Source organism: Mastacembelus armatus, chromosome 4 (assembly GCF_900324485.2).
Source record: "Mastacembelus armatus chromosome 4, fMasArm1.2, whole genome shotgun sequence".
Classification (NCBI taxonomy): domain Eukaryota; kingdom Metazoa; phylum Chordata; class Actinopteri; order Synbranchiformes; family Mastacembelidae; genus Mastacembelus; species Mastacembelus armatus.
The window spans coordinates 2044881-2329710 of record NC_046636.1 but is presented as its reverse complement, the minus strand read 5'-3'; the positions used below and the strand labels follow the sequence as shown (position 1 = coordinate 2329710).

The window sequence follows — 284830 nt, the reverse complement described above, 5'->3', positions numbered from 1 at the left end:
GCTGTGGTGCACAGGCTTACTACACACCTGTTTCCACGATCAGCCGTTCATGGCTATCGCTTGCCATGTCACTCATATCCACTGTGTGTGTGTGTGTGTGTGTGTTCATGTGGTTTACGTAACATCAAGATCAAAAGCATGTGCTGCATTTTCCTCGATGCACATGATGAGTCACAGAGGTTTTCAAATTAAAAGTACAAGGCTGCGTATCAGGAGATGAAAGGGGAAGAGTTTAGTGAACAAGCCTCCCGACTGCAATGAGCCCTCCTCCTCCAATAAGGCGGCAGGCCTCGGTAACGACGTCCACAGGAACCGAGAGATTTGCTTCGTTTAGATGCACAGCTTGTCCTGGAAGAAGACACAATGGTGCTTGACTGAAGTGCAGAGGCTCAAACCGACGAGGAAGAGCTCCTCATCTGAAGTGTGTCACAGGTTTCATCCTCTGCTGATGATCCACCTTATTCAGCGTCTGCCTGCTTCTTCTAATGAGACACAGATGTGAGATTAGAGCAGCGGTGGTGTGAGGCTGATCGATGAATTCATGGAGTCGGACTCTTACGCACAAACTGAGCCCGACGGGCATGAATCCCATTGTCCAGAAGTGAAACAGCAGGCCGCAGGTTGATCAACACTTACAGCTTCATGGCAGGACCAATGTGTTTTTCGGCTTGTGGTGTTGATCAGTGTTGGAGCTGCTTTACTGCTTCCTGGATAACTCTCCATCATCAAGGGGAAAACAAAACATATGGCATCTTGTAGAATTTGGGTGATGACCCTTAACACTGTAAATCTACTACAGAGTTCAAGGAAAAGCTGCTTTTCTAAAACACAAGCCAGGAGAGATGCTGTGGAATGAGCTCAAGAGAGAACTGAAGCAGGTAAATCCAAAGGGATCACGCAGGTTTTCTATACAATGACTAAACTGCAGTGTGTTAAAAAGTACATGTTTTTAAATGTAGTGAAGTTGAAGCGTAAAGCAACAGAAAATTGAGTACACTACTTCAACAGTCTTTAAACAAAGTGTTACTAAAGAGCAGATAATGGGCTGCATTTATACAGCGCTTTTATCTAAAGAGCTGCACAATCTATCCACACACACACACACACACACACACACTCACACACACACACACTCAAATACACACACACACACATACACACACACTCAAACACTCACACACTCACACACACACTCCATTCAATTAACCTGACCCAGTGTTTCGTCATAATCTTAACTCTCTTTCAGACCAACTGGTCCAGACCAATACCAGTTCCTTTAGGACCACAATGAGGAGCATGGAGTTATTTACTCAGACCCTATTTCTCCCTGTCACACCAGCTTCCCCTCACTGTTTAATCTCACTCCACCTTCAGTCCTGATGTAACCGTGTCTGACCGTGATCCTTCTGCCGGTGTTCTCGAACCAATCGCTCACTGGGTCCAGTTCTTTGTCTTTCAGACCTACGACTGCACAAGCCGCCTCCTCCCTCTCACCACCATAACCTCCATGACATCCAAGGACACTGTCCAAGGTGTCCATCTATTGCTGTACCTGCACCTGTTCACTTCCATTTGATCTCCCCCTATTTATCCACAGTGGCTTTAGTTCCTTCTTTGACAGATTACAGTTCAGTCAATCATCAGATTAGAGCAGTTTCATGCTCATGCTACTGTGTGTCAGTGTGAATCACTAAGAGGTTTGAGGTAACGAGGTCATGTCCAGCTTTTTTTACCTGAAACCAGAAGAAATCAATTCACCAGCGTTTTGGGCTGCAACCTTTTTAAGAATAAAATACCCATGAAGGCTTTTTTATTCTTTGTTGTCATATACAGAACCAGTCAAAAGTCTGGACACACTTTCTCCTTCACTTCAATGGTAAAGCGTGTCCAAACTGTGGACTGGTACTGTATACAACAATCTACATGTGATGATCTTAAATAAAAGATTCAAGGATTTAAACGAATCAGACAAAACGAGGATTTGGTGGGTGGAATTAATTCTGTTTTAGGCCTCAGACGTGCTTCATGCACCCTGCACACGAGGGGCTCAGTGGTTTGGCAGGTTCCAAGCTCAGTGTGGACTAATGGACTTTATGTCTCAGTGTGTCTCTGACACAAGCCAGGGAACCTTCTGGTAGGCAACAAGCTCTGAAACATACCACCACACTCAAACACACAAGCACAGACAGAAATACAGGTGAGTGTGCGCACATACACACGCACGCACGCACACACACACACACACACACACACACACCTGCTTCAACCACAGGTGCCTTGTGTCAGCTGGTCTCACCTTGACCTGTCTGGGCTGTGATTCACATCTTCCAGGTGCTGAGTCCACCTGACAACTCTAACAAGCCTTTGACTGAAGTTTAACTAACACCAACGTTAGAAACATGTACAACAAAAGCAAAACACAGAGTTTCTGAACTTCCCTACTGAACAGAATCAGCATGTTCCACTCAGCACGGCTCTGTAAGCTGCCTGTTTTTATTGGTGATCACAGCTGCTTCCTTTATAAGTGGATTCTGCTGCTGTTGATCATTTTCAACAGTTTGAGTGTCAAAGGCCAAATCTGTGCACATCTTATAACACAAACACCTTTAACCCATTTCATTTTTAATTTTCACCTTGATTTGACTGTTGTACAGTAAAAATCTATCACCTTCTCTGTTTTTATCTTCTGTTTTCTGTTTTTCCTAACTACTATTTTAAAAATACACCACAATTAACAATAACATAATGAACAATTAAACCAGTTATTGATCAGGGTGCAGAGGTCATGTGTGTGGTTCTGTGTGTGGTTCTCTGCAGCTCTGTAGTAACTGTTAAATGGAAATCCCATGATCAATAGCAGCACTGTTGCTGATGCCCTGTTGTTCATGGGTCAAACTGGCTCTTAAACTGCACCTTCAAGCTAAATACTGGCTTTACAATCACTAACACTGTGGCTGCCCTGCTGGAGGAAGTGTTTAGAAAGTGTAGAGGAGAACACAAAAATCACACAGAACATATTGTTTACTCAACTCTATTGGTTTGGTTTGGTTTGGTTTGCTGAGGTTTTGGGAGATGCTCTGCATGAATCGGGGGATTAAATGTTTAATTTCAAGTTGCAGAAAAGCTGCAGTTTCACTAAAAGCGATTCATTCATCTGACTGCTTTGGCTATCTCAGTGTCACAGGGAGCATCAACCTCATTTCCAGCGGCAGCAGACAGATGTTTTCATCAATAAGCTCTAAGAAACCTGCTCAGACCAAACAATCAACCAGCTGGTGAAGAAGGTGAAACATGTAGGAACTAAAAGAAAAACCAAACAAAAAACAAAACAAACATATTTCTCTCAGGACTTGGTGAAGGCCAAGAGGAAGAGAGCACTGGACTCCTAGTTAAAAACATGACTCAAAATTATAGGATGAGTCTGATCATTTTCTATATTAACAGTATTTCTCCCCACTCAGAGTACTCTCACGGTTTATGTCTTGTTCATCTCGTTTGTAGACTTCTGCTGTTGTTCAGAAACACATCAGTGACACAAAACACCACACTGGGAGACATGTTTCTTCATTATGAAACCCCAGACCCCAATGTTTCTTAAAAAACATTACCCAAAAGGCTCAGGGCAGTCTCCCGGCCTATCTTTTGACATGAGCATTGTTTCATTTCTCCCATATGTGTAAACTGGCAGCTGTTTACAGTTTATTGCTGTACTGCTCTCATCAGTTCAATCAGTGTACTGTGCAGTGGTTTGTTGTTCACTACATTTTAATTCTCTCTCTACATGGCAACTGTACTGGAAAGTACCAGTTGAATCCACAGACGCCACTGTGGACTGACCTATCAGACCAGCAGACCTTATGAACCCTGCCCACAGGTCTGTGGACAGACATCGACATCTTCAACTCACCGAGTCAAGCAGATGATTGTGACAGAAGTTTTAGGAGCAGACAACACCTCAGAAAACAAACCCAAACTATTTTGCATAGTTAGAAACCAATTCTGCCAAGTACTAAGATGTGTTTTTATCCTCTGGGCGAGCTGACCCTTTAATTGAGCCACTCATTAATGTCTATATGATTAATCTCTCATTCCTGGACAACCACAGAACCTTCCCTCTTGTCCACCGTCCCTACTGACCATCCATTATGCCGCATATTTCCTTCTCATCCCATCTGGGCTCCTGTCTCCATCACACAGAAACATTCATCATCCTGCGGCTTTTGATGATGCTGCTGCTAATTTGGGCCCTGAACTGAGACAGAGACTTAGCATGCAAAATTAAAGCACCACGCCACCACTGAGAAAGAAAGACCTGCTGTTTCTGTCTAAAACTGACTCCCTCAGCCAATTATCCACCCTCACTCTGCTCCTTTTATCTCCATTTTCTAACCAGGTCATGTGTCCATCTGATTAAGATGCTGACAGCTGCAGCATCACTGAGGACTCACTTTGTCAAGTCTGAAAGCCTCAGAGCTGCAGGTGTTCCTGGGTGACACGAGTTAATTGTTTTTATTTGGGAGCAACCTGAGCAGAGTAAACAGAAAAGGCAAAACAAGCAGTGTTTCATAGATAATTAGCTGCACAGCAGTGACGCTGCCCAATTCACTACTCGCCTCAACTTCACACCATCGCTCATCCACTCTGGCTTCCAGTGGATACACCACGCACAAGTTGTCAAGGTTAGCATCACAGCAGGACAGGTCAGAGATTTCCAAACACCCGTAAAGAATAAAGCTGGTCTTATCTACTGTGTATATTCTACTTCCCATCCACAAATCACATGGAAAACCCAAAATGTGTTCTCCTGTCAATACTTTCCACATCTGTAGCACTCAGCTCCAACTAAAAACCAGCATCTTTAAAAACAGCCCACAAACAGCCTGAAGTTCTTAGCAACCGTTACTCAAACGGTAAAACATTGACAATCTTCAATACTTTAGCACCATGGACAGAAACATTTACCATGATATTAACTCAAACTTGCACCACCACAAACAAGAGTTCAATTATTTCTGAAGATGAAATATTGTAAAATAAACAACATGACTGATGGCTAAAAGTATAAAAACAATCAGACACGAGCTCTAATATCCCTCTGATGGAAGCACAATAGCAAAAAATGACTAAAGCGTATGAGTGAAAACGGTGTCTGAGCTTTTCTGAAACAAACCCCCAGACTGGAGTTATTTGTTCAAGGCTTTCTCATGACTGCATGTGCAAGTTTATTCACTTCAGTCTCCTGTATTTTCTCCATCTGTCTAGACATGTGTTGACAACCACACAGCAGCAAACGGGGGAGCGGCGCTAAAAATGTGTGATGTGATGAGGAAGGACAAAGCAAGTCTGCAAGTTCAAAGGCAACACAGAGTTCACAGTCTTCTCCGTCTCGCTGCCAGTCACTGTTCAGAACCAGAAACACCAGCGCCTCCCTGGACCCACTATGTGCTGCATTACCACAAAGTGAACAGCAGAGCCTATAGGACAGTGTGTGTGTGTGTGTGTGTGTGTCCAAAACACTGTTAAACACACAGACACTGGTTCTGGCTGCGTTTTGTGGTGGAAATAAATATCAGGGATGGACGAAAAAACATGGGGGAGACTCTCGGAGGACCAACATGCAAAAGGCAGAGTCCCCTGACCTGATGAAGTTAAAGCTAGCACTTTACAGATAGTAACCTACTCTCAGTTGTCTCTAATGCTTATGATGGATTAGTATTAGATTATAAATCAGCATCTACTCAGGTGTGACTCAGGTGGATACATGTTCAATGAGACTGAAAAATCCAAGATAATTATCAGGACTGAAGTGTCAAACTAACTTTCCTGAAAGCACCTAAACAATTAACTCTTAATCAAGAGTTCCTTTTATTAGTAAAATGGTTAATAAAACTTAGCACACTTGTTTTAAATATACATTCAAGTTAAAAAAATATATATTAAAAAGGGGCATAAATTATCAATTAAATATCAATAATTTTTTCCAGCTAATTATCAATGAATAGGTTCAGTTCTCCTCCAGTCCTGACACCAAAAAAAAAGCACTTGGCATTATCACGATAACCCTGTAGAGACCGTCACACAATATGATCATGTGTTTTCTCTGAAGCTTGTTTTTGCTCATGTACTGTACCCAGCCCAGAGACTCTTCCCTCTCAGCCCGTCCCTCCGGTCGGCCTGTTTGGATGGACTGGATGGACCTACGTGCCAGCGGAGGAAGAGTGAGGTGTTAAGATCCTCCCTGGGCCCTGTATTCTGCTCAGGTAGTTCTGGCTCTGTGCTGCATCCAGTTAGCAGTGTCGCTGACGCATGAGACAGAACAAATGAGAGAGACAAAGTGGTATTACTCAGAGACTGGGGGTAGTTTGTGTGTGCACCGTTCCCACCATATTCTATGGACGACAGCCAACTCAGTTTCTTTTTCACGGTGCCAGAGTTTATTTAATGGTGCTGGGATTTTAAAAGGCTCCATCCTACCATCCTGTCCTCATCATCCTCCTCCACCTCCTCTCAACTAAGCCCTCTGTGTCTCAGGATTTCATTCAGTCTTTGAATGAGAGTGTGGTAATGTCCACATCTTGGTCTTTGTGAGAAGGCCTGAACTGGATTTACATTGCCGGAGCAGAGCTGAGCAGACTGGGATCTGGACTGACTTAAGACGTGAGAAACACTGGCTTTGAAATTCTGGTCTGATAAAGCAAAAAAAAAAAAAAAAGGATGAAATAAAAATTGACTTATGGTTTGCGTTTGGGTCCATGTTAAATCCACGGTATTATGTATGTTTTATTATGCCAGAGACAGTTTACACCAACAGACCCACAGAGAATCATCACTCACTGTGCAGCTCTTCAGACCAGAACAGTCTCTGGTTTTACACCACATTTGCTGTTTTGGTTCAGTCTCTGTGCTTTAATCAATGTGGGTCAGCAGCAGCATCCACAAATGAACTCTCTCCACAACAAAAGGACAACTAGCTGTTTACTACAGCAAGTGTTTTCTGTCCTTCTACCATCTTTACACATGACCTCTTCAAAATTTGCTCATTAGCCTGTGATACAAAAACAATGAGCTATATGTCAGCCCTGTGAGAGACCCTGCCTCTCACCCAGTGTCAGCTGGGATTGACTCCAGCCCTGCCCAACCCTCTGCAGGATAAATGGTGTGGATAATGGATGGAGCTCTAATGAAGTGTTGAAACAAGCAGATAACAAATGTAAATCCCTATAGCGTGGAAAAAAAAAAAAAGCTTATTTAACTTCAGGAGAAAATCCAGGTGCAAGAGCTTAACTGAAACAACAGCATCTCTTCTGCAGATCCGATTCAGCACACTTCAAATTGCCATCAATCCCCCAAAATAGCTCTGATCCATACAAATGGCCTAGAGAACCACAACTTCAATAATTTGCTCTGACAGCAGCAGACAGAAGAAATAAGCCCTGACATCATGTCATCTGAAGAGGGTCAGGCTCAGAAAAGCCTTGGTGGTAAACTCCTGTTTACTAAAGCCAGAGCTCATACACGCCCAAACTCCCACACACACACACATATGAACACCAAGAAGTGCACATAAATACACGTGCACACTGAAGCTGGCATGGATATCTGTCACATGTGAATGGTGACACACATCAAAGAAGTGAGTGGGCTGGATTTATGCAAAACAACAGCAGCTAAACACACAAACATGAAGTAAATGGGGATCGAGGGAGTGGGTGGGCAGATGGCTTCAGTGGTGACAGGAAGAAAAAAAATTAGATTAGACCAAAGTGATTTTTCCGGGGGGAGAGAAAATGCAGGAAAGAAAACAGCAAGGCTTCATGGGTCAAGATAGGTGAGAAGGATGAAACCCTCTCCTGGTGTAGCTGGCAGTGGCTGCTGGGTACTGGATGATGCCACTCCAGCCGCTGCAGCCTGCCCGCTAATAGCCAGGAGCAGCAGACACAGATCAGTCCCCTCCTCCTTCAGACTCAGGCCTGATGGAAAACCTGCCACTAAGCTCCAAGACAAGTGCTACTCATATCAGGGGGAGCTGAGAGGAGATGCTGAGTTTAATAGAAAACAAAATGGAGAGGAAGACTGCTGAGGGCCACAGAGAGGGCAGCTGAGGGAGATTAGGTGGGTCTGAACACCATGAGTCATGAAGGTCTCTGCAGAGAGGGGGGCATCTGAGTAATTCCTGATCTCATTAAGATTTATATAAGCCTGGACGTTCACATACATTTCTCACCTTAGTCTGAGGCAACAGTGACAGGAAAGACAAAAGAGGACAATAACCAGGCAGGGGAATTGTCTAGAGTTGGCATCTGTCCGAAATGGGAAACATGGACTTGAGTCTAGCACAGACCACCAAGCTGAACACACCATGTGACTGGGATTTGTCAAACCGGGAAATTCTGGGGGAGGGTCAGGCACAAGCCTTTTTTTAAAACAAAAAAAAGAAGGGGGGGGGGGCATCTCACATGTACCGTGAGCGACGATCAGTGGGGGGTAATGCCGATTCCGCGCAGGTCCGTGTTCGCCCGGTCGGCCCGGTGGCATTTCCAGCACCGCGGGCAGTGAACAGCTCCGCGTTGGTGCGCTATGAAAGCAGCCTCCTCCCGGGGATGTGGGAGCGACATCCACAGGAGAAAGTGCTTATTTCAAAGAGAAACACGGCGACAAAGCGAGTGAAGATCTGTTTTAAACCCCACATCGAGATGCTGGGATGCAGGGATGCAAGGCGTGGTGACCATGGCAACAACGGAAACAATAAGTAAGACAAGCTGGGATCAAGCCCCAACAGTTGCAGATGCTTTCACATGCCGGAGCATCCATCCCTCACCCTTCTCCAAACCCAACAGCAGCAGCTGCGTTTAAAATAAGCAGCCAAGTTCACACAGCGTTTCACTGCAGCCACAGTCAAGGCGGAGTCTGGCTGCACAAACAGCAATCAATCATCTTACAGGGGCAATTCGGTTTTCCCGTTCCTACCCGCAAACCACATGGATAGTAGTGCGAGTCCCTCCGTGCTTACCATCCACCGAGGTGCAGCCGAGCAACCATCAGGCGTGCACAATGAAAGCACAAAGTCATGCTGATGCGGGGAACTGTCACCAAACCCTGAAGCCTTTTCTCCCAATACCGAGTCCCCGGCGCAGGCTCCTAATACGCCCAGACACGCCGCGCAGAGCCGCCGTGTCCCCGGCTGGCTGCCTACCTGTCTCCAGGTGCAGGGAGATCCTCGCCTCGTTGATGTAAGGCGTGTCACTCTTGGACCGGACCCTCCGGATCGGTCTGCGGTCTACCTCCTCCTCCGGGGCCGCCGCCATGTTCGGCCAGCCGGGCAGCGTCCACTGGAGACCGGCGGGACTGAGAGAGATTCGGCGCCGCAGCAGTAGCAGCAACAGCAGCCAGTCGTGCACCCGCCCGGGCAGACGATGCAGGAGGGGGGCGGGCTATTGTGATGGCGATGGAGGGGGTTGAGATGAGAGGGGGAGAGATGGGAGGCTCGATGAGCTACTGTTCCTCTCTTTTCCTGTAAGTCAGCTCCACCTGCTCGAGTTCCAGCTGTACGTCTGGCCAATGAAAAGCACCAGACCACAATCGCATCATTCCAGCTCTCCTGTGCGGCTCAGGTCCACTGATGCAGAGCTGCCATGATTCAGCCACTGAACGACGACTCGCACTGTTCAGCAGCAGTTCTGCTGGTTGACCCCTAAACTGTACCGAGCAAAAACCCCCGACATGTTCTGACTGCAGCTTCAAACGTGCTGCTGCTGCTCTGAATGATGTTATTGAAGATGTAAAATATTCAGACTTAATTCAACAATATCAGACATTTCTGGGCTCTAGGAACCTGTGATACATTTTGAACAGTTCAAGAGTATTTTACAAATACACAACATAGAAAACAACCAAGTGAATGTAGAGCAATGATGGATCAGTCAAACTACAGAAAGTTAATTGGAACCTATATAAATCATTAAAAAAGCACTTTTAAAAGAAACAACTGTGGTTCTAACCTCTTAAATAGGCAGATTTTCTGATTTTCATTGTCTTTCATCACTGCAGACTGAAGATGTTTAGGTTTTGACCTGCTGATCAGACAAAAGACAAAGATGTTACATTAGATTTTTGGAAATTTCACAATTTACAAACCAAATAATCATTAAACCAGACAGAAACAGGTGAACTACCAGGTTACAATCCTCAGCTGCAGCCCTGCAATAACACAAATACTCAACTACTGCCATTATACAGTAATTTGCAGGCTCACAGGACTAAAATGTCAAGCACATCATTGGGAAAAACAATCAGAGGCACAGTCCTGGCAAGACACTTTTTTAATACTGTAAGAAAAACAAAGTTAGTCCCCGTCATAGACCAACTACAGCTCTCAGGCTAAAAAAGGTAAGACATAAACACATTGTTTTGAATCTTATTTGTGAGAAACTTGGCTGCTCTAACACTGAAATATCACATATTCATTTAGGATTAATAAAGTTCCCCCCCTCTCTCAATCTGTCTCCATCAGGATTATTATTTAAAACACCACAGTTTACACTTGTGCTGTGCTTTATGTTCAGATAATCCAATGCTGGCCTCTAGTGGACAAGACGGAACCAAACACAAGACACCATCAGAGGGTGAGGCAGTGACAGAAAACCCTATAGTTTCATCTCACCAACAAGCTAAACACACAAACCTGCACCATGTTTCAGATCCAGATGTTTCAGAAGTGTGTTTATTAGGCAAATAAAACACACTCAAACCACTTTAACGAGTGGTATCACCACCTCTGTGCTGGGAGGAAAATATTTCAGTAACTGGATCTTTAACATGTGACCAAGCTCAGTGATATTACATTTACATCTTATCACTAATGCTGCTCTGCCTCCATCAGAAGAGGTTCTGATCAGCGTCGTTGAGCTGTGTTTTGTGGCTCTGCCCTGCGGGCTTGTACCAAATAGCAGTGGTAGAAAGTAACTCAAGTACTGTGCTTAAGTACAAATACAAGGTTCTTGTACTTCACTGCAGCACCTGTATTTTATGCATCTTCTACTCTGTTCCATCCCCAGAGGTTAATATACTGTGGTTCTTTTTATTCCACTACATCTGTCAGACAGCTGGAGTTACTTTTCAAATTTCCATTTTCATCCACGTCATGTCCATACTTTCAGTAGTAGTAGTACATTTTGCCAGTAAAAGTTTAACTTAGGTAGCATTTGAATGCAGGACCTGTCGTTGTAGTGCAGTATTTTCACAGGGTGGCTGTGGTACTCCTACTTCCACTTAAATACTTAAACACACAAACAAACAGTGAGCAGGAGTGTTTTCTGCAGGACTGACACTCTGTGAAAAGACCAGTGCAAAACAAACGCTCCCTCTGCTGACCATCCAACGTGTAGGACGTTTGTTTTTTTCACCGCGCTGTGCCTCCGGATAGGCTCCTGTCCTCAGAGCCCAACCCGCCCAGCTCCTGCAGGAGCACAGTGCCTGGATCCTCCCTGCAGCTGATCGTCCTGCTGGTTCGGTCTGACAGGTAGTTAGCATTAGCATTAACAACCCGCAGGTCCGACAGGGGACCCGGCTCACGCCTGGAGGGGAAGAACCGCGGGCTCGACCCGCAGCCTTCACACCGGAACGTGACGCCGGAGACGCCGCTGTTTCTCTGGATAGCGGCGCTAGCATTAGCTCGTTAGCTTAGCGTTAGCATACCCAACCGGGAGCTAACGCCAGGCTGTGGTACCTGCGCCAGAGGTCGGTCCACATTTAGCCCGGTGTGCGCAGAAAACCACCGTGACGCTATTATTTCACCAAGGGAATCGAACATAAACCCTTTGCTGATGTTTAAAGTAGAAAACAAGCTAACGAGCAGGCTAACGTTAGCTCTGTGTCGTGACCTTCCTGGAGTAAACATCAGTGAAGCTCCACGTGGTTTCCTCAAATCACCTTTTACCTTTTAGCAGCTGCTTGGTAAAACTAATACAGACTCCTGGTGACGTCGTTTGACGACACTCACCTCAGTTTTGAAGCCATTTCAAAGAGACTCCATTTCAAAGAGTCCCCTGTCAAACATGTTCAGGGGTCTGCACGAAAACACACATTTTTCTGCGTTTCCCAAGTTGCAACTACTTTCTTGTTCGTCCAATCAATGATGGCAGCCGGAAGTGACTCCATCAGGGCCGAAATCCATGCTGCAGCACAAAAACAGGCCCAGGGTCCTCCAGCCTGAAGAGGAAGAGTCAGTCTGGGATTAGAAACCAAAGACTGAGCCTGGATCCGCATTAAATCTGGGGCAGCCTCTACAGGAACCACCTGTGTTAAAGGGTCCAAAATGTGTTTTAATCAGGTTTTGTTCTGTTTACTTCAGTCACTTCATCCTCTCTCTCCTTGTAAACACAGAGACAGTCTCATTTCTAGTGCCAGTATGAACAACACTGACACAGAACCGGTTCAGACTGTTGTGTTTTCAAGCATTAAGTTTTTATCCTGCCAAATAACAAGTTTCTACTCATCTGGACTTTTTGGTTACGAAGGTTGTGAGTGGAATCAGAACAGCTGACGAACAAAAACTTTGAGAGCTTCTGCACAAAAGTTGGTGGTGTGTGGTTGGTTAAAATACAACTATTCATTACATTATTATTTGAAAAGCGTCCGCAATTTAATTTTAAATTAATTTTAAACTTTAATTTTATACTTTGAGACGTTTTTCTAAAACGTCTCAAAGTTTGAGATTCTTTGAAGAAGACAGATTTGTGTGCAATCTCTCAAGTGTAAAACCAGAAGGCCCAGACTGAGTTGGAAATCAGGTGCTTATCTTCTGAGTAATGTCTTTATATTTATTTTGCAGTGGCCAAAACCCGATGATTGTCCGACAGTTCACCTGCAGAGCCACAGTAAACTCACACCTGTATGCTCATCTGAGAAAACCCCTGGGCTTCCGAGACATGGCCAGACCCAGTTCGGGTAGAATCTTTTGCTTTTATGCTTCAAATCGTCCTGAATAAGAATTGATCAGAATCTGACCCATGTTTTGAGCGTTTGAGCTTTTATTGTTGTTATTTTATGTATGTGGGTGATTTCATGTCCAGACCTGGCTGCATTCAGGGAGATTTTCTCCAAAGCCAAGAATATCGCCATCATCACCGGAGCAGGGGTGAGTGCTGAGAGTGGAGTCCCCACGTTCAGAGGACCAGGAGGCTTCTGGAGAAAATGGCAAGCACAGGTACCTGAACCTCTAACCAGGTGACCAAACTGAATGCAGCATATTTTTGTTTCCTTGGATTAGTCAGTTTACTCGCTGTCTCCTGAACTTGGAGTTCCTGCATTTAAAAGGAGCTTTGTTGGCGTTACTTCTGATGGAAGCTTTGGTATTTCCCACTCTGTTAGGAACTGGCTACCCCAGAGGCCTTCTCCAGGAATCCCTCTCGTGTCTGGGAGTTTTATCACTACCGCCGTGAGGTCATGCTCACAAAGAATCCCAACCCAGCTCACCTGGCCATCGCCGAGTGTGAGGAGCGGCTCCGCAAACAGGGTCGCAAGGTCACGGTCATCACTCAGAACATCGACGATCTCCATCGCCGCGCCGGATCCAAAAACATCCTGGAACTCCATGGTGAGCTAAAAAACTGTGAAGACAGAAATGCCAACATGGACTGAATAAAAACAGGAATCTGCTCTTGAGTTTCACTGTGGTCAGCTAAGAATCAACAATCTGGCTGATTTGTCAAGCAACAATGCCAAAGGTTCTCTGTTTACAGCTTCTCCATCTTGAGAATTAGCTTCTTGTCTTTGATTTACCTGAGAATAATCCGTCGGTAAAACAGTCTGATGATATTCGGTTTCTCTTGTGTCCTTCTTTGTAAATGCAGGTAGCCTGTTTAAAACGCGCTGTATGAGCTGTGGCCATGAAGCAGCAAATTACAAGAGCCCCATTTGTGCCGCTCTGGAGGGCAAAGGGTAAACGCATCATCTGGTGTTGTTTGGTGAATTCAAACGTTTTCTTCAACAGTATAAAAAATTCTCACATGAAACTTCCATTCATCTCCATTTGAACTCCAAATGTCTCAGCCTGTCAGATGCCGGGAGCTAAATATCACAGCGAAAACAGTGACTCAAATAAAATGTCACTTGAACAGCCCATTTATCAGTTATCTGACATTTAAAATGGATGTTTTTGATTCGAGACACATGTTCCACTATTAAACCTCAGCTGCAAGAATAAAAGAAAGAAGTCATAAGCTGAATTTCCAAATTAACATCAGAACCGTCATGTTTACATGTGTCAGTAACTCCTCATTAAATTCCTATTGTTTTTATTAAACGCCACTGCTCTCCAGTCATAGTCAGTGTATCTACCTGTCTGATCACCACAGTAGGAAGAATACAGTGAGTTTCTGCAAATATCTGGTGCCGAACATTCAGAAGACAAGAAAAATATCTCAAAAAAGTGCATTAATGAACAGACTCACTGACGAGGTATTTAGAAGTGTCACTGTGAATGTTACTTTTCAGGCTGATCATCAGTATTTATGTTTGAAGTGGCTTAATTATGATGTTTTTAACAGCATATTTTAGTTTCTTATTGTGGCAGAAATATATATTAAATGATTTAAAGACAGCTGTTAAACTGGGAATGTTCTTGTAATGAACATCCTGCTGCTCTTCTTTTAACACTGTTTGGTAATGTAGCATGAATTTGGGTGGAACTGCCCTTTTTAGTGATACTTAACCTCCGTTTTTGGATTGTTCCCTCAGAGCGCCAGACCCAGACACACAAGACGCCCAGATCCCTGTTCAGCAACTGCCCAGGTAGAAACACTCATGCTGTCATTAGTGCCCTGCTCTTTTCAAATGAGGTTATATGTTCTGACACTGTGTGTGTGTGTGTGTGTGTGTGTGTTTCAGGTGTGAGCAGACAGGCTGTCACGGTCTCCTGAGACCAGCTGTGGTTTGGTTTGGAGAAACTCTGGACTCTGACATCCTCACCCACTCAGAGAAAGTGTTGGACTGCTGTGACCTCTGCCTTGTGGTATGTGTGTGTGTGTGTGTGTGTGTGTGGACCACAACCAAATTAAGGGATTGTGAACACTGTCCATATAAAGGAACTTTCTCTCTTGATATTTTGTTTTTCTTATCAGTTGTCTTTATCTTTACATAAATAATTCTATAAAATAAATAACTAATAATTAAATAATTCTTCATCCTCTGCAGGTGGGCACATCGTCGGTCGTGTATCCAGCAGCCATGTTTGCTCCTCAGGTGGCAGCCCGAGGTGTCCCTGTGGCCGAATTCAACATGGAAAACACACCGGCCACCATGCGCTTCAAGTAGTTTTCATTTGCTATGACACATTCACACATTAAGATGTTTCTGTCACATTCGCAGCACAGGCAACGTTTCATTCTGTGTTTCAGGTTCCACTTCCCTGGCCCCTGTGGGACCACGTTACCCTCCGCACTGAAACGCCATGAGACCGAACAGAACTGAAAGCGGGTCAGATTGTGCGAGGAACAACCGGAGGACTTGGTACATGGTGCCGGACCACAGATCATGAATAATGGGTTGAATGAGACTGACGCGGACACAGGTTTTATAAAAAATAACAAAGACACTTTGGGCAGTTCCATGTTGATGCGTTAGCTTGTAGATTTCCAGTAGTAGTGCTTTTAGTATTTATCCCTTCAGGAAAAAGCATCGACTATTGATAAAGTCCCACCACAGGACGACCAGCTGCATCACCGCTTTTGCTTTGAATGAATATTGATTGTCTGACAGTAGGGGGCAGTGTTTAGCTGCTGGTGAGGAGGAATAAGACTCAGGGAAGGGTCTGTGGGCTCTGCCTGGGATATGTGGTGCATTTGTGTCAGTTCACTGTCGATGCCTTCCTGTGGCCACGAGTCAGCTCCAGCTAAACCAGGGAAACCAGTGATGGTGCATTATCTCAGCCGTCCAGAGGAAAGATTTTCCACGTGTATCCACCTGCAGGGTGTGTTGTATGAATGTAACATTACGGTTTGGACATGAGCTGATCTGCTTACTGACGTGTCCAGGGGAATAAAAATCTAAAGTTATAAACTCAAGAGTGTGTGTGTGTGTGTGTGTGTGTGGTGGGAAAATCCTGCAGAAGTTGCAAATGATGCAAAGGTCTGAACCAGAAATAAAGAGTGTGTTACTGCAGTGATGGTAGCACAGTGTGTATTTACTGTTGTGTTACAGGTGATGTTCTGTGCAGACTGTACTCGACACCTCCTGCTTTGTCGTACTCCCCCAATCCCCTTAATCTCTGCATAAACACACACTGTGCACCAACCAGGTCCAGCACTGTATTTGCAGTCACACTGTTGATGCATAGTCTGATGCATAGAGACAGTGGGCATGTGAGCATTTGGCTTAATTAGCGAGTTAGTTGGACAAAGTCTGAAACACAGTTATGAAATTACACACTGTAGATATGTGAATTGAAAGAGTGCAGAAGAGGAGACTCATTGTACTGCTATTTAGTTCTTTTTTATATATGTTATAAGAAGATTGTTGTTATGACAAAAAAATAACTTACCCATCACAGAGCTCCACACGGTGGGATCTGGATCTGGATCTACTTCCAGGAAGAGCTTCAAAGATCTCTGCTACTGTGAAAAAACACAGTTATAAGTATTTTATAGGATAAGACACAAGGAATTAAACAGATAGGACTATACATTGGTATTTTCATTGTCACAAGTATCCACCAATACAAAGAGCCAGCTGTTGAAACTGAAGTACTGATAAACTGAGTTAATGCAAACTTGACCCAACCAAGCCTTAAAGGAACAACAGTGAATCTCAGAGGTCAGAGGGAACATGAGTCTGCACCTATCTGAACTTGCCAAGTTAAATTAGTGCAGTATTTCTCATTTGTGTTGTCATCCCTTCAGGTAACTTGATTTCCCTCAGGGGAAGTCAGATTGCTGAGTTATCTTACACTGGACTTCTCCATATTTTTGTCCTCCGTTGTTCAATGTGACCAGGAGGAATAAATACAGAGATGAATTACTCTGCTAAGGCAGACCTGTAAACTGCTCCTTTAATTTCTGCACCATGTCTTGTATGACACAGTTATTATAGTAACGTTCAGTTTTACAGTGCATAATGAAGAGATTTTCTATTATAGGTGATGTTCTGCTCTGGCCAAAGACAGGATGGTGCCTGACATTTCCCTGCTTAGCCACATTCAGCCAACCCCCCCGACATCCATCATCTCAGCATAAACACACAGTGTGCACAGGCCAAGTCCAGCCCTGCTAACAGTCATTTGCAGGGGTGGACGGTGTCGAGAGTTATTAATATTTGGCTGATCTGATGAGGATATTCATATTAGCTAAAAGAAATCTTATCACATCTCCTCATTCAATCTCTCGCCGCCTTCCCCTGCTCCCTCTCTGCTCTCATCTCTGCTCTCATCTCTACATCTGCCCTGTGTGCGGTGCAGGAGATGCCATCCCTCCCTCCCGAGCTACGCCTCCATCACCTGCTCATTAGAGAGAGGATGATGGTCCGACGGTCCCCCATGACTCTGCTCCAAAAATAACAGAGCCAATTTCCCGCCTGTTAGGCGGCGATTTCACACCAATCTGAGTGGTACTGCCCAGCTAGGCCTGTCAGAGAGACAGAGGCTGTGAGAGGGACAAAAATAAGGTGGAAGAGAAAAGCAAAGCAAGGAAAGGGAAAATGTTGGTCACAGTGTAATGTGCCTGAAAATACAAGTTCTTTATCGCGTAAACACAACGCCCTCGACCAGCAGCAGACGTAGAAGGCAAGTGTACTCAACCACGTTAAGCCAATTTGAGACCACACAGGTAAATATACAGCAGTGCTACAGCCAAAGGACAGAAAACAGGAGGAAAACACCAGCCTGACCACGACCAAAGTCCATGAAACTATCACAGCTCCAAAGCTCTAAACCTTCCAGTCTTTATGCTGAGCTAAGCTAACTGGCTTTAGTTTCATATTCAGCACACTGACAGAAGACTGATAACTTCTCATTAAATCCTTGTGTTTCCCAAATTGTTCCTTTCATGCAAATTTCTACTGCTCTGCCAAGTCTGGCTTGTCAGACAAGCAAAGACCCCGCTCCTCCCTCCCCCAACAGAAATCACTTGACTTTAATTAATTTGATTAATTATGCACTTCTTAGGGAACTTAATTCAGTTTGTATGGGGCACAATTGCTGTATACAATTATTCTATTTTCTTTAAAGGCCTGATGCATTGGCATCCCTGTTTCTTTATGCATGTGCATGTGCTGGTAAAATAGAAAAATGGGGTGTGTGAGGAATAAATGAGTGGAGGATCAGAAATGAAGACAAAGGACCACACATTTTGAAATGCTAGGGCCACAAATACTGACGTCTCTTCAAGGTTCGACTTTTTCTGTCATACAATGTGACTGTGTCATCCAGCAATCGGGTCTTCCTGGTCGACTGCTTTGTACCACGAACGCTGTATTTCTGCTGTTTACAAGATAAAACAGTTGCTGCCGTGATAACTTTTGTCCAATCCTGTCTGTGAGGATTACAAACCCCTGGGCTGTGTTCTTGCACCTAATGAGCTTTCAACACATAAATCCGTTCGTCCAACCGGACTTGTCTCACTGGTGCAGGAAACAACACACGGGGCAAAATGTCTGTGTGAGTCAACAATGAACTCTGATAAATATTTCTCAAATTACTGTATTCTACTTTTTCTTGAGGCCTTTATCTGAAGGATGTAGTAGTAATATGAAAAACACACTATGGCAGAACAGGCGTCCCTTGATCCAACATGAAAGTTTGCACCAGTTTTCACCAAAACACTCAGATTCTTCTATAAACACAAGCTTATTTACTTATGATGTAGGGCAGGACTGTACACGACGTAGCCTTTCCTCCCTGAAATTAGTTCTGTGACTTTTATACAATGAAAGGCATCATTTAAGTCCGATGCTGCTTCTTTGACATTCACACACATGCAAGAAAGACAGCAGCAAGAGCGGTTTGCTGGGATGTGAACTCTGAAACCAAACATGCTGAAAAAACTCCTGCGCCAAGAATCGCACATTTTGTTCTGTGGCAGATTTGTGAGTTGGCCCTCTGTGACAAATCCCAGCTGACGCGGGGTGAGAGGTGGGGTCCTGGACAGATCGCCAATCTATCGCTCAAGCATCTGTCACCACAACTCTTCCCCCCGTGTCAGTGTCGGAAATCAACTTCTTTTATAAAATGACGGGGGGCGGGCACTCGGAATACAACAAGTGCAGCAATGAAGAGAAGAATTACAGCATCGTCTGCTGAGCCAAGGCTGCCCCAAGGTTACGGTAAATGTCTCCATCAGTGTCACTGTGCCACCACAGCAACCACGTCAGTACGGTTACACCCCCCCCCCACTGCAGCCCCTCTCACCACCACGTTTATGAGCCCACATGTGACCTCTAACAGTCAGGGCCTTGTGTTTGTCTCTCTGTCTGCGTGACTTGGACGACTGAAGCAGTGTAGCTGCTGTTTGTAAAGTTTGTCAGCTTTGTTTTGTGCAAACATTTGAAAATATTTCATAAGTGTTTGTTGAGAATTATCACGTTGAGCCACATGTTTGCCTTTCTGCATTTCTGTAGCTGTTAGGGTCATTGAAAGAAGAGAAAATAAGATGGAAAGTAAAAGCGGATCATGAGTAAAGTTTTAGAAATCAGCACAAAGAGTAATATTTGAGAAGCTCCTGGCTGCACAGAGCATTCTTGTCCAACACTGATCAATGCAGATGTTCATATTCCCCCTTCTCTCAGGACCTACTGCAGCTTGTGCCAACAGTTTGGACCGGCACGATTAAAAGTACAGGACGTGAGTGCATCTATATGAATAATTTGCCTCCCCATGACAGCAGAGTCTCCCTCGCTCTTTTTTACAAACTGGAGCATCATATTTTATTCATTCATTTGGCAAACTGTGAAAGTGAATTAACTCTGATTCCACAGACGCCCACTGCTCCATCCACCAACATACCTGCAACTCTCAGAGCTATCGATTTTTAATTCACACTCAGGAAAACTTATAGTTTATTCAGAGGATCTGCAGGATGAGTGTGTAGGATATGCAGTCAAGTGGCTTCGATGTGATGACGTCGTACTGCAGGATTAGTCATTTTGTCCGCACACACCAAGCAGCCATAACATTATGACAGGTAAAGTCAATAACACTGATTAGTGCAGTGGTTAGCAGTTAGTAGTGTTAGGCCGGTGCTCATAAGGCGATGGCTGATCAGTGTATTAGTACCATAAACTTCACTGACTCCCTAACCTGAACAATCCTTAGCCCCCAGACAGCACTTAGTCCTCATCATCATGCTCCCAAATTCGGCACTATTCAAATTTTTCTTCCAAAAATGTCCCCACTTTGCACAATGTTCTGCAAAAACGTCCCTACACACCACACCTGATGTCAATTATCCAAAACGTCCTTACAGTCCAGCACTGCTCTACCTTTCTAAGCAGCCCTCATTAAAAACGTCTTCATGTTCCAAACTGTCCTCGATGTCGGTGTGTAATAATGAAAGTGGTGTCCATGAAGATTGAGGTTCGTGAGCACAGATTTTATTTGCTGCTCCACATTGAGAACTAATGTGTTGCTGTGGGAACTAAGTGTAACGCCTGAGCAGAAGGAAGCCTGCAGCTCTGCTACTGTACACACACTTCCCACATCATTTCTCACACACTGCTGAGCTCTAAAGGGCTGCATGGGCCTCTGCACGTACACACACAGCTACAGCATCTCCAAAACGTCAGCGTTTCATGTCCTGAGAAAAGACGTCTCTAATCCAAAGGGCATTGGGAGGGTTTATTTATAAGCAACATAAAAAAAACAACATTTTTACTCTGTAGCTCTAACAAGCATTTTAGTCTCTTTCATCTCACAGTTTTCATTTTATGACATATTTACACTTTCAGTCCAGTCTCAGTTTTCTCATCTGCTCCATTTTACAGCATCAGCAGGAAGCTGTTCTCAGCAGGCAAGCCTGAAAAAGCCACTGTGCACCACTTGTCCAGCACTCAACAGACAGACACTGTTAACAGACGAGCTGGTGCCCGCAGTGAAACATTTAGCAGCTAAAGGACCAGAGCCGACACAGACCAAAGCAGAGTTAAAAAAGAAGGAGTTAGATTAGATTTTAATTAGATTTCCATTCATCAGCCTGTCCCTCAGCTCGATGTCTGTGTGGTGACCTGACTGTTACTGCACATGAACAATAACAGCAGTGCAGTGGCAACGGTGACTGGTCAGATGACAGAATTATTTGCCAACACACTGAAGTACTTTGTTTTTTATATTACGTTGTACAGACTGCAGTGAATGCAGCACGTGAGCAGAGCAGCAACAGGAGTCGTTCATGATGTGTTCAGGTACAGTAGCGATTGTAGGTCACCTGCCCTCTTGGTGTCGCTCAAAACACACAATCACTGTGGTTCTTTGAGTAAAACAGAAAAAATGAAGCTTGAACTATAACAGTGGGCTTTGATATTTGATTGTAAGTGAAAAGTGTGACCATTATTCCTTCGTCACTTCACGAGTTGTGTAGATGTTGTCAAACGTGGTGAGCGCGCGTCAGTTTGTCATGATGTGATGAGGTATCGTAGGTTGTTGTCAGCTATTAGACCCTTCACAGGATGAAACACACAATTCTCACACACGACATTCATTTTTGGTCAGCGTACCTGTTATCTACTGGGTAAGCTAATATACCTAAAGGTAACTGAAAGGTCAAGGTCAGATTTATTTCTAAAGCTAATATTATCAAATAACTAACATGAATTTTAGGAACACAAATGTTTTCCAGGGAGGACCATCCTAACAAACCCTCACCTGAGCTCCCTTCTATTGTTCACCTAACGAGTCTATTCAGACCAGGTGTGAAGTGAAACTACCTCAGGAGTGTGGGTCTAATGACTCTCACCTGATTTACACAGTTCACCTAGTGATCCTATGGGACCAAACTGAAGGATATATTGGAGGTTCCCATAGCAGTTTTCTCTCAGACTGAAGAAGCTACTTGGATGAATAGTGAAACGTTTCAACCTAAAAACTAGAAGTCCAGTTTCCATGACTCAGCCTCTAGTTAACTTCACCTGGACGACTGAGAATATCCACAGACATAAATAACTAACTAACTAACTAACTAACTAGTGGTGCTTCAACTTGTTTTGATGTTTTCCTGCCCCCTAGTGGCCAAAAATCTGTCAACACAGCTTTAAAAATGTTTTACATGTTAAGACACTTTTTCTTTTGCACAGTGACAATATCCAAACGTCTGCCTGAGTGCAGATCAGTGGAGGCGTTTCCAGTGTTTTGTTTTGTATGACAGCAGTTATTCTTAGCACCTCACTCCCAGTGTGTGTGTGTGTGTGTGCGCTGCAGAACAGTGTTGTTTAACAAGCTTAGCAGGATCAGGTGCTGAGTAATCTGCTGGTAATGAGGCTCACAGCAGTGTGTGTGTGTGTGTGTGTGTGTGTGTGTGTGTGTGTGTGTGTGTGTGTGTGTGTGTGGATGCTTCTGACCATACAAAACACACGGCCCTACATCTGTACTATCTCACTTAGCAACTTATCTGCATCACTTTCAATTTCCTCTTATATAAATAATTTTTCTCCAAACAGACACTCACTCTGCCTCTGCTGCAGTGTGTGTGTGTGTTAGTACTCTGTGTGTGTGTGTGTGTGTGTGTGTCTGCATGTATTTGCATGGAAACATCTATGTTTTCTATCTGTGTTGGGCAGGGTTTAACTGAATTATGATGACTGAGGCTGGTTCTCTTCCCAATCGCCCCAGATTGGGCTTTTGGAGTGAAAATCCTCCAGGGAAGCACTAATCCCTGACTGTCGGGAGCAATTTTTATTCCGTAAGCAAAGCTTTCTGGCTCTATCTCTCTCTTACTGCCCCTCTTGCTCTATCACTCTATTTATAGCTCCCTTAAGCTGCTCTGTGTTCCACTGTTTACATTTAGAGCCCCCACTCTTTAGATTCAGAGCCCCCCTTCACTTGCTCTCAGTCGTCCCTTGGTTCCTCCAAATTAAAAGCAGGAAATCTCCACTGACTAGCACGCTCATATGAAGCAGGGGACAAGATGGACAGACATTGTGAGACAGACAGAGGTACAGAGAAGAGGAGGAAAGACAAAGACGAGGGAGATGTGAAGTGACAAGCAGATCCGAACGTGTGTTCCAGGCGGTTGGGCGAGCTGTCCGTGTTTGAAAAGACAGACTGTGATAGAAGAGGCTGAGACAGAGAGAGAATTTGTGTTCTGTTCAGTGAGAAATGAAGATGCAGATTTTGTCTCATGAGAAAACACTGAGGACACGTCTTGTCCTGTGTATTTTTCTGGACCTTTCAGGGGTTTTAATTGAACAGTCTCACATTTTGTGAAACATTATTTGTTTTCTTGCCAAGAGTTTAATGAGACGATCAATCATGGCTGTACGGAGACAGCAGCTGGTTCCAGCTTAGCTTATATCTCATTTGTTAAATCTGTACAAGAGCAACATCCCTGCAAGAGACAGTGGCACATGTAGAACTGCAGATTAGGATTTCTATACTTTATGCTGGTGGGAAGGTGGAGCAACAGGTAGCCTTGTTGTCCCTGGTCTTCTCTGTTTATGCTAAGCTAAGCTAAGCGGCAGCTTCATATTTACTGTATATTCATGAGAATAGTATAACAAGGATCCACATTTTATCTAAAATAGTCCAAAGCAAAGTGGTAAAGTGTCAGAGGGAAAAGCAGAAAGAGATGTAGTAATGGCTTCCTTCCATCTTCTCTGCAGCAGCAGAAAGAAATTAACAAACAGTTTCCTCCAGGTGTCCCAACTATGTCCTGCCAACAAACTGTGTGTGTATAAAGGCAGAGCTGGAAAAGACTGTGGTCCATTATTTGGACAGTCCAGCCGGTCTTGCACGAAGCATATGGTGAGGAAAAGCCAATGAACAAAGGGAGCCAGGATAATGAGGCAATAAACTCCTTCCAGGCTGTGGAAGGAAAGAACAAGATGGTCGACTTCAAATACTGGAACAGAGGCACAGTTTCCAGACTCTCCAGGTGAAGAGGGGAAGCAAAGACACCTACAGGTGCAACACATTGGTGGGAACAACAGTGCTGTCTATCCCAACAATATTTGATTTCAGCTGGAGAAAGAAAGACTGGTGACCTGTCCAGGGTGTACCCCTGCCCTTCACCCAAAGAGAGCTGGGATAGGCTCCAGCAGATCCCTGGGACCCTAAATATGAACAAGCAGGTATAGATAATAGATGGATGGATGGAGAAAGAAAGCCAGTGTGTTGGGCTGCTGGATGACTCTAACATTTAAATTCACTTTAAGCAAAATCTTCTATTCTTTTCTTCAGTACTGTCTCACTCCACCTCTCGTTGTCTCAGCCCCTTCCCGAGCCCTCCTGCAGGTTTCTGTGGAGGTCAGCGTGCCCCCTACCACTGAGAAGTGGCAGTTTAGGGCAGCAGCTAACATTTAGCTCATTATGTAAATGCTAATCATCGGTTGCAGCACAGACCCTATTAAGAGATGCTCAGACATGAATAAGGCTGGCAAACCAGTGCGCTGCATTAGAGATTCTACAACATAAGGAAGTGATTTATGGATCTCAAGGCTTCACTGTGCTAATCTGTCAGTTCTGTTCCCCACGCGCAGCAGAGCAGCAGTGATGCAAACTAGTTATGTCATTTAATGTGATGGAGTATCATCGTCCTCTGTGTATTTTCCACTCAGATGAGGCAGGCTTCCACTTGTGCTTCCTGCCCAGTGTCAATAACATAATCAGATGTGGGGCTCGCAGCTGCTCTACCTGAGAGTGAGTCAGTGTGTGAGAGAATCAGTGTTTTCAGCAGACAGAGGAAAACAACGCAGTGTGTGTGAAACTGCTGACTTTCAGGGTTTTTTGTTCAGACAAAAGAGTAAACAATGTAGAAGTTTGTTCCTCAGTTCCAGGACTGACATTTCCTTCCTTCAATTTCCACATAAAAGTCAACATCAGACGCTTGAAACTCGGTGAGTGTTTGTATTCCACAACATCTTGATCAATTTTAATGAGGTAATACAGTGTGAGGCTTTTCAAATCAGTCTGCAAAGCAGGTTTTGATTTCCAAAGAAGAAACTTAAGGTGATTATTAAACTTCAACCCTGAAGCTTGACAGCAGGCATTAACAAACTGTCAGCATTTTGCACTATTTCAGTGGGTAAATGTGGCTGCTTTGTTGAAACAGCTCTGTAGATTTCCAGTCAGGACGTTTTGTGCCTGAACCTCATCTATAAAACGTCTTCACAGCCTCACATTACGTTGTGTTGTGCTGCCAGCAGGTTACAGCAACCAAACGGTTAGTTTTTGGTAATAAATCAGAGATGGTTCAGTGTTGGAAATTTGAAAATGGGTTAACAGCAAAAGCTAGTTGGCAGCTATAAATAGCCTGGGAAATAAAGGAACAGAACAGTCACAAAAGTGTTTGTTAAGACTGAGGCTTGATTTGAATTTGGTTTTGACTCACAAACAGGTTCTAGGTGCATTAGCTCAGCTGCAATTATTTCATGTGGTCCGAGCGTTTTTGTGGAAACATACGTGAAGTAAATCTGTGCCGTCTCAATCATCGAGCTTAGATGTTCCAGCGCCTGTGTGCAGCCGCAGTTTATCTGCGCCTCCATTAAGCCCCGACTGCTGTGCCAGCTGAGAGCTCTGATCTACAGACATTGATTGGGATCAATAATTCACACCAGCGCTTTAATATTTGATGTGTGTAGCTATAATCTGTTGGGGATAAGTGCCAATGTTAGGTATAAAACACACACACAGACACACACACACGGCTCCTGGTGATAATGAGTATTTGTGATTGTGTGCCTGGTTTTCCTGCTCTCTGTCTCTGAGCTGCTGCTGCTGAATATTTGATGTGTCAGGTTGATTGTGAAGTCGACCCCAGACCGCGGTCACCGTGGGTTTCTCTGTCTATTGGCCCGGATCCTGCATTGATCAGACCAGTCACCTTCTACTGCCTCATCTGAAAATAATGAAACTACTGAACCACACACAGGTAGTACAAGAGAAAATACTTTCCAGTCATGTTCACGTCGGGACTGTGAGAGCTGGGACTTTCATTACAATCTTCTCTGTTCCAGTCATTTCTCCTCTTTTGTCTGTGGGAACATATTCAGTGCAGGAATGATTTAAAGTGCAACATGCAGGGTAGTGTGTGGGAAAATGATGCAGGAAGTAGATTTTTAGAAGTGCACACACTGCAGCAACATTTCGAATGAGACAGGAAATGTTGTAAGTCAACTGAGTTTTCTTTGTCTCTCTAAACATTTCTGTGTCTAGCTGCCAACTAGGCTTCACTTTCCAGCCTGTTCTCACGTTTTCAGTGATAAAACGTTTATATACACAATATAAAAATAATAAAATCAATCATTTTGGTCAGAATATGACGGGCACTAAAACTCCTTAGATGAGGAGACTTTGAAAGACCACATCAGTCCATACGCTCACACAGGAATATAAGTGTTTAACAGAAGAATGATTGCTGCCATTTACCTACTGAAGACAGACTCAAAACAAATGAGCGTCAGTAGTTTAACCTCACTGTTTCTACTTTATTTAATACGTGTTGACTGCAATGTTATTTTTAGCGTAATCTGCATCCCAGCAGCCTCGAGGATATATTTAGGATCTCAGTCAGCAGTCAGTACATTCAGATACTACATTTGTACAGAATGATTTGAGGAAACGTTTTAATCTTCCTGTGAGTCACCTCGGGCAAACGTCCCAAGTGTTTAACAGCTACAGTACGACTCTGTGCTGATAATATGGTGGTGCATCAAGCGACGGGCGAAAACCTATTTATCTGTAGAGACGTGTTTCAGGTGAACTGCAGAGCTCTCAGTCAAACAGAAGCAGAAAAACTGAGCTCATGCACTCAGGGTCAAATCACTACACCTCTGATACATCCAGCATCCATCCTGCTGTGTCACATGTTGTTGAGACAATTGTGTTTTTTCCACTGAGAACAGGAGAGTGAATAAAATCCATTTACCTTTCACTTAAGAGCCATCCAGCGCTACACTTCACCAGGATGAGCCTAATCCCACTCTGCAGTCCACAGCGACTTTACACGCTCCTCCTAAAAGCCGTGGCATGGAAGATGATCATTAGGTCTATGATGGCTACACCACAGGGAATTATTATTGTCATCATCTGCCACATGGAGAAGTATTATTTAGCAGCTTGGAGGTGTCAGGAGAATTAAAACCATCCTTTTTCTTTCAAACTACACACCAGAAACTGCTGATTTCTCTTCATAAGTTGCAAAGAACAGTTACTGTGTTAGTCTTTTTTAGCACCATCTGTGTCAGAAGTGTTTTTTTGTGGTTTGTCAGCAGATTTTTATTTATCTATTAGATTTTTTTTGTTGGGCTTCATCTGGAATTGTATCCATTCAGGATCATGTTCACATTTCAATCATGTTCATGTAAAATTCCCTCACAAACGCTCCGAAGGAAATTCATAAAAAACAGAGATAATCTGGCAGGCTTTTTTTTTTTTTTTTAAAAACTTTCAAAGACGCAACTGGTGCCATATGAAAGAACTCAGAAACTGTACGCGTCTGCATGAGTGTGTATGTGCGTGTGTATTTAAATGATTGTTGCATTGGAAATGTTTTTCAGCTTCCCTCCAACGTCTCTTGCTGAGGGAGATGAGAGGAGCTGACACACAGAATTAAAAATATCTCTCAATAACACTCCCACACACACACTGAAACCCAAGAGGCCACACACACACACACACACACACACACACATCTACACACACTTTAACACACAGCCTACTACTGAACACTCTTTTTGTGTCTCTTATCTCTTTTCATTTCCCCTCTTGTGCATACGTACAATCTCCTGGCTGTGTTGCAATTTCAGAACATGTTAAAGCAGCAGCAGAGAAGTGCCAATGATAGTGTGTGATAGTTTAACTCAGTGTGACCTTTACAAAATTCAAGTATGTTTACATCATATAAAAGTGTAAGCATATGTCCGTTTATTGTTGCAGAGCGATTATGGGGTCGTTCAGTGGTTGTATAAATATCAGCATTTATGCATGACAGCTGGTTTCTGTGTTCATCTATTCCTGTCTCCCACATGAGAAGCATGTAGCTAATTGTGTTTGTATGAATGGCAGCAAGCAGGTTTATTCATGAATGCAAACAACACTGCAGCAGCTGCTGCTTCCTCAGCCCTGGTGGAGGGCTCCTATTCATGCATGTGCCGAGGAGCCCGGTGTGCTCAGCTCGCATTTATCTGTCTCTGTGTCTCCCTGCCAACTGGCTCCCATCACCAACACACACACGCACACACACGCACACGCGCGCACACACACACACACACACACACACACACACACACACACACACACCTGGTCCACGAACAAAAAAAAATTCACCTAGCTGTGATTGTGGGGCGCCTGACAAATCAAAGCTGCAATCTCAGGGTCCCCTGGTTTGAGGTGACACTAGACTAGCTCTGACATTTTCAAAGTTTATTATAAATTTATGAATTTACTCATGCCACACACACACACACACACACACACACACTTCCTTGTACCATTCACAGCTTGCACTGTGTGTCTACAGCCTCCTCCACCCTCCCTTATATGTGTTTTTGCAGTGTCTGGTGGGAAGGTTTGTGTGCTTCGGTCACCTCCGTAGCTTTCATCTGCAGCACCTCGTCCTGCATGTCAGAGCCTCAGTTTGGAGAAATGTCAGTGAGCACAATGAACCGGCAGGGCAGGGCGGCATGTGTGTCGCCACGGCACAGACGGATACAAACACATCAGCTGCACTCCTCATCTCAAACCACCTGAAAGAGAGTCAGCGAGAGAAGAGACAGACAGCAACATGAGAGAAACAAAGAGGGAGAGAGGGAGCCGGGGTGTCAGATTGGGAAACACCTCGGCAGCATATCAGTCACAACTGCTGGGCTTACTGCCTCTGTTGCCATAGCAACGGGGGACTGTCAGGCATCCAGGAGGGAGGAACGGTCCAAAAATCTGCAGTTGTCACTTACTTGAGGAGAGAGAGAAATGGAGCCTGTGTGTGTGTGTGTGTGTGCTGCCTGTATCGCTTCACGGCTCTAAGTTGCTAAACAGGAAAGGTGTGAGGTACTTTGTGTGAATGAGCCAGTGGGGACATGGAGATGGAAAATAATGCTGCGGTTTATGTTCCAACACAACTTAAAGCACTTTAAGTGCTGCACCATGGACAGGTTTATTTATACAGCATGGTGAATGCACCTCAGAGTGTTTTACATTAGGAGAAAAATAATTAAAAAGAGAAAGCAGACCACTTAAAAAGCAGTTACAATAAATCTAGAGGAGGAAGAGCTGCTGTAAAATTTGTACAAGTGATGAGGCAGGTAACATTCAGGCTAAAATGGTGTTTTTCCAGTAAGTGTGTAAAAGTATCAATTGCTGTTTCTGTCCTAAAGTTAATAAGTATATCTTAAGTTAAACTGTTCGATATGATGCATGATTAATAGCACATGCATTTAAAATTACATAGATATTTTTTCTTTAGGTTCATATTTTTTTAGGATGTAAATGCTATTAAATTATTAAAAATTATTAATATGACAGAAAACTCTCTTTTTTTTTGGTGAGTGTGCAGTTTAACACAGAATGAAGCTGTTAAAACAGGTGCAGATGGTTTCCAGTGTTGACCTGCAGTAGAAGTCATTTCTCTAACGCTTGTAAAGCTGAATCAGTTGATGTAGGAAAAACAGATGGCTTACAACACATTTACAAGATACAGAGAGCTGCTTTGACACATGAACTTCCAGGTTTTTGCTCCAGAAGCAAGAAAACCTCCCTCAAAATCTCAGAGAAAAGTAAAAGTTCAGCCTTGGAGCTGAACCGACGAGCTGTTCTCAACAGTGGCTTGTTTCTTGTGTTTAGATAAAAGCATTTGTCCTTTAAAAAAAACTGAATAATCTTGTAATATTTCTATTTTAAGCAGCTTTTTAATGGTTTGAGGAATGAACAAGTGTTTATTCACAAATGCTAAGCAGTGGGCTTAAAATAAAAGTCTGTCTCACTGATAACATTTATCTCAGATGCTTATTCAAATTTATTTACAACCAGTGCAAATTAACATTTCCTCACTTGTGAACTCTACTTTAAATCTTAAGGCTGAATATGAGATAGTGTGTGTACTCACAGACAGGAGTGTGTGGACCAAATCCTCTCCCCTCAGACTGTCTCTCTCCTCACTGCTGTGATCTTGACTCTGCAGGATATTGATTCAAATCACGCTGGATGATTGTGGATATTGACCACATGGTAATTGACTGTGCACATGCAGAGGCTTTTTGTGAGGATGGTCCAAAGTGCTTCACATTGACTTCTTCATTGATGACTCAGTCTGAGGTGCATGTGCAAACAAAAAGCAAGGTCATCACTCAGGCCAGTGACACACATGAATCTGCGAGGGAGCTATTTTAGATATTTAAATCCTGGTGTGATCAGACAGATGAGATTATAAGGTGGAGGTATCAGTCTGCTGAGAAAGCATTTAAAGTAAGAACAGGCACTGTTATGCTTATTGGACTGTTTCAATCCAAATGACAAATCTGTCTTTGCTTCATCAATTTCTGGATAATGAAGTGGAGAACTGTCCTAACGCTGCAGACCCTCAGGGGCTCCGATCTCCACACACTCTCTGCTGTAATCTGATTAACTGTAATTTTGTTTGGGAACATCAGATTACATACTACTCATTTCACTAAACCCCCCATTAGCTTCAGCCATAGCTGCTGCTAAACTTCCTGCGGCCCACACGTTAAAAATGTGCAAACAAAACATTCAGGATAAGAGCAAAGTCCAAGCCAACCCAAAACATCATGTCTGGCTCTTCATTACCTGAGCTTGGGTTTGTGTTTTAGCTGACACCAGTGAAAATTACTGACATGCACATAAACAATTTCCATTTTAATGTATATCTGGACCCTCCTCTGCTGTAAACAACTTCTGCATATTTAATCATTCAAATCCTGCTGTTTCTCCATCATTCGCTGTATATTGGTGGTGGTTTTAATTTGACATGAAACTCATTTTATAACCTAACAACATAATACAAATAAATGCACAGAGTGTGCGCAAATGCACGCGCAAAATATGCAAACGTGCGCACAACATGGCCTCAGCCATAACACTGGTGCATCACATTTTAAGATGCACGTCATGAATTTTTCAATTTTTCATTGTTAACATGGGGAAATTGTCCTGTTTTCATTTAGCGTTGTTTTCTGTTAACTGTCAGTGTCAATTGCGCATTTGACTCTGCAGTAAAACATATGAGGGAAAGAGATGCGGGAAAGACCAAATTGTTGCTATATTGGACCATCCACCGGTGCGGCTGATCTATTTTTAGCTGGGAACTACATCAGCTCTAACTGCAGACACTGAGGGGAAATCACCAGCGCTGTTTTGCTGCTGTCTTCACCCAACCAGTGACAATTCACGGACGCAAATTAAAACGGGAGCAGCACGAACATCAGAAAATATATTTACTAAATGTGTGTGTGTGTGTCTGTGTGTGAGCTGTGCGTCTGGGAGTCGACAGAGAGGGCACAGGGAAAGGACAATAAAATGATTCTTGCGCTAAAGGCTGCTTGCTGAGCCTCGTGGTGAGATGTTTTGATTATTGATATGCGCAAGCGTGATCATCCCAATGAGCGGCTCCCGTTGGAGCGCCGGATCACCGGTAACGCTGGCTGAGGCACCGCAGGTGGTCCGACAGGGGGAGGGAGAGAGAGAAGAGGGAGTGAGTGAGGACGGGGGGCGGGGGGCGTGCAGCACATTGGTCGGGCCACTTTTCTGACGACACACCAACAATCGTCAACCTGTGGATAGAGTGCGCGCGGTGCTCTGTTGTCTCCTCCGCTGTCACTCTCGCCGAGCCCGACCCTTGGACATCCAGGACGCATGAACTGGGAGAGGGCGCCGGTTCGCTTCCCGAACGGAGGAGAGGAACCGAAAAGTTGAGGGGTCGTGCGCCATGCCCGCTTCATGAATGGCCGGAAAATGGAGGAGGTGCCATTCGAAAGAGTCAAGACCCGGCGGCGGAAGGGTCACTGCCCGGCCGGTGCACCCTTGGGCGCCATCGCCTGCGAGGACGAGTTCAACAGCCAGGAGCTGGAGGTTCTGTTCCAGAGCTACAACCTGAAGCTGGAGCAGACCGCCACCCTCAAAGCGCTGGCGGTCCTCATCGTGGCCGCGTCGTCGCTGTCTTTGATGGAGCTGCTGTCCAGCTCGCGCCTCACCTTATCCAAGGGCTCCTACCCGGTGCACTGCGTGGTGTTCCTGTCTCTGTTTATCGTCACCAACGTCAAATACCTGCAGGTGACGCAGCTGCAACAGATCGCGAAGCTGGCCCTGCTGTTCAGCTTCACCTTTGCGCTGCTCTGCTGCCCGTTCCCGCTGGCGCTCGGCACGTCGGACCTGGTGAGCGCCGCTGCCCCTGAGCAAGGCGTGTGGCAGCTCATGCTGGTCACCCTCGTGGCGTACGTGCTGCTGCCGGTGCGGACGCTGCTGGCTGTGCTGTTCGGGGTGATGCTGGCTGCATCGCACTTCATTGTCATAGCGACTTCGGTCACGGGAAGAAGACAGAAGCTGTGGAGACCGGTAAGTGCTGCACCCGTACCCCGGTCTCTGCTGGTACCGGTACCCCAAAGATACTGCCTGTCTTAGACAACAGCCTTCTCTCCGCCATCATATCAAATAGCGTGAGGTTGTAAGTTGAGTCGCTCTTTCACTCAGCTACAGTCCAGGTACGTTTGAGAAACCGGTCCTGGGCAGACTGGAGTTGTAGTGGGGAAGTCCCAGCTGAGCTCTGAAGCACCTGTGAATGTGTGAAGAGCCAGTGTGCTTACTCACCGACGTTCTCTGGGGAAGAAAAGGTTAAAACAGTGATCGATTTTGGCTCCAGACTGTTGTAGCTTGTAAACTGGAAACGTGCAGCAAGTTTCACTTTTGCGCACCAGTGTGAAGCAGAGGAGCTGTCCAGCCGCCGGTGCTGAAGCAGCTGCTGAGGATTTCTGCACAGTCTCATTCAGAACTATTGATTTTTATATTTAAGATGTATTTGTTCAGTCTGGTCACTGGTGTTGAGCAGGCCTACCATGTCCTTCTCTGATTTGACTTTTAGGGTCTCACTGTAGTTCTGTAAGCCACTTTAAATAAAGCAGCGTCACACACAGCAGTCCTTTCATGAATCTCCCTTTAGAGGGAGAAGGTTAAACTACTCAGCAATTAGGAGAAAATATCAAAGTCAAGAGCAAAGTCTTAAATAAAGAAAACAACATTGTACACATGGAGTTTTTTCTGGTCTCATCCTGTAGATTAGGAACAACTGCAATGAACCTAGAAGTGTTTTATTCAGCATGAACTGGAGTGAAGTCCTGTTTTGCATTCTGCTCATTACAATACTGGAGTGTTTCTCTGTGCCATTGATTCCAGGAAGGCCAGAGGTCAGAGTTCAGAGTAGCCACAGTTCATCCTCCAAATTAAATATCTGGCTGGATCAACAGTTTCCGATCAGTAATCAATAAAGTAATTTGTCTGTCAGCCATTCCACTGTACTGCCTTTGTTCTGCGAGCCAGACCTGTATATCATGTGTTGACCTTGATATCTGCTATGGATGAATCAAAGACTGTTATGTCTAATATAACCAGGACGTAGGACTACACATGCACGAGCACGTGTGCGTCTTCAGGCTCATGTGCACGAACAGCGTGAAGCTCCTGCCTGCTCTGTTTGGCATGTCTGTTCTTGTTTGTGTGCAGCTGGTGGCCAATGCGGTGCTGTTCACCAGCGTCAACTTGTCGGGGGTGTTTGTGAGGATTCTCACGGAGCGCACCCAGAGGAAAGTCTTCCTGCAAGCCCGCAACTGCATCGAGGAGAGGCTGAGGCTGGAGGATGAGAATGAGAAGCAGGTGAGGTGTGAATTTGTGCACGCACACAAACAGAAGCACGGACAGATGGGAAAAAAAAAAAAAAAAGCTCCCCTCACCTGGATGCTCATGTGTGTTCGTGAAACCTTCGCAGTCTCGAGAAGTTTGTGTGTGTGTTTTTTAAAGGTTTCAGGTGCCAGTATAATCTAACAACCTGCCCACAGTAACTATGACAGCAGCTATTTAAGGAAAGAACAATTACTGTGGCACATGCACCAGCGCCACACATTCCACCCCCTCCGCACACACCTACATGGAGCAGTTTAACTAAAGCACAATCAGGCAACTTTACCACACAGAAACACGTCGTTGTGCACTGCACCCTGCTCGCCCAGCGTGCATCAAACCCACCTACACCAGTGGTTAAACAGAGAATTAATCACCCCATGCATTGTGTATGTTATTTCTCTACGTCACACCATATGTACAACACTGGTGAATGCACGTGCACATTTAGCACCTGTGCTTTGTAGATTACATGACGATACTGCTGGGAAAACGCAGCAGTAACAGGCTCACTTCTGACAGGTAATTACACAAGCAGATTGCTTTCATGGCCTCCGTACTACAGTAAAGGTCACAGTTTATCTGGGTGAGAGAAACACACACAGACCCCTGATTGGGATCTATCAAACAGCCAGTAAGCTGCCTGCAACCAGACGGCTGCCACGAACAAATGTCTTAGATTTGAATTTCATCCATCAAACAGGTTTGTGGCTATCAGTCAGGTTTATGGTCACGTTTTTGCTCTGGGCTCAATCAACCAGAGGCTCTATTGATTCCCTAACATGTGATGGCCATGTGCAGTATGTCTGGGCAGTAAATTAACTACTCAATTCAATAGCGAACACAGAAGCAATGTGTACTTTCCTCTTGACTCGTGAAGGTTTACGAGGCAAAAATACGATATAATACACACTCAGTTCCATCGTGACTTCACAGGCGATTCCTTAAACAACTCCTCACATCCCCGTGACACAATAAGACACACTTTTTACTCTTAATGAGAGTTTAACAAAATAATCCAAGCTCCAAGTCCCCTGACCGGCCTTTATCACTGGCTTTCAGCAGATACTAATATGCAACATCTCAAAGACAAGTGAACAACCGGAAGGTCATGTGATATGGCTGGGAATGGGAAAAGGTAGTTACAAAGGGAGTTAGCACTGACACAAGTCTATTTGCTAAGTCAAGAATGACAAAAAAGTATAGTCCGATACTGATCTGGTGACTAAAAGTACTTGGGGTTAAGGATTAGGGGAAGTTCAAAGGTCATGAATGTCGTCTTCTCTAAAGGTTTGTGGACACCTTGTGCAAACAACAAACTGGACTCCTGCAGTTTCAAATTGTTAAGTTTTTGTTTTTGTTCATCTGCAGGACTGAAAACATTGTGTTAAATGAGAAGCCAATGCTTCATTTATAAACCAGTACAATTAGAGCTGCAGTCAAACAGGGCACACAGCGTATGAGCCTGGGACACATCAGAGAAATGGGAATCATTATTATGTGATTATAACACATTCAGGGAACAGCAACGGAAGATATTAATAAAGCTGACACACGAATTATCTCATTAAAACCCGACACATGTGCAGAAGAGTGCAGAAACTGAAGCAGCGGCTCATATGGCCACGCACACGCCAACACTCCTTCCTTCGGTTAAGTGTGATGGGCTGTTTGTAAAAGCTGCTCTTCAGTTTAGTTTTTTATTCGCAGGTGAGCAGCCGCTGTATGAATGGATGTGTAATATGAAACTGTGTTGGAGGGAGACACAGGAGAGTCCCGGCTGCTTTTATAACCTTGTCTCTCCACAACCATTCAGCAGAGTCGCCTGATGATTCACTGTGCATTCACAACCGACTGACATCCTGCTAGAGATACTTCTGCTGCTGCAAGTGACATTATTCTCACACAAAAACAAATATGCTGCCCTCTGAAGATAAATGTTAGGTCAATGAGCAGTGAAAAGCTCAGGTGATTAAGGTATTTGACAGAAAAGCAGTTACAGTAGGTTTTCATGGTTGTAAAACGCTTCGGCATCTCACGGTTCATGTCCACTGCAGGAAGTGTGTTTTAGCTTCCTAATCCTTATTAACTATAACTAAAGGTTATTTGCCACAACCACTGGCCTTCCTTAACCCAACGCTTACCTTAGTTTTCTTGCACAGATACTGTCAAATTGAGACTTAATGTAAATGAATCATTAAATTAATATTTTTAACAATTTAAGATTCAACTTTGGAATTTGATTAATAAATAATTAATGAATAATCACAGATCAATTTTCTAAAGTGGAGCCCTAACTGTTTGTGGTCTTTGTGGGTTAAAGCATGGCTGTAAATTCTGTGTATTTACATTATTGATTATTTATAGTCCATTCCCTAAAAATGTCACATGATCAATATCTGTTCTGAGAGGTCAATGTGGCAGCTGTCATGTTTTGACAGGACAACATCAAAATCTTCGGTTTAAGGGCTGCAACAGGACTTTTACCACCGATTCGTTTTTGTTAAATTGTGCAACTCAATTTCCTAAAATGTCGCGTCTGCAAGTTACTTATTTTGCCCAGCAAGCAGCTAAATTCCCAAGTAAATTAAGTTTTTTTATCGTGTATCATTTAAAGGAGGGCACAGAGCGTATCTGTTTGCATATGGCTGAATGAACACGAGCACAGAGTACATATATTTGTGTCCAGTATAAACTTTGACCCTCTCCCTCTTCAGGAGCGTCTGCTAATGAGCCTACTGCCCAGGAATGTTGCCATGGAGATGAAGGAGGACTTCCTGAAGCCGCCTGAGAGGATCTTTCACAAGATCTACATCCAACGTCATGACAATGTCAGGTACGGGGAGGGGGGGGGTGTTTTGATCCATGTGTCATCTGTGCTGACGTCAAGGTCAAGAATAGATGGAGTAATTAAGAGTCGCCATTAACGCAGATGAAAAACACTACGGAAAGGTCAGCAAACGAAAAGGGTTAGAGCAGATTTAAAAACGACCTCGTCCTCTTGTGATAGATGTTTACATTAGTGTGAGAAATATATTAAACAAAGCAGTGACTGTGATATTACGTGTCAAATATTAAACCCTTGAGAATGTTGGTTTATTAGAAGGTCAGCTGCAGCCAGAAGGAGGTACTGTCTTTTTCTGTACAGGGGGTGGATAAGTCTTGACATCCTGTACTGCAGTAACAGTCAAACTCCTCTGTTCCAAGTAAAAGTCCTGCTTTCCAAATGTTACTGCAGTAAAAGTACAAAAGTATCAACATCCAAATCTACTTGAAGTATCCAAAAGAAAAAGTAGTCATTGAGCAGAATGGCACATGAATGTATCTGATATTATTGGATTCTAATTATTGATGGATTATTGTGTTGATCACTTTAATGTTGGCGCTGATGTTAACTACCTTATATACTTCTAATATGAAGTACTTTATGTACCGCTGGGTAGCTGATGTTAACTACCTTATATACTTCTAATCTGAAGTACTTTATATACTGCTGGGTAGCTGACGTTAACTACCTTATATACTTCTAATATGAAGTACTTTATGTACCGCTGGGTAGCTGATGTTAACTACCTTATATACTTCTAATCTGAAGTACTTTATATACTGCTGGGTAGCTGATGTTAACTACCTTATATACTTCTAATTTGAAGTACTTTATGTACCGCTGGGTAGCTGATGTTAACTACCTTATATACTTCTAATTTGAAGTACTTTATATACTGCTGGGTAGCTGATGTTAACTACCTTATATACTTCTAATCTGAAGTACTTTATATACTGCTGGGTAGCTGATGTTAACTACCTTATATACTTCTAATTTGAAGTACTTTATATACTGCTGGGTAGCTGATGTTAACTACCTTATATACTTCTAATCTGAAGTACTTTATATACTGCTGGGTAGCTGATGTTAACTACCTTATATACTTCTAATTTGAAGTACTTTATATAACGCTGGGTAGCTGACGTTAACTACCTTATATACTTCTAATATGAAGTACTTTATGTACCGCTGGGTAGCTGATGTTAACTACCTTATATACTTCTAATCTGAAGTACTTTATATACTGCTGGGTAGCTGATGTTAACTACCTTATATACTTCTAATATGAAGTACTTTATGTACCGCTGGGTAGCTGATGTTAACTACCTTATATACTTCTAATCTGAAGTACTTTATATGCTGCTGGGTAGCTGACGTTAACTACCTTATATACTTCTAATATGAAGTACTTTATGTACCGCTGGGTAGCTGATGTTAACTACCTTATATACTTCTAATCTGAAGTACTTTATATACTGCTGGGTAGCTGATGTTAACTACCTTATATACTTCTAATTTGAAGTACTTTATATACTGCTGGGTAGCTGATGTTAACTACCTTATATACTTCTAATCTGAAGTACTTTATATACTGCTGGGTAGCTGATGTTAACTACCTTATATACTTCTAATTTGAAGTACTTTATATAACGCTGGGTAGCTGACGTTAACTACCTTATATACTTCTAATATGAAGTACTTTATGTACCGCTGGGTAGCTGATGTTAACTACCTTATATACTTCTAATCTGAAGTACTTTATATACTGCTGGGTAGCTGATGTTAACTACCTTATATACTTCTAATATGAAGTACTTTATGTACCGCTGGGTAGCTGATGTTAACTACCTTATATACTTCTAATCTGAAGTACTTTATATGCTGCTGGGTAGCTGACGTTAACTACCTTATATACTTCTAATATGAAGTACTTTATGTACCGCTGGGTAGCTGATGTTAACTACCTTATATACTTCTAATCTGAAGTACTTTATATACTGCTGGGTAGCTGATGTTAACTACCTTATATACTTCTAATATGAAGTACTTTATGTACCGCTGGGTAGCTGATGTTAACTACCTTACATACTTCTAATATGAAGTACTTTATATACCGCTGGGTAGCTGACGTTAACTACCTTATATACTTCTAATCTGAAGTACTTTATATACCGCTGGGTAGCTGATGTTAACTACCTTATATACTTCTAATCTGAAGTACTTTATATACTGCTGGGTAGCTGACGTTAACTACCTTATATACTTCTAATCTGAAGTACTTTATATACTGCTGGGTAGCTGATGTTAACTACCTTATATACTTCTAATATGAAGTACTTTATATACTGCTGGGTAGCTGATGTTAACTACCTTATATACTTCTAATATGAAGTACTTTATGTACCGCTGGGTAGCTGATGTTAACTACCTTATATACTTCTAATTTGAAGTACTTTATATACCACTGGGTAGCAAATATTAACTACCTTATATACTTCTAATTTGAAGTACTTTATATACCGCTGGGTAGCTGATGTTAACTACCTTATATACTTCTAATTTGAAGTACTTTATGTACCGCTGGGTAGCTGATGTTAACTACCTTATATACTTCTAATTTGAAGTACTTTATGTACCGCTGGGTAGCTGATGTTAACTACCTTATATACTTCTAATTTGAAGTACTTTATGTACCGCTGGGTAGCTGATGTTAACTACCTTATATACTTCTAATTTGAAGTACTTTATATACCACTGGGTAGCAAATATTAACTACCTTATATACTTCTAATTTGAAGTACTTTATATACCGCTGGGTAGCTGATATTAACTACCTTATATACTTCTAATTTGAAGTACTTTATATACCGCTGGGTAGCTGATGTTAACTACCTTATATACTTCTAATTTGAAGTACTTTATGTACCACTGGGTAGCAAATATTAACTACCTTATATACTTCTAATTTGAAGTACTTTATATACCGCTGGGTAGCTGACGTTAACTACCTTATATACTTCTAATTTGAAGTACTTTATATACCACTGGGTAGCAAATATTAACTACCTTATATACTTCTAATTTGAAGTACTTTATATACCGCTGGGTAGCTGACGTTAACTACCTTATATACTTCTAATTTGAAGTACTTTATATACCACTGGGTAGCAAATATTAACTACCTTATATACTTCTAATTTGAAGTACTTTATATACCGCTGGGTAGCTGATATTAACTACCTTATATACTTCTAATTTGAAGTACTTTATATACCGCTGGGTAGCTGATGTTAACTACCTTATATACTTCTAATTTGAAGTACTTTATATACCACTGGGTAGCAAATATTAACTACCTTATATACTTCTAATTTGAAGTACTTTATATACCACTGGGTAGCAAATATTAACTACCTTATATACTTCTAATTTGAAGTACTTTATGTACCGCTGGGTAGCTGATGTTAACTACCTTATATACTTCTAATTTGAAGTACTTTATGTACCGCTGGGTAGCTGATGTTAACTACCTTATATACTTCTAATTTGAAGTACTTTATATACCACTGGGTAGCAAATATTAACTACCTTATATACTTCTAATTTGAAGTACTTTATATACCGCTGGGTAGCTGACGTTAACTACCTTATATACTTCTAATTTGAAGTACTTTATATACCGCTGGGTAGCTGACGTTAACTACCTTATATACTTTAGTCACATGTTGCGTCTAGAGTATTTTTATATAATTATGTAAAATGATATAAAAGTCATATATCAGGGTTAAAGGAACCTCTGCCAATGCAAAGCCTATAGAGAATTATCAACTGAATCAGGTCCCCTCAGCTTTACAGAGCTTCGTAGTGAGTTACAGCTCAGTTTAGTGTTCAGACTAGAGCCCGACCGATATATTGTTTTGCCGATTTTATCGGCCGGTATGAGTCTATTACTGATATATCGATATCGGTGAATATGCCGCAGATATTAACATTTTATAATGTGCGTTTATGTTTATATATTCTGTTTATGTATACTGTATTCTATATACAGTACCAGTCAAAAGTTTGGACACTGCATTGAAATGCCATTACCTGTGCAAGTGTATCCAAACCTTTGACTGGTACTGTACTATAATATACACATAAATAGTATCAGCCGATATATCGATATCTGATTTTTATTAAACTTCATAATATCGGTAATCAGCCCCAAAAAACCCATATCGGTCGGGATCTAGTTCAGACCAAATTTTAAATGTTCTAGTTTGCTCTCGTAGAATCATTGTTGGCAAAAAAGTCTCTAAAAAGCCACTGTACTTTTCCAGCTCAGCAGCAAACAGCAGAGAAACACGGAGATGAGCTGGGAAGAGTTAATTTTGGACTTACTGTAGATGGACTACATGGACACAGGCATGGCTCCAAATGAACCACGATGTTTCTCTGTTTCTCAGCAACAACATTTCATTTTCTGGATAAGAATAAATATCCAGCCAATTTGTAGGTTTCTATTGCAGCTGTGGCCTCTAGAAACTAACACCAGATTAAAGAGAACAGTTACTATGGAGAATCAAAGATTCACAGCTACTAAGTTTCTGTCAAGAGAGGCTCGTGTTAAAAATAAACTGAAGCATATTCATGTTACTGGGAGCTTTGTGTTAAGGACTGGCACTGTCTGAAAGTGGATCCTAATTCACTTTGTAAATTTAATCTTAATCTTAATCTGGAGTCTGCATGTTGTCCCTGTGTCTGTGTGGGTTTTCTCCTCCCACAGTCCAAACTCATGCAGGTCAGGATTAGGGTCTGGACCCAGGTGGACCTGGGGCCTTTCTGTGTGGAGTCTGCATGTTGTCCCTGTGTCTGTGTGGGTTTTCTCCTCCCACAGTCCAAACTCATGCAGGTCAGGATTAGGGTCTGAACCCAGGTGGACCCGGGGCCTTTCTGTGTGGAGTCTGCATGTTGTCCCTGTGTCTGTGTGGGTTTTCTCCTCCCACAGTCCAAACACATGCAGGTCAGGATTAGGGTCTGAACCCAGGTGGACCCGGGGCCTTTCTGTGTGGAGTCTGCATGTTGTCCCTGTGTCTGTGTGGGTTTTCTCCTCCCACAGTCCAAACACATGCAGGTCAGGATTAGGGTCTGAACCCAGGTGGACCTGGGGCCTTTCTGTGTGGAGTCTGCATGTTGTCCCTGTGTCTGTGTGGGTTTTCTCCTCCCACAGTCCAAACACATGCAGGTCAGGATTAGGGTCTGAACCCAGGTGGACCCGGGGCCTTTCTGTGTGGAGTCTGCATGTTGTCCCTGTGTCTGTGTGGGTTTTCTCCTCCCACAGTCCAAACTCATGCAGGTCAGGATTAGGGTCTGAACCCAGGTGGACCAGGGGCCTTTCTGTGTGGAGTCTGCATGTTGTCCACCTGTCTGTGTGGGTTTTCTCCTCCCACAGTCCAAACACATGCAGGTTAGGATGGTTGGTGACTCTACATTGTGGGTGTGTGTCTGTCTGTGTGATTGGCTGCTGATCTGTCCAGGGGGGACCTGCCTCTCACCCTAGATGAGCACCCCACTACAGAATAAGCAGTATAGAAAATGTATGTTTATGATCTAAGAATAGCACCAATAACACACAGTCTATGGCAGGCGGTGCAAATCAGTCTTACTGACACTGTGGATTAAACTATCTGTAACCAACTTGTCTAGTGATGCACTTTTTAAATTTTAAATAAATCTGATCCTTTAAGTCATTTATCAGGGTCTAGAGTCAAACTCATATACAAGGACTGTTGTGTTTTCTGTCACTGTAAGCTTTTTTTTTTTGTGATCAATATTTTTTACTATTTTCTCACAGTTCCTCATTTGAAATTAAACCAATTAATCATAAAGTTGTTTCATATTCAGCTGTTAACTACAGTTAATTATTTATTGATTAAAATAATTGATCAACCATAAACGCCAAACTCTCAGTTCTAAATTGTTGAGAAATTTTCCTGTTTTGTACAAGTTTTACATCAATGCTGGTTGAATAGCTTTTTGGTTTTTGGGTGCTGTGACTGGGCTCTCCGTCTGGTTCTCATCCTGCAATGGACATTTTAAAAAGGATTAATTAAACAACACAGTAGTTAAAAAAAAAAAAGAAAAAGAAATGATCAGCAATCGGTGATGAATACAATAATTATTTGGAGACCTGTCCTTGTGAATTTTATCAGCCCATTCAGCAGCCACCTCTATTGCATTTGTAATGAAGAACATAGAGAGCGTGAGAACCTGGCCTGACTTTGAGCTGATTACATTCCAGCGCAGCAGTAAAGAGAGAGGGAGAGCTGTATCAGTGCTGAGTGTGGGAGTAGAGGGCTAGGTAGCATGTCAACAGCACTCCTGTCAAGAGACAATCCTCTCCACTCCGTCTGTCTCTATGTGCTCGGCTCCCACACTCACCCACAGCTTGGGAACATCACCGCCCGTTCACCGGCATGGCTGCTGCACTGACACTCAGGCAAGCCTCATGCTGCTGCGCCCAGCGAGCCAGCTCCCGCTCGTCTCCAGGGAGCTGCTACGAGCGCACACAAATTTACAGGTGGTTAAAGATAAATAAATAAAAACACATCAGCTTTATGTTGCTGAGTAGGCACATGACAGCCCCCTGATGTGGACCCCCTTTGATGCGGCCCTGTGAACATTTAATCGCACACCTATTTAGCACCGCCACCACTCTGCTCTCCCTCTCTCCCACCTCCTTTGTCCTCTGTCCTCCTCTTGCCCTCTCCTTCTCACCCAGCACCAGCACGACCTGCAGCGCAGCACCATTCAGAGACAAATCACACAACAGAGCTCTTCTGTTGAGCTGCAGTCGTGATCCCAGCTTTGCATACATCAGGCTCCCGAGCAACTATACAGTGCTGCAAAAAAGAGCACAGCAACTCAGTCACGAAGCAGCGGATGAGCTCTCTTCATGTAACTGGAGCGAGGGATTGAACCTCAATACTTTTCGGATACCAACCAAAATGTGTTCCTAGCCACAAGCATCAGAAACACAGAGATCTGGGGTTGAAGGTCTGGTCTGATTCATCTTCTTTACTTATTCTCTGATGAAGGAGCTACAGAGTTCAATCAAAATTTGAGATTTATGGAAGCAAACATTGTGCATGGCCCCATGTGAATTAGGGCGTCACCATTACAGCTACTAAAGCTCACAATAAAGTATGAGGAAAAAAAAAAAAACAACAGAAGTCAAAGGGGTCATCAAACATTTAGCATGCATCCTCTGGGGACCACAAACACCTGTACAAACAGAAACACCAATCCGTTAAACAACCGGTGAGACATTTCTCACAAATCTACCGACCACCAGTCACATGTTTATGCTTGACCTTGAAAACAGTAGCTTGAGCTTTCAACAACATCTCATGGTCTTCCTCAACTGTCACTCACCTGAAACAGCTGGTCCAACTAAGAAAGACCATTAGCTGTAAATGAAAGCTTCAGAAAACACCAGTAAGTGGCTCTTTGGTTAAGTTCTCTTGCCTGTTTGTTGGTTATTTTTTACAGCTGTGTTCCTGCTGATTAGAAACGGCATCAAAACATGTTGCAGTAAAATGTAGGGTATCAGAAAAAAATTAGTATTTTGGTAACAGCACTCAAACTCAGGTATTATATTGGCACTAGTATCAAAGTATTTCAATTATTACCCAGCTCTACTCACAACCCTGGCTCGGATGCCTTTACTCCACAGGGAAGAGTAATGTTTTTGGACTGAGAATCAATAAGATCCATAACACCTTGTTTTGCTGCCATCTGGCCTGCCTCTGAGAAAATGAATGAGGGGCTAAGTAGCTTTCAACGCCTTTCTCAGCCTCAGTACAGCAGCTAGCCAGCAGCAGGCAATTTAGATCTGTAATTGATTTAGTGGTAGCCCTAAAAGATGCTTTCATTTATCAGGGATTGGATTATGAAACTCGCTGCTTGCTTCTCCTTTGATCGCCATTAACCAGTTTCTCTGCATATTTTCAGTCAGGAAACCTGTTACAGTAAAAACAGTTAACCTGTTTTTGTAGAATTAATTTTTTATTGCATTAAAAAGTGCAGAGTGATTGGTTCATGGGGAAAACAAGAAGAGAAAAGAATCTGTTGACATGACTTTGCCTCTTTAGATTAAAATCTCACTTTCTCTCCTGACAGCATCCTGTTTGCAGACATTGTGGGTTTCACCAGCTTGGCTTCTCAGTGCACTGCTCAGGAACTGGTCAAACTGCTCAACGAACTCTTTGGGAAGTTTGATGAACTCGCCACAGTAAGTCCCCCCACCCCCCACCCCCTCTCTCCCACTCCTGCTACACCATAATGAAAATGATCAAATAAACCATCCACACTCTCCCACAGACAAAATGATTAGAGAAATCTTTCACCTGTCAAGTCTCATCCCAACGGACATAATAGACTGAGATTCCCAGACCCTCATTCCAAGCTCTTAAGTTTTATTCTACACTCTCATGTTTGGTGCAATATTCTTAGTGAAGGTAGCAGAAAAAGCTGTAAAAACATTTAACACCGACTGCTTACACAATCAGCAGAGCCTGTGATATTAACATTAATTTGGACTTGTGTTTCTGCCAATATTTACTCCCCTTTAAGCTCTGTTTTGGTCGCCACCAACTTCTGAGAAAAACACCTAGGTCTTTAGCTGTTAGATCCTCCAGCATGTTGTCTCCAAGTTTGTCTGTTGCTGTTTAGTGCTGGGCAGCTACAGTGCAGCTTTTTAAAATCTTTTTTGCTGCCTGCAGCTACTGGAATCAACGTTTTAGACAGCTGGGAAACTGTACCAAAGCAATGTAACTGTAAAACACTGCTTATTTGGGTGAGACAAGAGAGTAAAATTGAAAAGTAAAAGTTTCTGTTATGAAATAATGTCACTGAGCCATCACAGTCAGCCTACAGTGAGGGAGGCAGATTGGCTGCAAGTGACACCAAACAGTTGGTGAGCTCCTGTTTCAGCCTGTTGTTCCTGTGCAGCACAAAAAGCCTCCAAGAAAACCAATGCATTATTTAGGCCTGGAGCTCATTTATTATGCCAAACCATATATTGATCCAAACAGTGAAAGTAAAGCTGAAGTAACTGACTGAAGTGGAGGAGGAGGAGGAGATGAAGGTCAAGAAGGATAGGGAACTGGAAAGGTGAGAGAGGGAGAGATAAGTGAACGGATTTTTAGACAGAGGGAAGACAGGGGCTGGGTTGTTTCTCTAAGTGTGTGTGTGTGTGTGTGCGAACTATTGGGACTACTGCAATAAATAAGAGAGAGACTGTATACTGTAGCATAAACTAAAGCAGAAAGCCTGTGTAGTGTTGTTTTCTGGGAAAGAAGATTAGGTGAGTGATAGGTTATCTGCCGCCAGACTACTGTGATCATATTAATACTACATAAGCCACGCACACACGCACACACACGCACGCACACGCACGCACGCACACACGCACACACACACACACACACACACACACACACACACACACACACACACACACCTTTACTGGTAGTTTTAAATATTTGTGTAAATTATATTATTTTTATAATAATGTATTTTTTATCTCAAGGAGGAAATCCTTCCTTAATTTTAAAGTCATATTTAACTGACCACTGAAATAAATGATATTAAATGTATAGGGTCAAATACTTTACATGAAATATTTAGTATTAGTGCACAAAGGGCCTATTTTGCTCTGTGCATACATGAATGTGCTTAGTGAACATCAAAAAGAGGTACTTAATAGCTTTCCAAAGATTGCCCAAAGTGACAGCTACACCACATTCACACTGAAACCTCAGTGTGCCATGTGCCTGATCTCTTCTTCTACCAGGCCCAGAGATCTCTTCACACAGTGTACTCTTACTCTCTTTCCACACACACACACACACACACACACACACACACACACACAAGTCACATGAACAGCAGGATTATCCCTCTTGAGTTCATTCTGCAGCTCAGCAATCAGTCATGGCTCAACGCAGAGAGCGAGACAGAGGGAAGAGAACGTGCAAGATACAAGGTGATATGTGTCTTGCTATCAGTGCTGCAGTGCTCAGTGAGCCTTTATATGGAAATCTTGTGATGACGATATATTGTGTGTGTGTGTGTGTGTGTGTGTGTGTGTGTGTGTGAAGCTGCATCCTAATTGAGATTTATACCCTGTCGTGTTAGCGGAAAGAGAAATTCACTTTCAAACCAGCTCTGTCACAGCTGCTGAGCCTGTCTGACTGCTGTATGCTACACAACACATGTATTCCCCAGAGGCTCAGTCTAAACATAACTGTAACAGACACACGCCTAACTTAACCTTAACCATAATGAAAACAGGACTCAATCAAGCCAAATTAGATAAACCATCCCCAATCAGCTGGTCTAAATTCTCTCTCCAAAAGCAAACACATACCTTCCTCGTGGGACAGTGCTTTCTGCTAGCTGATAACTCTTCTTTCATTTATGTTCTCACACACACACACACACACGCACACACACCCTCAGATTCTGTTACTAGTGTTGGGATAATCATCCACGTTCTGAATTCTCATATCCTCCCACGCCAGAATCTTTCTGCACCCGTGAGCAGAAAACCAGAGCACCCCATCCCCTCTCTTCTCATCTCCGCCTCTTACCCTGCAGTTGTCATGAATCCTCTGTATGTGTGTGTGTGTGTGTGTGTGTGTGTGTGTGTGTGTGGCTGTGCATGTATGTGTTTGTCACTCACAGGCTGCCTGCAGGCTAAGCTTTGTAGGGTCTACTGTTATGATTTTCTGATGACTGTGTGATACAGTGCCAAATGGAAACCCTGTGTGTGCTAAACTAAACCAAAGTGCCTTTACAGTACGTGTGCATGCAGTCATGCAGCTGTTTGGGCTTTTTTGCAGGTGTGTGTGTGTGTGTGTGTGTGTGTGTGTGTGTGTTTAAGATTGTTTGTGTGTCTTCATAACGGGTCTGTCTGGGAATGTGTGGGCGGGATTCTACTTCAAGAGCATGTCGGAGCAATTAGAGTTTGCCTCAACTACAAACACACACATGGCTGCACATGCACACACATCTGATCTCCATGAGAAGTGACATACAGTAACTGTAGGATCCATGTATTTTCTCTACAGTCCAATCTCATGTAACAGGAGTTAAAGTGTATCTTCTCTTCATGTAAAGTGTGAATGTAAAATGTAGAAATAGTCCACGGACGTATGCTATGATTTAGTTCCCTAACTGTTTTCAGTGTTCTTCATCAGACACCACTAAACATTTGCTTATTTGACAAGAGGAAATATTTTTTAAAATCTTTTTAAATGGTGTTTCAGCATTTGAGAAATTGATTATATACATATCAGGTAAAGGATATTATACAAGGTGAGTTGTCCTCAGCACAGTATGAGTAGAGCGTCTGTATCAGGACACCTTTGACTCCATTACAAACAGAACATAAAATGTAAAAAAGCAAAGCTGTGTTCATGTTGTAATCTATGTAATAGTTTGTTTTTAGTATTTCTAGCCGTGGTTATAAGTTAAATACAGCAGATTTATTGTTGCTATGGCTACCAGCAGTTTAATATCCCTTACGAACAGATTTAGCTTACTAATAATTGGTCCTTCAACTTTACTCTGTGACACTGAAGAAACAAGTGTCTCCAGCATTATTTTAGGAAAACAGCACCAACAAATTTATTGGGTTTGTCTAAGTTTAGTAGTTCACTGATTGTTTAGTATAATTATCTCACCGTCTCTGTGTTTGTGTAGGAGAATCACTGCAGGAGGATAAAGATACTGGGGGACTGTTACTACTGTGTGTCAGGACTGACACAGCCCAAAGCAGATCATGCCCACTGCTGTGTGGAGATGGGCCTGGACATGATTGACACGATCGCGTGAGTCTAACACATGCAATCGCTCATCTACATCTCAAAAACAAGCATCTGCACATTTGTACAGGCCAATTTTATCGTCACGGATTGAGGATTTGTGATGAGACTCGTTTCAAGTCAAGGGATTAGTTGTTTATTAAAATTGGACATCTTTCAAATATTATTGATTAATAATATCTGTCTTGCTACAGCTGCCTAAAAATGTCCATATGGGCGTGCTATAATGGCTCACATGGTAACAGCACTGTTTCCAATCAGTGTAATAACCAGTCATGCCATACTCACCACTGTGCTGCTCTGAAGGTCTGTTTTCATCCAGCAATTATTTGAGTTTTGCATGCACTTTGCTGTTTTTTTAGTTTATAATTTAAATGAAGATCAACACTTCTCACATAAAAAAAGTCTACCACCAACAGGAGGAAATATGCCTCTGAGCCACTGGAAGACTTTTAATGTAAACATTAAAGCTTTGGGTTTCTTTCACAGTAGAGTAACATCCGTCTAAAACAGCAATGTGGCCTTAAAGGGAAACGATAAAAAACAGACTTCGTACCTCACATAAATGAACAAGTCAGCAGGCAAACATGCGGAGGTTTGACTTTGATTAAACAGAATTGATAATTAAAGCCTGCCTCTAATATATCTATCTAATATATACCTTTGGATATAATCCATCCAAAGTAAAGGCCTGGTTCTCTCTGACACCCAGGTAAACAAAAGGCACTATGTGAGAATTCACAGTGACGATCACTAAGTGTGTCTTCAGTTTTTAAGAGATTTGGGTCAGCTTAAACTAAACTCAGCATTCATTAGTGCCTTGATAAATCCTTTCTCACAGATTTCTCTCACAGTCACATAGCTGGCTGTCAAACATTTAGGCTTGCTTAACATGAATGTAAAACCTGTGCAATGGTCAGATATGATGTAGGAAGAGTACAGCAGCAAAAACACTTTGTTTTTGATGTCAGTGTGGGCAACAGATACATTTTGTAGTCAAGACTGATTCAACTTGTGGGAAATCAGAAACATTTGGTGGCACACATGCATGCCACCCACTCCTTCCCACCAGCATGCTGACACATACGCAAAGCGACTTTACGTCATTTACTTGTGTGAGCACTTGCCTGTCATGTTCTTTTCTTGCTGCTCTGTCTGAGTGGACGGATGCTGCTGTAGGGCTCCTTTATCTCAGGGGACAGGTGCTGCCATACACACTCATCCCTGTGTGCGCGCGACTTCCCTCCTTCAGCCTGATGGGCAGACCGCATTTTGGTTCTCACCGCTCTGTAAACAGACACACACACACACACACACACACAGACTTCGTCAACCCTCCACCACTCTGTTCCCCTCCTCTGCTCCATCAGTGACTGCATCCTCGTCTGAAGTGACTGACCTGCCACTGGTGACAAGGAGCTTTGTGTAGTGATTTACTGAAGAGGAAAGGCTTTGGAAAGTCCTGTACATGTGAAGGTTGTTTGCACATGTACATGCATAAATATACACATGTGAATTCAATTTGAGTTTACATTACAGCCTCAAAATAAGCATGGTGATACACACATCTTTGGATAGCAGTGCTAGAAATTTTGTTTAGTGCATTAGCATTTGCTAATTGGCACTAAACACAAAGTACAGCTGAGGATGATGGGAATATCAAGAGTTTGCAGTAATTTGATCGTGAACCAAATGATGAATAAAAAACATTCCAGTAAGTCTTTGCTGTGTATTTTGGCATGAAGGTATCCACATGCGAAGCATCGTAACATGTGCTCCACCTCTCCTTTTCCCATTATCCTCTGGTACCAAAGAGCACCCAGGACAAGGTCATAGTGAGTCTCTGGAATAACAAATTCCATAGACTTATCTGAGACACTGAATCACTGGACAGTATGACGTCAAACATTATGACCCTTATGAGTTATTCCACCCATTAGCTGCTTATCCTTGAGGGTTGTGGGGGGCTGGAGTCAACCCCAGCTGACACTGGGTGTGAGGCAGGGAATGCATGGACAGTCTATTACAGGGCTGACAGAGAGAGATAACAATGCTCACATTCACACCTACAGGCAAATTTGAGCCACCAATTAACCTAGCCTGCATGTGTTTGGACTGTGGGAGGAAGGCACAGTATCTGGAAACAAAACGGGAACATCATGCAAATTCCACACAGAAAGGCTGAAGCCAGAACCCTTCTTGGTATGAGGCAACAGTCCTAATGCATCCTTCCATTAGCTAGACTGGTAATGCTGTAAAGGGTCACTGGGTAAAAGAAAGATGTTGACCTGTCTAATGGCACTGTATGAAAACTAAGGCTTCATCAAGGTTATCAGAATTGATCCTGGTGGAGACATGAACGTGTACCACATTTCACACCAATCCCTCAAATGGTTGTGAAGACATCTTGCTCTAAATCAAAAATATGAACCTCATGGTGACGCTAGAGGAAAAGTCAGGAGCTCAGAAACATCCTTATATTCACTATGTAGTCAGCATCAAAATGTTGTTCCCACCAGTAGATGTTGGGATAATAAAATTCTTGACCAAAGTGCTGAACTGGCTGAGACATCAACACTGCCATCTCTGCGCCAAGCACCTAAAGTCCTGGACACACACCTGGATCTAGTCCTGCACCCTGAAACTAATCGCATGTGCTTTGCTCTCTGGCCGACGTAACTTGTCCAAGCAATTTAAAGTCCAAGCTGTTTTTGAGACACCCTTCTAATTATAACCTCCTAGATGGATGTTACATTTTCTTGGCTTCGTTTCATGAGGTAGAGATTAATTTTGTACGCCTCTCTCCTCTCCTGCAGGTCGGTAGTGGAGGCGACTGAGGTAGACCTGAATATGCGTGTTGGCCTGCACACAGGACGGGTGCTGTGTGGCGTGCTGGGCCTCAGGAAATGGCAGTATGACGTCTGGTCAAACGATGTCACGCTGGCAAATGTGATGGAGGCTGGAGGGCTGCCTGGGTCAGTGCTGACTGTTACACCCACTGAAAGCGACTCTGAGCGGTCACAGTACAAACACAACACAACACACACACATTTAGTCATACACACAGTTTCCCGGCAACAGAGACAGAGCAAGATTTTATCATGTATGCATCCAAAACCAGTATTAACAGATGGGGAAACACAGCAGTTAAATTACATATATTTTCACAGACTTGTGTCAACATTTCATGAGAAAAAAAAAAAAAAAAAAAACAGCTCTTTGTGATAGTCATATAATTTCATTTAATTTTATACGGTTAATTAGTTAAAGTAGAAGAATGTTCTCAGTCCTTATAAGAACACCTAATTATCCAGTGTGAAAATAAATTAATTTACATTTAAAACATTTAGATATACATGCATTTCAACTTCACTGAAAAATATACACCCAATCATGTGAAAAGACTAGACTTTATTGAATTTCATCAACTGACAAATTGTCTTATTGAAGAGAGAGCCTGAAAACAATTAAAAACTACAGAAGCACATTGGATTCATAATTACGACTTTGAGAATTATGAGAAAATATCTCATAAGTGCTACAACCATGATATGGGTATCTCATAATTATGTGGTGATTTTCTTAATTATGAGCCTGTTTTACAAATACAGATTTTTATTATGACAGGACTTAAACATGATTATTAAAGATGTTGTAAAAACTGTTGTAATCACATGCATTTTTTTCATTATGATATAGATCTTCTTACTATACGATCTTTTCATGTGATTATGGGATGAAAAAAACAAGACGCGATGTGCTTCAGAGTTGGTATTGGTGCCTGTATAGAGTCTGTGGACTAACACGGCTACAAGAGAACACTGACTGCAGAGTTTGTCCAGATTTAGTAAACTGAAAACAACTTAGAAAAGGACTGTAAATTTCACCTAATCTAAATGTCAAAACATTGTTGACCATACCCATGAACATTTACTCAACCCGACACAGCACTTTCCACAGGCTGCAAACACTGTGGCTGTTATTAATTTATGGTGTTGTTTCAGAATACGTAGCACTTGTTATGCTCATTATAATAAATAAAATATCACTTGAATGCAGGGCCATTGGTTTTTTTTTTAATCTTATTGTTCAACAACAAAGTTGGCACAGAGGGAAAAGCTGCATGAGGTTTTGTCTACCAGGCGATACTACAAGCATCAGCTCATTTGTTGGTTTTCCCCTAATTTGTTAATAGTAAAAGGATTAAATAATGTTAGCCTTGAAGATGTCGTGTTATCTTATTTTCAAAAAGTTACTGGGGTGAAAGGATTTTGCTCTGATGTGGTTTCATGACTTCCTAAAATGGACAGTAACTGAAGCTAAACATAAGGCAGAGCACTAGTATTAATGCCACTTCATTCATGTAGAGTAACAAGCTGATTTGCATTTAAAAAGCAGTAAAATCAGGCCACTCATTGGCTCAATTTGGGGTTGTTTCAAGTGAAGTAATAAGACTTTAGGTCTCGTCCTCAGATTAAATGAGTCGTTAGGATGAACATTTCTCTGCTGAGAAGAATTTTGAGCAAGCTGAGGGGTTATTAGGCTGATAAAAATAATGAGTGGAATAATGACTGGAGACTTTAGCATGTGACTGTTACCACTAACCGTTTGTCGTCCTCTGCTGTGCTTGTGCTCTCAGCAAGGTGCACATCACAAGGACCACCCTGGAGTGTTTGAATGGAGACTATGAGGTGGAACCAGGCTTTGGGCATGAGAGACATGCCTTTCTTCAAAAACATCACATAGAGACCTTTTTCATCGTGCCATCACACAGACGTAAAGTACGTCAGGATGAAGCATTTTCTCTTCTTGCTTTGTCTCTCCAGCATACAGCTCCAGAGGTGCCACATCCGTCAGCGTTGTAAAAGTTAATCCTCTGGTGCAGACAGGGAGGCAGCCCATGTGTTAAGCTGGCATACACATGGCTTGTATCACTCTCTCACACCAAATGCACATGTGCACCAGAGCTGAGTGTGTGTGTGGATACTCGTAGCACATGAAACCCTCTGATAAATGCAAATAAACAGCTGATTCATCCAGGTTTTCTAAAACCGTACACTGTAGAAATCTCACTCATAAGTCTAGTTTACTTCCATGAATGAGGTGATTCTTAAAACCAAATTAAAATTCATCTTCTCATGTTTTGAGGACGTCACCGCTCGTTTTAATTCTCCAATCTGTTCATGGGTAATCCAAGTTCTCGTCAGGTTTCATTAATAAAGAAAGTGGATTTAGTTTTCAAAATAATAAACTGCAGGCAGGTTGGAAATGATTTTTAGAGTTAAATTTTAGTAGCTATGAAACAGAAAGAAAATCTGCATATACTGACATATCTGGATGGTTTCAGAGGGTGGACATTAATACACACATTAACACCCTGACTCTTAGGTTTTAGCCTTGGAACAGATATTAATGGATTTACCTGATTTTGCATCATAAAGACATCAAGTTCTACTTGTTCAGCTCATTGGTTCAAAGTTCAAGCACTTTTACCACAAACCAATGAATTTCCCTTAGTCTTGCTAAATGGAGGCCAACAGATGCTAATGTTTGCATTCTAGCGCGACAAACTACAGAAGACAAATAGATTTATCTCCTTTAAATATGCATCTTGTCTCCAAATGTGTTTCCATTTCCAACATTTTATCACATTTTTTTGGTTTTCCAGTTGTCTGATTTTTTCAGGCGTAAGTCCTTGCAGTTACTGTTGGATTTTTTTGTGCACGTTTTATGCATTTGACATTGAGTTAAGAGTATTTAAGATCATATATGAGCCCAGGAGCTAAATCAAGACTAAAAAATGTTCACTTGTTCACTCACTAAACTCTGGTTCTTCCTTTCTTTCCTGTTCATCTCATTACCTTTGTCTTCATTTCCAGATCTTTCCGGGTCTGATTCTATCGGACATCAAACCGGCCAAGAGGATGAAGTTTAAGACGGTGTGCTACTTGCTGGTGCAGCTGATGCACTGCAGGAAGATGTTCAAGGCCGAGATCCCCTTCTCCAATGTCATGACCTGCGAGGATGACGACAAAGTATGGGACAACTGTTTATCTCTCTGCAAGCTCATGTTTTGAGCCAAATCAATCGCTTTTTATGTTTCAGTGTGTACAAACACTGCACAGAATGGATATAAACATTTCTAGGTTACATCCTAAAAAAAAAAAATATTTAATGGGTTTACGGGCCCATTTGTGATGGAGTGAAATCCTGCTTGGACTCCTAATCTGCTACACACACACACAGACACGCACACACACAAACCGTAATCCAGGCTACTTGATTTCACTGCAACGTAAATACTACGTTATACCTGCATTACAGCTTTTCTTTGAAAAGTAAGCCAGTGAATTAGATCTCATCAGGTTGATAAACTCACTGATCTTAAACTCGAGTGTGTGTAGATATTGTGTGTGCTGGTGTGGGTTTATGTGACAAATAACGTTTGCATGTACACAATGCATGACTTGATGCTTGTTTGTGAGTTACTCATTGTGTCTCAAGCTATATTTACTTTTAAGGCACTGTAACGCAGCAGTGGGTCAGTCAGACTGCAGCTGGTTTGTTCCTCGGCCGCCAGTTTGTGTTTGGCGATTGCTGTCATGCCATCACAGGGTCTGGCTGTCAGAAATAGCCTGCTAGCAGTAATCCGCCAAACACTGTGAGCTCGGCCAGGCATTAGTACTTCATGATTTTTATGATGTTGCATTATGACTGCTGGTAATCACCCACAGCTTGCTATCATCTCCTTTAATAGCATTAGCACATTGTTACATGATTATCCAAAATCCCAGCATTGTGACAGAGTGGGCTTCTATAATGAAATTATGGAACCTCAAAATTGTTTGGGCCTAAAAACATTAAACTGCATGACCAACTATAAATTTAAACATCTGATTGGCAACCCACTGTAAGTGTACACCTTTAATTACTCCACAGTGCCAATGATCGTAGATTCTGTTGGCTTACTCTGATTCTGAAGAGAAACTACAGTTATCAGATAAATGTAGTGTAGGAAAAAGTACAATATTTGTCTCCAACTATGAAGTAGCACAAAATGAAAATACCCAAGTAAAGTACAAATACCTGGAAACTGCACTGACTGTGGGACTGATTGTGTTGTCTTTTTGTGCGTGACAGCGGAGGGCCCTGCGGACTGCATCGGAGAAGCTGAGGAGTCGGACGTCTTTTTCAGCCACTGCCGTGCAGCACTCGCCAGGAACACGAGTCAACCGCTACATCGGTCGGCTCATCGAAGCGCGACAGACCGAGTCTGAGACATCAGACCTCAACTACATCACCTTGTTTTACAGGAGCAGAGACCGAGAGCGCAGGGTGAGGACACACACATGAACATCTGCACAGACACCCGCAACTTGGATTAGGTTTTTAAAAATAAAAATGGCATAAATTTATACTTTCCTCATTGCACACCAGGTAGGATGCTTCGTGACTGCATCTTGTCCCCCCTCTGTGTCTTTTTCTCTCATGAACACACTCTGCACAGTTTCCAGTTCTCTTTCTCCCCTTTCTCCTCTCCCACGCCTGTTGTCTATAATGTCTGCGCGTACATGTGCGTGCGCATGTATGAGGAATCCACCCACCCTCTCAGGAGGGGGTGCAGATAATGATTTGGGAACGTCTGAGCAGCACACTTGATATCTTTCTCCTATGTGTGCGTGGGTAGAGCCATAAAGGAGACACAGAACAGGGATGAGATGCAAGTGCAATATAGACATTCATACTGATAACACAGAATTAAAACACAGCACTAACTAGTTAACTGGGTCTCATTTTAACATATTTTCAATGTCTGATCTTTTAACAACCAGCAGAAAAAAAATGAAAACACAAATTAGCGTGAAGTGTTTATTTACGCCCACACAACTACAGTGAAACGCTTTCTTTCATACGGTGCTAGAGTCACTGCTGCACAAATTCAGCTTTAAATGCAAACCAGATCTTTAGAAGTTATTCTTATTTCTGAATGAGAAAGATGTATTTTTGGAGCAAATGTTCAAGTTTTTTTTCAGTACTGTACATCCAGATTCACTAGGATTAGTAAACCTGAAAAGCCTGGATGCAGAACACATCATTAGCTCTGGAAAAACTCTCTTATCTCCTGCAGAAATTAAAAATAACTTCCATGGCTGTGTGTTTAAGGCTGGTTATCACCTGCACCAACTCCAATGGCCATAGAAGCCCTCGGTTAAATGTTTAACTGTATTTTGTACTTTGATCACTTACAGTATTATTCTCACATGGTGCTTTTTGTCGATAAAGTTGTGCTTCATCAAATTACAGTAAACCTGTGTCAACGTAGTACTTCAGTATAGAAGAACTGGGTCTATGTGCAAAATATAATGAAGCTGCGATCTGTAGTGCACTGTGTCCACTGTCCTGATGGAAACTTGGAGGCAACTGGTCTCCAGAAAGGTTAACCTGGTAGTGATTGTGGTGTGTGGTGAAATCTGTCCTTAAACAACATGAAGACACCAACTAAATGCTACATAAAGTCAGCTCTCATTTTCTCTGCAAATGGCTAAAGGATGTCAGCTGGTTTGGGTTCATGACCAAATTTTGAGGTTAAGCTGTAGAGTGAGATTAAAGCTAACATGTTATGTCACCACACTATGGAGAAGTAGCAGTTTTTGCATCACTGAATGTGTCACCATCAGAAAAAATATGAACATAAAAGTATTCATTAAGGTCTGAGAGCAACACAGGTGGAGGAGCAGTGTCTCAATGTCCTTCCTGGCACAGCTGTCCTAACTGCAATTAGCAGTCGTCTTAATCTGGGGGGTGTTTTTCAGGAAAATCTACATTCACAATGTGTATGAATAGAAGAGCCCTAAGCAGCCACGCAACCATTTCCTAAATATCTCCATGCACAGTACAGTCTTGTAAAGCTCAACCAAACTTTACACTGATAATGGTGTAATAGTCTTATGAGATGTCATAAGCGTGCATTTAGTGCACATGTGGGGTGGGGATGTTTGATCGACTCTCCACAGACACAGCCCCAGACAAACACCTGGAAAGATGGAGAAATTCTTCTTCTGTTAATGTGATCTCTCTGTTCTGTCTTTGTCTTAGTATCACCAGGTGTATGACGACCATTTCATCAGTGCAGTGGTTCTCTCCCTGATCCTCGCTGCTCTGTTTGGCCTTATCTATCTGCTAATGATCCCACAGTAAGTACAAAAGCACACGCAAACCTTTCTAATTTGCAGTTTCTCCGCCCATATAATGTAATTGGACTGATCTTGCCAGTCGTGTAGTGAGATAATTAGAAAGGAAGGTGTTTTCACTGCAGTCAGCGGAAAACTGGGAAAAGCCCTTCTCACTCTGATTTCTTCTCTCTCAGGGGGATGCTGGTGCTGCTGCTGCTTGTACTGTGTGTTTGTTTCCATGTGGCCTGTGTCATGTACCTGCATCTCACCAGTGTTCAGGTAGGACTCCCCCACCTCTCCCAGCAGGCCTCTGCTCTGAAACAGACCTCGAAGCAGGGTACGCCACTTTATACACGACACAGCTTAGTAGCAAAACTAAGGAATATGTGGTTTCCCTGAACAACATAGAGCTGGAAAAGACTGACATAACAAAGATCTGTCCAAATTACCAGTCTAGACCAGTTTCACAGTCTATGGTCAATGGACAGTAGCTAGAAAGGAGGCTTCCTAATAAAGTTATTAACTGATTGGTTTTTGAATCTATATCTTGTGAAAAGCTGCCCCATGACCCATCCAAAACATAAACTTACAATGATTAAGTAGCCAGAACAATGTGTCTTTGACATTTGGCTTGATAAATTACTTTAAAGATCACACAGTTATCAAAACTGAGGTTAATTTGTTTTCTGTGGATTGATTCATTACATGACTAATCTTCTTGGTCCTATATTACTCTAACAAATATTTGAGGGCTTGTGGATGCTTGGTCATATTTTTAAGGATATTCTGGGTTTATGTGCTTATATGTGAGTTAGATGAGAAGACAGGTAAATCTGTGATATTGGGATATACATATAACATCTGACTTATCTGTGCCTTCGTTGTGAAGCCACAGCGAGAGCAGGTTAGCTTACCTTAGCATAAAGACATTATTTAATGTTTTAATGAAAGAAATGACTGTTAACTTGCTTCTGATATTTATGCTAAGCTAAGTGAAGTTTCATCTTTAGCAGACAGAAATGACTAATTACACTATGAAAGGTCCCTATTTACAGTTTTTTTTGTTTTAGGTTATTATTATTTTTGAGGACCAGTGTTGAAAGAGTGTCTGTGGAGAGATATAATGCTGGTCTTCAGATTATAGTATTAGATTATATTATTATTATTACTTAGATTCTTTCCATCTGCTCATTGTTGGGAGTTGGTGTTGCTTCACCTTTGGCTTTAAAATATTGCAAAACCGTTCAGTTGGACTCTAGTCAGGGTCAGGTCAAGTTTTTTTTTCCACTTTTTTCAACTTTAAAAACAGAAATATTTGCAGTGTTTGGGTAATTATGTTGAAAAGGTGGTCCGAGGGCTAAAATGTAAATAAAGTACAACTGCTGGACAGTGCGCTGGATATTTTGGTTCTTTCATAACACAGGTGTTGATATAAAGCTTTCTCTGTATATACAAGGCTGCAGGTGCTGATTGTGGACATCATGTTCAAACCCCCTAAAGGACACTGTGGTATCATGCTACATTGGGACTGTCATATCTTTTAAGCGACTCCTCTAACAGACTTGCACATAATGAGCCACGCCACTAAATGCACTCATTCCCATTTCCACTCCTGGCTAATGATGTGTCCAAAATGCTATTGAGGTAGATAAACAGGTGCTTCATTTACTCACTGGTTCTGTTCTCCAACCCCTCCTCCTCTTCTCTTGTCTTTTCTCTGGTTTTAGTGCCAACCAGGCTGCCTCACAATCCAGATCCGGACAGTGCTGTGTGTCTTCCTCGTTCTGCTCACCTACTCCATCACCCAGGCCTGTGTGGTGAGTTTCTCTCTCTGCATGTGTAGAACCTAATTTAACACAACATCGGACAGATGAAATAATATCATTGAAAGTGATAAGAATATAATTGAGTGTGAAAACTTAGTTTTGTCCTTGGAAACAATTGACAAGAAAATCTTTTAAGTTTGTTTTCCAGAGTGCTCAACTCCATGTTCAATGGTCTTCCTCAGCAGATGGAGTTTGCACAGCTGTGAAGGAAACAGCTCATGACAAACATCAGTCATCCTCTGAGAAAGACCAAGAGAGGGACTTGAAAAGCTTAGCAAAATGCTAACACTTGAAGTTTTTTGGGTCAGGTGATATATATTTGCCTTATAATAAAGTATTCAATACTGCATTACTCTGTGATTATATTTATCAAAAGAAGAATCAAAACTGAGATACTAGTGTGCATATAAACACACTGTTATGGTTTTAACACGGTTAGTACCTCTTTATATTCTGGTTTTAAATGCCCAGAAGAACAGTTAAAAGTTTTTTCGGTACTTTAGATTATTGCAGATGTCCCGTACATATACTGTGTGGGCACACAATGGCTTAAAGGCCTGCATAAAAACAATAATAAAGAAGAGAATACACAATGCAGAAAAAAAAAAAAACTTGATTGAGATGAGTTTGAAACAGTTTCATCACTTCATTGTTCACCCAGTAGATTACACTGTTTACAAGTCTCTGCAGTACAAGCTGGCAGAGTAACGCATCAGAGCCGAGCAGATGGTGCCGCAGGGTCTCAGAAGAATAAAACATTTATTGTTTAAGTGTAAAATACCCATTAAAATATTTTAAACCCAAATTGGTTGGTGTCAGCATCGGCCCCAGAACTCAAGTCAGGATAAATTGTGTGTGTAGGTGTGTGATTGTGTAAAACAGAATGAAGCACAGGTGTTTATTCAGCAGGGATGTAGTGACGGGAAGACCTTGTTGGCTAGAGCCTTTAATGATGTTTATCAATCTAGTCACTGTTTTCAATTAAGTGTTGAAGCTAAACCAGAGGGATAAGCGATTCCTAAAACTGATTATTTGGTAAAACAGCAGCCAAAAGAGTCTACGGCTATGGCAGCAGCTCTGTGTCTGTACTTACAGTAGACAGAGCTGTACTCTGAGCTACATGTAATATTTACAACAGTCACCATCTTAGTTTGTTAGAATATGTACTAAACACAAAATTTCATTAAAATCCTTCTAGTAGTTTCTGGGACATTTGACTGAAACCCACAGGTTTGGTTCACCACTTTGGTCCAGACTGAAGATATAATATGGGGAATTATTGGACATTATTGGATAGACATTCATGTTTCCCTTGGGATGGAATGTATGATCCCTCATCTATTTACCAACGGCATCACCAGGCCAAAATTTTACCCACCGCTTTGGTGTGTGACTACCTGCTAATGATTCTTATAATCACTTCTTCAGTTGTTCTTTGTGTTTACATCTAACTGGGAAATGTTAAATGCCGACATGCTACACTAAAATGGTGAAAATGGTAAACATTACAACTGATCATTATCACCATGTCAGCATTGTCATCATGAGTGTGTTAGCATTTAGCTCAATGTGTGACTGACTCCACACATCCTGTAGATTTGTCACATTAAAAGGCTAAATGAGAAGTTGAACATTTTAGGAAATTTGCTTATCCACATTCTTGTTGAGTTAGCTACAAGGATCGACACCACTGTCACACGTCTGTTAAATATAAATCTACAGGAGGAAAAAAACGACTCTAAACACCTCTAAATCTCATTAATATAGATTTTAAATCTTTTTACTCATTAAATTACATAACTTGCTGCCTCAGCCCTACACCATTCTAGTTTCACTTTTCCAGCACCTATCCAACCGATACAAACGCACACACATTAGTGGGCGGTTGTTTTTTGTCCACTTATTTGAATTTATACATCACTCCCTCCAGGTGGGCTGTGTTCCCTGGGGGAGAGCTGGGGCCAACTCCAGCCGCTCTGTGGAGGAGGTCCCTGCAGATGCTCTTGGCGTCAGACACTCAAACAGCACGACGGCAGACAGATCTTGTACCAACATGGCGTATGCCCTGCTGTCCTGTGTGGCCGGCACGCTCACCATCGTCCCCTACCTCCGAGTCTCCTCGCTCCCCAAGATCCTCCTGCTCCTCCTCCTCTCTGTCACCTACACTGTTGTCATGGAGACCAGCGGCTATCGCCAAGCTGTGGGGTAAACCTGAGCTGCATGTGTGGTGTTGTTTAATATGGTAAAGATGCCCGTTTACAGTCCAGTTGTGTTAATGTATGTGTGTGTACATGCATGGGTTAGTGAGCACGTCTACTGGACACTGACCCAGGGGCCCAAGTCATCAGGGGGTCACAGACCAAGTGGCTTGAATGAAAGACACAAAGCACTGAAACAATATGGGGGTGGTGGGCTCCCTTCTACCTGTGTCCAGGGGGCCAGTTCTTCACAATCAAGCCATAAAAACTAGAGTTCTGATTTTTTTGTACTTGTTTTTATAACAAAGTTAATAAAATGAAAACATCCACTCTGTCTCCCAGTGGTGGTTTTCTCCACACTCGTGGTTATGATCCTGTGTTGGCAGTCCTGTTGTTTTCTGGAGCTCTGGCTCTTCATTCAAGACAGCTGGACCTGAAGCTGCGGCTCGACTATCTCTGGGCTACTCAGGTATGAGTGTATATTTAGCTGACTCTCTTCTGCTTATTGTATCTCAGCACAGGGGTTTATATTTCTACATTAAGTACTGAAACATATCTTCTTATTTTTTCTGTAATTGAAATCTATAGCACCCATAATTACTCCTGATGTGAACTAGAAAGTTACTGTGGAAAAAAAAAAAAAAATCTTTGCTAAATGAAAGAAATGTGATGTGCTTGAGAGGCTGGCTATTAAATCTAGAGATGGTGGTTCAATTCCCCATCTCTCATCCATGTGCTGAAGTATCCTTGAACAAGATGCTGAGCCTCTGTGCGTACAGTACAAGGAAACAGACAGAAGATGCTTTAGAATTAAACAGGCAAATTAAATACTTTAATCACTGCACTTAAGAACTATCTCTGTCAGACTTGCTTGTGATTTTTGCAATTAAGTTCTATTAGTATATTCATCTCGCTCTGCTTTATGTATTTATGGAAAATTACTGCCACAAATAAAGACACAGACACTAAATTCTAATACATTCATCAAAGACATTGATTTCTGAAGGGTGAACTATTCTTGCTGAACAGAGAGATACTTTCATCCTTTAGAACAAATTACTTTTTTCAGGTTCAGTATGTGTTGGAGTTTTAATTTGTGTTTGCATGCACAGTCTTGTACAGTCTCAGTGGATCAGTGTTCATGCTTCTATTTTTGACAGCGAGCATTTGTCTTGTTTGCAAATCATTATCTCCCTCTAGTGATAAGGACAAGAAATTACACCTCCACTTTGAGCTCCAATAAAGGTTCATTGTGTTTAGACAACGAGGCCTCCCATTCACTTTGGCTCTCTAAGAACCCTCCTTGTCCTCTCCACCCCTGTGTTGTGTGATTGTTGACGGTGCCCAGGCAGAGGAGGAGAGAGGTGACATGGAGAAGGTGAAGCTGGACAACAAGAGAATCCTGTTCAACCTGCTGCCAGCTCACGTGGCTCAGCACTTCCTAATGTCAAACCCCAGGAACATGGTGAGCATCCACAGACATGTTCAGGCCCATCCCACAAGGATCTAAAGAACGTTAACACCTCTGAAAGAGCATTAAAGGACTCAAAACACACTGAGCTTCACGAAACACCCCGGAGGCCCTGGTTTGGTGGTTTATAGTTCAAACAATGTTTAGACCACTTTACTTAAATCAGCGGTAAAACATGTGCTCCATGTAATAATGTACAGTACAGTAATTAATGTAAGCTTAATTTAGGGTACTTACAGAGAAGAAGAGTAATTCCACATTCACTTGATGCCTGAAGAGTTTATGAGAATGAAGAGAGCTGAAAAAAAACAAAAAAACAAAATTAGCTTTTTCTTGTTTCTTTGAAATCATTTTACAGCCCCTTTGATCAATCAACTGACCTGTGCTAAATGTCTAACATAGTTTCAACAACTACAATACCATTATAACACAGTAAGCCAGAATTTAGCTGATTTAGCATATTAGCTCAAAACATGTTCTACCTGTAGCATGGGGGTGGTATTCAATAAAAATTTAGTGTTGTTCTTTCATAAAGGCTGAGAAATAACAATAGTAAAATCTAAGATGCAGAGTCAAACATATTCAGTTTAAAGCTCCAAAAATGCAGGATGTTAAACAACCTCTTTACAGTAAACCCTGTCTGTCTGGTAAAGGCCAAGATCTGCCAAGACTGTGCACTGCCTGTTTGTAACTTCTGTAAAATTTAAAATATGCAATCCCAAATCAAAATAACATCCTAACAAATCTGCCACAGAACTCCATTATTATTAAAAACGGATAAACTTTTGCACTTGGTCACATGTTGCAATGAAGACGGTCATTGCAGCTCATTTTAAGACTTTTACAGGCCTACATCATGCATCCTCTCAGTCATGGTTCACACTGATTTGCTAGTTTGAGCTGAAAGCAGCAAGCTACACTGCATTTTTTATTGTCGTGAATGAATATGTTCCCCGGCTGCAGCAGTATGTGTTGTTTGTGTTTTCTGGACAACAGTGGGGCTGTAAGATACATGGACTTAGGCTTTGGCCACACCAACTGTACATTAGGAGGTTAAAATTACAGTTGTTTTTGTCTTGTTGTGGACTTTGTTACTAAAAATGAAAAGATAAAGTGAAGATCTTATCCTTTAACAATCAGACGGTGCACGGATTATCTGAGGCTGAGGCTAGTAAACACTGGAGGCAGGAAGCATGTTTCCGGCACAATGGTGACCACTCGGGAATACAGTGTATAGAAAGGCTTCCTCTCCTCACTCTGTGCTAAAGTTCACCCATACACTGTATTCATAACACAGCACGGTGGGACTCCACTGCGCGGAATTCAAAGTTTTACTGCACCGCTAATTTTAGACAGCAAGCGTTCTGCTCTTGTCTGTCCTCAACTAGATTTGGTTGTATTTGTCTTTGCAGCCACTTCAATTAATACTTAAGCTAGAACCAAAAATGTCCCAGTAAACTTGAATCCTTCTTCATCACTAATTGAAATATCTGCAGGGACTTCCACCTGATTGTTGATGCAACTGTAATTGAATTGTATGAATCTGAATCAGCTGCTGAAATATATATTGTTTATATGCTCAAGTGCATGTCTAACTATTATATTGTCTCTTCCTGTATGAAAATACAAATAAATTTATGAGGAGCAACCAGTATGTGCAAGTAAATACAATAAATACCTGAAGGATGCATGTTTTTGTGTATCCAGCGTACACAAGCATAATTTCCCAAGTAGGTGTCAACAAAACCAATGGAAAATACATAATTTGTTGGCCTCAAGAGAAATTCCAATAGGGTTTAAATGTAATGCAAGAATTTTTTGAACTCATTTCCATCAATGAAGGAAAATGAAATGTCTGACAGTTTGTCCTGTGGATTAAGAAGAGTAACAGACACACGCTATTTCTAGAAATAAATGTTTCTGTTGAATTGTTAAAAAACTTCAAATCTCCATCATACTGGCAACAGAAACAACAACAGATACATCAAAACCAGAGACACTAAGACCAAAACTGTCTCCATATATAGACACCACCAATGCCATGAGAAAAACATGGCTTTTTCCCCCAACATCTAAGCTCAATGGTACACCTTACTAACATTTTGGATCTTTCAACCACATTTAATTGGTTGTGTTCATCAGTTAGCTCTGGCTCAGGTGTCCTTATATGATCAGTGACAGTGTAAAAAGATCAAAGACCTCAAAGTTGCCCACTGACACTGAGTCACTGAAAAAGACGGTGACATCTGGTTGAGATCTGCTCCAAAAAACCTTTTCTATATTGCCTATACTTCTGTTCCACTTTATATCTAACAGATTTCTAACAAAAAGCATTAAAAAAAATAATAATATAACCAATTAAGACAAAACAAAGATACAACACAGTTAAAATACAAATAAAATACAAAGCTATAGTGCAGTGGTTCTCAGTAAACCTCTATGCTTAAATATTTATTTGTACTTTGGTAGGACTGGGCCTTTGATGCTGTTTTTTTCTTCAATAAGAAGCATTTTGCATGATCAGGTCATTTTTGATTAACGTGAACTTGCTTCCCTTCAGGACCTGTACTACCAGTCCTACGCTCAGGTTGGAGTGTTGTTCGCCTCCATCGCCAACTTCAACGATTTCTACATTGAGCTGGACGGGAACAACATGGGAGTCGAGTGTCTGAGGCTGCTCAATGAGATAATCGCTGACTTTGATGAGGTAAGTAAAATACCTCATAAATCTGAAGTTTTTATATATGTTTTGGCATATTTAATGCCATTGGAGAATCTGGAGGGAAACCCCCGGTGCAATATGACCTTCATAATATCAGTCTCAAAGATGACATTGCGGCCACGACTGAGGCTTTAAAAAATACTGTTGATGCAATGTAATAAGCAATGGTCGCGGTTGGGAAAGTTCTTCAAAATAAGGAATTACTTACAGATGACATTTGGCCTGCTTGAAGCTATAATCAAAAACAAAAAGCATTAATTTACTCAAACATGCTAAAATTATTCCATCTTAAATTGCATCTAAATTTGTTTGCCAGCACAACCTCTGGTGTACCATACATGCCCTTAAATTGACACTTCACTCCAATTTAATGTGAAATTTGTGATGTTAGTATGTTTTCCTCCTGTTTTCACTCATTTGTCCCTTCCAGCTCATGGATAAAGAATGCTACAGGCATATTGAGAAAATCAAGACCATTGGCAGTACATATATGGCCGCAGTAGGGCTGGTTCCTACAACTGCTTCCAAGGTACACATGCATTCGCTTTATTTAGATCATGTATGTGCTTCTGTGTGCTTGCAGCATATTAGCACGTTCTGAAAGTGTTTAGGCCTTGTATTTCCAGATTTCCAGTATTTTCTGGGTGTTGATATTTAGAACGCTGTCACGTTTCTCTCCACAAATCCTCTGTAAGGGATTACCGGCCTTGGTGGCGTCAGCATATTCTGCATTCATAAAGTTTCTTTAAATCCTGCAAAGCTGGCAAACAAAAGAACCCATTCTGCGTCTTCTGCAGACCGCAAATTTAACAGTCGGACGAGGCAAGACTCTGGGGAAAACCCTAGTCAGTGCTTTTCGATACTCACAGATAATAATTTATTTAGCCACATCAGGGAAATAGAAATAGAGGTTAGTATTAGAGGTTAACTGATATGTGCTTTTCTATGGCCAATGCCAATTTTTTAAAATCCAGACAGTCAATGACCGATGTGTTCGGTCAATTTTCTTTTATTGGGTATTCGCATTCGTCAGGGGCTACTCTAGGATCAGACTTTTAAGGGTGCTCAGCCCCTTTGTAGAGTGTGGCATTTACTGTATACAATACCTCGCACTGCACTTTCTGCTAGTCTAATAAAATGTAGAGATTGATCCCGACTGATTAATTATATTTTTCTAATTGAATATTGGGTTTCTATGGGCAATGCACTCAGGTAATGACATTTTGAACTCCACCCTAAAATCCACCACTACCTCCTTCTTCTTCCAACCTGTTTCTTTTGCGTGTGTGGCAGATTACAAGACAAAGTCACAAAATTAATAGGTTTGCAAAATTAAACATCAGTCAATGATAGGCCTAATAATTAATCATTATTATTTTTTAGGGGTGCTAAGACAAAATTTAGCTGCTCAAAGTAAAATTTCATATCTAAGTAATTACACACATACGGCTTTGAAAAATAAAAATTTAAGCCATGTTGTTTTCTCCCAAGACATTCTTTTTATACTCTTCCAAAACCCTCGGTCGGCCACATCCACAGAGGTCTGGTATAGAAAGATAATTTACACAAAGGACCACTGTCTTACAACAACGCAGGGCTAAACGCAGATGCACCTGCCTGTTAGTAATCTTAATATGCTGATCTATCGGCCGAAAAATAGCAAAAAAATTATCCAGAATAATCAGTTTATCATTATTTAGTATCGCTTCCTGCCTTAAATGCAAGAATGCTTGTTGGTGCATAAATGTGTTTGTTTGATTTTTAGGCGAAGAAGTCCATCACCTCACATTTGTGCACAGTCTCAGATTTTGCCATCGAGATGTTTGACGTCCTGGATGCAATCAACTACCAATCTTACAATGACTTTGTCCTTAGAGTAGGTGAGCGCAAAGACACACATGTAAACACACACTGGTCTACATAAACATTGGTGTCAGAGCTTCTGACCTATTGAACTAGACACGATGGATGCTCAGTGCTGGTAAGTACCAATAGGAAATGCATCACAGAAAGAGCATTCCCTTCCAGGAAGCACGTCACAGCGAGACCTGGAGTTCTGGGCTCCATTGTGTTGGGTATCCTGTGGGGAGCCTGCGACAGGAGCCCTTGTTTAATCCAAGCACAGCCTGGTGTACACAGTGCCATCCTGTCTGCAGACTCAGGGGCTTCATGTACAAAAACTATGCGTTTGTGTGTTCGGCTGAACCCACGAAACACAACTTTTGGTAATTTCCACAAAGTGCAGGAAAGCTATGTTTGGCCAGGTCTGGTCTATATCTGCCATCCTCTGGAACATTTGCACATCTGCACATTTTTTTATGTATTCTGCCATCCTAAAACAACAACAGCCACTAAGGTGGCAGTAGCTGCTCATACCGGTGCTAGTATTGATATGACTTTTAGCATCAAAAAGATCAATACCAAAAAGAGGTTGATTTGGACTTGACTCCTGTGGGGCCTACGTTATTTGAGCCTTGATTCAATATAGACTTGGAGTCACATAAAACCAAAATATTCAAATCTCAGTTTTGGACCTGATAAAATCCCAGAACAAAACAAAAAAGAGATTGTTACGGACACAGCCACACACAAATTTTTTAGTAGTGAGTTTAAATATATATTTATACATGCAATTTATGAATACTTGAGACTATACTTAATAAACTTGAAATTTTTATTATTTTACAAGAGGCTTGACTTGGACTTGACTGAAGAGAGACTTGACCAGAACCTGAGCCTAAAGACTTAAAACCAAGTTCTAGTGACCAATGAATGTCACCAGCTTTCAACAGAATTCCCATGTGAATGTTCATGCCCATCAAAAGAAATATTGATATTTTTCATTAAAAAGGATAAGCTTCACATGTGCTTTATGATAACCCAGATATCTCTGCTTATGGCCACACCAGGTATCAATGTGGGACCAGTGGTAGCAGGAGTGATTGGAGCCAGGAGGCCTCAGTATGATATCTGGGGCAACACAGTGAATGTAGCCAGCAGGATGGACAGTACTGGAGTACAAGGAAAGATACAGGTACAGTCCCGCAGTCACTCCTTGTCATCATCTTTTCCTGCTTTTTGTAACCATGTAAATGAAGAACTGACCTATTACATGTATTTTAATGCACGACGTTACACACTTTTCAGGTAATACTCATCACGTATAGACATGCATCATGCCTAACAAAATATTTGTTTCCTCTCTAGGTGACAGAAGATGTTTATCGTCTCATCACAGACTACTACAACTTCATTTGCCGTGGCCAGGTCAGCGTTAAGGGCAAAGGTCAGATGCTCACATACTTCCTTGAAGGGCGTAGACAAGGTAGCAGACAGTCTCAGCCTGGAAACTCAGAGCGCCGTGCGAGCGCCTTCACCCACGGCAGTGTTTGCACCAGGTTGAGCCCTGCCCCGACCATCACCACCTATGCTACCATCAGGACCCCAAGTCCAAGCATGGCCAAGCCAACCACCTCCACCAGCACCACCAGGTACCTGCCCTCCGCCCCCACAGCAATGGTGTGACGGATCCTGTCTCCATGGTGACCATGGAAAACAAGAGAGTGAGAGTTGAGGAGAAGGAATAGCAACAACATGTAGCAGAGAGTGTGGAAAGGTTGTTCTCCGTGCTTCTTCTACCCTCTGTGAGACAAAGAGGCTGAGACCCTGATCATCCAATGGGAGACCTGGACTCGGACCTAGATTTGATTTAGGACCTAACACAGGAGTCGGAGGCACCCCCGATCAGACTCTCCCTGCAAACTCAAGCCCTGTTTGTTGTTTCTTACTGCGGCCTGTTATGAACAGGATACAGGATGCCACGTTGCTCTGTAACCAATCAAAGACCAAGGATGTCTCCAGGGTTTCATCAGAATCAACTCCCTAAACCATATCCACAATCTTATAAATGAAATCTGCATCAAAATAAAAACCTATTGCAAATACACATTTGGTAGGGTAGCATGCAAGACTCTCACAACAGCCACATCCAGAAATACAACTTTAGCTTACTCATTTCTCTCAGTTTACAAACCAGATCAGTGCTGCTGCCTTAGCAATATGTCCTCACAATGAGTTTCTTGCCTTGTAGTTCTTTCGGTGATTGACTGGACACCAATTCAAATGAATTATAAGGCGCTTTCAAACCAAACAGTTCTCGGGAATTAGTTCTACGAACTACCCCACTGAGGAATGGACCCAAGAACTACAGACCTTAAAGGCCTTTTGTTCTGTTCACATTCACACCGTCAATAAGAAGGTTGAAGTAACATAAGCCGGCTGATGGCTGTTATAATGACGTCACTTCTGCACAACATTCAAAAACTAGGCTAGTGAAAATTTTCACTTTTCTCCAAGATCTCGCAGAATTTCCTCCATCACATAGGCAACCCTGACTTCGGTCCATTTGCGTGGGTTTCCTCGTCCAAAGCTGCTGTTTACACTTCTGAAATTAACTTTTAAAAATGGCCGTTGTCAGTGCTGCTTCGGCTTACTTACTTAGTTACAAATCAAAATAAACGTGCATCATGGATGGTTCCTACTGCACTGGAAAATACCTACATCTAAGTAGGCACTAAAAGGGTCCCCCAAAAACAAACCAAAAAAAGGGGGAGATCATTTTCTTAAAGTTGAAAGAAAAAGTATGAAGACACTCCTCCGGTCTGAAAGCGCCTAGTTAGAGAGGCATTGTTCTCCAAGAGCACATGGACAAAGCAAAATCTATAATTGTAAATGGCAATTAATGGTACAAACTTGCCAAAGTATGAAAGGGCATTGCCTTCAAACATTTCTGGTCGGTGATACGGTACATTTCTGCCCCTTCACTGAAACCCTCTAACAGCACATGAGGTGAACTCTTGATTCCCTGAGCCGAGTTGCTCAGTGTCTTTAAGTGCATGATGCCACTGCTGCATTTCAGTCATGTTTGCTGTCTGTTTCCCTGTGATGCTTGACTTCCAGATTCTTCCTCGTCAAAGTGTAGCAATAAAGCAGTTTGTCTCCTATCTCAGCCTATTTACCCCCCTGCATGCTGTAGCCAGCTGGATCCTATATTGACCTGATAGTGTATGTAGCCTATAGAGTGTGCACACACCAGTCTGTATCTCTGTGGAGTTGAAGCATGACTTAGAAAACATATTTTCTGTATTGTGCGAGTGCGATTCCTTTCTTATGGGATAATATTTAAAAAACAAAACTTTTTTTCTGTGAGCTTGTTTATTATGAAATATTTTCTATTGTTAAAACATTCAGTTCGACTATTTTTATGAGCTAAAAGCTGCTTCGGTAGAAAAGAAAACTGCAGTTTATGAGGAGACACCAAAACCTCACTGTCTGGCTTACTCTTACAAATCCAGATGATTTATTTTACAGTATAGCATGCTATTCACAGTACAGCTTACCACAGCCATTAACTCTCCTCTAATGTGTTCTAGCATGCACTGCCTGCAAGCCTGTGGCTCTTACATGCATGCTTTGATGAAAGATTACTACAGGCCGAGCAGTGGACACAAAGTGACTCTGTTTTAATGTAGTCCTCATGCATGCGCTAAAGGTAGCGGTCCTCTTGAATGTAAGGTGCTTTTTGACCCGTGTCTTCTTCATGAGCTTGGTGTGCGAAACTTTTTGAGGACATATTTCAGGATAGTCTGACATCAGGCCGGGGGTTTCTCCTCCTCCCCGCTCCTGCTGTAGTCAACAGGTAGCTGGTTTTCAAATGTGCCAACCTATTTTCATAAACATATCAAACTTTTCACGTTGAGCTGTAGCACAACTGAATGTGTGGCTACAGTTATAGTGGATTTCCTTTTGTTGGATGCCTGTATTTTTACTGTTTGAGCTGTTCCTTAACAGTTTTTTTTTAAACTTACAATGACGGCAAGTGTTGATTTTGGAGTTTTATTTGGACACCATAACCTGTCTAAAATGATGTACTTTAAATTTCTATGAGGTGAAACAGGATTTTTATACACTTGCATTAAACAGTCAGTGGAAGGTTGAAGGAAAAAGAATCATGTACAATATTTTTCCTGTAAATTGCATATTTTGATACTGTATGATACGGGTTTCAATTGTTATATGTAGGTATTAATAGCTATTACTGTACATTGTAGAGTCTTTTTCAGAGATCTACCATGAACGAGCCAATATTTGTCAAGTTCTTTTGTTGAAGATGTATTTATTGAGATGTTTTATGTGAATGTAAATTTTGTTAAAGATGATATTTTATACTAAATGTTTGCACTGCGATGATATTGACGTATTATGATTATAAAAATAAAGCCAGTGGGGACGTGTCTCCTGGAGTAAGAGAGCTTTTCCTGTGTTCATTTTTAATCAACACACACACCCATAAAAACACACACAAGGTGCATATGGAGAGGCCATCATTGGTGTGTATGCAGAGAAAGCAGACACTGCACAATAGCAATAATAAGAAACAAAATAAGTGTGGCAACCACCCATTTCTGGAACTTAGTGTTCATAATGTTTCTCTTTTGTTGTTTTTACCAAACACACACGTACCATGACAAACTCCAAAAGAATACAGGTAATCAATGCAATGTCAATAATTTTGTGATAATTTTCAATTGATCAATGCAGTAAGAAAGTTTATAAAAATACACTACCCTCCAAAATAAAAAATCTACAGTTTATCTTCATTCAGGTTTAGTGATGTATGACACTATTTGGAACTTTATTTTATAGAACAAGAAGGTAAAACAACATCAGTTTTAATGTTACTGTCATTATATCTTTGACTTCTAACAATATCTATTTTTGGCTTTGCAAACTCTGACCATTCAGGCTGTGAGCTGTTCTAGGTATCATGCAGGGATCTCTCCCCACATGATACTGACATCTAGATGATATCTACAGACATTGTCAGAGCTGCTGTGCATTTGTTGGCTGTATCCTTCAAACCCTACAGTCCAATTTGACTCAGAGAAATTCTATAGGATTGAGGCTATATCCCGATTGATAGCACACCATCCTTATCTTTCTAATTAATTTATGCACAACCTGGATTTGTGTCTGGGGTTGTTTTCTTGATGCAGGACAAAAATTAGTGTCACTGAATGCCAGAAAAGGGTGGATATCCTAAATGTGAATCATTGGAATCACGAGTGAAAGAGCACCTAATACGAACCTTTTGTTGTCAGGTGAAGAGTCAGACTTCATTGCGTCATTGCACATAGAGCAACAGGATGACAGCTACTCTGCTTCAAACATTTATGGATAATAAACCAAACTAATAAAAAAGTAAGAAAGGTAACTTTATAAAAAAAAGGACAGAACAGCTGTAAAATTTTCAACCTCACCAATATTGTACAAATTGACTGGAATATCACATCACTTGGGAAATTCTCATTTAAATGCATTAATTTTCTCATGTCTTCAAAACTCAGAGCAGGACTATGCTACACCTTGGACAAGGATAGAAAACACTGAAATATTAAATTTAACTACAGGGCAGAAATAACAAGGGGATACATCATTTATCAGTGCCAGAGGCAAAGGCAGAAAAATAGCATTTGGGCAGTCCTATGAAACAACGGATGGGCCTTGGTACTTATCTACTTTTTGCATCATGAACATCTTGCTATCCCAGATCTACTCAGATGATATCAAACAAATGTACTCTATTTTTTATCAATATAAATCAGTATAATCAGATCATAAACAGACTTGATATGACAGACTGAAACTGAGGAAAAGTAGAGATGAACAGACTCACTAACAAAGACGAAGACAATGAAGACAAAACAAATCTCACACCATCAAGCAGCTTTCAATCTCTCGCCCTCATTGAGAAGGTTTCATTAAACCGCCCCAAATATAAGGTCAAAAACTGGATACACAAATTATTTTTAGAAAGGCACAGTAACAAACAAATAAATTAGTCTCAATAATTATAGGGCCATTAAAGCAGAATTTACCTGACGATTTGTAGACGATGCCAGTTTACATCACAAGGCCCGGGTCTGTGGCTTGGGAGTTGAATGTGGAGATGGTTTCAATACATCCCCTGAAACTTGCAGCTCATGATGTCCCAGTGATAGTTAGGTCCAGTTCAGAGGATGTTCCAGTGATAGTCAAGTCCAGTTCAGAGGATGTCCCAGTGATAGTCAAGTCCAGTTCAGAGGATGTCCCAGTGATAGTCAAGTCCAGTTCAGAGGATGTCCCAGTGATAGTCAAGTCCAGTTCAGAGGATGTCCCAGTGATAGTCAAGTCCAGTTCAGAGGATGTCCCAGTGATAGTCAAGTCCAGTTCAGAGGATGTCCCAGTGATAGTCAAGTCCAGTTCAGAGGATGTCCCAGTGATAGTCAAGTCCAGTTCAGAGGATGTTCCAGTGATTGTCAAGTCCAGTTCAGAGGATGTTCCAGTGATAGTCAAGTCCAGTGATATTTAACCCTTCTGTTGTCTTTGGGTCAATTTGACCCATTTTCAAAAGTTAATATGTGACTTACTTACTTTGGTTTTCTTCCATATAATTAACTACAAATGACATGGATGGTTCCCTACTATAAGTGTAAAATATATGTTAATATGTTGGAAACAAGTTCACTAAAAAGGTGAAACTAAAAAAACTGGTGATCATTTTATATCTCAAAATATAGTTAATGGGTAAATATGACCCAGGAGGACAAAAGCCGTGTAGTAAATTTGAAAACCATACTAGGTTTAAGTCCAGTAGTTAGCTAGCTAACGTTAGTGAAGTCCAGTGATAGTTAGGTTAAGTCGAGTAGTCAAGTCCAGTGATATTTCAGCCCAGTGATAGTCAAGTCCAATTTAGAGGCTGTTCCAGTGATAGTTTAGTCCAGTTTAAAGGATGTTCCGGTCACTAAATTAACGGAAACGGAAAAGTTTTCCTGTAACGTTTTAGCATTTAACATTTAAGCTAACCTTAGCCGCGTCCTCAACTGTTTCGTACACTTTGTCCGCCTCCAGTCGCTGTTTCTTTAAATATCTGCTCCAAAGTGTTAGTTATGAAGCTGAATAGCTCACACATTTATTTTATTCTTCTGTATTAACCTTTAAGGTAGCTAGTTAGCGTTAGCTAGTTAGCGTTAGCTAGTGACTTCAGAACCGCGACCGCACAGTGCACACAAACTTGTCACAGGTCAGCCCCGCCCATCGAATATTCCAAACATTTGATTGGTCGTGACATAATTGTGACGTCTCCGGCAAACATATCACATTCACAAACGTTAAAAAATAAAAATTGTCGAAAACAAATATTCTGATATGATTGGATGCGCCTGTGGTCAATCTGACGAGACCTGAGCCCGTCCAGGACTGGTTTTATTTGTTTATTTAATTTACCAACTCCGAAGTTACAAATGAGGGTAACACTGTTTAACATGCCAAGGGGAAATCCATGTGTATAGATATCATAACATAGAGAAAACAGAAGAAGAGAAAATAAAACAGTACACAGTCAAACTGCTTTGTGTCTGGTGTAGTGGTCCAGGTGTTTCATATGGTGGTCAGGGAGCTCAAAGGCTCCAGGTTCAATCCTTTCTGTTTACAGACTGGATGATCTCTCTTTAGCTATGTGGGTTTTTTCCTCCTGCAGTCCGAACACGTGCAGGTTACGTTGGTTGGTGACTCTATATTGTCTGTAGGCGTGAATGTTTGTCTTTACCTGTCAGCTCTGCAATAGACTCACAATCTACCCCACCTGTCACCCAGCGTCAGCTGGGATTGGCCCCTGCTCCCATTCATTATATATTTTAAAGTTCTAAATGGAAACAAAAACAGGGTTGCTTCTGTACGTTTGAATTTACAGTATGTAATAAGTTCAGCCAGGAATTAAACCTTTAAATCTTACGGAGGTTTGTGGGGATAATGGGAAATAAGTAATGCTTTGGTACAATCACATTTCAGATGCTGTTTGGTCATCTATGAATAAACATATATACCAGACGTCTTCACCTTGTTGTAATACTGTTGTGATTCAATTTGTTTCTGAAAACATGAACCAATACTCTTGGTGTTTGCTGGGGAAAGATCAGTCTTAGCAGCTGAAGTATCCAGTAAATGCTGCCTCTACAACACACAAGGTGTTGGTCACATAATCAACAAAGACATTGATCATGCAGCCATTCTACATAAGCTAAAAAGTGTGGCAGTAGTACTGGATCATGATGTTATGCTGTTCTTTCACAGACAACCAGGCAGTCTGTTTGTGTGTGACACTGTCCAACGCTGGATGAGACACTGAATAAGACTCAGACATCTGGTGGGTGAGAAAGATGCCAGGGTCTTTTAGGGTTAAACATGTTTGTGCCCCCTCTCCAAACCCAACCACTTTACCCTCCAACAGAAGAATCTGACAGAAAAGGAAACAAAACAAACACGGGCCCTTATCGTTGTGTCTGTTTGTGTGCAGAGCTGAGTGCGAAGGGATGTTTCAAGTCCTGTCACAGGAAGAACCAACTTCCATACATTCATCAGTGATGTGAAAATGTCTTTGCATGTGTGTGCTTGTGTGTGCTTGTGTGTGTGTGTGTGTGTGTGTGTGTGTGTGTTGTAAAACAGCTGAAAGTGCAATGGCATGTGGAGCATCCCGAATGACAGGTTGTCGTGGCAACACAACAAAACCCTGATGCCCTGGGATGAAACCATCAAGGTTGTGTTTTTTAAAGAGTAAATTATAAACCAGTCCCCCCCCCCCCCCCCTCTCTAAAGCCTTTCTGTGTTAGCTTTGTGATTCATGCTGATTGTGTGCAATCACTACAGAGGATGTCAATACTCCACTTTTAGTTGATAGCAGAGAAATGTACAAAACTGTGTGTGTGTGTTTACCACCTGCTGGTCTCTCTGATATGATCAAACACAGCACTCTTATCTCCCCCTGAGATAAGCCGGGGGAAATGGGCCTTTTTAGGCCTCGTTTACAGATGTGGTGCAGCTGAACGGCCATCTATCAGCAGCCTGAGTCAGGCGCTACCAAACAGAAATCTGGAAGTGATGCATCTGAACAGGACACTCTGCAGGGTCAGCAGTAGTTTTACTGCCCCCTCCCTCCCTCATGCTGCTTACCCAGTGACGCAGTATGTGATAACATCCCTTACTGTAAACGCTGCTGGAACCTGGACACTTCAACAAGTGGTGAACTTGCACCTCAACATCAAACTATTCTGTTACGTCTGCAGCATGTACCCGAGAACAAATTGAGGTCATGATAATAAAGAACCTGTGTTCTCCTTCACCTGAGGTTCCCAAACTGGGAGATCAGTGTTACAGGTGGTAAGATGGTTAATTTAGAAATTAACAGGATTCAAATCAAAAAAGGACATTTGTGCCACACAAAACAATCTTTTTGGTACTACTACATCAAACTTTATACTGAGTTAATACGTAACTAAAGACTTGATTAATGATTAATCATTTACTGTAGCTCAGGAGGTAGAAAGACTTAGTTAACAGTATATTGCCACCATATTTACAATATTTAAAGTCTTTTTTGACAGAAGTTGAATGTATGAATTTGGACATTTACAAAAATACAGTAGAAATGTAGGGAATTAAGCACCATAGGGACATTTTAAAACTTGGTTTAGGTGGAAAATGTGCTGTATTGATAAAGGCAAAACACAACAAAGTGCAATGGAAACTGACTTAGTGAATCATGTCAAGTGCTACATGACAAAAACATGTTGATAGTCTAATAGTCATATATAAACACTTTTTATTTAGTGTTAAGATTGTAGGAGATTGTGACATGTTTTGATTTTAGTTTCCTCTTTTCATTTTGTCATCTTCTTGAACCTTTTAGTCTACAGAGGTTTACTGGCACCAGTTGTTTAGCTTGGACCAACTTCTAGTTTTGCACAATAACAGCAGAAGGAAAGCCACAGTTGTTTGTATATTTTCTTGTGCAGATTTTCGGAATATTCTGATCAAATTTGCAGTTCAAACCCATCTGGTATGTTTTTCTCTCTCTTTCTCTAGAGAGCTGCAGCTGTTCCTTGGTTTCTTGGTCGTGCACACACTTACAGTTCAGGCAGTGAAGATGCTGCACAGATGTGCTGAGTGTGTACACACAGTATTGTCCATCAGAAAATAGTTCCAGTACATAATTCCCTCTAAAACCACAGCAGCTGTGCTATTTATGCACGGATTAAACAAACAGGATATAACATGTTAATCCTGATCTTTAGAGCTGCCTGTAAGCATACTGTTGAACTTTGGACAGAACCAAGCTAACTGTTTCCCTGTTTCTATACTTTTCATTGTTTTTAGGCTAAGCTAGGCTAATCACCTCCTGACTTTAGCTCCACATTGAATCCAGACACATGAGACTGGTATTGATCTTCTCCTTTAACTCTCCTCTAAATCAAATGTATTTCTGAAAAATGTTGAATGATTCATTTAATGTCTTCTTATCACTGCCCAGCTGATAACAAGGTCAGAACATTTGTAATGTTTTATTTGCTGATCTTTAAAGCCTTAGAAAAGAATAATAGTCACCACTAAAGCCACTTGTCTTGCTGGGTTTATAAGGTAACATGCAGAATCCTAATGCACACAGACAGGCAGGCAATGGAAGTGAAAACAGGTGGATCTGGCAAGTTTAAATACGGGGTGATGACGAAGCTGGGAACTGGGGCTTCGGTGGTTGGGGAAGGTCAGGTGACAGCAATTGGTGGGAAAGTCCCGGGGGCATCTGGTGGCTGGATGAGGAAATTCCAGTAATTTGTAACACATACACATCCAGGAAGGATGTGGATGAAAGGTAGGAATCATGGCATCATTGCATAAAACTTCTTTATGACTTTTTAGAAAGTAAATCATTTTTTCTTGTTTTCCAAATTTCCTAGAGGGTTTTATTTCTTCAGGCGTCAAAGAACTATTGAAAGAAAAAGTCACAATATTGAAAACACTGGGAATCAGTGGAAACTGGGATTCCTGGAAGTAGGCAATCCAAGAAAAAAGTAAAGCTGAGCTTATTTGCTCCACTTTTCATCTCCCAGGGTCGTCAAACTGTCAGAAGCAGATTTAAAGCACATGATTCATCCTGAAAGATTTTTTTTTTTTTACATTTTATCAAATCCATATGCATGGATTAAGCCATGAAATGTGCTTCCAAGAAATATAGTTTCACAACTGAGCCCCTGCAAAGCAGTGAAAGAAAACATTTCCTAGAGGTCTCCAGCAAGAGCCAAAAACACAAATTCTTTTTTCTGATTAGTCGAGAAAAAAACATCCTCCCTCTAGATTGTTTCCTGACAAGGATTTAGAGTGTTATTCTTTGTGCTGTACATTATGTTTTCCCTACAGGCTCAAAGGCACAAATACACAGAAGGTCAATGAACTGCATATTGTGCAAGAACAGCAGTGGCCATCCCTAACCTTCTACCGCTCCTGCATGTTTGGCCTCTTCTCGACATCCACACAGATGGAATGTGACGAGCTGAGAGAAAACACCTTAAAAACATCTGCAAAATGTCATAATAACCTCCAAAGCGGAGCAGACCATGGTGACCTGAGGTAACCTGATTAAACAACCTGTGAAAAACAGACCTGGATAACAATTTTTTGACCTGCAGCCATTACACCCACAAGCACACACACACATGTGGTCATCATCATCAACACTGCAGAACTACACAGGTTTCTGCTCATCTGTGTAGCTGGGACTTTAATTAAGCTGAACTTCCACCGCTTTCTGTGTATAGAGCAATAGATAGATAAATGCATTAATCCCAGAGGGGAAATTCAATGCAACACTATGAAATGTTTTCATGACTGATTCTCTGAAAATGTGCCACATTTGTTCATCTCCAGCATAAACCTGCCAACATAACTTCTGAATCTCTGGACTTTCATGTACACTGAGGTGCTGAAGAACAAATCTGTTTTATTGGAGTTATCAACACTCAGGGCAGAACTGTACTGTTTGGAGTAAAAATGCTTGTACGCTACAGTTACAAACCATCTCAGCAACCTGTAAACAAACTTGGCATTGTGTGTTTGCCCAGCTGTTTCAAAATTTTAGACCAGTATACATTAATATTATACTTGTTTTAAGTGTATTTATCATCATTTGTACCTCGTACAAAACAATTAGGCACCTGCAGTGAACAAGATGTACTTGGTTTGGTATGTGCATATAATTATTAGGTCATATAATGAAAGTAGTTTGCTCCCACACTAGGACATGTTATTTTAAGGTGGAATCGGTACGAATGACCCAAACATCAGTTCACCCAGTCACAAAATCTATGCAGTAACTGTTTTCTGCTCAAAAATGGGACCTGCTGCTTTTGCATTTGAATAACCAGAAACAAAATTCCACTCAGCTCCAAGATTAAATATGCATTGTGTAAAATGTGAAAGATTTAGTGGCATCTAGTGGTGAGGTTGCAATATGCAGCCTTCGTAGCACTCCTCATACTCCACTGCCCAGTTTCCAGGCATGAGGGAAGGTACAGTGACCTTTAAAACAAAATGTGATTCCCTGTCTACAGCCACTTTTTGTTTTGTCTGTTCTGGGCTACTGTAGAAACATGGTGGTACAACATGGCTGCTGACATGAAAGGAGACCCGCTCCCTATGCAGATTGAAAAGGCTCACTCTAATAAAATGCGTTGGTTGGTATTTTCCGGTGATGACACCTTAATGACAACATCTTTATGAATACTCTCACTCTGAATACAACACATTGAACCTTTAAAGTATGGGTTCATAAAATCAAAACTAACCAAGCATTGTGGGATAGGATGTCGTTTTGTAATTTGGGTGAAGTGGCCCTTTATATGGCTTAACCTAAAAGTCCCAGTGAGGTTTAAATAGCAAATTCATACAAAATAATACTAAAACATAATATTAAGAAGGTAATAATAAGCTGAGAATATAGAGATAAACTTTTCAACTTAAACTCCATGACGTTTGAGTGGCTGAAGCAACATACAGGTTTGTTTTTGCCACCTCTGTCCACACCTTAGAGGGAGAGAGCAGATGCACTGCAGCGCGCTGTCCTGTGATCTGGGATAATGATTGCAACATGTGAAATATGTTTGCAGATATATGACAGATGTTTACCAGACCAAACCTCTGAGGTGTTTTTAAACACCCACTCGAGATGCATTACATAGTAATGATTGTGAAAAATACATTTCAGTACAAGTATGCACTCATCTCCATTTTGGTAAGATGCACTAACTGTGCCAGTGTTGTTTTCGCGGTGCACAATAATCCAGTAAAGCTGAAAGTGAATTGGAGCCAGTGCAGTCCATTAGAAAGAGCGGCGACTGCGACTGTAGCTCTTCCTCGCTGCACAGTATATGACCTTTATTTACTGCTGTGAAATCTTTGATGTGCATGTTGTGCACAGACTGTTCCATTGTGACTGAAGGAAGGATCTTAGGGGAGGAGGGTCTCTGAAGTAACAGTGAGTTTGCAGGGAAAACTCCATTTTCTTGCACAGGGACATAATATCAGCAAATCCAACATAGCTCCTCTGACCCATTCATGAAAGTGTTTCCAGTCATCTTTGCCAAGTGCAATCCTCTGGCTCGGACTTCCTCCTACTTCTCATTAGAGCCACAGCGACGAGATGGAAACACTGCAGCTAAACACACACACACACACACACACACACACACACACACACACACACAGTCACTCAGAGCGAGAGAGGAGGAAACTAAACACAATGGATGCTGGCGCATGGGAGCCTGGATTTCCTGGGTTTCCCACACACAAGTGTACAATCACAAGCTCACAAACATATACACTCATTTCGGAAACACATCGGCACACACTGTTCACGCACACACACTTTTGAACCGTTGTACAGTATGCCAAGACACCAGGGTCTAACAAATAAATCCATTTTCTCATGCACAGCATTAAAACAGTGAGTGGCCCAAGACTCCTGCACCACATATGGTCCCAGTTCTGTTTTCCTCCCAGACCTCAGTGTGTGATCTGGTCACACAGACATGGATTATCTGATTAAAGGTTCTTGAGAAAAAGAACAGCTTTGCAGACTAGACAGACAAACACTATGCCAACTCTGACCACATTCTGCTGATTCTGAGCCCTGGGACAGGACACTGGTTAATCAGGCCTCACCATCAGTGGGTCCTGGGACCAGAGACAACACTGGTTCCCTCACAGAGACCAGAGCTCCCACCTGCACCGGTAACTCAGCTTTAAATATCCAACTCAGATCACTGGAAAGAATCACAGGTGCACAGATGACACACAATAGCACACAAGTGTAAAATAAACCTGTTGCCCATTTTTCCATTTCCAACCCTAAAACATCTCATAAAGCATAATCTATGTTTATACTGTAAATAGAGCAGAACCTATTCATCAATAAATTGGTTTATTGACAGAAAACATACAACCATGCTGATAGGGCTTAAATGCATTGGTTGTAGTTTTGACTATTTGCAATTTTTGCATAAGGAAGTAAAGGTCTCACACCTGAAATTACATTTAATCAATGATGAAAATGTTTAGCTAATTATTAAATCTGAAGCTGTCATTCAGCAGTGCCTTGTAAATTAAAACCAAACCATTAAAAGGGAATATTTTTTTTGTGTTGCCATGTTGTGAAAGTCCCTGTGCAGGGTGTTTTTCTTGCTCTAACACAACTGGCTTTGTCTCATAGCTCTTTAATGCATCAGTAACACTCCTATAATGAGCTGCTGAGTCAATTACCTGCAGAAGAAGTCTGTTTAGTGCTGCAGCAGTCTTCAAGCCAAGTCTAAAGAAAGAAATTAACATTTTTGATTTGGCGATTGTGGTCTTTTATTCTTTCCAAGTTGTTGCCAGTGTTTTCTGACAGAACAGGGACCGAGGGCTGATAGTGACATATTCAGTCTTTGCTGCTTTAGAGCCTCACACCTTCTTTGTTGTGGTTTTCTACTTCATCACTAAGACAAATCTTCTTTGCTTTACTAAGAGTCATGTTTTGCTCACTTGATATCGAGCCATCAGGTCTGAATCATTAACGAAGGATTCTTTCACCAGTAATCAGTCAAGTGCGCAGTTATAAACATAAGGTTGTTAATAAATGGATGCAGTCTTTCTCTTCAGTAGCTGTTCTGGAGACAATCAACAAATGATGAGAAGGTTTTGTCAACCGCTGTTTTCTACATCAGCAGTTAACTTTCGATTTCAAGCTTTACGACTCAAAATCAAAATTTCCATGATAACTGAGCAGGAGCTAATGACTGGAGCGAAGTGTGTTTTGTTAACAATGATGAATGCTTTCCGTATGAAGCAACAGTGAGTCATAACAGTAATTAGAGAGTTGTACCCCCACTTGTAGTAAAGCACGCCATGTATCATCTGGTTTAACTACCTCTGTTGAATTACACCTGAGGTGGCCATACATCACCCTCAGAGAACCTCTGGGTGTCGGCCTGTGGAGCATTCACGCAGGTTTACATTCTTTCCATGGGCGTGAGTTCAAACAATCCTGTTTTTCTGAGATCATCTGTCATGGTTGCCCCTCTTTTAATGCCCTGGAAAGGGTAAGGTTTAATCCACCATAGATGTCTCCTGGAGGGTGTGTGTTTTTGTGTGCGTGTGCTTACGTAGGTCTGTGTGGGTGTGAGCAGCCCCTGACACAACAGGACTGTTTTTCCTCGTGCGCTTGTCAAAGGTAAACATTCCAGGGTTGGGATGTTCAATGCCAAGTGCTGTTTGATCTCCATCATGTGACATCAGATAGAGATGGAAGCCACCCCCATTATCACTCACCTAAACACAAACCCTGCAGCAGCTGTATGGAGGCTTTGCAGGTTTCTGACTGGGGTCTTGGGCTCTGGTGGTCTGTCCCTGACCTGAGATAACACTGTTTGACCATTCTGCTTCTGTGATCTGAAAAACCTCAGCTAACACTCTCACCCATGAGAATACTTCATGTTTTAATCCCTCATGTCGTTCCCACTTTACTTCAACGTGATAATTATGTAGATGATCTCATGCTTTGCTGTACCTCAGCAGCCAGTCAGCTGTGTGAAGCCATATCACGTCAGGCTCTCCATTCCAGTGGAGGTCTCCACAAGCAATGTTTTTGAGTTTTAGGATTAAGAAGTCTATTAAAAAAAAAAAAAAAAAAAAAACTGGAGATGAACATTTGAAATGACCAAGTCCACGTTCCAGCTCCCAGTGGCCCTGAAGTCCACATTCCCTCTGAAGCACGCAGACTGCTGGCGTCATCCTCAAATCACAGTTCAGCTGAGGACACGCTGAGCCAAATATACTGCATGTTCTGTACATCAGGAAACGTGACTGTTTATGAAACTGAAAACTGAATTAGTTGTGGAAGAGCTACACACTTGTTTTTCTTCAGTAGAAGTCAGGTCATCACGGTGTCAAAGTAGAATCATGCAGCAATCCTGCATTATTTTACTTACACGTACTTTTATTTTCCCCAGTTTATGCTTTGGGTACTGTGAGTACTAGTACACAGTCTGCAGAGTACAGTGGTGATATTTATGAAATGTACTTCTCATGAAATTTTCCTTTCTTGCCCTTTATGCAACGTTATATTTCAACAAGGGAAAGGAAAATAGTTTTTACACCACAATATTTTTCTAAGAGCTAAAGTTAGTTTGCTGTTGAAAATGTCATACTGTCTAAGTCTATCAGTAATAATACTCTAAAAATATAATAACACTCACTATTCTGTAGTGTTGTGTGTACTGGTACTTTTCTTTATGTACATTTTCCTGATAAAACCTCCTTACATGAGGAATATTTACAATAATTTACCATCTTTAATAAAAGATGTTCACTGTTGTGTTACTACTGAAGTCGGCTGAATGATATAAATACTTCCTCTACTACAGTCAGTGTCATCCTTATAAACAATTTATTTATGAACATGTTTGAAAATGGTTTTCACATATAAACAGCTTGATGAGAGACACATGCACCTGTTTTCACCTTCAACTGGAGTCCAGTTCTTGGGTCATGTGACCACTTTCTATTCAGTGAATAAGGCTGTGACTTAGAGTTGAAAGCTGCAGAAACAGCGAAGTAAGTAGATGTTGTGTTGGAAATATTTACCAGGAAGATGTAAGCAGCATTTCAGTGTTATAGCTGGTCAAGATGGACCAGAGGGACCAAAACTAATTCACCCCAATGTTTAACAAGATATATTCTCAGAAAATAAATGATTTTTAAACAATCTGCTTAATCCAGCTGTCAAATAAATGCAGGGAAGGACAAACTACAATGTTCCATCTGTTTTGAAATGTCACAGACGTACTGAGATACTTGTACTTCAAAAATGTACAGTATTTGTGTGAATGGCTTCCCTCCACTGTAAACCTGTGTTTTCATGACAGGAATGGGCCGTTCGGCTGTGCATTAAAGAACTTCCTGTTCAGTGAGAGTGAGAAAAAACAAACATTCGGACGTCCTGCAGGACACACTGTATAAGCTGCACATGAACACACATCACATGCTTCATTGATGCAAAGGATGAAAAACCCCTGCAACCCACAGTCACAGCCAGCTCAAAACTTTTCTGTACGTCCTGGTGGAGACTGCAAATAAATGAGGCTGAATTATGGAGAAATGTGTAAAACGATGCACAGGGGACTGAGAATATGATGGTGCAGACATTAAAACATGTTAATAGGTTATTTTACTAAGTGTGAACATTATAACGCCTCATTAAAGAGCCGGAACAAGATGATCCAGAATATACTGTATATGATAATGTCATTGATGCATCTATCCATTACCGACAGCTTATCCTTGCAGGGCCAATCCCAGCATGCAGTGGGTGAGAGGCGGGTCCCCCCTGGAGACACCCACCCATACAGACACAGGAGACAACATGAAGACTCCACACAGAAAGGTTCAAATCCTTCTTACTGTGAGGGGACAGTGCCAACCACCACCCCACCGTGCCGCTATATTCATTTTTGAATCATGTTTACGTGGAAATAACAGGGAGGAAATTAACTTAAACACATGAAGACACAACCTGAGTAACCAGATATTTGTACTTGAGTATTTTCATTCAGTGCTACTTCATACTTGGACTTCACTACATGTCACAGCCAAATCTTACTGAAATACTTTTTACTGCTCTACATATACTGTATGTAGTGAAATACTTCAAATTAGAAGTGTATAAGGTAGTTAACATCAGCTACCCAGCAGTATATAAAGTACTTCAAATTAGAAGGGCCGTTCTGCACAATGACTACTTTTATATTCAGTACTACAAGTATATTTTGATGCAGCTACTTTTGTATATGAGTAAAATTTGAATGCAGGGCCTCCACTTAGAGTGTTTCTACACTGTGGTATTTTCACTGTTACTAAAGGATTTCAGTACTTCTACCACTGGTGTTGTATACAGTACCTCTACTTCCTACTGTACTACATCTATCTCACAGCTATGGACAATAGTTACTCACTGAAGTGACAATCAAAGTACTTTTGTTGCAATACAACACATTTGAGGGTGTCACATTACTAAGATATTATCAATATGAATCTTCTTCATATCTTCTCATTAACACTGAAGCACTAAGTGTTGCAGCTGATCAATACAGAGCTAATTTGAGTATGATCGTCTTGGTATGTTACTTTTGAGTAAATGTATTTGTTACTTTCACAGTCTGGCTGAGTGCTGGACTGACCTGGGCCCGGTTTAGAGATGAGGATGTCATGGGGGGCAGTAGGTTTAGAAAAGGTTCTCCTGCCACATCAGATTACACTAAACGCTTTATTTTGCCCGGGGCTTTGACGAATACAAATCTGAACATCACGTGAGTGTTGAACGCCAGTTGACAGATGATGCAACTCTATAAAGCGGTTGCACACAAAGCAGCCTCTTGCATCAGAAAGGTCCACATGAGGAGGTGATTCATTGTCATCTGAAAACAGACGCAGCAAGCGGGGGCTCATGTGGACCCACGCACTTTCTAGTCCTTTTGCAAATGGGGGATATCATCACATGCCCGTCTGGGGTCAGCAGTGACAAGACGGCAAATGTCTTGCAGCAAACTATGAAGACGTGCACGTTGTGCACCGTGGGACCACCACAGTCCCCAGAGAGTGGCGAGGAGAGGGACGTGTCTGTGGTCATGTCGGCGCAGCCCCCATTCAAAGCGTTGGTCTATTATTATCCCAGGAAATGGGTAATTACACCGGGACATCTCCTGGACTAAGTCCAAAGCACAAAATAAAGTTTCAGTGCGCGCCAGAGGAACAGAGGGGGATCACACACCACAGAGTCCCCAACTCCTGACTCACTGGCGTAAACGGTGACCTTCATTTGCGCAGCTATTTCTGAATGTCGGCTTTATTGCCGCTCTGCGCCGCGCGGACGCTTTCTCACGTCAAATTAGAGCCGCCGCTTCGCTCTCTGTGGCATGAGCGTGCGTAATTTGTGCTCATTACTAGTTTTTCCCAAAGTTGTGTAAGAAGTTTGGACAAGACACCGAATGAAAAACCCTCCCGGACAGACCCTTTTGTGTCCAAACAGAGAACAAGGAGCTGCTGAGACCGATTCAGTCAGCCCCGGGTGGCACCGTGTGAACTTATTCTCGTTTTAACTCACGAAAACAATCAGAAGACTCCAACTCTGTGCGCTGATACTGTGGGCTGATCTGTAGGTTATAATGTGGTGCAGCACCCGGGTGAGAAAAGGGTCCTTGATTGCAACATCAAACACCGGTGTCGTCACTCGTCACCGATACGTGCAAGCACCGCCTGATCCAAAATAAATATTGACGTTATTGTTGTATTCAAATGAACCTCCTGGCCGGACATTTTCGGGCCAATCAGAGCCCATCGTATCATTACACCTTCTTTTCAGAAATCATTCATAACGCCGATGCGTCAAACACTCACAGAGGACCCGGCTATAAATACGGCTGCGCGCAGCGCACACTGAGACATTTTCCCAAAATCAAACGAAAGACACAACTGAGCCAAAACCGTGGGAATCCGGCTTTTCTTTCATTTTTCTCTCTACCTTGCTCTACATTTTGTAATCTGTACTTTCTATCCAGCTCACTGTTTTGGCCATGGGTGGATTGTATTTGAAGCACGTCGTGTTGGCAGCGGTGTGCTCCGTGCTGGCCACAGGGACGCTGGGGTCCCCGGTGGTGGGGCCAGAGCCGATTCGATGCGCACCGTGTACTCCGGAGAAGCTGAGCCAGTGTCCAGCGGTGGCGCCCGGATGCGCCGAGGTGCTGCGAGAGCCGGGCTGTGGATGCTGCCTCGCCTGCGCCCTGAAGGTTGGGGAGCTGTGCGGGATCTACACGGCGCCGTGCGGCTCGGGACTGAGGTGCACCCCGAGACCTGACGACCCCCGGCCACTGCACTCCCTCACCCGGGGACAAGCCGTGTGCACGCAGAACACCATGCCCGAGCCAGCCCCCGAACCACACACCCAAGGTAGGCCGATTTCCTCCACATGTAACCTCTACATCTGTGAATGACAAATTCATGGAAATCATCCCAGAACACCTGACCTGTCTGTTCGGAAGCATCCACATCCAGTCAGTCCACCTTCACATTCATTCAATTTCCTTCCCCAGATCAGGGAGAGCCAGAGCCTGAGATGGAGAACGGAGCCACCGTCTCGGACCCCGGCTCCAACCACTACCTCCCCGGCCACAGTAAGCCCTACGACCCGAGGGCTGCTGCTGACGCTCAGGAGAGCATGAAAGCCAAACTCATCGCCCTGCGAAAGAAAGTGGTAGAGCAGGTAAGACCCAGTCTCACTAAATCATTGTGGGAATTCTATCAAATCCTCACTGTGCAATATGTTGCTAAAAGTTTTTGGGGACGCTCGGGGCAGAGAACCGGTGCGCCACAAGGGGGAGCTGGTGCGCTGTTTGAAATAGGGGGAAACAAAAAAAAGAGCGAATGATGCTTGCTATTACAAGTTTTATATGCACTTTGATGCCAGCCCAACATGTTTGTGGATAATAAAGCAGTGCTGATTATTATTAATCTGTGCTGGCAGAGCCCAGTTAACCCTTCAATCACCTGTCTCCTCTCTGCAGGGGCCCTGTCACGTGGAGCTGCAGAGAGCCCTGGAGAAGATTACCAAATCCCAGCAGAAACTAGGAGACAAGTTAACCAGATTCTACCTCCCCAACTGTGACAAACATGGCCTTTACAAACCCAAACAGGTTGGTATGTGTAGAAAGTCTTCCCTCAGAGTGTGCGTGTGTGTGTGTGTGTGTGTGTGTGTGTGTGTTGCCTTCTCGGGGATGGATTCATGGCTTCACTCAGCATGAAAGAATCTCAGCAAGTTGTGTGTTAGAGTGTTTAGCCAAGATTATGTCAACCACAGCTTTATAATTATTGTGTGTGTGTGTGTGTTGCAGGCAGGGATTGGTTCATTTGTTGCACCTCAGAGTGTGTTTTTGTTGGTGCATGACCTTACATGTGTGCATCACCCATGCGAGGAAAAGGAGAGCAGTGAAGTGAACTGATTTCTGTTTCCCTGCAGTGTGAGTCGTCTCTGGATGGACAGAGGGGTCGATGCTGGTGTGTGAACTCCTGGAACGGCAAGAAGATTTTAGGGTCGATCGACCTGCCTGCAGACGAGGAGTGCCCTTAAAGAGGTCAACCGCTGATGCAGATCTCACAAAACCATGAAAAAGAAGAAGCAAGCCACTGTTTTTTTTTCCTTTTGATAGATGTTTATTTATTGATCGTATCCATGGTGGTGTTTAAATTCAGGTACACTGTCATTGCAGGACTGTGGGTCCCAAACCCCTCCTCCCTCTTCAAACACCCGTCCCAAAGAGAAAAAAATCTATTTTTGTTTTTCTGAAAAGGAGATTTTAATATTGATGCATTTACGTCTACTCTTCAGCCTTATTTATTTCAATGTCATTGCATTTTATTTGTTAACTGTAATTATTTCATAAGTATTTATATCATTTTTGCCTTATTGTTATTATATTATTTTTATTGGTGTATAAAGTGTATATATGAATCTTGGCCCTGAGTAACTCCACTGCTGAGTTGAGCTCGCCCTCCTCTTAAGGAGTTGTCTGGAGGAGAACGAAAGCACTGAGTGACCAAATGTCATTTAGAAGTATTTCTATATGTTGTTTTTATGATTCGTTTTCATTGTTTCACATTTTTTTGTTGTCTTTTTATTTTCTGATGTGACACGTGATCAGCTCTTGTCAGTGAATGCAAAACTGTCAGCTGGGAAAACAGACTCAGCAAACATTTCCCATGGTTCCATGGGGCTGCAGATAGCATGACAGGCGGCGCCTCCCTGCGTCGCCTCTCAGACGGGTATTTCTACATTTACCTACCTCCAATATTTATGTCTGCTGTCAGTTGTGTTGATGTATCTGTCAGAAATCTTGCTATTTTACTTTAAATGTTGCTGTTCTCTCTGACCAAGAACACATGACCACAAAGAGAGAGTCCCACAGTGAACCAAGACATGCTCTGCTCTATCTACATGCTGCTGTTGGAGAGAGAATTATCGTTTATGAGTCTATTCCAAAGTGACTAACTGCTCACACGTCTGTATTTAGACTTTTGTAATGAGATGTAATGTAAGAAACAAAGGTGATATATTTAATAAAAACATTAACCTTGGCCGTGTGATTGTGCGTGTGATGCACACCTGGACCACACTTTCCATATTCAGTGTGTTTGTGTGCAGTGTTATCACGGTGCTCCAAAGTGGAGGTCTTTGTCTAACTTTAGATGCTTCGCTGCCTTTTGACCTGCCCTCTGTTTGCTTGGTTGGGCACAGGAATTCATGTCAACCTCCTGTGCCCACTGCCAGCCTGCCTGGCACCACCACATTTATTTTTATTCTTTTCAAATTGAACCTTTGCTTTATCCTTTTTGACACATCGCAAAACTGAGGCGACTGCATTCAGGGACTTGTGTCCTGGCTGCAGAAACCGAATCAGATGATTGATCGACCTATTAGCTGCTGATAACAACACAAGCCTGTTCGTACAACATAAACAGTATATGTATTCAGTAAACATCAGAGACGGCATCTTAACATGTGTTCACTTTTTATTTAAAAAAAAAAAAGAAGGCATTAAATACAAATTATATTTTTAACCAAAATCAATTCTCAGAGAAAATAATAGCTGTGTGATTTCTAGTTTAGTGTCATGACAAGCTCAAATCAAAACTCTTTGATGGATAAACTAGAAATGAAAAACAGAATACATTTACCCGTGAACAACGAGATTCTTAACGTGACCGGCCAGGAAAAATAAAAAATAAGTGACATCGCAGACATGCACCGCTCGCCCTGCACTAACAGACGGAGGCGGGATGGCCCGGTGTGCATGGAGCGACTTGCTGAGAGGTGAGAGGGTCACTGGCCTTAACAAGCACTGAGTTAAAATGACCAGAGCCCCGAGCACCCGAGACTGAAACTCACCTGCTGGGCACAAACGACACTGCTGAGAAACTGAAGGAAAAAGTTGAATAAAAAACATTCAATAGTGATTATATTCCCCAAAATACACTGAATCATATAGACTTTGCTGTGCAATCGGTGAGTCACTGAACTGTTCTTAAGAAAACCTAGTTTGGATCAGCTTATAATTCTTTCTTAGATAAATAATTTTTATTTTTAAGTACTGTACATGATGTCTAGTCAGACACAAAGCTGGCCAGGTAATAACAACAACAACAACAATAATAATAATAATATTAATAATATAAAAAGACACAAATATTTGGGAGGGAATAGCTTCAACATATTTTTAAGTATGTTCCTCCCCTTGCATCAAGTCTTTGACTAGATGGGCTATAGCACCAACAGGTTGGTTGTGAGTTGCTGCTGTCTATTATAGGATGTGTACAGCTGATTTCATGCTACCAAGCTACTGGGCAAGCATTCCCTGTCAGCACGCTCTCCACTTTTCAAGTCTTTACACAGGATGTGGGAGAGCATCGGGCAGGAAGCTCCTCGGGGAGGACCACGCCTCCACCCTCAGACCCCCTACCACTTGTGTGAATGCATATTTGGTGCCGTGTCCACCTTGTGGAGATTTGTTGGCATATGATCATACAGGCATTTTTCAAAGAAACAAAAACAACAACAAAAAAGAAAATAGTTGCATTGAATGGAAATTTTCTGAGGGGTGTTCGCTAAGTTCGCTGTCAGAAGTCCTGGTGTAGCTTGGGCTTTTTTTTTTTCTGTGTTTTTTATCCTCCCTATGTTATTATTGTTTTCTTACCATATCACACTGTGTCATCTGACATTACCTCTAAGGGAAGGTATGCAGATAGAGATAGGTCCAATTGTCATTAACTGCATGCACTGACGAGTAGCGGCGCAGCTAAAGTGCTTTAAGTGCTTGTGCTTGAAGCGTAGGGGCAGCTGGCACCTGCGGCATGGCGAGCCGGTCACACCGGGCTCCATACAAACAAGCCTACACCAGGTTGCACCGCTGACAGAAAGAGGACCAGAGCCGGGCATAGAGCTGGAGTGGTGAAAACTGCTCACATGAGAGGGCTGGAGGCAGGGACGGGATTAGGCACCGGGATCAGGACAGGGGATGAAGACATTGAGGACTGGATGCTGGACAAGGACATGGGAGAGCGGGACGGAGCTGTCATGTGCTTGGACAGACAGGAGCAGGGACGTGGATTTGGACAGCAGGGGGTGGGAATGAGACAGAGGAGACTAATCAAACTAAACGGATCCCTAACACTGTGAGGTGGCATGGGGGTGCCTCGAAATAATACTCCAGACATTTATCTCTGTTTAGAAATGTTCGACACTCGTCTCCTGTCACTAACCTGCTCGTTCACTGTGTGAACTGTATGTAGCTTGGAGTCACAGCAGTTACACAGGATGAAACGACAACCCAGAGTCAGGCGTGCTAGAGACAACAAATACTGGACACGCTCACTTCATTGCTCACACTGAGATTTTGGTGTTTTAGGTTCTGGCTGTTTTCTGTTTGTCAGAGATGGTGTCACTCTCTTACACTTCATTGTGGTTGCAGTAGCTGGGAGCTGTTGAATTGGTGCCTCAGCTGAAGAAGTGGGGTGTTGTCGGACTTAAGTCAGAAGTAGTGGTGTCACTCTCAGCCATGCTGTGCTCCATTTTTGCGGCATCAAGCCGATGTCCCGATTCCTCAACCTCATTGGTTGTTAATGGGGTTGGAAAGTGAGAAACAGCTACTGAGCAAATCTGAAATGTTTGTAGTGATTCAGTGTCCTGATAACTGGGCACATTTTTTTGGCACATTTTTGCAGCTTAATTACTTTCTCTGCTATTGATATCGACTTATAGTGAGATACACAACACCTGGCACCCTCACAGAAGTAGCAGATTTAGCATTTTTTTTAATGCCAGTATAAAATAACAGCAAACCATTTTGCTGCAGAAGTAGTTACAGAAGTCTCCATGCCTGGGATTCTGTATTGGGACTGGTGTCCACTGTGACTGCTGTGGATCCAAACAAACCGCAGGCACCGTCCCCCGTGAACTTTCCAGATGTCAGAGGGTGAAGGTGATGGGAAGCTTGGGAAGGTTGGCTTAAGGCACTGCTAACTGTTTGCCTGCACTCCCTCCCCAGCAGCAGGATGAGGAACAATTTAGAGGCAGTATGGAGGATCCTTGTTGGCCATCGTGCTGGATAAGAAGTCAAAAAATCAGATCCTGAGCCGAGTGTTTTTTTCCTGCGTTGTTCAATATAGCGGGGTCTGGGGTGTGACATCTCTAAACTGACCTTTGTGACATACAGTAATTTTGCTAATTAACACTTTGGGAAAGCTCACGGTCACTCACCATACAACACCGAGATGTAGGTGTATGTTAGGCAGGTGCTCACACATGAAGGCAGACACACATAAAATTAATGGTGTTTGGATTTGGGATCATAGTCACAAATAAGTGAGTGGAAAAGTCCCTGCTTCCTCCCTCTCTAAAAAAAATAGTGCAGATGACAGATTTCTCTCTTTCTCCCCCTTCTCTCTCAGCTTAATCTTTTTTAAAGAAAGGACAGAGGACAGATAACTGTGATGGACAGGAGGCTGTGCTCCAACCCTTCCCCCTCCCAAATCCTTGTTCTCTCCCTCCCTTTCCGACAGAAATGGGACCTGAAGTCAAAAGGTCCAGAGCTCCTTCAAATGTTTACATAAAACTACATGCAAGAGCAAAGTAAGCTCTCTTTCTTTCTCTCTTGTCTTGCTCCATTCTTCCTCGCTTATCCGCTGTCTTCCTCTCTTCGTCCACTTCTCTCCAGGTTGTAGCACTGGATCTTGCCCTGCTCTACGCCGTCGAAGCCAGGCAGAGGCTGCCCGTACTTGTCCACGCACCAGCAGTAGCCCCGGTTTCGGCCTTTAGATGCACGGCACTGCAGAGAGAGGTGAAGGATGACATTAAGTGGTGCACAGCTGCTTGTTTGGTTTTACCAAAAAGGTTTGCCAGGCAGAGATTAACGTGTGCAGCCTTCAGCAAGAAGGCGAGGACAAACACAGTAACATCTCTCAGCCTGCTCTGACTTCCATCTTTAGCTCAAAGTCTGTAGGAAAACACTGAAAAGCAGAGGAGGACTTACCACTTTGAGACACACAGTGAAAACAGATTAGTGTTTCCAAGGTGAGGAATTATTCTCCTGACACAGCTTCTACACCACCTTCAATGTGCATGTGTGTGTTATAATAACACTCAATCTCTCCAGGCTTTTAGATAGTAGATGCTTGTCAGGAGGCCAAGTCATGCCCCAGCAGGACTCTCATAAGACAAACACGGATCGTGGAGAGGAATGCCCTGCTGCCTGTAATTGTCCCCGGGTTTTTATGTGCAGAAACTATCAGAGATCAACAGGGCAGATGCTCGTCTGGCAATAAAAGTTTCTACTCAGTCCATTGTTGAATTTGAGTCATCTACTCGTCAGGTCTATGTGCTCCTGCTAGTGCGGTCAAACAATAAAAAAGCTGAATATTTTTAATAGAAAGGTGCAGGAAATGAGGAACGCTCTGAACGAGTGAGAGTGGAGGAGTGTGAAGGTAAACACGGAGTTGCTAAAATATTTACCAAGGCCAGTTGGAGGGCTGCAGGGAAACCAGCACTGCTATTCTGGGAAGCTGGCAGACGCTCAAATCATCTGGGACTGATTATGGTCTGCAGGCGCACAGGCACGCGTGCATGTGTGCACATAAGCACACACCAACATCAACATGTAGGCACACACACAAACAAGAGTTGTATGTACATACCCCCCACCTGCTAACACACATATGCTCGCAGATATAGAGCTGATGTCCCACAGGGGGCCCGGCTTCGCAGAGTGGCAACTTTATAAGCTCCATTTGGGATTCACATGAAATGACACAATCAGCTGGACCAGACTAAACTCTGGCTCAGAATAATCCTTCTCTTTCCCGCCCTGGTGACAGATCGGCAAGGTGAGCAGCCATGCCTGTCTGTCTCTCTGCCTGTCTCACTGCCAGTGCAGTCGATAAACAGTGGAAAGTATCGCCCAATATGTGATGGTTACACACATCAGGCAATTCTCCTAAGCATGCCTCACTGCACGCTTCTGCACAAAAACAAATGAAAACCAAAGGTAAAAATCTGAGAGTAAAAACCTTCGTGTCCACGATTTGTCGTTAAGGAGCTGAAACTGTATGTATGGTCTGATTTAAGAATCTTTACATCTGTTTTGAGACTGTTGTTGTGGAAATGATCACTGTGGTCCTTCAGTGTCACACTCAAGCAAACTGACCTGTGGTCTGTCAGAGCAGAGAACCAAACCACCAACCAGTTCTCTCGGTGACAGAGACTACAGACTGCACAGGCAGTTTTGCCTCTAGCACCTGCAGCAGAGCCCACACAACCTGGACATGCTGAGCTGAGAAGCTACTCTGATAAAGTTTGTGCTGATACACGTTGCACCAATAAGAGGTGACTGATATGTATCTTACTCTGCTGTTGTGTGCTGGCATTCACAGTAGGAGGTCTGGGTGGATGCTTTTTCATTTTCTTTACAAAAGTCGGATAAAAGGATCAAGAACTCTTGTTTCTGCAGCCAGGAGCTGATTAGTCTAGATCAGGATAAAAACTGGAACCAAGGGGGAAATTATTTTGTTATTTGGTGAAGGCCGACCTGTCCAGGGTGGACCCCTGCCTTTCACCCAAAGAGAGCTGGGATAGACTCCAGCAGATCCCTGGGACCCTAAATAGGAATAAGTGGGTATAGATGATGGCTGGATGGGAGAAGGTGATGAGAAGCTTCAAACAGCTCTAAAACACCTCTAAAATCCATTCATTTAGCTGAAAATTTGTATTTTGTTCGCCTAATCTAAATTTAAATAGAGAAATTAAATGTTTTCACAGGCCGAAACCTTTTAGTCTCTCTATGGAATTCGTAGAAAACAATGAAAAAATAGAAAATCACTGGTCATATCCTTTTACCAACTGGTTTTAGTTGTTTAGATTAGACCTTGGCATGTCACAAAATGTTTGTATTCTTTGAGCTGGTGTCTATTACGTGGCACAACTGAACAACATCTTTTACTGTTAAGAAATGAAACCTGTTTATTTTAGTTAACCAGTGTAGGATTCATAGAATTTTTTCCCTCAGACGACTCATAGAAGGAAATTAAAGCTGAAAATCAGCACTTTAATCTCACAGTCACTGATGCACAGAAATTCCAACACCCAGCAGTGCAGAGCCAAAACAAAACTCTCCTTGTACTTACGGACTGTATTGTAGTCAGCTGTGCAGCGACACATAGGCACACACACACACACAGGCTTTAGAGTGTGACCAGGTGTCTATTTCCGGCATAGTTGACATCCACATGCAGCCTGAGTGCATGATCAAAGGCAGCTTTATAGAGACAGAGGCCCATTAAAATACCTCGCCAATAACTACTGCGGGAGACTGGGGGCAAGTACGCAGCCCAGCATGTCCTGATCACACACACTAACATCTTCCTACATCATCATTCTTTTTGATAAACTTGCTTTTCCTTCTACCTACTTCTCCTCTTCCTCCTCCTCCATGTCTCTCTCTCTCTCTCTCTCTCCTCCCTCCATTCCCCTTCACGGTGCCATCGTCTGCGGGCAGCTTCTATTTTAGCCCTGACCCAGCGGACGAGACTGTGGAGAAGAGCTTAACATTGTGTTCCTCTGCGTTGGTTAATGATGATAGAGTCCTGCATGTGCCTGCTGTGTGTGTGTGTGTGTGTGTGTGTGTGTGTGTGTGTGTGTGTGTGTGTGTGTGTGGAAGGGTTGAAAAGCCAAACAAGAGGCGGAAAGGAGAGGAAGAGCAACATGTGCATGTGTGCATTCCCCTGTTGCTTGGCTACCTTTGAATTTCCACTCAGTCTTTCTTTCATCTGTGAACTATTAGCAGTCTTCTCAAGCAATCCTTCCTTTATTGCTCCAATCTCCACACACACACACACACACACACAGAGTAAATAACTGATCCACATCCCCTGAGAACTAAATTTTACGTTAGAGAATCACTTTGTTTTTACACTTTTTCGATTTCCTTTTAATAATGTGGAATCAAGACAGTTTCCTCTACTGAGTAGGCCTAAATTTCAGCCAGAAAAGCCACAATTTTCATCCTGTGCAATGACTTTTAAAATCCAGCTAAAGCCAGTATGGATCTTCAGCAGTCTGAATTAGACAAACCAAGTGGGTACCTAGCAGGATATACCAGGATGTATCCCTATCCATAGCTTAAGGACCATAATTATGGAAGGAAGCCACAAGATTTGGCTTATTCAAACTGCTGAAGCCTCACATTAACTTTGACTGAACTTAAGTCATTTTTGCATAAAGTGAAGGGTGTGCCGTTTGTCCCCCATGTTTTACTGTTGGTCTCCCTTTAGGGAAGGGATTGGCACTGAGAGCATGAGTGGCTCCCATTACCCATTGATTCTTTCAACGTACATGCAATGTGTGATGATCTTGTGCTTATTCAACTTCCCCTTTATCCATTTGTGTGTTCCCTGTATTCAAAACATCCATTAGTGTTATTTTATTTTTCGTTGCCGTGTTACAGGAACAAACGGGAGCTGTGTATTTCTCCACACTGGCACTATTTTGGTGAAATGGTCCAAATACGGCTGAACACTGAACACACAGCTTTCATTTATCACTGACATTATCTTTTTAAATGTGTTATTCCTGACCAGTGTAAGCAAACATGCAAACAGCTAACGGGGTTAGCAAAACGCAGAAAATAGTTGAATTTTGTTAGAAACCTCAATTTATGAAGCTTTTTTTTTTTTTTTTTTTTTTTTTTACTAAAAAATTCAACAATCATATATAATTTTTTATATAAACCCAAACTGGCTATTTACGCTTCCTGGTCAATGGCCAATGAGAGCGAGCCCCCTGGAAGACGTCACCAACCGGATGTCGTGTACCTGTACGTCACATAAACGTGATCAAAACAAAACCAGTGCCAAAAGGAGAATCGATAAGACGCGCTTGTTGAAGTATGTCAACAACACGAGTGTGTTTTTAACGTAATGTGCGAGACGTAACGTTAACACAACAGACCGACAATAAAAAGGCGTCTGTAACGAAGTCACGTTTAATCCCGCGAGTGTCTGTGAAATCTCGTGTCCGTGCAGTCGCCATACTACAATCGGCAGGTGTGTGTGGTCTGGATGAATGCTCTAATATGTGTGTGTGTGTGTGTGTGTGTGTTCAGGGGATTATAATGTTAAAGAACTCTTTATATCTGTGGTCTGCAACGTTTTTAAAAAGGGAAGACTGTAAAGTGGTCTAGTGTGTCCCCAGCCTTAGTAACTTAGTAGACCTCAGTAGCCGTCGGTGGGACACTACAGTTCAAAATCAACTTTGCATTTACCCTCAGAACAAATCTCAAGAACACATAAGGTGAGTATGTGATGGTCAAAACATACTGCACTGTAGGTTTTTGAGGCGCACTCCTGGAGGGTGTTCACTGTTCCCAGCATCCAGCATCCAGAACCACAAACTCTAAACCCTCGATCTGCTCAGACCTCATGCCCTATATTCTGTACCTCACAGCCCCGCCAAAGGCCCTGCGTGGCCCACATGGCTGTCACTAAAAAAAGCACATTTCATCCACCCTGTGCATTCATAATGCTACCTTTATGGGGCGTGTATGCGTATGTGTTGTGTGTATGAATGCGTTCTCTTGTGATGCTGGTCTTTATAGCTAATAGCAGCGCCGCTGGGCTTCACGGACATTAAAAAGCGCCTGGTCTGACCACAGGACAAACACAAGCTCATAAAATGCAGTGTGTGTGTGTTTGTGTTTATAGGGGTGCATGTATATGTGAGGGTGCATCTGTGTGTGTGTGTTTCCAATCGCATTGAGAGGATATTGCTTTTCTAAAAAAATGGTTTAATAAGTCTGCATGAATTCAACTCCAGAATAATTTGTTTGATTTAGAAGAATTGAGCCACACAGACTTTAAAATAGGGGCCTAAGTATTGCTTTACTCAGTCTGCAGAGAGCAGGGCCTGACTGGAGGTCAGATCAATGACTGGAGGTGAAGGCGGACTGTGGATGAGGAGTCAAAGAGGACAAGGTTTTGATTGGGACACCGGTCTCTTGAGTGATGTGTGCTGTGAGGTGCTGTTTCTTAGCTGTGCAGAAGACAAAGAAATACCAGTGTCCGCTTTGCTAACTGGTGATGGGCATTACTTTGATAGCACATACAATCAGTTCTCCAACCAGTATCACCAGTCCCTCTAGTGAGCATCAGGCTGAGCAGCCATAAATCTCCTGGGCCTCACAACAGAAGCACCATTCTCCGTCCTTAACCTATAGCAGCCCTGAACCGGTGTAACATATGTTAAAGCTGCTTTTAACTCCCACCCTCAACTAAGTAAAGACTCGGCAGCCTGACCTGCCTAATATCTGCATTGTATCTGCTTAGGCTATGCTGATCCTAAGCTGGACAGGCCTCAAGTTTCCAACCTGCTAGCATGGCTGCCAGCTCTGTGTATCTCTGTATAGCCTCTTCCTCTTATAACACAAGATCAACACAAGATCTGATCTTAGATTAGTGGTAGTTCTCTCCTGAGGAACTATGAGCTGCTTCCCTGTTCAAAGCTGTTTGCTCACTGATTAGTTCACCCTCACAAACAAAATCCCATCTTGTTTCCTTTTTGCACCCAGAGAGTTTACCTGTAAGCACTAACTCTGTGTAGTCTCCATGTGTATCACAGTGAGACAGGCTTGTTCTACACCCTGCCAAAGTGAAGCTTTACCTCAACACAAAGGACATGTTGGGTCCTGTCCATTTACTTAGAAGCTGGGGGAGATTGAAGCACATGATAAATTGCTCCTAGCATGAATCTAATCCTACCTGACATGCACGTGCAAAGTTCCTTCTTTTCTCCACCTTTCGGGCTCGTCCCCTGACCCTGCTTTTGCTTCAAAGACCGTTCCTGCACATCCAGCAGCCTGTTCTTGCCTCTGAATCTCCTCTACAACCAGTTTTCTCCTGCTGCTGCTTTGCTCCCTGTAGGCTTTGCAATGCTTAGACCAAATCCACTCCACCCATGCTGTACCTGCTCAACACTGTCCCCATGTATAAATGCTGCATCCCTTGGTTTCCACTTCCTCCCTGCTGAGACTGTTGCTGTTCACATATATCAGTCTCATGTTATATTTTACTTGCTGTCAATCTGCACGTGTTCACACCTGTTTCTCGTCACACGATTAGCACACGGTTATTTGGCAGATAATGAAATTATGTCGTAAAGTTTAAACTGTTAAAGCCGCATTCATCCATCCATTACATCCAGAGTTGTGGGTGGCTGGGGCCGATCTCAGCTGACACCGGGCGAGAGGCGGGGTCCACCCCGTACAGACTGCCAGGCCACACGGATGTGCAAAGTATAATATAGGCTTAAACAATTTCCAAATAAAACATCAATCAATAAATTAATAATGAAAATGACTTAGTTGGAGCCTTAAACTTATCATTATGATGGGGTCGTTATTTTAACATACAGTGAAATATGTCCGTATGAACAAGCATGGATCAGTACTGAAGGCTGGAACTGAACGCTTGGCCACACAGATGCCCTAAACTAGCTAATGAGAAATGGGGTTTTTAGAAACCATCTTTATAATCTGAACGTGTGGTATCAGTTACCAATACTCAGGGATCATATTGACACTGGAAAAATATCACTCTGCCCTACATATTATGCAACAGTCCTGGCAAAAAAATGACACCATATCCCCCAGCAAGTAGGAAGAACGGGTGGATTAGAGATCCAGGGAGGGAGCAGAATGAGGGATAGAGACAGAGTGAAAATAGCTGTCTGGGTCCCCGAAGGTTGGCCAGTTATTATAAAGCCATTGTGGTCGGTGTGTACGTTTCCACAGATCCTTCTGAGTCACGCTCAATAAGTCAGCCCTTATGGGCCTGGCACTGTCAGCACCCAGTGAGGGAGGAGGGACGGATAAGGGTACGCAGGCACCTGGCTCATATCCTTAACCCACTACCTCTTCCTCCTCTTCTTCCACTAAACCCTGAATGAGTAACAGACAGTAACAGACACTGTCGGCCCATTCACAGCTGTCTGCAGGGTGATTCCTGGCCAAGCAAGGAAGAGCCAGGTGGGTGGGAGGATGGACAGAATAATGGAGGGGGCAGGCAGAACAAAAGACGAGTGGATGACTATAGGCAGGGAACAATGGGGGTATTAATGGGTGGGTGAAAGATGAATAAGATAGAGTGTGTGTGTGTGCTAGTGACAGTGAGAGAGAGTGAGACTGTGAGGGGCGTAATGAGAGGGTCAGTGTTGGGCATGCATGGCCTGAACTGGGATACTGAGCCAATTCATATAACTGCTGCTAAAAATAGGTTTCTCTGGAGCCAAGGTAGGCCAACACTGCTCCGGCTACTGCTACAGGCTCAGAGCACTCAAATTACCAGCAACATGTACAGAAAACCGCACACAAAGGGTTGTGTGTGTTCATCCTGATAATAGTTGATATTCTATCCCAGCAAAACCTTCACCTACTATTGGCTTAAAGATTTAATGTTGTGATTAATTGTGAACAGAAGTTCACTTAGGAGACTATGGATTGAAGTAGTACTGGTAAACATCAAAACATCCACAGAAGCAATTCTTGCAGGTAGTTCTTTAAATGCAAGCTCTTCTTTTAATTCTCCTCAGTTGCTTTAGTCACAAATGAGTCCAAAACCATCAATTCCTCTGAGGAAAGATGTTTGCAGACCCATTAATGTGAATCTGATCTGACCACACTGGCTGACCTCTATGAGCCATTTTCAATTTCAGAAACCTTTTTAGGAACTCTGAACCTTTTCCTGCATTTTAACCCACCACTGCCAATTAAAAAGTCCCTGCTCTGGAAACTACTAGAGGATCTTCTGGTGGTAAAACTATCGGGGAACAGTCTGCAGGACTTAACATCGTTCACTGATTAAACATCAACTTCAAAACTGAATAGGAATTCTTTTCATGTTGTGGTCATTTAAACAGCAATTGTGCAGTTGAATTACTGACTAGTCAAAAATGACAAATAGATTTAACCAGCAAGCAAAACAAAACTGGAAGTTAATTTTTGCCAACTGAGGTGTTCCACTGCCATTGGTATCCAGCCTTTCTGACAGACTTTAGCAGCGCTGCACCCATCCCTGACTGCTTCATAAACTCTAAAAACAACAGATCTTAAACTAACTTTATGCTTTTTAAGTTGGCATTGCATGCAATTACATATACTAATGGGACTTTTCCACTTCTGTATGTGTCACACAATGACTCTTTGTGAGTGAAAACCCTTATCGTTACCTGCTGTTATCTAATCTCTTATTGGTCTTATTTGCCTAATCCTCCAACTTCTTTAGATGTAGTGAAAACCCATAGAAGCCATGCACAACAGGGACTTATCTAGGGTTCTTATTTTAGTTCCTGAGTTAAGTTTTCGTTGATCCTGTTTGGTCAAAAAGGCGTCGCTTCCTGTTTTAATTGTTGATTTAATTATTGATATTGAGATGGTTCATGTGAAAGATGAAACTGGCAGCTTTCAACAGTTTGTGACTATTTGATATTAAAAGATGTTGCCTGGAGTCTCACTTTAATATTTGGCTGTGTATCATGTGTATGGTTATGCCCCTTTCTTCTTCTGCTCAGTCCTTCACCCCCTTCACCTCCTCACCCCTCCCTCCCACCTCCTGCACCCTCCCCACTCCCTTCTTCCCACAGTATTGTCACCCTAGATGGTTCACACGGTCTCCTCTTCGCTGTGTTTCCGGTCATAAATCTCTGCAACGCACCGTGAAGGCACATCCCCTCGGATGGATTTAACACAACACCCCACTGGCCCTCTGAGAAAAAGGGGACAATGGCTGGCACGCTGCTGTGCACACACACACACACACACGCACGCACACAAAATGAGAGCAGCACTGACACTTTCCTGGTAGGTATTTGTTGATGAAATCCAGGAAACGAACAAGGAAGAGTCTGATTTTAATAAAACAAACAATGAAACCACACTTTGGAGAGTGGGGAAAGAGTGAGGTAAGAATCTAAGGGGATGATTTTATTCTGTGTGTGTGTGTTTGTGTCTGTTATGCCTCAGTTGGTCTCTGACTCATGGTCTGGTGGGGGGGTTTTTGGGTGACTCATGCATTTCTCATAATGGGCTCCAACTTAGTGAAATCCCTGTGATAAGGATCCCAACCTTGTGATGGTGGTATTTATTTGACACGCTGTGTGTCTCAGCAATGCTGCACCACCCATCCCATCCATCCGCCACCTTCCCTCAGGTCAGCACGTCACCCAATTCCAACGAATTTCACCTTCCTCGTTTTCCCCCTCGTCTTACAAATGAGCAGGATATGGGTGGCCTGAGTCTGCTGCACCACGGACAAGAAAAACTAAACCAGTGACAGCCTGTTTGTTTTTTTTACCTCACCAACAGCACCCCACACCTACACACCCTCACCAAAACTACCGCCATCAAACAAGCGCCATACATACACTCCCCTGCCGCCACATCTACTGTACCACACACACTCCCAGACCACATTCTTACATCCCTACCCCCCACACTCTCCCACACCACACACCCACAAACACACCTGACCGACTTCATTTCCTGTGAGGCATGAGTCAGACAGCTGCAGTGCATTTACTGGAGTAATACATGGTTATTAGCCATTCTGATAATACAGTGTTGATGTGGCTGTCAAGGCAACCTGAGCTGGAAAAGAAAAAGGGGATTGTCCATGTGTGGGTGGGTGGGTGGGTGGGATGAGACAGGGAGGATTCTTTGGAAGTGTTCAGGCATGCGGTGGGTCTATTTGTCCACAGGTGTGAGAGATAGTGTGTAGAAGAAGAAAAACAGCAGGGAGAGCTATTCACCTGTTTTTTCTTGTAGAAGCCCTTTCTGTCACAGTTGGGTATGTAGAGGTCTCTCACGTTGAGCGCACTCCTCATTTTATGATGTTTCAGAAAGCTCTCCAGCTCCCGCCGACACGGCCCCTAGGAGCACAGCAAACACACCGTAATGACGCCAGTACTACACACTCATCCTTACTCAGTTACAAGTATAGGGAACGTGAGGCATGTTCAAGAAATTCTACCAGACACAACTGTTAAAAAAAAAGTTAACCTCTGTTCCAACTTAACATTCAGGAAATCATTTTTCCACATTGTACGACCAGATATATTCAGTATCTGCTTGTTTAAACAGGGTAAAACTGAGGAGCTGAATATTTTATGGCTCCAACGTCACATTAAAATAATGTTTGTGAATTATTTTATATCCCCAAACTTCACTCTCATATTTTTGGAAACTTTGCAATTTGGACAAAAATTCAAATGACAATTTGTATATTTGAGCATTTGTACTTGTCTGAAGAACACTGGGCTGCAGTGACAAACTCTTTGTTAGGTCCAGATTGAAGAAGTTAAGTCCCATGATGAGATGTCAGCTTTCTGAAAAACGTGAACGAAGAATAACATGTAATTTAAAAGAATGATGTTGGTAAAATCACAGCAGATTGCTTACAGGGACCCTGTGGAGCGTTTGACCACAAATTGTGCTTTGATGAGAGATTCCCCATATTGTTTGTATCCTGTGTTTTTCCTGCACGTGCACAGAGCCACACATGCACACCACCTACGAGCTGACAGGAATCTCTATTTTTGCCAACAATTGAGTGCAGGGGTGGCCCTCCATGTGTGACAGACAGACAGTAGTTAGAAAACAAGGAGACCAGCGACTGTCCAATGAAAATTTATAATTAAAGCTGATAAAGGAGAAATAAATGTAACAGTAGAAGTCACTGAGGAAAGAGAACCACCAACTACTGCAGTACTCAGACCTGTCGTTGTCCACTCGTCATTTCAAAAACAATGGATGGGTGATTATTGATCGGTAGAAAACCTGCAAAGCTAATGCTGACAGTTTGCAGCCATGTTGTGTTCATGATTTGTGTTTTCAAAATGCTCAGTTTTTAATTTGGCCTGTTCCAAAACTAAACAGTTTGCACAAAACGTGAGGCAGCAAGAGAAGAAAACAGCTAGCAAGCTAATGATCTTCTGCTCCTCAGTGAGAGGCTCTTTCCTTCTTCCCTGATATCATGTTTGTATCCTTTGTTTTTTTTAAAAAGGCCAACGCTGCCAGCTACAAATCAGAATTTGTCAAGTTATAAATAAATATTGTGTAAAAAGCTCCAGAGCTAACTAGCATGTTAACCATTTTCAGCCATTAGCTGACAGACTTTACACTCCCTCGTCAGCAAAACAACAACCAAGCTAAAAACTTTCAACCACTTAAAAACAGGTTTTTTTCAACATGATCAAATTCAAGCTTGTCCAAATGTAAACATCAGTTATGTCCCAGCGAAGAGGCCACATCCATCGAAGGCTGCATTTGACGCCGACTGTGTCACAATGTCGCAACAGGGCCCAGAAAGTGGATTCGAATATTTATGAATATATCCATGTGCTGACTCAGCGAATCTGACCTGAGTTTGCGTTTTTACAAAGGTTTAATTAACGGCGGTGGGAGGATGGACAACTCATTTGAATAACTACCGAAACAAACGTTTAAAAATAAGGGCTCTTAATAATCTCGTGGTGAAGCGTTTTCCTCCAACAGAAAACAGAACATTTTGCCAACAAACACTTTGGCTCCATCAATAGCGACATATGGACACATTTTTCCCAGTGCTCCAACTGCAACTGTGAAGGTGGTTGGGTGACAGTGAATCAGCGTCAGGTGCAGGAACATTTGGTGAAGTCCTCTGCAGACTAGGCAGTCTCAGTTTGGCTCAGCCCATAGTGCGGCCAATGTGGTCTACAATGGAAATAAGGGCTGCCCTTGTAGACCTTGTGGAGTCTCTAAAGATCTTATTTAGGATCAAATAAACTCTGTTCTCTCTATGTCAGTCATGACAGTCAAAAATGCAGTTTCATCTTTACAGTAGAATGAAAGCAGATTTTTACATAAAGCTCTATGGGCCTGGCTGTGACTTACATACTCAGTCTCCCTCTTGCTGTCCAGGGAGAAGTGGTACGTGTCCACATTGGCTCCTCCTGAGGCTGGTTCCACCTTGTAGCTCTGCGTCTTCCTGTTCTGGTCCTTCTGGATCAGTTTGTTGTGCAGCGTTGGCCTGGTGTCCATCGACCCCCGACTGTATCCACCGTTTACAGTTGCCACGCTGGGCAATGCCGTCACCGTTTGGGTCATGGCGACGCTGCCTTCTTCTACCTGATTTCCAGCGTTCTCTGAAAGGTAAGTCATCAGTTTCCAAATGGTTCATAAACAACAGACCAGTGATGAAATTAGGGTACGAGGAAAAATAAATGATGATCTTTACCAGTTTTCCACTATTTAGAAACTGCTAAAAATGATATACAAAGTATTTGAAGCTTCCAGGCTGTTTAAAAAAAAAAAAACACTTCCAGATTTTATTTTAAACCAAAAAACAAAAAAGGAAACCAAGTCTAGAACGATAAGTACTACACCTCTCAAATCTGGACTACATTAACAAGTAGTAAAACTCTGCAGAAATTGCTGTAAAGTTGCATGTTTTGTGTTTTCAAATCTGTCAGTGTGTTTAAACAGTCTCTGGAGTCTACTTGGTAATTTGGTCCAGTCTTTTGTAAGCCTGATGCTGAAACAGCTGGTACATCACCAGTTTTTCAGTTTTCACAAATCATAAAAAGGGGGTGTTTAAACATCCATGAAACAGGCTTTTTATTATCATAATGCACATTCATGCTTTTCAAAGCTAAAGTATACCGCAGGTGTTGCTAGACCACATAAATACCCCTTTTTTATTTTTTCTCCTAACTTTTCCCTAAACATCTGAACTGGAAGTTACAAATTAGAAGCCAACTTCAGCATCAGAGAGCACTTAATCCAGCAGAGCATTCTTGACACTTAAGAGAAGCCTGTTTAAAACAGACAAAATAGCATTAGCTCATCGCCTTGTGGGCCGTTTGGAACCAGACATGAAGCCAGTAATAAACAGAAACATGACGATTTCATATCCACAAATTTCCACAGAATGCAGACCAGGAGATAGAGCCACAAAGGGGATCTGAGTGTAAACGAGGGTTTTTAAGGCCACAGAAAATGTTGTATGATGTATTTTTATGTGTAGGGGAGTTGGGCCTAAAAAGAGGTGGAGGTTAGGGCAGTAAGAGGTAAAGTGAAAGATCAGGGAGCTGATATATTAATAGTCTATGGTGCTGGCAAAGATTACTGTCAAATCAAAAGACAGAGCAGAGCAGGGAGGCAGGAGGTGGCTCCAAACACTCCTCCTTAGTATGGGAGAGGACCAAACTACCCGCCATGTGCCACCCGGTTGGTCACAACGCCACACCACCATCCTGAGCTTGGAGACGACATCCCGAGGAGGACTATGGGAACACACATGCAGCAGCTCACACACACCCAAACAGTTTTAAACCGTTAACTCAAAGCAGATTTTGTGTTCGAGGGCTGTGGTGAGAGCGGCGGGCGGGCGAGCAGGGGTGTAGCTCGTGTGGGCAGGCAGGCTGGCAGCCCACCCTTTCTCCCTGACCACCTGATCAATTAGTGACGTGTGGGGACTCCACAGTCTCCCAGGCTCACCAGAACTTAGAATAACAACATGGATGTCAACAACAGTATCGAATGCAGCACCAGTCAGGAGGCAACAGATGCTCTTCAACCTGATACAACCTCCCCACGGTTTTCCCAAACTCTTCAAAAATTATAATTGGCTGTAGCCAAGGACCAAAATATCGAGCCACATTTACGATTTGTGCAAGTCTTAATTTTTATTGTCAATAAAATGTTTATTTAACCTGAGGAAGCATAGGCTGTTTTAGGTAAACACATTACGCAATTTGTTTGCATAATGGCGCTGGGGTAAACAGCACAAACTGCGGTGAGGAGAGCTTGTTAATGTCTGGGAAGAGAAGCTGCTCTGGAGCTGGGGACTGATGGTGGTAGAAACCACTGCACTGCACTTACGCTGACGACCAACAGGGGTGCTGGGGATCATTTCTCACCTTTTTCCAACTCCCCCAGTGGAGACACTGTACATAAGCGTGTGTGAAGCCTGTCTCCCTGCTGCAACTGATTGTGTGTTGCCTCACAGGCCTGACAAGTGCAGAGAGTTGAATTTGTCTTTGTTCCAGAATTGGAGACAGAGTTTGTTTGTTCTCGAATAGTGAGAAACACGTAAAATGGCACAGAAAGACTGACAGGATGGGGAAACAGCTCAGGCACACCCATGACGGTCTGCAAGTGTGTGTGTGTACACGCTATAGGATGTATGAGTTTATATGTGTATGACAATGTGACTGCTGAGTGCTTGCACACCACACATTACTGTGGCCAAACCAAATAACCAGGAAGAAGAAAACACACAGACACACACACACACACACACAGGCTCCTGGAGGCCTGACGTCAGCAGTGCCCAAACACACAATAGTGTGTATTCACACGGAGGTGGCATGTGTGCCATTTCACCACTGTGAGCAGCACGCATCCATTCACACAACGCCATGCAAGTGAGATCTCTCAATGTTTTACTAGCAGGCACTGAAGAAATCTGCAGTTGTTGCTCATTGATAATGGGCCGAGGTTGCGTGATTGAGTGTGTGTTGGATGATCCTGCCCTCTGACACACACTTGAGATGTTTTGGCCCAGAACCTGGAGCGGGGAAGAGTCACATATTTTCATGCTGTGTACCAAAATCCATGTGCTTTATTGGAAGGAAAATTAGGACATTACAGAAAACATGGACATGGTCTGCGCTCAGCCTCAGCTAAATACTGTATACTTACAGTATGTATGTGGCATTCCTTAACTATTGGTTTGACTGAGCCAGGCTGTGAGTGCGTGTGCGTGCATGTGCTTAAGGGTATGTGTTAGGGAGAGCGAGCAGCGTTACCCCTGCTTGAAACAATCTGCAAACCCCAAACGAGAACCTTTAGATTTATTGCATTTTACGCACAGTGGTCCACAGCACAAAAAGCTATTCGTGCGTAAAGCTCCAACCCAGTGCTGCCTTTATTTACTCAAACTTTCAGGACCTTATGTGATTTTTTTTAGCCCGGGCGAACACATCACTGTGCAATGTCAAACCTCCCCTCTAAAACCCTACGGTCATGATTGGTGTTTTACATGTTGCCAGGCTGTAAAACAGCCCGCAGACAACTTACATTTTGCACATGTTTCTTTGTGCGTTAAGTAGATCGGCCTAAGCATCTTTATCTCAGTCACTATCAAAACAACGCACTTAATCGGTGTTTCCATGAGCAGAGAACTCCCCAGATATGATCGGCACCGTGCGCCACCTCCTGAAGAGAGCGCCTGTCAAAGCCGCTAAAATGTTAACACACCCACACGTATTTTTTCATCCCTCGGGGTGACATTAATTTGACTCACATTTATTTTCTGAAGACTTATCTGACATTTAACCATATTCTCACCCTTAACCCTAACCCTGAACTTCAGCCAAGTCGTCTGTCTAAAATTCAGTTATTTCCCTGGTGGGGACCAGCGGGAAGGCGAATCCCCAGAATGTGAGTGATACCACCCGCACAAAGCATCAGTGTCTACAAACCACAAAAAGCGCAAAAAAGCGTCTTACCCTGTTTTTGCGACGGGATGAGAACGCTGTTGAGTTTTTTGGATGCGGCGCTGGAGCACACCCCCCGGCCCTCCAGCAGCGCTTGCAGAGGTCGGCTCTCCCCCGGCTTGTGCCAGCAGGTCAAACCGGAGCCGCAGCGCGCCGTGTACACTCCACACGCCTGTCCCTCTCCGAGGGCGCACGTCATGCAGCAGCCGCAGCCGGGCTCCCTCACCTGTTCTGCGCAATCTTTCGGCAGGGGCTTGCACTGCAGGAGCGCCCCGGAGTCGCACGGCTCGCATCGAACCACCGGCCCCATGGTGCCGGCAAGTCGGACAAACGCAGCCAGCGCGGCGGCGAGACAAAGCACGCATACACCGGGCATTCTGCCGATTAAGCTGGTCACAAAGGGACAATATGTGAGCTGTCACGTAGGCTTAAGGGGACTCTCTGTGTCACAGCAAGCCGGCTAGCCTTCTCCATCTGTATTTTCTTTTACGCGAACTTCTCGTTTTATACAGGCGGAAAAAGAGCCAATAAGTCACACCCTCCTCTGTATGAATAATGTAAACGGAGAGCCCCGATATGAGGGACCGCTACACCCAGTCAGAGGAGAGCTGCTCAAACTTTTAATGATATCATGATGCGTTAGAATAACTTACTGAGGACCGTTCAGGGTCACCATGTTCTGAAAACACGCAAAGGTGTTTGTTTCCATCTGGAAACGTGAGTCCGTCCCAAGCCAGGACGAGTAAAGTGAGCTGCAGCTGGCATGTACCTTTAAAGGGTTAGGTTTTCCTCACTTTTAGCAGTATACATCATTATTTCTGCTGCAGATAAGGAACACATCAACACCAGCTGCACCTCAGAGGGTTTCTTCTGTGCTGCCTGCTCCCAAATCACCACCAGCCACATCCCCTGTTGGCATCAGTGGTATGTGAGTGGATGGCATTGGTGGTCCTGACCCCCCCCCCCCCCCCCCCAGCACTGACACGCTGCTCCTCTGGGCAGGTGTGTAGGTGGCCTCCATATAACCTGGTAAAACAATCGTTTCTTTCTCAGGGGTGGATGCACATGAGCACCATCCACAGCTTCCAGCACGTGGAGACCAGACTCTGCAATTGACCCTTTTGCCCAAATAGTTTCATAAGTGGTGTTCACCTTTCACACTCCCCGAGCAGACATGGTGATCTGGCACTTTGCATCGCTGCCCCTCCCTGCCGGCAACCATCCAGACCTCCTGCACCCCGACCCCACAGGATTCTAAATTATTAGAACGAAAATGTTCAGACTCTGCAGGCTCAGCATCGACCCCCTGTCTGACTTATCCTCCTGTTCTGCAATAACAAACACAAGAGGGGGGTACACACTGAGAAAATAAAGCAATCAGTATCAGCCACTGTGTGATTTGCACCACAGAAGCTGAAAAAGTGTTGAGGCTGCGTTATGAAAAACAAGCAGAGTGTAAGGAATAGCAAGAAAACGTCTGCAGCTAAGATTAGTTTTCTTATTACTTGACATTTTTGTCTCTTTCTACATTTTTTCCTGTCTGAAATATTCAGCTTCTGATCTTTGGCTTGTTTATTGTCTGCCCGTTTGTCTGGGGTGTGATTTACCTAAAGTGCCCAAACAGTTTAAAGTAATTCCCTGAAAGGAAAGACACTGTGCCCCCTTTGTGTGAATACACCCCTGGTTTATTTTGTCACACTAGAGGTGAGAGGGCTGATCCTGAGGAGATGCTAAACTGGCTGTCAGACAATATATAAACAGCCATTCCTGAGCTTTATGGCATTTTAACTTGATTAGTTGTCATCCGGTGCAGGAGTGGGAGGATGTAGTAAAGCTCACCCAATCAGGACTTAACCACCTTGTTCACCTTGACCTGAACATTCATTGGGATCCTGCAGAAGATTAGAAAATCCGAGAGGCAGAACCTCCATCCCTTTGCAGAGGCGTGTGCTGTAATTTCCCTAGGGGCAGATTGGGAATAATAAAAATAGACCAGATAACTACTGGAACAAACCTACACGTCTTATTTTCTGAAAATCATATGTTCAGCCCATCTCAGTCAGAGATACTGTGCGCCTTTCTTAGTGATCTTGTCTTCCTCTTGCGTCTGCACCTTCGTCTTTCCCTCTCGGTCTTCTCCGCCTCAAGGAAGCTGAAATTCTCTGGTTATTAATCTCTTTCCTTTTAGTGTCCCAGTGAACATTCCTCTGAGTTGCATTCCCACGGCGCAGCACATTTTGGGCCATAAATCATTAATTAAAAACACAAAATCAGTGCCGGTCCCCAGTAACACTGGCACATTGCACTTTATAATTTAAGGTTTTGTGGCAATGGAAGGATCCAGACTGATTTGTTTGTTTCCTTCGTCCATCACAGTGTAGTGCGGTTGTCCAGCTCGCGGTGGATGCTGTTTTGGTGTCGTTTACAGTCAGAGTAACAACATGAGCTCAGCAACAAGCTCAAACTATAAGTTCATCTAGAAGCCCTCTACAAATTTACAACACTTTTCATTTTTATGGTTCATTTCTTCAACCACTTGTCACTCACAACTGCAACATTTCCAGATTCTCAGATGTGAGGATTTGCCTTTTGTGTTCTTATTTTGTAAATTTGTTCGATGACTGAACAGACATTAACATTTTGATTCAGAGATCCCAGATAAACTAAACTCTTGTACATTTGTGCATCTTAACATCTTAAGTCCAGGTCAAAGTTGAAGAGCTTTGATGGATGTTTACAGTGGACAGTTTACATTGACCATCCTCCTGCTTTTTCTCTTCCAAGGATGTTTCATTAAACTGATGGTTTGTTGTGTGTTGTGTGACTGCTCATGTGTCTTCAGTCGTCTTTGTGGCCGTGTTGCTGTTCCCGGATCTCAGCGGTCATTTTCGTGAATGCCTCGACACAGATGTTCAGTCCGACTGAACAATGTCATGACTGGTGATGAAATGATGATAAGAAACGGTCCGATCTATGATAACCTGATAGTAAACATCAAAGTTCCATCTCCAAACATCAGTAGGAAAAGCTCAGAGTAAAACGGATGAAATCATTCAAATTTACCCAAACTTTTCCTTTTGCAAGCCACTTTTCATCACAGACAGCTTCCTCACATGATTTCTTTTAAAAACCTTTTCCTGCAGGATACAGCACATTCCAAGGGGATAAGAGAGTTGAAATTAATTAGACATTCCTTTAAGCAGCCAAAGGAAAGCATTTCTTATCAACAGAATACATTCCAGCTTGGTAAACATGCTTATACCACAGCCCAAATGTTTTAAGTCTGCTCTAGGTCATAAGGCTCAGTGCTGCTCAGCCAGCACAGCCACTTTCAATCTTGACTTTTTCTTTCACGCAGTTGGGTTGTGTTCCCATCAGGAGAATGATTAAGATGTCATTTTGTTGAATGATGTTGACTGTGGCTTACCGGGAAAAAGCATAAATAACGTGCACTGCCAGCTCCGTGTTGAGGAAAATCACTTGGTGCTTCTTTACTCAGTCGGGGTGCTGACAGCGAAGACGGGTCTCGTCCGTCATGGGGTAACGTGAAGATCAGCTAATGAAGCAGGGTTTAGTCCTGCTGGCTCATAATTGCATCTGGGATGTTTTGGGGCCTTTAAGGAGGCTGAGAGCACATGTAGTCAAATATGGACAGCTTGCAGTTCAAAAATGTAGAGATTAGTTTGAGAATGTTGGAAATGCTGGTTCCATAATAATCAGAATTAACATCAAGTGTTAGCACTGAGCAGGGGAGATGGTACGTAGCGTCTGTAAGATGCCAGTGGTTGCTCAGATGTCCGGACTGCACCACCTTCTGCTCCCTATCTGACCCAGACTCTCTGATTTTTAGCCAAGAATGTGCTGCAGATGCTCATTAGATTAATTAATCTGGCAGTTTTGTGCAGTTTTTTTTTTGAGTTTTCTTCCTGGATGTCGTCAGTAGAGCTTGATTTCATGCTGTGTCCTTCACGATGATCAGTCACCGAAACACCAGTTCCTCATTGTGAGGCTGTGTAGCCTAAATAGTGAGCTGTGCGTGACGTTATTGTTTGTCGACTAATCGTGGCTGCATCTGTGTTTGGGCCTCACACTCTGTTTTCTTACTTGCTCAGGTGCCTCCTCGCCATTGCAAGACACAACCCACTGATGAACTGAGGAGGTTTATTTTTAATCATAGTAATAAGAAGAATAAGATCAACTATCCTTCAACTCAGTTGTTGTCAAATGATGCAGTATTGTATATAAGTATCATTGTGAGTGATACTGCACAGGAGTGTAGTCAGTTTTGTTGTTGTAACTGTATCTGAATATGGTTTTGAGTCAAGCTAAGACATTTAAATAACTACATATCTATACTTTCCCCAGTTTTTATGTGTTTTCCAACTTTCCAAATTTTCCACAGCCGCTGCCAGTGACTTGATTATGTGCTTTCTTGGAAGGCGTAGAGCTGACTTTAGAATAAATGTACCAGAAATTATAAGTGTTCTCATTATAACATTTGTGACATTTTATAGCACAAGTTGTGCTGCTGTAACACAACGCCACCCTGTTTCTAAAGATAATGGTGCTGCTTTTATTGAAATCTAATAAATGCCATGCACGCTTTTAAAACCATTCTTTATTGATTGCCGTAATGGGGGCTGCTCTACAGGAACCAATTCTTCCTGTTATATCTGTTTTCAATAAATTGATGGAATGAATATGGCCTGACCACTCTCTGTCGCTATCTGCATGACATGGTTAGAGAAACATCTGGAGGCGAGAGGAGAGAGACAAGAGGAGGAATGTGGGCAAGCAGAGAAGAGTAGAAAGGACCTAATAAAGTTAACTCGCTGTACGTTTTTAATCTGGGCATCTGCATGTGGGAGCAACAAGAAGGTAAAGGGGTTAGGGTTCATGCATGTGTTACTGTGTGCTTGTGGTAAAATATTGGCATTTGTTTGTGCTGGAGTTAGATATGCCTGAAAGCTCTCAGCAGGATGCCTGAGTCCTGCCCAGCAGAGGCTCACTCTAATTGGTTAAACAGGCAGAGTGGCACCTTGGGCTCAACCCATGCCTGGAAGCCAGATAGCATACTTAGCTGCATACAGAGGAAAGATCACAATCATGTGCTCGCGGTCACCAACTCTCGTTAGGTCAGCAGTCCTCCTGCAGCTGGCTGGAAGGAAGAGGAGGCGGCCGCTATGAGGAGGAGCTCCAAGACTATCCAGCTTTCCCTGGCGCTCTCAGGTTGACCAACTCAAGTGACACTTTCCTGAGAGTGGGCCAATTCCAGGCTGCTAAGAGGATCAGTTTCCCCTTCCTGCCCTGACACACATACCAAGCTAGTGGCACTCAGAAGCATTCAGGCTTGCAGCTCACCATGCACAGCCGCTTCACACACTCTTCCACACTTTCTAAAAGCCCCGTGGTTCTCTAGCAAGGATGGGCTCCGAGTGTTTCACCGCAAAGATAAAGTCCTCACTAAGAGAACTGAGATCTTAGCATAACTCGACTTAACTTAACATAAGTCTATCTGATCACAGGTAGGCAGCAGGCAAAGGCCTGTGTGGCAGTGTGTTCGACTCCCCAGCCTCTTTAAACAGAAAACAGCAGAATAGAATGGATTTACAAGGAAATGCAGTGGGACTGAAGGAAGAAGGGCAGACAGAAGAAAAGCTTGACAGTTGGGGGAGAGAGACACAGAGAGGTGTCTAATCTTGGAACTCGGAGTGGCGAGGCTTATGCAAAGCACCTCACATGTGGTGATGTCACCTCCGGAGGGCCGGACACGTGTTATAAGTCTGTAGATCCTTTCGAAGAATCTGTGAATGGATGCCTGGGACAGAGGGATGAAGGGATGAGTGAAACCAAATGAAACCACAGGAAAAACTTTTTTTTGTTTGTAGCAACAAACTCAGTTGAAATTCAGTGAAAACATTAAACAAGAGGTTACATTAGACATTAGCATTTTTTTTTTTTTTTAAACTGCAAATTAAATCTTACTCACCTCCAGTATTTAGGTCATGGCATAGACAAATAGAACCGTAGGCTCCAAGCTGCACTAATCAATACTGAAATTACTGTTCGGTTGTTATAGTGATGAACCCACAGAGATTTATCAGGCTCAGCTCTACAGCATATTAGCGAGTTGCAGCTTGGCTGGTTTTACAGCTACTTTCCTGTGAAAAATGCTCAGATATTTCAACTATTAGCTGCCAGGCCAGAACCAAGTAGCACACAGACAGACATAACAATTAGATGGGGAACTAGGACAGAACATTAAACTTAATATTGTCCAGGTGGAAAGCAACAAATGAATGTTAATGTTTCTTCATGTCTGCTGAATGTGTAAATAGGCAGGTATTTCTTAGCCAACTGGCTTTAACCTCTGTTGGGTAGATGTGTTATTGTTGCGTTTGCAGTTTGTTGCGTCAGCTCGGTTTGGAAAAATAAAATTATTACAGCAGGTTAAGTGATAAATTTCAGTATTTGTGTGTTGACTTTTCACATAAACACTGCAAGAACTGACTTTCTCAAGCTCCAGTGCCTCAAAGGCCTGAGAGTTTAAAGCAAAACAACTGGACTGTGTAAAACCTTAGACCAGTATGATACATTATGAAGACAGCGTCAGACAGACATCGCAAAGCTACATAACAAGAGCATTTAACTTTTTATTCTATGCACTGAAAGGACTCGACCTCAGTGAAAAAATGTCCACATTTAAAATAAAGACATTTAACACTGTAATTTTAAGGGCCAGCCCGTAAAAACCTTCCTCACTGGCTTTTTGCCCGTGGAGAACTGTAGTTTGACTTCGACTTAAAAATAACTCTGAAAACAAATATCATAGTATCAGTATTTATTTTGCCATTGGGTGAACTGACCCTTTAAAATGTTATTGCAGTAATGAAAAGCAAAAGCAGCCTATGGGTTTGAAATTAGGATGAATTCTTTCTCTCTGATAAAGGGACAGATGTTTGGCTGCCAAAAAGGCGAGAGTACAGCCCATTGTGTATGACTGTAACACCCCCAGCCTGTATATTTTGACACATGTTGGAGCTTGACCTGACGCTGAGCAGGTGTGTGCCAGAAAGGGCTAAAAGGCAGCATGTCCTGCACACCAGCCAGAGAGCTCTGGCTGAACCCTGCCGTCTGCTAAACCTGTGCGCCTGACGTGCTGTTTGGATAGCGGGTGACTGATTGGGTCATGATGTGGAGCCCGTCCACCGTGAGGCGTCCTGGCTGCTGCACTCAGGCGGCTAACAGCTGCTCTGTGCAGCACCTAGCTGTAACTGCGTGAAATGTAATGGATGTGAGCACATGTGAGAGGCTCTTTAGTAAAATGTAGGTGTTGCTGTGATGTTCAACATGTAAGATGGTGCATGGTACCACTTCTCAGATGCTTTGACATGACTGGGATGACCATCTTTCTGTCCCTCCCAGAAACTCGTCCTATCACCTAAGGTTCCCCCCAGGTGGGTCAGACATGAGCAGAAAGAATCTATTTATTAAACGAGAGAGAAACGATGGGATCGAGTGTTTCCAATATTTTCCTATTGGACCAGACTGGGCCAGTCATTGAGGTGGTCACATGATGCGGTTTGATTATTCCCATTATTAGTGGAGTATTAGGGTCCATGTAATCAGAGCCACTGTATCTGCACATGCCCAGTACATGTGCAGGCTCTAGCATGGTTACCCATTCACACCTGTCTGTTGAAGCCATAAACCTATTTAGTCCTTTTTGACACAAATATCTTTGTGTGTGTGTTTGGCACAGCTTTTATTTGTGTGACTGCCAAAATAACAGCCTCCACTTGTTGCTGCTACCTGACGTTTGAAACTAGTTAAACAGCTAACCAAGCTAGTGATATGGTATTTAGCCATACTGTGGCAAAATACAACAGTTTGAGACCACGTGGACACACAAATAGAGCAAGGCCAAGAGGGTTTGTGAAGTTACTGTGCCATCATGCTCTTCTGTCAGCAGTGGATAAAGAGAGAAGAATGAAAATGTGATCTCACTCCAGCTATTAAATCTGTCTCTCCTCCGAGACCTTGAGAGCAGCTCGTTTCCCATCAATCGGCAGATAAATGTCGTGTAACTCATACACAGTCACATCCCGGTATCCTCGCAGTGCTGGGAAGGATGTGTGGGAGTCCAGGCAGGAAGAATGACAGGGGAAGCCAGGAGGAAGGGGTCGGAGCGTGCATCATATCGTCTGATTTGTGGTGACTATGGGGGGGGGGGGGGGCAGCAATAGTAAAGATACCAGGAGAGAAAGCAATATCACTGTCTGGGCCAACATCTCTCTGAAGAGCTGCCTGCTATAGGATGTGCTTCAACACCACCTGCTCTGCATTACAGGCCTGAAGAGCTGCTGACAGCAGAGTCTGGTGTTCACGCAGACTGAAGAACAGCCGCTGGGGAATAAAAAAACAAAAGTGAACACATTTCAAATTGAGGTAATCAGCATCAGTGAAGAAAAGACTTGCAAACATGTTTTCTGCAATAAAGAAAACATGGTACTGACTGGAGCTAAGTCAAGTTTGGTTTGTCTTTTAGTCCCTTAAATTAGATGAGGAAGAACTAAACAACCATTTAATGGTAAAAAACTACTCCTTCCTCGTGGTATTGATGAAGTGCCAAACAACAGGCCTGTATTGCAGAAAGGTGTAATGGGATTTGTACAAAACACCCATCTCAGTCTCTTTGTGTCTGCCAATAGGAGATGGATCGACTGGCAGTTAATCTGGTCTGACCTGAGAATACTTTGGTCACTGCAGTCAGACGCTGACATTCATCACCATGAACTACATCTCCCCTGTGCCCATGTGACCAAACCCGTCTTAGTGCTGCCAGTGAGGTGATCTAAACACAATTTATGCCTGCAGATGTTAATATTTCAGGATATTTATGTCCACACTCAGTATTAAATGTTCCCTGTAAAACGCACTGTCATAAAAAGGAGAAGGAAAAGCGAGACAAATGGCCGTTCAGTCTTAGAGAGAGGTTTTGATCCAAATTGTGAGGATGAAACTGCGACACTGAGATGTTTAAATTATTGGTTTACTCTAAACTTATATTGAAATGAGTCCCAGGTACAAAAATGACTCTGAGTCTTTAGCGTTAAGAGGCAGAGAACGTATTTATTTCATGATTACAAATGCAGCTGAGGCCGGGGCGGTGCAGGGACAGGGTGCAGTCAGAAATTTAGGGTGTTTCAGTTCACTCTGAACAACGTACAGCTTCAGATTTCCAGACCATATAGTCTAATGTATTTTTGCTGTGACCACATGTGAAATTCCTCATGTCAACTTTATTTCTGACACAAAATATTTGGAAGCTACTTGACATAATGAAGAAGAGAAAGTGAGTGTGAGAAAAAAAAAACAACAAGTCATGAAAACACATGGGCTCATCAAGGCACACACACACACCCTAACCTTGTGAGGATCGGCCAAAATGTCCTCACAAGAATGGTATTAGACTAATACGTGTCCACACAACCATAGTAAGATGCACACACACACACATGGACAGACACACAAATGCACACACACATGCACATACATAACCTTTCTTGGAAAACCACAAGTTTCTAATTATATCCTGGGTTTCAAATAAAAAGCGTTTACAGCCAGTTCGTTTGCGTAAATGCCATTCCTGTCTGAGTGGGGAGATGTAACCATTTCTACCCCCAAGACAAGAAATAGTTTATTGCTTTTATTTGTCGTGGCTTTATGTTGCATTGCCAAGTCTTCAGAAGAATGAAAAAAAAAAAAACATATTTTCCCACTAATGACTGTGTTTGATTTATAGAGTCTGTCTTTGACACAGGGGTGTCTGTGCTTTCAGCATAATTAGACCTCTGGAGCTGCATGCAGCACAAAACACACTCGGCTTCCCAGAGACGCTCTGCTGCGAGGTCTCAGTGTGATGCTGAGCAGTCGGCGCATGAGGAAAACGCCTGGAGGTTTCCAGACGCAGACGCGGAGGTTGATGATATCCGACGCAAACGTGATGATTGGCTTTGACACACTTTCCGAATCGGACACAAGGGAAGAAGAAAGCGCATGTAGATTGGCTCAGTGGGGACACACAGAGTTAGTCAAGCATGAGCTGTACTCCCCCGCCTCCTTCGCCCTCACTGACCCTGAATGCTCACCGAGTGATTTTAACAGGTCACAACTGAGCAGCAGTTTGCAGTTTTTCAACACCCCTCACCCCTCGCTTTCCTTCTTTCTGCCTTTGGCCTGTCTCCTTTGTCTGTTTTCTACTCAGTGTGGATGAGAAGAAAAGGAAGCGCTGAGACGTTGCTGTTTTGGGTGCCCATCAAGTGATTTCTAATGACACACTGCTCTCGTCCCCACAACATGTATTTTAGAGTAAATGAATCAGGCAGTACATGGCCTCATTAAGTTGAAAGTGCCGATCTCTACCGCAAAAGTACATGGTGCCCTGGAGCTGGGCCATTCACACCAAGAGGCAGGCAGAGCTGCAACGCCAACATGTGCAAACAGGGACTGTCTCTGTGTGTTTGGCTTAAAGAAGCTGCGTATGTGTGTGTGTGTGTGTGTGTGTGTGTAGACAAACAGATCAACTGAGAAACAATTTTCAAGCACAACGTTGGCCGTACGTGATTAGACGGTGCAGGACGCTACAAATAGTTTGCGAGCTTTACTGTCTGCAGCTTTACTGACTGCAGCTCTTGGTACGGACAGATTTGTTTTTATCTTGCATGAACAACTGATTTCAGAGACCTTCACCGAAGGGATAAGACCAGCTACAGTGTGATTGTGAGTGGCTTCATCAGTCAGAGGAAGGAGTCAGATGATGGACTGAGCGTTATCATGAAAACTAAAACAGCTTGAATCTCCAAAGGGATGATCAGCTCCTGTGATCTGGTTGGAGCCTTATCTTATGAACGTGCTGTTTTTTAAGGCAAGACAGTTCACGTTGTTAATGTGTGTTTATGGCTGTTTAATGAATAACACTAATGTCTGCCAGGCTCTGACATTTAAAGTGTGGATTAGGTGACAGCTGATAGAGCAGCAGACTGTTGGCTCTGGATGCAAAATGTGTCATGGAGTTTTTACTTTTCAGGTGTGTGTAATTAAACCTGATTAAATACTCCACTGACACAGTTCAGTCATGACTGAAGCTTCTCCTGTTTGCACTGCATGTCCTGACCTGATACATGACCTCTGATGCTCTTCAGTTCATGGCAGCATACACTTGAATGAATCTTACTGGAGACATTACAGATTACACATTACGCTGGTGTGTGTGTGTGTGTGTGTGTGTGTGTGTGTGTGTGTGTGTGTGTGTGTGTGTGTGTGTGTGTGTGTGTGTGTGCGTGTGCAGAAAGGAATAAACAAAAACAGGAATCTAAATAATAATAATAAAACACTGACTGTGTTATACAAGAAGATAGAAGTTCTTCAGTAACAAATTTCGATACACACACACACACACACACACACACACACACACCTGAAACAGGTGTCAAAGTCATTGTCTTAACTTCAACTTCATTCTTTATGAGGCACTTTGGTTTTATTGGGCTTGAACTTACTGACAAAGGGATGAGACAGAGGAGAAACAGCGTCACATGGTGACGTCTGTTAACCAGACTGAAACCAGTGATGGCTCTAACCTGCAGTTAATGCCGCAGCAGTGCTTCGTAATATCTGTCCAATATATGTGATCAATAATGATCACAGCAGTTCAGTGTTGATGAATCCAAGAGTTTAAACAACACAGGAATCCCAGCTCATAACCTATTCAGTCCCCAAGTTGCCTCATATGAATCTGCAATAAGACAAAACAAGCCAAGGGAGAGGAAATTAAGGTTCAGCCTGAAGCCGAGAAAGAGGAACCATTCGATGCATTGATAAATCTCAGCTCCCCATTAGTGATGGTCCTGCTGATTGTGGGGACAGATTGATAACATTGATTGTGCAACGTGTCACAGTCACCTGACTGGCGAGGACTGGTGGAGACAGATCAGGAGGTTTCAGCAGCCAATCACAGCCCGGCTGTGCTGTCTGCCAATCATCTCACAACGACCAATGGCTTATCCCACAGCTGGGCTGAAGTCCTGCCTCCTGAGCTGTGCAGTCAAGGGGTTAAAACGAAACGAACTGTGATCAAATTATCTGGGGCGACGATTGAAAGGCACAGAAATCAGAAAAGCTCATTTTACTTCTCTGTTCATGACTCGTGTTTCCTCCGTCACCAGGCACCTCTCAATATGAATCTAATTATCTATTAAATTATTTATTTTACATATCTGACCTTTATTCAATACATCCACCAAAAAAAAAAGGTAAAAGCATTTTAATGATAAAGAATGGCTGAGTGGAGCGTGAGACAGTAGCATATATATTTATATATATATATATATATATATATATATATATATATAAATATATATATCTCACTGTAGATGCACCAGTACAGACACTGCATGTGGATGAGGAGGGGTAGAGAGGAAACAACTGAACAGCAGTTAAATGCCAGGGATGCAGCAGAAAATGTGAATTCAAATGTACAAAGCACAGAAGTATCAGTATCTATGTGGTCAGATGAAGAGGCCAAATTTGTTATTCAAACTAAAGCACAGTTAGGAGGAAGAAGACAGAGACACTTTTTTATTTGTCCCTAGAATCATCTGTAATAATCCAAGCACAGTTGCAGTACGTGAACCATTATAGGCGTTAAATCGAGAATCTAAATCTAAATCCAAGGATCTAATACGGACACTGTCACAAAAAAGGAAGATGAGTAAAGGAAGGAAGAAAAAAGGATTGAATAAAAGTCATAGGTGCCAATAGCTGCCTGGAACCATTCACAATTTCCAAAACATAATAGTAGTTATTATTTCCTCTTTTAATTTAACCCGGATGGTTTTGAGACATCAGTAAAGATATGTTTTCAGCGCGTCCAGGCCAAAATGGCAGCAATTATGTCACACAAACCACTGGCCTATAACACGCAACAGAAGAAAACATTGTTTAACCCTAGTTAAAGCACATATGGAATATGAAAAAGAACACGCATATGAAAAACACAGCCAGTTAAATATTTATTCATCTCCCAGTCTGAGGCTCCAGTTCTCCCAGTGTGAGCACAGTGGAGGCAAAGCACGAGCATGCACGATGAAACAGATTAGCCACACATGCATTTACTGCCTCCATGTTCTTCACATGTCTTTATTTCAATACCTCCCACACCCCTGCTCTGCCCTGTGCACCGTCACCCCCACCTCTAACCTAAGTGGCAGGTGGGACATAAAATGTTGGGAGGTCTAAAGCTCAGGACATCAAAAAGATGCATCATGGGTGAGTCACCTCCACAGGCTCCAGATCTCTGCCCTGCATCATGAAAACAGAGCTGTGCATAAAACACTCGTTGGCAGCGAGCAGAATGGAAAGTGGGATACGAGCAGTCACAGAGGAATGTAATCAAAGTGCGTTTTATTATGTTTCACAGCGGGGCCACGGGACATTGCAGACCTTACCTCACACGTCATCCCGCTCTGACACTGTGTGATGCACGATGCTTTTGTGTGTGTCCTCAGATGAGTGTACGTGCATTCCTCTCATTCGTTACGTGAGCGCGCCACATGCCTGCATGCTTTTGAATGCTTTTCAGTAGGACAATGTCTGGACTGTCATTTGTAGCATTTGTCATTTCTGACAAAGGCCATCCCAGTGTCTTTCCAGCCCTTTATCTGCCATATGGAGAGTAAAAGTTACTCAGCAATACATAAGAACAGTCAGACATTTGTAAAAAATCACCAACTTGATCTTCTGCTGTTCACTCTAAAGAAAGAAAGCAAAGATGATTTGATGATTTGCAGGCCGTCGCTCCAAAGAGCCAGTGTCCCAGCTGCACAGATGTTAGCTGTTAGCTAGTTACCACCTGACTCGCTGAGAGTGTGGGAGTGTATCTGTGGTCAGCCCAGACTCTGACTCAACTCTGGTTCATTCTGTAATTTCCAGTCTATCTCCAGTTTCCTCTTGTCTTTGTATGTTTATAAGCCAATGTGAAATTCATAAAAGCCCCGAGCACAACTTTTTTACACTGGACTGATGGGGTGAAGAGAATGTTAAGCTGAAAGACAAAACTTTTGTGGATTTATGTCCCAACCTTCACCTACGACCCTGAGTTTTGGTGGATGAAAGCTGAGTTTCCTCCATAACGTGTCTGGGCTGAGGGCACAGACACACAACAATGAACTTGTAGCGACAAAAGCCTTTGTCTAATTAAAAGGTGTCACTTGAACTCACCGCACACACTCAAGCACACACTTTCTGCACCTGCGTCAGAAGAAATAAGTCTCCCAGCCAGCAGGGGGCAGTAGTCTGTACTGGTCATTCAATACAGAGGAGAAGTGGTACACTTATACTGTAGATATAGAAAGTGTAAACAAAGCAGCGTTTGATGACCATTTCCACACGACTCTCGCTCAGCACAGGTGTTTCCAAATCAGAACATGGCCGATCAGAAGCTGCAGATGGCGCTGCTGTTGTCAGCCCCTCAGTCTTTGGGGTGTAGAAGAAGAAAAGAAGGCGAGAAATATGAAAAGTCTGCACTAAAATCCTGGACACTACACTGATCTGCTAAGCTGAGCCATAAGTGACTCAACATGCTGAGTCAGCCAAAAAGCCCTACAATAACTAATTAAACACATTGTGACATCAACATTAACACAGTTCTTGCTTTGTCCAGAAACAGCTCCAACACAGTAAAAAGGTAAACAAAAGTATAAGGACTTGATTGTTTTTTGTCCAATTGTTCAGCTTCATTTACTTTCAACACTTTCACTTTCATTTACTTTTTAGAAAGATGCTAAAATGTATGTAGTCCAAGCTAATGCAGAGTTTGTCAGGTGGTGATACGGACAGTCGAAGACTCAGCCGTGCTGAACCTTTTAGCAACAAATTAATGCAGAAATCATGTTCTCTGTGATGGATTACACGTCCTTTGTTCGTTAAATTATTATCATACCAGAAATGAGTGAAACCAGTGGCTGCATGGAGCCACAGAGAAGATTCAGATTCTTCTAAAAACATATGCATGGTTTGATTAGGGACAGATTTTTGTCAAGTTAAAAAAACTCTGCTCAGCCCTTCCAACTGAAAGCAAAGGTCTTGGACAGGCCCTGAACTTTCCTTTTTCTGTTTTCTTCCCCGTGTTTGGTGTTTGGGGCTGGTGTTGTGGTGCATAGAGCCTTTGAGATAACAGAGGATATGAATCACAACATGTGGCACACCCATCTCTGATATTTATTAAGGATGGTTATGCCTTTTTTCCACCGTCCTCCTCCAAGATGTTAGTCACATAGTAAAGAAGAAAAGAAGGGAACGGGTGAGAGCCGAGTGATGGCAGGGTGTGGAGCAAGGTACTGACCCTGAGTAAGATGAGCTGGAGGTTGTCAGAAGATTTACCGCCATGGAACGACCTTCACGTTCTTTGACGATGTGACGGTCACCTTGCTGAAGGGGTGAGGAGGGAAGTGTGGCAGTTCTACCAAGGGAAGAATTGAAGCAAAGGGGAAAGCTAATATAGCAGGAATCCAACCTCCCTGCCCCCAAAATATAAAAGGTCCATTCTGACTGAAAGCCTGAGCCACTTTGAGACAACACCTTCCTGCCTGTTTGAAGACACGCACATAGCATTTCATAAATGCCACGAACTGCCATGGAGAGTGGAGGAGGGAGAGAGTAAGCGAGCAAGCACAGGGGTTTCGAAAGTGCCAGTTCTAAAGCATGGCCCGCTGCCTGCCTCATAAAGTGTGCATTATTCTGGGAAAGCAGGAAACTGGCTGGACTTTAGTACAGAGCAAGACCAAGTGAGAAAAAAACATGTATAATTCAGTTCTCTCTGTTTCTTCTCTTTCCCGTGTTCTCTTTCTCAATCACCTTTGTGCTGTTCAGCTAATTTATTTACCCTGTGGGACCTTCAGAGATACAAATATAGATTCAGCCCCTGACACAACACTGACATATCTTAAATATAGTCCCATCTTCAAAATTCTCTTCAAAAACTCTTCAGTTCAGTTAATTGGGTTGATAAATGACTAATATTGCAAACTGTTCCTTACCTGTGCTGATGATCTCTGGATACTAACTAAAATACAAGCAGCCATTAGCAACACTACAAAAGACTCACTCCAAAATAAGACATTGCATCCATTGTCTCTGTCCAAGATCCATCACGAGTCCACAGTAGAACTGTGTCTGTCATGTCAGGGTCTCTTGAATGGTCCTTTGCACCTGTGTGGTAGCAGCATTCCCACATTTAGTCCCCAGCAGAACAGGTGCATGTTTGCATTGGTTTGCCAGTGAGTCTCCAGCCTCCTACTGCAAATCTTTCTTTGCTCTGCACCTTCAAGTTGGACCAAACTTTGTACAAACTAGTTGGTTTATGTGCAACCCAACCTGAAGAACGCTTTCTGGGTGGTAGGCCCCGCACCACTACACAGAACAATTATCTGGGCTGGAAATGTCTTGTGATCCATCCAGGTAAAACTGGAGAACGTACAGGAAGAAGAACTTATCCTGCTGCCACATTAGGTATTTTCAGACCCGGGGAACTTTTTCATTGCTTTCAGAACTGCTTTAGGAAGTTCCTCTTTTTTTGTACATCTGCACAGGAACTCAGGATAATAATATTTCCGAAAAATACTATTTTGGGGGAGTTTTAAGCTTTTATTTCAGAATTGGTACTCTCCCAGCACAACAGGAGCCTTGAGTCATGTACAGTATGTTGATTGGTCAAACACTGAGCCAATGCAGCCACTAGCTGCTGTTAGCCATGTAAACCACAGCATTAGAAGATATGAAAAATAGGGTGACGCTGAAGTCCACAGTGTGGTCGTCCCTAGAACTGTCTGGTCTCATTATTTGGATCCAGATAAACAAGTAAACTAAAGATGGATGATTTAATGAAGTTCTTTCTTTTCTGAAGTGCAGGCCCTTACCTGTCTTGATTCCTGTGCCACAGTAACACTCCTGAAGTTTCAACAAGAAATTAAACAGATCATTCAAATTTAGGTTCAGTTTTTGAAACTAAAGTATTAAGGTTTGATGCCCAGCCCCACAAAATCCAGTTGTTTCATATTAATTTGAATGGTCTCCATGGATTGTTTAGGAATATAAGAACTCAAAAATAGATGACAATTTAATTAATTAATTAGAATTAATTAATTAATTAGAATTAATTTTTCATTATGTGGGGAAAAATATGAGTAACGAACAGTTGCGCTGTCAGAGGCTGAATAAAGCTGTGAAATGCAGAGTCAGAGAGAGAGACAGAGAGAAAGGACAGCTGGTTGCTCCTTTTTCTCTGTTTCCCGTGTTCTTTCTTCCCTTCGTCTTCCCCCAGTGCACCAAGAGGTCTATGTTTAGACAAGATTGAGTTCTCCGGGCCCAACGTGGATAAAGCTCTCCCTGGTCTCTGCGTGGCGAATGTGTCAGTGGAGAGAGTTATAAGCCTTGGCCTCCCCGGCACCCCCACCTCCTCCTTGGCAAGTGGCAGCCAGTCAGCTGATTTGTGCTGCTGAGGGGATTTGGTGTTCCACATAGGCTATTTAAAAAGCACCAAAACCTCTCTCGCTGATTGCACTCACACACTTTTTTCACTCTGTCATGCACTGACCATCTTAAAACCACATAGATGTCCCTCACACATTCCCCTATATTGCGCTCTGCGCCGCCTTCTCCCATCCCCCTCCTTTCTAGTTCGTTTTTTTCTGCTCCCTCCTGCCTCGTCATTTATTGCTGCAGTCATTTCTTCTACCATATCTCTCTGTCAGTCCAGTATTTATACTTCACATATTCTGCTTATTTGAGATCACAGTAGGACTCTCATATGAAATTAAATTGAAATCGGTTTCTGCTTGAGCATGAGATTTAGCACATAGGAGGTTTTTGTATTTACATAACAAAGTTCATAGTTTGCTTGTGGCTTTTAAAACAGTCCATGTGACTACTCTGAAAATGACCTGCTGTAACATCTGGTTGCATTTAAGAAGCTCAATCTCCTTTGTTAAGGTTAGAGAAGCTTGGATTCATACTTGCTGGCATGAAACGGGTAAAAACGATTTAACGTTGGCTCAGTTATCACAGTCTCACAGTGTTTGACACTGGATATACAGAACATAAAAGAGAATCAATGAACAAATGCACAACTGATGTTTTTCTCCACGGTTGTCACACATTGACAATGGAAAACTGCACGTATTCTCATAAGCTGTTGTGCAATGACAGGTGTCAGGATGACACAGGTGGAAACTTTCAGGCCCTGAGCAGTGTGCCTGCACCTAAAGCTAACCACACCTTTTATATGCCCGAACCCAGCCACGCAGTTTGGTTTCTAACCCACATTAAAATACCTCTGGGGTCAAATACTGACTCCATGTCAAGTGGTGTCAGTTTGTGAGGCCATGGGGTGAGAGCGTGTTGAAACTACATACTTGTTGTACACCGGTATAAGACCATTTTCAGTCCGACCTTAGGGTTGTGTCAGAAACACCGTCTCTGTGTTTGTGTCAATGATGCAACTATGTCCTAACACACAGGACCCCACCAAAAAACTTTAAACTGAATCAACATCACAATGAAATACCCAACACATGCAAGTGCACATTCCAAGCACATGACTCTGTAGTGAAACTGACGTATTTCTATGGATGCCCTGGGATTGTCGCAGCCAAGGATAAAACAACTGTCATCACGGTAATTTCCCAGAGTTGCACAATCCTGACTAACTGATTTCTAAACCACAAAGACCTGACGTTTGTTTCCTCAGATACTGAAACACATTTACAGTAATCTCCACATCTGTGCTTGTAGCAACACGCTCCGTGCTATTTTCGGTGCCATCATCCACCAACGACCGTCCACTAATTGCTCGTTTGTCATAGTCAGAGGTGTCATCAGTCACGGCACCACGAGATGTTGGCAGCTCCGTTTAAGCTTTTGTAGAAGTGACAATAGAAATGTCACAACACTAGATGGATATGTGTCACGTTGTCAGGCTGTGTCATGTGGTATGTAGAGCAATGTTAACAAAATTTAAAGCAACTTTATTTATTTGGACACATTTTCCGACAGCACTGAAACAAAAGAACTCGGTGCCTGACTTTCACCTTCAGCACTCTGTGCTGGACAATCACAGGGTCTGCCATGGAGAGCGGAGGAGTAGGCTGTAGTTATGTTTTTGATCCAGAAGTATACACAACCAGTCAAAAGTCTGGGGTCACCTCATTTATTTGCTGTGCTGTGCAGTCCAAACAATGCATCAGAGGCTGTAGGGACAGTCCTTTCCAACTCTGCCTTTATACACACACAGTTTGCTGGAAGGACCTGGGAGCCAAAGGAGCCAAAGTTGGGACACCTGGAGGAAACTGCTTGCATCCATTTCCAAGGCTTCATTTCCTTCTACTGCCGAAAAGAAAAGATGGAAGGAAGCCATTACTGCATCGCTGACATTTCCATTCACTTTCTGCTTTTCCCTCTGACACTTTACCACTTTGCCTTGGACCAGTTCAGCTTCAGCCCTGGACCTGAGCTCTGCACAGTAATTGAAAACATGGAGGGGGGAACAAAATGAAGGTGACCCAAAACTTTTGACTGTTGGTATAAACCTGATTTAAGATGTAAAGATCCACATAACTGAAAGATGCTCAGAGGAATATTTCAGAGGACACTTACCTTCTTAATCTACACAGCACACATGTATAGACGTACACATATAAACACACACACATACGATATAGATATGCGACACACACTGTAACACATACCCTTTCCATCCATTGAGTGTGACCGTGTGATCCTGCAGGTTTTACATTCCAGGAGTGTTTCCAGCGCCTGGACTCCTCCGTCAGCAGCGGCTGCATTTATGCTGTTACATTTACAACGGAAACAAAAACATGGCCTTGGGACTTCATGGTAATATATAACACACACACGGGAGTTCACCTCAGTGTGTGTGTGGTTGCTTTCTTTGTATGCATGTTTATAGGTGTGTGCATGCCTGTGGAACCTGACGAAGAGTTATCTATTATTTCTAAAATGTTAGTGCAGATTCCTTGAAGTGAGGCACTTAGAAAAAGTAGGCTGAGGAATAACAGGAGATACCAAAAATGGACTAAACAGGAGAGAATGTGAGTTGCAAAGAGAAACAAAGAAGACATTATGAAACATCAGACATATTCCCTGAGGTTCAGAAATTAAAAAGGTGAAAACAACCAGTTCAACTCACTAACAGAGTTAAGCTTTTCTTTCAGCAGAGGAACTGAAAACTCTGAGTTATAAGCTTTGTGTCCTTATAAGGTCCAAAGTGGATTGTACTGAACCGTCTGGGGCTGCGACAAAGTTTATTAGCTTGAGTTTTAAGTAGTGGCAAAGGCTTTCTGCATCTGGCTCAAGGCTTCTGACTTTGACGCCTTCAGCCTTCAAAAACAACTTGGACATGAGTTTTATGACTTGAAAGATGTGGCCTAGTCCTGGAGCCCAGGTAGAAGGAATCTTGGCCGGTGCACAGACACTGAGCAGATTCAGACCAGTGTTCAGACTGCAGATGTGCCGGAGGCTCAGGACTACTTGTTTTGATGTGCACTGGCTATGTGGCAGTGAAGAGTTAGTCGTCTCAGGTTTATCTTGGGAATTAGACTGAAGATGAATGTGTTGTACTGATATAAAACCTGAGCCGTGGACCTTCATATCAGCAAATGGCCCAAAATGAAGTTTATGTTCAAGTGCCAAAGACCTCTAGGATTACAGATGCTGAGAATGAGCATAACTATCTTGTGCTCTCAAGACAAAGCTCAACCACAACAAGCAGAATTAATTTATCACAAGAAACTGACTCAGTTTCCTCTAGATCATTAAGTAGAAGTCAACATGAGCACCTGGTTCATTTGATCACACCTGATTTCCATCTTTAAGGTCACTGTTATGACTGTCAGGGACAATCCATAACTGAACAGTGAGTTAAGGCCGTTAAGGCTAAGGTTGTCTTTGCTGCAGCTCAGCAGATAATATCACTTTATCGCAGCCAACAATCATCTCTCTGCTTCAATAAGCAGATCCTTCCTGGTAGCCTGCAACAATCCTAAAGGCTGAAATCAGGTGTGAACATCTGAACCAGATGTGGTGGAATTTCTAAGTTGTTCTAACAGTTGGTTTTCTTTATTCACACACTCCCGGGGACTCTCCAGGTAATGTGGTCACACATAGTCATTGCCTCTAATCAAGCACAGCTATGACATTCAGCAGCTAAGCTTCGTCCAGAAATAATAGAGGCAGACGCTATATGTGCCAAGAGCAAGCTATAAAAATATAAACATTCATGGGAGAAACATAAAAACAACCTAGACCTGCATGTTATCATCAAGTTTGAGTCCGCTGAAGTTCAATACTCTCCTGTTAGCTCTGGTTTAGTCTTCACCAGCTCCTCAGTAAAATATCTGACTCTTTGGCAGCTACAGGTTTAGTGCGGGCAGTGGGTTTATCAGAGGTGGAAACACTGAGACTGCTGTGAGCAGTAATGGTGCTGTAGATCTTAAACACTGATCACAAAACAGCTGAAAGGTTGTGCAGAGCTGCAAAGATGAGAAACATTTCTCTGAACTAAAGTTACCTTCCACAGGATGGGGTCTGTGAGCCACCAGCTGCATTGAATTGTTGTAATTACAATTTATGTGACTCAGGTATTTGTTAATGATGTAGGGCTGTGTGTGTTTGTGCAGTTTGATATAGTGGCTATGAAAGGAATGAAAACAACCCGTATACAATTTATGTATGTGTTTCTGTATGAAGCTGAGAGGTTTGTCATTATGATTCAAGTCGACCCAAATACCGACACAACCACACAGGCAGAGGGTTATAACTTATATTCCCCTTTCTCGTCCTCTCTTTTTTCAACCTTTTCTTAAGTTGTTTTTCTTCTACTTCCTTCTCCCATTCTTCCCTTCTCTTCCTTTTCCTTCCTCTTCTTCTACTGTTCCCATTTTTATCAACACGGTTTTCTTGACCCTCTTTCTTTTATATTTTCTTTTCCTCAATTCCTCCCTGTCTTCCCTTCTCCTTATTTCTCCTCTGTTCACATCAAATTTTCTTTCACTTCTCTTTTATTAGTCCCTTTCCCTTTTTTTGCACTCCAATTTTTCTCATTTTCTTTCTTTTCCTTTTTTTCCAAAGTATCTCTCCTTATTCCTATTTTTTAATTTTCTTATTTTCTGTCTTATTCAGTTGTCTTTTCGTTTTTTCCCCTTCTACCCCCGTTGCCCATCTGATTCTGGTTTTTATCCCTCCCCCTTTCTATTTTCTTTTCCAGTTTCCTCCCAGTTCCCACTTTCTTCCTCCCTTTCACTCCTATTCTTCCACTCTTCTCTCCATTTGGCTTTACTCTTCCCTTTTTCCCTTTTCATTTCCCTTTCTCCTTAATCATCCCATTTTTCCCATTCCTCCCCCTGTTCCCATTCCCCTTTTCTTGTTCTCATTTTGTTCCCTTTCAGGCTTTTTCCCCTATTTTCTTTTTTATTCAACCTTTCTGTCAATTTTCTTGCATTTTTCCATCTCTTCTACCTCTCTCATTCCTTCTCTCGTCTCATTAGATCAGATTAGATTCAGCTTCATTGTTGTTTTAAATGACAGCTAATAAACTTCTAAATGTCTTTATGATGTAAAGATACAGGACTGTTTGTGTACAGGAGTCCCCCCCTCTGTCTTTTATTTCCCTCTCTGTGTGTCTGGTCGTGTCTGCTGCGGGACAGCCGCCGCCTCTGTCCTCCATCGTCCTGCTGGGCCGAGCAGCTGAATAAACTCATTGTCGGCCTGTGGAGAGTGCAGGTGCACCTCTTCTTTTTCACCTCCGACCCTCGGCCCTCGACCCCACAAAGCCCTTTGTGAATTCTATTTACTGGTGACTTCAATGAAACTGCAGTCCATTACCAACAGCTCCTCTCTCCCTTTGTCTCCCCATTTTCTACTCCTCTCAAGAAACCAATTAGCGACAATACAAGTAGGTTAGACTCTCTATTCAGAGTGGGCATTATTGAACACAATATCAGGAAGCATTGTGAGCTAACAATTAGTGGCACTGGGGCAGTGTAGAGTGTCACTAACATTGTTGGGAGTTGCACAAGGCTGGGTTTGTTCCCAAAGAAGGAGTGAGACAGGGTAGAGGAACAGAAGGAGGGTTTCCCAGGTGCTGAATTAGCCCAAACTCGGCCCATGTGTCCCAGTCACACAAGACTCTTATCAGTGGCAGGACTCAAGATAGAGGAATGTGTCCCCAAGAGGCTGTGTTGCTTTCTTTGGGTGTAGATGTTTATGTTATAGGTAACCCTACCTGGATGGGATTGTGTGCATGCATTCATTCCTGTATTTGTATTTGAATGAGTGCATGAGCTGAAATGTGTGTTAATGTCTATCAAGTTACCTGTGGTTTTCTCTTTCATTTTGCTTTTTTTTGTGCAGAAATGTAGTCGACTGGGTGTTGTATGCAGATATTTGAGGACTTATAACAAAAGGTGTTGACTCCAGGTCTTCTCCTGATCTTCTGCCCTCAAGATCACAACCCCGGCTCATTAGCTCAGGCTAACGCTAAATGCAGCATAGTTGCCGCGTGACGGGTCTGCCCCCACTGCAGCAAAGAGGCTTCACTGGGCTGGGGATGTCGTGCTAGAAGGTCACGACCAGAAGGTCAAGGGTTCAGCCATTATTGTTACCCTGCCCCTTGTGCTTTCCACCACCAACGCCCCCAACACACCCCCGCTGCAGCATGACATCATAGCACATGCAGTCGGGGAGTCTGGAGGAGGAGGGCCAGGCCGGCAGCGTGGACACAGAGCCACTGACAGCTGACACGGGCTCGGCCTGCAGACTCGCTTCCGTTCACTCATGGGCAGGATTATTCAGTCATCTCCACCTGCAGGAGCTATTTTTACTTCAGGAAACTTTATTTAGAACCTGAGGGATTTTTGTAGACTAAACTAGTTTCTGTAAGACTACATTTAGTTATTCTGAATTTCCCTCTTTGGAAAGTGGACTTACTTTCAGGGGGATGCTTTGCTTCAGTTTAATGTGATGGGGGACGAGAAGATCTGAGGACTTTTGAAGTAAATTCCTATGAAGCTGCAGGTGTTGAGTTTGGACAGGTGCAACATAATTAAGTAAGATCATGCAGTCAGGATAATAATTTGGTTTTTCATAATCGTATCATCAAGAAGGAATCCATTGAAAGTCTAAATGATTTTGTGTGTTTATATAAACAAAAACATCTGGAAGAAAAGCAACATGCACATTTTTGAGTGGTCGTGGTTTTTGATGGAGACTTTGAGTTTGAATGACAGCACCCTGACCAGCTCAGTCAAACTGAACTAACTGTCATAAAGTCATATTGTCATACTGTCCCCAAAACCCCCAAAAGATGATGAAAGTTTTAGTAAGAAGTGACGCCCAGAAAAAGATCTTTCTCAGGCAGCCTTTGTTTGGCTGTGCAGATGTTGTGCATATGTCTTTCATTTTTCTGTTTCTTTGATGAATACAGTATGAGAAATAAGCCAGGTTTTACCCAGACCTCATGTCAGGATCAGACTATGTGACATTTATATCTTTTAGGATGGTCACTGTGCCAGGTTAGCTGATCCTACTCTCCTACATGGTCCAGAGTCGTTGCAGAATCCATGTTGATCATAAACAGATTCTAAACAGATTTTAAAAGTGGACAAAGTGCTTTTAGTTGAGGAGCTCCTCATCTCAGATCACAGTATTTTACTTCTTGTTCAATGCTGTATGCACTCAGGTACATTTTAACTGTGATGCAGCCACGTTGCTCATGAAAACAAACAAACTGCACAGTCATTGAACGAATCTGTGAACTGAGCTGAATGCAGCGATTTTATTCCAAATTCATCAAGTTGTTGATGCAAAACAATTCTGACACTTCAGGCCTGTCACGACTTTGGAAAATGCACAGATGCTCAATTATCTTCAGTTATGACACCACTAAGTCTGTCACACCAGAAGCTCATCTTGTTCTTGAGGAGTCGGGCCGCGGTCAGACTGATATCACAAGCCTGGTCACAAATGTCTCACTGCAGAGCTGAACATCGTTCCCTAACATGAACTGCAGCCATGAAGAATGTTTTTGATGGTTCAGGGAGGCAGAGGAAGCAGCTTGGAACTTGCCCTTTTGTCCTGTGTGTTACTTGATACAAGTCCGGGTTAGATTTGAGGGGTGTGACAGCGGAGATGTGGGGCAGCAAGTCCTCAGACTGGAGGAACGCCTCATCAGCGCTCATTGTGCAGCAAACTACCCTGTTCTATTTCTGTCTGCCCTTTTCATTTAATCTCATGCTCCTGCTCACTTTCCCTCCTTTCACAGTTTGTTTGTTTGTCTCTCTTTTCCTTTCTCTAATAAATTAATGCATTGACTGTATTTGATGATTTGACTCTGAGGCCTCCTGAGTCCAGGCCCTGCTTTTATATTTTTGACAGCAGACTGAGAGGAATCTGGGTCATAGCGCCCAAAAACTCATGAGGTGGAAATGCTGAATAAGAAAAAGGAAATAAAGATTAATACAGAAGGCCAAACAGGACAGGCAGTATGTGTTCCTCTCTGCAGGAGACACACGTACACTCACCACCTCATTCACACATTCTGTAAAGATTTTAAAGTGCACAAAAGAAGCCAAATAATAGACAGGAAATAAAAGCAAAAGGAAAAGAATGAGGCTGAAACTCAAGATGGAAAAAAAAACACAGTTGAAATGTGAACCAGAGATATGTCGGGTCTATTAAAACACTAAGGAAAGAGGCATGAAAACATCACTACACAGGGGTTTTCCACGTAAAGTAAAACAGAGTCAGCATGCTAACATATAAATCCTGTAATCTTAAAGAAAAATTTAGTTTATTATAACACTGATCCTATTAATGTCCATCATTTGCCTTTGTCTTTATCAAGTTAACCATACAGCCAGTTCATCCAGGCAGGGTAATCCACTGTATTTGGACTTGAGTTGAACCCGGAAGTTGCTCTGTGTAAATTTTTACCATAGCATTTTTTTAAAAAGTTGTTTTCTTTTCTTTCTTTTTTTTTTGGTAATGATGAACCAAATATCATTTTTACTGTTATTTGTTCAAAATAAGGCATTTGAAGATGTCCCTTTGGACTCCGAGAACAGGTTTTCTGATATAATAGAAATAACACAATAACAACTATAATACATTCGGGCTACAGTTTGTGCACTAAACCCAATTTCCTCCCTGTTTCTCTTCAAACGAAACTAGGCCAAACTGATGTTTTGTTTTCTGTCGGGTCGTGTGACTGCTCATGTTTCTTGATTCATTTGTGTGTGTTTTTTTTTAGATGTGGCAGCATCTCCAGATCTCATAAGCTGGTAAAACTGGTCAGACTGGTGAGATTAACATTTAAAGCTGCAAGAACATTTATTTTTAATCCACTTGAGGGCATAAAAATGAGTTTAACGCAAAATCTGACATATAACTGCATTTTATAATTGACAGTTCAAACATATTAGTAAAGAAATGCATAATTAGTAGCCAACATGGAGTAACACTAGCACTCAATTAAAGTCCTGTTTTTGTCTAGTATTCACTCTCCTTTTAGCTCTCTTTTTGGGCTCCACCACCTACTGAAGAAATTGCTGCTGTCTTCACCAGGTAGTCGTACAGTAGATTTATCAGAGCATTCAAGTCTGTCTGCAGGCTGTGAAACCTAAAAATGAACTGTAAAATGTTAAGATGCTGCAGGAAGCTGTTCATCAATCAAATCATCAAAATCTCTTTGAGTTTCCTCCGTTGCATAGAGGCTCAATGAAACCTGGTCATCAGCATTTGTCTGTTTCCCCCCTGTTTTCTAATGCTGCCCTTTACAAATCCCTGAGAATCATGATTAGTTATAACTCAATTAAAAAAGGGGGAACTTTCTCCAACAGTTCTTAGAACTATGAAAAAGTTCCTTCGGTCCGAAAACACCCAGTGCAAACAGGAACCTTCACATTGCACATAGTTAATTCGTCCATTGCTGATATGAAATGTTGTCTGATGCAGCTTTATGGCAGAGAATCTATGATAAGAAACTTGTCGTCTTCTGAGCATGTCCACACACACTGAATCAGCAAACGTGATCATGGCATTTAATTATGATGCAATGGCATGAGAGCCAGCACACACACACACACACACACATGCATACCGCCTCCCTCCCTCCCTCATTAGGTGTATTGTGAGGATGCTGATGTAATGCAAGTTAATCTGTTGGCCTCTGGTTGGCTTGGTGGCCCAGTGGGAGCTCTTTGTGTGGGACATTACCCTGGCCCCGCCCCCTAGAGACAGGTTCATTAAGACTGATGCTGATACCCAAGTACCCAGGCCTTTTGTGTGTGTATGTGTGTGTGTGTGTGTGTGTGTGTGTGTTCTGTAGTATGTTCTTACTACATTCTGAGGACTGGACCCTGTTTATACAGTGACAGGCTTCCTTGTGGGGACAAAATCCTGGTCCCCACCACGTAAATCATTGAATTTTAAAGAGAGGACTTGGTTTAATTTTAGGATGAGGTTAGGGTTAGGTTATGGTTAGGGTAAGTGTTAGGGCTAGGCAGGTTGTGGTTATGGTTTAGGTTAAGGCAAGTCTCCAGAAAATGAATGTAATGTCCCCACAAGAAATGGAAACAAGTTTGTGTGAGGATTTGTGTGTGTGTGTGTGTTTGTGTGTGTGTGTGTGTGTGTGTGTGAGACAGTGTGTTTCTGTCAGTTATATCAGAGACAATACAATGAAGAGGCTGGCCATAAAGGCACTGCTTTCTCAGCATGTGCCTGTGAGCACGTAGGCCAAAAATCTTGATTGGCGTGCAAAGTGTGTGTGCGTGCGTGCGTGTGTGTCTGTGTGTGTGTTAGTCTATGATGTCTCAGTTCAGCAGTTTCTGGAAGTGTCAAACAGACCAACACAGACATGTTAAACACCTCCTACACTCAGGTATACGTGTGCATTTGTGTTGAAGGAAAGTATGGGTTAGTTATCATTAAGGTGATATGTCAGTTATCATTAAGGTGATATGTCAGTTATCATTAAGGTGATATGTCAGTTATCATTAAGGTGATATGTCAGTCGAGAAATCGTTAAATAACCACAAGGAAAATGCCAAATAAATCAAAATCTTGTATCACGTTGGTGTAAAAATCCTGTACATACAACACTGCCATAAAGCAGATGGTTGGTGGATGCATATACATGTGTGTGTTGAGTGGAAAACATTGAAACACTGATAAAGACGGAGTGACACAACATCTCTCCTGCTGTTTTTTACATTCTCCAACATTTGCTGTGGTGCAAGACGTGGTCAGCAGCTTTACTTATGTAAAAGCTGTAAAGGTATCTGGAATTGCACCTTCTCATGATATATAATGAATAGTTTTTCTAATGCAACAACACTGTGGTCGAGATGAAACTTTGAATATAAACTTGCTTAACACTGTAGAATATGAACATAGAAATAACCAGGTTAAATTATATCTACTTGCAGTACTTCAATAAATAACTTATGTCCACTCTTTTAACCAAGACCATATTCTGTTTTCGTAAAATCTCCACCACTATATATATATATATATATATATATATATATATATATATATATATACTGTCATATTATCCTGTGCTGATTGCGAACTAACCACATTTGGTGCAACAACAAAGCATCAGATGACAAATGAAAGAGACACTCATGAGTTCGTCCGTTAGCTGCAGTCAGCCCTGCAGGCTGTGCCCCTTCAACCCACCAAATCAGAAATAGGAGAGGGATTATTTGTGGGTTTTAGTGTGTGAGATGAAGTGGTGTTTACTCCCCTGTGCAGTTGGAGCAGTAGCGACGGCGGCGCACTTAGCATGGGCTTTAAATAGCTAAGTCAAATAAAGTGAGAGGAGGCCGGGGATCAGCGGCTGAGAGGGACTCTGTGAGGGAGGCATTCCCGAACGGAAGCTGGCTTTCGGATTTCCAAACACCATTTGGAGCGAGCAATGCCAGGAATGTGATGTCGTCCAGCGGCGGCGTAGGCAGCTGTGAAAACCGCCGGGCCACCAGGTGCTGGCTGCCTGACAGGAAGTGCAGCAGGAAGTGCAAGCTGAGGTCCAGCTCAGGGACAAAATGGCGGCAGGTGACTCAGCAGAAAGAGGACAGGAGCCAAACTGAGGGCTGCTCACTGCGAGCACAGTCCCTTTCTGGGCTTAGACAGCAAAAGAAGAGCTTCTGTCAACCCTGAAAATCTGAATCTCTGAAAAGGGAAGATGACTCCGCCTGTGAAAAAGCTTTTTTCTCATCGACTCACTGCTCTTCCCCACTTTGCCTCTGTTTTTACACACTGTTAAATTTCTATTCTTTCTCATCCTTTTTACCTTTTGACGGCCTTCTTTGTGTGCAGGCTGTGGGAAAGTTTCCCGTAATGGTGAGGTCATCCACCACCAACAACCCCCCCCCCCCCCCCCCCCCCCGCCCCGCCCCCCCCCTACCAACACCACCTCCATCACCCCCACCTCCTCCCACACAGACAGACACACCATCACTACACCCCCCACTCGCTTCACAGACCATGCTGTCCCTCTTTCTGCAGACCAGGCCGGGTTGCAGGATGGTGAAGTGTCCCCACGTCTCTGTCCCACTTCCAGTTCCTCAGCTGTCTCCACAGAGACCTGGAACCTGAATAGAGTTTCATTCAAAACTGCTATCTGACGATCTGGCTCCTAAACCAGAATGGAGACAGCTCTATTAGGCACCTGGAGACCTAACAAGCATTTAAACCTCTTTTTTCCTGCCATAGATCTTTTCATGTTCTTTCTCAAACATACTCATACAAGCTTGGACACAGTTTATCATTGCCAAGTTTATTCAAGAGGGTGTTTCTTCTTGCATGTGTGGACCTGCTTGAATTCATCTGCTGCTGTTAATTCTATGAAACCAGTGTAATTATTAGAACAAAGAGGGAGAAACGTTTTCAAACACGGTTTTTCCATATGTTAACTAAACATTTTTCAAAAATCTTTAAGGTTTCTGTAGATTGTGTGTGTGTACAACTCATTCATACTTTGATTTGTGTAAATTTTGGTGGCTGGTTACTGCCATCTATTGGCATAACTGCAAACTACACTCTTGATTTTTAAGGCTCACTTCAACCAAAATTACAAAACACTATATTTTGAGAAAAAAAATTGAAGATTGAAATTTCATTTGTGGTGTTCAAAGCTGTGAAGGATTATTTTGCACTAATAAATAATTTCATTTAATGTGAACAACAGATGAAACAACAGTAACTACTTTATTAGGGGGTGATATTTCAGTTGTGTGGTATCATCCATCCATCCATTATCTATACCCCCTTAGTCCTAACCAGGGTCCCAGGGATCTGCTGGAGCCTATCCCAGCTCTCCTTGGGTGAAAGGCAGGGGTACACCCTGGGCAGTTCACCAGTCCATCACAACGTAGTCTGTTATCAGCTTCTTCCAATTCCCCCAAGTGAAAATGAATTCATGCAGCCTTAAAAAAAAACTTTATATCAACATGTCTTCACAGAAAGTTGGAAATTTTAGGCCCTTGTGTAAAAATCAGAACTATAGATCATGAGAACTATTTTCTGGATTGTAAATAATTTTACTTTACCAGCGGTTCTGCGTACCAGAAACAAAATACCATACACCTCTGTTGTACAGTGGTGAAGGCAGAAATCTCTGTTCTAAATCCTGGCCAAATAAAACTGAAGCTGTCTACATGGAAGGATACTAGATGTGTGTGGAAGAAATCTTGTAATTTGGGTAAAATGACCCTTTAATGACCCCATAAAGACACTGTTGTAACTACAAATTTTCAACATTTGTCACACAAAAGAACTGTTTTTGATCTCTTATTAGAGTAGAAGAGAAAATGATAATGACTTTTTTTTAATGGCACCATGACTGTACATTAATATGTATTGAAATTACTGCTAAACATATTACAGCTACATTAGTAATAAACATATAAACATGGTCAGATTATGTATCTAATTATTATTATGTTTTTGCAGAGTCATGTGACATATAATGCATAAATTCACAGATACACTGTCTTTAATTCTAATGTACAATAACTGTTAATATACAAAAAAATATATGACAAGTATATTAGGAAAAAAGACTTTTACAAATCTGTAAAAAGGGATAAATACTTTGAACAATATATAAACACAATAAATCCATTTTAAGTATAGAATAACCACATCATTGGCTTTGTCTTGTATTTTTTGAAATAATAAAATTGGTCTTGTGGTTTGTACACCCAGAATTATAATTTCACATAGAAACATATGTTTATGTGCAGATTTCTTCATGTTTAATCAGAAGTTGATTAGTTATTTTTAATTGCCAGCAACAAGGAAACTCAGTGTGATGTGGAACATTTGAAGACACATTTCATAGTAGATCCTCTGTGAGAACATATGTGATTTTATTTGATTAAAGAGACATGCTCAGAAGTAGTGACAGCCTTCGTCTGACGGTCTTGCTTCCCTCTGGTGGCAACGTCCTCCAGTGCACTCAGAACAAAAATGCAGGTTTTCTGGATCAGGTGCTGGAGTGTGTAGATTTGTAGTTTTTGGCTCTTGGGAATAAAGTTGTTACAAAGGTCATCCTTTTATTTATTTATTTGTATTTTCTCTTAGATCCTTACTCAAATGTACACAATGTTTGAGTGGGAAGTTGACCCCAGTCCAGGTTCTCTGCTCCAGGTTCGAGTCTCTTTCTATTTACTTTTTGTTTGACCCGATCATGACCTTTGAGACAAAGTTGACGATAGCGCTTGCCGGCTGCTCCGGGTCATGCTCAGCAAACAGATGGCACATGTTTTCTGTCTCACTCTGAGACTTCCTAGCTACAAAACCAAAGATCCTGGAAAGAGGTAAAGGGAATACAGAAGATGTACAGATGTTATTCAAACTGCTAAGTATAATAAGATGCAACTCAACTACAATGAATGTGGTTGCATTTTATGCATCTCTGAGGTCATTCTATATCTCTTTATAACTGCTTTGCATCTCTTTATAATAATTTTGTTTCTTTATGGTTGTTTTTCATCTTATGGACATTTTGCAGGTGTTTTTGTTTATTTTCCATCTCTCTGTTGTTTTGTATCTCTTTGAGATCAGTTTATGTTTTTTAATATAATATTATATAATATAATATATGAGTATAGATAATGAATTAATGAATGGATTATTTAGGGCCGAACTACTTCTCGTCTAAAATTATTTGCGGGTACGCGCATTTATACATCAGCTTCACCCTGTTAATAGTCATATTAATCCGCGGCAAAACAAAATAACAGGTTTTAATACCTTCTGACCTTTTCGTTAACTTTTACGGACTTTAGAGCCTGTGAGTCAAACTTATAGCATATAACTAAATGTGGCATATTATTTTTTTCGTGTTAGCAAAACTAAGCGGTCAAAACATTCAGGTGGTATTAAACTAACGTTAGCAGTTTCCCGCTTTTAGCATTAGCCGTGTTTCGGGTTCTAGCTAGCTAGCTTTTAGAGTTAGCTAACGTTAGCTTACGAAAACAGTCGCTAATCGTCGCTGTTTCCGGTTAAAATGAAATAGTGGGTCATATTAGTTTTCACTAACATTTTATTTACTTAAACTAATGTTCCACCAACGTCAAATTTTCTGTTTTCGGGTTCGTGTGCTCTGTGCAAACCGATGAAGAAGCAGACTTCAACCAAAGATTGCTTATGAGGTAAGAAATGTCACTCTGTGACAAGCTGAGTAATTAGAGTGGGCTTAGTGTTTCTGTAGTTTTACCAGAGTGAGAGGTCGCCACATGTTAAAAGGTCATTCATTTGCAGTTGAATAGGGACGTGTTCCTGTCTGTCATTGGGCCCCAGATAGTTTGTTGTCAGTTAAGTTAGTTTTCCCTACATAGTTAGTATCTAATACATTTTTATGGTCACTAGTGCACCTCAAATAAAAGTCACCATTAGGTTTTTACTTCGTTTTAATTAGTTTTCTCAATGACTAATGGGCTAAGCTGACTTATGTGTAATATTTGTAAGGAGCCTGCTCAGTGTAGCTTTTGTTTTCATTTTTGTCTTTTTTCTGGACCCTCGCCAGTTTGAACCCCTGTTCTAATGATATATGTGGATGCTACTTATTACCTGTATTATATCTGTATTACAGAGACCTCAGAACAGAGTTGCGATGTCTGTCTTTATTTAATGTAAATTGATAAAATAAACTACCTTTTCTGTACTTAAATAAGAAAGAAAATTATACACAATGCACCTGAACAGATCACTGAATAAAAACTTACTTTGCTGTGGAACCGCTGTCTCGTGTCCATCTGTTAAGTCAGAAAGATATTATGAAATTATTTTACACAGTTATCACATACTGGTCATCAGGTGTTCACATTTATATATGATATATATACTTTGATATGGGATTAAATATACATTCATGATTCTGTCTGCATGAAGTGGAATAAGCTATTAAAATCACAAAGCTCTGGATGAGAAATTGTCATTTAAACAGCCATCTTATGATTTTGTCTAAATATAGTCAAAGCTGGATTTGGATGTCAATTTCCCAATTTTAGCCAAATTCTGAAGTAATTTTAAATGATTTCTGTGTTAAATCATGTATTATGACTCCGTGCAATATATTTTGTCTTATTTGGCAACATATGGTGTTGTAGTGATATACTGTAGTCACTTTACCTGGTATACTGTACATACCCATAGGCACATATCTACACACTTATAGTTTTTGTAGCTTCATAAATTTGTTCCACTTTACTGTACTGTATTTACTGTTGCAACAACGCAATGGGGGACAAATAAAGGTTTTCTTTTCTCATATAAAGTTGTCTAGGAGTTAAAAAATTTAGGCTTTAATTATTTGAGTCTACATTCTCATTTACTGTTACAGAAGGAACAACCGTGTGCTTTCTCAAATTTTGCAAAAGAAAATCACTGTAAGACCACAATAAACAGAAACTACGACTGGTTCAAAACTAATCTGGTACTATTCAAACAAAGGGACTTTACTTCTTCAACAGTTTAGGCTATTCAAAAAGGAGTTTTTGTATTGTATGTGAATCATCTTATAGGAATGGCCACGATAGTGCAGCTAAGGTGGGGTCAACAGCAATATGTACCAATAATTTCAATATTGCACTACATGTAAATAATGTCTCAGTACTCACTTCCTGCCCTGTGGGTCCAGAGAACAGAAAATAACAGTGTTGACAGCATAGTGTCTTCTGAAGAACAGCCTGCAGGATCAGAGACATACAGTTTGAACAGTGTGTGGATTCACAAGTGATCACACCTGAATCTGTGTGTGTGTGTGTGTGTGTGTGTGTGCTTGGTCTGCAGATGCAAAAACACCTACTTCCTCTGGTTGTCTGTCAGTGTGATTCCCTGTGCCGACACTTTGAAGTGGACGATGGTTGAAGGTGGTGGTGGGTCCAAGGAGAGTGTCAGCGTGGTCGCCTTCTGAACCGCCTGGTGTCCTGTCAGAGACTCCAGCTCCACAGAGCCCAGGTACCACACATTACATGCTACATAGACACATGAATTAAATAAATTTGTTACTGATTTTAATCACTATCGCCGATGATACATGAGTTAAAAAACAGCAACACAGATTTGTGTACATTTCTATACCTGCTCCCTGTTTGAGGAGTTCAGCTGCTGAGTTTGTTGCCGTTTGTGCAGATGAGTCATTTAGTTCCTCCACTGGGTCTGCAAGCAAACACACACACACACACAGATAAATTCTATGCCCATTTATGCACTTTCTACTTGTTTAAACATTTTGTCAGGCATGCACACACAGTACAGGATGCTTATATTAACAAGAAATATTTGTGCTGCCATTTAAAAATTCAGCTTTTTTCTGACTTCATTGATGTTGTAAGTTATATTTAAGAATTTTAAAGAAATTTTCAACAATAACCAAAGTGAATCTAAAAGTTGCCAAATCTGTGGAGGTTTGGTGACACTTAAATATTTAATTATTATTTTATATATATTATTTGTAACACTTAGAAGTCTTCAGAAGGACTTTTTGTCCTTTTCAAAAGATGATGATGATGATGAGGTTTGATACCAGCTGTCGTCTTAACAAAAATGTGTTGCAAACAATGTTTTACCTCTGTCAGGCAGGATTAGTTTACAGGGCAGAGCCAGAGGGGTGATGGAGTGCTGGCACACCAGAGCTGTGAGACTTCCTGTCAGGAAAATTAAAAATAATACCATAATCAGTATTTTACAAACAAATCCATTACCCAGACGCACAAATGGGCTCGTTATCATAGAATATGTGAAAAAAGCTGGTGCCAGCTGCATTTCATCAAACTGACCACTAGATGATGGCAGAGGAAACACATTGAAAACCTAGTTTACTGTACAGCCTCACTGGGTCCACCCTTGTGGACTAATATAGGTGACTTTGAAAAACTAATTTACCCTCTGGACTGAGTTATAGTGCTGAAGACAGCACTTTAAACTCAACTCAATTTAATGTTTTTTATTGTACCATGGGATGGATAGAGATTAGTGGAACATTTTACTATTTCCATTACCTTTTCTTATAAAAGACTTTGAAAAAGTGAATGAGAGGCATTTACTCTCTGATGATCTCAGGAGTGTTGGGTGATATTTTCATGTCTTTTAATACAACAGAAAAGTACCAACTCATCATAAAGTTGTACTACTCATGACAAGAAGTACTGTTTTATGTAAGTTTTGGATTTATTGGATTTCTACATCAATGTGATAAAGTGTCTTGATTTGTCAGGTACTTTATTCATCACATTAGACAAAAGAAGCATGGAATAGAATATTAATGGTGCAATAACATGTAAAAGTAAATACATATTTTTGTCTGTTTGATTTTATCACTGAGACCTTGCTGAAATGTTTAGAAATATGACAACTTAGGCAGACACTGATTACATGTCGAGCATTCTCACCAAAGTAGGGCTCATTAGGGCAGCCTTTAAGACGAACTCCTTTCTGTGTGCACTCTATCAGAAAGTGTCTCACTAGCTCATTGGACAGGTCTCCCACTGCAGAGATAGAGACATTATTTCAGTGTATTTTTGCATGTACTGGATACTGTTATACTTTACAGGCAGACGGACAACTGGAAAGATTATTGTGTTGCTGGTTATGCATATACTAGGGGAACTAGGGAACTTTAACATACCACAAAAATATGTGTATGTGTAAAAACAATCACACATACAAATACAATCAAAGGAAATACAAAGAAACCTACCTTTCTTACTCTGTTGTAACACAGATGGAGGGGGCGTGGCCACCTTCATGGCTAGTCCGTACGCCCCCCGAAATGAATGACTGTCTCTGACAATGAACGAGCCCGGCTCTTTATCCTTTAGCACTGCGATGGCTGTACAGCAGGTCATCAGAAGAGGGAGACACAGATAAGCTAAAGTTAGAGTTCCCATGTTCAAACTGTATATGGAGGAAAACCTTTGCACAAGGGCGTACTATCTGTTCACAAGTGGCCATTAGGCTTTCCTGTCCAAGACCAGTGTTTACCTTGGTCTCTGGAAATGTCAGGCTTGTACCAGAACTTGGACGTGTCCTGAACAAACTTCACAGTGTCTTGCTTACTCCCATAGTCTGCAAGACACAGATGATAGTGGTTTGTTAGGTTCCAGAGTGGCTTTGACCCAAAAATGCCAAGGAAGCTGAGACAAAAATACAGTGAGAGACTGGGTTAAAGGGTCAGTACACCCAAATCACAAAAAGAACCCCAAAGTGTAGCACTCAGGAATAGGGATACAGTATGTACACATGCAGATAGTTTGTGTTACGTATTTGCCTTTGAGACATTGAGGTTAGGGTGAATCCAATTTTGGGTTTGGTACTAAAAGCACTGTAAACCTTTTAAAACTGAACAAAAGGTCTTATTGTAGAGCCAGTGTCCCAGTTACTTGTTACTGAAGCAGCATCATTTTGAAATCTCAGTATTTTTGACATTTTTCTTGAAAAATTGTTACTGACCTGTGCTTTGATATTTTTAAGGGATTTTTAAGTATTTATTTTTAAATGATAGCAAACATCACAGTATTACATTGAAATTAAATTGAAAGTCATGGCATGACACTGACTTAGAATTGTAATCTCGGTGAAGTCTTTTATCATTAATGGAAAAGAAAAGAGAAGAATAGTTTGCATTGATGAAGGGACTGACTAAGCTGGAATAAACAAATATATATCCTAAGATGTATAATTTTTGTCAGGAATGACAGAAAATTGGTTATTACATCTCCAGACTATTGTATGTGGGACATTATACCTGCGCTGGGGGACGGGGCCCCACTGAGTCCTCTGAGGGGGTCAGGGGTCATGGAGGATGAGAAGGGGATGCTGAGACTGCTGCCACTCTGAGGGCTGGAAAATCCGCTTAGTGACGGGGAGCGGGAGCCAATCTCACCCCCTTCTCCCCCTCTCCTCTTCTCGGGCAGTAGTGGAGCCAGAACTCCATCTCCCCCAAGGCCCAGACTCCCAAGGCCCTCCATGGCCTCCAGCAGGCTGTGATCCAGGCTGCCATTCCCCAACAACAAAGAGGATAAGTCTGTGCTATCTGCCTCTCTGCAGACCCCCGGACCTCCACCAAGGCTTTTCAGAGCTCCCCGGGGAGAACTTTGACCATCAGGAGAGCTGAGGGAGAGTGGCGGTGAGGGCTGGTGGGGATATGGGGAGTTTAAGGAGTTTGGAGTCCTGTCATGCCACACTGGAGGAGGTGTGGAGCTGCAGAGAAAGAAGAAGGGTCAGAGGATGATACCAAGGCATGCAACTGGCTCAGCTGCTGTCAAACACCTTCTTTTTAAGATATATTTTGTTTTGTGTTTGTCAAAAAGCATCAACTTATGATGTCAGTATAGTGTGTAATTAGCCCTGTTTCAAGAATTTCTTATGGTAAAATTTAGTTTTCCTTCATTCCAATCTTTTCAGAAAGAGAAACACATTATTTTAAAAATTGGTCAGCGTTATTAGACCTGTGTAATTTTTACTATTAGATTGGTTTAATGCACGTTAGATAGGCTCTCTCCTTCAAGGTCAGCAACCCTGCCCCCAGAATTATGACTAACACCTGTCTGTCCATGTTAACAACTAGTGACACCTTCTGATGAAAGGGGCATCCATGACTCATTTGGTTTGCTGATAATGTAAAGCGACATTAATGAGTTTTAGAGGGTTTTTGTTGTATTGTCATATTCTTTACTCAAGTCTACCAGTTCTTTGATGAAGTATATGATTTGGCTAGAGTGAACGGAGCTAAGTGGTTTGATATGGTCGTTTGGTCAGCTATGATTTTTAGCAGTAGAAAGCAGGTGAGTATGTGTGGGGGTACCTCTCTGTGTGTGGGAGGGGGCTTCCTGACGACACTGAGCACATGGAGCCAAAGATCCTCTGACAGGAAGCTGGGTTGACTGACACATCTGACCTGAACAGCTCTCCCTCTGTGGAGCTGCTGCTGTGGTTCACACTGTCCAGGAAACTCCGGGAATCTGAAACAAAAAAAAAAACGAAGTCACTCCCTTTTTACTACATATAGTCATCATATAGAGAAGAACCAAGTGTACTGTAAAAAAAATCCCTGAATAAGAGACCTGTAAGAGAAACCCAATAACTGCCTGTCTAGCTACAGTTTTACTGAAGGCTGTTCTTTTTTGCTTCCGTCAGGACCCTACCTTTGTTTGGATTGTACTGCAGACCCATCAATGTGTAACAGCAGAGCAGAAGCACACCTGCCATTTCTGAGAAAGATTATGCAGCTTTGTTTTTCAGGGAATAATTCCTGGAGCAAGTTGAATTTTTCGTCAAAACAAAGAAAATATGTAAAGTATTGCCAACCTTCATTCTTCACTGTGAACTCAGAAGAGTTTCAATGTGAGATTTTTGCAGTAATAGGATTATCAACTTTTTTTTTTTTTTTTTTTTTTTTACACCTTTTCTAATAGGTACTAAAACATTTTACACTTTCTCCAAAAGTGTCCCTTTTACAAAGTACTTTATGTTTGTAAAGCAAAATGTGCAATTTGCCCCAGATATACAGTTTATTCCTTTGCTGCTAATTGCTTTGGCCATGGCTGTTTGCTGCTCTTGCTTTCCTTCTGACTCAGAGAAGAATGAGAAATGATTTGAATGAAATCAGTTTATCCCGAGGGCTTTTGGAAGCTTACGTTGACTGTCGTTTAATGTCATGTTTGTTGGAGAGATTTATGAATGAGAGATGACAACAGAGGTCTTGATAGCAGAGTTAGAATTGTGTTGAATATGGAGCACAAACTGTCATTTTCATATTTGTTTGGGGTGTACGTACTGATTAGAGAGCTTTAGACTCATTGTTGGGTGTATGATGTTTGGACAGAACCAAGCAGGCAGCTGTCTCCAGTCTTTATGCTAAGCTGTGTGTGTTGTGTGCTGTTACTGCTCTGTAGTTGAAGTGTGGACATGAGAATGAACCTTCTTGTCTTTGTCTTTGTAAGTCAGTGGAAGCATCTAAAACAATGTATTGTGTATCTTGAAGCTTACGTTGTAGACCTTATACAATCTGCTTTGCTTTTATTATAATCATGAAGCAAATTAAAACTTATATTTAAGCAGAGCGCAGACTGACTGCGTACAGTAGAGGCAGAGGTGTGTGTGATGTTGAAGGGCATTTCAAACATCCCAACATAACATCCTGACATTCTGAAAACACAGTGTGTCATTCAGCAAACATGAGGGCAGGCCTCCCCAGGCCACAGACAGGCCTATGAAGTACGATGAGTCACTGTGAAAAGAGTCAGTCATTATAAAGAGCTCCTTGTTCAGCCGACTGCCCCCCCACACTTCTCTGCCCCTTTCTCCCTCCACCCCCTCTCCCCTCATCCACTTCTTTCCTCCATTCAAGCACCCTGAGATGGAGGAATTTGGACACAACCACTGCCTTTGTTTGTGATCATATTGAACAAGCCACATGATCTGTAGTTGATTATATAGACGCACGTGTCGATAATGAATTTGAAAAGTGCATGATGCAACAGCTTTTAATGGCTGAAAACTGGACTTGACTTGATTTGTTTACATGTATAAATCCTGTTGTACTGTAGTGTGGATTTAACATGTAAAACTTATTATTATACACCTGGTTTTAAACTACCCAGTGGTTTATAGTATAAACTAATTTAAACTAGTTCCAGCTTGACTGACTGTAACACTAAAATGCTGCTTACATGTTATAATATTAATGTGACTTTCCAAAGCAGGCGCTTCCCACACAAATTTCTCTGACTACATCATGTACGGTGTATCATATGTCTGTAAGTGTGACCATAATGACAGCTGCTCTGAGCAGGACTCATTTTTAATATCAGTACATTTTACTGGTACATTTTCTTTAAAGCAAAAAGTGACTTTGAGCATCATGCATGGAGGTTTTTGAGGATTTACCTGCTATAGAAAAAAAATAGCAAAAACAAATTCTGCATGTTGACTAGAGCTGTTTTAAATAAGTAACCAAAATTTTTAAATAGTTTAAATGAATTTTGAGCCTGGTCTGAGACTTTGTCTGAAATCAGTCCCTATATTTACCACTTTTTGCACCGTAATCCCACAATGCAACATATGAAAGTCTGAATTCTGTCTATGCTGACACACAAGATTAGAATTCATAAAGCTCTGAAATCTCATTTCACAAAGTCAGTAAACAGACCTCATGCTCTCATCACTGTTATACAGAAGTCTGCAGAAACTAAGATAACGCAGGTTGTTGTTGTTGTTGTTGTTATTGACTTCTGGAAACAAATATAACTGGAGGGAATTCACTGAGGACAACAAGATTCCTCAAACATTCCCACAGTTGCTGTGAGTTTTTCTCTCTCGGGATGATTCCCAGAAATCTGAGCTTTATCTCTCTCACTGCGTTCCCACGGCTGATGCTCCTCACTGTGGTTTGTCACATCTGCTGCTCCATAGATCGTCTCAGCTCATCCAGTTAATTACAGAACAGCCAAATCTGTGGCAACACCATGTGACTCCAACTTGACCTCTGACCTCAAATCAGACTCTGCCCTGTGAGGCTTCCCTGGTGGTTATTACACCCCAACACTCCTTTCACTTCTTGTATCCATGCTGCATAGTATCCATAGCTACTCACTTTCAGCCAGACACTCATTAATAAAGACCCTGGAGAGATGCACAGACAGAGAATGTAATGGTCTCAGTGTGAAACTGGCAGATTTGATAAATATTCTTGTACTTAATTATAAAAAATTGAATATTTACAAAAATAATTATTGATGGACAGTGTCCATGTTAAATAACAACTCAGCTCTGAATATACATCAGAATTTTGCTAATCTTGTTCCTAAAAGCAAGATTAGGATAGTGATAGTGTTTTTTTTTATGTACAAAATGTGAATGAAGCTTATTCTAATGTCTGAGGCCATCATGACATATTCAGATGTCCAGTTTAAAATTAAACTGAGTTAAAAATATATTTTTATTTAGAATAATAAAGCACTTAATTCAAAGCTTCAGTTTGAAATAAGTCTTGAAGAATTGATACATTAGCTGCTCGAGCAGGATGCGTTTTCATGTGGGACAGTCTTTTATGTCTCAAATTGTTTCGTATGCTGTATGTAACATATAGCATCGGTTACCTCATACTGTCACTTCTGACAGTAATCTTGATATACAAACACATATTTACCATCAATGCTGTTACAAACACCCTAAAAACCTTTGGGAGTTTTCTCCACTTTCTGTCTTTCTATTTTCTCCTCACTTCTGCAGGACTGACTGAGTACAAAGCTGCTTCTGTTAGGTCAATTCTGCAAAAACAATTCCAAATGGCAGAGACCCATGTGGGCACATCTGCCAGTCTCCACCAGCCAAACCAACCCCCTCTCCCTGACACACACTAATGGGTTGACACAGAGATGGTGACTCACTGTGACTCAGACTGAAAATGTCCTTTTATGCCAGGTACTGACATCTATCAATAAAATCACCATGAGCCTATCTGGAGCTAATATCTCCCTCCAGACCATGCAGGCTATTGCATAAGTGGTATGGTATGAAAGACAGGAAGCAGAAAAAGAAATGCAGAACAATGAAAAAGTCACATGCTCAATGTAGCTCAGAGCTCCTGTTTTTTTTATCAGACGAGGAAAAGCTTGTCATTGTCTTTTTCTTACACTCACGCGTTCAAACATTTACTCCCAGAGCCCGCACTCACACAGAAAAACATAATGATGCACATGGAGTTATGCAGGACACCAGTGGGTTTGCAGACTCCCTGCTAACCGCAGGAATGTAAGTGCGAGCACTTTTTCTCTCACACATAGACTGAGGATGACAAGTCTGATGGGCTATGGTATGTTATACAGCTGGTCACAGCAATCACAGGAAGAAGAGGTAAAATAGGTACCTGCTTTGCTCCCCAGACTAACCCTCCACATTAATAAGAACCTGATTTAAAAAAATGGTCTTGGGTGCATGCAGGTGAATTAAAAGGGCAGTTATTAAATAAAACAAAGCCATGAACATTTCAAATATTGGAAACTGATAATGCCAATTTACAAACATTGAAAGTTGAGTTGAAGAAATATTTATAGTTCAGATGCTGCAACTGTTACAAATTGGCCCAATCACAAGATGATAGTGGTGTACATCTAAAACGGTATTGATAAAAAGATCGAAATACAAAGATGATAGAAGTCCAGTTGTCCTAGAAGCTCATGTTTGTGTCCACCAGTCTAATATTCACTCTCTGACTATTGATCTGCTTGATCTTCCCCTTTGTATGTTTGGCGCTGAGCAGGTTATGCACAGTAGATTGATTAGGAGATTATCTGATTCTGATGAGAGCTAAAACATACAGTAAACGTTCCAACGATGAGATAATCAGAACGTGATCAACCGCCTAACCATACCATCTCCTCTTCAATAAAACTCATGCAACCTCAGTCCCTGCTGCTACCATTCAGAAGTCCTGGAAGTCTGACCAGAGAGAGGAGGAAAAACAAACAGCTCAGATTCCTCTGCCCGCTGTTTGGACCGACAGCCTCATTCAGTCAGTGGAGTGGCAGAGAGGCCAAATTATGAGCCAGCTGAAAGGGAGAGAAGAATAATACAAGTGCTAACAAGTGGGGAGAGAGGGTGAAGGGCCACGGTAAACAAGGCGGTATTTAAAAAGAATACTGTGATCACTGAAGTGTTTATTGCACTGGTGTCTAAAGTATTGTGATAATGAGCTGATGGCTTTGGAAACCAGGGTCAGAGCCACTGCTGTGGTTTCATTCATACTGTTTGACTTGTGATACACCAGGAACAATAATAATGTCCCATTTTCTTTGTTGATGAGTGTTCTGATATGATGTTCAGTTCTCCTCAAACTGCGGGTGAATGTCTTTGATGTGGTTTTACAGACCATTAGCCACCGCTTTGGATATTTCTAGATATCAAGGTCAAAACTGGCTGTTTTAAAAGAAAGTGTTATGTTAGATGCTTAAGCCTGGAATCGATCCTGTCGCTAATACATTCGGTGCTAAAACTGAATATATCCCATTGGATTATGGGTTTTTTGTTGTTTTTTCTTTGCCAGATCACAAAAATGAATCCATGGCAGGTTTGGTCACACAGTAAATGTGATCTTCCCTGATACAGGAATGTGTTGGAAGGTTCATAGTGATCCACAATATAGAGTTAGCTGCACATGTCCGTACTCATCTGGGGCAGTGTCAGTGGGTTCAACTGGATTTGTTTGGCCATGTTTAGACCTACAAGAGCAATGCATTAATTGCATTCTGACTCATTTTAGTAAAACCAGGGTGGTGGCACAGCAAAATACATCATACCACTAACATCTAATTTATTCAACAATTTAAACAAGTCTGGTGTGTCAGCTAGTTCTAAAACCTCTGACTAGTCAGAGCCTCCTATCCAGTGAATGTAGCTACATACAAAAAAAGAGAATAATGTTCAGACCAGCATTGAGCAAAGTAACAGAACTAATAACACCTAAAAAAAATCTGAATAATTTCTCCAAACATCCACCACAGCTTATGTAAATATACATTATTTGCTGAAAAAGAAAACGACAATGGCCACCTGTCCTGATCTAAGTACATTGTCAGATTGATTGAAGTTGAGTCATAATTCACAGGGACTTGAATTGGATTTTTTATTTATTTATTTTTGATGCTGTAACCTTGAATGTACCAGACCCCCAAATTTAGAGCTCACATGTAGAGCAATTAATGTTCTGGTGTGTCTCACACACTGGGGTTGTGAGGAAACACAACAGTTGTTCATTAATGCTCTGGGGAACAGATTCTGGTCTGCAGTGTCCGCTGCCCTCGTAACCGCTGTGTTGTCAACATATTCTGTTCTTCAGGCATTTGTTTTCTGCCTTTTTGCCCTTCGTTTCTGGCTGTCCCACAAAAGTCAAACATTTCTCACAATTATTTTGTCTGGTAATTTGAATTGTTTGTGCTTTAGTATGTCAGAATAAAGTGGAAAATGCAGTTTGGAGAAACATAATTTGACGGCTCGTGGCACGGTGCTAAGTACATGAGGGTATGAATTTTCTTCAAGTAAATGTTCTATTTAAACTCAAGAAAACACAGATTAATTAATTATTGATTAGTTTTTTCAAACTTTTTTACCATATATGTTGAATTGTAACGCATAGTGAACAGTTGTGCACTGAAAGACTGTTCACACTGGTAACAATTGGAAATAACCAGCTGAAGTGAAATGAAAATATTGTCTGATTTCCTTCTAATTGACACTTTGCAAAATTATCTTCAGGAAACTGTTGGGAAATTATTAAGAAAATATCCAATGTTTGCCAAGCCCCAGCTGCCAAGGAAAAGGTTTTCCCTCATAAAGACAAAGAAAAGGAACAAATGCTAACAAATGAGAAGTGTCTGAAATATAGGGCTGAAAAGCTGTCAAATATGTGTCTGACTAATTAATCAGCTAACTCAGTATGAAGGCTGAAGAACTTATACGTGGCACAGAGAACAAGAGAACAGCTCAGTTACTGAATTGTTGCTGTATAATATTATTCCACTTTCAACAAATGTGGAAAATATGTGCTGGATGTCTAAAGATCTTATTGCATTATTAAACTGCTGCAAAAGTTTGAAACCAGTTAAACTTGTGGCTCAGCAGGATGTTGTTTGACATCTCTGGCAGATGTGGGAAACCTCCACAGCAATAAGCACCCCAACAAAAACAAGATTCTTCAAAGACCTTTTCAGTTCAGTCCAGGTCAGTAGTGCAGGAAAAAGGGGGGGAAATGGCCTCCCTTGGTTAACCACCAATACATCAGCCTTCCATAACTGCATCATGGAGGCCAAAATAGCCCTTAACAGGATGAGATCATGAACACAGCAGTGGAACAAACCACCTCACCATCTCACCAAATGTGAGATGTCAGAGGCTCTGCAGACAGAGCTGCCCTGAATATTACTGTTGATCAACAACACAGAAATGTATTTTCATGCAGAAAAAGGAGGGAGAGGTGAGAATTTGGAGCTGGATGTAAACGGCATCTGACAAAAACATTCCAGGAGCTGTCTGCAAAATACCAAAGGGCTGGAGGAGAGAGGGGAAGTGTTTCTGTGCATATAAACCCTCCTTAAATTCCCAGGAGGGACAGAGGGAGAGATAATGCTGTATAAACAGTAGAGAGAATGATCAGAAAATGCCTGGTGAGAATGGAGGAGGATAAATAAAACAGAAAAGCAAAGGTGTTAAAGCGTATAAACTACTTCAAGTGATGAAGATGCAAATGCAAACACAGAGGGATGGAAAATGAGTTTTGTAGTTTGGTACCCTGTTGATACACACACTTGTGAAAAAAGTCATTCAGTCACACACTCATTCCTTTGATCTTTGTGACATGTGAGCATGCACGTACATACCGAGAGATGCAGTCATGCTGGTGACACTCTTAGAAGTCCTCTCAAACTAGCTGGTTTCCTGTTTACCACAACTTTGAGGATCACGCCTTCACTTTCCTGCTCCAAAGTCTCTTTCTGGTTCGCTGTGCCTCCCAGCGTGAATGAAACTCTCTCTGCCACAGTCTGCTCCTCACTCTCTCTCTTTTACTTCTGTCTGTTGAAAAGCAATCTGAGCCTGACTCGCTGAAGCTTTTTTTTTTCAGGGGCTGGATCGTTTTGCCACCATGCCCAATTCCTTTCATCCCCCAGATGGGAAAATAAGCTCCCCTGTTTGTTTCTGGCTTGTTGTGACAATGCGTTTGTATGGACGGAGGGACAGAAACAGGCAGGAAAGGGAAAAAAAGAGGTAGAGAATTTCTCCCCCTTCTCCTCCCCTTCATCCTAGTCGACATACCCTTCCTCCCTCCTCTTCCTCTCAGTGACCACTGAGCATTGTTCCTGCCGCTCCACTGCGAGCACTTTCCCCCAATCAGAGTGGATTCCAGTGGGGTCAGAGGTCACATGTGACCTTTTATGGACCACAGAGAGGAGGTGGCTGGTGGCGATGTGGTGCTGGTGTTGGAATGGGTAGGTGGGGGTGGTCTGGGGGTTTCTATAGCCTCTCTGTCAGGGCATGTGTGTCCACTCCCACCATCTGCTTGCCACAGACAGAGACAAAGGCACGCAGACACACTGACTGTGACTCTTACCATGTGTCTAATCTTAGCACATCATAAATTAGACCATAAAGCTCTAGATTGAATCATGTTGAGTTTACTTTTGTTTCAGTGGAAGCATGTGTCGCATGCCTTTTTTTAACCTCTATATCACTGGAAATGAGCTGGAATAGACATCAGCTCTGTCCATCTGTGACACTTTCAGCTTAAAGATCCAACAGTCAACATTATTTATGTAAAAAAAACCTTTAATACTTCAGTCTGGTGTGTATATTCTATAGGCATTACTCTATATTGTTCTTAGTTTCAAAAAAATCAATGAAATGTCAAAACCAGTGAGTTCATAAAACAGCTGTTCACTGTAGTTGTCAAGAAATATTACTAAAACAGTGCAACCGAAACAGTTTGGGACTGTTTTTAGCCATGGCTGAATCCACTTTTGGTCTCTAGTTAGTATTTGTGGTAGTAGGACTGTGTATATAGGCAGTGAGTCAGAAAAAACTACAGCATGTGTGTCTGTGGTGATGAAGGAATGTATCACAGTCCAATACACACTCTTACTTGTCAGACTATATTCAGAAAATGTTGCATTGACCGCACTATTGTTTTTAATTAAAAACTTCTCTCTTTACAAGACCTGTGCAGGCTCATCTCATCTCGCTCTTATATATTATTCACGACTAACAACATCTGAGGGAGGAGGAGAGACTTCACTGAGTTTGCTGTCCTTTCTGCCACCTCCCTGTACTTTCCCCTGACCTTTGACCCCTGAGGTTCAGACAGTCAAGTGTTTGTCTCATCAGACCATCTGCCTCGGTTAAACCTCAGCTCATAACAACATTCACATTCCTTTGGCTGAAACCTTCTTCAGTTGGCTGAGGGCTTCTGTTTATTTTGATTTGGCCACAAGTACACAAAGGAAATGTTATTGCATAACATTTTAGAGCTGCGCTTTGCCATCACGAGGATATGGAAGGATACAAGCCAGAGTTTATTGTTGGCTTGATGCAAGAAACTGCTGTCTTTATGACTCACTTCATGGCATAAAGTGTGAAAAAGATGCAAGAATATTATCAGTGTGTGTACTTTAAAAAATATTATTGGACCAAATGCCTGTGTGTAATAATCCCATTGTTCACTGCCTGCCCAGTTTCAAATGACAGTTAGCAGCTAGTTGGTGAACAAAATGAATACCTCAGTTGCAGAGGTTCGCACAAACACCAGCATATACCGCTGTGATCCCAGCATTCCCAGTATGATCAGTGGGGCGATAGTGAGAAATCTGCTGGAGGGCAGCTGAGTGCAAAGTTGTTATGAAGCTGTCTGCTGCTGCCTGCAATAACCAGTCCTTCAATTTAAAGTAGCCCCAGGTCAGGTTGTGATTACAGTAATGACTGTAAACATTAAATAAAAATAATTTAAAAAGGGAATCAAACTGTTCTGTCCCAATATGGCAAATTGTTTCCCAGACTGTTGTTTACCCTAAACGTGGGAAACAGGAAGCTCTTGTCTGCCCCCCAAGCAGAGACTGAGCAAAAGATATTCTCTGTTCTTTGTTAATTCTTCTGTCCAGCAGAAAGAAAGAATCAGGTGTATTTCTGTTCACAAATAACGATTACTCTTTCACCAGTTCTGCCTTCTCTTTGCCTGACAGACATGTTTACGATAAACTGGCCTGCCTTAGTTTTGTTAGCAATAAACAGGAATATGTTTAGGTTGAATGATTATCTGACTGTCTGCAGTAGAATGAATTATTATTTATGAATTATAGTCTTTTAGTTGTCCTGAAATCTCAATTTAAGACATTAGATTAAAACCTGTCTTGATCAACATTTTAAACATTTTTTAAAAAACACCACATAAAGAATTTAAGCTGCTTTCTGCACTAATTACTGACCACAGCTCAGGCTTTGTCTTTGTCTTTGTCTGTTGCTCAGGGGGTTGTTTTACTGCTGGCTTTTCAACTTTACAGGGGTTGAATATATATATAGATTTTTAGTTTAGGCATACTGTACTTAACTCAACTGGTCTTTGTTTCTTCATCGTGAAAAAGTTTGTAACTACCACAGGAATGCAGCTGACACCAGATACAACCAATGAGAGACAGCTTTGTGTTTTTTGACATTACAGTAAATTCCTTCTGCAGCTGTGTGGTACACATCCCTCAGGCAGGATGTCCCAAAAACAAAAGACCCTCCCCTCTCCTCCTGTCCCCTCCCAGAACAGGACGTGAGTGGACATCCTGCCTGCAGTGGTCTCTTCCTCTGATACCGTCAACTATTATTAGCAGACATCCAGCATCAGCTGTCCTGAACAGGCCTGATAGAATAGTTTCAATTCCTCCAACTATAAACCTGTGCATGCCTCTAACCTGGCACAACTTACCAGAAACAGAGCCGTGCCCACATTTCCAGCCAATAGCAACAAAGTCCAGCCCAGGTGTGTGTGTGTGTGTGTGTGTGTGTGTGTGTGTGTGTATATGTGTGTTTTTGGTCAAATATGCTACAGCATCATTCCAGCACCTTCTTGAACCCTGTCCAGCAGCAATCAGCAGTTGTAGTGTTTTGGTGCTCTTGCCAATCAAACACACACACACACACACACACACACACACACACACACACACACACACACACACACATATGATCACACACTCTTGAGAAAGTGTACCTTGAGTCCAGCTCTGCTGGTCCCACTGCCGCCCAGTCTTGAGATGGGAAAACTCTGAGAAATGTTTCACTGGGAAGAGAAGGAAGACACTGATAAGATTTTAAAATGCAAACACACCCACAGCCAGAAGTGTCCATTTTGACATTATTTCTCACCATAGGGTGTTGGAGGAGACACTGGGAATGCTGGAGTTTGTGGGACTCTGTCAGAGCTGTCCACTTGTCTCTGATAGTCCACGCTGTTGGTTTTGTACACATACCCATGCTTTATAAAAAAAAGTCACAAAAAAACTAGTCAGGCGTAACAATTTTTTGTTTCAGTCCCCCCTTCCCCCAACACACAAACACCACATCAGCAGACATCAGTCTTGTGATCTGTGTGTGGCTGCAGCCTGTGTTTTGTGTAATCTGTTAGGTCATTTGTGCCATGCGGCCATAAGAATAAGTGCAATAGCAGAAAACTCCAGAAAAAGAAAAAGATGGGCACAGATTGGTAGATTAATATGAGCATAGCCCTGTCTGTAACTGATGTAAAGATATAACTCAGTTTTATTTGACGTAATTCAGTAACACACGATGGTACACAGAGTCAGGTTCACTAAACCCAAAATAAACTGGAATGATCTGATAAGAGCTGTGGGCGGGAGTAGTTAGAGCTCAAAGCAAGTCTAAAACCAAGTCCAAGTCTGAACAGTTTTAGGATCAAGTCAGACAGAGTGGAAACCAACATAAAGGCCAGAAATAGTGCTGCATCATTATTGTGCACACCGTTGTGTCTTCTCCCCCTGTATGAATGGTGATTCTGGCCTCTTGTGTTTACGAGTCACATGGCAGATACTAATTATTGGGTTAATGTTTGTGTGTTTGCGTTAATTTACAGGCTGCTTACGTGGTGTAACCAAGCATGACTTCTACTCTTAGTCATTTTTTTACCCTCTTCTATTGGTGCTCTTATTTACACGAGGGATATAAATGCTGATTGTTTACCTGAGAGGATGAGAAGGAGGGACTGTGGACTGGGGAGCCCCTCAAAGTGGTCCGTCCTGGACTATGGAGAGCAGCGTAGTCTATCACGTCACTGACCTGCTTCTGCTTCTTCCACTCTGATGAGGAGCACAGAGATAAAGCGAGAGGTGTGGGTGGGGAGGGCAGGAGTGTGGGAGGCAGAAGGAGATGCAGACAGTCAGACAGATAGTGATCTGAAATGTAATCAACCAGAGCATCAGGCTCGGTCATGTGTTGTCCTATAAAGTTAACTATTCACAGACAGTTATGTCTGTTTTCATAAAAACCATAACATTAAAGACTATTGATGCTTTGTTATGACCTGATCCCGACGAAAAAAAAAAAAAAAAGGTGATGACAGTGATTGGTGTTTTTGTGTCTGACAGAAGCTTCTTTCAGTATGGTTATCAGCAGTGCGTAGCGGTTATCATCAGGACAGAGACTGTGTGACTAAGCAAGACTTCAATGTGACCAGATGACTATCGGAAAAACATGTGTCGGAACAATCAGTCGTTAGCTTTTCAGATGTGAGTAGCTGTGCCCTACAGATCATGCTTAGGGGGCGTCTGCCACCAACAAAAATACAAAGATATTACTTTTAACAAATATTGAGCACTCATTAATGTGGATATCAATATAATTAGCTGCTATTTGGTGAAAGTCTACACAGTTTGTCTAATTCTAATGACAAATTGATTAGCACCATTTTTGAGCCAAATCATCCTGTTTAGTCAGTTGCATCAGTATTAGACCAGGTTCAAGAAAAAAGAAAACCAAATTGTCCCCTAAAGTGGACTAAGATGTTTTGTCTGTAAAATGTGCCTCTGCTGATGAACAACCAAAATTTAAGGACTCTAGTTTAACTGTAACTGATTGAGTTCACTCCAGCCATGTAAATTCCTGTCTGTCATGTACTGTACACAAACAGAAATGAACGCTCATCCTCTGGAGTGTTATAATTTGCAAAGAGGTAGGAAATGTGGGAGTAGTACTGTACAGTGTTGAAGAGTTAGGGCATCCTTCTTACTGGTCCGACACATCCTGTGTTCCTGTCACTGTGCACGGCCTCTGCCATGCTGCTAGTTCAAGCAGGGACAACCCTGGATCATCACCTTGGCCCTCAGTGAGAGTACTTCTTTAGAAGACCTCTTACTTGCAAATGTCTGTGGTTTTGAACGCTACCAGAGCTTTTATTGTTATTATTGGCTGTGGGCCTCTTCAGTTTAGAAACTGTTTTCCAGGTTTCCTGTTGTCCCCGTGCAATGAGGACATGCCAGCAGATTACCTTGCTGGTGGTGCGTGCAAGCTCAGTTTCCCTCCAGTGACCCTCACCACACAGGTTAGAACAGTCCCTTAAGTGTCCCCAAGGTTAGTTTGTTTTGTAAAGAGTGGTGGAAAGAGCGAGGTGCCATCTAAAAAAAAGTCACATTTCAGGCCTGACATTTTACCCCCACACTAAAGTTAGCCTTAAATGCAGATTAGATAAAAGTGTGATTTTTGTTTATTGTAGGCAGTAAAGGAACGTTAAAAACTTGCAAACAGGCAAAAACATATTTGATTACTTTTCCCCATATTTTTGGATTATTTCACTCATCTAAAATAGTAAAAGGGCCATATTTTATAAACAGACTTTGAAGAGCATGGAAACACCAAAAACTCACCATAACATAGAAACAGGCTGACACATCTACCATATATGGGATCAGACTCAATTGCTTAAATCAACTACAAACAGTGAAGAAGGACATTGCGAGCTCCGCTTTCATTGTGACCATCCATCATCTCAAAATCACATGAAAGGCCAAGTTAACTCGACTGAAACTAATCCAGTTCCTCTCCTATACTGCAGGGCCTGCTGAAGTCGAGGATCACTTGACAGCCAGTGAATTTGTGCCATTCTCTTTTAGAGAAAAAAATCCCCAAAGTAATGCGATGGAAAACAGCAAACTGTTGTGTCAGACTTCACAGGCATTCCTCGTTGCTTACAAATTCCCTGCCTCAAAACATCCCCTTGAAAAACACGTTAGTCAGTCGCAGACACTGTCACAGTAAGTGAGCAGTGAAATATTAGTTACTGCTCGTAATGCGCCCTTGGGAAATGTCAACCTCCAGTCTCCAACACACTCACTGACCTACATACATATAAAATCACATGCTCCATCCCTGTACTCAAACTCTACAATCGAGTCATTGACCTGATGGTGCACAAAAGATGAAAGGTCAGGGGTTAAATGTCAGCAGTAATGTAACCCTGCATGACACATGGCCACAGGTCACCACAGCAGAGACCCTGACAGAACTGATTCAGGAGCTGTCCTGACCTTTCTTGTCAGCATGTGACTGTTGAGGATCTCCCACACGGGCCAGGTTAGTTTTGCTGGAACAGCCGCTTCATATGCAAGGAGCTGAGACATGATGTCGCTCGTACACCTATGACCTGCTGTCCTCGAACAGAAAATGAATCAGGGATGGGCTTCACAGCAGAGATGTGCATATGAGAGGGAATGAATATATCATGTGTGCCAGTGGGATGAGAAGAGGGAGCTCTGAGACACATGGAAACAGGAATGTGAAATGTTTAAAGTTCTCAGAGGTGGGATAACACCAGCAGGCCTAGTGCAAGAACATTTTATTATTGTCCTAAATTTCTTTTACTTTTTTGTGAGGTTTGTTCGTATAAGTGCTCCAAGTCAGGTTCACCAAACTCTCCTAACTGCACAAACGTGTTGTAAATTATTCATTTCGGACTGATGAAAACCACCTGTTCATGAGAAGATGCTTGACTCCACCGCAGATGCTTTAAAATTTACTGTATTTTCCAGCGATCCAACAGAGGCAATAAAACCCTGATATTTGGGGGTCTCGATATATATTCGTTATGCTACACTACATGTAAAAGAAATTCAAAATGTCCAATCAAACTGTTTTCACCTGTAATTTTAAGTGCACAGTTTTGAAATCCCACCACTAACAATTTCTCCACCACTAACAAACGAATTATGAAACAAGTCAGTTGTGAAACTAGAATTGGTTGCTGTCAGCATTGTAGCTTTCCATTCAAAATAGGAGAGACTGGAGGAAAAATACACGATTGTGTAGAGAACAGAGGTCTTTATTTTATACTAGATTTTACATAGCAATAATATCCATAATATCACCTTTTTAATCAAACACTTCCACCCTTACAGCAAATACCATGCACACTTACAAACATGTTTTCCTTCCTCAGGTGGAGATTTCCACAGTTCGGCACAGCTTCAGTTTTGCAGTCTGGGTTGTAAATGGTTCTCTGTGTCTGCAGCTGAATTGAGCTCTACAATATAACCAATTCTGCAAGCTTCTGCTGCTGGCTCATTGGCACAGGTGTATTTTTCTTAGTGACAGTGGACCATCTGTATGAGGAAAGGTGTGTTGAAGTACTGTGTACTTTTATGATCTTCCAAAAGCAAAGCTAAAGGTTCTTCCAGAAATACTTGCATGTCTTACTTGTTTACTGCTTGTGGTGTTTAGCAGTGCAGAACATCTCAGTTTGTTGTTACGTTCTGTGTGTGGTGTTAAAGCCATGCTAACAGTTCTGTGAACCTGTACCTAAGCACAGCAGTGATTTGAGCTAAAGGCTAAACTCAGCATGCTGATAATGTTAACAAGGTGCTGCTTAGCAGGTGTAATGCTCATAATGTTCACCATTTTAATTTATGTATATTGCCATACTGACATTTGTTGAATAGCACTAACTTACAGCTGACTCTGATGGTTGTATCATTTATTTTTGACTTAAGTGAAATGAAGCTTTAAAAGAGTACTCTGCCTGTTAATGCTGTGATATCTCAGAAATCAAAAGTGTCCAACTTCCTACTGTCTGTACAGATTTGATAGTAGTTCACCCAACAGCTGTTAGAACATCTCAGTCACAACAGAAAAGTCAGAGGATCATCAGTAATCCAGTAATTATGAACTCCCGGGGCAGCCCGATCAACATGACTCTGGCTCCCATGCACCAGCAATGTATCTGTGTTTGTCATTTGTGTTGACCCTTTAAACTAAGACAGACTAGTGTTTGGTGTTATCTCTTATTTTGATTGGTCTTACCTGACCGATGTGTGTTTCCCTTGTGGCTGAGGCCGTTAGTTTGGAGGGAGGCAGACCGGGACAGGGGTGTGCAGCGAGTAGGGACAGGAACAAAAGTGGGGTCCAAATCCAGAATTAGTTGGTTCAGCTGCTCTATGGACTCGTCGATGTCTGTGGTTAATGAAGCCAGTTCGTCTTCTTGGCATGATGAACTGTGATTAGAGTTTTGTGTGGTGCTGTGTATGCCGTCCTCGTCCACCCTTCCTCTCTGCACCGCTTCCCTGCTGCTGTTTCCTCGAGGTGGTGTATCTGGAGCTATCAGAGGGGTTGGCCTGTCTTTTCTCACCCTTTGTGGCCTCTCTTCGACATCCACTTTAGTGTAGGTATCAGTGAGGACATCCACTGTCTGCTGCTGTCGTACCCAGGAGTGTGTGGAGTATTCAGCCTGGGCTGATCTCTGAGATTCACGCAGATTCTCTGATGACAGTGAGCTTATACTACTCGAGGTTGGCATTTCTAAAGCTGGAGCAACCACACCATCTACTTCATCCTCATCATCCAGTATATCAGTCTCCCTCTCGCTGGACGAAACCTCTCCATTTATAAGGTGTCCCAGTCCAGACTCATCTCCAGCCATTTCCCCATCCCCTCTACTGCAGGCAGCAAGCTCGGTCATGACCTCCAGAAGAGGCTGAACAATCTCAAAGTCCACCCCAGAAAGTAACTTTGCCTGGATACACTTGTCCTGTGTAGGCGCTGTCCTTGGCCTGGCTGCGGTTAGCCCCTGTGAGGCAACAGACAGGCCAGAGTCACTGTTGACAGATGGAGCTCGGTCACTGCTGGGAGTGCTGGTCCTCAGGGGGAATAAAGATTCGTCCTCACTGCTCTTCTTTGTCACTCTGGAGTACAAACTGCCATTGTTGGGCTCCAGGACATGAGGTGAAGCTGTGGAGACAAAATCATTGTGGTGAAAACAGAAGCAAAAATGTTAGGTATAGCTGCAAAGGTGTTTCAAAAGTGAGGGGGGCACGATAAAATTAGAAGCTTTTTAACCATGAAAATGATGGTAAATGAAAATATGAATTACTATATAGTAATTATCTCTAAATTACAAGAAAATGATTAAAAAAAAGCCAGCCCAGTGGCTTAATGGTTAGCACTGTTCCCTCACAACAAGAAGGTTCCTGGTTTGAAACCCATCAGGGGCCTTTCTGTGTGGAGTCTGCATGTTCTCCCTGTGCTTGTGTGGGTTTTCTCCAGGTACTCTGGTTTCCTCCCACAGTCCAAAAACATGTATGTCAGGTTGATTGGTGACTCTAAATTGCCCATAGGAGTGAGTGTGAGTGTGTGAGGTTGTTTGTCTCTATGTGGCCCTGTGATGGACTGGGGACCTGTCCAGGGTGGACCCCTGCCTTTCACCCAAAGAGAGCTGGGATAGGCTCCAGCAGATCCCTGAGACCCTGGTTAGGACTAAGGGGGTACAGATGATGGATGGATGGATAATTCAAAACAAAAGATATTAAATTTACAATCAAGGAAACAGTTTACAATTAAGAAAACCAGCAAATATTCCATCTAATAAATCTGAAGAAAGATCAGTATTAGAACTGTTATTGTGGATTAATTACGTGTCCACTGACTGATTCATTTACTGTTCATCTCAGGTCTCATATAAAAAAAAAAAAGTCCAGCCGTCCTAACAATCAACAGATTTTGGCCGTCCTCTATGTAACGTGAAAGGCAAAAGTTATCACATCTTGAAATGTGAAGGTGACATAGAGGAAAACATCAACATTTTTAATAACTCCTCTCTTCTTTTATCCGGTCTGTGGCAGTCGCACTATCAGAAAGTACAGCTGAGAGATTTTACTGAGATACCAAAGTTAAACTGTAAAAGACCTTTTAAGTTAGTGGACACATTCGCTGTACATGACTCCATACCTGCAGCACTACATATGATTCAATATGACGCACACAAACACACAGCACCTGTGGAACCACAACCATCATTCCAGACACACTCCATGTAGAAAGCACAGAGGCCCTTTGTGAATATGTGTGTGTCACGCAAAGGACGTGTCTGTCATTGACGTGTACCTGAGGTCAGGTAGCGCTGATTGTGTGTTCATGCACATACACACCAGGTTTTGTTAGACTTTGTCTGTACCAATGTGAAAACACAATTCTGAGACCTGCAGCACATTAGCACAGTTAACATTTATCTATTGTGATGACCGGTTAATGATTTTAGTGTTTTTTCTAACAAACACTGAGATTTTATCATTTCAGATAGTAAACTGAAAAACCTTTGGCCAAACATATAACTTAGTAAAGTAAACTTTAAATCTTATTGTTCTGAATATGTTATTTTTTTTATATGTTTGGAAAATAAAAAATATAGTAAGAAAAAAATAAAAGCAAGTTCTCTGATAAAGGTTGATAAGATAAATTGGACTCGTACAGTGACTGCATCAATACATATGCATACCGGAGCTATATGAGCACAGCCTCTTAAGTCCAGAGAGGCAATAAAACTCAAATACCAGGCATGCATGGTAAAACCTCACAGCTGGTCTAATGGTCTCCCACACACAGATGCACAAATTAACGCAATGTATGACTTGACAGTACTATAAAAACTTTAAAATGAGCAGAACTTCAGTTAACAGAAAGACACTACCATGCAGAAACTAGCACTGAAAAGCAGCATACTTTACCAGCAGCCAGGAGTAAACTTTCACTGTTCCGTCTTCAGAATAGAAACAGGATGAAGTGTTTGCTGAAGCGTCACTTTGCAATCAGAGAAAGAGGAAAAGAGAAACAGATGACAAACAGAAAGGAAACGCAGCAAGGACGAGGGCAGACTGTGAAGGATGAGGAGAAAGAAGAGGCTGAAAAAGATTCTGAGCAGCTGAGTCTTTCCTGCTGTGGTGTCCTCTCTGTCTCAGGCTGCTACAGGAAGACAAGCAAAGAAAGTTCTTTCTCTTAAGGTGCAAACAGCCCCCCTGTGTCTCCCCCACCTCCCACTCCCTCTTTCCCCACTCATGTCACTCCTGCACTCCTTCCTCGCCTGTTGCGTCCCTGCACTGTGAATCCCCGCCTTCACCGTCACCGTGAACTGAGCCTTGGCTTTGCCTCGTCCTCTTCTTTTTTTTCTTTCCCTCCCCCTGCCCCTGTATCCTGTCCCAGCTGACACAGGTAGGCAATACTGTGGAGAGAGTGTGCGCTCATGCATTTTATGTCGGGGGGGTGGCAATAGAAGGAAACTGAAGGGTGGATCATTCACCAGACTTGCAACACACACACACAGGTGGAGGAGTCTGTGCAGCACACACACATTGCACTTTAAAGGAAAAAGACACAAAGCAAAAGGACCTTGGGCCAACCAAATATGGAGAGGGGAATGTAAACATGGGGGCGGGCTCTGGAGGGACTCGTGAGCAGGAAGGGGGGATGGGGAATATTGGACAAACTGCAACCTGCAACTTGAACCTGAAAGCAATGCTCAGAGGTACAATGAGGGAGACAGGAATAGAGAAAAAGGGAGTAAGAAAAGATGTGGAGATGGAGTGATAGAAAGAAGGGAGGGGTGGTAAAAAAGTAGAACCACCTGTGGTTGAAAACAACATTCCTGCCACTGGCTGTGTTGCTAACAGGCTGGCATCCTCATTACGAACAGGGCATGCGTGTGTGCTGGTGGTTAAACGTAATGGCCATGTGTGTTTGCATTCATGTGAGTGTTTTTGTAAATGTGTGTTTATGCACCTTCTTTTTACATTTCGCCCCCAGTGATCGGTCTATCTAAATGACATGGCTGGCCAGAGCAGATTTAGCAATGGGATAAAACAGCTGGAACTGGAACCTAAACCACTGGTTAAAAGTGATTCTTTCAGCTGCCTGACCTGTGTTTTTGTGTTTGTGTTCTTCTGAGTGTGTGTGTGTGTGTGTGTGTGTGTGTGAGAGAACAGTTATTTTGAATGAAGGGAAACTCCTTGAAAAATGGTCACCTCCAAATATATAGGTCTGGCCTGCCTGCTGTCTAGATGATCTGTGTTACACCCATTCTCAGGAACGTTAAAGAGGCCTTTGTGTCCACAACAGTTGTAAGCTGTCACACTGATGACCAGACAATTACACACAAGACTAACCACAGCCAAGTCTAAACAGGCAGCCTCCCTACTAGACCGGCATCCACAGAGAGATACCGGTCACTTGGTCACGTGGGGGCAAACTGATGTCAACATATTATCACGATATAAAGTTGTTGTTGCTAACATGTTAGCAAACAGATAGCTGTTAATACCTCCAGCAAACTCAGTAGCAGTATGGTCATCCCACTGTAGTCCTGTGTACATCCACCTGTCCAGTATTTACTGTCATTTTAACTCTGGTTTGGTCTCCACCAGCTACTAAGAAGCATTTGTCTTTTCAGCTGTGAGATACTTTTCTTCTTCACCAGGTTTTCTAAACAATGCTCTGTAACTTCTATATATATAAATATATAACGACTAATATATACTAATAAGTTCAAGGTCAAAGGTCAAGGTCAAATTTACTTATAGAGCACCTTTAAGCAATGAATGCAGACCAAAGTGCTGCACAATAGCATAATACAGTGACAAATAAGACAGAATTAGAAATTAAATCAATGGGTAAAACCATAAAATCACCAAAAATCAAGAAAAATACTATTAATTAAAAAATTTAAAAACTATGAAATTAAGACTTGTCTATCAGATGAATGTATAAAATCTCAATTCAGTCTCAGTTGGCAGACCTCTGAGAGTTGAGTTGTGTTGTCAGACTGAACTTCACGTTTGAATATGTCATCACAGTTACATGAAAACTGATGCCATTCAGGTAGACCTTCAGATATTCTTTTGCTTTTTGTTGTAAAAAAAAACTGCATCTGGAAATGTCTGATTATTTTTCTGCTCTTACATTCCTAATAATGTTTTTTACTTTTTACTTTTATAGATGTGAGTCATATAGTGTGACACAAAATAGCAGCACCTGGTCCACTTACTGTAAATTTACAGCCACATCTCATGACTGTGATACACAAAACCAATGAAACTATCCAAAATGAAAATAAACTAAGTTAGCTAACTAAGTAGACTGAATTAATTTTGCAACCTCACAAAAAAGAATTATGGTGCAACATAGCACAGACTGCTTGTGTGCTTATTGCATCTGTAGCATGTTTTTAAGAGTCTGCTTGCACATTTTCATACTCCTCAAAAATAAATGGAATACAATGGCTTCTGTAAGTCAGGAACACTATATGAAAATAGGAGATAAATCATAAAAAATCTTTCATGGTTTTTTAAAGAGTTGAACTGTGTAGACAAGTAAAGGTCACCATGATGTCAGAGCAGAGAGGTTTAGGGCAGAAAATCTCTGAGAAACCACAAATTCAAGGCAACAGGAAAGTGAAAGAAAGAGGGGTGGGTTCAGAAAGTGGGACTTACTGGTTAAAAAATGCATCTTACCTGTTTGAAGTGAGGACTTTTCTTGATATGAGTCCCGTCTAACTAAAGGCTCCAAGGTGTCATAGTCCACGGTCACATAGGGTCCATTGTGCCACAGCTCTCTGCCTGCACAAATATTTCCAGAGGCAGTGCTGGTCAGGAGTCAGTTAAAGAGCAACAAGACGCACACACAAGAAACACAGCCGCCTATGTGTGGACACACAATAACACGAGCTGATTCCCAGCGCCAAATCTGATTTAAATAATAACGTGTTCATGCATTAATTTTGCCTCTAGCTGTTTCTTGTTATCTGAATGTGTGTGTAGGCTGGTTTTCCCTGCCTTTGTGTTCTTTCCCCTGTGCAGTATCTGTAATCTCAATTCCTGTCAGATATTTGTCTGATAACTCCTCATATTGCTTCCTGTTGAGAGGCGATGAGTGTGACTGTACGTGCTCAGGGCCAGTCTGGCTGGAGAGTCCCCTCCTGGTGTCCAACACTGCCCCCACCTGGGTGACTGACAATCTGATGATGAACTTCTCGTTTGTCTGCGCGTGTGTGTGTGTGTGTGTGTGTGTGAGTCACTTCTGTCTCCTCTGCTTGAGCTGAGAAACACAATGAATCTCGCTGCAGCGTTTGTTCGTCAGCAGCGCTCGTAGCACAAATAATGTGTCTGTGTGGTATACATGAGTGAATCCAGGTGGTCGCACTCATCAAATCACCCAGATAAATTTGAAATGTCACAAGATGATTGACAGAAGAAAAACATAATTCTGCAACACAAACTTTGCTTGATTTACCGCTAATTTAAAACAGCACAGTGGCTTACTGTGCACTCAGCAGCTAGTGGGGCTTTAGGGTCATGTAAACATCTTGTTTTGTGAGAGTAAATTTACCTTTAATCTTTTCAGGACTGTCTGAAAACAACAGTTCTATTTTTCCATCGTCTGGGAACCGAGGGTCTGGAATATTACATAAGAAAAAGATCAGAGAGCTGGACAGTTGACTTTACTGGACAGGTTTCCATTTTTTCTTTCACACCTGCACAGTTCATACAAGGTCAAGGGTTAGTTGAGGTATTTACATTGAAGGAGGGGAGAGCGCTACGAGCCTGAAGGATTTATCGCATACAGATAAAGGCTGATAGTGCAGCTGAAAGAGCGGTTCTAGCAGCAGGTTATAAATCCTACCTTCACAGGCGCAATCAAGGTCCGCCTTCGAGAAAGTCAGGGTGTGTCCGTGTACGAGGCCGGTATGAAACTGGAGACGGAAGACGGCCTGACGGCTGGCTGAGCGTCTGTTTTTATCATAACACACCATCTACAATCAGAAAATAGTGACACATGCACAGTATGAACAGCTCCACTTCACACAGTCAGCCTGAATTACCTTTTTTTTAAAATGACTTTTTAACAGCTTATTAATGCAAAATAACAGGTAATTAAATTAATCAGTTTGGTTTTTGAATCACAAGTGCAAACTATTTTCTTATTCTTAGTGTGTTATAGCAAAAATTATAATAAAAATGATAAAATTGAGTTTGGAAACACACTACTACTACTACTTTTACTACTACTAATAATAATATAGTATGTATGCAGTTTATAGGGGAAATTAATGGAGTTAATTGGAGCTTTTCAAGGAAACTTTCTGCACAGCAGGAACCAAATCACAGCATTAGTTTAAGGAATCTCACTGGAAATTATCGACAAATTACCAAAACATTATTAAATACAATTAATAACAAAAAAGAACACAGGGAAAGACAGTTTAAAGAAATTTAGTTTCCACATAATACAATTATTCTGTGGATATAAATAATAAATAAACTTGAATTTCAATTTTGGGGTTAATAAAGTTTATTTGTCTATATAAGTGATTGAACACCCAATGAAACATTAGTCAGAGTCATGTGAAGACTCACCATGATGTCGCCCTTGAGCAGCTGAGCTGGCTGGAGCACAAAGTAGAGCCGGTCTGTCTGTGCTGCAGTAACGTGGCTGAGATGGAGACAAACACCATGTCACCTGCTGTAATCGATCGCATGTTTGTCTTAGTGTGTTCAGACTTTGTCATGATGCACAGTGTTTTTCTTACTAGACTGCTGAGGTGCAAACAGCTTGTAGACTCTGGTAGACTCTCAGGAAGAGACTGCATCCTAAGGGTTTTATTACAAAAGACAGAATTGTTTTTGAAGCATGTCAGTGTAACAGAAATGTTGAGTTAAGGCTTTAAAGGTTTCTTTGTGAAGTGATGAAATCTATTGTGCTAGATCACACTGAGAGGTGACACCAACTGTAGTTCAAAGTGTTAGTGTCCAAACACAGGCTGCTGTGAAATTCTGAAACAAACTGGTCAACATGACTTTGTAAGGACCCACAGATACATAGCAGTAGACACCACATCGTTGTGTAAGTAGTCATGGATTTAGTTTATGTACAGTCTGATACAGATTGCAGCCAAGGCTTTGCTACTGGAGCCATCTTGTACGGTGCGACTGCAGGGGAGCCTGCAGGTTTGCTGTTACTGCACAGGAAACAAAAATTTAATTGACCTGATTTTTCACTGGTAAGAGCAGCATTCAGAGACCTGCTTCACACAACTCAGTTGACCTGAGCTCTAACTCATGCCAACAACATGTGGGCAGAAGATTTGGGCACAAAACTCTGATGATAAATGTGAACACATGGTCGATGTGGTGCACTCATCCTCCCATGTTCTCTCTCCAAAAGTATATTTAGATCCTGTTGTAAAAATACCACAAATGTTTTATAATGATAAAGGTGCTGGTAACAGATGCAAGGACTTACCTGCACATTTGCACACACGCTTGGGACTTTTCCCCAGAAAAGACTAAGATCTGTGAAGTACTGCAAAGTGTGCATGGTGTAAGGAACTCTTCCAGTCCATTTACAATAATTTTAGAGACGTTCTCTATAATTTTAATCTTTCAGGCCGATCACAGAGGACTTTCACTACCGTACTGGCTAAACGCCATGATATTGTGAAATGGATGTCTTTGTTTTTCCTTCTTTGCCATCTTGCTTTCATGAAGTTGGATTGTGTTTGGTAGTTGGGTTTAACAGCTATTGTAGTGTATCGCTTCTGATGTACTGGTTTCACTGCATCTGTATCATTCATTTATTTCAGCTGAACAAAGGTATTACATTCAGGGTAGAGGACTGGGCTGCTACTCTTACTTATCTATTTAGTTTTGTCTAATTCAGATCAGATGTCTGATGCGTACCTCCATCTGGTCTTATTTTGGGGAGACCGTGAAGAACAACACAGAGGAGGAAAGATGGAGAGGGACACATCCTCAGTCCTCCTTTCAACATGCTGCCCAGCATCCACACATACCTGGAGGGCAAAAACAAATGTAGTCAATTGTATTTTTACGCTACGAGCATGAAACCGGATGGTAGTGCAGTTATTAGTCTTCTTTAAGAACCTTACAGTGTCTGTTTCAGGAGAGGTTAAATCAGGAAATTTGTAAACTTGCAATCTGAGGTCAAAGGTCACAGCAGCCTCCAGAGTCTACATCATAGATCAGTCTAAGAGCTGAACTGGAGCTGACCTCTGACCTGCAGTGATTCTGCTCAGTTAGATCTGTTCTCACCGTTTCTGTGAGGGGGTCATCAGAGCAGACAGTTTGTCGTTGCAGAACCTCCTCATGGCAAAGTGGTCGAGAGAAAGGTCTGCACTGAGAGAGAGGCGTGTATTCAGACCTACTATTAGAAATATAGTGATACAAATATTCATCAGGAGTCTGTATGAGCCCTTATGAAAACAGTTAAGTGTGCTCTTTGAGTATCCAGAGTCACAGACTCTGATTTGTAACAAAACACACAAGTGTAATTGTTTAATGCACCACAAACAAAATTCACTGCTCTGCAAAGACAGATATCATATTTTTGTAGTTGTCAGGTCATCACACTCATCACACGTCTTTGCATACCAGCACTCTCTCACTCATCGATCGTTCTCAGATAACAGAAGTCATGATGTGTTATTTCTCAACAGTGAGTCACCTGATACAGCACACACACACAAACACACACATTCCTCTTCTCCTCTGTCTGACCTTTCACCTGACTCATTATTAGACCTTGTTGTGGAATTATAGATTTTCCATCACAGCCTGATTAAATGATTACCATAAAACAGATAAAGATATGTAACTATGTAGATCACAAATGCTGTGATGTTTGTCTCCGACTGAAATCCAAAGTGGTTTGCAGATCCTAGCATGCATCTAAATTAAGAGTAAATAAATTCAGCCGTGTCCAGCAGCAACAGGAACCCAGCCTGAAAATCAAATAACTGTAGTTCAAAGTCTTCTCAGTCAGACATCCTGACCTTTGTCAGGTGGACATGTACAGTAGATCAGCCTCTATTGTTCTGACAGTGCTCTTTGATATGAAAACGCCACCCAACAGTAAATGTCAGTGCTCTGTTATTGCTGCTGGTTACAGTTTTACAGCATGACATTACGTGTCTAAAAGAGAAAACCTCTTCAATCAGAGTTACTAATTAATTAACTTAATCTATCCAGACTAAAAGCTTACAGCCACCAGTTTCTTCAGAGTATACAGATTTGTTTACAACTGCCAATGTTGGTTTGCTGGTGGCACCAGAGAAAAAGTCTGAGGGGTCTGAAAAACCAGTGGAATTCAACGTTTACATTTTTTGGCCAGTAGCTTTTGAGATATCACGAAAGAAGCTGTTGAACTAGTCAGGCTTGGTCTCTGTATGTTCCTTGACTCTTTTACCATTTGGACACATTCACCTTCAGTGTTACCTGGCGGACATGTTGGTAAAGTGGATGTAAGAAGCCACCAGAACTCCAAGCCGACCTTTTCCTCCCTGTTGAGATCAGTCACAGAGTGAGAACAAATAAACTTTACGTAGCCTCCGACACAGATCCATTTAAAGAATAGGTGAGTGTCGGTGTGTGCAGAGGAATGAGAGGAGTTTACCCTGCAGTGCAGGACCACAACATTCCTCGGGTTTGTTTGCAGCCAGTTCTCCAGCATCGTGCACACGCTGATGATCTGATCCAGGTTAGGAGCTAATCGATCCACCCAACCTGCGTCCAAAACCTGACAGAGAAATCCAACATTGACTGGACCACTGTGTGTGTAATCTTGGAAATAAGCCACATGAAGTGCTATCAATACCTTGTGGTTCATTTGTGTGAGGGCCTCATTCTTCTGAGAGAGGTTGATAAGCTGAAAAGACAAAGGGACAAAGGGAAAATCTACTTGTCTCATGCAGGATTATTCTGTGGTCTGAGGACTAAGTAAGAGAATTTGTAACTGAAAACAGTTTAATGCTGGTTATAATTCTGGTCAGTGCTAAATGGAAAGCTAGAGGGGTCGTGGGTCATGGTGAGAAAAAGAAGAGAATGTGATTGGTATTCAAGCAACAAATTCATAAAATAAAGCTATGGAAATGGTGCTGAAATTGAAGGTGTTATAGACAGACTATAACACTTTTGGGAGTGACAATAGGTGGTGTGCTGAAATTAAATGTCTATTTTTTGGCCTTTTCCTTTTCTGGCATGAAGAGTTAATGATGGAGGGCACATGCTGTAGAGAGTGGAAACCGAGACAAACAGGATTTGGGGCAGATAAAATTAGACTTGACTTGATGCCAAAGTTACTGAAAACATGTTAAAAATGTAAGAAAGATAAAATGGGTGAGTATAAATTTTTACCAACCAAATAAACATGAGAAAAAATGTGAAAAACAATTTCATTTACTTTACAGGGTGAAACTTTTTTTAACTTTCTAAATCCATGTTTTGGTTTTGGTATGGTTTTTTTTGTGAATTTGTTTTGTAACTACCTTTTTATGTTCTGATGCATTGTGCATTATGGTTTTTCAGTGTTGGCCTCTCATGGCATTACTGTAGATGCCAATCTCCAATAAAAAAATGTTATAGAGACTGGAAAATTTGTAGTGGGGATCTGGAAATGTGTAGCACTCTGCAGGTTTAAAAAATCCTTCAAACATTGTATTTAAATTACAAGCATTTGGAGTATTTCTCCATTGTGATATTGCTAACTCTGAGTACTTCTGTCTCACCATGTAGTTGTGTCCATGCTTTGACTGCAGCATGAGAATAATCTCATGCAGGTTGTGTAGGTAGGTCTTCTCTGTGCATTCAGGAGGACAGTATGTCGTGATGACACGTTCTGTGATGTAGGTCAGATCGATTTGCTGTGGTTCCTCCATGAGAAGTTCAGTCACATGGACGCCTGCAGAGAAAGGAAGTGAAATTCAGGGTGTGACAATGAAAGTCATGGAAAATTCAGCAAAATGAGAAGTTTCTCCCGGGGTCAGCAGATATTTGTGGTGCATTTATCTGAGCTTGTGCCGTATCAGTTGGAACAAGTAAAGCAGAGCTCTTTAAGCCACGCTGCAGTATCTGAGTTCACATGGGGTCAGCTTTATTAATCCCAAAATCCTTTTGCTGGATGTGACGCTAAAACAAAGTGGGGTCATGGCTAAATAAAAATAAAGGAACTGAATCACAAGCTTAGTCACTTTTACTCCTTGCTGAGCTTGTGACCGGAGGAGAGATGATGAAGAACGAAGCTGCTCAAACACCACATCACAACCTCATTACTCATCAGCACAAAACCACTAAACTGAAACACAGATTCTGACAAGAGCAGGAAATCATGACCTAAGAGTTATGAGGTTCCGTCTCACCTCACTTGACTATGTTCTTGAAACCTTCATACAACATTGTGATGGGATTTTGAAATGGCATATTTAGGGTATCTTTAGGGTGCCTGCTATTTTGACTTTGCTGCCTAATACCAGGTCTTGTTCTTTTTGTTTGAACATTATCAGAGTAAGTTGTAAATCCAGTATGTGAAGACAGCCATGTGTTGAGATTCCCTCCCACAATTTTCTGGAAATTATGGTGCAGATAGTTCAGAGATATCAGGTCTCTTGGTCCATGAACAGACATTGGAGCCAGAGAGTGTGTAGAAAACGCCGTGGTTAACCTCACCTTCACCCTGATCATGTGACTGCAGCTGAGTAAACACTGGTACAACCATAGCAGCATACAGGAACAACCTACTGGGAACCACTGCAGCATGAATGAAAACACCAGGCATTTCTCTTTCATTCAGGTAGCTACCAGGTGACAGTCGGATCATCTGATCAGAATCCTACAATTACTCTTGAACATCAGCAGTTTGTTCATTTTGGATGCACAAAAAGAATAATGTGAACCAAAGATTGTTACCACACACACTTTATTTAAGATCCAGTTCCATTTATTCTCAAAGACATTGTGTGTATTCTTTAAAGAATAATAAAGGATGTCAGGTTTTGCACATGTAAGAAACTTAATGCATTAAATTATCGTAACAGGATCATGAGATGAGACAGACCAACATCGATTCTGTTGTAGTCCAGTGTCATCCAGACCAAAGACCTTACCCTGTAACCAGCTTCCTATCTGGGTATAATGGGCCAACTCACATTTATTTTATGTATTTGTACATAGCTCAGAATCACAGTGGGTTTACAGTAGGGAGTTTACAACAGCATGCAGTCTGTCAAACAAACAAGGAAAACTCACCAAAAAAAACTTTTAAGAGGAAAAAATGGGAAAAACTGAGGAGGGAGTCCTCCAAGACAACAGAAAACATGTACTGAACCACTGCTGAGACCTAAACCTGGGAATGGCTGCAGCAGGCACTGAGCACTCTTCTCAACTGTATATGGTCACTGAGGTGATATGTAGTAAATGTGTGAAAAATGTACTTTTATACAAACATGCATTCCTGCTATATTTGTGTGTATGATGTGTTCATCTTGAAACAAGGTTGGGTAAGCTTAATGAGTGGCTGCTCTCCAATTAGGAATTTCTGGCCTGTCTTTTCAACATTTTTAGACAGCTGCCATCTAAACCTGTCAGCACTCTGTTCGAGGAACAAGAAGGAACGGAAGTGAGGGACTTAACCACACACATACATACATACACACACACACACACACACACACACACACGTTGCTATAGGAAAGGCTGCCTAGCAAAGTCCTTGAGCTTAAACTAGCCACATCTAATTATAGTCTGTACTTTCCGTTTTAAAGGGAAGCATTCCAAAATGGATTAGCCATCTTTGTTTCTTGCTTTTCTCTCCCTTAGTTAGGCACATGTTGGCATTGAAACCATGAGGAATAGAACCATCATTTACTGTTTAATTCAACTGAAAGGTGGTTTGAAATTGAAAGTGTTTGTGTAAAATGACAGAACTGAAATTGACAGCAGCACCCAACTGTGACCAGCTATTGTTTTGCTTGTCATCCTCCAGTGTCATGTCTCCATTTAGATCCTCTTCCATTTTGCTTTTCATTACAGCAGTAAACTAATCTCCCTTTAGTCCATCTGATCCCCACAGAGACTCCTTATTAAATTATACTATCTTGTTTTTACATAAATACATTTAATTAGATCCACCAGCAGGATGAGGTAATTTCATTTTATTCTTGTTGTTCCAGTGATAGCTCTCTCTGTTGGCCCTCGATCTAATTAGTAGCAAAATCATGTAAGTTCATTCAAGGGAGTTTTTGTAGAACTTGCATCGGCAATAAGTGTAATTATCACACCCCCACTGGCAGGGGTTTGTACTAGTCCTGAGAAAAGCAGGCTTTTACGACTTAATGCAGGATTAAATGACCTCTGAAGATGGACTGAATCCCAGTGGAAACATGTCTCCTGGGGTTCGGTGTCTTAATGTGTCAGTAGGTTAATCTCCTACCTCTCAGTGCATCTGCGTTTTTCAGTGGTAATCCCCCTGAGATTTACTATCCATCACATGGTCCTTTGTATACACAAAGTAATGGTTTGTACTCAAATGTGAGCCAACACCAGTGGTCAGTGAAGTAACAGATCATTCATTCAAACTTTACTGCTGGTCATAGGGAGAGAACTTAGATACGTTAAGATGCAATAGAAACGTTCTTACCTTGACTGTTGCTGCAACAAGCCAAAAAGTGACAGCACTGTGAAGCCTGGAGAGTGGAAGTCTGTGACTGGTATAGAAAATGAGGTGGAGACTCGACAGAGGAGGGAGGCAGGAAGGGAAGGAGTTGGAGAGCGCATGATAAACTATACTGTTAGAGCTTGCACTTTGCCCTCTGTTGGACTGCGGTGTGACAGCAGTCCACCCCTGTTTGTGTGCGTGTGAAGCAAACAGATACACCTTTCACTCAGAAACACTCATTAGCACATTAAGTGAACCTGGTTAAATTGGGGCAACATTTTATCAAATGTTAAAGACACACAATTCAATTTGTTTTATACCACAGGCATTCACCTGATAAGGCGGAGTAAATGTATTGCATAGTGAATGATTTATCATGTAGTGACTTGTAGTGCACCTTTACTCCTCACCTGCATTTAAGTACACATTTATAGTAACTGTACTTGAGTATTTCCATTTTCTGCTAGATTCTGCTTCTGCTTCACTTTCACTTTTTACTTATGGTGTTGGTTAATGAGCAGTGATCTATAATTTTTATGAGATACAATAATGTGATGCTGATTAGACCATTTGGCTGCAGTAAAACTTTTGAGAAGTATTTTATACTTTTACTTCAGTAACATTTTAAACGCAGGACTTTACGGCTGCTTTTAATGGAGCAGCTGTTTGGTATGACCTGTGAAATTAAAACAAGTAGTGGTTCCTAAATCTCACTTCGGGCCTTCAGTATTTGGTGTTTGACCCAGCAGGTGGCACCAGAGGACGAGTCTCATTCTCTTCAATGCTCACAGATTAATAACAAAAGCAAAACTACACAGTAGATTGGAAGTTGATTGTATTAATTTAATGGGGAATGTACTATGCGTCGTCAAATATTTATTTGTTGAGAGTCAGATTCTTACAATGAAGCTGAGCTAAATAAACTAATGTAACTGCAGGTTATGTTGCCTTCAAGACATCGTTTAAACTCGTTATTTATACTTTCGAAAGTTGTGAATAATGCTCACACATTCATATACTTATTAAGCGATTAAAACGTTTGATCATGGCTAAATTCTATTTGAATCAGTGTCCATACTCTGAACTCTAAGCGTTTGAGATTTCAAATGTATAGAAAACCTAAAGAGAAAACTGCCACCCTGCAGGTGTATTACTGTGAAATGTACTATTCTACATAATGAGTACTTTTATTTCTGGTATTTTTATGTTTATGCTAATACTTCATACTAGTACTACATGCAATATGTATGCTAGTAATTTTACTTAAATAACATTTTGAATGCAGGACTTTTTTATTGTAACAGAGCATGTTTACACTGTGACATTTGTACGTTTACTGCAGTAAAGAATTTGAGTACTTCACTTAAATGTAGTAAATAAGAGAATAAGATTCATACATGTAAACTTTCGGACCACAGACACAGTCCTGCAAAGTTTATAAAATTCCGAGCTTTTCGCTGCACCTGAACGTGCCATAATGCATATCCAATGAGACCCCGCCCTGTCCGCCGTGTCCTGGTCGCCACCCTGAGCCGTCCGGGCAGTAACGGTCGCGCCTTCGGGTGTTAGCTTCCATGGCGACCAGCTAGAAACGCCTTTCTCCGGTCGAGCAGCCGGTGAGCTCGTGTGCGAGAGCTACCGGGCGTCTTGTGACATGGGCTGTAACGGAGCAACTCTTTGGACCGACGTCGCCATAGCATGCTAAGCTAAGGAGAAACCAGCCCGGAGAGTGTCGAGCTAACGGCGCAGGCTAGCGGGTCACCTGCTAACCGACCGCCGCCAGCTAACGAGATGGATACCGGGAAGGAAGGCGAGCCTGGGGCGCCTTCAACTTCGTCAGCACCGCAGGGGGCACTTGTCTCTGGCAGCGACAGTAACTCCGGGAAGCCAAGTGGATTACCACCTGGAAAGAGACCCTCCATTGGGGAGGATGAAGGCGGAGGCGCAGAGGCGAAACTCTTCGGGAAGGGACTCGCAGCCACCTCCCTCCTCCAGATCGCGATCCGGAACGGGATCTATCAAAATCAGGTTGCCAACGCTATCGGCGGCGCGGGAAAATCCCTCAATATACCGGCCAGCATGTACAGCCTGAGCTCGGCCAGCAGCAGCACTTCTGTCAACTCTTTGCTGAGCAGGAGGCGGCAGAGGCACCGGAGGAATCTGTCGCTGGGGGCTCCGCCGACCGCGAGCTCGCCCGGGGGGTCCTCCGCGGAGGCGGCATATCCCGCTCCCTGCGCCTCGCCTCTGAGCACCCTCAGCCTGGATAGGAAGACTTTTCTTCGGCAGAAGCAGTCAAAGCAGCTTCAGGCCTCTGATAAGACATGGGTGAGGTCGGACCTCCGGCGAGGCTGCATCCACGTCCACGACTGGCTCACGCCCTCCTACCCGCGGCCGGTGCTGTGCACGGTGGACACCACTGCTAAAGAGGTAGCCAGTAAGTTGGAAGGGAGCAAAGCTGGGGCTGTGCTGAAGATTACCTGCAAAACTACTGCTCCTGCTCACTTCAATGGTAATTGTAAAGATAGTAATGTGCAGGCTGATGAGATAAAAAGTGTGGAAGTCAAAAACCCCAAATCGGAGGACTATGAAGACACCAAGCAGTATTATCCTGATGCTAAACTGTTGTCCAACTTGTTGGATGATAAAACCACGAGTAACTCTTCGTCTGAGGTCTGTCTGAATGACATTGGGGTGGATCTGAGTGTGGCAGACTGTTATGGAGTCTACTCAGGATCAGATATGGAGAGTAGCACCTGTGAGGACTTCAGCCCAAGTGGACCCAGAAGCACAGAGCATGGGGATTCTCTCAGCGATGGCCTGGGCTTGGGCACAGACTCCTCAGTGATGAGTCCTAACTGTGACAGCGCCACTGAGGGACCTGACCCGTTTGAGAGCTCCTCAGACGAAGTAGATCTCACTTCTTCTCCAACACACTCAACTGACACCTCTGCAAGAGACCAGCAAGGAGACCTGCCCACCACCGCAGACCCCTCTGGTGTTTCTAACCAAGGGACAAGGATGCATGATGACATTGACGTTGGGGATGAGAATAACACAGATACCCCCAAATTAATCAGAGCTCCGTCTATATGCTCCAGCAGCTCCCAGACCCGACCCTTGACCAATCAAACACCTGCCGAGCCAGTCCTGGAGATCCCTGGAGGGAGCAGGGGTTGGCCAGAACCCATAAATACTACTCTGACCCCAGCCCTCTTTGTCCAGCTGCATGGCGGAGCCGTGCGGCGACTAGAAGATGATGAGAGGCCTCTGCAGATATTGAATGAGTACCTCATTAATCTGGGCTTTGAAGATGCTTGGAGGGTGCAGGAGGAGGGGATGAATCCAGAAATAGGCTCCCTGATTCGCTTCTACTTTGGTGAGTACTTTGTCTAAGTTGTACAAAAATCCAATTCAGAACATCTTTTATAGGTGACTGATTGTTTAGTGGGATAGGAAGAGATGTGTGTGTGTGTTTGTTGAATGTTTTTATCACAATCTCAATTATTTTTATCACAGTTCTTATTTAAAAAGCTGATGTTAACAGTCAGAGAGCCACCCTGCTGGTCAGAGCTTTAGTTGTGCTTGGCTTGTCTCTGCTCACTCATTGTTCATCTATTCTCGGTGTACTGAGAGTACTGTCATTGTGTTTGGTCAGTCAGACTCTTAAACAATTGTCCTGCTGGGACAAAACCCAGTGTTGTGCCTGTAAACCCTCCCTAACCCCTGTGTGTGCAGGCCTGAAGGGAGACACATCTGGAGCTAACAGGTGTCCTCTCTTGACACGCCACAGATCAAAATGCATGAAACATCATGGACTTTGTTTGTCTTCTGTTATTTTTGTTGTTGTTGTTAATGAACCTGTTTTTGCTGACAAGCTGAATAATAGGATGGAAAAACAGCCATGTTCTCTTGGGGGATTAGCGCAGCTGAATGTTGTTTTTGACCTAATTTTTACACCCAGCAAGGACTACACTATAGCACATATACAAATATACACACAACCTGACCAGAAGATAGACTCATTTAAGGTCGCAACAAATAATTACTTTCATTATTGATGATTGTGTTGAGTATTTTCTCTACTAACTGATTAACAGTTTGGCCTGTAAAAGGTCAGAAAATAGTGAAGAATCATCTGTGCAGTTTCCTGAAGCCCAAGTACCATCTTCAAACATCATAGAAGACTAAAAAGCCCGAACCAGAGAAGTCTATCTTTATCGTACAAATCGACTCAATGTGATTTGATTATCAAAACTGTAGCGAATTAATTTCCTACTGTTCAATTGATTACCTGATGGTTTCTAGTCATTTCTCAAAGACATTATAAAAACAGGCTTTTCTCTACCTTCAAAATGTACTACGAAGAGCTGGGCAAATTCCTCTGCCCTTCCCTACACACCCACCCCCCTCCTGGCCCCCACAGCAACAGGACATAGAAACAAAGCATGACGTAGAGACATGCGGCTGAAAGCAGGGGCCCCTCCAGCTACTGCACACAAACACACAGCCATGAAACAGGCGGCGAGGGCCTGGTATATATGACGGGGAAGTGGAAGTGCTATTTGCGTGACGGAAACAATCACAGTGCAGGCGTGGTGTGGTGTGATGTAAAGTGACAACCATGTTTATGATGTTTCCAGAATTAGTAGTGTCATGGTAAATGTTAATACCATCACATACGCACTTTAAAAACAAAGTCAACTCGCAGTCTCTTTTTGACTTATTCCTGTTCAGGCTGTTATTTTGAAAAAAATTAACATGGCTGACAATGTAACACTGTGTGTGCGTGTGCGCACAGTATGAATTGTTTGTTGATGTTGATGTTCAGAGTGGAGCCAAATGAGATTGAGTCAGCATAATCCCTCTGGCAAAAAGCAAGCTGTCTCCATCTCACACACACATTGATGCGCACGCACACACACACACACACACACACACACACACACACACACACACACACACACACTGTGCTGACAGTGAGAGAAAAATGACCTTAGAGGAACTCAGATTTCACCTCCTCAGTGTTTCAGATCTCTGTGAGACGGTCACAGCAGTGCGCTCCTCTTCATCCTGGAACTGCAGTACCCAGAGGTCACTGCTTCACTTTACAAGGTTAAATACTCAGCCAATACTAGTGACTGATACTTTGTGCCTACTGGCGTTCTGGCGTTCGCATCAAAACAGGGGTTTAGAAGTGAGATGCTGGTTCAGATCTGGTTTAAATCCACAATAAAGCATTGAAAAACTGCTGCTGCTAGTAATAATAATAATAATAATTTATTATGACAACTTCTATTCATTCAGTGTTACTGTATGAGAAGAAGAACAAATAAAAAAAACTATAACAGGAACAACAGCAAACAATATAAGTAAATACAGAATAAGATCTGATTTGAGTGCAGCCCAAAAGCACTTCTGAAAAGTTAAGATTTAGGAGTAATTTGAATGTGCATAGAACATCTGTGCTACAGATGTTTTGTGGGAGGGAATTCCAGAGATGGGGATCAGTGCGGCTAACGGGTGTAGAGCTCATTGTGGTCAAATGGATGGGGAGAGGAGCACGGATGACGAACAGCGACAAGTGCGGGAAGGGCGTGTGCAACTGTACAACCTCTGAGAGGAAAGGTGCAGTGAGGTTGTACAGAGCTTTAAAAGGGAGGAGGGGAATTTTAAAATCAATGTGCTATTGATAGGGAGCCAGTGGAGTTGTACGGAAGAAGGGGTGACATGATGCATGTAGTGAATACGGGTTATGATGCAGGCAGCAGAATTCTGGATTAGTTGAAGTTTATGGAGGAGTTTATGTGGTGGGCCCATTAAAAGTGAATTGCAGCAGCCAATGTGGGAGGTGACCGAATGGGTTGCAGGATAGAGGACAGAGGAGGAGATTAGTGGAAGAAACACAGCCTGGAGCTGCTTTTAATATGGGTCTTAAATCATTCAATGCTGTCAAAAATGACCCCAGAATTTTTAACCTGGACAGACAGAGAAACTGGTGAACCATCAATACCAAGAGAGAAATTGTTACCCTCTCCTTTTACTATGTAATTTGAAAAAAAATGGAAGAAAAGACATTTTTATTTTATTTAAGCAGCTGGTGAGACAGGAGGGTGGAAGAGCAGTGTCAGGGGTTGTGGGCAGACAGAGACAGATGCAACTAATGGTTAATCCATTCAGTTGCTCTGTCGAACAACAGTTAAAAGTCCAGAGATTTTCAGTTTGCTAGGAGAAAAATGTAGAAAAAAAACCCAATAATCCCAATTTCAGGGGAAAAAAAAGATTAAATGATGGATTGATTGCAGATTAATTTTCTGTTGACCAGCCAATCAACTGTTTCAGCTCTAGACAAATGCTTGGTGCATTCAGGGATGTTGGGTGTGTCAAGGACAAGATGCAGCAAAAGTTTTAGTGCAGCATGAACAGGAAATGGCTGTTGGCCATCTGTTGAAAGACAGGATGTCCCCATTCACAGAAGCAGACAGGAGGAAGGGGCATGTATGTGTGTATATGTTAACTCACTAAGTCTCGCCCTGGGAAGGGTGGACTCGCATAGTACGCATTCCTCATTATTTAGTTTAAAATGAGTTGGGTTGACCTGCTCCTTCCAGTTCATTGAGCTGTGTGTGGTAAAAAGAAACCACAGTATATCACCCATCCTTATTTGTATGAAATCAACACATTATACAGACACTAGCTATACTGAAAAAATGTGTTCTCTGTTATTTCATCGTATCATTTAGTTTCAGTGTCTGTCTGTCAGGGCTCCCAGTTCCTGTCTTCACTGAGGTTTGGACACATATCAAGAAGTAGCTTTCATGTGGGTGGACCCTTCGTTTTGGAATAAACTGTTAAAAGCTCTGAAATTATGGTGCTGGTGAAACCTAAGTGACGTTGTGTTGAAGTTACTGGAGAAGGCAGCAGAGAGGATCAAGGTGCTGGTGCTAGAACATTACATAACAAGCTAATCTGATTTCAGGCCTCTCATTTGTTCAGACTCTGCATGTCTCCCCTTTCTCTTGTTGTCTGGAAGAGACAGTTTTATCAGAGGATATACAGTGTCAGTCTGTTTATAGTAGTAATGCAGAGGAGCAGAGCAGGAGACTGGAGGGGCAATGAGCACCAAACCAGACTCAGTGTTTCTGTCCTGTCCACTGTCCTCGGTGTCTGTAACTGAACTGTGGCTGCTTTGTGTGCCAGCGAAGGGTTAATGTAACAATCACGCCTGAGTGAGCGCTTACCCTCTCAGGCCTCAGGGTATTACCTAGAGTTCACTTACATAACCCCACAGCTTGCTGTCACTCTCACTTTCTGAAAGAGACAGTGAGAGATCCTATTCACAAAATCCCACTGAGTTAAAAATAAAACTCTAGCTTTTATAAAAAGTCTGGGTATAACAACCTCATTGTTCTTTGACAGGTGATTTCTCTTCCTGTCTGCAGGTAAGCCTCGCTGTGTGGGCGGCTCAGAGCGTGTGCAGCTTTCTGGGGTGTACAATGTTCGGAAAGGGAAGCTGGCGCTGCCGGTGAACCGCTGGTCGAAGCGTCAGGTCACACTGAGTGGAACCTGCCTCATTGTCTCCTCTGTGAAACACGCTCACACTGGCAAGATGCACATACTCCCTCTCATCGGAGGAAAGGTACTTTTTAAAATGTTTCTGTCCCTCTAACATGCAGTCCTAAAGGGACAGGATTCCTGCCTGTGGTTTGTACCAGTAGTTTAAAACATGTTGGACTCAGAGGCCATTCATCTCTCCTGCAGCTGTGTGGTCCTTTTGGGTCCTCCTGTGTTCTCTTTCCTGCAGCCGTATAATTTCACAGACAATACTGGCCCTCACTGAGATGTCGGCTGAGCAGGAACTTTCTACTGTTGTTACACAGTATAGAGGCAGTATTTCTAAAATTCTAAGGGCTCATGTCTGTATGTTGAATATGAACCTACACAAGAGTTGGTTAACATAGCATAGCATGAAAAGAAGAAACAGGAGGCAGCTAGTCTGGTTCTGTTCTAAGTAAAAAAAAAAAAAAGTTAAATGTTAATTAGTGAAGCTCACTAATTAACATTTAACTCATTTGTCTAAAAATACTGAAGTGTAAAATCCACATATGGTTCATGTCAGTTGTGTCATCATCATATCTTGGCTGTTGGCAGTGACTTTCGGGGCTATCATCTCCATATTGGTATTGATCTTAACTGTCTCCCAGCATGAAGGCAAACAGACTGTTTCTTTAAAAAAAAAAAAAAAAGTATTTTGTACTGTTAAAACAATGATCCTGATCCATCCTGATGTTTGTTTGAGGTGAGATGTACAACATGTTTTCATTTTAGACCAAGTTGTATTAGAGCTGACACTTCTCTGCGCTTTGTGTGAATTCTCAAAGTTAGATGTGGAATTTTGTATTTACCCAGATGCAATAGATGGTTTCATGTTTTTATGAGCAATTTTAGATAAACATCAGGAACAGCTCAAATGTCAGATGATGAAGATGCTATCTTTTAAACCCTCACTCAAGTACTGCAGGCTAGATAAAGCGAGTATTTGGGTAAAGAAAAGGAGTTAAATGCGGTTCTTGCTGCAGGTGGAGGAAGTGAGGAGACACAGCCACTGTCTGGCTCTCAGCTCAGCTGGTCCTCAGAGTCAGACCTACTACATCAGCTACAACTCCTACACAGAGCACCTCCGCTGGCACAGGACGGCCTCAAAGGTACTGAAGGTTAACTGCCATAGCTTCAGTTTTACATTTTTATTGACACATAAATTCAACGCCATGATGATGGCAATATTTTACATAACTGTCTCTTGTCATTGTCAGAAGTTGTTCATTGTTTTGTCATGTCCACCCTTCACTGTGTTAGATTGCATCCCAGAGGGTGAACTCTGTCGACATGTCGTGCTGCAGCCTGGAGGAGCTGCCGGCTCAGCTGTTTTACAGCCAGGATCTCACCCACCTCAATCTGAAAAACAACTTCATGTCCCCACACAAAGGAATTCCAGCACTCACCAGGTGAGCTTCTGTCATCAGCAGTCATCACCACCACCTTGTGTCTTTAGAAAGGCGGCGGCAGGAGTGGTCGAGGGAAAGGCACTGTTTTCCTCTTTGTTTCTTTCCTTTTGGATGTGGCCTGTCCTTCCTTGGGTTTCACTGTCTTGGGGAGCTACCATATGGTCTAAAGAGGAAGCAGCTTAGATCAAATTACAGATGACGTGTGTTTGGGTGACTGTGGTTTGGATGATTAAACGAGAGGTGCAGTGCTGAAGAAAGACTTGACATCAACCACCTGACCTCTGGGGTACAGGGCTTTTCTTTGTTTTCCAGGTCAGATTGGTCTGTGATGTAAAGGGCTTATGTGGTGAAGTCATTTTCCCTTGTAAGACTGTGTCAACACAAAGGCAGCTAAAAACTGAAAATTGAAGTCTTTTTCTGTCTCTAGTTTTTGGCTTTCTGTCTACCATAAACTTCTATTCTTCCAGCCAAAAACAACCAAAACAGTCTCTAGAGTGGACTAATTTAGAAAAACTGGCCACACGTTTTTAGTGTTGATACTGAAAATGAATCAATCATTAGTCTACAGTTGATAATTTGTTAAAACACAACTTTGCAGTTATAGAAAAGTGGATTTGTGTGTCTCTGCAGCAGCTCAATAACTGGATTGTGTCAGTCCCACTTCTGACCAGATGTTGGCTGTGATGCACAGTCATGTTTGCTGACAGAGGAATGGCTGTTTCCCTATGCTAGTGCAGGATCACAAGTACATGCAGGACAGTTAAACTATTCATGAAGGAAGCTTTTATTGCAGGAGCATTTTATTAGGCTGCATTAGTTTTAGTTAGGTGTAACTACTAAACTGCTAATTTAGTATATTTGTATAGTATTCTTTAGAATCACACCTTCAAAATGCACCTTTGGAGCAAAGAACAAATTAAATAAAAACTAAAGAAACAAAAACTGTGAAAATAATAAGAGAGCTTGGCCATAATATGCTTGAGCTTTCTGTATTTAGGACAGAAAAAAATAAAATAGGCCCCAAGCTGGAATGTCATACTTAATTTTAGACAGGGAAGAGACATAGTTATCAATAGAGACAGAAGATCGCCTTTTCAGGCCCCATTTTAATGCTGTTCAGAAAATCTCAACACAGTTTTGAGTCTGTTTATTGATATGCCATAATGAGTTTTATCAAACACTGCACTTTAAATTGCATTCAAGAGCAAATCCTTTATTACCATTGCAAGCAGTGTCTCAGGGCTCACAGTTTTTGGCATCTTTGCAGATACTGTATGTCAAGAGAACTTACTTTTGATGTAGCATATAATGTATATATACTACCATTGCTCCTACATAAACATACAGAGGGCATGTGTCTTTGCTGACTTTCCTTCCGAAGAACATGGGTCCAGTTTAGCAAGACAAGGCAAATTTATTTGTATAGCACCATTCATACACTACACAATTCAAAGTGCTTTACAAGGCATGTAATTACATTAAAAGCATGGAAAAGAGCATCTAAAAACAAAGACATTTAACATAAAATAAATTTAAATCAAATAAAGTCAATTAAAATAAGATGTAAAAGCACATTAAGAAAACAAGGCTGAACAATTATTTGAAGGCAGCAGTAAACAACAGTGTTTTCAGTCCTGATTTGAATGAGCTGACAGTTTGAGCCTCTCGTCCCGGCCTCTCTCTGAAATGGATTAGATTAGGCCAGGGAACACACATGAACCACATGCTGCATTGTTAGGGTGAGAATTTGTAGTCTATAAACATTTGGCTTTAAATAGTTTGTGTCCTGTCAGTGTCATGCTGCTGTATCCTTGAGAATCCCTCTCTGGTAATTTTCCTTGTTGATGAGACAGGTGTTATGTCGACACCAAATACTTTTTCACAATGTTTTTTTTATCTTAGTGTCTCAATTCCAAAGAAAACAGATGACTGGTTATTATATTTTATATTTTCTCTTTCTTCCTCTCTCTGTCAATGTCTCTATTGTAACTCTCTCTAGGTTTTGTAAACTGAGAAGCCTCAGCCTGTCAAATAATGCTCTGACTGAGTTTCCTCTGGCCTTGTGTGACATCAGCTCTCTTACGGAGCTAAATTTGTCTGGAAATCGTCTCTCGTCTCTACCTGCAGAAGCAGGAACCATGCACAAGTAAGTGGGCTGGAAAAAAGTGACGATCTTAACGCTGTTAATGATGATGATAATTTGCAGCAGTTGCCTGAGAGCAGAATGTGTCCTCGGTGACATGTACTTTGCTGACAGAGGCATTAGACAGGAGTTATTGTTGTGGTGCAGATTAATCCCTGCCTGTATGAAATGAACAGGCGGCTGAGCAGCCAGACTTCTGTCCTGACACTGCACAGGTTTTATCCAGGTGATTAGAGTGTAGAGTGATGTTGATGCTGTCCCTATATGACATGGGCGTTTGGGGTTGATTGCTCATGTATAGTTCCTGTATTTACCCGGAGACTGTGTATGTCACATGCATGTTCTACATGTGCAAGTATGTGATGACAGCATCCTGCTGTGCCAGCTCAACATGCATGTGATTGCAGGGGTCAGGAAAAACTGACCTATAGCAGGCAAAGTGTAGCATGTTCCCTTGGAAAATATTCACTTGCACTCATTCTGTGATTATAAGTTCTGTTTTAACTCTATGTTCTCTAAGATAAAGTCTGTTTTTAATTTATAGGTTAACTCCCACACTACGTTTAAAATAAACCACATTATGGTGCTGTTTCTAGGATATGTAAACTAATGATTTCATTTCTTCTCTGAGTACATAGATTAGACACTTGGAGAGGTATATAGATAGATAGATACTTTATTCATTCTCCATGGGGGAAATTCAGTATATAAGCATGTAGACACATTTGTCATCATATCTGAATATGATGGAGTTGGAATTAGACTTGTATTTTTTTTAGATGTTGTTTTGGATTTTGAATCTTTATCTCTGGTTGTGTCCAGCCTGCAAACTCTCCTCCTGGACGGTAACTCCCTGAGTTCTCTGCCTGTGGAGCTGGGCTCTCTGGAGGGCCTGACCTACCTCGGCTTATCCTTCAACAGTTTCAATTGCGTCCCCCCTGTCGTGGAGAAGCTCAAAGGCATGGAGAGACTCTGTCTGGCAGGGAACCAGCTGTCTGTCCTGGATATGGCAGGACTGCAGTGGCTGCCTTCTCGCCACATAGATCTCAGGTAAGATTATCCACGCCGACGCTGACATTTTTGGAAGTAACACTGGAACAAAGCTTGTCTGAAATCTAAGACTTGGCAACAGACTGTGGAAAAAAACATGCTCTGTATTTTTACTACAATTGCTGGTTTTGTTGTTTTTGTCATGTCCAGTAGGAAATCTGAACATCAAATAATGAAAGTTCAGCTTGGCCTTTTTTGTTTTTGCAACCTGAACAGTGAAATAATGGAATAACCATCACCAGTCCTCAGCAGTTTTACCCTCTGTTTTTGTCTTCATGCTCTTTCTTGAACAGGCTGAACCAACTTCTAACAGTGACTGTGGGAGACTCAGAGCACCTGACCCACATAGTCCAGCTGGACCTGAGGGATACTGGTCTGCAGGAGCTGGATGTCAGGGCTCTGTGTAGGCTGGAGCAGCTCCGCTGTGATAGAAACACTCTACTGGTCCTCAGAGTCAGTGGCCACAGCCTCAAGAGCCTGCATGCTGCACATAACGGTACTAACACTTTTGTGAGGTTTAGATGTTCAACAGATAATGTTTGACATCATATCAGCGTTCCCACTCAGACTATAAAGAGTTCTGCATGTTATGTTTGTGTTTATAGAGCTGAAGCAGCTGGAGGTGCAGCCTGTGCCAGAAAACCTGACCGTTCTGGATTTGTCCTGGTATGAAAACTTACTATGAACTCTTCACTGTCCTATTTGCAGTCTGGACAATAAGGCTGTGTACTTGTTCTAAGCTGGGTGCTGACTCTGTTTGTTTTCTTAAAGGAACAAGCTCAAATTTGTCCCAGACTGGGTGTGTGAGAGCAGCAGACTGGAGGTGTTGGACATCAGTCACAATTCTGTTACCGAGCTGCCCATATGGTGAGCATCACACAAACACAGAAACAAGTTTGAGAAACAAACGGTGAAGGTCACAAAATACCAAACAGTGTTCATACAGTTAAATTTTTCGGTTCTTTCTTTCTTTTTCCACCTTAAAGGTCGTCAGCATTAATAAAACTGAACGGTTTAGAAAGAGGTTAATAAAATGCCAAAACTGTTTCACAAGGTTAAGAGTCTGCAGCCAAACGGCAGAGCTTTACTTCTTGGAAATGTTTACACTGTTCATCATCATAATTTTGTATTAGCCAACATTTTCAAATTAGCACTAAACACAAGGTACAGAGACTGTGAGGTCATCAGTTTTGCAGGTTTTTGGACCTAAACCAAAGATTTGGATGAAACATGATGATGGTGTTTGATGGGGGAAAACGGTAATGTAGGAAGCTTTTAATCGTTCATGTAATTAAGACGAACTAACACCAGCAAGTGTTTAATGCCATGCTAGTTGCATTAAACCTGAAGCTGACAGTCCAACATCTGCATCCAGCAGGGGGCTTAGGATACCTTCTACCCAGGTGTATTTTAAATTGGAGTGTCGTGTGTAGATTTTTTATTTTTTTCTTAACCTGTTTTCAAACACCGACTCATTTATTTCAAGCAGACCTTCGTGTTGGCACTGTTTGAGATGAGTGGGTTACTCAGTGGGTGCCCAGTTCAGTGACTCCAGTAAAAACAAAAGAACAAACAGAGCTTTGTCCTGGGGGAAAAAGTTGAATCTGCCTCATTGTTTGTAGCAGTGTCATCTGACACTACAGAGTACTACGTCGACTAACCAAAAATGTGCATTTCAACTAGAAAACCCTGCCCAATGAATGTTTATGTTCAGGATAAGAGGATGATTCTCATAAGTTCCTAGTTATAAACACCCAGCTTTTTTGTGCAGTGTTTTAATGTCTGGTTAGTGTTTGAGCTCAAACATATATTTTTCCAACTGAACTTGGATTGTTTTCCATCTTCTCCTCGGTACCTGTAGCAACACACCCACACCAGTGCAGTGCTATTTTCAGTCTGTATCCATGTTGCCTTCACTGTCAGTTTGATCATAGTCTTCCTGGGGACAGACATGTATGATGATAGTTACTGTGTCCATCTACAGTCTGTGTGACACACAAGTGTAATTCCACTTCAAGGTCCAGCACTTTTAGTCCTCTCCCTCTCAGCAGTTCACGATTCAGGAGTTAATTCAAAATAGGTTATTGAGCCTCAGTGGAAGGTCCCTAAAGAAAAGGGTGTTTGTGTACTATTCATGGTAAAGCGGTTCCCGCTGACAGATTTACGGCACACACTCAGTCTGAGCTGGCTCTGTTGTTTGTATTGAAGGCTGCTGTCCAGTGGGAGCCTGAGAAAGCTGCTGGCAGGCTGGAATGAAGTGTGTCGGCTGGCTGAGAGGTTGGAGAGATCACAGCTAGAGGTCCTGGACCTCCAGCACAACTATCTGACAGAGCTCCCACACAACCTGTTCATCAAAGCACAGAGGTACAGTTTCTTCTCCTTCCCTCTTTGTTCTTTTTTGTGTATCTGATCTTCATCTTTTCACATCTTTCTTTCAACTACTTTTCTATATAAAATTTTCTCTTCGGTTTTTTTTTTTTTTTTTTTTGCAATTTCTTCACAGCCTGCGGTACCTGAATGTGTCGGCCAATAAGCTGGAGAACCTACCTGCAGCCAGCCTATCAGAGGACAGCTCCAGTAGCCTGGAGGAGCTCTACGTGACCAATAACAGCTTGTCAGACAAGTGTGTCCCTCTTCTGACGGGACACGGACAACTCAGGGTGCTTCACCTCGCCTACAACCAGCTGCAAATCTTCCCTGCAAGGTAAAATACTGTACCGTATATGAACTGTCTCTGTTGCTCCTTGGCCTTGAAATTGGTGTAAATATTTACTTTCTTATTTAAAGGTTGACCCTGAAGGTTTTAATGAAGGATAAATTTAAAATAAGAAGAAAAAAATCTTGTTCTGGAGGTTTGGTTTTTAAAGCTGCTGCACATCTGACCATGTTAGGCTTCAGAACGTCACCCAACTTTGAGCACTTTATTGCTGGTTTGTTTCACTCCCCGACTCTCCCACATTAATCATTCCTTTTACAAGTTTTACAAGTTGTTCTAACCCCCAAAACATGGTGCCCATTACTTCATCATCCAGCCTTCTTTAGAATCGGGTTCAGGCCAAAAAAGAGATGAGGGTCATCAATGAGGTTCCAAAAAATAATAATTTAACTGTACCTGCACCTCCTACAGTAAACTGGCACGACTGGAGCAGCTGGAGGAGCTGGACCTGAGCGGCAACAGGCTGAGGGCTGTGCCCACCACCATCCTCAACTGTCAGCGCATGCACACACTCTCCGCCCACTCCAACTGTATCAACACGTTCCCAGAGGTCCTCCAGCTGCCCGAGATCAAGGTTAGTCGGATACAGAGAAAGTAATTTATATTTGTTCCACTGTGGTGGGTCCGTTCGAGCATGAAACAAAGCAGCACACAAATATTTGTCTTGCCTCACTGCACAGTTTTTGTCAACACATACATCCACCCAAAACATCTCAACATGAAACACCTGCTTCCCCAAGTTAGGTGCCTTGTGGAACTAGTTCAGGAAATTAGGGATAAAAATCAGTGTCAGTCTTCTATGATCACTAAAATAGAGCTCCCTCGTGGCTCTACCTCTGTGTTCAACTCTACTGGGATGGACCAAATCAGGAAATCCTTTGTAAAGTCCTTTCTTGGAACCAAAAAGATGGTTTCATACACGTCTCTGCGCGTGTGTGAATTTTCTGTGATTCAGCATTAATGCACAAACCTTTAGATTAGAACATGTAACACATATCAGAAAATGTGACGTGTGTTTCATAGTGCAGTTCAATTTAATCCAAATGAATCATGAGGTCTGTGGATTCTCAGCTCTGCTCTGTCTTTTCTTCCTCAGTGTGTGGACTTGAGCTGCAATGAGCTGGCGGAGGTCACTCTGCCAGAGACGCTTCCTCCAAAGCTTCAGGAGCTGGACCTGACAGGAAACCCCCGCCTCACCCTGAACCACAAGAGCCTGGAACTGCTCAAGTATGAACCTTAAACATAAACACAAGGCAGTTACAACAGCCTTTAAACCAACAAGCTAATCGCCTTCATTCTCTTCTTCTCTGCAGTAATATCCGATGTTTCAGAGTTGACCCATCACCTTCTGCTCCGTGTGTGAGTGAGAGCCACGGGGCCCCTGCAGTCTGGAGCCACGGATACACTGAGGCCTCTGGAGTCAAAAACAAGTCAGTCCTCTTCCCGTCTCTTTATGTTTCTGTCCATCTGCTCACTGGCATTTTTCTTTATTGATCTCTGCAGTCTGAAAGAACACAAAGTGCTTCCAAAGATACACAAAAATAAAAAACGTCCAGTGAAAACAGCTAAAGTAAAGGTATAAGGAAGCCAGCTGATAGAGCTAAACGGTAAAAGGATGATAGTTGTGTTTGGATAGTAACAACCTTTGGTCAGCTGATCTGAGAAGTGATGGTACAGATCTGACAGATGTTATTTCTAGTCGCCAGCCTTTGTGTATTATTATGCAGGATTTTTTTTATCCTCAGAGAATATTGAGTTAATAAAAAGAGAAATACACACAGGAAGTGGTTCTAGGAGGATTTAATCTTAGTTTTTAAAAGGCACATGAAGCTGCTACACTGCAACCAGGACAGGGATGCAGATCATTTAGCTTTATCTTGTCGGTTGTAGGTTCATTTTATTTATTTATTTTTGACTTGACTTACTGTTTTCCACTGTGTTTTGTTGTCAGGCTGTGTGTGGCTGCTCTGGCCCTCGACAGCTTCTGTGGGATTCGGGAAGCTTTGTACGGCGTTTTTGATGGAGACAAGAATGTCGAGGTGCCTTACCTGCTGCAGTGCACTATGGGAGATGTGCTGGCAGAGGAGCTTCACAGGGGCCAGAAGCAAGAGGACTACATGACTAATACTTTCCTCACCATGCAAAGGTAAACAGAACAGTGGTAAAAAATGACCCATACACGCAGCACAATGTCAGTCAGCCCTGAATATTTCCACTGCTCCTCTCTGAATGTTTCTGTGTGGTTTCCTGCAGGAAGCTGGGCACAGCAGGCCAGAGGATGGGCGGCTCAGCAGCTTTGTGTCACATCCGACACGACCCGGTGGCTCCTGGTGAACACGGCGGCTGCTTCACTCTGAAGGCTGCTAACGTGGGCAGGTGCCGGGCTGTTTTGTGCCGAGATGGCAAAGCTATGCAACTCTCCACCGTCCACACTGTCAAAGAGCAGGCGGAGTACCAGAGGGTCCGACAGCATAACGCCATCATCACAGAGGTAAAGAGTGCGTGCACACTCATGCTTCATTTGTTGGTTTTGGAGGTTTGTGTGCACTAGCACTGAAACGATGAGCTGATTAATAGATTTGCTGATTGAGCAAATAAAAAAGATATTTATTAGCTAAAACGACCAAATGTTCAGATTCTGTCTTTCAGATATGAAGATTTGTGACTCTACTAGTTTTTTCTTTCCTAATTGGTTAAAAGTAAATTTTATCAACAGATTAAGGCCGTTACTAACAGTTATTTTCACCATTTCTGGAGATTTTATAGTCTAAAAAAATCAAACAAATCATCTGCAGACTATTTAAATAATCCTTTAGTTTATAAAAATAACTTTTACCATTGGTACATTTTTTTTTGTTTGGTTTTTTTTTTTTTTTTTTTTTTTTTTGCACTAAAAACTCAAAAATACACAATTCAAAACAGTAAAGCAAAATTACATTAATAAAAAATGACGTAACTGCCCTTTTACTCTTCTCAGGATAACAAAGTCAGTGGTGTAACCGACTCTACCAGAATTATGGGTTACTCCTTCCTCTGCCCGTCTGTGACTCCCCGACCTGACGTCTCTACGGTGACGCTCACCCCTCAGGATGAGTTCTTTCTCCTGGGCAGCCGGGGATTGTGGGACATGTTGTCTCCCAGTGAAGCGGTGGAGGCCGTCAGGAATGTACCAGACGCTCTTGCTGCTGCTAAGAAGCTGGTGACTCTGGCTCAGAGCTACGGCTGCTCCGACAGCCTCAGCGCCGTCGTCGTCCAGCTAAACATCACCGAAGACTGCTGCTGTTTCTGTGAGCCGCCGCCGCCGCCACCCAGCCCTGGCCTGGGTGCACACACAAGCACCCACTCCTACTCAGCAGGCGTGGATGGTGGTATACCGCTGCCTCCTGCCTCCTCAGGAAATGTCAGCGAGCTGAGCAGTGAATTCAGCACATCTGAGATGAGCAGCGAGGTGGGATCCACGGCCTCCTCAGAGGAGCCGCCGCCACAGGCTGAGCCTCTGACGTCCCACCTGAACCTGTCCGGACGAGCCAGCGTGCGTAGACCGGCCTGTGGAGGCGGGAGCTTCCAGAGGCAGTTCTCTGGAGCCCTGTCTGACAATGGGCTGGACAGTGAGGACGAGGAGCCCATCGCTGGCGTCTTCTCTAACGGCAGCCGTGTGGAGGTGGAAGCTGACATCCACTGCTTGCAACGCCATGACTGCCCTGCAGCCCAAACGCACTCTCAACCAAGCACAAAGACCCCTCCCGCTGTTGCCTTGCAGCATGAGCCTTCACCTCCACCCTCTTCCTCCCTGTCTCCTACCCCTGTCCCTCCGGCCTCACCCTGCCTCAGCGGGGAGGCTCGGTCAGGCACTCTGGGCCGCAGGGCTCGGGCTAATGGCTCCGTGGCGTGCCAAGGGAGGAATCAGGACTTAATAGAGGAGGCGGCTGACGCCCCGGTCAGGAGGCAAGGAGGCTACTTCAATGCTCCCGCCCAGCCGGACCCCGACGACCAGCTCATCATCCCACCGGAGCTAGAGGAAGAAGTCCGGCAGATCATCCAGCAGCAGCAGGAACAGATGCAGACACACACCCAGCAAGCACACAGCTACCAGAAACCTGCAGACTACATCATCACACCCCTCTAACTCCTGCCACGCCCCACATCAGTTCCTCACCCGGGCTGTCACACGTCAAGTTTCAGGGATGGAGAACTGTGGAATTAGGACTGTCAGACCGGATGCTCAGCATTGGGTTAATCTGTACTGGTCCCTTGAAAAACCTCAGAGTATTCTGAACATGCTTATGCACCTGAGACTGTTTTTGTTATTGACTTTATTTTCTACTCTTCATTTTGTGCCCTTTAAAACTCATTGCAGTTTTTATAACACAATTTAAATAACTCTCCACCTGGAATTGATGTTTTCTGTATCTATAATTTGAAGAAGCACTTTGAAGCTTTTTATTAGGAATTTGAGGTTACTTATGTTTAAAGGTACTTTTGGATCATGTGGAGATTTGGACCAGCATGTTTTTGTGTTGTGGCAGATGTTTCCCTCGTTTGTCGGCAGATGGCCTTACAGTTGTTGGAGTTAGTGAAGGTGTAACTAACTCCAAGGAGTTTAATACTTTAAAGTGACCTAGTCACTGAAACGTACTAATATTCTCTGAGAGAAAAGATGATTATTTCAAACGGCTGATGTTCCACATGTTTGTTCTCGTGGGTGTGTGGAGTTCGGAGTGGTGCTGCAGTGGTGAGTAAATGCTGATCAGGACGGATCCTACAGTCATTACCAGCTCAGTGAATGTTCTCAGAACAGTGTTAGACTACTTTTGCTATAAAATAAATCAGTTTTCAAATAACACACGTTGACTGATTTCTTGAGGAGTGGACCTTTAGTTGCATTCTTAAACTTTTATTTTCTGTTTTTCTGAACTCTGGTTTTGTTTGAATTTTTTTTTTTTTATTTAACCTTGTAGGTAGTTGTGGCAGTAGTGATCTGACAGGAGTTTGAGATGCTTCTGAAACATCTGCCAGCACAGTGAAGGTAAAGATTTCCTTATGGTGCTACAGACATGACATAGAAGAACTGAGCAAACACAAGTTGCTATTGATTTCTTGAATTTACTGCATTTAATACAAGAATCTACAGTGGGTACGGAAAGTATTCAGACCCCTTTAAATTTTTCACTCTTTGTGTCATTGCAGCCATTTGCCAAAATCAAAAAAGTTCATTTTATTTCTCATTAATGTACACTCAGCACCCCATCTTGACAGAAAAAAACAGAAATGTAGAAATTTTTGCAAATTTATTAAAAAAGAAAAACTGAAATATCACATGGTCATAAGTATTCAGACCCTGTGCTCAGTATTGAGTAGAAGCACCCTTTTGAGCTAGTACAGCCATGAGTCTTCTTGGGAATGATGCAACAAGTTTTTCACACCTGGATTTGGGGATCCTCTGCCATTCTTCCTTGCAGATCCTCTCCAGTTCTGTCAGGTTGGATGGTGAACATTGGTGGACAGCCATTTTCAGGTCTCTCCAGAGATGCTCAATTGGGTTTAGGTCAGGGCTCTGACTGGGCCAGTCAAGAACGGTCACAGAGTTGTTCCGAAGCCACTCCTTTGTTATTTTAGCTGTGTGCTTAGGATCATTGTCCTGTTGAAAGGTGAACCTTCGGCCCAGTCTGAGGTCCTGAGCACTCTGGAAGAGGTTTTCTTCCAGGATATCTCTGTACTTGGCCGCATTCATCTTTCCTTCAATTGCAACCAGTCGTCCTGTCCCTGCAGCTGAAAAACACCCCCACAACATGATGCTCCCACCACCATGTTTCACTGTAGGGATTGTATTGGGCAGGTGATGAGCAGTGCCTGGTTTTCTCCACACATACCGCTTAGAATTAACGCCAAAAAGTTCAATCTTGGTCTCATCAGACCAGAGAATCTTATTTCTCATAGTCTGGGAGTCCTTCATGTGTTTTTTGGCAAACTCTATGTGGGCTTTCATGTGTCTTGCACTGAGGAGAGGCTTCTGTCGGGCCCCTCTGCCATAAAGCCCCGACTGGTGGAGGGCTGCAGTGATAGTTGACTTTGTGGAACTTTCTCCCATCTCCCTACTGCATCTCTGGAGCTCAGCCACAGTGATCTTTGGGTTCTTCTTCACCTCTCTCACCGAGGCTCTTCTCCCACGATTGCTCAGTTTGGCTGGACGGCCAGGTCTAGGAAGAGTTCTGGTCGTCCCAAACTTTTTCCATTTGAGGATTATGGAGGCCACTGTGCTCTTAGGAACCTTGAGTGCTGCAGAAATTCTTTTGTAACCTTGGCCAGATCTGTGCCTTGCCACAATTCTGTCTCTGAGCTCCTTGGGCAGTTCCTTCGACCTCATGATTCTCATTTGCTCTGACATGCACTGTGAGCTGTGAGGTCTTATATAGACAGGTGTGTGCCTTTCCTAATCAAGTCCAATCAGTTTAATTAAACACAGCTGGACTCCAATGAAGGAGCAGAACCATCTCAAGGAGGATCAGAAGAAATGGACAGCATGTGAGTTAAATATGAGTGTCACTGCAAAGGGTCTGAATACTTATGACCATGTGATATTTCAGTTTTTCTTTTTTAATAAATTTGCAAAAATTTCTACATTTCTGTTTTTTTCTGTCAAGATGGGGTGCTGAGTGTACATTAATGAGAAATAAAATGAACTTTTTTGATTTTGGCAAATGGCTGCAATGACACAAAGAGTGAAAAATTTAAAGGGGTCTGAATACTTTCCGTACCCACTGTAAATCATTAGTCGATAAGAGCTTGTTTCCTGTAGCTTCTCAAATGGGAGCATGTGCTGCTTTTCTATACTTTAGGTTGTTGTTGCTCAGACCAAACAGGTCATTTGAAGATATCACCTCTATTTTTAAGACATTGTGATGTTCAATACATTAGCTTTTCTATACTAAATGATTTGTTGAGATTAATCTGAAAGATTCCTTTGATTATTGATTTCTGTCCCAGCAATTTGCACATTTCACCGGCTGCTGAACAAAATGTCCACAGTTTTATGCCTTTGAATAGCTTTTTGTGTCTGATCAACCGTCCATCACCCCCAAACTGTTGGTTTACTGAACCATTGGAGCTGAGAAGCTACAACAATGTGTGCTTGTTCATTTTTGGTCTTATGGACAAATCATTTCAGCTCCAGGCTAACTGACTGATTCATTTTAGTTGGCAGGGGAAATCCTGGACATGAATGTCAAACTGAAAATGCATCAGTACAGGCCACTAAAATGTTTCAACCCGTTTGTGTTTTCATGATGCCAAAGAACAAAGTGTTCACAGTTACAAGCTGCAGAGCAACAAGCACCAAACTTCTCTCGGCTGAAGTCACTTTGTCTTTGTTCTGTTGTGATACAATCTCTCTACTGTGTTTTCTGAAATGATAAATTTAGAACTTGGACAGTTACTTCACCCTGGAGAATTGCTTTTGTTAATAATTAAGTTTTGAGTGAACAGTCCAACTGTTACGTCACTGTTGTGTCCTTTGTGTAAGTGTGGTCCATTGTGTACCAGCAGGGAGGGGACATACAGCAGCGATGTCATGGCTGGCAGGAAGGAGAAGCTGGAGGGGACAGTGACCAAACAGCAGCACAGGAGCTATACAGGGTCCTCCTGGTGCCCCCTGCAGGCTGGTTCTTCACACTTGTAATGAAAAACGGGCTTTAATCATGTCACATTGGTAGAGGTTTAATATGAGGATAAAATCTTCAAAAAGAGCTGTACAGTCTCAGTGCACAAAGTCTAATCCTGCGTACAGACAGTTCAGTTCAAATGGGCTGAAACAAACCCAGTCCTTTCAGAACGGGCTGCTTCATGAAGCAAGATCACCTTGTTCTATTTGAGCTTCACTGAGGAAAACATTTGGATATATGGCACCAACACACTGGTTAGCATCTGGTTACAGATGTCTGTATTACAGTCCATTGCCAAGCAACACTGTCAGAGCCAGAGTGAAGTGTCATGTAATTTAAAACAAAAAGAAATTAGTTCACTGCAGGAGCAAGAAGAATGTTCAGTTTGATAAAATATATACAATAAAATCACAAAGTTTGAAAGACTGGAAAACATTTAAATGTACAAAAATGGTCCAAAGACAAAACATACTGATGAAAAGAAATAAATTTGCATTTGTAATTTACTGAGGTAATTAATTTCCTGATCAATAGTGACTGTAGTGTCTTATTTTTACATATTTGAATCTAAACAGTGTAACCTCATGGTATCGTCTCTGCACTGACAGAACGAATCTAAATACACCAACGCTGTCAGGACACAAAGACGTTAATGGCAAATAAAAGGCAGCTATGACAATAATTCTTCATGGTGAGAGGACATTAGACTCTACCTGTCTGAAGTTGTCCATGCTGGGGCAGGTGAGCTGTGCAACATAAGTTATCACCTTGATGATTTTACCTGGTTAAAAGTAATACAGCTTCATAATTCCAGAAAACCCGAGCTAAGCCCAAAGATGGCTGGTTAACGCACTGGTCTTGCTTCATGATACAGTATCCACACTTGTGTTACCCCCTCACACGGAGATGGTTTCGGCCGTCAGCCGGGCCCTCTGCAGCTCAGGACGGGCCCGCTCTCTCTCTGCCTCTCTGCGTTTTCGCTCCTGCAGGTAGCCCTTCACGTGTCGGATGGTTTGGATCGTGAGCACTGTGCCGATGATGTACAGGATCGCGGTGATGAGCCCGAACAGAGCCACAGCTGCATCCCCCCCGCTCACATCACAGGTCATCCAGGTGTAGCCGTTACGCATGTACAGCCTCTCTCGCTGTTTGCAGACTTCTGTGGAGTTGACCCTGATGATGAAGTGCAGGTACAGACCAACAGCCACCACATACATCAGCGCACCCACCGCCTGAAACACCAGAGCTCCGAGCAGAACCTTCTGGGACATCAGGTGAGGGGGTTTGTTACCAGTGACCACAAACAGCAGCGAGATGACGCCGAAGGTCAGACTGAAGGCGAGGCCGCCGTAGACGCCTGGGGCCCTCATCTGGCTGTACTGTATGTCCAGCTCTGTTACCTGCTGCAGCTCGGGGCCCTGCAGGTTAATATTGGTGTTGATGTCAAAGCTGGTCATCCCGCCCCTCGAGGACATGCCTGACGTCACCATCTGGGCAGCCACCACACAGATCAGCACCAGGGCGTTAGTCAGTACAGCACAGATCAGCACCACGCCTGGGAGGGAGAGGGCACACATGAAAACAGGTGAGGAAGAAACTCACTAGATTACAGCTGCAGGTAATGGTTGTTTTTTTACTGACAGGGCTCTTTTAAATGATCCAAATAATAATGACATTTTTCACTTGAGAGATTTTACAATAAAAAATGGCAAACAGTCCTAAGCCCGTGTGGATTCCCTCTATCTTTTTGCCTTTTGTGATGAAGTATTTGCAGACTTCTGGGCTGAGATTACACACTGTTTAAAAGATGTCTCTCTGAGCTTTAGGAAAGTGATGGGTGTGTTTCACTGCTTTATGAAAATGTCTAGAGCAGCTGTTTAACTGATAACGAAATGACTCATGACTGCCAAAAATAAGACTTGAGACTCAAAAACTAAGATGAGCAGAATTCAGAGACCTGATGGAACTTGACTTGGATCTGAGACTTGAGAAGTGGCTTGGACTTGCTCCATAAGACATAAGAAGCAGTTGGCATCACTAGTGACTTTTAGAATTGAAATTAACCACGTGCGTATATTTTGCAGGTCAAATTAATCCTTTAACTTTTCAAACGGTCAATAAATACCGAAAATGCAGATCACAGCTTCCCAGAGACCAAGCAGATGTCTAATGTAGTATTTAATTAAAATTCATTAACACTCATCGGGGAGTGTGTTGTTACACATCATATTGCTCTACCAAAGTAAACTCAGAGAAATGAGAAAGACCTGACCAACCAGTCTGTCCAGTAGTCACAAGAGGAAGGAGCTGCACTGAAACCAAACTCTGCGCTGTGTGTCTGTGAGAGCAGTTTCATTTTATTCAGTCCAGACACTTTAGCTCTGGTCCCTACTCACCTCTCCGAGAGCAGATGTGTGTGCATTTGGAGTCGCTGTGCTCCACTCGGGGGACGTCCCGTGCACGTCTGGGGGGAGAGTTGACCTCTCTGGAGTAGTATGTGGTCTGAGACGAAGACCTTAGGCAGAAACACTGCATGGTGACCTCAGGGAAATTACCGACCGGTTTAATTCTAGCACACGTCACATGTATATAGCTAAGTAAAACAACATGGGCACTGTGTACTCTGTGTACTGTGTGTACTTTGTATTGTGTATGCATCCAGTGCTGCAGATCAATCTTCTGATCAGTGACGTAAACAAAAGCAGCAAATCTCGACAGTGAGAAGCTGAACCCAACCACCACTGCCGCGTTTGTAAATAATCGAATAATCAATGACTAATCGATTAGCGTTAATCGCTGTAGCTGGTTGGCTCATGTTTAGCTAACTTGAAGATTGTTTAGATTATATTTAAATTGAGCTAAGGAAAAGATGGAGGTGCAGGTAAAAACAGTGTTTCATGAAGTTTGATGCCGGAACACGAACCGCACCTGGCGGAGGCTGAGCGCCGCTCATCGTCCCGGTGCTGCCGGTGCTCTCCGTTTCTCTCCCGGTGTTCCCGCTTTGACCGGGGCGGGTGGCTCATACCTGCGGTCCGACAGCGACAAGTTTGGACCGAAACGACCTTTGAAGACCAGAAAACCTCAGAGTTACTTCACAACCAACGACACTTCAGCAGTTATTTATTTCAGCGGCGTCATTTTCACTTTGTTTATTCGGAAAAACACAATAAACGTTTGGCTGTGCGACCGTTGACGTAACTCACGTCAAAAAAAAAACGTCAACGTACGTAAAGATTCTTTAACGCAAAAAAACACAAACTCGGTGAATTTGCTCCAGATCGAAGCGTCTTAAACTTCACGTCGAGCAGCCGTGGAGCAGGTTAGTGGCCTCTAAAGCAGCAAAAACACAAACACGGCTTCAGGTCGAACGGTTTGCGTTAGTTGGTTTTATTTACTTAAACTTCAGAACCGGTTCGACCGTCAGCTAACGCTAGTTAGCTCAACTTACTGTGCGGTGGATGTCGATGACAGCGCCCTAAAGTCCGACTACAACGCCATTAGTGGTCCCGAAACCATTAGGGCACCTGAAACCAGTCCCTGATCTCTGATTCCAGGTAGAAAAAAGCTCCACCCTACCTGGAGAAGGAAGAGAAACCTGCAGGTGCGGGAGGCGGATGGGTCCGTCGGTCACAGCTGGAGCGCTTCACTGACGGCCGGTGTTTTTATTTGTTTGTTTGCTTGTTTGTTTGTGTGGATGAAGTTCGGGTCATTAGCAGCTGTTTTTTCAGTCAGCGGCTTCATGTTCAGCTCCATGTGTGGAGAAGAGAAGCCTCTTGTTTAGACCTGGAGCAGCAGCGTCTTAGGGATTGTTGTTGTTTGTGTGCTTCTTTTGTCAGCACTGAGAATTACATGAGCCCCCTGAAGGATCCTGCTCCCAGTGCCGCACCTTAGAAATTAATAATTAGATAAGAATCAATGATTAAATGATATATCGCTTCTGACACTATTATGGCTCATAAATCCATAAATTAGTCTGTAATTTTCAGTCGACCCCCTGGAGCGGCAGCAATCAGTGGATAAGATCAACTTCATTAATCCCCGAGGGGAGATTCAAGTATTGAATTATTATTATACATTCAGGTTTCATTGATTATTTCATTACAGAAAACGAATCTGTAAGTGTTTAAATGACTGATTTATATTTTTCCTTTCATATTATTTGCACATTTGACTAATTTAGATGTAACAGTGTTAAAGTCAAAACCAAAAGGACTCATTTCTTCAGTCCCAACTTGTTTCTAATAGACCTGGTGTTTTTAATCAATACCAGGGAAACTCGATTAGAAACAGGAACACATCGTTTCATCAGATGTTTCCATGACCATATTTCTATATTTGTTGTTATAATTAGATATAATTATAGTTGACTTTAATAATGTCATATTATTGGAATATAAATACCATCGGTGTCCACCAGGCGGCAGCAGCCAGAAACAGACAGACGATGGTGCAACAGTCAAAATCTTCCGGGTTGCGTCTGCAGCTGTAAACAATAACACGAAGCCAGAGCTTGAGTCGTGTAACTTCGTGCACCAGACATTCCCGGTTATCACGCTGTTTGTCATGCGACCCACCCGGTTTTTGCTGACCCCCTTTAGTCCTGCGGTCATGTGGCTCCGGACCGCGAGTCTCGGGTGCAGAGCTCTGGCCGCGCTGCGCTACCTGCCTCCCGGCTACACCGCCTCCAGAAACACCGCTACATACACCCAGGGCCAGAGTCCCGAGCCACGCATCCGAGAGTACTTCTACTACATCGACCATCAGGGACAGGTGAGTGTGTTCACATATCTGCAGACATGTAAACATTCAGCAGCCTGACGTGTCTGTACCTGCTCTGCCTGCAGCTTTTCCTCGATGACACTAAAGTGAAGAACTTTGTCACCTGCTTCAAAGGTAAAGGCAGCACGGACACACCTCCACTATGACTGATCCAGCCTCTGACTCTGGACCTCAGAAGAACCTCAGAGGACAACCAGACAGTTTGATGAAATATGTTTTGTTTTCTTCAAATCAGCAGTAAAGTCCAGAGCTCTGAGTTCTGGAGTTAGAATATCAGCTCTGAGTTCACTATGTGAAATATTCAAACTAGTATCACATGTAGTTTCACACTGCAACAGGAAAAAATGGTTTTGCTGAACTTTACATCATTTGTTTACAAAGTTAATCTTGGTAATCAATGGATGGTATCATTCCATAATGATACTGCAGTGAGATGATATAACTGTACTTAGTTCTAGTATATAAAATACTATATATTATACTTATAGTACTGTCTAGCTGCAGATGTAACACTGGCCTTTATGATCAGTGTGAGGGCACTGGTAGGACAGATAATTTCCTCTGGCTGCAGGTTTGCATTGTGAAGCCACAGCTGATGCCCTCAGGGAACTTTAGATCGGACTCATGTTTTCCAGTGCACCATCATTGTGTTGTTGTGTTGATTAGCAGCTGTCCATCATCTTTCTTTATCGCCAGATAAACAATTCCTGGTCTTCTTCTTCAGTCGTCTGCGTGCAAACCGGAGCGGCCGTTATGAGGAGGACTTCCCCTACTTGTCCCTGTGTGGGAGGGAGAGGAACTTCCTGCGCTGCGACGACCGACCTGTGGTCTTCACCCACCTGCTGCAGAGTCCCGCAGGGCCACAGGGGATCACGGGTGATCAGGAGCTGCTGTCGTACTGTGGCGGCGCAGAGAAGCTGTCCGTCCCCTTCCGCCCGGCGGCTCTGTACATGCATCCGGGCAGCGGGCGGGTTTACCACCCCTGCTCAGAGCGCTCAGGGGGAGTCGGACTGGTCAGGTCCGCTCTGGCCATCGAGCTTAGCCCCTTCTTCATTTACACAGCAGAGCAGGGCCAGACGGGACAGCCTACACACTTTCTCTGGAAAGGACAGAAGCACACACTGACCAGTGAGATCGCTGGATGCTTCCCCCCAGCAGAAGAAGGCAGCGGGCAGCAAGGACAGCTGGGAAAATGACCAGAACCAGCTGAAGTTGTGACTGACCTTTTGAAATGCTATCTTGTGAAATATCCACACACGTGGTCAGGGGTAGATTCCTGGGACAGGTGTGAGAATTAGATCGTCCAGTCTGATACTGATAATGATAATTAGAGTTTGGGTCCATACTTTAATTTTCCCTCACAGCCTTCAGACAAAGCCACGTGCACCTGCAGCTTCCTGTTACAGTTTGCAGGAGAGTTTTTCTCTTTAGTTTCTGAAAGTGAGTATAAATGACATATTTAGGTTTCTGAAAAAGCAAAACAACCCAGTCTAAAAGAAAATATTAGTGAAAAGTCACAAAGTCCAGTCAGAGGAAATGCAGAGCAGGACATGGTTGTCCCATATCGGTACATGCTCAATACAAACAAATACCCGTTGGTTTGAGCTGCAGCAAATAGATGTTTAGAACTTTATATATACACGACTGACATATTAGTTTGTGTACGCAAGTGGAAAACAACATTTGAATGGAACATGTTTATGTGGAGCACCAGGACCAACAACCTCTGAAAGACACTGAAGGAAAATCCCACTTCCGTTTGGAATAAATGGAATAAATTCTGTGTTGAGTTCTTGGTTCTTTCATTTTCTCGTTCTGTTGCAGTTTAAAACTTATCAGAGCTGCGGAATGAGACGCGGCTTATGTCACTACATGTGTCTCTGTTGCTCGTTCGCACCATTTCCGGGACATTGTGTCTAATTTGCAGGTCACTTCCCGGAGTGGTAAGCTGTCTGCATAATGCACAGATGTAACTAACAAAGTATATTCACTTGCAGGTTACTGCAGTATTTCTACTTTAACGTGAGGGGGAAGTACTTTTACTCCAGAGTACTGGTGATTTATTCCATTGTAAAGTTTCTTCACACCCTGGAACCAGCTGTTTTTCTGCAGAGGACTTGAACGTCTCACCTCATTTGGTTTTATTGCATTTCAGGGACTTGACAGACTGGAAGTGCAGCCTGTTTTCCCAGCCCACATGGGACGTTTGGGCCTCAGGTGGGTAGGAGGAACTGCATGTCCCAGAGGTCTCTACCTCAGTGAACCTGGACCCAGGGCTCGGAAAACATGGCAGCGCCGTCCGGCAGCACATGCGGGGTCAGGGAGCGGTCTATCCGGGAGCGGGTTCCCCCGCTGCTCACCGACTTGTACCAGTTCACGATGGCGTACGCGTACTGGCGGGCGGGTCGGCACCAGGAGCCCGCGGTGTTCGAGCTCTTCTTCAGGGACAATCCTTTCGGGGGCGGGTTCTCGATATTCGCCGGACTGGACGACTGTCTGCTGTTCCTGCAAAGCTTTCACTTCACTGACGAAGGTAAGGAAAGGAAACTGGGTTTGCATCGTCGGAACCAGACCAGGGAACCGAACTCACTTAGAGACAGTGTCTGGTTTCACTTTCTGTCCTCCAAAGTCCTCGTAGACCTCAGTTCTCTTTCACCATGAAAGCTGAACATCAGTGTTGTTTTCCAGTCAACTTTGAGTTTTAGCCAAAAGACGAATCCAGAATCTCCAATATGGGCCAAGAACCAACATGTTTCACTGCAGGATCAGAAACACGTCTTGTCCTGCAGCTGCAGGTCGTTAATCTGGTTTTGGTGCAGGTCCCACTTCGTTCCCACGGTTCAGACAGGAGAAACACCACAGTTGATCTGTGAGGACCCACATGTCTAACTCGGGTCTACCTCAAAATCTAATGCAGTAACAGTGGACTCATTGGCTCTGAGGGTATAAGTCCTCGCTCAGAGTCTGACTGTGGATTTTAAACTAAATACTTAGAGATTAGTTTTTACCTTGTTGTATTCATGTTTTTGTTAAAGTACACGTAAATATTGTAATACTTCTGGTTGAATTCAAAGTAGCATAAACTACTCAAGTAAAGTACTTTGTTCCTTTGCCCTGCAGACAGTCAGGGTTGGACTATGTTCAGCTGCGCAGAAAATGATTAGCTATGAAGGTTGTTGGAAATAATATGTGTGACTTAGTGGTTAGCCCTGTTGCCTCACAGCAAGAAGGTTCCTGGTTTGAAACCCATCAGGGGCCTTTCTGTGTGGAGTCTGCATGTTCTCCCTGTGCTTGTGTGGGTTTTCTCCAGGTACTCTGGTTTCCTCCCACAGTCCAAAAACATGTATGTCAGGTTGATTGGTGACTCTAAATTGCCCATAGGAGTGAGTGTGAGTGTGTGAGGTTGTTTGTCTCTATGTGGCCCTGTGATGGACTGGGGACCTGTCCAGGGTGGACCCCTGCCTTTCACCCAAAGAGAGCTGGGATAGGCTCCAGCAGATCCCTGAGACCCTGGTTAGGACTAAGGGGGTACAGGTGATGGATGGATGTGTGGAACAGAGGACATGTGTGGTACGTTTCAGAATGAACTATGTCTCAGTTGCTGGTCTCGTATAGTGTTGCAGATGTTTTGCTAATGCTGTGTGTTGTGGATCCAGATGTGGACTTCCTGCGCTCAGTCCTGCCACCAGCCACCGACCCCGCCTTCTTCCAGTTCCTGCGAGGCCTGGACTGCTCGGGCGTCACAGTCCGCTCGGTCCCAGAGGGCACTCTGGTGTTTGCCAGGGTGAGCTGCAGAGCTTTGGGGCAAAATTGAGGGTCAAAGGTCACAGCCAGGGTCAATACAGGGTCTAATTTGTGCTGCATGTCTACATCATCTGCAGGTGCCACTGATGGAGGTGGAAGGTCCCCTGGCTGTGGTTCAGCTGCTTGAGACCAGTTTACTGTGTCTGGTTAACTATGCCAGGTAACAACACACACACACAGAAAAATCGGCAACTAATAATCCCATTTGCTATTGATTAACAGATTTTATCTTAATTATTGATTGATTATGTAAGATGAGCAGTGGCCTGTGACAGGTCAGATTAGATCAAATAAAGGTCAGATAATCTTGAAATAAAAGAAAGTCAAAAGTCAAAAACCCAAAGATCACAGTTTACAGTGATAAAGCAAATAATGCAGCAACACCTGAAAAACTGGAAACAGCCTAGTTCGGCAGTTTTGATTGATGAATGACAGAATTTCCTTGAGGGATTAGTGAAACTGATCTTAAAGTCGTGGATCACCTCAACAGTTCTTGTCAAGATTTTAAAGGTGTCATGAAATACCCTGATAAAACCAGTCCTCCTCTGACGTCTTAAGAAGACTTCGCTAACATGCTTGCGTAAGAAGTCGACGAGACAAGGATCCTCAGCCCACCTCTCAACCTGCCTGTTTAGCCCCCCCCCCCCGTCACCCCCCCCCCGGTCTTGCGAAAGCACAACACAACCTACAGTAACTGGCCCAGAGCGAGACGAGACTCCCAAACCAGTTGGACCATCTCAGCTTCAGCAGGTTAGTTGTAAACGTTGTCACTTACATTTATTTTGTGCTGTGAACGTAGCCGCGTTAGCCAGACTGTGCTATGTTGTGCTGTTCTAGGAGAGTGTACGTGTATTAGGAGGAACACAGCAATGAAGTCAAACACATTAACGCTGACAGAGTAAATAAGGACAGATTCTGTGCGTCACTATCCCTTTAAACTAACTGCACGTCCATTAGCTCACACACAAACACAGTGTCACTGACAGAGGGACTAGAGGCGTCTGTGTGTTAATAGTGTCAGTGTTTTCATGGTGTCAGTCAGAAGGTGTTTGAACATTTATCTGTAAATTTACCTGTAACAGGAGCTACAATGACAGGACCACAGGCCTGTGAGGGGGGTGTCTGATATTCAGTCCACCCCACCATCACATATATTTAGGGATAAAGAAGCTTATGCATATTTTGTTTCTGTTGGTAACCTCCAGCTTGTGTAGTTGTACCAGATGTCTGACACATTTACTGGTTTTACAGAATCAACACCTGCAATGTTGTGACTTTGTTGGTCTCTGTCCTGACACAGGTGGAGAATATCTGCTGCGTTTACTGTTTAAACATATTTACAGTCATTTTATCATCATTTCTTCTAGTAAACTTCTGCAAACATGTTTAAGTGGCCCTGCACACTGAACCCAGAGAGGCTCCGGGATGGGGATCTTCATCACTGGGCCCATATATGGACCTGTGTCCAGAAAGTCCTTCTCAAAGATCAGCTCCCTAAGGTCATTCCACATACTGAGCAATAAAGATTTGCAACAGACCACTGAGCACTGTTTACGTGCTGACCTGATTGTACGTGCACATCAGTTTGTAAATGTTCGTCCGTTGTGTTAATATTTTTACTGCACTGTGCAAAAGTTTTACGCCACTTTAGATGTTTTAGATTCTTATGACACATCAGGGGTCTGACTGAGCCCAGGGTCACTGTGCAGGACGACCAGCCCATAAAGAACCCACCAGAGCTCATGAAGAGGCAGGAGTCCTGCAGCAGATGGTCTGACCCCCACAGAGCCCTGATCTGGACTCAGTCTGGGGTGTGTTCTGTGGGACAGCCTGACTCTGTAGAAGCAACTTCACTTCACTCTGTCTGACATTAACTGATAAATCAAATGATTGATGTCATTTCTATCAAAAGCATGTCCTGTGTGTTTTAGTGCACAGTGTTGTATCTATGATTTATTATTGTAACTAGTACTTATTATGTTTATGAGAATAAAGTTCTGTTTCTCCTTTTTTATACAGTGTGTGTTTGGTTTGTCCTTTTGGCCGAGTAGAATTTTCAGTAAAAGTTGATTAAACTTGCTGGAGGTTTATGAAATTCAGAGGATTTATCAAATATATAATGTAGTAGATGAGAATCCAAAGATACTAAAGATCCTCGGCCCCCTCAGGCTTTTAAAATTATTCAGAAATACAGACTCTGACATATTTCTTTATCATGGAATATATGACAAAGTGGCTGCAAAGGTTTTTCTCTCACAGCCACTTTCTGAAGTTATTAAACAGATTTTCTTCTTCTCCTCTGTTTTTAGTCTGGTCTGCAGTAACGCGGCCCGTTTCCGCCTGGCAGCCGGACCCAGCAGGAGGCTGGTGGAGATGGGCCTCAGGAGGGCTCAGGGGCCAGATGGAGGGCTGACTGCCTCACGGTACACTCACGTTGGAGGTGAATATTGTGTGACTGCTCTTATGTCAAGGTCCTGTAGTTTCTATGTTTGCCACAATTAGCCAGTTACGATAAATGACACCGTACGACCACAAGTGAACCGGAGCCAACACTGGGGAGAAGCAGAAAATGGCTTTGTATGTGCCCCAGATTTGTTCGGGTGTGTTGCCTCAGACCTGCTGTGTTGATTTAGGCTCCTGATGATATGACACACCCACAGAATGATGCTGGAAACTTTCTTGATGCAGGGTTTGATCTCACCAGTAACGTCCAGGCTGGTTTCCTGTTCGGGATCCCAGTCGCAGGGACCATGGCGCACTCATACGTCACTTCCTTTACGTCCCTGGAGGAGGTGTATCCACGAGTGAGTATCCTCCTCTTCTCAGCTCGTCCTCCAAGGACCAGACCAGCGAATGTTGTAGGACCATTATTTCCTACTTTATTGTTGGCGCACCAGTGGAAACAGCGAGATGATGATGGTTTTGGTGCATTTAAAGACTCTGACATCTGAGAGTTACTGGTTAGTTTTTAGATTTTGAAAACTGACGCCTCACAGTGTCACGCTCTTCCTAAAATGTCCCTGTCTAATGTTTCTTATCAGACTCTGGCGACAGTGAACGGGGACCCAGTCGACTTCATCTCTTTGACAAAGGTCTGGTTGAGTCACGTGTCTGGGCTTCTGGAGGCAGAGCCGGGGAAGATCAGAGAGGACGAGTTGGCTGCTTTCTTGTCCTACGCCGTCTCCTACCCTCACAACTTCCTCCCTGTGATAGACAGCTACAGTGTTGGCTGGTAAGTCCTGACGCTGATACTGAAACATCATGACAGAGAGCGAGCACCTTTCACTTTTTACTGAATCCTGATCGTTTTCTTTTGAGTTTGAAGTAATTTTACAAAGAAGAAGAAATCAAGTGAGCAGCAGTTTCCTGTAGTGCTCTGCCAGACACATCGTCATATGTGGACTTTGCAGCACGTTTATTATTTGACCTGTCAGAGAGACCAGTGCAGGGTGATGGGACCTACTGAGAGACTGAATCCTTTGACCAGTCTCAGTTTCAGTTTGTGTCCAGAGCCCATAGGATCTCATTTCTGTCTTCACCTGGTTTCAGTAGCGGCCTGTTGAACTTCTGCGCTGTGGCCTTGGCCCTGTGTGAACTGGGCTACCAGCCGGTGGGAGTTCGTCTGGACAGCGGGGACCTCTGCAGGCAGTCAGTCGATGTCCGTCGTGTCTTCAGACTCTGCAGAAAGCAGTGAGTGATGTGCCGCGTATCTTCAAACACCTAGAGAACTGATTTCACTCCTCCGTCAGTCTCTTTTTCCCTAAGTCCCTTCTCACTCTTTTATCTCTACAGTTTCTCCATCCCTGCTTTTGATTCGTTGATCATCATGGCCACCAATAACATATCAGAGCAAAGCATGGCTGAACTCAACAAGAAGGTAACAGGAGCAAATTCTAACCTGCCCTGTCTTCTTGGCTCCACCCTAGTCCCTGATGGTCTCTGTGTGACTGTTTCAGGAGAACGAGATCGACGTGGTTGGTGTTGGGACACATCTGGTCACCTGCACAAAACAGCCCTCGCTGGGTTGTGTGTATAAGGTCATTTGAAAAAACCAAACAAACAGCAAATATCTATAAAGAAATAGCCAATAGTCTCTCTTCTCTCATATTAACGTCTGTGTGTTGTGTGTCAGCTGGTGGAGGTGCGAGGGAGGCCCAGGATGAAGAGCAGTGAAGACCCAGAAAAAAGCACAGTGCCTGGGAGGAAAGCTGTGTACAGGCTGGTGGGCGCTGACGGTGAGTTAGTGTATTTATTTCTGTTTTCTTTATTTTCAGCTGCAGAACATTTTCACAGCTGCCTGCAGTGTGGCAGCGTCTGTAACGTACCTGATGTGGCAGGACGCTATAAGACCGTGTCCGTTTGTCCAGCATGTGCTGGTTCTACTGGTGATCTAACAGTTCACCGAGCAGTTTCACGTTTCTGTATGAGCTGTGAGCATCACCTCCAGGAAAACCCACATAGAGACTAGAAGACATGCAGGTGAGTTCACACTGATGCTGCTTTAGTTGATGAGTTGAGATGCCCTGAAAAAGTCACGAGACAAAGGAAAGACCTTTCTGAGGTAACGCAGCGGCTCGTCTGTTGGCACAGAAGATGTTTTATTTTTGCACCTCCCTGTAAACATGTTCACAGCCTCCCTCTCCTCTGCAGGACATGCTTTCCTGGACCTGGTGTGTTTGGGGGCGGAGGCTTCTCCACAGGCAGGAGTCCCCCTGAGCTGCTTCCCTCTGGGCTGTGATGGCTCAGTGGTCACTCCAGCTCAGGTCACCTGTCTGTTCCAGGAAGTGTTTACCAAAGGACAGGTGAGGGTTGTCATGACAGCACCCACATTCATTTACTGACAAGACATTTTTTTCTGAGGCTTAATTTGGGATCATCTTCTGGACAAAGTCTGGTGAAGTCTGTACACCCACTCACGGACTTGATGACTTGGACAGCCGTAGACAGAACCACCCAAATAGTCCCATGGACTTTGGGTGGACCAGCTGTCTGTTTTTCCAGTTAGAAAGGTTTTCAAAAGCAGTTGAGAGAATTAGATGTTGTAGGGAAACAAAATGATTTGATTAAAAGCAGCAAGGGCTCAGACAGATTGTTTCAGGATCTGAGAGGGAATGTGTCATGTGACGTAAAGCGTTTAGATTTACCCGTTTATGGACACAGCGTCTTAAACAATAAGGAGATTACAACAATAACTGTACCGTCACATGACTGTCTTAGTGATTCTGTCTGGAGTATTCTTTGGAAGGCACCGAACAGATGACACCACGATTGAAAAGGGCTTTGTCCTGATGAATGTGTCTCCCATTTTTTCTAGGTCACACAGCGTCTGTGCAGCACTGCAGAAACTAGAGCAAAGGTCCAGACCTCCCTCCAGACTCTGCACCCTCGACATAAGAGGCTGCAGGAGCCAGACACTTACACGGTGAGAACAACTCAGACCTCCTCTAACCCGCAAAAACTGAATCTCACAGCCGAGAGATTTCTTCACCTTGTCTGTGGCGTCCTCTCCCACCAGGTGGCGCTGTCGGAAAGACTCCATCATCTGGTCGCAGAGATCCAGAGAGGCACCAGCAACCACGGCAGCTTTCTCTCGGCCATCTAAAGCTAATCCTCCACAGCTGCTGTTTTCCAGTGTCTCCCAGTAACATGAGTGAATGGTCCTAATGCTCAGACAGGAACCACAATTTGCCTGGGGAACGTTTTAACATGAACACAACTTGACAGTCCAGACAGAAGCACATGAAAACAGCTACAGCGACTTTTCCTGCTGTAGACTTGTTTTTTTTTTTTTTCTGTGACCTCAAGAACCTTCCTACTAATTTAGAGAATGCACAGTCACCCAGTCACCCACAGATGTGCAGAGATCCGAACATATAATGTGAACTTTGTTATCAGTGTTTTGGTTGATCTGGCAATAAACAGAGACCACAAACCACAACAGGTATTTTAACAGCAGACAAACCTAAAGCCAAGTCTGTTAAACCAAATCAACATCTTCGTTTAAGATCCACATATTAGCTTTTTGGGCCTTTCAGCCTCATATCTCAGTTTATCCACAGGTAAAGCTGAAGCTCTGATAGACGGCATCTGCCGAGGAACACAGAGAAGGAACGCTCTAGAAAAGGCTAGTAAGTGGATCTTAAGTTGTTCAGTAGCGTTTGTACAGTCTGAATCATGATTGAGTGAGAAAAACCAAACTAGCCTGTGACATTAACACGTTCTGGAGGGAAGACGCCTTAAATTTCTCAAAAAAAAAAAAACCTACAGATTTTCAGCTTCATATCAAAAACTGTTTGATATTCGTCCTTTGAGTCTGAAATATTCACGAAGAGATGGGATGGTTTTCGTTCATGCTGTAGACAGTAACCTCAGTTTTTACAAAACGTTTTGTAGGAAGCTCAGGAACCGTAAAGATCTGAGACTGGACATGGTCTGAGTCAATAGGACCCTGCCCAAACCCACATCAGACCCCCCCAGACTGTTTTGTGTCCTGAGGTGATTCTTAATTGATTAAACACAGCAACACGAATGTCAATAAACAATCAATAATCAACATACTATTGAACTGCATTGTCTCTGTGGCATTAAAAAGGTTTTTTAGTGTTAAACTGTGGAACCCCCCCCCCCCCCAACGCTGCACTGCAGCTGGAGCACATGTGTCTCCCTTCATCCTGATTGGCTGCCTGCTGCCCAGTGGTTGTACAGATGCAGACAGACCCAGCACATGTGGAGCTGATCAGACCTGGAGAGGCCGTGATATCATCAGCTCACTGAGGTGGACTACGCTCCACGCTCATGTGTTTGGCACTGACATGAGCAGACGTCACAGTGCAAACGTACAGCTGTGTGCAGATGTTTGGTCTGGTCAAATTACACGTTTGTTGGAATTTGAAGTGAACAGATTACAAAGCGTGATCGGGGCGTTTTGGGCCCTAGCTAACTCTCTTCCAAACACGTCTTTTTGTTCTTCATTTAGGATGTTCAGCCTCAGTTTCTGCAGAAACCTTCATTTTTAGGTGCTTCCCTCCCACAGGATGTTTGGGATCAGAGCACAGTGGGAGCTGTTCCAAAAGCTGCAGCTTGTGTTCGGTGAAGTGGATTTTGTCTCAGATTCTTGTCCTGTTGCAGAAACTTCTTTTCACTTTCACTTCCCTGCGGGACGTTTGAATCCAGATGTTTCTGATATTTAATGAAATCCATTCCTCTCTGTCTGTGTTTCCTGTGCCACTGGCTGCCTCACAACCTCAGAGCAGAATGTGGGATGAAGCTGGAAAGGTGTTTGGTTTTTTTCATCATTCATGTTCCTGGTTTTGTCCTAAAACATAAAGATTTCGGCTTATCTCCTTTTCAGACAGCTGGAAGTGCTTCGGCGTGTTTTTCCATTTTCAGACGGTGACACAGAGGAGCACAAGCTTGTTGAGGGTTTTTACAGAGAGTCCGAGACCCTGTCAGCCCAGGAAATGTGGACTGAAACTCCTAATGACAACAGTCAGTTAAGGCCTGAGCACCGACTGGAGTCATGAGGTGACTTTTCTTTTATTGTTTCTGCTTCACGTCCTGTCACTTCAGTCATAAAGAAGAAGACTAATAACAAACTAAGAGACAAACACACGTCTTGGTTTAAGCTTTAATTCTCAGGCTTTTGTGGTGGAAACTGAATTTTCAGACAAAACCTAAACACTGATGGCCTCCAGTCTCTTGACACAGGGTTTACTGTCCTGACCTCTGTGCCCTCAACCCCACTTGACCTCTCACCTGCAGGTTAAACACGTGCAAAGAGAAAACCCCTCCTTTCCTTTTCCGTCCACCATGTGTGCTGCAGATCTCCTGGAGACCCGCGGAGGTCGCTCTGTTCCTGCCTGCTCTCCTCCCCTGGCTCTCCGCTGCGCCTCTCTCTCCACTCCCCTCATCTTCCCGCAGATTCAGCGGCAGCACAAGCAGGAAAAAATCTGATCAAGCTTTTCCGGTCTGCTAGTCCTAATTTCCTCCCCAGACCTCTGGTGTTGGAGCTGAGGGGACGCGCAGGCAGAGGCAGCGAGGAGAAACTGGGGGAGTTTAACGCGCACCACCAGGACCCCGCACGCCTCGGTACGGTTAGTCCAGACAGGGGCTGAGCTGGATAATGCGCCCTGTCGGCGGTGCAGTGAGCTCGGACCGGAGGAGGAGAGTGTGAGGGCAGAGCAGAATGGTTCGGCGCATGGACGCGCACACGGTTCTTGACGCGGCCGCCCCGTGCTCCCCCATCCGCGCGTCTCTCCGTCCCCGTGAAGTCGCCACCGACCGTCCGGCGGTGCCCGTCCTCCTCTCGGCCGCCCTGCTGCACCCACCTCCGGGTGTTTCTCGTTACATAATCCGGCGTCTTTGTCGTTTGCACTGATTCTCCCGAAGCGAAAAGTGGAGACAACCGCATCTTGTTTACCGCCGCGGACTGTGCTGCGTTTGCTGTCGTGGACCGAAGGACTAAGAGGAGGACACGTAGAGGCTGGAAACCTGAGTCCAGCGGTGATGAGAATTTACCCCGAGTGGATTTGGCTGGTGTTCTGCCAGATTCATCTGGAAAGGATAAGAGGGACACGCTCCCCCCACGGGACCAGGGGATAATTCACCTCAGACTGTGAGTGATGTCTCTGAGCTTGTTTTAATGTGAACTGGTTTAATCACTCTGGCACTGAGACCCCCTGTTTGGTTGATGACCAGGTTTCCTCCTGGCAGCAGAGGTTTGGACATGCTGGATAACCGTGGCCCTCTGGGCTCACAGTAGGCCATCGAGGGACAAGCATCTGGTCTCAAACCACAACAGACTAATAATCCTGGAAGGTTTCCTCGTAGCTATGCAGTGAAGATGTGTGCAGCCAGGTTCAGTGGCTGCCTCAATGGCTGTGCTGAAGAGGCCGCTGGTGCCGCTGCAGGGGCTGCTGGTCCGGTCATGGCCTCCCGGATGCTGGACTGGACCGAGGCAGGTCCCCGCATCCTTCACAGTCTGGAGATGGGCACCGTGATGACCGTCTTCTACCAGAAGAAGTCCCAGCGGCCCGAGAGGAGAACGTTCCAGATAAGGCAGGACGCTCGGCAGATAGTGTGGAGCCGAAACCCCGACAAAATAGAAGGAGAGAGTGAGTATCTTTTTACACTTGCTGCTAATCAAAGGCCCCGGGCCCCCAGAGGTCAGAGTGTCCCCGTCCTCAATGTTTCTTTACTCCAGGAGTATTTTAAAACTATGTTCTGACTAAATTAGCTTTCGTTGATTTATTTCCTACATGTCAGGGCAGCAGAGCATCTCATCCAAACTCAGTTACATTCATTTAAATCAGAGCAGCAGGTTAGACCTGCTTCAACAGAACCTGCATCCCAGGCTTCCTTCGATGGTTTCCTCTCATTGTCTGCACGCTGTGCAGTAGTGTTGAGTTTAAAACCTCAGATGCAAACGACCCCAAACACACAAAACCGCCACAGAGAATCCAAATTATCACAAAGACCCTGTTCACACTTGGATTTAAAAAGGGTTACATTAATGTGAACACATCACCCTGGACCTCCAAGGTGTTTGTCAGGAGCCGACGAAACATTCATTTAGACCAGGAATGTGACTCCACCTCAGGGGAGTCTGATTATGTAGGTTAACCCTGTTTGATGACAGAGCAGGTAGTGGACTAGTTTGATATTGGGCCAGTGTGTTTATCAGGGAGGAAAATGATCAGAAAATACCTGATCAGTAACAACAGTCCGGTCTCCCCATGGTGCTGGAAAGTTCAAAGTCTATGTTTGCTCCTTTTTACTAGTTGACATATAACTTTTACTCAGTGTCAGTGTAATGATTTAATTCCTCCACCAAGTCGTAAAAGGTGTGAACTGTGGACTGTCACACTGATATTATCTACTTCGCTGGGCATGCTGGGTATGTTGTGTGTGTTTCAGTGGTTTGACAGTTTTTGACTTGTTCTCACTGTGTGGATTTCTAATTCTAGTTGTGTAAGTCCCATAAAGGAATAGTCCTCACAGTATGATGACATCTTACTTTCCACACAGGGTTCAGACAGGTTGGGATGCTCCCAGTATAGACTCACTCCACATTACGCCATTTGTCACTCCATGTACGCTGTCAGGTGACTGACAACCAGGCAACAGGACCTGAATACATTGAGCTTAATGGGATATTAAAATGCTGATAGACTGACTTATTAAAACAAGTCAGTCGCAAAACTCACTGCTCCACAGAACGTTTGCACAGATTTGTAGAACCAGAGCCCCAGTTTGTGGGTCTGGGCATCACAGAATCGCTAAGTACCTTAAACTGTGCACTGTGGTTGCTGTGTGCTATGGTTGCTGTGGACTGTGGTTGCTGTGCGCTATGGTTGCTGTGGACTGTGGTTGCTGTGCGCTATGGTTCCTGTGGACTGTGGTTGCTGTGCGCTATGGTTCCTGTGGACTGTGGTTGCTGTGTGCTATGGTTCCTGTGGACTGTGGTTGCTGTGTGCTATGGTTCCTGTGGACTGTGGTTCCTGTGGACTGTGGTTGCTGTGCGCTATGGTTCCTGTGGACTGTGGTTGCTGTGCGCTATGGTTCCTGTGGATTGTGGTTGCTGTGCGCTATGGTTCCTGTGGACTGTGGTTGCTGTGTGCTATGGTTCCTGTGGACTGTGGTTCCTGTGGACTGTGGTTGCTGTGCGCTATGGTTCCTGTGGACTGTGGTTGCTGTGCGCTATGGTTCCTGTGGATTGTGGTTGCTGTGGACTGTGGTTCCTGTGGACTGTGGTTGCTGTGCGCTATGGTTCCTGTGGATTGTGGTTGCTGTGCGCTATGGTTCCTGTGGATTGTGGTTGCTGTGCGCTATGGTTCCTGTGGACTGTGGTTGCTGTGTGCTATGGTTCCTGTGGACTGTGGTTGCTGTGTGCTATGGTTCCTGTGGACTGTGGTTCCTGTGGACTGTGGTTGCTGTGGACTGTGGTTGCTGTGTGCTATGGTTCCTGTGGACGGACTGTGGTTGCTCTGGACTGTGGTTCCTGTGGACTGTGGTTGCTGTGCGCTATGGTTCCTGTGGACTGTGGTTGCTGTGTGCTATGGTTCCTGTGGATTGTGGTTGCTGTGGACTGTGGTTACTGTGGTTGCTGTGCGCTATGGTTCCTGTGGACTGTGGTTGCTGTGTGCTATGGTTCCTGTGGACTGTGGTTGCTGTGTGCTATGGTTCCTGTGGTTACTGTGGTTGCTGTGTGCTATGGTTCCTGTGGACTGTGGTTGCTGTGGACTGTGGTTCCTGTGGACTGTGGTTGCTGTGGACTGTGGTTGCTGTGTGCTATGGTTCCTGTGGACTGTGGTTGCTGTGTGCTATGGTTCCTGTGGACGGACTGTGGTTGCTCTGGACTGTGGTTCCTGTGGACTGTGGTTGCTGTGCGCTATGGTTCCTGTGGACTGTGGTTGCTGTGCGCTATGGTTCCTGTGGACTGTGGTTGCTGTGCGCTATGGTTCCCGTGGACTGTGGTTGCTGTGCGCTATGGTTCCCGTGGACTGTGGTTGCTGTGCGCTATGGTTCCCGTGGACTGTGGTTGCTGTGTGCTATGGTTCCTGTGGACTGTGGTTGCTGTGCGCTATGGTTCCTGTGGACTGTGGTTGCTGTGCGCTATGGTTCCTGTGGACTGTGGTTGCTGTGCGCTATGGTTCCTGTGGACTGTGGTTGCTGTGTGCTATGGTTCCTGTGGACTGTGGTTGCTGTGGACTGTGGTTGCTGTGGACTGTGGTTCCTGTGTGCGTTGCTGAGAGACTGTGCACGTCAGGGTCCCTGCGGGACATTTCCTGGAGCTCCTGACAGTCTGTCTGTCCAGCAGCCCACTGGTGTTTAGATTTCTTTACAGCTGGGTCACTTCTGCTAAAAGGTCAAAAGGTCATGCTCACAGTTATTACATCAGTCTGTTGCCTGATTAGCACCAGATTTGAATTTGACACAAAACGGCTACGACAACTTGTGGGCCGACTTCCGCAGGTCACTGGCAGGTCAGTGTTAGACCAGAAGATGATCCACAGGAGGGAGAGTGTGGAGTCCCCGCCCGAAGTTATTCATGTAAGGTCCTTGTTGGGGACACGTCATGACACACGAGCCGTTACACGGATCAGAATCTGGTCTTTGGTTGACTTCTGATCCGATCACAAGACTCATGTTAAAACAAAGTGTGAGGACATGAAAAGACCATAAAGAGCCTTAAATGACCAGAGATTCATGACATGGAAAAGAATCACACAAACTCAACAATAAGAGACAAAACAACAACACACTCTCACGTCACTTACTCTGTGTCGCTCACAGATTCTGTATCTGAAGATGTGAAACGTCAGCAGAGTCTGAAAACATGCTGACAAACACAGAAACACAACAGCAGGGACAGATTCTCCTTCTGCCCTTTGACTCATGATCCCTAAACCCACCCTGTCTGCTTCTGAGCCCGGTCACTGGTCGGTGTCGACACGTTCTTTTATATCACAAGAAATAAGCATGAGAGAAAATGTGAGAATGAAGAACCCAGTGCTGTGCAGCCGTGTCTCTGGTAACCTGTAGTTTGGTTCTTGTCGTGCTCCGACACTCAGGTTGGACTTCGCTGTCTGACAGTGTCAGTTCACGTTAATCTGTCAAACATCGTCTCTCCGGCTTGGGCAGAGTTTCATCTCTGTGTGCGGAGATTTTGGCCTGTCTGCAGCTGAGGCCAGAGGACTTTAGTTCTAATCCACAGACCCGTTTCATCCAGAGGAAACCACGTCCAGTGTGAAGTCCAAACTCCAGAAAACAGGGACATGGATGGTCGAGAGATGAGCAGCGTTTTTCACTGCTCTGACAAACAGAAACATTTCCCTCCATTTTGTTGGAGCTGCAGCAGGTGACAGGAGGATTTTAGAAACAGCCGATTGTGTTGGAACATTTGTGATCAACTAAAATGAAGAATTAAAAACAAACATGTTTCTGTTCTAGAGCTGTGCTGACAATCTGTCAAACTGTCGATTCATTGGACAAAGCAACTATTTTGATAATCAAAGGATGTTTAAAGCCAAAATGCTGTTTCTGGCTCCTTGGGCAGGTCTGACTCACAGGTTCAGACGATTCCTCAGACCAAACCTGTCTGCAGGGCTGGATGCTCCAGGACGTGCCCTTCAAAACAAAAGCTTTACAGATTAGGTTTGATAGATTTTTTTTTTTTTTCCTTCTGTAAAAGCCTGAGAGATGTTGCTGTGAGAGGCGGTTTCCCTCCCATCCTGGCCCGGACTTGAGGTGCTGTCGTGGCCTCCTCAGTGCAGACGGATCAGGACCCTGTGACCTGTGTTTCCTCGATGTGTCACAGTAGCTGGCCAGACTGAGCAGTGTGCGTGCTGAGTCCTCACCCAGCCCAGAATATCTTGTCCGCCTGCCTGGACTGGCTGGCTGACTGACTGGCTGGCTGGCTGGCTGGCTGGCTGACTGGCTGGCTGGCTGACTGGCTGGCTGGCTGGCTGACTGGCTGGCTGGCTGGCTGGCTGGCTGACTGACTGCTGTTGTGCTGTGGGATCACGGTCTGTCTGGGGCGTGGAGCGTTTTGTCTTTGTCCTGGGTTTTGTGACAGGAAGGAAGATTCGTTACAGTATCTGTTAGCGCTGAGAAAACTTCTGGCATTCACACTGGGCATGATAGAGTTTCCTTCTGTCCACCACGTGTTCTTCTAACTCTCAGACTTTATGGCAGCAGACAAAAATAAGAGACTTCTCCCTAAGAGATAGAAACGGGTTTGTCCATTTTTTTTTTAATGCTGCAGAAACAGAAAACTGTGACACATCAGTTTTATTATCCTGAAGCTTTCCTCTCATGCTCGGTCATAAATTGTGTGCGGTTGTCAGGTTCTTACATTCAGGATGTATCTAGGAAAAGGTTCATGTTACATAAAACATCTGCAGCAGCGTCTGATTTTTCAGTGTCCTCTGGAAATGATTCTGTTTTCAGCCTGATCTCCATTCTGGACGACCGTCAGTGTTTCTGTGTGCAGCTGTGTTTTCAATATTTTCAGTGCTTGTCTTCATTTGCTGTGTGTTTTCTGTGCATGTTTCCTTGTGTTGTCACACGTAGTGTGTTGTGTGTCTGTACTGTATATCTGTGTTTGCAGAGCCTTCTGGGTTGTGCAGTGTGTTTGCACTGAGGTTCTTTGTTTTCAGAACTGAGGTTTTGGATTTGCAGCATGTTTTTGTGTCTGGTGTGAAATTGCTGGTGTCTTGTTTTACATATGTTTTTACATGCAGTACAGTGTGTGTGTGTGTGTGTGTGCGCGCGTGTGCGTGTGTGTGTGTGCTGTGCAGTTGCAGAGCTTTAAGCCCTTGGAGCCACTGTAGGTTGTCCAGAAACCCCATCCCCCTCTTCCTTCCAGCAAAGCTCAGAAGCTGCTGTTCGTGTGTGTGTGTGTGTGTGTGTGTGTGTGTGTGTGTGTGTGTGTGTGTGTGTGTGTGTGTGTGTGCGTGCGTGCGCATGTGTGTACGCACTCGCTCGCTCAGGGAGACAGGACTGATCCGTATCATGATCATAACCAGCGTTTACGGCACCTTTGCTAATCCACATCTGTGGTTCTGAGTGTATGAAAACACCTACACCGCTCAGTCACACCAAATCTGCACACTACTACACACACACACACACACACACGTATACACACACATGCTTTCATAACCCACAAACGCCCTTTTCCTAAACAGCCTCCCCCTGGACAAACCCACCAGTACATTCCAGGAACTCAGCAGGTCTCTCCTTCACTTCATCTCCCACAGCTCGATCTGTGCTGCCTCCTCCTCCTCCTCGTCTTTGTCCCCCCCCCCATGAAATACTCACCACCACCCATTTAAATTTGTCTATTTTTCTTCACTTTCTGTTTGAGTTTCGAGGTCACATATCTGATGCTTTGTTCCCAGAAATCTCACTCATATTTATCGAACTGACCCCTTCACTCTGTCTCCTCTCACCTCCTGTGTTTCTCTTGCTTTTCCTTCCTTTGTTTTTGTTGCCTGATCTGTTTTTTCTTCTACTGTTCGCTCTAAAATATGTTTTTCTCTCAGCTTTGCAGCACACACACACACACACACACAGTTGGGGTCCATGTTTTTCTTTGACATGAGCTCTTTCACAGCGGAGTGGACGTATTAAATCCTGAGGCGCAGGAAGTGTAGGGGTTATCAGGGAGTGTCTCCCTTCCTCTCTCATATCGAAGGACTGAAAACAAAAGGGTCCAGCATCTTCAGCAGGAAGCAGAGACATGGACCACAAACGAGGCTCTGGGTGCCTGAGACACAGACTATACAGGAATAAATGAGAGCAGCTGTGGATTAGGTTTTAAATTCACTGTGCACAGTACTACATTTACATTTTTAACAAGACTTTTTAAAATAGTTCTGGTGCATATTTCACTTCACAGTGAGCCCTTGGTTTCCATTTGATCCTGTAAAATGTGCAGGTCACTGGGAAAAACCTCTTGATGCTGTAGAAACACACTCACCCTGTCACATGGGTTGGATGCTGCTTGTATTCCTACACAGTTATTTATTCTATTGTTTTGTACAGAATGGACAGTAATGGAAACCAGTAGCTGCTGAAATAGTTTGAATTGATTGTTCAGACCATGAAAACGGTTCCCTGAGGTCTGAGTTAAGTCGCCTAATAGTCAGAAATCCATAGAAAAATCACTTAAATGACTAATCAATAATAAAAATAGGTGCCAGTGCATTTTCTTTAGATTGACCAATGGGCTCAGCACCACTGCCTGTTTGAATCAGTTCAGTAAAGAAAGTTTAAGTTGTAGTTTGGGGAGTTTTGTGAGTTTACACACATGCAGGTTAGGGTCAGACTCTCTCCTTCTGTTAATTAGCTTCCTTGCTCCCCTGCCCTCCTGCTGTTCCGTCCGTCCTGTGCATTTCTGAGACTTTCTGTAAACCCTCCGTGCCGTCCTGCAGGAAGTAGTGCCACAGCGTGTACCAGGAACAGCTTGTTTCACTGGAAGTACGCTGCAATTATCAACGGCTGGTGGTTTCAGGTCAACAGTGCAAACTGAACTTTGATTCGTTCTGAGCAGTTTCCACCCAGCAGAAAAGAAGCAGAGTTAGTCTACGAGCTTCTCTGCTGAGGAAACACACATTAGTGTAACATCCCATAATGGAGGCATTACAGTGTGTTCTGCTGACAGTATTCACTCTGATGTGTCTCCAGTTGGCCCTCTGGCCTCGTCCCCTCTGCTACATTCATCAGCGTTTACATCAGATCCTTGTCCAAAGCAGCCGTGAGTCTTTATCACAACCATGTTTCAGGCCTGGCCCAGGATTAAAGGCTGCAGAGGGAGGAACCATGCAAAGTGTGTGTGTGTGTGTGTGTGTGTGTGTGTGTGTGTGTGTGTGTGTGTGTGTGTGTGTGTGTGTGTGTGTGTGGCAGGTGTTAGGAGTCACGGTGATTGAAGTGTGATGTTTGCTGAGCGTCTGTTCACCTTATTGTCGAACCTTCGGCCTCAATGGCAGGAAGTTTTAAATCTCAGCCTGAGAGGAAGATTAATCAGCTTTGAATGTGAAACCTTATACGACTAAAAGCCTTTTGTTACAGCTGCGTATAAGACCTCAAATCAAAAGGTTGGCCTGTTTCAGGGTTACACACGACCTGCTGAGGACCGTTGTTCCTTCCTGTGTCTTCTCCAAACAAACTTGTCCAAGTGGGAAGTTTTGGTGTGAGATGGGAACACGCCTCTGCTTTATTCCAATTTGGCCCGAGTTTGGTGGAAAATAGCACCCAGACCCTGTGTGTGTGTGTGTGTGTGTGTGTGTGTGTGTGTGTGTGTGCGTGTGTGCGTGTGTGCGTGTGTGCGCGTGCGTGCGTGCGTGCGTGTGCTATATGAGGTCTGTGTTTGCTGTGTGAATGCCACAGCATGTATGAGTGTATGTTTATGTGTGTTTGCATAAGACATCTGCTCTGTCAATAAGCCGGGCGTTTCTTTGCGGGTATGTCGGCTGCAGCGAGCGTCCAGAGTAGAGTCCAGGGTTTACATCATCGTCTGTGGTCCATCACCGACCGTCACTCCTCTGTTAACCCTTCAGATACAGGCTGAGCTGCCAGTCACATTAATGTAGTGAATGAAACCTGCCATGGATGCAGTTTACAGTCACTGAACCAACTTTACACCAAGTAAAAATAAGGCTGTTAAAGTAAGAGCAGACTGTTGAGAACCAGCAACATATACGGCTCCACTTGGTCCAGTTCAGTTCCTCCTGCTTACAGTGACTTTTTCCATCCCATGTTGTGGTGATTTAAGGTTTTATATCTGTGTGGAAAAGTTGGGGAAGTGACTATTTGTTTGGCTGCTGCTGTTAAAAACCTCAGACTTTTAGCAGCATCCTGCCACTGACAGCTGAAATGTTTGTGCGTCTTTTTTTGGGCTCCTGGACTCACTCACTCTCTCTCACACACACACACACACACAGAACATTTGTTCAGCTCTCTAACAGCAGATTACTGGGTGTTTGGCAGGCAAACCAACAACATGCCAAACTGTGATTTATGGTTGTGCATATTTGTGTTCATGCAACATATTATCCTTCCTTCCTTCCTTCCTTCCTTCCTTCCCTCCCCACCTCTTGCAGTTGACATACGAGAGATCCGGGAGCTGCGTCTGGGGAAGGGCTCCCGGGATTTCGAGCGCTACCCAGAGGAGGCTCGGAAACTGGACTCTGCCCACTGCTTCATCGTCCTGTACGGCCTGGAGTTTCGCCTGAGGACGCTCAGCGTGGCCGGTCAGTGTGTGTATACACAGTACATACAGTGTGTGCATTCACACAGTCACTGTTTGTTTTTCACAACACCGGAGGTTAAAGGTCACACAACATCCTTACTCCATTGGGCCGAGTCAGTTCTTCGAATGTGGCTGAGCGAGTTAACGTGAGGCTGAAAACGCAGTGAAGTCCCATCCAGCCTGTTGGTTCTTAGAAAGGCCTGATGTGTTCCTGCTGGGTGACGTGATCTCACACTCATTAAATCACAGCTGAAACCCTGATCAGCCTTCGTTTGATTGGCTGCACACTGATAACGTGACAGGTGTGTTGGCTACCCTCCCAGAATGCACTGGGGCAATATATTCATGGCCACAAGGCTCCTGTCCTTTACTCTTTTTGGGCACACTATCTCAAAATATAGATTTAGCTTTATATTATACATATTATATTATATTATATGTAGACGTAAATAAACTGTTAAATCACATCAGCACATCACATCATATCTCAACAACCTTTTGACCCCCAGTTCTTCAGAAACACACAGTCAGATGATGGTACAGGCTGTAAACAAAGGGGAAAGATACAATTATTACCTGCTCACTGTGAAACTTTGTGGTGTTGTGGCTCAGATTTGACCCTCTCTTGTTGCCGTAGTCGATTGCGCAGGTTTTTGTGCAGCAAAAGATTTTTTCAGGTGGACAGTTTTGCAGCCTGTCGTCTGATTGCTTGTATCTCTGTCTTGTAGTGAAGCAACAGCGTGTTTCATTTATCACTTTTTTTTATAAACCTGAATCAGAACATTGGTTTCTAATTTAATCTCTGTGTGTTTGCAGCCTTCAGTGAGGAGGAGGTCAACATGTGGGTCACAGGTCTGAACTGGCTGATGATCGACACTCAGAGAGCGCCGGCGCCGCAGCAGACGGACAGGTGTGTGCAGATGTTGACGTGCACGCACAAAATCACTCCTGTTATGAAACCATTTGTTGTGTTGTGGTGCTGAACTTTTGTTTCTGTAAATATAGAAAATAATCAGTCACCTATGGATTGTGACGAACAGTTTTTGACAAATTTTCTGATGGTTTACCAAACAATCAAAATAATGAACATATTAACGATGTTTCAGCACTACTTCTTTCTTTGTAGAGCGTCTGCTTATTTTTCTTTCCAATGGAGACTCAGGAAAAAAGGCCTGAAAACTTCTCGAACTCTTAGAAGCTGCTCAGTCGAGTATAATTGACTTTTCTGCTGTGGATCTACAATTTTTAGTGGCCTGTACCTTTAACTGTCCACCTCTGAACATCTGCTTATAAAACCTTTTCCTTTCCAGCAGACACTAAAAATACTTTACTTATATTGTTATGGGTTCATTTGTCACCAGGACTCACACTCACACTCTCACACACTCACACATTCTCACACACTCACACACACACACACACACACACACACACACACACACACACACACACAGGCACCTCACTGATACCTGCTGCGTTAACGACCTGGACAGAAAGGGAGTTGATGGTTGAAGCAGAGGACAAATATTTGTTTTGGGAGGCAAATATTTACTCCAGATAAACGTGCGGAGGCAGGTTTTGGCTTCCATGGTGCGAGCTGGAGAACAGAGGGAGGCTGTGAGGACGTGTAGGAGAAGGACAGGGTTTTATTGTGGACCTGGTGTGAGCGGTGTATGTTTAGAAATGGCCAGAGGAAGTGAAGTGGCTAATTCTGTCTGTTTATGGCGGTTGTGTAAACCAACTGACTGGGATTTTTTTTTACTGGCTTTGAAAAAGGCCTCTGAGTATCTGCCTGCTGCTGAAAGTCCAGGTGAAGCTTCAATTCTTGTCCCTTTATGAGTAAGGAAATACAATGAGACTGCAGCTGTTGTCCAACAGAATAAAACAGTCTGTGGACATGTTTGTGTACAACCTTCAGCGCTGATCCATCGAGCTTTTATTCCACATGAGAAGTGGAAGTTATTGAGCCGAGATTCCCGAAGTTATTCCCATTTATTTCCTCTAAAAATCATCTGCACAAAAGATTAATATCTTAAAAATCACGTCCTCTGATAAAAAAATCTTGAGGGTAAAGCCTGTTTATATTTAACTATAAATCCCATCATGCATTTGTAAAGAACCATCCAGTCGCGCTACATGTTGGATGATGGACGTCAAAGATGCTGAATCATTTTACTGTTAGATTCTGGGACAGTTTGGGATCTGTGGAATCTGGTTTTATACTAAACTTTAACCAGATGTTTTGGTTGGCTTCTTCTCCATAGTAGCTGTAGCTGAGGCTTCTGGGTAATGTAGTGAGTGAACCTGTCCAGCATGCCAAACTAACAGAGAAAACACACTTTCTTAGAAATACAAAGATGAAATAGTCGAAACACGGTCGTGTGTGATCATTCAGGATTCCAGGAGACGAGTGGAAAGAGGAACCAGACTGAGGCATAAACACAACAAATGAAATCACAGAATCATCGGGGTCGGCCGACTTCACGGTCTAACTAAAATGTCCTTGTTTGGGTATTATATATATATATATTGTAAACATGACAAATACTTACAGCACGTTTTTCTCTGAGTGTTTCAGCTCTCACACATTTTAATTCTTGTCCCTCGTTCAGCCTCCTGTTCTCTGTCTCTCCGTCCCCTGTAGGTGGCTCAGGAAACAGTTTGAAGTCATGGACAGGAACCACGAGGGCAGGTGGGTGAGTCGCTACTAACATGTCAGCACCCAATCGCAGCCTTTACAGCAGCCGGTGATGGATGCCCATTGGCCGGTCTGTCACAGCAGGAGGAGAGCGAAGGTGAAACCAGACCCAGATGTGATCAAAGAGCTGGTTTCACTGCTGTCGGGGATGTGCCCTGACCTTAACACGCACACACACACACACACACACACACTTTGCCTCTATGCTCATGTTATTAAGTCTGTTTGGGTGGAGGCCGCTCCAGGACAAACAGCCTGCCACCGTCTGATAAGGAGCAGGAAGTGATGTGAAGAGCTGGGAGAGGTCAACTTCCTGTCTCCTGTGAAAATAGTAACAGTAGCGTAGACAGAGGGATGTGGCGGGAGAGACGACGTTGACTCAGAGATCCTCCCCGCCCCAGAGCACCCACCTGGATCTTTTTTCCTCTACCTGCTTCCGGTGACTGACCTGTCCGTTGAGTGTGTTTTGTGAGTCAGCTGAAGTGATTCTCCATGTGCTGTTTGTTCGAGAGAAATCACAGAGCTGGAGACATCAGCTTCCCCACAGAAGCAACAGAGATTAAAATATGAAAATCCTCTGAGCACAGGGTTTATTTAGCAGCACATCTTCAGTCATATCCCACAGTCTTCATCAGCAAGTGTTTTTTAGTCTGAGGGAATTGTAATTTAAAATTTCAGAAGGGTGCATTCTGCAGTTCCACCACTAGATGCTGCTAAATCCTTCACATTTTACATTTTCCTGCAGGTTCCTCCTGATCCTAAACAAAGAAAACAATAATCTTAGAGGATTTTCAGTTGAGAATCTTTACACTGACATCAGCACCATCTCCTGGTCAAAAGGCATCAACCATCACAATGTGTTTAATGTGTTTCTTGTTTGATTTGCAGCATCACAGTGAAGGATGTGAAAGCTCTGCTGCCTCAGGTCAACTACAGAGTTCCCAACATGCGCTTCCTCAAAGACAAGCTGCAGGTCAGACCGACACTCTATGTTGATGGGTTTGTTTGTTTGTTTGTCTGTCTGTCTGTCTGTCTGACCGTTCTGCTCGTGTCCAGCAGGAGGTGGAGGCCCGGAGCGACCTGTCCTACCCCAACTTTGCACAGCTCTACAGAACCCTGATGTTTGATGCACAGAGGAGTGTGAGTGGCACTTTGGCTCTTTTCGCACAGACACAGTGGAGGTGTTGATTGGGCCTGATGCTCCACCAGCAGCTGTGGTGAAAAAACAATCAGGTGTTCTTAACAGTTCACACAAAGCAACAAGCAAGTTTCTATCCTGTGATGATGACGATTACACATCAACCAAGACCCACATGGGTATAAGATACACTGACACGCAGCAGGACCCCTGTAGACCATAGGCCCTGTAGACCCAGTCTCACTTATACACTGTGGAGGAAGAAAGATTCAGATCCTTTACAAATAAAAACATAAATGCAAAAATGTCAACTTTAATCTTCAAATAGTATTTGTAGTATTTGATTATATTTTTGAAATGGCAAATAAAAAAATCTGCTGTAGTGGGAGGGACTAGGACACAGATGGAGTTAAAGGGAATTGAGGTTGAGGTTTTATTTCTCCCAGCTCAGTTGAAAAAATTAGATTTCCCTCAAGAGTCTGAGACAGTCCTGTCAGATCAGTCGGGTCCGTCCTGTCGGGTCCGTCCTGTCTGAAATTCTGTGTTGTCAGGCTGCAACAGAAGGTTTGAGCAGTTCCGTGATTTTTATCCACTAAGTTCTTTTGCTGCACATCTGATGCTGAAATCTGAATTTGCAGCTCTACATGTTTTGTCCTCGTCTGTCCGAGGGTCTGAGGACGGTGCGTCTTTGTTTTAAAGTAATTGACTGCAATGATTCTGTTTAGATGAAGTGATGAAAAGTGTCCAAACATTAAGGTCTGTGTCAGAGTTGCACTGCACAGTATTTGCCTGTAGCAGCATGTTGTGACCGTCCACCTCTGCACCTGTTCCACTCCACACTCACTTTGTCCTCTCCTGTCGACGCCTCCTCACCTGGTCCCTCCCACCTGTCCGTCACCTGGCTCCTCCCCCTTTTGTTCCTCAGATAATTGAGCAGCTGGAGCTCTCCTTCCCTCTGCGGTGAGTCACTCCACCTTCACCTCCTCCTCTTCCTCAGCACCCACCCCCTCATCTTTACCCGCCCCCACTGCTGGTTCTCTTTAAAACACACTCAGAGTCCCGGGGAAGCAGTTCCATGTGTTTTTAATGCGACTTTAATGTCTTGGCTCTTTTCTTAGTGTTATGGGACATTAACTCAAAAAAATAGCGTAATTACAATTAGGGTGATAATATTGTGATGTTGTAATTGCCAGAGAGAAGATTATATGTTAATGTCTTCTGTCTCATACTGTTCTTTAACGTTCACTCTGCTGCTGTGATCTTGAAACTCGCTGTGTTTGTAGGAACGTTGACAGACCGGAGCTTTGTCAGATCTCCCTCTACGACTTCCAGAAGTTTTTACAGATGGACCAGAAGGTACTGAGCTCATTCAGCGCCACAGTAACTGCTCTCCAAAAACTGCTTTGTACTCACTTCTGTATCCGGCTCGTCTCAGGAGTCCTGGGCCTCAGACCTGAGTCGTGTCAGGGAGTTTCTCATGGGCTACATGGGTGGGGGGCCGCACCCGGAGCCCATGCTGCAACTGGACGAGGTGACAGGACACACACACACACACACACACGTGCATGGAGACTGATCCAGGCGGTGAAGGTGTTTTCCTGCGATCTTTACGGTCATGTGACTGTATTTTCCTAGTTCCTGACCTTCCTGTTCTCCAAAGAGAACTCTGTGTGTGACCCTCGACTTTCACCTGTCGTTCACGATGACATGAAACGACCATTGTCTCAGTACTGGATCTCGTCTTCACACAACACGTACGTCTCATAATCGCTCTTTAATGTTAGTATGGCAGAACCACACAGGCCGGGCCCTTTTGTAAGAAGTTAGGAACCTATTGTTGTTTTATTTTTGTGGATGTTAATGTTTTGAACGGAGCTTTGGGCTCAAGCTGTCCTGGATTTTCTCAAATCTGTAATTTAAACACAACATTTTGGACAATCTGCTTATTCAGGTCATTATTCAACTAGTTTGTCAAATATTCTGTGGTGAAGATTCACGTATTATGTAAAATAATGTTTTCCTCTGATGAACTTGTTTCCGTGTCGTCATTACCCAGCTACCTGACAGGTGACCAGTTTTCCAGTGAATCTTCTTTAGAAGCCTACGCCCGCTGTCTGAGGATGGGCTGCCGCTGCATTGAGTGTGAGCAACATTATTCTTTCTTGACGCAGTACACAAACCTTAGGCTTATTTTGAAGCTCGTCTGTGTAACGTTCAAATGAAATGTGCAAACTGCATTGACCTGTATTTCCTGATCCCAGTGGACTGCTGGGATGGACCCGATGACCTGCCGATCATCTATCACGGTCACACACTCACCTCCAAGATCAAATTCTTGGATGTGCTTCACACCATCAAAGAACACGCCTTTGTAACCTCTGAGTAAGTGCTGATGCCGCTCCGGTCACTGCTTTACACCTAATCCTAAATCCTACACTACTAGAAACCAGTAGCAGGTGAAGCTACGTCGTTTTGATCAGCACATTCCTGTTACCTGCTGAGCTAAGTGGAAACAACACTGCCTAACCTGCTGATGTGGTTCTGCAGGTATCCTGTGATCCTGTCCATCGAGGACCACTGCAGCGTGGTCCAACAGAGGAACATGGCCACACACTTTAAGAAGGTGTTTGGAGACCTGCTGCTCACCAAGCCGGTCGACAACAACGCAGAGGAGCTTCCTTCGCCCTACCAGCTGCGCAGAAAGATCCTCATCAAAGTACACACACACACACCAACATCCAGGCAACATCCTGACCATAAACCTGAAACCCCGCCTGAATGCATCACTAACCCCTTGTTTGATTGGCCCATTCGTCCAAAGATCACAACAAGGTCCCACTGGGACTAATATCACACGATGGGATGTGCTGAATTTTGGTTTGTTTCATGTGTCGAGGTAAAAATGCTCCCACGTGATCTTGTTCTCGATGACCCGACAGCTTTGTCTCTGTCGCAGCACAAGAAGCTGGTGGAAGGGACCTTGTATGAAGAGGTGACGTCAGCCAGCTACTCTGAGAACGACATCAGCAACTCGCTGAAAAACGGCATCCTCTACCTCGAAGATCCCATCGACCATGTGAGTCTTACTGAAGGAACCCTCTGTTACTTTGCTGCCATGGGCTGGATTATCAAACAGTGTTTCCCTGTTTGTATTCACAGACATGGACCCCACACTATTTTGTCCTAACGAGTAATAAGATCTACTACTCAGAGGAGACATCTCATTACCAGACAGCTGATGAGGAGGAAGACGATGAAGGAAAAGAGGTAGGGAGGTGATGATGGCGGTGACCAGAGCTGGAGATCACACAGTTGCCAAAATAAGGAGAAACAAGATGCAGACAGTTTTTCTCTTTTTTTTTCTGCATCTGCTCCGTCATACACGCTGCGACTCGTCAGGAGTGTAACAACAACGAGCAGCACTGTGCGGAGCGCTGGTTCCACGGGAAGCTGGGTGGAGGTCGGGATGGTCGGCAGGTGGCTGAGAAACTGCTGCAGGAATACTGCGAGGGCGGGGCTAAAGACGGCACCTTCCTGGTGCGGGAGAGCGAGACGTTTGTCGGAGACTACACCCTCTCATTCTGGTCAGTAACGAGCATCAGCTGCAAAATGTGTTCTCCTTTCAGTTCTGTTAGGAAACCACCTAACGCCACCTCAGGCTTAACAAAGTCCTTTTCTTTTATTTTGATTCCTCTGTAGCCTTTTACTGAACTAAACTGAAGTTGAGTGTTTTAAGTAGATTTACAGTTTGACATCAAATCAGTAGGTGCCTTCATTTGCATTTTCCACTGAATGATGCAAACTTCAGGTGTGTGTGGAGCGATGACGAGGCTGGAGCCTTCCTCACATTAAAACATGAGACAGATGTAGAATTTCCATCACGTTCAGTCTGAGGTCTGACTGCTGCACTTCACAGGTTCTCTCTCTCTCTCACATGGTAGTAAAGAAGTAAAAACCACCTCCCACTGTTTTCCAGGCGCTCCGGTCGTGTCCAGCACTGCAGGATTCACTCGCGTCAGGAGTCGGGCTCCACGCGCTTCTACCTGACTGACAACCTGGTGTTTGACAGCCTGTACCGGCTCATCTGCCACTACAGGGACACGCCGCTGCGCTGCAACGAGTTCGAGATGAGGCTGGGCAGCCCCGTACCGCAGCCCAACGCTCACGAGAGCAGAGAGTGAGGAAGGATACAGGATGAGATGAAAAGGCATCGATAGTTAAATTGGTGGGATCAGTTTGTCACTGAATAGTTTTCTGTTTCACAGGTGGTACCACTCCAGTCTGTCCCGCGTTCAGGCTGAACATATGTTGATGCGTGTGCCCAGAGACGGAGCTTTCCTGGTGCGAAAACGCAGCGAACACAACTCCTACGCCATCTCTTTCAGGTCATCATCGCACACGATCGGTTTTTCGATTTTAATGTCGTCTCCTCGTTCGTGTGGCTGACTCTCTTTCTCTGCCCGTCTGTGGCTGCAGGGCTGAGGGCAAGATCAAGCACTGTCGCATTCAGCAGGAGGGCCGGCTCTTCATGCTCGGCAGCTCGGCAGAGTTCGAGAGTCTGGTCGACCTGGTGAGCTACTACGAAAAACATCCTCTTTACCGCAAGATGAGGCTGCGCTACCCCATCAACGAGGACACTCTGGACCGCATGGGCACCACGGTTAGTGAGACACAGCTCAGGACATCATGTTACACCATGTTTTATTTATTTTATTTTAAAAATCCACATCAGACCTACTACAAGAATATGGTCCACTGCTGCAAGTGAAGTTATCTCACATTATAAATTACTTCAAATTGATCAGAAACGGTAGTAGAGTTGAACAAATACCAAATATCAATGCAGCAAATCCATTTCAGGAAAACACTAATGGAATATTTTTCTGTATTAGTACTTTACTATTGATGCTCTAAGTACATTTTGGTGATAGTATAGTATTTGTAGTACAGTTTTAATTAAGTAGTGTTTTTAGATACTGCTACCTTTACACGGCTATGCTTTGAGTAAAGTATCTGAGTACTCATTCCACCACCTTCTGTTTCAGGAGCTGGACTATGGCGCCCTGTACGAGGTTCGCACTCCTCATTTCTATGTGGAGGCCAATAAGATGCCCACAGCCCGGGTGAGTGAGAAAGTAAACACGCTGAAAGAAAAACTTCCTAAATGTTGTAGGTCAAAGCAGACAGCACCATATCGACCGTTTCAGTCACGTTCGACCACAAATACACCCAGTCTCTGTATTTATCCCTCGCATAGTGATGTAAATATACATTGATAAAATATGAAGACACTCAGAGGCATTTATTCACCTTATTAACAGCCCAGTCAGTATTAAGATGAGCATTGTGCTCATTTATGTTTCACATCGTGCCCTGAATATTGCACAGAAATGTAATGTTAAGGGTCGACCAGCAGATGTCGCCATTTTTCAGACGCTTCAAAACATTTTCAGAAAAGTTTTGGAAACTTTTTTTAAAGAATCAGCTAAATTTCCCTGGCGAAAATAAGAGTTTACCTTTGTGGGAACATCTTCAAAAATGATTTGAGTTTTTAGCTGAAGGTAGAATGAAGTAAAGAAGGAAAACAGATTAAGAAAAAGGAGAAAGGACGGTGAGGTGAACAAAGGCATGAAAAGTTCTGTAACATGGATGTCATCAGTTTCCATCAGACATAAATTTATGAAAATATTTGATTGTGCTGATGTTTTCAGCTGTGTCTCTTCATCATGTTTCAGTGCACAGTCAAGGCTCTGTATGATTACCGAGCCCAGAGGGAAGACGAGCTCTGTTTTCCCAAACAGGCGCTGATCCTCAACGTGGACAAACAGGAGGGCGGCTGGTGAGTGAGGCTCAGTGTGCATGTGACTTCCTGCCGATCTGTAACGCGTCACCGCTCGGCGTTGACCTGCATGTCATCTTCAGGTGGCGAGGCGACTATGGTGGGAAGAAACAGCTGTGGTTTCCTGCCAACTATGTGGAGGAGGTGCCCAGCTCTCCCACCAGAGACCTGAATGAAGCTGTGAGTAACAGTTTAGACACAGGGCAGCGAGTCAAAGGACCATCTGGCTTATTTCAGTTATCTCCATCTTCTCTGCGTTTCTTTCGTTGTGTGTCAGTCCACAGAGAACAGTCCTCTGGGTACGTTCCTCAAGGGTTTCATCGATGTACCCACCTGCCACGTCGGTGAGTCCAGTTCCATTTTGGAAATTAAGTAAAATGATGGTTTAAGCTTGAATTTGTACTCAAAATACTAAAAGCTTAAAAGTTGCTGTCCTCTGGCACACGTCTGAATATTAGCTCTGAGTAAGTCAGGACACTGTTAACCTGCAGCTTCCTTCTCACACAAATCTTCTCCCTCTCACATGTCCAGTGATTCATAAAGATGGGAAGAACTCTCGACCCTTCGTGTTCACGATCCACTCCCAGCACCTCTCCTCTCACCCGGTCCAGACCCTGGACGTGGCAGCGGACAGTCTGGAGGACCTGAGCAACTGGGTCAGCAAGATCAGAGAGGCTGCCCAGAACGCCGATGCACGGGTAAGTGAGATGCTACACGTAGATACAGATGATAAATCTATAGTCATTGTCCATGTGAGACTATATTGCCAGAGGTAGAAATGTTACTAACCACACATGGTTACTGGTTAAAGTGATGCTGATATTATATTTTATCGTCATGGCAACAGATGCAGGAGGAGAAGCAGATGGAGAGGAGGAAGAAGATTGCAGTGGAGTTGTCAGAGCTCGTGGTTTACTGCAGACCTGTCCCCTTCAATGAGGACAGTAAGGATCCTCTTTGTCTGATGGGTTTATTTTTATTTACCCTGGTCTGCGTGTTCACTCGTGTAAACTGCTGTTTCCAGAGATCGGGACGGAGAGGGCGTGTTACCGGGACATGTCATCCTTCCCAGAGACGAAGGCAGAGAAGTTTGCGACACACACTCGAGGAAAACGCTTCCTGCAATACAACCGCCGCCAGCTTTCCAGAGTTTATCCCCGTGGACAGAGACTGGACTCGTCCAACTACGACCCACTTCCCATGTGGCTGTGTGGCTCCCAGCTGGTTGCACTCAATTTCCAGACCCCAGGTCAGTGTGTATCTGTGGCTTGTTTCTGAGATGTAATTAGCTGGACCATGTCTTAGCAGAGAACAGAAAGCACAGTAACCTCAGCGAATACCAACAAAACACTGAAGAAATGAAGCACCAGTTAAATGTTTAGTAACTTTATTTGCAGTTAAACATTTTAAAAATCACAACATTGTTCTTAAATATAAGAAATTTTCAACTGAGACAGAAAAACTGTTTATGTTTTGGCTTTTGAAGGCAAGAAAAGAAGATAAGTGTGTTTTGATTAGCAGGTTGACTTTAAAGTCTCGTGATTCTGGTTTTAACTACCAACTTTGTCACTTTTAGCAAAAACAGCCTTGTTGAACAGGGAAAACGTATGTTGCTTCTGTGTCGTCTAAATTAGCTTTTGAAGAACAGAGGTTAGACATAACCTGTTTAATGCTTGTGTGTGTGCATTTGTAGATAAACCTATGCAGCTGAACCAGGCCTTGTTCATGCTTGGAGGTGGCAGCGGTTACGTTCCCCAGCCCGACATCATGAGGGACGACATCTTTGACCCTTTCGACAAGGACACACTGCACGTGGAGCCGATCACCGTCCAGTTACAGGTCAGCCTGAACACACACACAAAAAGGAAAAAACAATCCTGAGCTTGTGCGTGATTGGGTCTTTGGGTCGTCTTGACTTTTCCAGTCCTGCACCTGCTTCTCACATTCCTCCATTTCTCAGGTGTTGGGGGCTCGTCACCTGCCCAAAAATGGCCGCAGCATTGTGTGTCCCTTTGTGGAGGTGGAGATCTGTGGGGCCGACTACGACGGCTGCAAGTGCAAGACAGATGTTGTAGGTAAGACAGCTGCTGTGTGGGGGCCATGTTATTTTACCTGCATGTGTAGTGGGAGTCGTAACAGTCTGTCTCCATCTTAACAGCAGACAACGGTCTGAATCCTGTGTGGGTGCAGAACCAGTTTGTGTTTGACATCCACAACCCCACCTTCTCCTTTCTGCGTTTCGTTGTCTACGAGGAGGACATGTTCAGTGACCCCAACTTCCTGGCACAGGTGACGTATCCTGTGCGTCTGCTGCGAACAGGTAGGTGCAGTAACAGGTTAGACGCAGGCTGAGAACCGTCTCATCTCTTTCCAAATGTTTCTGACGTTGTTTTGGTTGACCTGGGTTTATGCTGTGTGTCAGGCTACAGGAGCGTACCTCTGAAGAACAGCTACAGTGAGGAGCTGGAGTTGGCATCACTTCTGGTTCACGTTGAGATCGTCAATGCAAAGGTACTCAGCACTTCTTCCACAGCGTCGCTACTCCTGCATGACATGTTTGAATTCTTTATTTTATATTAATATAATGAAAGTGATGCAGTATAACACAGTAGTCACACAAACTGTCTGTATGGAGGTTTATGGAGCATTATTTCTTAACCCTCCTGTTGGCTTCAGGTCAGTTTGACCCATTTTCAAAAGTTAATGTGTGATAACTTTGATTAAAATATGTTAATATGTTGAACTTGTTTCCAACATCGTAACATATATTTTACACTTATAGCAGGGAACCATCCATGTCATTTGTAGTTAATTATATGTTAGAAAACCAAAGTTATCACATATTAACTTTTGAAAATGGGTCAAATTGACCCAAGGACAACAGGACGGTTAAATTCATGTTCAAATTCAACTCTTATCCCTCTAAGTAAAGTACCGCCTGGGTGGCCACGATAAATTTCATAGGTCAGTTTTGTATCTGAGTTTCTTTTGGCAGGATGATTGTCACAAGGTTATAAAACAAAAATCTTAGAGCAGAGGTTTAGTGAGCATAGGAAATTAGTGCAGGTAGTTTTATATCAGGGACTGAGTATTTTGAGAGAAAGCATTTTGAAATTTTTTACATGACATCAAGAAATAATGCTTTTAAACTGAAAGACAGTGCTCTTAAGTAAATACAGGAATAAACCTCTGTCTGGCTGAGATTCAACTAAAAGTTGTCAAAGCAACAAAATGTAAACATGTGTCAATACTTAGAAGACATATTCAAAAGATTACACTGATGATTAATATGTGACCTACACACAAACCATCTCCTGTACATGTATCATTAATATCTAAATGCTAATGTTATTGTGAGCTATGACATACTGTCCTGCAAGTGCCTGATCAAGTGCGAGTGCCTGTGCAAATTTGTTTTGTTGAAACTTTGATGTCAATAAAGCTCATTTGAATAATGTCCAAAACTTCCTCAATATCTCAAAACACACTTACTTTGTCTGACCACCTCTGTCCCATTGGTGCTGCAGGAAGAAGACGACGAGAACCTGTACACGTCCATCCAGCGGCTGCGGGATCGGACCAGCGAACTGTCCAACCAAGTTTCTCTGCTGGAGAGGGCGGGCTCGGCAGACCTCAGCTACCAGCAGAGCCTGGAGGAGCTGAGAGCAGCTCAGGATCAGCTGAGCGAGCTGGTTGAGGCTCGAAACCGCAGGTGACGGACCTGTGAACACAATCATCTATTCAGTGACTGATGCAGACATTTGAACTCCAGATCTTGTTAATACACTATAAATGTTAGTGCTGACAATCAAACAACAAACTAAACTATTCTCTGGTTCAAGCTTCTCAAATGTGAGATTTGTTTAAAATCTTCTTAAAGCAAGTATATTCTGGTTTATAACTATAAGTTCCCAACACACACTATGATATCAGTCCACAAGACCACAGATTATTCACATTTGAGAAGCCTAAAGTGAAATTCAACATTGTGGCTTTAGGAATAGCGGCTCTCCTAATGCAGTTCAATACCATACCAGCACCAACTATGACCACAATGCTGCAAAATGTCCTTTAATAAACACTCACCCAGAATCTAATTTTCTTCTGCTCCTCCAGGCTGGTGGAGAAGAAGAGGAGGGAGAAGCTGAGACAGCAGGTGGCAGCAAAGCGCAGCTAATCCTCCCGCCCACCAGAGAGCGCTAAACTCCAACACAACCAGTGCCTGGCGCTCACTGCCACCAGTGCTGTGCAGTGACTGCCTGAAAGAACAGGCTCTGTACAGTAGCGACATGCAATCTATTTATAACTGGAAAAAAAATCCATGTTCCTACACAATAAAATGTGAGATTTTATAGCACCGTGCTGTGCTAAGGACCAAGGAGTCAGTGGCAAACAAGCATCTCATGGACTAAAAAACAAAACTAAGCTATAAAAACAATCATGGACTTCAACCTGAAACACATTAAGAGGAAACTGAAGATTGGTTTAGAAATGAACCATCAAAATTAAATAACTGGGCTGATGCAAAATTCATCAGGAACATTTTTGATAATTGGTTAATTTTTCAAGTAAAATGTCAAACATATGCTGATTACAGCCCTTTACATGTGAGGATTTATTACTACTACTTAAGATATTAGAAGATACCACTTCAGCCAATAACACACACGCTGGACCAAAGAATCAGTTCATTTATCAAGAAAATAATCAGCTAATCAAAAGGAATACTGAAAAAAAAAAGCTCAGTCACGAAGAGACTTCACAGTAGTGAATGTCAGCCAATCATAAATTTGCTGTCAACAGAACAAGAAGTTGAATTCTGTGCAATAGACTAAAGGGAAACATCTTTGATGGCAAATTTAGAAAATAGACCCTTTTAACATTCACAGTGGTACAAAGGTCAATTAGAAATCGAACAGGCGCCTCTGGAAATAAGGCCTGAAGCTCTTACTGTGTTTCAGGGTTTAAGAAAAACAGGGAAAAAGGGAGATGAAAACTCAGGTCACACAAATGGAAGGAATTAAAACTAACTGGATGGAAAAAAGGGAGCAGCGGGCACACGTAGCAAAAAGGAAATAAGTATGTGCCTTTGATGTAAAAGCTTGTAGAGTTACTCTCATCTTTAAGTAAAGATAGAAAGTGACTGGAAAAGTGTCTTTTTAAGGGAAGACTACTAACAAACTGCAGGAGGAACCCACTTGTTTGGCTCAGACCACTACTCATGAAATGGGTTTAAAGGAAGTCTGTTCCTGCTAATTGAGACCAAGTTGGGTGATCACATGAACTCTGGGCCATCACTAAATGGACAAGCTGTGTTAATCCTCACCAAACCGCACCAACAAGGTCTTTTACTATTTGTTCAAAGGGCTCTAAATACATCTATACTACCTTCAAAGACGCACGAGAAGAGCAGGCAGGGGAGGCGGAGAGGGGAATGCCCCGGTCTTCACAGCTCCCCCTGGATGTCACCTGGACAGGGGCTCTGGCGTGTTCACTACGATCAGAAACACACGTGTCAAACAAGGGCTATAACAGAAAACTAGCAAAGCACTCTTTTAACCTGCCGGCTCGGATCTTACATCACGTCTGAACCACACGACCAGGGATCGGTTCCCAGCATCTGGCTCTAATCAACGGATGTGGTTCAACTGGTCCCGGATCTGCCAAAATGGCTTAGATTCAACCCACTGCATGGCTTCATATCTAATAACACCCCCACCCCCCATGTAGCTACTCTTCATTTTCCCAAGATGCCCGTCTAATTTCTCATTGTATATAACTTCTTTTATTTATCAGACAGGGGTAGAGCCTGTTTTAATAGATGAAAGAACATACAAGAAGGAAAATGGACTTCAGATTGAAGATACTGTAACTTTATGTAGAAATTAATATTGTGTACCTGGACCTCCCTTTAAATGTCCCCATATACACCAACCTCTCTCTCGCCCTGTGCTGCACTTGCACTGGGTCGGACTTCTATGCAAAGGTCATGCTTTTGGCCTATAGCCATTGTGTATTAAACGATTTGACTCAAGTTGTTTTCTCTCTGTATCTATGCTGTCCAGTATTATTACTCTGCATTACAAATTCTGTGCAAGTTTCCATTTAATAAAGCTATTTCATGTACACCTGTCAGCACTGACCTTTTGAATTGAGAACGCTCCTTGTTAAACAAAGAAAGACCAGCAGAAGACAATGATCACAACACCTAAGCATGAAATGTACATCGAGGGGAGACACTGACTATGACACCGTTATCCTATTGCTTTGTTATCTCCCACAGGCCACCGGGAAATTTCCCATGCTCCCAAAAAAAAAACATTATCTCAGTATAATGAAAAATATGTGATTATCAGAATTATCTCACTGCTTTTCATTACACCACAGCAGGAAGCTTTCAGAAGATAAGCTCAGTCCACTGCCTGCTCAGCACCAAACAACTGACAGACACGTCAACAACCAGCAGCTTTACAGCCATAAATGAGCAACTGTTTGCCAACGGGTTTCACCAACTTAAAGGGAGATGATATGGAAACTTTCTATACAGCTCAGTTCTGTTGCCCCCAAGTGGGCAATAAATATATAAACCAGAAGATGCAGGTTTATCACAAAGTACAGCTGAGAGTCCATCAGTCATTCTCACGTTCAGTTACCTCAATAAAAAGTTTAAAAGGTTTTTGAATATTCATTAAGTAATTTTTCAAACAACCATACCGCTTAAATATAAATAAATATTTGGGCTTTTTCACTATTTTCTAAACAGTTTATAGAGTACATTAATAAAAAATTTTAAAATTCTTCAATAATCAAAATAAATATTTGCAGCCCAACTCAAAACCACTGTCTAACTCTCTGAGGCACAGGAGGAAAGGTCAGGATCATTAAAGTTATTCTCTGGGACCCAGAGGTGTCTTTACATAAATGTTATGAGCAATCCACCCTATGGTTTCCCTGATATTTAGCTAGACATTCAAAATGTCAACCTTAACATCTGGTGCCACAGAGACTTAAAAAAAAAAAAAAAAAAAAAAATCTAGATTTACCGTCTGCGGACTCAAGGCAATCCCTTCAACCACTGTTGACAATCTGGATCAAAGCAGTAAACCGAGCAACCACCTGACTCTGTCATACAGTCACGTGACTCAACATTAAGAAAACAAAAAATAAGCAACTAAAGATTAAGTCAAGCTTAGAGAGTAGGGTTTTGGTTGAAAACAGTAGAGGGGAAAATTGTGGAACAGGGACATATTACTGCGTTTAGATGCAAAAACATATTCCACAGTTTTTCTGTTCAACTGAAAAACAAACAGTAGGTGGAATTACCACTGGAAAACAAACTCCAGGAAAATTAATTGTTAATCCAACAACAACAAAAAGAGTCAATGGGATTCCTACCAACACATACCCTGAAACATTAAGGTAAAACACAGAGCTTTCAAACCACTAGATGGCAGTCTACTTACTTTGATCGAGAGTCCACAGTTTCAGTCTTTTTCAGCACAAACAGAATGAAAGGCTTCATGACCCATTTATGCAACTAAAAAAAGGAAAAAAGGTTAAACATGCTGCCCCTTCCACCTGGAATAAAACGATCTGACATTACCAGAACTGGTTACTCTGGTGACATTTAACAGAAAGTACAAAGGACCATGAATTAGCACAACTGGACACTATAAGCCACCGAAGTAAAATAAAGCAAAATAAAACACAGGGACATGGGACACTACAGCAGTTCAATACAGCAGTTCTAACAGTTCACCTTCACCTTACATCTACTGTACATCCCACCTGCATGCACGGCGACAGATGGCTGGACTGCAAGTGTCTGACAACCAATAGAAAAAGAAAAATGTTAAAATGGACAATCTTAAGTTGTTACGTTAGATTGAGAGACAAGCATTTTAGCTTTTTGTGCAGAATCGTGTTTCAATTAAATGCAATAAAATGTAATAAAACCATAACAGCTGAAGTACAGTGGCATCATGCTTTTTTGGGTTTGGGTTGTTTCAGCATAGGCTAATAGTTCATGCTTTTATTTGAATTAATTTTAATAAATTTATTTTCTACACAAAACTATAAAATCATATATCGCAAATCAATTCATTTGTAGATATGTATCAATATTTACTTATTTAACTAGTTTAGGCAGGACTACACCTATTGCTGATATTTGTGAAATGCTTAGTAAATAGATTACCTACATACATCCAATGTATATGACTTTTTGAAATAATTCAATAATTGTTTAAACTTAAGTTAAATACTGTAAAACGTTAGTTCAAACTTCATTTTAAAATCTAGTTTGCTGACAATTTGTTTTTGGAATCTTTTTATGGCTAAAAACAGTGGCAGCAGCATCTAACAGCTAGAGAATTTATGTTTTTTGGAGGAATGAGACTTGACATGTATTAAGTACACCTCAGAGATCAATGTGTTGACATGCAACTCAGAATGATAAAAGGATTATTCATCACCTGTTTTCAGTTATGATTAGTCAATCATTGACTTTACTGTAGTGCATGAGAAAAGAGACTTACAGATGGGTTCATTACAGCCTTTTGAAACTCTGAAACCTCTTTGGGGTCTGTCTGTTCCTCAGACTGTAGCACTGTAAAAAAAAAAAAAAAGGTGAACAGTTTGGAAATCAGACCATTTTGAGTGAGTGCATCCAACAATGAGGAGGATCAAAAACTCACCACAAAACTCCCTGGAAATCCTGAGGGCACATGTCAAAGAAGAGGCCACACAGGTAAGTGTCCAAAGCAGGAGCATGTGTTTGACTTGGTTTGCTCCATTTTATGCTACTTTCCACATGAACTCTACACTTTCCAGGATCTATTGTTCTGTTTCTCTGCATTTATCGGACAACCTCAGGTACTAGTTATGTTTTAGATTAAGAATCATAATCCAGAATGAGCTTTTAACATACTGTCTTGCAGGGGTCACAGAAATCCTTTAAACAGGTAATAGATGTCAGCTCAGGTGATCCCCACAAAAATGGAATTAAACCCCTCTCGTTCATTCGACAGGTTAGTTCTGTCTGTTGTTCTTCGTTTGTTTGTTTGTTCAGCCATATTAGATTCCAATCTGTGACTTTTTTTTATCCATTTATGTTATCAGTAATTTTAATACATTTATCCTTATTTTTTGTAGTCACTATGATGGTACATTAAATAATGTTTTTAAATCAATTTTACATCTCATCGCATTTATTTTGCTGATACTTCATTACTGTGCTAATGGTTTCTCAACTACTATACGCCTGTAAAAAGATTTCTTTTAAGTCAACAGGGCACTTTTTTGGTTAAACACTGTTGTATAAAGCTTCTCTTGCTTCTTGTCTATAATGTCCTAAACCTGGCCTGTTGCCTCAGGTCCTGGCTGTGTGTCTGTACCCTGAGCTGCTGAAAGAAGAAGGTCTTTCTCTGGACGTCAGACTGAGGACGCAGATGCTCCTGAAAGCCTGTGATGGAGGAAGTGTGGGTGAGGATTGTCAAAGGTCTTTTCTGTACAATACTTAAAACACAACAACCAGCATTTCAATTAACAGATGTACAGAAACAACATATCCCACGATTGGCCCATAGGTTCCTATACTGCCTCCTCTGGTCTGCCTCATGTCAGACAAAGCATTGCTGATTTCATTTCTAGACGAGATGCTGGAGTGTCTTCATGTGCTGAACACGTCTTTATTTCTACTGGTTCTCAAGTGGCATTGAAGGTAAAACATACTGTTATTAGTGTATCATCAGTATTTACTGTCCAGATAGTAATCACTGACTCAGACCTGAATTTTACCAACCACATAAAATCCATCACTAAATCTTCCTATTACCACCTGAAAAACATTGTTAGAATAAAAGGTTCTCTGTATAAACAAAATGCAGAAAAACTTGTTCATGCATTTATCTTCAGTAGGTTAGATTATTGTAATGGCTTGTTTACAGGTCTTAGCAAAAAGTCAATCAGGTAGCTGCAGCTAATCCAGAATGCTGCTGCCAGAGTCCTTACAAACACCAGGAAACACAGTTCTCACACCAGTTCTCAGATCACTACAATGGCTTCCCGTTAGTCAAAGGATAGATTTTAAAATCTTATTGCTAGTTTATAAAGTACTAAATGGCTGTGGACCAAAATATATTCAAGATACATTAGTTCCCTATGAGGTTTCCAGACCCCTCAGGTCATCTGGGACAGGTCTACTGTGTGTTCCCAGAACCAGAACCAAACAAAGTGAAGCTCCTCACTTGTGGAACAAACTTCCTGAACACCTGAGGTCTGCTCAAAATGTCAGGTCATTCAAATCAGGACTGAAAACACTGTTGTTTACTGCTGCCTTCAAATAATAGTTCATCCTTGTTTTCTTAATGTGCTTTTACATTTTATTTTAATTTACTTTATTTAATTTAAATTTATTTTATGTTAAATGTCTTTGTTTTTAAATGCTCTTTTCCATGCTTTTAATGTAATTATATGCCATGTAAAGCACTTTAAATTGCGTAGTGTATGAATGGTGCTATACAAATAAATTTGCCTTGCCTATTTATAGATAATATTAACAGGCATATGAATGTTAAAGAATAATTCTGATCATATATTCTTACTTTGGCAATCACTTCTAATTTCCCAGTTAGGGTAAAATTCTACTTACCTAGTTAATTGATGATCTAGGAACACTTGAAGATTAATGCAAAACTGGTGAGACAGGGAGACCTAGAACAGACAGGCCAAGAAGACAAAAATACTTTTAGTAAGCAGCTCAAAGGTGAACCAGAAACTCAATGTGTAAACTTTACAATAGATTGGAAATACTTTTATATTTTCTTTTATAAATAATCAAATCTGTCTAATTATGTAAGTTATTTATCTTGCCTCGTTTGATATATTTTAGTAAGATCGTTGAATTCCTAGATTTTATATTCTGCAAGATATTATTCCTGTGAAAACCACATATCTACCAGTTAACTCATCAAAAAAAAAAAAACTTTTTTTCAGCTTTCTGACAATGCATTTTGCTGCTCATCTTAATCTTATTTAGTTTATTTAAGATAAAATCTGATAAATTAAAATCACAGATTTTGGAAATATATGATTTTTAGTGCACAAAGGGCAATAAACGTAATTTAAAAAGTAACTAGTAACTAATGTTAGGCAATTGTAGTGGAGGAATAAGTAGAAAATTAATCTCTGTAATCTGGTCCAATCCAATCTAGTTTATTTATATAGCACTCAAAAACAACAAGATTGGTCAAAGTATAATGTGATCACGCTTTCAGGAGCCAGTCAAGATGAGCAGGAGCATTTTTGAACTAACTGCAAGAAAGAAGGCGAGGACTGGCTGATCCCAAAATAAAGTGCATTGGAATAATCCAACCGTGTAGTTATAAAAGCATGAATCAGCATTTCAAAGTGACACCTTGGAAGGACGAATTTCATTTTAGGTATCTATCTTAGTTGAGAAAAGCTTACCTTCATGACTACGCTGATCTGTTTATCAAGTTTAAAAATCATGATCCACTTCTTTGTGCCAAAGAACCTAAGTTCGCTGGGAAGTCACCGCAAGTGTTGGCTGGTCCAAATAACCTCTGTTTTAGGTTACTAAAATGAAAAAAATTCAAGTATATCCAAGCTTTAATCTCATCAATGCACTCCAACAGCTGTTTTACACAGTAAGCATTATTACGTTTGAGTGGCACATAAATTTGACAATCATCAGCATATAATGGAACAAGATGCCGTGATTACAAAGAATAGATCGAAGAGGAAACAAATGCCAAAAAAAAAAAAAAGGAGTGGCTTCAAGGGTCACCCTGAGGCACACCACATGTGAGGGGAGATGTAGAAAAGACAAGGTCACCAACATGGACACAAGAGCTTCTATTGGGTAACAAGAGTAGTAAGAGAGTAATGGAATAGACGTACAAAGCTGATTAACAGTCAGTAATTTCATTCACTCTGTCATGTGCAGGTGGTTGTGAAGCTGCTAGCCAGTGGGGAAGGGGAGGCTCAAACAGGTGTGTTGACCCCCATACCCTGCCCCCATACCTTGCCCACACTCATGGACATATATGGGGTGAAACTGGTGCCATACCAGCTGAAAGAGGAACTAGACTGGGCTGTCGACGTGCATGAGCTGCACCAAGTGTTGACCACAGCTAGGAGGCACTGTCAGCCCAGATCCATTTACATCAGCAACCCAGGAAACCCCACAGGTAAACAACACACAGCAGCTACACCAAAACCACCTGTTGAAACTTGCTGCTGGCATCACTGCTGACTGCTGCGGTTTGCCCTCACAGGTCATGTGCAAGACAGAAAATCAATAGAGGAAGTGATCCAGTTCGCAGCAGCTGAGGGACTCTTACTGTTGGTTGATGAGGTGATCGCAAACTGTAAGCTATAAGCTCAGACCGGGAGTTGGGTCTGTGAACAGCAGTATTTTGCTCACACTAAACTATCTTCCTGTCCTCTGCACTGCAGGTGTTCCAGGACTGCGTGTATGGACAGGATAGAGAATTCATTTCCTATAAGAAAGTCTTGTTTGAAATGGATAAACAGTACTCAGAGACAGTCCAGCTGATCTCTTTCCACTCCTTATCCAGCGCCTGCATAGGAGAGTGAGTTTCATTACCTTGACTGTATGAAGGGGTGGGCAGCTTTTGCAACAATCTGATTGGCCATCTGAAAAGTCTCTTAAAACACTGCTGTAAACTGCAAAACATTGCTTGCAACTGGTTTCACCAACATTGTTTTAATAAACAGTGCTGGAAGCAGGTGACTTATTACCAGATATCAAATTCAGATCATGCTCAAGGTCCATTGCCAAGTGAGATTCCTCAATGATAAACCCAACCAACAACTTGCCAGGTCACTCACATGGACTGTTAAACTCCAACATAACATTATATTCAGTCTCCTAGTTACGTCTGTGTCTGTGTGGCAGGTGTGGTCTGAGGGCAGGATACATGGAGACAGTCAACCTGGACCCAGAGGTGCTGCATTTTATTGATACTTTGCTGTGTACAGATATCAACACTCCAGTCACAGGACAGCTCGCTCTGGATGTTATGGTCAACCCCCCAAAACCTGGAGACCTTTCGTATGACACGTACACACAGGTCTGCACACAACCCTCATGCATCGAGACTCATCTTCCTGCCTCTTTGTTTAATAAGTTTTAAGATCTCTGTCCCTACAGAAGCTGATTTCCTGTGCCAAACCAACTCTGCTGCTCTTTCCACTTAAGGAGATTCTCCTCAGCCAGGCGACTCTGTCCCACAATGCTCAGCGGGCATGGGAGTTTCTAAATGGTCTGCCAGGGATGAGCTGCCAGCCAGCAATGGGAGGAATCTACCTATATCCCCGTCTGCATTTACCACCTGAGATTATAGAGCAGGCCAAGGTGAAGTGCTGATGTTACACAGTGTAGCTACAGGTCCGTATTTTAGCAAAGTTAACACAAACCACTAGGGGTGGGAATATTTAGCTATTCCACAATACCATTAAAAATAATACATCAATGCATCATTTCCATATTTGCCACCTTTTAAAACCACCGCCAGGGCCAGAAACTAACATTTCCAAAAGTACTTCTAGTTAAATATCGTCGACCTAATTTTAATCTAGTCAGACAAAGTATATGCCAATAGAAAGCAGAAAACCTCACGATTCAAACGGTATAAATCAATTTAGGATTGAATTATCACAGCTACAACAGTCCCTTAATGTTTAACAGGAGTACAAACACAGCAAGACGGCAATTCTTACATTTGCTGATGTGTACGGATCCACACCTGGACAGAAACGTCGAGTGTTGCACATCAATGTTTTCATAAAAGTCCGGTGAATAAAATGCCTCCATGTTTTCAGTCCAAAAGACGAAGTATTCTCAAGAAAAAGCCATAAAACCATCGTCTTCCACTTTGAGTCCTGTTAAAATGTTTTAGCTAGCGTTAACTTTGATAGTTTAGCTAGCGTTAACGTTAATAGTTTAGCTAGCGTTAACGTTAATAGTTTAGCTAGCGTTAAAGTTAATAGTTTAGCTAGCGTTAACGTTAATAGTTTAGCTAGCGTTAACGTTAATAGTTTAGCTAGCGTTAAAGTTAATAGTTTAGCTAGCGTTAACGTTAATAGTTTAGCTAGCGTTAACGTTAATATTTTAGCTAGCGTTAAAGTTAATAGTTTAGCTAGCTAATACCGTTTGTTCTCCGGTTGTTTTCGCCGTTTAATTACCACAAACAGTCGGTAGATTTACACTCTGCAGGCTCCCGCTTTGTTTCTGGTTCAGTTTCATAAAATCTAAAATGTCTCCAAACTGCATATTTTAACGAAACAGGTGTCGCTCGTGCACTTTCCGTTTGTTCCGCCCGCCATCTTTTCACATCGCTCACGCAGCTAAACGTACGAGCCTAAACGTCCGTTTAGCGCATGTGCTACAAGAACGCATGCACGTAGGCCGTTTGTAGTCCGGTAGTGGTAAAACATGTCTTATTAAATCAATATTAAAATCGATTATTAAGGTTTCCTCATCGATTCAGACTCGTTTTAAAGTGAACGCCTCACCTGTGATTCTGATTCAGTGTCTGATACCATTTGGATGTTCCCTGCCACATATGTTTGCATATTAATTCAAATATTAAAATATTAATACTGTGAGTATATATGTACTCTTGCCTTGGACATCTTTGATTTGAAGTGTTGAAATGTAGCCTGAACACTTATTATTTTACATTCTAGTCCATATACAATCTACAATTCAACTTCAGATTTTACTGACTTCCTTAATTTATCTTAGAAAACTTTCTCTTTGCTTTTACCGTCAGAGTCACAGTGTTTAGAAAGTTCTACAGTATTAAAAGAGGCACAGACGTCAGTATGACTCCAGCACAGTTCAAATGTGTGGTGGGGTGAGAATATACACTATGAGAGGTGACCTAACAGAGATAATAAATCACTGCACCAGGTTGGCAAACTGTTACTTCATGCCAACATGAAGCAATATTCAAGTACACAGTACAAGAAATTAACTTCTACAGAAACAACTACAGGAGCTCTGATAAAACTACAAAATAAAATACTTGTAAAGTTCATCTGTCAGGTCCATCAACACACCTCTCTGCTTTTAGATACAGAAGGTGGAGGCAGATGTTCTGTACTGTCAGAGGTTACTGGAAGAGGAGGGGGTACTGGTAGGAGCAGGGGGTCAGACTGGTGGAACGACAGGCAGCCACCACCTTAGGTAAGAGTCATGAAGTCAGTCACATTAGTCGGGTAATGTGTGATGCATTTTCTCAAAAAGCGACGGTGTTCTCTCTCAGGTTATGTGTCCTCGTCCCCCCTCACACCCTGGAGGAGGTCCTGGCTCGCCTCGGTTCTTTCCACCTTCGGCTTGTGGACACATTTCCTCTCTGACAGAGGTGTGAAGGACAGAGAAATGCAGTAAAATGCTGTGACCCAGCATGTCTTCCCCCATAAAGACCAACATGTCTCCAAGTCTGGTGTCAGTTTTAGAAAGTCAAAAGGGAAGCACGTTTCAAGGAACAAACATTTTGGTTCATTTGGATCCTAAAGTTTAAGTGACATTATTTACCATTTGCATAAATATTTAGAGGAATTCTTTCACAGTGAGATGGTCACTCAGACAACACACATATTAGAATATTAGACTAATATTATATCATATTAGAATAAAAGATGAAATGAAAAGTCTGTTCTTTGGCTCCTGGGCCTGTCTGATCTAATACTCTCATATTACATCAATGCAAACTGTGAATGTAAATAATAAATAACACGATGTCAGCCCAAAGTATGTTAATACTTCAAACAGCTGAGAGCTGCAGACCTACTGTGATAATCACAGGCTCACTGATGAGCAGGGATAACACTGACAGCAGTACTGTTACTCTGTTAAACTACATTTCTGTAGCATAAACCACAAACATGCACTTAAACAGTGAGTTTCAATTCAACAACCCTGCAATCAAACACTAAACACTGTAAAAGGCAGCAGACTGCTGACAGAGGAGCTTACCATGCTGCTGCTGCTGGTTCAAAATGTTTGATTTCATTTTCTGGCTACACACTTTGACCCACAGGTGAACTTCTGGCAAATCAACTTTCAGATGCTTTTGCGCCACCTACTGGACTGGAGTGTGGAACCCAAAACTACCTTCATACCACAGGTGGCCTTACTAATTTAAAGGTAAAAGCAGCCTAATGGAGGCTGTTCCTGTGGGCTGGAGGTGCTGAGATGTGCCAAAATAAAATCAAACTACAAAAATTAAGATAAATTATTATGGCCAGTATTAGCAAGTTATTAGTGTTAGGAGTATGGGCCCTTGAGGTGTTAAAGTGTGGGTGCATGCCCCAGCACCCCTGTCTGATTTTTTCATTTAAGTTCAGTGAGTCCAGCTCAGTTTCTCTTTCTCCGCTGCCACAGCCCTGGAGTAGGATATAGGTATAAAGCAGCAAACAATGCAAGTGCTCAAGCCCTGTTTCATTTAATTATTAACTACAGTACTGGTGTGCTGCCACTGAGTAACTCTATATACAGTATACAGCTCTTACTGTCCCGCCCACACTTTACTGCACTGCCGTACGCAGCATTAAAAGTCTGCATGCACAGGTTTGGGTAAAGACACAGTGGCAGGGGAGCAGACCGGGACACAGACATGGGCTCTGTGCTGAAAGTGAACCCCAGGGTGCGCGGCATCAGAGCCCCGACGGGCCTGCAGAGCCTGGCGGCGCACCTCACGAAGCAGCTCACACAGGTGAGTCACAGGTGAAGAGTAATGTACCTGCACTAATCTCAGTGCTGTCTCAACTAATAGCAGTGCAAATAGAAGAGAACAGTATTTACAGTAAGTTCACCTTTACCTCAGTACAAGTAACAAGACTGCAACAGAAACACTACTACGATCATTTTCATCTTAATGCATCTTAATAAAAGTCAGAAGAAAGTCAAATTTCAAATGCACTTCTGCATTACGTCTGTTATCAGTGATGCTTTTTAATGTTGCAGCAGGTGGTGCAGTTAATTTTAAACTTGTGAGGTTTAGTCTTTAACCTTAATGGAAGTGGAGCAGAGGTATAAAACAGCAATACAAGGCACCTGTATAGTACATTATATACAGAAACAAAGGGCTTCACATAAAGAAAGAAAAGCAGCAGAGAAACATTAAAAAATCAAATAGGAACATTTTTTAAATGAAACCAAATGTCAAAATGGTTTGTGAACAAAACAAACAAACAAAACCCATTAAGACTCAATACAAGTAACTTTTGATTGACTACATTTGTTTGCTTTCCACCACTGGTATGTAGTTACTGCAAAATTGAAGATTTTCTCCAAGTTTGGTTAAAACAAAAACAACAACCAGGCTACTGTCAAACAGGGTAGAACTGAAAAAGCTGAAAATGAAATACTGACGGATTGATCTTGACCATCAGGGGTGCAAACCGCTCTGAGCTTCTATCTAGCTGCTATCTAAACCCAGATTGTCTTCTTCTCAGGGGGTGGACAAACCCTTTAAGACTGTGACTGATGTCAGCTCAGGTGACCCCCACAGGGCAGGGATAGCCCCCATCTCATTTGTTCGCCAGGTGGGTGTTTTTTGATTCCATCTGTGTGTGTTTCTGCTCTGCTGTCTGACCGAGCCTGTGTGCACTCCGTTCTTTAGGTCTTGGCAGTGTGTCTGTACCCTGAGCTCCTCAAAAACAACAGCCTTCCTCTGGATGTCAGGCAGAGAGCGCAGAGGCTTCTGGGGGCCTGTGCCGGAGGGAGCGTGGGTGAGAATGATAGAATAATATTTTTTCATTTGTACAGTTTTAAAAACTCTTGGCCCCAAATAAATCACAGACCTCTGATGTTTCATGTCTGTCAATGACAGGATCATACTCTGTATCCTGCTACGGTTTACCACATGTTCAGAAAAGCGTTGCTGAGTTCATAACAAGGCGAGATGATGGAGTGAGTTCACATCCAGAAGACATCATCTTCTTTAACGGTTCCCAGAAGGCTGTGTCGGTATGAATACAGATAGATACCTTCATACTCAGCTTGGTTGAAGCAGTTTTTATCCTCACTGCATAAAATACTTCAATAGAGAATAAAAGCAAACATTTCTGTGTATTTTCTTATTTCTTTAAGCTGATTTTGTACCTGATGGCCTGCAGGGAGGGGGAGACTCAGACAGGTGTGTTGACCCCCATCCCCTGCCCCCACAATCTGCCCTCACTGATGGACGAGGTCGGGGTGAAGCTGCTGCCGTACCAGCTGACAGAGGAACGAGGCTGGGCTGTCGACCTGCACGAGCTGCAGCGAGCCTTGAACGCTGCCAGGGGGCACTGTAATCCCAGGGCCATTTACATCAGCAACCCAGGAAACCCCACAGGTCAACGGCTCACAGTACACCTTTCATTTAAAGACTATTTTAATCTCTGATTCTAACTGCTACTTGTCCTCTAAGGTCACGTGCAAGACAGAGAAACTATAGAGAAAGTGATTGAATTTGCTGCAGCCGAGGGCCTCATCCTGTTGGCTGAAGAGGTGAGTGATGGAAAAAGCATCAAAAAAGCTTTTGTTTTCATCAGTTTTTCAGGCTCAGACAAACTCCCTTGTTTATGTGTTGTAGGTCTACCAGGACAGTGTGTACGGGCAGGACAAAGAGTTTGTTTCCTATAAGAAAGTTCTTTTTGAGATGGGGCAGAAGTTCTCAGAGACAGTGGAGTTGATCTCCTTCCACTCGATATCCACAGCCTGCATGGGAGAGTGAGCATCACATCTATGATTCGCTTACACTGAGGACGCTGCTCATGGCTGACAATAAAAACAGTGTTCTCTCTTTAATCATGGCAGGTTTTTAGATTCCTTCGTCTTGTCAGGACCAAGAGCATCACTAACACAAAAGAAAAGTGGTGAATAAATCTTAGTTAGCAACCTTAGCTCTGCTTGAACCAGAAAAACAGAACGTTAGAGCTTATACATGGATGTGAACAGACAGATTTGCTGTAGATGGTGTGAAGGTTAAGGAAATGCTTTGTTCTTGTTAATTACTGGAAAGGTGAGATAATGAGACAATGCACGTTTACTCTTTAAATGTAGTTGTCGACCAAACCACCCTGAACACATCCCTACGACTTCTGTGATGGAAAATAAAGCTGGTGAATCATTCACCCAGCGGTTAGGTTTCCTCCAAAACAGGTTATGCACAGAGTTTAAATGTGCCTAAAGGACGGTCTAATAAAAGCTGAACAGTGAGATTCAATTTGTGGTGGTGAACACGATTGTTCTCTGTGGAAAAACTTCAGATTTCAGATTTAAACACATCCAGAGCAGGCTCAGTCTGAATGCACTGTGTTCACCTTGTGTTTAGGTGCGGTCTGAGAGGAGCCTATGTGGAGGTAATTAACATGGACCCAGCAGTGAAATTACATATAGGAAATATGCAGGGCCCTTTCAGCCCTCCAGTTTTACCACAGCTCGCTCTGGACATCATGGTCAATCCCCCGACACCTGGGGATCCGTCATATAAAACATATGCACAGGTAAAACATTATCTACACAGTAAATATGTGTGTTTGTTAAGCAGGATGTCTGAAAAATGATTAAACTGCATGTTTTTAATGGAGGAATCTACATGTTGGAAACAGTAATGTTGCTATTCTCTGTCCAGTTAAAGATGTTAAAGCTGCATTTATTGACTTATTTATTGTCTATATCTGTTCTTCTTTCTCCATCATAGGAGATTCTTAAGATTCAGACAGTGCTCTCCCAGAATGCTCAGCGGGCCTGTGAGTTCTTGAACGGTTTACCAGGGGTGAGCTGCCAGCCAGCCATGGCAGGAGTCTTTCTTTACCCCCGTGTGCATTTCCCACCTCGGATGACAGAGGAGGCCGAGGTCTGAATGCACAGACAATTTCACAACGACCTAAAATAAAAATATTATCTAAAATAATCACACACGTAAAAGAATCACTGACTCAGAACAAGGTGAAACCAAGACGTGCAAACTTATTGCTTCATTGCTGTGCTCATTGATTTCAGATGTCCGGAGTGGCGGCCGATGTGTTTTACTGTCAGACGTTCCTGGAAGAAGAGGGTGTCTGTTTGGGTGCAGGCTGTGAGAACGGGCAGGACGGTCAGAGCTGCCACATCAGGTGAGAAACAATCTACTTTTGTCTGTGTGTTGTTTGACCTTTAGATCTGTTTAGAGCACATGTTTGGAAGTTGGAGACCAGGACACGTTTTGAAAAGAAAGAACACAAAAAGAAAATACATGGACATTTTGGACATCGTGGACACTTGGTGAACACATTTTGAAATGTTGACGTGAAGACGAAGTGTTAGAGAGGGTTTATCACTCAGAATTCACATTTCATCTTTTTACCTCCATCACATAAAAATGTACATGCAGTTTATTTTTAGGCTCTCATAATGAGGAAATGGTTGTGAAGCAACCTGTGATCACAAATGAAGGTTTTATCTCACTCACTGTTTTCACAAACCAGTGTTTGTGTTTGTGTAAAAGGATTCTGCTGTAGTCCTGTCATGGTGTGACCCCTGCTGAACATTAATTAACACATCACACACAAGACTTCAGCCAATCAGCCAATGTCTGTCTGCGGCACCACTGTCAGTGTGTGTGAGTTAATCTTGAGTTTTGTGTTTCTGGTCCATGTCAGGTTGTGTGTTTTGGCTCCTCCTACCACTCTGGAGGAGGTCCTGGCACGGCTTCAGTCTTTCCACCTGCGCCTGCTGGACAGATTTCCATGACACAAATGTCAAGGACACAGACTTTGGAAACCAAAGCACGGTTAAAGTGTTTGTCTCCTCTCTGACTAACATTTACACTGAAAACACCAAAATACACTTCAGTTAAAACAGAATCTAATTGTTTTCTTCTTTTATATAGCACCTATAAATGAATGGTCAGGGGTCACCAAAGTGCTTCACAAACCCCCACAATTAAAAACATAACATTAAGTTCCTTAAATAAGAAACAATCAAACCTTTGTCAACACAATGTGTCCATACAGAATCTCATTTTAATATATAGTGAAGATGTGCGTCGTCTACTTATCCTCGTTGTTTGGCTTTTAATGAAGTGTCTGCTCAGAGTTTGATTTCTGCAGTCATCCTCGCCTTAGTACAGAAACAGGATGAACTGAAAAGACATACAATAAATACATTTTTAATGAACCAAAGGATAAAGGTGCTACATCGTGGGTTTTCAATAAAATAGTCTCTTAAACCCACTTGATTCAAGATTTAAACAGACTGGGTCATTCAGCAGGACAAAGTCAAAAGCTAAAGACGTGTTTAAAGCTGCATGTCCTTAAATAAAAGAAATGATAGAAAACAGACTTTTATTTTGTGTCAATGTTCATTTTAAAGGTGGTTCATTATGATGCATCGAATATTTTACATTATTGTGACTGAATAAAAATAGTAGATACTGTACCCGTGTGATATTGTGTCATTGCAAATGTCTATTGAAACAGTTAAAGTGCAGAAAGTGTAAAAGTGTAAAGTTTCTATATTGATGGGGATAATTTAAATATGAACTAACCCCATAAAGTTTTGTACAGTCAAATATTTTAATAATATTTCTCTACATGAGCTGAATCGCGCTCCTGGTTCTGCATGAGCTGTGCAACAGATGCAGCAAGAAACGTATATTCCCAGGCACAAAGATTAGGTTGTGTGTGTTTGTGTGTGTGAAGGCTCTGACTATTAGGAGTATAAAAGCCATGAAACGCTCTCAGACAGTCCAGTCTGAGGAGACATGATGAAAGTGGCCCTTGTCCTGCTGTTTGCTGCCCACGGTGAGTCTCTGCCTCTGGTACACTAAAGGATTAGTCTGGATTTTTCAACTCACCCCCTGAAAACCACATTAATGCGACGTGATAGTTCATGTGTCTGTATTTTCTGACCTCTCTCTGACTTTCAGCTCATAAATACATTATTTTAAAAAATCAGTCATTTCGACAAGCAGCTGCTCTTTTATCAAACAGAAGGAAACAATGTGTTTTTGGGGACTATTTTTAGTGGCGGATGAATCCATATTTGGCCTCCAGTGAGCAGTGGTAGCGGGACAGTGTGTGTGGGACTGAGTCAGAATAAACTATAGTCTGTGTTCATGCTGATGGAGGAACAAGTCACAACAGTGTGACTCAGTGATTGAATAGTTTTGTAAAAACAACAGAGCTCTGTGGCACAGACAGAGGTTTGATATACAGACACTAGTTAGTAGAAGACATTTGTTGTTGGTTTTGGTTTTTTGTTCATGGGATTTGTTGACGGTAAGGACATATAGTAATATACAAGAATATATTTAAAGCACTTACTGCAACACTGGGTGATATAAGTGATACAACATATGTGCCAAATCTTAGGACACAAATGAAGCATGTAAGTAACTTTTAAGTCAAGTCGGAGCAGCCCTGTCTCCAGGGTCAGAGTGTGACCATGTTACAGTTCATAATTTAAGGGAATCCTCCCCTTCTGTTTTCAGCCTACGGGTGTGGCACCCCCACCTACGAGCCCTCTGTGAGCCGTGTTGTGAACGGGGAGGATGCCCGACCCTACAGCTGGCCTTGGCAGGTGATCTGAAAATAATCTGCATGAGATCATGAAGATGATGTTATCCATGTCTTCTATTTCAAATATTAAAAACACTTCAGCAACAGCCTCAATACTGCATCTGTACTGTGATCAGTGCTTATTTTGTATCAGACAAAAAATTAGGAAATGCACAAAAACCCCTCTTTTCTATTTTTATTATATTGCCTATATAAGTTTGTGTCAGTGCCCTTATTTGACTTGTTGATGGTAGTCTTACTTTTCAGTATGATCACAATAATAGAACAATTTATCAAGCAGTCTGAATGACCTTGTGCACAGCGTGTTAGTTGAGTATTAGTGATGTGTGACTCTGTCGGGGTTTCACAGATCTCCCTGCAGTATCTCAGCGGCTCCACGTACCGACACACCTGTGGAGGAACTCTGCTCGCTCCCAACTGGGTCCTGACTGCTGGACACTGCATCGGGTCAGTCACAGATTACTGTTATGCTTTGCTTGTTTTATCTAGTGAGATGAGGTTTGAACATAAAGAGTGTGTGTTTACACGTATCAGGCCTCGTACCTATCGCGTGGTGCTGGGGGAGTACGACCTCACCAAGGACGAGGGATATGAGCAGATCAGAGCCGTGGAGGAGATCATAGTTCATCCTCTGTGGGATGATGCCTGCTTGTCTTGTGGGTAAGGACTCCTGCACAGTGACAGTAAATCATACAGGTGCTTTCAACTTATCTTTTTTTGAAATTTAAAGAAATTTGCAAATAATTTCCAAATCTACAAAATGCACACGAACGTACAATAAACTGAATCTGTTACATTTGACTAATCTGTAGGGGGGAAAAAACTTCTTTCACCCCAAATGTGTATTTCAAGGATAACATTTTCAAAATGATTATGAGATTTTCCTTAAATCTTCCACTGCTCTCATGAGTTTCCTTATATACTCAACAGTAACGACATTGCTCTGATCAAACTGGCTGCCCCTGCTGCTCTGAACGATAAGGTGCAGCCATCCTGTGTCCCAGAGAGCGGAGAGATCGTCCCTCATGATGACCCCTGCTACATCACCGGCTGGGGAAGACTCTACAGTAAATATCTGCAATTTTACCTCACAGATTCTGATCCATAATAATACTGGACAGGCTGCACTTATCCAATGAAAACATGTTGCTGAACAGAAGAGCAATGAAGAAATATCATGGTTTAATCTTAGCACCTTTCATTTTTATTGGAAAGTGAAATAGAAATGTAGAGTATCAGATCTGAAATGAGGCCAACAGCCTAATAACACTAACAAACAGTGGCTTGCTCTAATTCCGCAAAGCAGCAGAAAACAGAACAAAAACAGAATTTTCCTCTTCACTTCTCAATATAGCTTTATTCTAATGTAGAGTACATTTTTCATATTTAATCTGATGTTTCTAAGCTACCAAATGTTTTTTTTTCTTTACTCCTGTGTTAAGTTGTTCTACATACAGTATATGATCATGAACCCTGGGTTGGGTTTTCCCATGACTACAATCTATGTGTTTGTTTATATGTAATAGCTTTTTGGTCATATTTGGATTTTTTGCTCTGGACTTTTAATTGGTACTTTACGACTGTCCCATAGGTGGTGGTCCGATCGCCTCTAAGCTCCAGCAGGCTCTCCTTCCTGTGGTTGGTCACAGCATCTGCAGCAGCAGCGACTGGTGGGGAAACAGCGTGAGAACCACCATGGTCTGCGCCGGCGGTGACATCCGCTCTGGCTGCCATGTATGCACCACTTCCTTAATCTGGTCATATAGAACCATGAATAACGGTGGCTAATATTGTGACAGCTGTGGGTCTGATGGCAGCAGGGACAGAGGACCTGCTGTAGGTCCTGGACACACTGCAGGTGTAGCAGCCTGTCACTGAAGGTGCTGCTCAGACTGCTCAGGGGTGGGAGGTGCTGTTCATGTTGGCTGACAGTTTGATGCTGGTCCTCTTATCCCCAACCATCTCCACTGAGCCCAGAGAGCAGACCAGAACACAGCTAGTCTTCATCAGTTTGTGTCGTTTGTTTCCGTCTGTGATACCAATGCCCCAACAAGTTATTGGTCTTATTGTTCTGGAGGCACCACTGAGTCCTGGATCTGTGTTCATCATCATTCAACATCACGTATCTACAGGTACTCGTCTTCACTTGTCTGTGTGTGTCTGTCCTCAGGGGGATTCAGGTGGTCCACTGAACTGCAGGGACAGCAATGGCAGATGGTACGTGCAGGGTGTGACCAGCTTTGTTTCTTCTCGAGGATGCAACACCCTCAAGAAGCCCACGGTGTTCACCCGTACCTCTTCTTTCACAGATTGGATCAGTCGTGTAAGTTACATTCAGAGAAAAAGCACATGAAGCCCGTGTTTCTGTTGCTGTGCTTTAAATGCTCTAAATCTGCTAATTCAACTGGAAGCAAGTTAAACGTGTTTTTATCGTTTTAACTTTCAGACTATGCTGCAGTACTGAGGGCCTGGAGCTCGTTGGTTGTCAATAAACCAGTTTCATCCTCAACAGAATGTCTCAGTTTCTCTTTTTCAATGTGCAAGCAGTGTAAAGGACAGAGGTAATGATTGTAAATCAGGAACACTTGAGAAAACAGTAACTATAAACACACTGAAAATGCATTTTGCTGTTTTTGTTTTTATGTTATTGCTGCAGTTTGATTTCTATGCAGAACTTCCAGGTAGTATAAAATATACGTGGGTCTCAAGCTCTGTGTGTTTTTTATACCACCACAGGGGGTCAGTGTTAGGTGTTGCAGGCTACATGCAGGTTGTGTGTAGGCGGCCTGTTGCTGATGAGAGGTGGAGGCAGCATAAGCATGGATGTGTCATGAACATACAGAAATAATCAGTGAGAGCATCAAGTGAAGCTGCACTCAACTGAAATGAATATTGAGCTGAATTAAATATGTAGCATAAGGAGGGAACCTCAATCAGGGAAATGCTGGAAGTTCAGGCACCACCTGGTGTTCTGGGGCTGCACACAAATACACAAGGTGGCATATGTGATATATTACTCAAAAAGAAAAACATGAAAAACAGCATGGGAGCTGACTTTGTTTCCATCCTGGCAAGTCTCCTGCAGCCTTTTCCCACCTGAAATTCAGCCCAGAGTGAATAAGTGAGCTTCAGATCACAGGCCATTGGTTGGACGGTCATTACTGAATGATGCATTAAATCCTGGACTGTAAATACTGTGGTAACTGCTGTGCAGGGCTCAGCTTCCTGCGCAGGAACTGGCAGACATCTTTCTTTTTCCTCCCTTTTTTTTTTTTGCTTCACTTCTCTTGTTATCACTATATCTTTTCACAATGAGTGTAGTTCAGTTTTTCACATGCTATGTAATTATTCCACCTCAGCTGCTCCAGAGCGAGAAGGTTCATTCCTCAAAAGCAAAACACCACAGTCCTCCCCCAGCCTCAGCACTCAGCTCAGGGGGCTCCACTGCAGAAAGTGGAGGAAAACCACAGCCTCATTTCCACAGCTCCACAGAAACACAGGGTCAGCAGGAAATACTCATAATGTTCAGCCTTACACAGAACTCATGGGAGGAGGGCCCGTAAACATACGATAACCTGATGCCTTTAATATGCTGCTGTGAAATAAACAGCTTAGCAGGATCCTCACTATTTGACTTCACAGCATTTACAGATACATCCTTAACATATGCACACCACACATCATCTTTGGAAAACTGTATTATATTGATCCAGATAGAAAAAGCCTGAAAAGTGCTGCTGACAAAACTTGTATTTTGCTGTTGGTTATGAGGAGCGTAGGATAGCATTGCTCTGTCCATTTAAAAATATAACTACTAGCACCGCTAAAGCTCATGGGCACACACAGTAACACATCTGTTTATGTATACAAAAACTGAAATGTAAATTCTGGCTGAAATTTTAAAGAATTTTTTCCCTTTAGGATGAAATTCTACTGATTTTGAAGTTCTTTCAGTCAGAAGTCACCCTAAGGCTGCTACGTTCACTAATTCTTTGATAACATGCACGTTCTTGGCTGACTTTCTCCAGATTCACAGCAAAACCAGACTGAAGGCACAATTAGCTGTTTATACTGACTGTGGAGTAAGTAGGCCAAATGCAAAGCATCTGTGGATCCTTTGGAGATGAGCTGACAGGGGTGTTAGGATCTGATGAAATGGAGCATGGACAATGGAAGATAAAAAACACAGAGACAATGAAGCAGGACACGTATTAACATTAAATTACAATAATTAACAAACACATTAGACAAATGCTGTCATAGCACATTACAAAAGTGTTGTTTGGTTCATCTGGCAGTGAGGAGCAGGAATGTTTAGAGTATTTTGCTTTAATTTGAGCTTTAAAAACCTGTGATCAACCTCCTATGTGAGATGTTGCTCCTCTTCCTCCTAACATCTGCATAAACAAGCTCAATGCATGAGCAATACTGTATGTAATCAATGCTGTGTTGAATCTGTCATGATGGATGTGTATGTTTGTATTGGAGAGCAGCCTTCAGCTTTATGTTGACAAATAAAAGCCACTGAAGATGGGGAGGGTTATGGATAAATGTTAGCCCCAACATACTAACCATAACACCCTAACACTAACCCTAAGACCAAACCTGGTTAAATGTTAACCCTAACCCTGAAACTGGCCCTGACCCTAATGCATCATTCACGTCAATGGAGAAACACATTTTTGTTTCGTGGGTGGGTGTATCCTAAATCAGGGACGACCTTTGCAACGGTGTCGCTCTATGACTTTCTGTTCCCGAGATACTGCAAAAATATGAAAACTAGGATATCTCAAGAAGCAAAGGATAGACAGGACTGACACCAATAGAAAGACCAGTTCCTGCATGACCCCACTGCCAAGTTCTCGGTATGGGTACCGAAATTAGTTTTTGCCCACTAACCCTAATCCTAACCATAGCCCTAACCCTGAACCTAACCCCACCTCTGACCCTTTTTTTAAAAATTATTTTTTGGGCAGTTTTTTGCCTTTATTTGATAGGACAGTGGAGAGAGACAGGAAATTAGGGGAGAAAGCAAGGAAAGACATGCAGGTTTATATGACAGCCGGCTCAGGAGTCGAACCGGCATCCCCTGTGTATATAGACAGGCACACTACTGCTACACCACCAGCAGCCCCCTACCTCTGACCCCTTTAAGGAGATCAACATCTGGTTAATAGCAACAACTTCCTGTCATCCTGTCCACAGCCTGGTTCTTATAGATTAAGTAGATTTGTAGTTTTTGGGATAGAAGACCTGGAATGACCTGGTGCATAAAGAATGGTTTTCTACAGCATTATGAATCCTAATGACTGTAATAAGCCTCCAGTACTGCTATGTAACTGAACCATCATTTGGATGCTCCTATTAATTTGTCCTTATGTGCTTTTTCTGGTTTTTCAAATGAAATTAGATAGTCATGTTAATCCAATCCCCAGCACCGTTCTCCTTGTCTGGCCATCTGCCTGTCTGCTTAGATTTCCATGATGGCACTAACACACATGAGCTACAGAACAGCAGACCCGATCCACTCGCTGTAAACACGAAACGCAAACAGGAGGTGACATACGAACAGAAGACTAAGGCATCAGTGGGGACTGAGAGTGCAGGAGCAGACTGACTCTGCTGTCAGAGAGGAGGCGTGCTCCTCCTGTATGGAGGTACAGCGGGAGCTCACAAGCTGTCGTGATGCTCACCATGCAGACCCGACAGGACAGGCTGCTTGTTTTCATTCTCCTCACCACTCTATTGTCACTTACACCTCTTGTTCCTCTGCCTTTTCTTTTCTCTGTCACTCTTATAAAACACTGCGTCAACTCTCCTGCTTCCTTTACACCCACATTTCTTTGATAGCAGTAGAGGCTGTTACCAGACTATTATTGATTGGATCATTTTTAGATACCTGCTCTATAAACAAGATGCTATTATAAGGATGTTGTTGCAAAACTGCAAATATGCCCCATATTCCCAACAAGAGAGCGTCACTCATTTCAAACCAAAATATTTCTCTCACTGGAACAAAATGCAAAGTCGGTTTTGTTCCAGACCAAACTTCAACCACAGTGTTGTCACACTGTGAAACAGGTTCCTTGTGCTCCACCTCCTGGTCTGGTGTGGGTGGACCTGCAGTCCTGTGCCTGCTGAGCGGTGCCCACTTCTAAGCAGCCCAATAAAATCCCTGAACCATTTCATTAAATTCCTCTCATAACTATTCCTCACTCCTTATTCTCCATTTATGGAAGTTAAGGATGGTTTAACTGACTCATCTCACTGTGACGCAGGAGTCAGATTCATTCGCTGTGTTCGTTTTTCACAACCTGTCCATGTCTCTGTGATCTGATTGGCTCATTGTGGATCTGAATGACCTGGTCTGAAGAAGGTCTGAAATGCTACAGGACTCGAGAACTGGATGCTCATATGGAGTTTCTGAGAAGTGATGCTTGACACTAAGTGTTGCCATGGATACCTTCTCCGAGCTGGAGCTCAAAAACATGTTATTGCTATTGAAGTTGTTTAGGAAACACTTATTGCATGTATTCTGAGGATTTATACAGTATGAATTTGTTTTTCCAGGGTGGCATCAAAATATAAGAGCATGAAACAAAACACACACACAAACACCCCTCGCTTCCCTGTCCCAGCATCGTCTGCCCTAAATATCTTGGCTGTAGCTGCTGAATGCCGGCAGGTGGTGGAAAGTGCTGCTGGGGGGTGAGAGGTGCCAGCTGTTGGACTGCAGGTGTTGATAGGGCTCTGTCAGGTACAGCTGCCCCTGTAGACCTCATGGGGATGAGGAACAGTGAAAAGGGAGCACCTTGGAGACCTGGGTCAGGGGTTCAACAGTTAGCATGTTGTGCACAAAGCCTGTGGGAATAAATAATCTTATCAGCGTCAGAGGAAGACTGAGGAGCAGGCCCACACACAGCTGCAGGGCCGACCACTGAAATTCAGTCAGAGGTGCAGGAATGGTTACTGTTTCTTAGATTTTAGTGAGACAGACTGCTGGTTGCAGCTGTATAGAGATTTTAAATTCCTTGACAACATTACAAACTATAACAGTCCAGGTCTAGACTAGAGTTTCACTTAGAAGGACTTTACAAGCTGGGACCATGAGATGGAAGGTGGGAGACCCATGACAGGAAAATAATAATAATAATAGCACTCATCAAATCATTAAATCCCAAATCATATGGAGTAAACCTGGGGCCTTGGGGATCTGGGCACCCTGTGTTTGGCAATCAAGGCTCACATTAACCAATTGTTTTAGTGATTCAGTAGCTCAGGCTTTACACAAATGTGTCCAGGCCCCTAATGGATGGATAGATAAATGTATTTTGTTGGCAAGTCAGTGCAATTGATTAAATGTTGCAGAGCAAAAGCAATAAATGTATTTTTTTTTTAGCTGTAGTTTGCAGAGCACAACAGAGCAAAGCAGGTCAAATGTTTCCATGTAAGTTCTCAGCTTTCTGTTACCATAAGTAGCCACTGTTTGCCTCTCAGCTTAGTTTGCCTCCTCCTCTCTGTTGGCCCAGTGAAATGGTGTCTCTTTAAGGTAATTTCTCCTTAGGGATGTTTTAGGCTTCGTACATTTCCACATCATTTCTTCTGCTAGTCTGGAGACTGCAGGCTGGCTATGACTGCTCAGTGTGTGTGTCTGTATGTGGGCGGGTGAGTTGGTGGTTGTCAAAAAATGATCCTCCTGGAGGCAAAAGAGAGTTGTAGATGCTGTGTCTAATTGTGTTTTAGTGACATTGTGTGGTGAGGAAATGACATCTAGCATGCGCACAACTTACTCGAGCAATCATCACAGACACACAACACAGAAACACAGATAAAGGAACCTGCAGAGACGCTGTGCATCACCTGCCTCATCTCCTCCACATACACTGGACTGTGCCACCATCCAGTCAACACACCGGGAGGAAGTACAGCCTTTGTTTGTTGCACAGATTGTGACGCCATGACGAAAACGTCTGATTTGTGATATTGAACTACACAAATAAAATCTGACTTGATTTTCTGACAGTAGTTTAACTGTTTGCGCACTCTGAGCCGCCTGAACCATCAAACATCATATTAAAGCTTCAAAAATCTGCCAAAAAGACGAAATGAGTTGTCATTAAAATGGAAAACAAAGTGCTATACGAGTGTATTAAAACTAACATTGTAACTTTTTCATAGAAACAAAATAATATCTTGGTTTTAGGAAATATTTGCTTTTTATCCAGGATTTAGATGTAAAAAATAGAATCCGTCACATCTGTACATTAGGTGAGAGGGTATGTACAGATTCATTAAATGAAATTCATCACATTAATCACCAAGCTGAGAATTCTAATGGGTTTTGTTGTTGTTTTCCGTAGTTCAGGCCTTCATCAATGTTAGACAATGTTAGATTTTGTTGAATTTACAAAAAAAGAGTGAGACTTGATGCTAAAATGCTAACTGTTAAAATGAACAAAGATGAAGTGGCAGCATTAAATCTAATTATTGAAAATAAACACATGAATATTCTGTGAACCATAGTACGCAAAGTAAATGAAGCTACACCAAAGCATGAGCACACTGACTTGCTTACTTTTTGCTAAATATCCCATATCATTAAGGAGCAGAGGAAGAGAGGCTAAAACAAGCACCTCCTTTATCGGCGCCGTCCCTAATTGTTTCGAGCAGAACAGCAGCAGCGTACAGTTATTTATACAACTATCAAAAACAGCTTCACACGTCATTAGGCTTTGTTTTGTCACTCTTCCTGCTGGTTGGCATTGATTGCCTCTATGAATAGCTGCACTTTGTTGCATGACAGACATGGAGCAGAACACAGATAATTGGGCGACTCTAAGACTCTGGCGCTGAAATGCTGTCGTACTTTCATATTTTCTCTTTAGAGTAACAAAAGAGCGTGCAGTGCGAAACACTGATGCTGGGAAATTATTGTTATTCTAAATGAGGTGAAGCAGCTGAGAAGAAACCTCGTTGGTTGCCATGGTGATTAGTGAAATGTGTATGTGGAGCAGTCTGCGTGTGTGTTTGTATGGAAGCAAATAAAAGCCAGACAAAATAAACCACTAATATTTAAATTCCACAAAATTCAGAGAAATAAAATGTTTACGTGTGAAAAGTTTAAAGTGCTTCTTTTTAGATTTCAGTTTTGCTATTTAAGATTATTTATTTATCTATTTAGGATTTTCCAATGGCTATAATCAATATCTTTTCTAATAAGAACGTTTTAACAATAAAATCTTATTTTCAAGAGAGACCTGGTCAAGACAGCAGCATCAATAACATACAGTTACAAAAACAACCGGATGCTCCTCTCAGTTAGTACATTACAAAATGCTACTGTAAATTTCTATAATCTACTAAATAAGAAATCTGGATTATAATCTGTTAGTATGCTTTCCATAATAATGAGTGTATACCCTCTAAAAAATGAGCAAATTCTACTTGTACATCTCTGCTGTGTTGAGTGGTGTCTCAGCTCTTCTTCACTGTGGTATCATATATTCATTCATATATTCATTTTATTGAATGACTCTGACTGAATATGTTGAAATTATGCTTCCTTGAATATTTGACTTGGCAGTAAACAGGTTGGGTGTGTGTGTCTTTGTAATCTGCTGTGCTGTGTTGTGTATTTACAACTGTATTAAAGGTGATTTGTGTGCGTGTGTGTGTGTGTGTGTGTGTGGGTTGTGTTTGCACCAATGAACACTCATTTACTCACCTGCTTTACTCAGTGTGCAAACAACAGGAGTTGCAGAATCCCAAGGCTGTCTGTCTCTTCATCCGGCTCGCTGTCGTTCCTGCCAGCTTCATTCTCCCTCCTGTCTCCGTCTGTGTGCACTCCCCTTCACTGTGTGGACACATTTGTCTGCACACCACATTATCAAACCCTGACACGGGACGAGCAGGAAGGAATAGTTTGAATCTGTCAGAGCTCTTTCAGTGGGTTTGGAAAAGGAAGTAACCTTTTAACTGTTTCTCTAAAGCTACCACACTTCAATAAAACACAAAAACACAGTGAGAATTTCGAATCATTTGACTAAAAAGTATATGTCCTAGTCCAATGGTCATTATTGATTTCATAACATCTAATAATAGTTTCACTGTAGTTAGTGAAACTATCATATTTGTCATTATAGGTTTATATTTCACATGACTGAGATTTTCTTGGAGGTTTGATTTCCTCACAAACTTGACTGAACCTCTTCGTTTCCAGCTGTGGATCTAGAGAAAAAAACACTCTGTCGTCATCGGCTTGATGAGCTGTTCCAGTTCTTCACTGTCTGGGGAGCAGCTCCAGGATCAGTCTTTAGATTACATCATCCCTACAGTGAGAGTCTGGGCTGTGCAGTTTGTTCAGAACACAGAGAATTATATATCTGAAATTTAGCTAGAACCTTAACCAGCATCAATCCAGGATTATTTCAACACAAGCTCCTCCAAACAGTTTTCATATTAGTGTATAAACATGCCTCCTGCTCTTCCTCTTCTTCCTCGGTCTGTCCCCCTGTGCTGTCTCTCTCCCCTCTGTCTCTCATCCTCCCTTCCCTGGTGAGCAGCATGGTTTGCAGGCGTGTATGTGATCTGAATTTCAACATCAGTGTCTGTCTACCAACTACACTCCTGGGATGTGGCTGCCCACAATTCTTGTTCTCCCTCTCCTCCACTGTTTTTCCTCCTCCTTTATCTGTAGGCTGGTGGTTCAGTCACATCGCACTGTCAACATCACGTTCAGCTAATCACCTCAGTAATTTGTGCCAGCTATAGCTGTTAGAGAAATGCCAGATTTGACTTTTATTTGCAGATTCTATGAAGAGGGGAAAATATGGTGCTATATACTCACTGCTATGATTATCTAACATGGTACATATCAGGCTCATCAGTGAAATTTCGCTGCAGATGTCCTGCTGCTGTCATGGGAACAAAAGCTCAGGCTGAGCTGCTGTGGGACTAATGTGTGGCTTATGAAGACTAGCTGTTCATTTTGCTCTGCTCTTAACTGGGTTTAGTGACTACAATCAGTTCAAGAGGTGTAAAGAAAAGGCGCCGCTTATATTACTACTGCAGGGAAGTACGAACAGGATGCAGTTTAAAACTGGTTAAAAAAGGTTTGAGCTGATTCCACTTAAGTGGGATAGAAAGCAGCAGATTAGCTGAAATATGTTTAAACCGCCATTCAGTATTTGGGAATGCCAGATTTTCTTTTTGACCATGTGAAATGCGTCGTATTTCAACCCATTATTTAACCGTACGGCCCACAACTTTACTGCTGCTGCTCTTGTTCTTCAGCTAAAAACATATTGTACCTGCTCTGCAGCAGAGACACAGTTAGAGATGGGCTGGTAGTGGAACAAAGAGTCAGATATTTCCCTGAGGAGGTGGTGGACACCAAATATAGACCAAAAACAGAAGGAATACCAGGTAGAGACAAAGACCACATCAAATAAATCATCATGTTTCTGCTGAATGCATAAGTACGCAAAACTTTCTTAAGTAATTTTCCATTTCACTTTTAAAAAGTGATGATATGTCAAGGGTGTCGTGTGTTGCCTTATCAATGGGATTAAGACTTCCAGAGCTAAGTCTTACTGGTCTCTGCTAATTTAATGGATATTTGTGGGGGAGTAAATGTATATATACACATGTATATATATGTCTTGAAGTTGGCTTCTCCATCCAGATTGATACTGAATACAAACTGGACTTTGTGAAGATTTTTACCAGTGAATCCACCTCCACCTTATTTTTTATAGAAAATGTAAATTCCAGTCATCATTAATGAAAAACTTGTGCTTGATACTTTCTATCTGGTAATGATGGGCAGTGTTTTGGGAACATACTTCGCTGTAAGCCGTGTAGCTCTGTGTCGATATACAGACTACTGTGAGAATGTGAGAAAAAAAAATACTCCCTTCATTTCATTGAGATGCATCTCTGTGGAGCTCCTGATTCTGCCCCTGCAGCCTGAACAAGCCCCACAGAAACTTGCTCATACAGGGGCAGGAGCAGCAGCCTGAGGCCAGACTGGCAGACCATAATCTGGAGTGGGATCATAGAGCATCGGTTACACATCTTCACTGGGGTGTGAAATGAAAGAGATGATTTTACTTTGCACAACGTCTATTCAAGGTGGAGTATGTAAATTGTGTGTGTGTGTGTGTGTGTGTGTGTGTGTGTGCTGTAAAGTCCTCTTAATGGTCAAGTTTTCAAGGAGAGATTTCTGAGCTGAGTTACCTGGCACCTCAGTTTATACATTATCATAGAATTCATGGCATAAAAAATGCATGTACATGTTCTAATATTATTTATTTTTATTTTATTGCTGCTCTTTCTAGTAATAACTGTGATGGTCACATGTAATATTCAAAGTCAAATCCCAATGTATATCGTAAAGATGTTACCAAAAGAGTTTTTAAAAAAAAGCTGTTGTGAAAGAAAATTCATTATTAAAATGGACAATGTACGTCCTGCCAAACAGAAACAATGTAAATCAATTCAGACACCAAAATATTAGTGTTAGTATTCGGTCTGTGTTGGTCTCCCTTTGGTTAGTTGATGGGGGATGTGGTGTTTAGTCTCTTTCCCACCTTACGGTAGTAAAATGCCTCATCGGTGCAGCATCTTAGTTTAAATTCTGCTTGTCCTCCTCCTCTTCTCAGCTCCCCTTTACTCCTCTCCATCCTCACCAAAGTCACTTTACACTGGAGTTTCATGTCTGCACTCCATGTTCTGAGCGTCGGGGCTTTGATCTTTGTCTGTCACTGCCGACAGCGTGGCCAATTCAATTAGCAAAACAATCTGAGAGAAAATTAGAACAGCCTCAATGAGACGCCTGGTTGAGAGGAGATAGCTCAGTTTCACCGAGGAATCTGCCAAACAAACTGGATTCAACCACCTGACTAGACGAAACACCAGTCTGCTCTCATATAACAATGAAAATCAGACTCATTGTAATTCTGAATCATCTAATTATCTAATCTAATTATTAGTTCATGCTACATGTTCTCTCATCTACAAATCACACCCTTTGTTTTAACGTACGCTCACAAGCATTACCATCATTACAAATATTATGACTAGTTTCACAGAGCATATCACTGATGTTTGGAGGACATCCTACACACTGTAATTATAATGATTGTCTGCTTACATAATGCAGCGATGGGGTGTGCTGTAGAGTTCAGCTTGAAGAAGACATGGAACATGATGAGCCATGATCCTCTCCAGACCTGATCTTTTTTGAAATGGCAGGGAGTTAACATTCATTACCTGACATTTCCACCGGCCAGTTCAATAGCTTGTGGGAAGGAAGTGACACTGGAGTCGTCTTTCACATGAAGTGTCTTCGGTAACACCCAAAGAAAAGACAGTGGATTTACGGCCTCAGAGCTGTGACAGGTCATCGTCCACCTGCGCCCTAGCTCTCGAAACGAGAACGTCAACCTTTTCATGTTTATGTTGGGGCTCAATTAGCTGTCCCTCATTAAACAGCTTCCACATAAACATCACTCAGTGTCCTGTCCAATCGGCCTGTTCTGTTACACATTTTACACGTTTAATCCCATTGATAGTGATCCATAACGATAATGCTAGCCAATTTCTGCTAATTGAGTTACAGGGCAAAATGATTGAATAAGCTTTGGTTGAAAATAGACTGAAAGTATTCTGCACAGTCCATTATCCCAACGAGATTACAGCAAAGACAGAGTCAATATAAGACATACTGGCAGTTTCTGTTTCTGTGCAGTCTGTAATTTGAAGAAAAGAGAAGATTGCAAATGCAAGAAATTCTACTTATTCATTTCACTCCCTTGATTGCTGGCAGTACTGGAAACTGGAAGCAGTGGGCCTACATACCAGTTCAGACCAAATTCCAAAAAAGTCTCAGTAAAGCTGATTTGTTCATTCATTTTCTTGCCAGCACTACACAGCAGCAGAAGTACAGGGAGGGCTGAAGGCCACGTTTATCTGTGAAGATGGTAAAGACAGTTGTGTCTATATGGATGTGTCAGTTGGATGGCAGTAGCCTGAGCAGGCCATTAATCATTGAAGCATCGTGCGCTTTAGCCTTTGGCCAGGGGTTCCCATGGCAACCATCACTGGAATAAACAGGGATTCCCTCAATACATTTTCCAGTACCAGTGCAAACACCTCACTCACGAACACGACCGCAAACACAGAGCTCTATTGCATTTCAGGTGTGCCATTGGTATGCAGTGCGCTTGGTGAGGTGTGCTCATTTTAGCCCATCACAGAGGGAAATGAGACACAGCCCTCACCCATCATTACTGTAATTGGGTAAATTGCAGCTACATGTATCTCTCCCCACCTGCTGCCAATTTGGCAATGAGAATATCCAGTGGAGAAAAAAAAAGCAACTAAATAAATAAAATAAATAAAGCTGTGCTGAGATAAAGATGACAGCTGAGTTTTCTCCTGGGAGAAGAAGATATGCAGGTATATTTATATTTTATTTTCCTCCTACACTGACTGACAGTTTGTGAACTAACAACACATGCAGCTTAAGGGACAATACTGTCAGTTGTGGATGGTGTTGCCCATTAACTGTAGATTGTTTTAGAGTTTTTATTTGACACTTGAATTACTAAGCCATATCAAGCGTAGTCTTCCAAGCTACGATGGCTGCTGAATTTGTGTTGCAGCAGAATCAGAATCTTAAAACCATCAACTGTTCAGTTACATGTCTCATAACCACATATTCATAATGTAATGCTAGAATAAATGTATCAGCAATAAAGACAGCAAATCGATCACCGTTATAGATGATCTATCAGAACAGAAACCAGCAATGAAACGATGCAGTTAATGTGTTAAATCAAGCCAAACCACCAGTTTAGCGCAGATTCACATACACACTCCTTCACTTGCCTCCTCCCACTTGTAGGGTCTCTTCTCACCCATTGTGAAAAGAGAAGAAGAATCTGTAGTGTTCTCACCCCTCCTCTGCCCTGGACTGATTTTATGTTGCGTTCCAAGAGGAGAGCAGGATAATGAGATCACAGCATGCATTTTTCATGGACAGCATGAAAGTGCAACAGACTCAGGCTCAGAATCTACATTTCAAATAAACTGCAGCCCACGTCTCTCCTCGAAAAACCTTTGCTTTGGAAACTGTGCTCATCCTTCTTCTGCCTCTAAAGTGAGGACAATAAATTAAATTACCTTTTAAAAATGAAGAATAAATTAAAGACAACAGCAACAGATGTAAAATAATGTAGTATGGATACTGCTGATTTTTTTCTTAGACTTCATTAACATACATCTAAATCCACTAAATGTAAAACATGCAAGAAGCTGGAAATATGATCCTTAAAAAAAATACAACACAGTTTTCAATTGTCAACATTTCATTGCAGGAGGCCGGACGTCACTGAAACCGAAGGGTCTGACCCAAGAACTAACATCTGCATGCGGCTTAAAACATAGACTTGCAGCCATTTCCTCTGGCTGTGTGACAGTGCACAGGGAGGCAGCACAATCACAGTGATTACATTCTGATAAAGGCAGTAATTTCATTGCAGTAGGCAGAAGCTGGTGTGTGTGTGTGTGTGTGTGTGTGTGTGCGTGGAGCGCATTTCTGATGTCTTCATGTACCGGCAGGATTTATCACAGTGCAACACATGCTGGTTGCTTTTCAGGGTAGTTCCTACAGTTGTAAACTGTGGCTGTAACATTTAAACCATTAACACCTAACAAACACTGTGGCTCATCAGCTTTGAATGCACAGTCCCAGGAATCCCCAAGGCCATGAACAAACCTATTGATTTCTTATTCTAAGTGATGGGCTTCTGAAGAAAGATGCTATCATGTGTCTCTTTGTAGATCCTCTGTTTAACCTGTTTTTAGTCTTTGGGGTTAACTGTGCAGAAGGCTCGGTCAGTCATCTGTCCATGGGCTGCCTCTGACATGTTACCTCTGTTATGGCTGAAGTCTGGTCAGGTTTGGACAAAGGAACTCTTTCTTTGGTTGAGTTTAGGAAAAGACTGCAGTCAGCCATGGAAACTGGAAATAAAATGTTTACATCAGTGTCAAGGTCACACTACGTTGACCTAATAATCCAGCCCTGCCCTTCTTCCCAAGAGCTGCCATGTCGCTGTAACATGAACCGACTGAAGCCTTTTGAGAGACATCATCATAATTCACATGACTTCAAGAGGCCTCTCATCAAAGACGACAGCTGTCTTCTGAACAAACCATCAATATGCTGTTTTATACCTCAAGGTTTCTCTGCTCAGACGCTGATGTTCCCTCAGGATGTATTGCACAGTTATAACTTTATTGATTTTCTACATGATCTAACAGTCTGCGCCTCACACAGATACAGCCTCATGCAACAATTTTAGTTTTGTCATTTTTATTTGTTTGCATAATAAAAATTCAGCTGTCTCAATGATGTATGTAGACAAATACATTCACATAACCTGCACAGCCACGCTTTTCTGTATGTATGCACACAGACAAACACTAAACACAAGTCTGGTCAAGAAATGATATCATTATTATTTAATTTGCTGATGTTGCTCGGGAGATAACTGTTTGAGACTGTGACTGTGAGTTTTCCAGAGAAATATTAAAGCTGTAAAAACACATTTACAGATGTTTGTCATGATTCTGATGAAAGACCTGACAGGACCAGTTAGAAACATCTTTTTAATCCTGTTTACCCCAAACTGGGCAGGCATGTGTTCTGCCCAGTTTTAATAGCAGTCTACATAACTCATTCCACATCACTAAAAGTAATTGACTGTAGGATTCAGGATTCCTCTGAGGTTTATTTACCACCACAGCTCAATAGGCTGGAATAATCTCTGTAACTTCCCATTTTCGTTGGTTATTTTCGTGGTTCCTACAGATGTCTGAATATTCTGCTGTCATATATCCTGATTGAGTGACAGCTGAGGCTTTTTTGTGAAATGTAACGTGATTGCACACTTTTAATGACTTTGTGACAGAAAAAATAATCAGTTTATATCCCACATCCTCCGAGAATTAACAAACTTGTTGTGGGAAGAAGGAGCTGGCAAACACACACACAAACACACACACCCTGCATGCAGACAGGGAGAAATGCACTCTGCTGCACTGAACTCATCATTTCTCACCCTGGCACCTCAGGCCTTGTGGAGAGCAACATTAATGGAAATGCTGAATGTTTTATTAATGATGTGAGAGTTATTCAGTGTGTTGTTTGGACTGTTAATGTTTAACTCTGCTCATCTCTTACGAAATCTGTCAGAGTTTTTCTCACCTTTTTGATCCCCATTCATTTCTGTCTTTTCAGTGAAGGAGTTTCTCTCTTTCTGCTTGGACTGTGTCGCTGCAGCCTGTTGGCTGGATGTGTATAAGTTGGATGCACCAGTTAACTCTGGGTTGCTGCCGTCTTCTGTCTGCTCGAGGACTGGGTCGCTGAACTCTGAGTAACCAGCTGTCATAACAAATTTGTGTGCCAACACACACAATGTTCTCATGTTTGGGTGTGGTGTCAGCGGTCCAACAAGATCGCACACAAGATACCTGCTCACAAAAGCAAAGGCGAAAGAGGAACAAGTTGCGGCACTTTGATAATGAGGTGATGGTTGTTGATGTTTTGTCAGTTTTATTACACAACTGCTAATGAGTTTGACCTCTATTCTGGCTGAGGTTGTTTAAAGTTGCTGAGTAAAATTTTTAAAATTTCTTTCTCACAGCCATCCAGGAAGGAAATTTTAGGGGCACAGTCAACCTTCTGTTGATTTCTGTGGAAAACCATACACTTGGTTTAATTTGTGTTTAAAACTAAATGGAGACTGGGGAAAGCACATTGAATTCTAGTGCAATATCATTAATATAAATATTGAACAGAGTAGGACCCAATATGCTTCCCTGTGGAACACCATTGGATAGAGGCAGGGTGTCTGAAAGAAAACCCTCTGCCCTCACTGACTGTAGGCGACCACAACAGTAACTCCTGAACCAAGCCAAACTGTTCTCAGAAAGTCCTATATATTTTAGCCTGTCCAGCAACATTTTATGGCCGAAGAAGTCAAATGCCTTTGCCAGATCGACAAATGCAGACATACAGTGGGTACGGAAAGTATTCAGACCCCTTTAAATTTTTCACTCTTTGTGTCATTGCAGCCATTTGCCAAAATCAAAAAAGTTCATTTTATTTCTCATTAATGTACACTCAGCACCCCATCTTGACAGAAAAAAAACAGAAACGTAGAAAGTTTTGCAAATTTATTAAAAAAGAAAAACTGAAATATCACATGGTCATAAGTATTCAGACCCTTTGCAGTGACACTCATATTTAACTCACATGCTGTCCATTTCTTCTGATCCTCCTTGAGATGGTTCTGCTCCTTCATTGGAGTCCAGCTGTGTTTAATTAAACTGATTGGACTTGATTAGGAGGGGTCTGAATACTTTCCGTACCCACTGTATTTGCTATTTACTATCAGAAAGTAATGTTGTCTTTTAAGCAATTAACAGAAAATAATAAAAAGAATAGCAACCCACTGGAAAAGACTTCATTAGCTGGATTGCAAAATCCAAATTTGTCATGTTCTGCTAGCTGCCCTCAGCAGCTACAACCAAACTGAAGATACAGTTTTAATTGAGTTTAATTTGTACCTCAGTGCTCTGACTTTCCACTGGGCCTAAAAACTCTTGTGTTCCCTGCTACTTATGACCAGGCCGTAGACATGCACTCAAAATGGTTTCTATAATTTATGTTTCAATGCTTTTTGATTTATTTCCTGTTTGTTTTAATGCACTAAAGTACATTCATCTCCCTTTGTGTGTGAATTGTCCTATAAACATAAACCTGCCCTTCGGAGACAGAGCGTTATTGTGTGATCGTCACTATTTATCTAAAGTAATCCTGCAAAGTTTACATTTTCATTCCATTACCAGATAGAGATCGCTTCTAAAAAAGCTCTTACTGGAAATGGCTTTGCTCTTTCACAACATATACATTTGTCTTGTGCTGCTAAAGGAGGAAAAGAACAGTATTTCGTCCAACTGTTTCATGTTGACTCCTGTATCAACGACACGATCCAGAGTCTTTAAGGAAGTATGTGGGCATCTGATACCAAAATTGTCATTAGTCATTAATCTGCTGCTCCCAGCCTTTGCTCCTCTGGGCATTAGACGGGACCAACGCTGATGTCGGGTCATAATTCATTTGGGAGGGAAGGTAATGATGGGAAACATTTAGCCTAATTTCTTCAAATTGCAGTGTATTTTACCCAGTGAGCAAATTGTTTACTAAAAACCCTATTAATGGCTACTACATGTACACAGGACTAACCAAAGTGCAGTAACATGAGAGACAGTTGATTTCCTGCATGGTTGCATATGTGATCGTTCTTATTAATCAGGATAGCATCATATCTGTTTAATACCACAGTTTAATTACCGCAATTAACAACAGACTTTTGCTGCACTTCCATACTTTTCAGCACCGAGTTGGACATATCGCAGTTTTAATCAAAACGTGACTCCCCCAGTTGTAATGAAGATGTAGATGTTTATGAGTAGAAAACTGGTTATTACATTAACTGCAATATCACATGAATGTGACATAAAGTCCAGGTATCATAGTTAATTTTAGATGAGTGGTAAATAAAGAGTTATAACCTAGTTCCTGTGTAATTAATGTAGATTGAATGAGACATTTATTGGCTGAAATTTATTGGATTCACCTCTTCTCAGTCGTTGGCTCTGTGCTTTTCAGTCTTTGCACCTTTTACAGTTGAATTTGGAAAGCCCTATAACAGTTGCATGAGTACTCAAATACTGAATATTTATGGTCACTCACTGACCTTCTTGTGTTTTTCCCCAGTGCCCTGTTACTTTTATTTATCATTCTAATCCTCCTTCTAGCTTTACTGTATGCGCTCAGTCGCCTTGGCCCTCTATTCCCCCTGGACTCTGGTGTTTCTGAGTGAATTTGTGTAAAACCTGTTACCCACTGAAGAAATATAAATCTGTCTGCAGCTTGAAGCCTTCCAGACAGCCTACAACAAAAACGCTGAGCTCTAAAGATGCAGAGGCAAAAAGAGAGGAGGCGATGAGCTGCACTGTCAGGAAAAAGAGGAATCTATATCTTCCATCTTCTTAATTGAACAAGTGTCAGTGTATCTATCCATGAGTGCCTGTAGGACCACTGTGGCCTGGCCGCTCACTTGAGTCTCCATGGCAATTGCAGAGTGCGGAGGAAGAGCGGGGAGGTTTGTGAGGACCCATGTGGAGGTCTCCATTGATCTGGAGGAGACTGTAGCTTGGAGAGGATGATTCACTCAGTCAACAAAGAAAACAAGAACACAGAGGGCTGAGAGAATATGAGGACAGAGCCTGGAGCTTTTCAACCAGAGCCACAACGTGTTGGATTCACACTTATGCCGCTGAGGGCCTGACTGAGATATGGCCTGATAGTCAGACTGACGAGTCATTTCGTTAAGAGTCTGTTAATCGCTGTGACATTGCTCTCTTGTCGGCCATTTTCTGACAGGGTGAGGATTTAATTTTCCAAGTCCTCTGACATAACACAAGTTGATGATGAGGCTGTTGTTTCTTCTTCTTGTAATAAATCTTTTCCACCAGTTCATTTTGGTGCCTGTTTTGATTTAAAATAATTTAATAAAAATGTAAATAGGCCAAGTCGTAATGTTGTAATTTGATTTTTGTTAGATTTCATTTAGTTTTAGTCAAAAAATTGGAAGAATGGGTGAGACCCACCGCAGAAGCACTGATGCTTGATCCACGTGTATATATGTATGAGCCAGCAGAGTCAGGCTTTACTTACTAAACACACACCATGATGCTTAATTAATAGTTTGTGTAGTGTTTGTGTAGTTTGTCTAGTTATTAAATGTGTTGTCACATGCTGCCCACTTGTCTCTCACACAGTGATAAAACGTGTGTGTTGCTCACACTGGGATGTTTACTGCAACTTGTTTTCTTGTGCCCAGAGGTTTTTATTATAAAGTTTACAAGATCTCGATTTTAAAGAATATGTTTACGTTGGGAAAATAAACCGAGATGACTGCTCGGGGCTGGCATGGAATTTGGAAGGAGGAGGACATGCCAGAAAAAAAGCTTGGGAACTGCTGCTCTGGAATGGTGCTCCCAAGAGATACTGAATTACTCCAGTCATTTATTCACAATAATCACTGAAAGGACTAGAAAGGATTAAATTCAGACTGAATAAAGCCAATTTATAATATGTCTTTTGCCACTGGAACCAGTTTCTCTGAGCGCAGAAAAAACTGACATAAACAGCAGGGAAGAAGAGAAGAAAAAAACCTTTCATACATTTTACAATGAGAGAAAAAGGGGGATTTGAATGTCAGCGACAGGCATCTACATGCTGAATGTGTGTCTGCTCTTTAATGTCTCACATCCTTGTCTCTCAGTGTGTGGAGTTGTAAATCATAGTGTGTGTTATGAGAGGTCTCTGTTTCTCGTTCTCTCCATCCCTTTTCCTTCGCAGCCTTCCTCTCAGGTAGAAACTCTGTTGCCATGGTGATTTCAATCGCTGTTATTGCACGATGAGTAGAGACATGCGATATTATATTTACATTCCCAAACATTCACAGTGGCCGTCTGCCAACATTTACCTTTCCCTCTGTCAAACTGCACTAATGTACAGCTTTTCAGGCTAGATCTGAAAAGTGTAGGAATCAGCTTTTAGGAATTAGAAAAAAGTTGTTAAGCCACATAGTAGAATTGCTCCTACTGGCTAAGTCAACATCATCTGTTTAATGTATTCTTAAGACATGTTTTTATTGAAGAGCTTAAGCTGCTTGTTTGCTTTGCTCACATTTGTGTCAATAAAGCCTGTTGACTGCACTGAACCTGCGATGGAACGTGGGAAAGAGGCCTACCTCCTCCAAACCTGCAGACAAAAAAACACCAGTCCCACAGGGTGGGCACCGTACAAATTAAGTTTGATAGTATCCCAAAGTTGATCAGCATGATCAATGAGCAAATCTGGCCTAAATCCTGGGAGACTGATGTGTGCTTTGTTTGAGAGGGAGTCTGACTGAGCCTGACTATGTGGTCAATCAATCAATGATTTCTAAATTGCAGCTAAAATAGACCTCAAATGGTCTGGTGGTTTGAGCATTTTTATGCTGCTGTAAAAAGACCCGTTTTAAAGCAAAGAGCATCACAATGTCTGTTGATCTGCTTTGGTTTAATATCACTACAATCATGTTCATGAGCCCCAGTGGACAAGTCTACTGACGTCAGTAATCTCCTGACTTTTTGACTCTAGCACCATCAGGAGGTTGAGATGTTTTCTTTAGTCAAGATGCATTGGAAAGAAATCTGGGACAGATCCATCCTACCCAGGGAATACATTTTGTTTAGTAACATATGGCATTATCCACAGGTCAAAATCTGACTTTGTATGATACTTTGGTTCACAATGACATACTCATGACTAAACCTTTGTTTCAGCTCCATTAGCACTTTGTGTTTAGTGCTAATGGAACGTTAATATGGCAACTTTTGCATTTTACACAAATTAACTCACCAAACCTCTAGCATGACTGCAGCATTTACCTTGTTACCAGCTGTTTGATCTTTGCAGCGTAAATGTCTAGGTCATGGGTTCAGACTGTGCTGTGTGAAAATGGACTGATCTTCTTTGTGGAAAGACTTAAAAAAGGAGGTGAGATGTTTGAATAGCTTGTTATAGTATGATAAGCTACTAAATACCTCCGTAATGTAACTAAATACCTCCCTAATGATCCAGAGTGTGTAAACCTGCCGGTGTGTCTGATGATGTGGTCACAGGCTCCAGGAGACGGTGCTGATTAAAGTTTCTCAGTTAATATAATGAAACTGTTGATTTAGTGGGTTCGGTCTGCAGCTCACAAGCTCTGAGCGTCAGTCAATTACACCCACAAGTTATTTTTTCTCCTCCTGCTCTGCTATGGATGTGTGTGAACTATAGATCGGTGCTGATCTAACATGTCAATATTGTGCAGTTGAAGCGAAACTTACGATTGATCCATATCTCAGTAGCTCAGTGTTTCTAATTCCATCGTTCGCCTGTTAAGAGATTGTAAATAGATTTGTTGTTTGGTGTGTAAATCAGAGCTCCCACCCTTCAGGCATTGTGTATCAGGTTTTGTTTTCTGTTCTATGAGCTTGACAGGTGTTTTTGCCCAAAAGCTCTGAAGGCACTGAGCCCATTTTCTTTCTTTTAACTATTTGTTTGGCAGCACACACACACACACACACACACATACAGGCACCAACCCCCAATTCCCACCCAAACACCCCAATTACCTCCCAGCTTCCAGCAGCTCTCTACATCCCCCTTGCATTGAAATGGGCCAGTTGCTATGGCAACCCCATACAGCAGCATATTATTCCTCTTTCAGAATTCAAAAGAGGATCAATTAGTGATGATGTCACTGCGTCAAGCAAACCTGATCCTGATCGTGATCCCTTCAGAGCAGCAGCCGAGGCCCGTGTGTGTGTGTGTGTGTGTGTGTGTGTGTGTGTGTAAGACACATTTAGTGACCTGAGAATTGAGGAAAGTAAAAAAAAAAAGTGAGGATTCATTCTTCTTTCTGCAGCTCGGGGTGAAAGATGAAGGCAGACCAGAGGTGCCTGAGTCACTGCTGCTCAGCGTGTGGGAGGGCTGCATGACAGCTGGATGGGGAATACAAGCAGAATGAAACACACTTCAGCATGAGGGTTGGATGGAAAAAAGACAAATCGGCTACGTGTTACATTTTGAGTGCCAGAGAGCATCTTCATAAGAAAATTGGACATAGATGAAACAGGTTAATTCGAGTGCTCTCTGTGGCAAGAGCAGCAGTAGCAGAAAAACATGTTGAACATCGAATGCAGACCTCACTCTGCTGTTTCTCTGACAGTGCAAATTGATATAATAACCCACCTCCTACCTCTATAACCCTGATGTGAGTCTGTCGCCTCTTTCCTGCCATGTTCAAGCAGAACATGAGGCACTGAGGATATGCAGGTTTGCAAAATAGCTGATTTGACCAGCAAGATGTCACTAAGCAGCAGCCAATGTCATTCAGTAAACGTCGCTCTGAGTTAATTATTTCTGTGTATTTTTTCTGGTGGGTGGTCAATGTGTGTTTAGCCCATCTTCCAATGGCTTCTGCTTTTTTTTCATTCTCCTGTAGTTAAGCAGTTTTACATGAATCACAGAGAACAAGCGAGTAAGATGGAGAGAACATACAGTATTTTTAGACACACTCTTCTAAAGGTCTCCTCTTCCTCCTCCTCCGCTCGTGCTCATGCATCATCACAACCGTTAGTAGTAAGAACCATACACAACCAAATTTGACGGTTGGATTGAGCATTGATCGTGATGAGCAAGTACAAACCAACATGTCACTGTAAGGCACTGTTCGATCATGAGATGCTGGGACAGCTGAAATCCTCCTTGGCGAGAGTGAAGGACTGACTCTTCCAACGGCATTTCTCCAAAAAATTCCCTCAGTTGGTTT

General features: G+C 42.7%; 13 protein-coding genes and 1 long non-coding RNA gene across 31 annotated transcripts; 10 read left to right on the top strand and 4 right to left on the bottom strand.

Annotated features, from left to right (window-relative positions):
* Positions 1-6221: 6221 nt before the first annotated feature.
* Positions 6222-12024, bottom strand: LOC113139727 (uncharacterized). Its single transcript, XR_003296573.1, has 3 exons — positions 11999-12024; positions 9999-10073; positions 6222-6299 (listed from the first exon to the last, which is right to left on the bottom strand). It is a non-coding gene; the product is annotated as an uncharacterized LOC113139727 (long non-coding RNA).
* LOC113139725 (NAD-dependent protein deacylase sirtuin-5, mitochondrial) lies at positions 11378-16061 on the top strand. 2 transcript variants are annotated; one of them, XM_026323174.1, is made up of 9 exons: positions 11378-11518; positions 12830-12945; positions 13071-13204; positions 13369-13594; positions 13851-13938; positions 14737-14790; positions 14887-15010; positions 15193-15308; positions 15396-16061. In XM_026323174.1, exons 2-9 carry the CDS (start codon positions 12843-12845, stop codon positions 15466-15468), a joined length of 918 nt encoding a protein of 305 aa, XP_026178959.1. In that variant the 5' UTR covers positions 11378-11518; positions 12830-12842; the 3' UTR covers positions 15469-16061. The 2 variants fall into 2 exon arrangements, with proteins under 2 accessions (XP_026178959.1, XP_026178960.1); XM_026323175.2 differs by lacking the exon at positions 11378-11518 and adding an exon at positions 11531-12328.
* Positions 16062-32083: 16022 nt separating this feature from the next.
* adcy1a (adenylate cyclase 1a) lies at positions 32084-69651 on the top strand. Of its 3 annotated transcripts, none has more exons than XM_026323593.1 (20): positions 32084-32698; positions 33860-34009; positions 36751-36869; positions 45027-45138; positions 48615-48742; positions 51553-51711; positions 53376-53517; positions 54616-54771; positions 55877-56071; positions 57833-57930; positions 58104-58188; positions 59637-59726; positions 61666-61940; positions 62276-62402; positions 63282-63398; positions 65965-66111; positions 66557-66655; positions 67892-68006; positions 69036-69160; positions 69334-69651. In XM_026323593.1, the coding sequence occupies exons 1-20, from the start codon at positions 32084-32086 to the stop codon at positions 69649-69651; spliced, it is 3372 nt and encodes a 1123-aa protein (XP_026179378.1). The 3 variants fall into 3 exon arrangements, with proteins under 3 accessions (XP_026179378.1, XP_026179377.1, XP_026179376.1); XM_026323592.1 differs by having other exon boundaries at positions 63282-63416; XM_026323591.1 differs by having other exon boundaries at positions 63282-63426; positions 65945-66111.
* An 18088-nt stretch (positions 69652-87739) lies between these two features.
* Positions 87740-90708, top strand: igfbp1a (insulin-like growth factor binding protein 1a). The gene is made up of 4 exons (XM_026323279.2): positions 87740-88527; positions 88671-88840; positions 89142-89270; positions 89594-90708. Exons 1-4 carry the CDS (start codon positions 88155-88157, stop codon positions 89702-89704), a joined length of 783 nt encoding a protein of 260 aa, XP_026179064.1. The 5' UTR covers positions 87740-88154; the 3' UTR covers positions 89705-90708.
* A 1198-nt stretch (positions 90709-91906) lies between these two features.
* igfbp3 (insulin-like growth factor binding protein 3) lies at positions 91907-110753 on the bottom strand. The gene is made up of 4 exons (XM_026323278.1): positions 110216-110753; positions 106596-106846; positions 104474-104593; positions 91907-94454 (listed from the first exon to the last, which is right to left on the bottom strand). The coding sequence occupies exons 1-4, from the start codon at positions 110577-110579 to the stop codon at positions 94305-94307; spliced, it is 885 nt and encodes a 294-aa protein (XP_026179063.1). The 5' UTR covers positions 110580-110753; the 3' UTR covers positions 91907-94304.
* A 31022-nt stretch (positions 110754-141775) lies between these two features.
* On the bottom strand, positions 141776-179220 carry tns3.2 (tensin 3, tandem duplicate 2). 3 transcript variants are annotated; one of them, XM_026323516.1, is made up of 27 exons: positions 179123-179220; positions 176217-176389; positions 175307-175357; positions 175106-175228; positions 174928-174992; positions 173746-173829; positions 173374-173486; positions 172224-172284; positions 172051-172126; positions 171317-171446; positions 171023-171088; positions 170149-170253; positions 164678-165601; positions 160571-160686; positions 159740-159848; positions 159585-159653; positions 148650-148806; positions 147591-148045; positions 146828-146911; positions 146544-146675; positions 146236-146331; positions 145414-145491; positions 144926-145003; positions 144651-144819; positions 144463-144531; positions 143569-143598; positions 141776-142148 (listed from the first exon to the last, which is right to left on the bottom strand). In XM_026323516.1, exons 2-27 carry the CDS (start codon positions 176364-176366, stop codon positions 142007-142009), a joined length of 3732 nt encoding a protein of 1243 aa, XP_026179301.1. In that variant the 5' UTR covers positions 176367-176389; positions 179123-179220; the 3' UTR covers positions 141776-142006. The 3 variants fall into 3 exon arrangements, with proteins under 3 accessions (XP_026179301.1, XP_026179303.1, XP_026179304.1); XM_026323518.1 differs by lacking the exons at positions 176217-176389; positions 179123-179220 and having other exon boundaries at positions 172224-172290; positions 173746-173824; XM_026323519.1 differs by lacking the exons at positions 175307-175357; positions 176217-176389; positions 179123-179220 and having other exon boundaries at positions 172224-172290; positions 174916-174992; positions 175106-175171.
* Positions 179221-180618: 1398 nt separating this feature from the next.
* Positions 180619-201717, top strand: LOC113139655 (PH domain leucine-rich repeat protein phosphatase 1-like). 3 transcript variants are annotated; one of them, XR_003296564.2, is made up of 19 exons: positions 180619-182516; positions 186580-186776; positions 187717-187842; positions 187994-188142; positions 190142-190288; positions 191108-191335; positions 191629-191831; positions 191941-192001; positions 192107-192202; positions 193544-193699; positions 193839-194039; positions 194463-194625; positions 195148-195278; positions 195365-195481; positions 196003-196197; positions 196305-196542; positions 197029-198783; positions 199010-199077; positions 201594-201717. XR_003296564.2 is itself a non-coding variant. In XM_026322993.2 (17 exons), exons 1-17 carry the CDS (start codon positions 180932-180934, stop codon positions 198175-198177), a joined length of 5142 nt encoding a protein of 1713 aa, XP_026178778.1. In that variant the 5' UTR covers positions 180619-180931; the 3' UTR covers positions 198178-198894. The 3 variants fall into 3 exon arrangements, 1 of the variants encoding a protein (XP_026178778.1); XR_003296565.2 differs by having other exon boundaries at positions 201591-201713; XM_026322993.2 differs by lacking the exons at positions 199010-199077; positions 201594-201717 and having other exon boundaries at positions 197029-198894.
* A 31-nt stretch (positions 201718-201748) lies between these two features.
* LOC113139661 (MARVEL domain-containing protein 3) lies at positions 201749-205421 on the bottom strand. 2 transcript variants are annotated; one of them, XM_026323007.1, is made up of 4 exons: positions 205286-205421; positions 204638-204771; positions 204106-204224; positions 201749-203264 (listed from the first exon to the last, which is right to left on the bottom strand). In XM_026323007.1, the coding sequence occupies exons 2-4, from the start codon at positions 204730-204732 to the stop codon at positions 202606-202608; spliced, it is 873 nt and encodes a 290-aa protein (XP_026178792.1). In that variant the 5' UTR covers positions 204733-204771; positions 205286-205421; the 3' UTR covers positions 201749-202605. The 2 variants fall into 2 exon arrangements, with proteins under 2 accessions (XP_026178792.1, XP_026178791.1); XM_026323006.1 differs by having other exon boundaries at positions 205158-205298.
* c4h8orf82 (chromosome 4 C8orf82 homolog) lies at positions 203266-207951 on the top strand. 3 transcript variants are annotated; one of them, XM_026323012.1, is made up of 4 exons: positions 203266-203294; positions 206308-206479; positions 206554-206602; positions 207185-207951. In XM_026323012.1, the coding sequence occupies exons 2-4, from the start codon at positions 206318-206320 to the stop codon at positions 207682-207684; spliced, it is 711 nt and encodes a 236-aa protein (XP_026178797.1). In that variant the 5' UTR covers positions 203266-203294; positions 206308-206317; the 3' UTR covers positions 207685-207951. The 3 variants fall into 3 exon arrangements, with proteins under 3 accessions (XP_026178797.1, XP_026178796.1, XP_026178795.1); XM_026323011.1 differs by lacking the exon at positions 203266-203294 and adding an exon at positions 204926-205028; XM_026323010.2 differs by lacking the exon at positions 203266-203294 and having other exon boundaries at positions 206248-206479.
* Positions 207952-208323: 372 nt separating this feature from the next.
* Positions 208324-216849, top strand: naprt (nicotinate phosphoribosyltransferase). 3 transcript variants are annotated; one of them, XM_026322997.2, is made up of 14 exons: positions 208324-208431; positions 208644-209021; positions 210145-210272; positions 210370-210452; positions 212602-212732; positions 212981-213096; positions 213334-213524; positions 213842-213982; positions 214085-214169; positions 214249-214329; positions 214425-214527; positions 214943-215094; positions 215607-215714; positions 215808-216849. In XM_026322997.2, the coding sequence occupies exons 2-14, from the start codon at positions 208775-208777 to the stop codon at positions 215892-215894; spliced, it is 1653 nt and encodes a 550-aa protein (XP_026178782.1). In that variant the 5' UTR covers positions 208324-208431; positions 208644-208774; the 3' UTR covers positions 215895-216849. The 3 variants fall into 3 exon arrangements, with proteins under 3 accessions (XP_026178782.1, XP_026178783.1, XP_026178781.1); XM_026322998.2 differs by having other exon boundaries at positions 208352-209021; positions 213845-213982; XM_026322996.2 differs by having other exon boundaries at positions 208354-209021.
* Positions 216850-218119: 1270 nt separating this feature from the next.
* On the top strand, positions 218120-243039 carry LOC113139656 (1-phosphatidylinositol 4,5-bisphosphate phosphodiesterase gamma-1-like). Of its 2 annotated transcripts, XM_026322994.2 has the most exons (33): positions 218122-218906; positions 218990-219405; positions 227899-228048; positions 228864-228957; positions 230692-230739; positions 231634-231718; positions 231805-231885; positions 232809-232843; positions 233167-233239; positions 233319-233414; positions 233519-233637; positions 233940-234025; positions 234145-234265; positions 234431-234599; positions 234840-234959; positions 235043-235150; positions 235283-235467; positions 235860-236060; positions 236149-236268; positions 236360-236543; positions 236929-237006; positions 237619-237722; positions 237806-237902; positions 238000-238066; positions 238254-238420; positions 238570-238666; positions 238747-238971; positions 239416-239561; positions 239683-239797; positions 239881-240042; positions 240145-240233; positions 241250-241434; positions 241839-243039. In XM_026322994.2, exons 2-33 carry the CDS (start codon positions 219135-219137, stop codon positions 241897-241899), a joined length of 3939 nt encoding a protein of 1312 aa, XP_026178779.1. In that variant the 5' UTR covers positions 218122-218906; positions 218990-219134; the 3' UTR covers positions 241900-243039. The 2 variants fall into 2 exon arrangements, with proteins under 2 accessions (XP_026178780.1, XP_026178779.1); XM_026322995.2 differs by having other exon boundaries at positions 218120-219405; positions 239884-240042.
* A 3231-nt stretch (positions 243040-246270) lies between these two features.
* LOC113139659 (alanine aminotransferase 2-like) lies at positions 246271-253942 on the top strand. 5 transcript variants are annotated; one of them, XM_026323001.1, is made up of 12 exons: positions 246272-246471; positions 246662-246751; positions 247097-247205; positions 247310-247443; positions 249691-249934; positions 250022-250101; positions 250203-250339; positions 250666-250840; positions 250921-251124; positions 252848-252960; positions 253040-253138; positions 253817-253942. In XM_026323001.1, exons 1-11 carry the CDS (start codon positions 246397-246399, stop codon positions 253131-253133), a joined length of 1455 nt encoding a protein of 484 aa, XP_026178786.1. In that variant the 5' UTR covers positions 246272-246396; the 3' UTR covers positions 253134-253138; positions 253817-253942. The 5 variants fall into 5 exon arrangements, with proteins under 5 accessions (XP_026178787.1, XP_026178786.1, XP_026178785.1 ...); XM_026323002.1 differs by lacking the exon at positions 253817-253942 and having other exon boundaries at positions 246271-246471; positions 252854-252960; positions 253040-253518; XM_026323000.1 differs by lacking the exon at positions 253817-253942 and having other exon boundaries at positions 253040-253518.
* Positions 253943-254359: 417 nt separating this feature from the next.
* On the top strand, positions 254360-259180 carry LOC113139660 (alanine aminotransferase 2-like). Its single transcript, XM_026323005.1, has 11 exons — positions 254360-254491; positions 255234-255323; positions 255401-255509; positions 255611-255747; positions 255871-256114; positions 256190-256269; positions 256355-256491; positions 257096-257267; positions 257465-257620; positions 257767-257879; positions 258405-259180. The coding sequence occupies exons 1-11, from the start codon at positions 254393-254395 to the stop codon at positions 258493-258495; spliced, it is 1428 nt and encodes a 475-aa protein (XP_026178790.1). The 5' UTR covers positions 254360-254392; the 3' UTR covers positions 258496-259180.
* A 300-nt stretch (positions 259181-259480) lies between these two features.
* On the top strand, positions 259481-262833 carry LOC113139662 (proproteinase E-like). The gene is made up of 8 exons (XM_026323009.1): positions 259481-259547; positions 260237-260325; positions 260674-260771; positions 260859-260984; positions 261255-261391; positions 261916-262058; positions 262495-262647; positions 262771-262833. Exons 1-8 carry the CDS (start codon positions 259508-259510, stop codon positions 262786-262788), a joined length of 804 nt encoding a protein of 267 aa, XP_026178794.1. The 5' UTR covers positions 259481-259507; the 3' UTR covers positions 262789-262833.
* Positions 262834-284830: the final 21997 nt, after the last annotated feature.

Bases quoted from the DNA above. Each gene is read 5' to 3' on its own strand.
- LOC113139662 (XM_026323009.1), top strand. From the start codon at position 259,508: ATGATGAAAGTGGCCCTTGTCCTGCTGTTTGCTGCCCACG. The intron at 259,548-260,236 runs GTGAGTCTCTGC...TTCTGTTTTCAG, and splicing joins CCTGCTGTTTGCTGCCCACG to CCTACGGGTGTGGCACCCCC. The intron at 262,059-262,494 runs GTATGCACCACT...GTCTGTCCTCAG, and splicing joins ACATCCGCTCTGGCTGCCAT to GGGGATTCAGGTGGTCCACT.
- LOC113139660 (XM_026323005.1), top strand. From the start codon at position 254,393: ATGGGCTCTGTGCTGAAAGTGAACCCCAGGGTGCGCGGCATCAGAGCC. The intron at 255,748-255,870 runs GTATGAATACAG...TATTTCTTTAAG, and splicing joins GTTCCCAGAAGGCTGTGTCG to CTGATTTTGTACCTGATGGC. The intron at 257,880-258,404 runs GTGAGAAACAAT...GGTCCATGTCAG, and splicing joins GGTCAGAGCTGCCACATCAG to GTTGTGTGTTTTGGCTCCTC.
- LOC113139656 (XM_026322994.2), top strand. From the start codon at position 219,135: ATGTGTGCAGCCAGGTTCAGTGGCTGCCTCAATGGCTGTGCTGAAGAG. The intron at 234,600-234,839 runs GTACACACACAC...TCTCTGTCGCAG, and splicing joins GCAGAAAGATCCTCATCAAA to CACAAGAAGCTGGTGGAAGG. The intron at 235,151-235,282 runs GTAGGGAGGTGA...GCGACTCGTCAG, and splicing joins AAGACGATGAAGGAAAAGAG to GAGTGTAACAACAACGAGCA.
- LOC113139661 (XM_026323007.1), bottom strand. From the start codon at position 204,732: ATGAGCCACCCGCCCCGGTCAAAGCGGGAACACCGGGAGAGAAACGGA. The intron at 204,225-204,637 runs GTGCGGTTCGTG...TTTCTGCCTAAG, and splicing joins CGGCGCTCAGCCTCCGCCAG to GTCTTCGTCTCAGACCACAT. The intron at 203,265-204,105 runs GTGAGTAGGGAC...TCTCCCTCCCAG, and splicing joins ACACATCTGCTCTCGGAGAG to GCGTGGTGCTGATCTGTGCT.
- igfbp3 (XM_026323278.1), bottom strand. From the start codon at position 110,579: ATGCCCGGTGTATGCGTGCTTTGTCTCGCCGCCGCGCTGGCTGCGTTT. The intron at 106,847-110,215 runs GTAAGACGCTTT...CTTACCTTTCAG, and splicing joins CATCCCGTCGCAAAAACAGG to AGAACGCTGGAAATCAGGTA. The intron at 104,594-106,595 runs GTAAGTCACAGC...CTGTGCTCCTAG, and splicing joins GCAAGAGGGAGACTGAGTAT to GGGCCGTGTCGGCGGGAGCT.
- c4h8orf82 (XM_026323010.2), top strand. From the start codon at position 206,273: ATGCGACCCACCCGGTTTTTGCTGACCCCCTTTAGTCCTGCGGTCATG. The intron at 206,480-206,553 runs GTGAGTGTGTTC...CTCTGCCTGCAG, and splicing joins ACATCGACCATCAGGGACAG to CTTTTCCTCGATGACACTAA. The intron at 206,603-207,184 runs GTAAAGGCAGCA...CTTTATCGCCAG, and splicing joins CTTTGTCACCTGCTTCAAAG to ATAAACAATTCCTGGTCTTC.
- tns3.2 (XM_026323516.1), bottom strand. From the start codon at position 176,366: ATGGAGGAACCACAGCAAATCGATCTGACCTACATCACAGAACGTGTC. The intron at 174,993-175,105 runs GTAAACTCCTCT...TGATCTCAACAG, and splicing joins TTGTGGTCCTGCACTGCAGG to GGAGGAAAAGGTCGGCTTGG. The intron at 171,447-172,050 runs GTGAGTCTTCAC...TTCTGATTGTAG, and splicing joins TGCTCAAGGGCGACATCATG to ATGGTGTGTTATGATAAAAA.
- LOC113139725 (XM_026323174.1), top strand. From the start codon at position 12,843: ATGATTGTCCGACAGTTCACCTGCAGAGCCACAGTAAACTCACACCTG. The intron at 13,205-13,368 runs GTACCTGAACCT...CCACTCTGTTAG, and splicing joins GGAGAAAATGGCAAGCACAG to GAACTGGCTACCCCAGAGGC. The intron at 15,011-15,192 runs GTATGTGTGTGT...CATCCTCTGCAG, and splicing joins GCTGTGACCTCTGCCTTGTG to GTGGGCACATCGTCGGTCGT.
- LOC113139655 (XM_026322993.2), top strand. From the start codon at position 180,932: ATGGATACCGGGAAGGAAGGCGAGCCTGGGGCGCCTTCAACTTCGTCA. The intron at 193,700-193,838 runs GTACAGTTTCTT...ATTTCTTCACAG, and splicing joins CTGTTCATCAAAGCACAGAG to CCTGCGGTACCTGAATGTGT. The intron at 195,482-196,002 runs GTCAGTCCTCTT...TTTTGTTGTCAG, and splicing joins GCCTCTGGAGTCAAAAACAA to GCTGTGTGTGGCTGCTCTGG.
- igfbp1a (XM_026323279.2), top strand. From the start codon at position 88,155: ATGGGTGGATTGTATTTGAAGCACGTCGTGTTGGCAGCGGTGTGCTCC. The intron at 88,841-89,141 runs GTAAGACCCAGT...TCCTCTCTGCAG, and splicing joins GAAAGAAAGTGGTAGAGCAG to GGGCCCTGTCACGTGGAGCT. The intron at 89,271-89,593 runs GTTGGTATGTGT...GTTTCCCTGCAG, and splicing joins GCCTTTACAAACCCAAACAG to TGTGAGTCGTCTCTGGATGG.
- LOC113139659 (XM_026323001.1), top strand. From the start codon at position 246,397: ATGAGGAGGATCAAAAACTCACCACAAAACTCCCTGGAAATCCTGAGG. The intron at 250,841-250,920 runs GTCTGCACACAA...CTGTCCCTACAG, and splicing joins CGTATGACACGTACACACAG to AAGCTGATTTCCTGTGCCAA. The intron at 252,961-253,039 runs GTAAGAGTCATG...GTTCTCTCTCAG, and splicing joins ACAGGCAGCCACCACCTTAG to GTTATGTGTCCTCGTCCCCC.
- naprt (XM_026322997.2), top strand. From the start codon at position 208,775: ATGGCAGCGCCGTCCGGCAGCACATGCGGGGTCAGGGAGCGGTCTATC. The intron at 214,330-214,424 runs GTCATTTGAAAA...GTTGTGTGTCAG, and splicing joins CGCTGGGTTGTGTGTATAAG to CTGGTGGAGGTGCGAGGGAG. The intron at 215,715-215,807 runs GTGAGAACAACT...CTCTCCCACCAG, and splicing joins AGGAGCCAGACACTTACACG to GTGGCGCTGTCGGAAAGACT.
- adcy1a (XM_026323591.1), top strand. From the start codon at position 32,084: ATGAATGGCCGGAAAATGGAGGAGGTGCCATTCGAAAGAGTCAAGACC. The intron at 57,931-58,103 runs GTAAGTACAAAA...CTTCTCTCTCAG, and splicing joins TATCTGCTAATGATCCCACA to GGGGATGCTGGTGCTGCTGC. The intron at 62,403-63,281 runs GTATGAGTGTAT...GACGGTGCCCAG, and splicing joins ACTATCTCTGGGCTACTCAG to GCAGAGGAGGAGAGAGGTGA.